At 34.5% G+C, this 288,358-nt stretch overlaps 1 pseudogene; it reads left to right on the forward strand.

Annotated features, from left to right (window-relative positions):
- Positions 1 to 5,562: 5,562 nt before the first annotated feature.
- LOC149550389 (uncharacterized) lies at positions 5,563 to 204,622 on the forward strand (annotated as a pseudogene).
- The last annotated feature ends 83,736 nt before the right edge of the window (positions 204,623 to 288,358 follow it).

The following is a 288,358-nucleotide window of genomic DNA, read 5'->3' on the forward strand; positions in this document are numbered from 1 at the left end:
AAGTGAGTTATTCCAAATGCATAAAAAAATATCTTTAATAGTATGTAATACCTATTTCTTTTTGTGTTGTCTCCTCAGTTATTCTTGCTTTTCCTTGTAGCTCAACAAAGGTTTCAACTACTACATCTTCTCCAATGTTAAATTTTTTAATTCATACATGGGTAAAGTGATTACTTCATCTAGATTTACTGACTCATCTATCATCTCTTCTAATTAAGTCATAATTTGAGATCGCAAGTTCTATCACTAGGTAGTGATGTTTGCAATTTTTTTCCCTTCTCAATCGATCTAGATGCTTTTTGTTGCTCTTGTTGAGTAGGTGTCACCTACTATTTAGATGTTTTAGTCAATGGTTTTGATGGCTTTTCACTTGGTGACTATATAATAGCGTATGAATCTTTTTTCTCTTTTGGTTTCTCATGCTTTTCTACTAACTCTTTTTGCTTGACCTCTACAATCTTCACTTCAATCTAAGACATACACATACAAGTAAATTGTGCATATACAATTATATCTTTATCCTTTTTCTTAGAATTTGTATCCTTAGTGACTAATGTAAGTTTACAACTATCAGTCTTTGCACTTTCAATCCTTGGATAATCCATGATTTGTAACAAGACTGGATTGGTACTAGGTAGAGATGTATTAGGCTCAATATTTTCTAGGTCTTCATCTGTTAACACATTTTGATTGTGCAGTGATGAATCAGGAATGTCTTTAATAGTGACAACATCTTATTGTTCACACCCTTCCATTAATTGCCTCATTCCCTCAACAAGTTTGGAAACTTCATCTACTTCATCCTCTTCTACTTTGACTTATCCATCTCTTTCCTCTTCCTCTTCATCTTCTTTATTAATTGATGGATTGAGCAATTCAAATGCTTCTTTCCATACATTGAGGCTCTCTTGCTCATCTTCACCAAATTTATTCATCAAAATTTTATATCCCCTTTATTTTGGCATGAACTTCTTCAAAAAGTCTTTTAGGAAAATAGACACGTGTCTTCCCTAAATATGGCATTATTTGTGCTAGAGTGACCTCCTTGATCTGTTTCTTAGTAGATAATGTCCACTTCCACTTAGCACCAACCTTTTTATAAAAGTTTTTTGGAATGCCTTCTCTCAACTCTATAGGTGTAGTCTTGAATTGTATAATCATTTCTATCAGATCTTTACCAATTTTTTCTTGATCTTCTTTATTCAAGGAATGAAAATTGACATCTTTGAAACTTGTCAAGCTTGCAAGTTCAGTGATTTCTTGACATACCTTGTCTACAATCGTAAGAGGTGGTCTTAGTACAATTTCCAATGTGCTCAGATCATCATACTTGGTCTATTCATCATCTTCTTCCTTTTCACCTATAATTAGTTTTTTATTTGACCTCTTAAGAATATTTTTTTGGTGTGAATTGGCATATTTTTTCTCTTTGCTTAACTTCCTTTTGTTTTGAAAGCTGGATGCTCGATTGTCTTTGATCTCATTATCAATTTTATTTTGGGCTCTTGAGGTGTAGCAACCTTCTTCACACCTTTTCTAAGATCAAGTTTAACTTTGGGATCGACAATTATCACTTTTTGTTGCTTGGTTGCCTTGGCACTAGTACAAAAAAATCAATATGTGACTAAAAAAACCACTAGAATTTGTATATATGTGATTAAACTTGGTCATGTGACTAATAGTAGTTAATTCCTAGTCATTTATAACACTACTAAATTTACTATAAGCAATTTTAGCCATGTATTTGATCACTAATTTTGATCTTTGATTTAGTGGTATATTTAGTAGCATATTTAGTTTTATATTAAGTAGTATATATAGTGATATATTTAGTAATTGATTTAGTAGTTGATTTAATCATGTCACTAGTCACATACTTTGTAGTATATTTACTAACATATTTAGTTGTATATTTGATAGTTGATTTAGTCAAATATTTAATAATATATTCAGTAGCATATGTAATTGTATAATTGGTCACATATTTGGTATATTAAGTCACATGTTTAGCGGTATATTTAGTAGCATATCGAGTAGTATATTTGATCAAACATTTAGTAGCATATTTAATAGTGTATTTGGTCATAATAGGGCATGATGGATCGAACCACCATCCATCTTCTTGTAAAGTAGGTGATCTTCCATTGAGCTAGCACCCTTTAAAAATGATAATACAATGTGTAATTTTCTACATTGTCTTGATTCTTATCTTTTGAGATCTTGTTATTTAATATATCATCTAATTACTTATAATTGAGCTTTTCTATTTCATATATTTAGGTAGAAAAGAAACAATTGGGAATTTTTAAATGAGCCTTCGTTGCTAGAAAGAGGAGTTTCACAAAAATATACTGCTTAACATCATGTTTCTATGATTTTGGGCCAAAAGAAAGGCTTAACACCCACAGATGTAATGACAGCCACATAGACAAGATGGAATCTTTGTATATACAAACTACATAAAGGATGTATAAATGTAAATATTAGACTAGTTTCTACATGGCAGTCAATGATAAATGTTGTGAAGTTGGGATAACATTGTAAGAGAATTAGTATTTGAACTGTATTGGGCTAAAATTTTGTGTGCTTGCATGGATAAACATGAAGGAAATGGTATTTGAGGTGAAAACATGGATATAAATGATGAGAAGGATGTTTATGGGTACTGGCATGAAGCGCTTTAACTTCAACTTTATTTGGAATAAAACTATATGGTATAAATCAAGATTGAATTATAGATATACACTACATGAGTTGTAACAATTCTTACATTACAGCTACAATTTTATTGAATAGTTATTAGCATTAAAAATATGACAAAATCATGTTCATGGGAGTACCTTGCTTGCACTATTGTATTGACTATATTATATTCTTGTGGGATCAAGTTACTATTTTTAGTGTTGACAGTTCTTGTTACCTATAAATATTTAACTTGCATCAGATTAGTTTGAGGATGGGTACAAGTGTAAACAACAAGGACAATTAAGTAGTGTAAGTGCATGTTACATATAATTCAAGAATCCTAGTAAGTAAATGCTTTTTATCCAACAAGATGATAGAAGTTCCAATTTTTTTAAATAATAATACATTTGAAAAGAAGCATAAATAAATGATATACAACCTATCCATTGTAATTATCAAAAGAACATGGTATTGCCCCCAATTTACTCCACAATATGAATCACTTCTTCAATGATTGGTGTAAAAGATGTTGGCCCTAATAGAAAAATAAAATATGAAATACATTAGTAAATGACATAACTATATTTAATACCTACTACATATATGAACAATATAAATATGAACCCAATTAATCGTTCTAGAAAGACATACTTTCTGAGCCCAATACTTCAATACATAAGTCCTTCTAAATTTACATTTTATCATAAAAATCAAAGCTTAATCAAATAAAAATCCTTACTAACTAGCAAGTCACAATTGAGGACTATTTCTCTGTATTGTCTTTGTGCTTCTTCAAGTCTGTTGCATAAATTACAACTTGGATAGAAACTGAACACCTATTGGTCATGAGTTGAAGTTGTATGATGCAATGAGAATGTATTGTTAGTGATAGACATTTTACTTTGTCTCCTTTGAAATTTGTAAAGTGTCATATGAAAATGAATTGGCACGATAATATGAAAATAAATTTGAAACTTACCATCCCCAAAACGAAAATTGGGGATTAAGTTTTCCTTGTCAAAAGGAGACAAGGTCCATCCAATAATTGAAATTTCTTATTCATAAGGATTTGGATTATCTCCAAGATGGTGTAAAAATTTTCGGTTAAAGACTTTGCACCTAACACCCATAACAATAGTTTTATTTATACTAAAACAAAGAGATGAAAGCTTGCAAATCTACCAATTGAAACCAAGGAAAAGAAACAAGCTATAAAAATTCATATGAAACATTTCTATAACCAATAGAAAAATTAAACCATTGATATGGTAGAGGAAAACTTGTCAACTTGTTTCTTTTTGTGAAATCTGTTGGAAATATTCTTAAGAATGCTAAGTTACTGAGAGGGGAGCAGTGAATTAGTAACTTCTAAAAATTCTACTATTTTAACTTTTAATCCAAGAGTCCAATTAGCATTTAATTCTTCACATACAATTTGATCTAATTGTATGCATAAGAAACTAAAAACATGAAAACATTCATAACAATTTCACACAAAGATTTGGGGACCTAGTAACCTTCCAAATAGAAAGTAAAACTAAGGTGGGGATGATACCCATAAGCTTTAGCACTGTAGTATAAAGTTGGCTTATTAAGGTTTACATTGATTACTTTTGATTATCTTCCTTTTTAGGAGCAATAAGAACTACTAGGTGTTGGCACTTAAAATTTCTTTCCTATTTTGAGTGTCCATTCCAAATTTTGTTGCTTTGAGCCCCTATGAACGCTTTTCATGCATATGTGCCCAGCTATTGTATTAATTCCTAAATGGTGTTTCATGTTTCTAACACCCTTCATTTAGCATGTGCAATGTTGATAAACTGACATTTCGAATCATTCTGCGAAGTCCTGTTTTGTGCTAGTGTCATTTTACATTTTCTGCCCAAGTGTCAAATAGTGATAGAGAGCCCAGTTTTCCTTTGAATATATTTTACCCAGTTATATTTCATGGCTTACCACTTTAAAAAAATTTAATATGCATAAAAAAGAACCTATGTTCCAAGTTTCAAGTCATTTCAAATCTATTTGACTAGGTTTTGAACCCCTCAAAGTTGGTCAATTACATCTATTATAAATCTGCGTATTGTTCATAATTTCGAGTAGCCCTGTTTGACAAGTTATAAATTTTGACCAGTTGACCCAAATAAGAAAATTTATTTTGCATCATATTCTAGGGGTTAGAGACTTTATATAGTCCATATTTAAGCTTATGATAAGTCCATTTGATCAGTTTTCAAACACGATTCCATTTGCAATTTATAAAGTTTCACTGGTATTTTGGGGTGCAGATTGATCAAGAGCCCTGTTTGAGATGTCATATCTTTGAGTTCATGATTGGTGGGACCAAATTATTTGTTCCCTTGAATTATACTCTAAAAATACTACAAGAATGCTAGTTTTTAGGTCTTGATGAATTTGTTTGCACACTTTTCCAAGGCCTTTCCATTTGCAAAAAATGCTATTTTACTGGTGATCACTATCTTGCAAATCCAGGGAGCCAACCATTTAGAGGAACATCCCATGCAAGAGAAGTGGATAGAGCCTCACATTTTGAGCAGATCCACACCTAATGGAGAGGACCACATCTTGATAGAGAGTGCAGCTCATAAATGAAGAGGTCTCTCATGCCAAGGATGATTCATGAACAGGAAATTTGAGTAGTAGGGGAGACCCAAGTGGCTGGAAGTAAAGGTATAGTGATGCCAAGAGGATTGTAGGTCAATTTGTGAGAATGTTTTATCCCACATGTTTCCAGGCATGGGTATTTTTGATGTTTTAAAACACACATAGTCAAAGGTTAATATGTCTTAAGGGACACATTGGTTCAAGACTGTATTTGCATGCTAGAGGGGCCCGCTTGTGTCCATATTGGTGAGGATGAAGAAAAGTTTTGATCAAATAAGTGCCCAAACAAGAAGTGCCACATGGCAGATTGAGCCTAGTCGTGAGATTAGAGATGTTAAACTGATGAAGCCTGATGTTACAATGGAACATAGGATTGGAATGCCACAGCTGGAGCTCGTTGATGTTACGCCAATTCTTAGCATTGAGAGCTCAAGTTTAAGGGCCTATGATCTTACAATTGGCGTATAGTCATGGGAGTCAAAAATTTGATCTTCGATGATACGATGGGGCCCATGCCAAAGGATCATAAAACATAAATTTTAGCCCTCTGATGCTATGAAATTTGCTTTTGCCAGGTGGTTGGGAGGATGAGTAATAAGGGATGCGATATTATGAGAATTTTGTAAAATCGTAAGGTTCATTTAAAATGTTTATGATGCTACAATGGACTATAAGGAAATGTTAAGAAATAAAGTGCTACAGGAATTAAAAAATTTAATTAATTAATGGCATTTCAAATGATGATGGCCCAATGGGAATTCACCAAGTGGCATCGACAGGTTGGAGGGATAAGGGGAAGAATGAAAAAGTAATAAATATAAAAATCCTAATGTTTGCAATGCTTAGAATTTTGAAGTTGAAAAATTTAAATGGGTTTTAAAGTTTTATATAGTTCAACTATATGACGTTTAAAAGTTTTCAATTTTAATGCTCTATTTAGTCATGGAGGCCAGTTTTTTAGAATGCTCTTAGAGGGGAAATTTTTGTCCAAAATGTGAAGTGCAATATACTATTGGAACAAGAAAAGAGTGAATTTTCCATTTTGAAGTAAGATTTTGTGCAGGTATCAATTGGTAGTAGCTACATGAGGTTTTCTTATTTTAGGGGCTTCTTAGTGAATTGTGTAAATTTAATGTTGCAGATCAAATTGCCATAAGATATAGACATACTTTCATCATGTATGACTTCTCCAGCAATTTTAAGGGTTATTTGATTATCTTTGATGCAGTTGGGAGAAATTAAATGTTTTGGCAACAACACAAGTTGCATTTCACGGCAAAGCAAAAGTGACATGTTGAGATCAGATTTTTGGAGCCTCAGTATAATTTGACGATTTCTTGATATTTCTTCATGAGATATTTTCATATTTTTAAGTGGGGATATATTAGATATTTTGGCATCATTTATGATTTTCAAGTATAGGTAGTTAAAGGAAGTTCAACTTCAACAACTTCAGATTGAAGATTTTTTTAGTGGGACAGATGTCAAGTTCAGATTGCTATTCTAGAAAGATCTTGTCTCCTATATATCTTCCTTTTCTACTCTTTGTAAGGGTTCCAATTTTTAGGACTGGTGATACCACAAGGTTGGCTCCAGTTTTCAGAGTTGTGATACCAGTTTTCTCAGTTTTTTTCCTATTATGAATAGCATATTGTATCTCTTTCGAAGAATTTTTATATTACATAGTCATCTCTTGGTGTTCTCTTCTAAATTTTGATATCTAGATGATGTATTATTTTCAATGAAATTAATGCAAAGAGTTTATACTTCTTAGTTTCATTCTAATTCTCATCTCCTACTTTTGTTACTTGCAATGTTCTATGCTTAAGAACTAAGGTCTTAAACTCAGTTGTAACCCCTTAAGGTTGTATATTAGGATGAATTTCTTGTTGGAACAAAGATCCATGTGAATGCTTGTTTATACTGATAGGGTTGCAGGTTACACCAGAAGGATTTTGCAATAAGTATGAGAGTTGTTATGAAGATTGGTGTCTATTTGCAAGTCAAATAAATAGATCATATGCCTGAATATATGAGTATACTTTAGGTATCCATTTTCATGTTAAGGTTTAGTTGATGCCCAATGGATAAGGGATTGGTTAGCTTGGAGGATACATGTTCTCTGTTGTTGCATACCTGGATGATGTTGAGATACAAATCTTAGTCGAATATCTTTCCTTTTGTGTCTAAGAGTTAAAAGAGTTTTCCCTTAGTTTATTAGGTTCATGTGTTCTGTTATCAGCTATTTCACCCATGAATGCTTGCATAAACATAGAAGATTAAGGGATTTTATCTATTTTTCCAAATTCAATTGTATGTCTTTAAACTGGTACCATCTGAAGAATTTGAGGTCCACCCACCTAGGTCTAATAGAGCCTAAAGAAGAAGAAGGATTTATCCTTATAGTTGGCCCAAGACTATAGTCAAGTGCATCCATTATAGGAATTTGGTAACCTTAGATGTATTGGTTTGGTTTCTTGGTTATTTCCAAAACTGTTAAATCAAGAGCCAAGAAAATGGTGATTCTGCTGGGGAGTATTGAAATCTGAAGGTGATTCAATACAATTACAAGAAAGGCATGTGTAACATTTGTTATCAATAGCAAGGTCATACTGAAGTTTTATGCCTCCCAGTAATGTTTTATCCAGGACAATAGTAGCTTTGAAGGTTGAAGAAAGATTATATTGTCGCTAGTGATTCCATGTCAATTCAACTAAAGAGTGTTTTTGAAGTGCTGCTATGATTTCAAAAGTCAAGAATATGTTTTCTTTCACTTTGTTAATGGTGTGAAATTCCAAGATGTGTGGTTTTCAAATACCTATTATAAATTTTGGATTAGCTTGTTGTTTTGTGCAAGCCAGAAAAATCTTTTCTCACTTAGATAGTGGTGACTCCAAGTTATATCTCTGCACTAGTGCAATTGTGAAGTTGAGGGTATTGTGAAGGTTGCAACAGTTGGAATGAAGATTTGAAGAAGTCATCTCAGGCCCTTAGCAAAGGTTGTAAAGAAAGTGGGTGATGCCTTGCAAGAGTTACTAAATCAAGACAAGGTTTGAATTTTTTGTTCTTCATAGCATTGAAGTGGTTTGCAAGAATCACATTTAAGGTATTTTCTTCTTTCTTGAATCTCTTTTTCAAGAAAGTAAGTGATACAAAAGTTTTTCTCCATTAAGTGATATTTCAACACTAAGTAGGAGAAGTGTTTAATGCATCTCAGCATATTCTACGAAAGTTTTTTTCAAAAAATGTTTTTACATCAAGAAATATGCTATAGATTTAAGTTGGTAGATGAGTTAGATCTACTGCAAGTTATAAATTTTGAAAGTTATTTGGTGAAGTTGTAAGTTTGCAAAACATGGCAGATTTCTTTTCGCCTACTATGTAGTCCATTGACCAAAATCGTAGATCCTTTTCTACCAAGAGATACATGCCATTATGTTTCAATGGTATCTATGGTTTCCCGAATGTCATTCCTAATGATATTGGAAAACATTTATCTAAATTCAGTGGGAACTATACTGTTTCAGCTAGACAACATGTTCAAGTTTTCAGTGACTTGATGGGTGACTATGAGATTTCTAATGAGGATGTGCACATGAAATTATTTGTTCAAACTTTAGAAGGTGATGCTAGAGATTGGTTTTTATTTTTACCAGTGTGTTCTATTTCATCTTGGAGTGAGTTGCATGCAACCTTCATGGAGCAATTTGGAGAAAGGGTGAGCATATCTAATTCATATAGTAAATTTTTAAGAATTCACATTGAGGATGATGAACTTGTCCCTCAATTTAATATTAGATTTCTAAGAACCTTGAATGAGATCCCTAAGAAATGTAGACCAGAGGATCAAGTGAGCCTAATAGTTTACCTTGGTGCATTTGATAAGAAAATGAGTTATCGGTTAAGGGATAAAGAACCTCAAACATTATATCAAGCTTTTATTGCAGCTATGGACATTGAGAATAATTTGAAATATGGACTTACTAGGAATAAATTATCTAAGTCTTCTTTCTAATATAATGAAGACAAAAATAAGGAGCAGTATCATGTTGGGTATTCAAATATAGATTAGAATGTCAACACCCTTGTTGTAATGAATAATCAGATTGAATTTTCAAACTAGAATATGTGTGTAGAAAATATTGAGCCTATTGCAAATGAAGACACATATATTTGTGATGTTACAACAACAAGGTATATTTCAGACTTTGATAGAAATGAGCAATGTGATGATATTATAAAACAAGGATTAGCTACAGTAGCAAATTCTTATAGTGTTGATTATGTACATGATAATGTTACTAATGTTTCTAGACATGAAGTTGTTATATTTGAATCTTAGTCTTGTGCAATTAAGGAGGCTGAGGGTCATGTCTCTAATGATGAGTTTGACGTTGTCAATCTGACATTCCATGGAAGGGTAACACAAGATGAAGAATGTGAATCAAGGTTACCTCAGTCATAGTTAGATGAACAGAATGCTGAAAGGGATCATATAAATGAGAATGAGGATGGTGATGATGAGATGTCTTCATATGAGTTAGATGCAACATGACAAAAGGAAAGCAATGATGGAATTGAAAATTCATATGAAAGTGAAGATATGATTTATTTTTTTGAATCTGAAAGTGAAAATGCTTCTCATTCTTTACATTTTACAAACCAGTTAGTTGATGAAGATTTTGATAGTGATTTTTCCTCTAGGTATGAAGATAAAGAAGTGGTGAATCTAATTGATACTAGTGAATTTGAGTATGAAGATCTTAAGGAAGGGTTGTCAAGTGTTTTCACATCAGACAATAAAGTTAAAGCATGTAGTGAAGAGTTCAAGAATGAATCATGGTCTATTCATAGTGAATATCCTAAACTTGATAATGAAGAGAACGCATTTATGGATACTATATGCATGGTAGAAGAAATGGAAAGTGAGTCTTCATATAATTCTAGTTTTTCTTCATTGTTGAGAGTCTCCATGAAGATGAAATGGGTGATGAATTTAAGGTTTATACTAATGCTTTATATGATCAAGATTTTGATGATGATCAAACTATCTTTTGTTAGGATGTTCAAGAAGGATCCGTGCATGGAGTGATCAATCTAGTGTTTGAAGAAGACATGGAGTTTTCAAATCTAGTAGAGGATGAGTTTAATGGTGACACACTATCATACTACTGTAACAAATTAGATTGTTCTTCTTCCATTTGTGACAGTGAATATTCTAATGATGCTGCATTTTTTGAGCTTGAAGATGAGGTACTTGACAAGGTTATCTTTGCAAATAAGTTAGAACTTCATGATAAGATTTATGATGATTCATATGAGGTAAGAGCTTCTCAACTTTTCAACTGTGATGATGATGGCAAGGTATTAGATGAAGTTGTTTTGGAAGATCTGCCTGCACCTTGCATAGAGTTTTATAATGAATTCTTTGATGTGATTGATCCATTTGCTAATTGTGAAGAATCAGTGGAGAACCCTAGATTTTTTTCAATCATTGACATGGAAGACATTGGTGAGTATAAATGTCGATACTCATTATTTTCAATCAGCTATACATGGAGATACACAATTTAAGGGTGTGTCTAATCTTTTTCCAAAGTTTGATAGTATGCATAATTCATATATTAAAGAGAGTTATCAGTTTGATCCTTGTATATTTGAGAATGCTAAACCTTGTTTTCATAGTGAGCATTATGATAAGGATGTCCCTAGTATGCACTATGAAAGTCAAGAAAGTTATTTTGTTTTGCCCGCTGAGCCAATTGAAAATTTTTATGTGTTGGATGAAATAAAAGATATTCAAAGTTTCAGTTTACCTCGAGGTAAGAGGTTTGCAAAAGTTTCAGTGGTCTGGGGTCACCATCTTATATAGATAGAGTAGTTTCCTTGTTTTCAAAATTTTTCTTAGAGAAAGTTTTTAAGTGGTCTTCTTCATCCAGAGATCTAATTTCTTGCCATGCCCAAAAGGAGCATGCATCCCCAAATAGAGCCTCTATTGGCACTCAAAATTGCTTTCCTATTTTGAGTGTCCATTCCAAATTTTGAGTTGCTTTTAGCTCCTATGAATGCTTTTCATGCATATATGTGCCTAGTTGTTGTATTAATGCCTAAATGGTGTTTCATGTTTCTAACACCCTTCATTCAGCCTGTGCATGTGTTTCATGTTGATAACTGACATTTTGAATCATTCTGCGAAGTCCCATTTTGTGCTAGTGTCATTTTGCATTTTTTGCCTAAGTGTCAAACAGTAACAAAGAGCCTAGTTTGCCTTTGAATATCTTTTACCTAGTTATGTTTCAAGGCTTGCCACTTTGAGAACATTTAATATGAATAACAAAGAAGCTATGTTCCAAGTTTCAAGTCATTTTGAATCTGTTTGACTAGGTTTCAAACCCCTCAAAGTTGGTCAGTGACATCTATTATAAATCTACACATTGTTTATAATTTTGGGTATCCCTATTTGACAAGTTATAACTTTTGACCAATTTACCCAAATAAGAAAATTCATTTTGCATCATATTCTAGGGGTTAGAGACTTTATGTAGTCCAAATTTAAGCTTATGATAAATTAGTTTGATTAGTTTTCAAACACAATTCCATTTGCAATTTATAAAGTTTCACTGGTATTCTGGGGTGTAGATTGATCAGGAGCCCTGTTCGAGATGTCATATATTTGAGTCCATGATTGGTGGGACCAAATGGTTTTTTCCCTTGCATTCTACTCTAAAAATACTACAATTGTGCCAATTTTTAGGTCTTGACAAATCTGTCTACACACTTTTCCAGGGCCTTTCCATTCGCAAAAAATGCTATTTTACTGATGATCACTATCTTGCAAATCCAAGGAGCCAACCATTTAGAGGAACGCTGCATGCAAGAGAAGTAGATAGAGCCTCACATTTTGAGTAGCTCCATGCCAAATGGAGAGGACCAAATCTTGACAGAGAGTGCGGCTGAGAAATGAAGAGGTCTCTCACGCCAAGGATGATTCATGAACAGGAAATCTAAGCAGTAGGGGAGACCCACGTGGCTGGAAGCAAAGGTAAAATGATGCCAAGAAGACTACAGGTCAATTTATGAGAATGTTTGATCCCACATGTTTTTCGGCATGGGTATTTTTGATGTTTTAAAGCACACACAGTCAAAGGTTAATATGTCTTAAGGGACACGTTGGTTTAGGACTGCCATTGCATGCTAGAGGGGCCTGCTTGCGGCCATATTGGTGATGAAAAAGAAAAGTTTTGATCAAATAAGCACCTAAACAAGAAGTGCCAAATGGCAGATTAAGCCTAGTCACGAGATCAAAGATGTTAAACTGATGAAGCTTGATGTTACGATGGGTCGTAGGATCAGAATACCAAAGCCAGAGCTCTATGATGTTACGCCAATTGGTAGTGTTAGGAGCTCAAGTTTAAGGGCCTATGATCTTACGATTGGCATAAGGTCATGGGAGTCAAAAATCTAATCTTCGATGATACAATGGGGCCCATACCATAGGATCGTAAAACAAAAATTTTAGCCCTCCAATGCTACGAAATTTGCTTTTGCTTGGTGGTCGAGAGGATGAGTAATAAGGTATGCGATATTATGAGAATTTTTTAAAATTGTAAGGTTCATTTAAATTTTTTATGATGCTACGATAGACTATAAGGAAATCTTAAGAAATAAAGTGCTACATGAATTAAATTTTTTAATTAATTAATGGCATTTCAAATGATGATGGCCCAATGCGAATTTACCAAGTGGCATTGACAGGTTGGAGGGATAAGGGGAAGAATGAAAGAGTAATAAATATAAAAATCCTAATGTTTGAAATGCTTAGAATTTTGAAGTTGAAAAATTTAAATGAGTTTTAAAGTTTTATATAGTTCAACTATATGACTTTTTAAATTTTTCAATTTTAATGCTTTGTTTAGTCATGGAGGCCAGTTTTTCATAATGCTCTTAGGGGGGCAATTTTTGTCCAAAATGTGAAGTGTAATATACCATTGGAACCAAAAAAGAACGAATTTTCCATTTTTGAAGTTTGATTTTTTGCAGGTATTAGCTGGTAGTAGCTACATGAGGTTTTTTGATTTCAAGGGCTTCTCAGTGAATTGTGCAAATTTAATGTTGCAAATGAAATTACAATCAGATATAGACATAATTTCATCATGTATGACTTCTCCAACAATTTTAAGAGTGATTTGATTGTCTTTGATGTAGTTGGGAGCAATTAAATGTTTTTGGCAACATCACAAGTTGCATTCATTAGCCTTATGACCATGTTGATTGCAATTGTAGCATTTTCCATTGCTCCAAAATTTGTTTGATATATGACCTATCTTACCACAATGATTGCAAGTAGGTCTTTGATTCTTTTGAGCTCCTTACTTGGATGATTATTGTCCTTCATTATATCCAATTCTTGCTTTTCCATTTTGTCTATAGAGAATTTTCTCATTCAATTGATTCATGTCTGCTTGGGATTTGATCATTGTTTCATTGATTTTCCTTTCAAAGTTTAGATCATTTTGTAATCTTTCATTTTCAGATCTTAGGCTCATGATTACTTCATTTTCATTAGAGAGCTAATCAATAAGGTTTACTTTTTGAAGGCATTGGTGCTAGATTTCATTGTTATTTCCTTCTATCTCTTCTTTTATATTTCTCTTCTATTCCATGACTTCACATGGCCTTACTGACTGAATTTCTTGTTCTCTTCTTAATTTTCTTACTTCTTGTAGGGAACCATTCTTTTCTAGTTGTTCTTTGATTGCTTCATTGGCTTCATCTTGATTACTTGAATGAAGATCTTTAGCCTTTTCTACAATGTAGAGATGATCATTCATTTTAATTGCAAGTTCTTTTCTTCTTCTCAAGGATTGAGAGAGTTGCCTCTTCACTTTTTTGAGTTGGGAAATAGCTATTTCCAAATCTTGCTTTTCATTGTCAAGTCTGAATATCTCCATGGCTTTGATCTTTGCTCAAGCTATTAAACTTTCTTGAGAACCACAATGCTCTAATACTAATTTTTCAAAATATTCTTAACAATGCTAAGTTATTGAGAGGGGAGGGGTGAATCAGTAAATTCTAAAACTTATACTATCTTAACTTTTAATCCAAGAGTCCAATTAGCTTTTAATTCTTCACATATAATATGATCTAATTATATGCATAAGAAACTAAAACCATGAAAGAATTCATAACACTTTGATACAAAGATTTGGTGACCCAAAAACCTTCCAAATAGAAAGTAAAAGTAGGGTGTGGATGATACCCACAAGCTTTAGTACTACTATATAAAGTTGGCTTGTTAAGGTTTACATTGATCACTTATGATGATCTTCCTTGTTAGGAGCAATAAGGACTACTACATCCACCTTGTTAAAGGATTTACAAACATACAATGAAGTATGCACGCAGCAAAGAGATTTACAAAAGATTGTTAGGCCTACCATGTTAAGGAATTTGACTGATCCACCTATTAGGATGAAATAGTAGCCGATCTCTGATCTACAACTTGGTTTTTTGAATGAGATTCCTTCAAGTGTACAAATCACCTTACCATGATAGATGAATCTTTACTACTTGTTATACTATTGTAGCCTTTGTGATTCACACTTTTCACTCTTTTCTAATTATTGCATTAATACACACACACACACACACTAGATGCGATATAGTACACTACATATATACCAATCCAATTATACAAATTACATAGTCAACCACTATACAAGTTTACACAAATATTACAAATTTGGCTCAAGTGTAGACACTTAGGCTCTGAAGATTAACTCAATGAAGTTCTAATACTTAACATCCATTGTCAATGCTCGGCATTGTCATGCACTCACTAGACATAGAAGCTCTGTCCATACTGATCACTTTCAAGTAGTCTTGAACTCAGTCTGCACTCAGGACTCGGTAGATACTGTGAAACTCGTCATATAAACTGAATCACTTATTTACCTCTACATTGCTTGGTAAGCATTATCACCTCAAGCTCGGTCTAAACTAAGTCACTTGGTTAACACTGAGTAGCTTAGTTAACATTGCATAACTCAGTTTGTATTGGTAAACTCGACATACATTGAGATGATCGATTTACACTGCTAATCTTCACTATAACTGTAACTGCTTGGTAAACATTGGAATTTGTCCAAAGGACTTGATAGCAATTGTAGAACTCAGTGACAATTGAAATGCTTTGCAAACACTGTTAACTATACAATAAGCTTGGTAGATACTTACAATATGAATAAGTGTATGTTACTAATAAAAAACTTGACTGATATGTCAACAAAATTGATACTCACAATCAAGTTGGATGATTTGAGGCCAACTTGTGCAAGAGTCTTAGTCACCTACAATAAATATAGAAGCATTCAAGAGTCATATTTTTCTGCAACAAGGTTTTAAATAATCATTTTTTAAGATCATAAAGTTTTAGCAAACTTCTAAATTGCAAAATGTTGCAACATTGTAAATAAAACACTAAGTTGTATAGATATAGATACAAGTATCATAAAGAAAAATGAAAAATGAAATACTTAACATATGATAATTTCATTCCAAAAATCATAAGCTTTGAATATCACAAACCCAACACTTTTAAGAGCTTATAAATTTAGCTCATTGAGATTGAGATGATCGATTTACACTGCTAATCTTCACTATAACTGTAACTGCTTGGTAAACATTGGAATTTGTCCAAAGGACTTGATAGCAATTGTAGAACTCAGTGACAATTGAAATGCTTTGCAAACACTGTTAACTATACAATAAGCTTGGTAGATACTTACAATATGAATAAGTGTATGTTACTAATAAAAAACTTGACTGATATGTCAACAAAATTGATACTCACAATCAAGTTGGATGATTTGAGGCCAACTTGTGCAAGAGTCTTAGTCACCTACAATAAATATAGAAGCATTCAAGAGTCATATTTTTCTGCAACAAGGTTTTAAATAATCATTTTTTAAGATCATAAAGTTTTAGCAAACTTCTAAATTGCAAAATGTTGCAACATTGTAAATAAAACACTAAGTTGTATAGATATAGATACAAGTATCATAAAGAAAAATGAAAAATGAAATACTTAACATATGATAATTTCATTCCAAAAATCATAAGCTTTGAATATCACAAACCCAACACTTTTAAGAGCTTATAAATTTAGCTCATTTAAATTTTATTAGTCTAAAATGTTGAGCATTGATTATAATGTAGTGTAAAATCCAAAAAGTATTAAAGGAAACTAACATCATGAGAAAGGAAAAAATGAGAAAGGGAGAGAGGAAGAAACAACTAAGGATAACTTAGAATAGAGCAAGTCTGATAATGAGGGTACTTAGATTGTGTTTGGGGAGGTGATAAAGATAAAGATAATTTAATTGATGGTCCAGCCATTATGAGTGAGGAGGAAAACATGGGGAAGGCTTCCACTCCTACAAAGGAGACTAAGGGATAAGATAAGGAGGTCCCTAGTCAACATGACCCTGTGGAGATTGGAGAGGAGGAGCCATTGGATGGGGAGGAATAAATTGATAAAGTTGGGTCCTCGCTACATACCATTGTTGAAGATGCAGGTGACTCCCTGGAGAGGGAAACCAAGCTCTCCTTCCTACATTCTGCCAAACTTAAAGCTTATTCTTTCCTCCAAGTCGATTCTTGGATTTATAATGAAATAATGGGGTTGAAGAAGAAAGTAGAAACCTTGCAACATAACCAGGAGGCTAACCGTGCTATTATCAAACACTTGGAGGTGCAAATGGGAGACATCCCAAAAAAAATTAAGGATTATGAGCAGAATCTTAGAATACTTATCAAGGAAAGTGGAACAAAAATGGAGTAGGTAGCTTCAAGCATCTGTGTTGCTGTGGTGAGCCTAGGCAAAAGAGAAAATGAAGGAACCATATCTTCAGAGGGCCCTAGCAAGAGGACAAGATAGAGTTTGAGGAAGAAAGCCTTGATTGTTGCTACTTCTTTGGCTGCTAACTCCATCCAGGATACAACTAAGATTGGTAAGGAGGCAGTTAAGATGATCACAAAACTGCAATAGTTTCTTTGGGTCTTCTTTTTTTGTTGGGTTCTTATTCATGTCCTTTTTGTTGCTTGTTACATCTGGTTCTTGTGTTTGGTCCTATTTTCTAGTTTTTAGTTTTAAACTGTATTGGAGGTTCCACATCCTTGTAAAACTTGGGTACTTTATTTGGACTATGTAAGTGGTTTTGGGTCCCTATCAAACCTAATTTTGGTGCTGCTCCTAGTAGGTTTAAGGACTCTTTTCTTGATGGTTGTCTTTCTTTTTCCTTTTTGAGGATGTGAAAGGGTTTTGAGGTCCCTTCAAAACCTATTTTTATAGTAATCTAAAACTAACATCATGAGACAATCTATTTATCCTTTCAATTAAATGATATATTGGTCGTAGATCTCAGTGGTTGTTGCCAGTGAAACTAAAGGATATGAGTCTTATACCTCTAACCAACATACTCCTAAATTTAATGACAATATTTTTGTCAATAAGAAAAAATAACATTATGACATATCAATTCAAAAAAATCTTAATGTTGAATGACCATTCATATAAATTTTTTATTTTTTGTAAAACCAATTATTGACAGCATATGGTTATCTCCAAAAGGGGCTTCAAGTGCATGATGCACTTTCTTAGGTATGGTAGAAGAAAGTGACATTGTATGATAACCCTTCATATTATACCATGTTGATATTTACAAGGCTTCCATCTTTATTAGCTAGAAAATTGTTGAAAATAGTGCTATGCCTAATTCAAATGTTGGTAGAGGCACAACAGCCCTTAATGAAGGCATGCAATGAGAAGGATAATAAAGGAAATGAGGAGAATAAAGAAGAATAAAATAACATAGATGAATTTGATTTATGGAAGGTGTATGTAACCCTTCAAAAAAAGTGGAGAAGAAATGGTGGACTTGAACAAACAGAGGTAACAGTACTTGAAGAAGATGAAAAACTAAAAGATGAAGAGGAGGAGGATTGGGAACTTTTAGAAAAGAGAGTTGAACTTAAACCCACATTATTTGATAATAGAATATTAAATGTGGCTCTCAACAGAGATCTTTGTTCCCCACATGCATTGCAGTGCCTGACCATTATTATTTGGATTGTTTACATTGGAAACCTTAAAGATCATTCAAAATTTAATTATGGAAAGTTTGATAAGGTTTTGAAAGGATAAATACAATGATCAATGATGTGTGGGGGAGGTTGTAATGTACCTAGGATCATGATTTCATAGTTGATCATGGTACCAACATATTCTATTATGGCCTTGAAGCTTCAAATCAACATCAACAATATGAATTTGAGGAAAATGGGAAATCCCCATTATCCCCATCTAAGAAATATAATGGAATTGCTCAAAAGTACAAGAACATGTAAGTGAATCATGACACATTTTTATAACATGGTTGTGTGTTACTATTAGCGAACATAAATTTTTTATAACCTATTTAAGCTTAGGTTTGAGTTAGTAATCTTCCCATGGGAAAAATTTTCAAATGTAGATTTGCATCAATAGAAGGGTATCATGTCTAGGATTTCTTATTTTAGTAGCTTCTCTCTTGTAGATTCAACACTATATCAATATTTGGAAAAAATCAATGGACCATGGTGATCAACTTGTCAACCTTAGTATAGTGTCAAAATGTATTTCACAAGTCTATAAATACCAACATCGGGTGTGAAATGTAGTTAGTACTCATTTTTTCTTAAAATAGTTATAGTCCAATAAATATGTTTAGAAATGGAAATCATTGGCATGATATGAAAGGTTGGAGACTTTACAAAATTGTTATGTACCCAATTATCTCTGGTGATTCCTTCTATCACATGTAATGTATTATTATTTTCTGAAGTTTCCTTCTCTCTATATGTCCTATCTAACCTCGTCAATAGTCCTTTTATTATATTTTCTCTTCTTGTGAGTTTTATCCCTCATTATGAATCCCTCTCTCATTAAGATATTAATTTTATCTATTCATTATGTTGAGTGGGCTATCAAACATGCTGATTTTGGTCATAGTCCACTTCTCCTTAAACATGTCATGTAACAGAATTGGACTATTTCCTTAGTCAAACATTTTCATCCAAAAGCATAAAAGTTTTATATTATTGGTGACTCTATTTTTGAAGACTACTATAGAAGAATCTATGCTAGTTCAGGTTACAACCAACTCCCATAACTACAATGTACACTATAGATTGTACACTAGAAGGCCACTATTTAGATTGAGTCTACTTGTTAAATCCTCCATCATTGGTATATGCGGGATACGATAGGTGTAAACAACCATGGTTAGGTATTAAATATGATGAGTACAATCCCCTAAGAAGAAATAGATATGAAAAAAATGGTTTATATTATAAATATTAAGATACAACTAATAACAATACACTTAAATTGATTATTAAAATTATAAAGCATACCATTACTATTTCCATTAGTACTTTGCATCTAGAAGTGCTATCCTACGATAAAAGATGCAACACAAAGAAGAGTTAGGAGGCAGATTTCAAGAATGGTTAAGATGTATGATTTTAAAACTTTAATAGAATATGTCATTTTAGACAAGATTGATATAAACTTTTTTCTATTCATAGAACCTCTCCAGTATGGGATATTATTGTGTAGATATATGATAAACAAACTAAGAAGGCCTATAATAAAATGTCATAGTGAATATCCAAATCTAAATTACTCTTAGCCTTGAGATCATTTAAACTATCCAATGAAATTATTTGGAAGTAAGAGAGATTTTCAATTGTGAATAACTAAGGGATATTACAATCACATTTCATCTATTAGCCATCTATTTATCACATAGTTTCATAAAAAATTCTATAAGTAAAGATCTTAAACAGAAAATATTCTATTGCATATGAAAATTTGAGAACCTTATCTCAATATTCCAATCTATCTAGATAAGGGACATTGCACAAATGGTAGATTTTGAAATCATAAGAAATACAATAAAAAATTTAAATCAACAATAAATATGAAGAAGCTAGATTGTCAAATGCACATTAGAAACAATCATTTCCAATTTGAATCATCAAAATAAACTAGGGGTAAAAAATAAAATAAACATAGTTATTGTCTACTCAATAATAAGAAAAAAAGTGCCCTTATAAAATTTCTAAGAAAAGTAAAATTTGCATCTAAGTGTGAAGCTAAGACAACATAAGATTTTATACTCTAAGGAATATTCCACGAGATTAGAAGAGTAAAGATGTTAGATAGCTCACCTCCTTTTTATCATCCATGTAATCATTTCCCCAAATAGAATACCTACATAGTAGAAAATCAAGTTTTTGGTTTTTCTTGAATCGATATCAAATAATAATTATAAATGACAATATACTTTCAAAGAAAACTAGAGATCTTATAAGCCTTTACTAATTCTAAATTTCCTTATGTTTATAGCTCATATATAGTTGAAAGGTTACTTCTCCTTCTTTGTCCAGGTATAGACTTATCCTCCAATCGTGATGTTGTTCCATAAGAAGATTTTCTTGAGTTGAACAATGATGGATAATGCATACTACCAAACTAAGATGAAACTGAGGTTTCAAATGATGCAATTGATTTACGGGAGAATGTCCTAGATGGTCATGCATCATCTTCCTCCCCATATAATGCTTATAGTAGTTTTTTTTCCAACATATCATCATAAGTAATAGATGCCCAAGAGGTTAAGTTTTATTCTTCCACTTCAGGAGCATCAATACCTACTCTTGCAAGATATTTGTTTACCAGGTTAACACCTAGGGCATCATCACCTAAAAAACCATCACTAGGATGTCTTTCCCATGCATTTGCAGTTTCCATATTGACTGATGTATATTGAGATTGCTCAACTTTTCTATCAAGAATGAGATTAGAAATACCTTGTAAAATAGATAGATCATTAAAGACAATTGTAGCACCTATATGGTGATGATTTTGATAGATATCAATCAACATAGAATTTATTCATCCAAGAGGCAAATACTTGGATTGAGGAAGAAAATAAAACAAAGAGACAAGATGTGTAAGACACTCATAGGTCTCATAAAGATTTTGAAGATCATCATATATCCACTCTACTTTTTGTTGTTATGATTCCTCATCTCTCTCCAATCATGTAAACTAACAAATTTTGGAATAATTTAGAATAATTGAGAGGGCAGGGTGAATTAGTTATCCAAGATCCAAATGTAGAGATAAAACTTTTTAGTATTCAACAAATACATGTGCATGCAATGATTAGATCATCCAATGTCTCAAATCTTAGTATATTATTGTCTTAGGTCAAATGAAATTTGCAAAAATGTAAACATGAAATACCAAAAATTCAATCACACAATTTGACACAAGGATTTAACTTAAAAACCCAATTTGGGAAAAATCACTAGTAACATGTTACAAATTTTCACTCTTTTGAAGTGATCCCTGTGAGGCACCAACCTTGTTAAAGGTTACAATACACATTGTTAAATGTAACCTTGATTAAAGGATTTCAATCACCCTATAAGAAGTGAGCCTTATTAGAGGACTTTAGAACATTCCATTAGAATGTCACTCGGTTAAAGGATTTATGTAATTTTTATAGCTCAACCTTAATCGAAAGGATTTATCTAGACTGATACAATTGCTAGAAAATAACAATAGGACTTGATCTAACAATAAAACTACTCACTTGTAGATCATAGATCTCTCATTCAGCTTTGGATTTTTCTTAACATTCATTCCCCTTCATCTCTGATTGCTTGTTCACCCTTCAAGCATTCACCTCCTTAAGCCTTCATGCTTAGTATGCCAACTATAGTTTCATTCCTTCGACCACCATATGAAGAAACACCTCCAAAATCCTTCTATTTTTTACTCACAAACTTCTCACTTTGCATTTAGCCTTGTATCATCTTATATAGAGAATTTTGATCTTTTTTTGCTTCATCTTGATTGTCCATCTTAGGGTTAGGTTATATTCATCGAATCCTCCCTCTTTTCCATTTTTGTTCCCTCTAGAAACATTCCTTTCAATCCTCTTCAAGTCTTCAAATGGTTTATCTTGAATTCCTGTGCCACCAACTCATCATACTTATCTTCAATATGCTTCACATAATTCAAGAAATCAACTTTGTTAGCTCAAATTCATTAAATCTTTGTCAAACTCTTTATACAATCACTCATAAATAACATGTTTTTTACTTAGCAGTAACTATATTTAGATGGTCAGTCAACACTAGGTTGCTTGGCATGAACTAAGTCTTCGCTCGATCATTATTGCCATCTCTCACACTCTACACATACTAAGATTTTCTTTGCTTGGCTCATACTGAATTTTCTTGGTCATAGCTAACTTTTTTCTTGGCCTAAACTAAATTGCTTGGCTTCCAATATTTTCTCAATCAGGCTTGGTAGACATATTTCTTTTTGCTTAGTTTTCTTCTTGTCTTTGCTCAACTATCCTATCATTATATCCTTAAGTAGATAAACAATACACTATATCATCAAAGTTTTACTTGGTCTTAGTTCTACTTTTATACACCATATAACTCAACCTTTCTCTAGGTACTCTTGTTATCCTTTGTTTTCAAATCCTATTCATCAATCAATAAAATGATAGCATTCTAAGAAAAGTTAACAATTTTCTTACCAACAAGTAGAAGGTTTGACATCAATGACAAAATAATGATTGTTACTATTGGTTTTTTGAAATTTCGTGGTTTCAAATTACCCTGATGAGAACATAATACATCTAAGGGTAGCTACTTCCCATTTTCAACATACCCTTTCAGACACCAAGCCAACTATAAGGTTAGACCCTTCTTCTACTTTAGGCTTTGTAAAACCTAGGTGAGTGAACCTCATATTCAGTTATTTGATACTAGTGTTGAAACATACACTTAAATCTAATAAAGAAGATAAAACCTTTAATCTTCTAACACTTATGCAAAGATCCCAAACATGAAATAGATAGAAAAATGGCCTAAGAAATTGATAAGCTAAGTGAGGGAATCCTTTTAGCTCATAAATATAAAAGGAAATGGATGATTGATTAAATTTGATTTCAACAAAACCCCAAATATGTAGTAGTAAGAACAAGTTGATCCTATAGCTGATTAGTGCCCTATCTATTGGGAAATTCCATGAATCACACACATACATCTATGATACCACTAACATATTCCATACATCAAGATATTAGATCTATCTTATCACTTTGTGAATTAGACATCAGTGTTCATAAATACCTCATTCTCATGAATTATCCTTCTCAAATAACCAAAAACCCTACCAAATACATCAAGTATTTACTTGGCCCTTTGATCCATTAGCAAAACATATCAGACATACAACCTTATGGGGATGCAAATGGGTCTTAGTTCTTTGTCCCTGAACCTAAAAAAATTGCAGATTATAGAGATAGGAGATGAGAATCATAATGAAACTAAGAGATTCCTACACATTTTTGTATTGATTTATTTGAAAATATATATTTAGATGCATGTAAAACAATTCATAAAACCACCAAATAGATCATAACTACCTATATTAGCTTAACTATTGTTGTTCATACAAGAGAAATATGCTAAAGAATGTGGTGGAATTATAGCTCTAGATCCAACAATGTGGTCTCACAGACAACTGGAACCAACCCCATGGTCTCACAATGAAAATTGCCAACCCTTGAGTGAGAAGAAAGAAGAGACTAAATAGGAAGGAAGAAATCCTGGATCAGATCAAATGCTGCCATTTTTCCACTTAGAAAACCTTCATCTACAAATTCAAAACATCTGTCTACTCTCTCTCTATAACTGTACATCAGATATTTTTATTATTGCTTGAAAATGCCTTGAAAATATCTCCAGAATAATTGAAAAGTGTAACTAATTTTGATGCCAGCTTTGAGATCAAACCAAGGGCAAAAACACCTATCAAATGACCTCTAGAGGCAAGATAAAGCTTTTAGAATCATTTTCCCCAAATTTTGGCTACAACAAACTTCCATATTTTCCTTCGATCTGATTTTAATGCTCAATGATGAATTCTATCCATTTTGCTGAAAATGCCCTGTAAAAAAAAATCTTCTTATAGGTTGTACTACTAAATACCTGTGCAAATTTTGATCCCATATTCAAAAATTCCATCTTCTCTTAGTTTTGATAGTATACTGCACAACACATTTTTGACAAAAATCACCCCTCTAGCATGCATTTGAAAATTAGGTCCTCATTTCAAGTTTAAAGCATTTAAAAGAAAAATTAAAAAATTTCTATAGTCAAAACTATAGAACAACTTTAAATTTGTTAAAATTTTAAATTCTATGCCTGAATGTTCAAAAGTTGCAAAATAAAAATAATTTTCCAACTTTCTAAATTGTGGCCCCTTTTCCATCTAGGTCAACCCTCCTAGTTGACTGCCATGTGTCAATCTCTAATTGGTTGAATTTTTCCACCTCAAACATTTTCCAATAAACACACTCTACTACATGTTGTCTTCTCACAAGGTCATAGGTTTAACCTTGGGTTCCTCCTTAACTCATGTAGTTGGGAACCTCAAGGCATTTTTCACACTGTTAGAGCTTCTTCCTCTTAACTAAAGTTAACTCATGTGAGGGTGCAAAATGATGGTTTCTATACCCATTTACATTGACTGGGTGGTTTGTGATGTGAATCCATAGAATGGCATCACCTTCCCATCATTAACATCATTACATGATTTCTCTTTGCCTATGGTTTCATTCAAAATTTGTTTGGCAATGTGCTAGCTGTCATCCATCGATGGTGGGACAACTTGCATGAGCTTGTTCTTACAAAAGAACTTGTCTTTTAAGAGAAGTAGAGTATTGAGTGCTGAGCGTTATAAGCAAAAAAAAATATTCCCACCTAAGTGATGTGGCATAATGTAATTGGAATGAAATCTCCATAATGTTTGTGTGCAACTCCTTCATGTGATTCCTTCTATACACATTGCACTAAAGGAAACATTTTTATTATCTTTGAAATCCATTCTATAACATTCCCTTTAGGAGCTTTCTCATGCCTTCAGACACCTAGCTCTTGATTACTATAAAGGGTTATACATCCTCCACACTAATCATTGAGTTGAAGAAGAGATAGAACTCAAGGAATAGAAGAAAACTACTCGATCTCAATTTGCCTTTCCTACACCTAGCGCTCCCAGCAATCATACTCATATAAATCTTTAGGTATGGAAAACATTAGATTGGTTAGAATTATTTAAGTGTATGCCCATCCATAAGAGAAAAAGACATGAGATCCTGCTCCCAAAGAAACCTTTCAAATTCTGACTCTGTGTCTTTCATGAGAAAGTTTTCTTAACATAAGGAATTCATAAGTAAATCCACACAATTTTCATAGGAACTTGCACTCATTTACAAATTTCCTTCTTATCAGATTTTTTTTCTATTACTTCACATGATGAGACACTCCTCTACCTTTCCATCTACAATTCTACCCATCAAAGCATGAGACTCCAGTCAAGGGGATCACTATGCTTTGCATTAGTTATTTTTATATAAGCATAAAGAATAACTCAAAGCATGAAGAATAAAACTTTCTTTATGAAGACAAGGGAAACCTGTGCTTGGAAGCTATGATATAATAGTTTCCTTAGTGTCTCGCATTCAACCCTTTTACAAGACTCAATGGAAACTAAAAACCTTTTATCTGTCTTCGTGGTAATTACCTTATATGCATGAGGCCCACTTAATTGGATCAAAACAAATATAGAGAAAAGGATTCCCCCCTTTAATAGGACATAATCCATCCTTTGTAAGTGTAATCCTATTTCCTAGATTCATATCAAGTCCCCAAAACATTGTCAAGCATTCATAATTGGAAACCTTTAAACAAACATAACCCAGAGTTAAGGATTTTGCTTCCCCAAATTTGTACATTCAAACCTATTGTAGGTCTCAGCCCAAAACCAAAAAAGAAAAAGAAGGCTCCTTTGATGTAATATCTTTCTCATAATTGACTAGCCATCCCTTTAATGTGGGTTCACTAATTCTTTTAGAGAACCCAATTTGTACTAGTTTCCCTTCATAAAAGCTAATGAACATTAGTTTAAACACAATTATTTACATCACAACATTATGCTTTGTGCCTTGGTGTGTGAGAAATCCATCACTCATTGGATTTAAAATGTAATATGTGTAAGATGAATGTAAACTTGGTGATTATAGTCATTCTAACCCTTTGAAACATTATGTCCTTCATAGCATGTTGTTGATCTGATGAAATTAGTCAGGCCCCAAAGTGGGTCTGGCTAAATATTTTTTTGAACTGAAACACTTGATCCCTCAGACTGACCTAATGAAAACCTAGTACTAATCTAGATAAATTTGACCACTGAAACAACAATTTTGACTCATTTTACTACTTCTCTATAAGCTGAGAATTTCATGCCGAGGGGTCTTTTGACTGGGTTTAAAAATTGATCAAAACACCTGACTCAGCCCTAAAATCACACACAATTATTTTTTGCTATGTATTCTCCTATCCTATCAAATCTTGGCTTATGAAAGCTTCATGGTTAAAAGATATTGACCATCAAAGTTGCTCTCTTAGAACTACCTACAAGCAAACATGTCAGAAAACAATAAATCACATTCAGATTTGGCTTTGAAAATAGGGCAAACTAACACTTGGGGGCATGAAAATTGGAGCATTAGTTCACTATTGTGAGGAGAGTATAAATCTATGATTTGGGCTCATGACAAGTAACTAGGCACATTTGGACACTGGTCAAATTGGGCTACTTAGATTTGCATGACTAGAAACAGTGGTAGAAAAGCATTTTTTGTCGAATGTGTAGATGGATTCGTCAAGACTTGCAAACTGGCACACTTAAAAAGAATTTTTAGAGTAGAACACAATGTTATAATAAATTTGACGTCACCTATCATGGATTCATAGTTATGACATCATGAACAGGGGTACTGACCAATCTATATTTTTTGACACCAGTAAAACTTTACAAATTGCAAATGGAATTGCATTTGAAAATTGATCAAATAGATTCTTCATAAACTCAAATTAGAAACATGACAATTCTCTGACATCTAGAATATGATGAAAAAGGAATTGTCTCATTTTGGTCTATTGGGTCAAAGTTATAATTGATCAAACAAGGCCTCCCAAAATTTTGAACAATTTATATCAGCATGACAACAATAAATAACCAACTTTGAGGGATTCAAAACCTATTCAAAACATATCAAAATGACTCAAAATCTAAAACATAGGTTCTTTGATATGGATAATAAACATTTCCAAAGTGGTGAGTAATGAAAAATTATTGAGTATGATATATTCAAATGCAAACTAGGCCTCCTGTCGCTATTTTACACTCAGGCAAAAATGCAAATTTGAACATTGCTCAAAATGGAACTTCACGGAATGAACCAGAATGGAAATTTATCTTTATGGAACACATGGATATGTTGAATGCAAGGTGTTAGAAACATTAAACACCTCTTAGGCCTCAAAAGGACATTCGGGTACACATGCATTGAATGCGCTTAAAAGGGCTCAAAAGCTTGGAATGGTACTCAAATCGAGAAGACAATTTTGAGTTCCATCAGTTTCCATGATAGGTTTCTACAATATTCTTCATTTCTATACTTCAACAATATTATTTTTCAACAATCTCCTTCTTTGGCATTCATGGAAAACCAATACCAACAATAATACCAAAAATAAACTTAATACCTTTTATTCAAATCTCTCCCTCTACCAGTATGTGACCTTTCTTCTGTATAGGATATAGTCTCTCTTCTTCTTTAGATATTTAGTGTAAACTCTTCTTCTTTCTATTTCACCTTGACAACAATATTTCTCCCTCTTATTTATCTTCTCTCTTTTCTAGTAATAATCTCCCTCTTTCTTGGTAATTCTATATTTCTCCCTCTTTGACAACAATGCTAGACTTTTAATCTATTCATGTAGATATCAGAAATTTAGGTTTCTTCCTCTGTCACCTTGCATGTGACTATAAATCTTTTATTTCAATTACTTTCTTACTTTAGGTATTTCCTAAAGTAAGACCCACTCCATCAAGTTCTAAAGTATGCCATTCAACTCAATTGATGTGGGGAACTACTCTTGCTTCTTAAGTAGCTTTAGATAGGGGTATCACCCCTAGCTTACCTCTAAGATATTCATGTGTATCCTTAGCTAAAGCCTTTGTGAATATATCAGCTATCTATTCCTTTGTATTCACATATTCCATTTTCACTTCTTTTACTTGAACCAATTCTCTCAAATAATGATATTTGATTGCAATGTGCTTTGTCTTTCTGTGCATCACAAGATTCTTAGATATGTTTCTAACACTTTTATTGTTATAGTAGATTACCACAGGTTTAGTGATTTCTTCCTTCATTCCTTTGAGTAACTATTTGATCCATACCACATTTGTACAATTCACTATAGTAGCCACAAATTCAACTTCAATAGTAGATTGTGAAATATAGTTTTGTTTCTTGCTAGTCCAAGAAACCAATCTTTTTCCTAAGAAAAATGCTCCACCACTTGTACTTCTCTTGCCATCAATGTTTCCAGCCTAAGCAACATCTATATAGGCTCTCAATTCAAACTTGTCATTCTTCTTGTAGTATAGACCATAGAATTCTATATCTTTTAAGTATCTCATAATCCTTTTGACAACCATTAAGTGATTCTCCTTAGGATTTGTATAAAGTCTTGCAAAAATCCCAACATCTAGTGTAATATCAGGTCTACTATGAACTATATATTATAATTTTCCAATCATAAACCTATAAAATGTTTGATTTACCTCTACAGAATCATCAGTATTAAATAGTTTATGTCCTATCACCATGCGAGTACTAACTAGTCTTCAATCCTCGATACAAAAAGTCTTCAAGATTTCCTTTACATGCTTGGACTGAGTAATGTAAATACCATATTTCACCTAATATACTTGTAATCCAAAAAAGAAATTTATTTCTCCAAACATAGAAATCTCAAATTCTTTCATCATTTCATTTGAAAAATGTCTTACACAATGCATTTTTTCCTCCATATAAGATATCATTAACAAATATTTTAGTTAGTAAAATTCCTTCACTTCCTCCTATCTTCAAGTATGGATTGTTGTGTTAGCATGAATGTTGATGACAGTTAATTGGGGGATATCCTAAGCATTGAAAAGTATTGATATGCTGCATTCATGATTGTATTTTTCATTGACGTCAACATAGAAATAATTTTGTTAAGATTAAAAGAATAACAATCAGTAATCTTAAGATGTTTAGAAGATGAGGAAGTTTTAGGTGATGCATAGAGGAGGAGATGTTCCTGAGGTTTTCCTAATGACTTGGTTAAAAGGACTAAGTTTGATTCGATGTCGATGCAGAAATAGAATATTGGAAAATAGAGTTTTGATGATCTATCGCTATCTTTCATCTAAGATGTAATGAAGGTGAATCATAGATAAAAGTAATAGAGGACAATCATGTGGTGATTCCAACATGTGCACAAGATGTGGTTACACATGTGTAAATTTTTGTATAGACTGTGAGTTGACAATATTGTTGTAATTGTGAATTAATTAATTATCTTATTTTAATTAACTGGGAAAGCCTCAAGGCCAACTCAAGGAATTATCATGAAGATGTGATATAAAGGAAAGTTATTTTCTTTATTTATAATGGATCTTGAGGGAGAAGATCAAGTGGAATATGAAGTATTAGTACATAGTGCAAGAAGGAGAAGAATGCTTGCTGAATGCGTGTAAGCGATCCAAGGGATCATTGGATGCACAATATGAGATCTGGTTACAAGACCTGAAGGACTAGAAGTCTAGTTGATAGGATATAGATAGAGGAAGGAAGTAAATTTTAGTTCTATTATTTTACAAGGAATAATACATAGATCATTTGGATAGTGGGTTCTTTAATCTTAACCTTGAAGCTATTTGGGTAGTGGGTCAAGCTTGTTGGATACAATTGTCTAATTGTGTGTTGTCTTTGATGTTACACAAATGTCATATTAGTTATTAGTTAGTGTCTACAAAGCTTAGTTGTTCAACAAATAAATTCTCAGTGTCTACCAAGATCAATTGGTCAGCAAAGTGATTCTTAGTTTCTATCAAGAATTCCTAGAGATTACTCTACACAGACAATATCTACTAAGCTCACTCATGCATCAAAGGAAAATGAGGAAGAAAGTAGTGTTAATTGAGCTCACATGGTTAATCAAGAAAAGTTAGTGTTTACTGAGTTCAATTAGTCTCCAAAGGATTTTGATGGGCTCACACTGTTAACTGAGCTTTTTTTGGTTAACACAGGAAATCATTTCTAAAACAGTGTTTACTGAGCAAGGTCCGCCAATGAAGGATTTTGTTAATTTGTGAAATAAAGTTTAATTGTTTGAAGTATTGATTCTAGCAAATTGAGGTTATGATTATTGATGATTGTAACTTGTAATTGAGCTAACTTGACAATTTAAAAGGTATATATGAAAGGTCAAATTGAGAATTGTAAAGTGTGTACGAGCAAGTATGCAAGTGTATTGATTGTTTTGACGAGGAAAGTGTGAGCAAACTTTGAAGGATGGTCAAATATCCTTGAGGAGAAACAAAGTTATATTTGATTAGAAAGGATCTAGTGAAGCATAATAGAGATATATAATTAGCAATCTAGTTGCAGCTCATTTAGGTCATTTCATTGTTACTTTCTTACCATTGTAGCAGTGATTCCAAAATCTCTTAGTAGAGTTGGTTTAATAGCCATTTGTAAATCCTCTAACCAGGTGACAGTTCTATTAAATTCTTCTAAAGACCTCTTGCAAGGCCACTCCTAACAAGGTGATTAAATCCTCTAACAAGGTCACACCTAACAGTGTGTATTGTAACCTTTAACCAAGTTAACTCCTAATAGGGCTTACTTCAGTAGAGTGAAAATTAGTAGCTAGTCACTTGGTGGTTTTTTCCATATTGGGTTTCCACATTAAATCTGGTGTCTCATATGTTCATGTTATTTCTTTTATGCTTGCATATTAATCACTATGAATGTTTAAGATCTATTAAAGTTAACATATGCTGCATCTAACGAGTTACATCATTTTTTTGTATGTTTACCGAGTGATAGTAGTAAGTAGTTTTATCAGACATCTAAGGGATCTATGGATTTTTTTTTGTGGTAACTAATTCACCCCCCCCTCTTAGTTAATCCATCTATATTTCCAATAATTGGTATCAAAGCTTTTGGTTCTTGTAGGAAGGGTTTCAAGGACCTAAGCTAAAGATCAAGATGTCTTAAAAGACATAAATTCCTAGGCTTAATAGAGATAACTTTTTAGCATGGCAGGGACTGATAAGACTTCATATGGCTTCCATTAGAGATACATGATTGAAATATCTTGATGAAAAATATACAACTCCTTTTGATACATTATCTGTTAATGAAATTGCTGAGAAGAAGACTCATAACACCATGATGATTGACATTGCATCTGCTTTAAGTTATAAATAATTTGATGATATCAAGGACTACAAAACTACTTTTTCTATGTGTAAAAAACTAAAATATATCTATGGAGGTGATGTCAATGTGAAGAGAGCCAAAGTAGAGAGTCTAAGAGGACAATTTGGTTAGATGAGAATGAGAGAGGATGAAAACATTGCCAAATATGTTGAAAGAGTCAAAGCAAGTGTCAGTGCAATCAAAGCTTCTGGAGGAGATATCAAGGAAGAAATAGTTGTAAGTAAAATTCTTAGAAAATTGCTTCCCATTTATGCAATTATACTATCTACAATTCAAGAAAGAAGATGTGAAGCAAATCATAAGATAAATTTGGATGCCATAGTAGGGAGACTGACAACCTTTAAGCTAGATAACTATGAAAATTATGTTCTAGCTTCCAAGAATATTGAATCAACATTTGAGGCCAAGCTTTCACTTAAAGAAAAAGGTAAGATGATAAAGGATTCTTAATTAGAAAGTGAATAAGAATCAGAGGAAAGTTTTGACAGCGATCTTGAAGTTTTTGAAGCTCTACTTGCAAGGAAATATTCTAGAGGTAGAGGAAAATATAAAGGTAAAGTTCCCCTAATCTATTTTTCATGTGAGGAAATTGGTCATATTGAAGCTAGGTGCCAAACAAGAAAAACAAGGATGAGAAGAAAGGTCATAAGTGCAATGGCAAGAAATATTTCAAATCATTCAAGGAAAAAGGTAAGAAAACATGTTTTATGGCTAAAGATTCTGACAATAGTGAAGATCAAATAGTTTGCATTGCTGTGAAAGATGAATCTGATGATGATGAAGAAGATAAGGTGGCACTTATCTCTCATATGAGAAAAAATGATACATGGATCATAGATAGTAGATGTTCACATCATATGAGTGGTGACAAAAAAAATTTTGAACATTTTGAAGACTATGATGGTGGTAGTGTAAGGTTTGGAAACAATGAACGTTGTTGCATAAAAGGAAGAGGCCGAATCTCATTAACCAAAGAACTTGTATGTGATAATGCCTATTTGGTTAAAGGACTAAAACATAATATGTTGAGTGTGGAACAACTAATCAACATTGGATTCAAGGTGGAATTCATGAATAGAAAGGCAAGACTGCTAGATGACAAAGGAAAATTGATTGGATCAGGCAAACAAACAAAAGGTAACTTGTTTTATCTTGATCTTGGTGAGTGCTCATTTTTTATTTCTCAAGTTGAAGAAAGTTGGTTATGGCACAAAAGGTTATGTCATGTGAATTTTGATAATATGGTAAAGATAAGAAAATTTAGGAAAGTAAGACGCATTCCTAGTATAAAGAAACCTGGTGTTGGTCTCTGCAAGAATTGTCAGATTGGTAAGATGGGAAAGACTAGCTTTAAAAGTAAAAACTATTAGTCTAAAGATATTTTAGATATTGTGCATACTAATTTGTGTGAACCTATTGGAATTGAGAGCTATATTGGAGAAAAGTTCTTCATTCTTTTTGTTGATGACTACTTTAGAATGATGACTATTATGTATCTAAGAGAGAAGTTAGAAGCATTTGAGAAATTCAAATGGTATTTAGCTAGAGTATAGAAGGAAACAGGGAAATGACTGAAATGCTTGAGATTAGATAGAGGTGGTGAATTCATCTCCAATAAATTCAATAACTTTTGCATTGAAACAAGAATCAAAAGATAGGTATCAGCTCCTGGAACTCCTGAGCAGAATGGAATAGCTAAAAGGAGGAATAGATCTATCATGGATTGTGAAAGGAATTTAATGATTGAAAAGAACATTGCTATCAAATACTGGAAGGAGGCTATCATCATTGTAGTTCATACCTTAAATTGAGTATAGTTGAAGAAGGACTTGTTCAAAACCCCTTGTGAGTTATGGTATGGCTATAAACCCAATGTAAGTTACTTGAAAGTATTTGGAAGTAAATGTTACATCTCTAAAGAATCTAGAAAAGGAAAATTTGATGTGAAAGGTGATGAAGGTATATTTTTAGGATATTCTTGCAAGAGTAAGGCATATATATGTTTGAATTTGTCTACTCACAAAATCATAGAAGGTGCACATGTGAATGTTGATGAATTTGTAGAAAGGACTAAAGAAGAAAGCAAAAAAGAACTAGTTGTTATGTTTTATGATGATACAAGTGTAATTAACATATCAAAGAATCTAGTGATGCATTCCAAAACCAAACACATTTCTATAAAGTACCACTTTTTTAGAGAATTGGTGTGAAACAAGGAGATCAGATTGGAATATGTCCATACAAAAGAACAGATTGCAGACATATTCACCAAGCCATTACCTAAGGATGCATTCTTGTATCTAAGAGGTAAGTTAGGGGTCATTACCCTATTTGAAGCTCACTAAAATAAAGTTTTAGTGATGCAACAACAAGAACCAAGTTCAAGATCTATCAGTTGATGTAGCAGAGTCAATAGGAACATTGCATATGAATTAGTACTCAAGGTACATTGATACTCATTTGGTATGTGTTATCTTTGGAATGTGTTTTCAAAGAGGGAGAGTTTACTATCATATCTTTCTTGAAATTTGAATTTTTTAAGGGAGAGTTTATTGTTTGGAAAAGAAGCTATGTAATTCCTTCATAAAGGGAGATTACTGCATTAGAGAAGTTTGTGGCATAAAATATAAGAGGGAGAAAATTTCTATCAAAGAAAGACTTGTTCTCAAATTTTATTGTGCTATGACATGTTGTGTTGCCATCAATGCCAAAGAGGGTGATTTTTGGATACAATTGTTTAATTATGTGTTGTCTTTGATGTCACACAAATGTCATATCAGTTATCAATCAGTGTCTACTTAGCTCAGTTGGTCAGTAAAGAAATTCTAAGTGTCTACCAAGCTCATTTGGTCAGCAAAGTGATTCTCAGTGTCTACAGAGCATTCCTAAAAATTACTTTTCCTAGATAGGATCTACCAAGCTCACTCGAGTGTTGAAGGAAAATGAGGGAGAAAGCAGTGTTAACTGAGCTCACATGGTTAAGGAAGGAAAGTTAATGTTTACCGAGTTTACTTAGTCTCCAAAAGATTTTGTAGGGTTCACAATGTTAACTGAGCTTCTATTGGTTAATATAGGAAATCATTTTTGAAATTGTGTTTACCAAGCAAGGTTGGCCAATGAAGGCTTTTGTTAATTTGTGAAATAAAGTTTGTTTGTTTGAAGTATTGATTCTAGCCAACTGAGGTTATGATTATTGATGATTGTAACTTGTAATTGGGCTGACTTGACAATTTGAAAGGTATATATGAAAGGACAAATTGAGAATTCTAAAGTGTGTATGAGTGAGTATGCAAGTGTATTAATTGCTTTGAAGAGGAAAGTATGAGAAAACTTTGAAGGATGGTCAAATATCCTTGAGGAGCAACAAAGTTATATTTGGTCAGAAAGAATCTAGTGAAGTAGAATAGAGATCTATAATCAACAATTCAGTTACATCTCATTCAAGTCATTTCATTATTACTTTCTTACCATTGTAGCAGTGATTCTGAAATCTCTTAGCAGAGTTAGTTTAACAACCATTTGTAAATCCTCTAACAAGGTGACAGTTTTATTGAATTGTTCTAAAGACCTCTTACAATGCAACTCCTAATAGGGTGATTAAATTCTCTAACAAGGTCATGCCTAAAAATGTGTATTGTAACCTTTAACTAGGTTGACTCCTAATGGGGCTCACTTTAGAAGAGTGAAAATCAGTAGCTAGTTACTTGGTGGTTTTTCCCATAGTGGGTTTCCACATTAAATTAGGTGTCTCATCTGTTCATGTTATTTCTTTATGCTTGCATATTAATCACTATGAATGTTTAAGATCTATTAAAGTTAACATACACTGCATCTACCGAGTTACAATATTTTTCTATATGTTTACTAAGTGACAATAGTAAGTAGTTCTATCAGACATCTAAGGGATCTGTGGATTTTTTTTTGTGGTAACTGATTCACCCCTACCTCTTAGTTACTCCATCTATATTTCCAAAAAAGCTATCTTCCACAACTCCAAATAGGGTTGGAATAAAAATGATTCACAATCTCCTAATAGGGACTCATATGTACTGAATGTTGTAACAAACTCCTAACATGGTCTATCCTCTAACAAGAAATATTTATATTAGAACATCATCTTGTGGGTTCCATCCCCACCAAGATTTTCCATCTGATCAAGGGTTTCCCTATTAACATATCTGTTGTTAATTTTTTATGAGTATCTTATTGTGGTTTCAGTTTATATTAATCACATCATTAGGTTTGTTTGATATTAATGTTTATAATGATAGATGTATAACTAATTCACCCCTCCCCTCTTAGTTATATTCAGTGGACTACATATTCTAACAATTGGTAGCAGAGCATTAGGTCCTTGAAGATAAGGCTTAATAGCTTTGGGAGATCAATGTTGAATATGTTCAAGAAAGATATTTTGAGATTCGATAGGGGAAACTATGATAGTTGGAAGGAAAAGATGAAGACTCATATATTGTGCATGGGTTTGGGTTATTAGATCTTGATAAAGAGTGATAAGTCAATTGTGGAAGAAAGAAAGCTTGAAGAATGAAGTGAAGTAGAGAGAGATCTATTCATGTGTAAAATGAGAGCTAGAGAAGCCTTGCTATTAGCTCTTCTAGAGAATGAATACAATCAGGTAAAGACATTCCAAACTTCTCATAAAATTTGGAAAGCATTACAAGTCACTTTTGAAGGTGATGAACATTCAAAAAGAATAAAATTACAAACTTGAATTTGTGCATTTCAAGATGCTAAGATGATGGAAGATGAATACATGAGAAATTATGTAGGAGGAATATTAGAAGTTGTTGTAAGTATTTGATCTCTTGGTGAAACTAAAAAAGATGATGAGGTTGTATGGAAGATCTTGAAAATTTTATCACCATCATTCAAGAAAAAAACTCAGATGATTTAGGTAGTAATTCCTTGCACCAAAGATTTCACAAAGGAAACTTTTCTTGGAAGATTAGTATCTATAGAAATAGAAATGAGATAATTTGGAGAATTAGTTAGATTTGAGAACTTTTAGTGCTATGAAAATTTGACCTAATTTGTCAAGAAGTACAAGCACAATAGTAGATATTTGTAGTAGTAGCAGATCTAAAGAAGATAAGAAGATTGAAGAAGGAATAACCCTTATGGTAAGAAGAGAGAAATATGGTAAGAAAATATTTAAATGTTGGACTTGTGATGAATATGGTTATTATGTATCTTAATGTGTTAAAAAAGAGAAAACATTTAGAGGAAAATTTAAGCCTAGAAGAGATAAGGATAGAAATTGTTTATATACCAATGAGGACAAAGAATCTAATGGAAAAGATCAGAGTTAAAGTGATGATGAATTAGGATTTGTGGCTATTAATGAAGATAACCTTGATAGAGAAATTAGAGAAGAGAGATCTCTAGCTACCCAAGTTGAGAAGAAATCAGATTAGATAATTGATAGTGGATGTTTACATCCATGATTGGTGATATGAATAAATTTTTCAAGTTTAGAAATCATGATGGAGGTATTGTTAGAGTTGGTAACAATGCAACCTGTCATATTATAGGGATGGGATCTATTACTCTTGATGGTGAAACTAATACTATGATGTTTACTTTTTTGATGGTTTGAAACATAATTTGCTCAGTGTTGGATAGTTGGTGGACAAGGGATGTCTATTGCAATTCAAAGAGAAGACATCCATTATTTAGGAAAAAGATGGTAAGTTGAGTGGTACTGGAACTAGATCTAGAGGTAATATATTTCAGTTGAATCCTACTAAAATAACATATTTGGTTACAAAGGTTGATAAGAGTTGATTATGGCCTAGAAGGTTTTGTGATATAAAATTTGATATTATTGTGAAAATTAGCAGTACATTTGCAATGAGAGATCTACCTAAGACTATTAAGCCTATGAATGTTGTCTACAAGGAATATGTTTTGGCTAAGCAGAGGAAAGTGTCTTTTCCTAGAAAGAAGTTCTCTACTACAAAGAAATTGGGAATTTTTTACGTAGATCTAAGTGGTCCTTCAAGAACCAGAGGATTCTATGGTGAAAGGTACTTTATGATTTTTTTTGATGATTTCACTAGTTCAACATGTTCTATGAAGAGAATGGAATCAATAGACAATTATCTTCACCTAGAACACTTGAATAGAGTGGGATTGTTGAAAGAAGGAACAAGCCAGTAGTATAAGTATTTTAGAATATTTGGAAGTAAGTGTTATATAAAGAGAGATGATTATATTGGTAAGTTTGATCCTAGAACTGATGAAGGTATGTTTCTTATTTACTCATTGAAAAGAAAAGCATATAGATGTTTCAACTATAGAACTAAGACAATAGTTGAGTGTGCAAATGTAAAAATTAATGAAAAGTTTGGTACTAAAGAGAAAATGGTAGATTATAATTCTGATGAAGAAGAAGATAATTTTGGATTTTTTATATAGAATGCCAAAGTTATTTTCAAGACTAACAATGACTTGCAGAATGATGCATCTATTGAGTGTAGAGAAGAACACAGATCTAAACCTAGGGAAGAGATTAGAGGTACAAGATCAACTCCTACTTCCACAAAAAACATGACAAAGAATCACCCTCCAGATCAGATAATTGGAAGCAAGGATAAAGGTGTGATGACAAGAAATAGAGAAAATGAGGAATTGTGTCTAATTTCTCAAGTGGAACCTAAGAGCATAGATGAGTTATGTAAAGATGATAATTGGATGCAAGCTATGAAAGAAGAACTAGATTAGATTGTGAAGAATGAGACATGCGAGTTAGTTCATAGACCTAAAGACAAGAATGTGATAGGAACCAAGTGGGTATGTAGAAATGAGATGAATGAGCAAGGAGAGGTTGTGAGAAATAAGACTAGACTTGTGCAAAGGTTACTCACAGCAAGAAGGCATAGATTATGAAGAAACTTATGCATTAGTGGTAAGAATGGAAGCAGTAAGGATGTTCTTGGCTTTTGCAGCAAGCAAGAATATCATGGTTTATTAGATGGATGTCAAGTCAATTTTTCTAAACAAAGAACATGAAGAAAAAGTCTACATTGAGCAAACTGATGGATTCCCTTTGATAGAAGATACATATTTTCTATGTAGATTAAAGAAAGTACTATATGGTATAAAGCAAGCACCCAAAACATGGTATGCAAGGTTGGACATGTATTTATCAAATGTACATTAGATGGTAATTTATATATGAGGAAATTAGATGATGGTCTATTTATCATTATAATATTTGTGGATGATATAATATATGGAGGAAATAATGAAGAAATGTGACAAGTTTTTTGAACAGATGAAAAATGAATTTGAAATGAGCATGATAGGAGAAATGAAGTTTTTCCTAGGATTGCAGATTGTGTAGAACAAAGGTGGGATATTTATTTCACAAATTAAATATTTGAAAGATTTGTTGAAAATATTTGGTTTGGAAAGTTGCAAACCTATTGTCACACCCATGATAACTGATCACAAGTTATCTAGTAAAGATAAGATACCTACAATTGAGCAGAAGAAGTATAGATCTATGATTGGAGGATTGCAATATCTTACTCACACCAAACCAAATATAGAAAATGTAGTTAGGATTATGACAAGATTTCAAGATGATCCTAAGGAGTATGGTTATGTGGCAGTGAAAAGGATATTTAGATGTTTGAAAGGTAGATCTGATTATTGAATTTGGTATGATAGATCAAGTGATTTCAACTTATGTGTAGATATTGATGCAAATTGGGCAGGCAGTATAGATGAAAAAAAGAGCACTAGTGGTGGAGCATTCGTTCTTGGAGGAAGATTGGTTTCTTGGTTGAGAAAAAAATAAGACTATATATCTCAAAGTATAGCTGAGGCAAAGTATGTTGCAACAACAAATAATTGTAATCAAGTTAAGTGGATGAAAAAGATGTTGAAGGATATTGGAATTGAGTTTAGAGAACCTATTATCATTTATTGTGATAACACAAGTATAGTAAGTATGTCAAAGAATCTAGTATTTCATTCTAAGACAAAGCACATATCCTTAAAGTATCATGTTTTGAGAGAGAAGGAAATAAAGAAGGAAATAAGGCTAGAGTATTTGAGTACTAAAGATTAGATTACAAATATCTTTACAAAGCCTTTGTCTAAAGATACTTTTGAGTACCTGAGAGGTATGCTAGGGTTTATGCCCCTACCTAATTCAAAGTAGTTGATACAAGGAGTTCATTATCCAGTGGTATAGAGCATTATAGTTAGACTAGACTAAATGTTGATGCTTCCTATATGGGGGACTATTTGAAATGTACTTAGTCATAGAGGACTTTGGGTATTTGGTACTGAAAAGTGTCTTTAGACACTCGAGCTAGTTGATGTTTTGAGTAGCAGAATAGCAATTGGTACATAGTAATTGGTATTTTGATTGACACCTTTAATATTGATGTCAATGGGAGAGAGAATGTACATGAAAAACATATTAAGAGAATGTACATAAGAAATGAGAAGAGAAGCACTTGTTGAGATGGCAATGAGGGAGAGTTATCTCTTTAGGGAGATTTAGAAGGATTTATGGATATGCACAAATGCAACCATAAAGTATTATAAGTTATTTACTATGAAAAAATATTGTTGATCCTAAAAGAAGAAGAAGAACAATATAGTGTTCTACATTATTTCAAATTGATGAAGAGGATTTGAGAAGATGACAATAGTAGAGTATAGTTTGGAATTCTTTGAACATAGATATTTTTCATCTATGTTCCCATCAATGTTAAAGGGGGAGATTCTTACGATGAATGTTGATGATACTACATTGGGGGAGTATCCTAAGCATTGGAGAGTATTGAAATGTTACATTTTTTAGAGTAAATAAATAATTATTTATTTATTAATTATTTATTCTATTACTTAAGCTTACTTAGGTAAATGCATGTAGTTAATAGTTTTAGAGATAAGTTGTTGACAACACGGGAGTTTGTTCCCTTCTAGCATGTTCCACCTTTTTGTGAAAAGTGAACTTATCTATCAAACTTATCTTCTACCACCTTCTAAGCTTGTTCTACAAGCTTCCTTGAGGTCTTTATAAGTGACCTCTCTCTCATTGTAAATTCATACCATTCACATAGCAATTCTAATTTCCTATGGTGAAATGTTCTCTTATGCAGTATTTTCTCCAAGCTCTTTGCTCCCTAGGTTTCTCTTCAGCAAGCTATTTGCATTGTAGGCATGCATTTTTGGAGTTAGATTCTCAACTCCTACATGGTATTAGAGCCTCCTTGCTACTTCTTGTTTGAAGAATTTTTGAAGTCATAATTTGGAGTCACAAACCCTAGTTTGTTTGTGCATTTTTCTTCAAATTGGGGGTAGAGCAATTTTTTGGAGCACTTTGGAGTCAAACAGAGGCTGCCATTGGATCTAGAAGGCCATTTGCAATCAGGATTCATATAAAACTTTTTATTTTTTGCTACAGGGCATTTTTTGAAAAATTTTAAGCCCTCCTAGTTGTAGTCATACGACCGTATGGATGTGCTATTAATTTTTTTTTTTTAAAAAGCCACCACCATAGAAGTGCTCACATGGCATCATAGGGTAGCCTGCACTCCACCAATGCCTAGCCAACACTTTGCTTATAAGGTAGGCATCATTGGTGAGACACGCTAGCTCCTCCATGGCCAGTGCATTGCCTATCCCCCACTCAATCTCTGATGCAGAGCCCTCTATATTTATCTTTAAAGAATCTTAGTTCAACTCAAGGGATTCAAAATGTGCTGGTACACCCTCAAGGAACCAAGAACATCTCAAAGATTACAACAAGGAACCCTGACATTATACACCGATAAAGACAACATCTTCACTCACACAATCAGATTGTGATGTCTGATTCCATTGTTCATAAATCCAGTTCTAAATATCTTCTTGAAAAATAATTTGGAGGAATCTTTCTAAACTAGTAATTATAAAACATATCCAAATATGAGACCAATAAAATAAGCAGATTAGAAATTATGTACTCTGAACCAAGACCCATATTTTCTGTCATAAACCAGAAACAAAACTGGTAACCCTGCCTAGGGCATCACATAACTTCCTCAAAATAAATCTAAATTAAACCAAACCAATTCCATATTATCCATTATTGAGTCTAGTTTTCAAATATGTAAGCCATTCATTTTTCTCATTCATATATAAAGTACCAAACACAAATCACTGTCTGTAACTCCAATGAAAATTGTTAAAAATCAGTTTTCACTCAAATCTTCATAAATTTCACAAATATATATAAAAATGATTCAAACTAGTTGAAAATGAAAGGTAGTTCACATATCTTTCCAATGAATATCATTAGAGATATTTAGTCTCCAAAATATGTCCGCATCACATGCTGTAACATGACTGTATTCAGCGAATCTCAAATCTGCAAACATCCACTTTTACCAAAATACCCATAACTTATTCATTTCTTCATAAAATTGAACCAAACCAAAAGCATGAGAAGAAGGATTCATCATACTATATATCAATTACTATATCATATGGTTTCTAGGCTGTACATAGCCGTACAAGGCCTTGAAACTACTCTAAAACTAAAAAAACCAATCAAAACCACAACAATAAAATGCACCAAAAATGTATCAAAGTATTTCCTCTTCTTCCAATTGATTTTGTTCGACCATACAATGGTTTTTTATATCCATTTTACAGTTATAAACCTTCCTAACTACCCCCAAGACCAACCATATACCCTTTTTACATCATTTTTCTATTATTAGCAACTTTCTCAAAGTTGCATTTTACAACTTTTTACGCAACTTTTACATTTTTGACAAAAATGGCTTCATAGCCTTTACAACTTGACCCAAATACAATATTAATGACTCAAATGTATTTAATATCACAGATAATGAATCTTAAATTTCCCATGTTCTTGTATTTAATGTGCTCCTGCACCACAAAGACACATCAAAATCTGATCCTAAGCCTCTAGCTAATCCTCCAGCAAACCCTCCCAAGGGTAAAGATTCTTCAAATTCGGGTGAGTCTACCTCTGAGACCAAGAAGAAATTGAGTGAGAATTATAGTTTTTGTGGGAAAGATGGACATTCAATTTCTAGGTGTTGGAAACAATTGGAGGCTTTAGAGGAAGCCATGAAGGAGCATCACATTTCAGCTCGTCAGTCTTCATCTCCACCTGCAAGGAAAGGTCATGCTATTTCTACACGAGCTATAAATTTAGTGCCTTCATGGATTCTTGATTCTGGGGCTTCTCACCACATCATAAACACTCATAAGTTGCTTGCTTCACTTAGTCCTTGTGCCACCACACAAATTGTAGTAGGGAACTATTCACAACTTTAAATTTTATGATTTGGTACTATTGCTTTGGCTGAGGGCTCTCTACAGGATGTACTTTATGTTCTTGACATTTTGACCAACCTTCTGTCTATCTATCAGATTTGCCACTCTGGCTTTGGGAAGATAGTTGAGTTCTTACCACATGATGTGGTAATTTTAGACTTGCATGATCTAGAGATGATTGTGGCTACTGGGAGTGTTGAATTTTTATCTTGCCTCTATAGATTTGATGGATTTGAGTCTTCTAATGACACAGGTTCATGTTTAGTTGCACCTACAGATTCAGTAAGTAGACTTTGGCACGAACATTTTGGGCATGTCAATTATAGATATCTTTAGTAGATGAGTACATAGGCACTTTTTCTTGGGCTTCCCTAGATTTCTTGTCCAAATGGTGTTTGTCAAGGATGTGCACTTGGTAAGCAACATAGGGATTCTTTTCCAGATGGATGAGCCACTCATGCTTTAGCACCTTTAGAGTTGATTCATAGTGACCTCATGTCAATTCCTACTCCTTCTTTTTCGAGTGCTAGATATGTGCTTACATTCATTGATGACTTCTCCAGACACACATGGGTGTACTTTATTAAGTACAAGTCTGATGTCTTGACTCATTTCAAATTTTCAAGTCATTTGTAGAGAAGCAGTCTAGGCTTTCTAGTCGGTGCATATGCATGAATAATCGGGAGGAGTATGTCAACTAGGCTTTTAGAGATTTTTGTTTTGAGCATGGTCTTCAACATGAACTTTTAGTGCCCTACACTCCTTAGCAGAATAGTGTGGCCAAGAGGAAGAATAGAACCCTTTGGGAGATGGCAAATTACATGAGGTAGTCTAGGTCCATGGATTCATGTCTTTGGGAAGAGGCAGTCAATTGTGCCAACTACATTTAGAATTAGATGCCTCACAAGGCACTTCGACATATGACTCCTAAGGAGGCTTGGTCCCATGTCAAGCCTCATGTATTGTCATTCAGAGTTTTTGGGAGTACAGCATATGCATTTGTACCTAATGCTTAGAGGAAAGTAATGGAACTGAAGTGCCGACCCCTAATTTTTGTTGGCTACTGTGAAGATCTAAAGGCTTACAAGTTATTTGATCCTAATTCCAGAGAGGTCCTATTTCGACGGAATGTCTAGTTTGATGAGAGCCCTCTTGCAGTTCATTCCTTGCCTCTAGTGCCTCCTTTAGCTCCCACTACTCCTTCTTCATTTCCAGATTCTTCCACAGATGATGAGGGTGATGATCATGGTGATCCCCATTTACTTCCACCACAAGATCCTCCCCAGATGCCTAAATAGGCTCGAGCTATAGTTGAGGCTGCAAGATCTCTAGTTGCTGACCCATCCACTTCCTGTCACACCTATTCTCACACTGTAGGCTCCAATCTTCTTAGTCATGCTATTAGTGTTGATCCTCAGACATTTGTGGAAGTGATAGGACATTCTGAATGGGACAGTGCAATGGAGGAGGAATATTCTTCTTTGATGAAGAACCACACATGGGATCTTTGTTCTCTTCCTAAGGGGAGAAAACTAGTGCATTGTAAGTGGATTTACCATACTAGGTATGCTGCTGATGGTTCCATTGATAAGTATAAGGCTCATCTTGTTGTGAAGGGTTTTTCAAAAGTCAAGGGTGTTGATTACTTTGAGGCTTTTTCCCCTATTGCCAAGATGAATTCCATACGCCTTGTCTTATCCCTCATAGCTTCATAGGGATGGCCAGTTTATCAGATGGATGTGAAGAGTGCCTTCCTGCATGGTGATATCATAGAGGAGATTTAAATTGAGTAGCCTCTAAGTTTTATGTAGGATCCCACCTTGGTTTGTAGGCTTCCATGTTCATTATATGGTCTTAAGAAAGCCCCCAGGGCTTGGTATGAGAAGATGGACTCATTTCTACTATCTACAGGCTTCATTCACTGCCATTTTGATCCCATAGTGTACATTCAACATCTTGGTGATGAAATTTTGATTCTTGTTTTGTATGTTGATTATCTTATCCTTATAGGTAGTTTTTCATCCATGCTCCAAGATGTTAAGCATGCACTAATGGACCAATTTGAAATGACTAATCTTGGTTTGCTACACTACTTTCTTGGTCTTCAAATTCATCAGTATCCTACTGGCATTTTTGTGTATCAGCAAAAGTATGCTCTTGACATGCTTCGTCACTTTCAGATGCTTGATTTTAAGGATGCTCCTACACCATTTTAGTTAGGTATCACTTTGTCTACCTCCTTCTCCTCACCTTCAGTGGATCCTACTTTGTATCGGTAGTTGGTTGGCAACTTGTTGTACCTAACACACACATGCCCTGAACTTTCTTTCACAGTTGGCCTAGTCTCTCAATTTTTTTAAGACCCTCATGGGAGTCATTGGCAAGCTGCTAGGCATATTCTATGTTATATTCTAGGCATGCTTATGTATGAAATTCACTACACTTCGGGGACTCCACACATTGTTAGCTTCACTGACTCCGATTGGGCGGGTGATGTTGATGATCGCAAGTCTACTTATGGTTTTGTTTTTTGCCTTGGCTCAGGTCATATCACATGGTCATGCAAGAAGTAGCATGCTCAAGCACTTTCCTCTATAGAGGCTAAGTTCAAGGCCATAATTCTTGCTAGTCAGGAGGCTTTAAGGCTTCGTCAGTTGATGAATGAGTTTGACTTTTCTCTCGATCATCCCACTATTTTGTGGTGTGATAATTAGAGTGCCATCCATATTTCTCACAACTCAGTGGAGCATCAACATACCAAACACATTGAGTTTCATATGTATTTCATCTATCAGTTGATCCAGGATGGTGTTATTGCATTGGAGTACATTGCTACCACCAGTTAGGTTGCAAACATCTTCACTAAACCTTTTGCATCGCCACGCTATCTTCAATTGCAGTCTATGCTCAGGGTTATAGACATTGTCCTTGGGGGGATTGGTTGAGGCCTTCCTTTTTTCACTTCATGTTTTTTTTTTAGCATGTTGGTTTTACCTCATTTTGCAAGAGGGCTTTTCCCTCTTTCTCCATTTTCAGAGGTTGCATTTTCTTGCATTGTACATGGGTACCTAACATGTCCTTGTTGCTAGGACCCATGCTGCATTTCATCTTAGTTTTTGTGAGCTTAAGGTATTCCCCTAAGTTTCACTTAAGGGGGGGGTGTTAGAGTAAATAAATAATTATTTATTCTATTACTTAAGCTTACTTAGGTAAATGCATGTAGTTAATAGTTGTAGAGATAAGTTGTTGACAACATGGGAGTTTGTTCCCTTCTAGCATGTTGCACCTTTTTGTGGAAAGTGTGCTTAGTTGTCAAACTTATCTTCTACCACCTTCCAAGCTTGTTCTACAAGCTTCCTTGAGGTCTTTATAAGTGACCTCTCTCTCATTGTAAATTCATACCATTCACATAGCAATTCTAATTTCCTATTGTGAAATATTCTCTTGTGCGGTATTTGCTTCAAGCTCTTTGCTCCCTAGGTTTCTTTTCAGCAAGCTATTTTCATTGCATGTGATCTTGGCACATTTTTAGAGTTGGATTATCAACTCCTACAACATTCATGATTGTATTTGTCATTGATGTCAACATAGTTGTAATTTTGGTAAGACTGGAAGAATATCAATCAATAATATTAAGATGCATAGAAGCTAAGGAAGTTTTAGGTGATGTGTAGTGGATTAAATGTTCTTGAGGTTGTCCTTATGATGTGGTTAAAAGGACTAAGTCTGATATGATGTTGTACAAAAGTTACACTTGTTTTACTAGAAGTAGTGTAGAAATAGAGCATTGGAAAATAGAGTTATGATGATCTATCTCTATCTTTCATTTGAGATGTAATGAAGGTGATTTGTAGATAATAGTGATAGAGGATAATCATGTGGTGATGCTAGCATGTGTTCAAGATGTGATTTCACATGTGTGAAGTTTTGTATAAATTATGAGTTGATAGTGTTGTTGTAATTGTGAATTAATTAATTATCTTATTTTAATAAATTGGGAAAGCCTTAAGGCTGACTCAAGGAATTATTGTGAAGATATGGTCTGAAGGAAAGTTGTTTTCTTTTTTTTTGTAATGGATCTTGAGGGAGAAGATCAAGTGGAATGTGAAGTATTAGTGCACAATACAAGAAGGAGAAGAATGCTTGCTGAATGTGTGTAAGCAATCCAAGGGATCACTAGATGCATAGTATGAGATCTGGTTACAAGATATGAAGGAGCAAAAGTTTGATTGAAAGGACAAAGATAGAGGAAGGAATTATATTTTAGTTCTATTATTTTTCAAGGAATAATACAAAGATCATTTGGATAGTGGGTCATATATATTGAATTTTGTAATAGACTCCTGATAGGGTCTATCCTCTAACAAGGAATATTTATATAAGTATATCATCTTATGGGTCCATCCCCATTGGGGTTTTCCCTTTGATCAAGGGTTTCCTTAGTTAACATATCTGGTGTTAATTATGTATGAGTATCTTGTTGTGGTTTTAGTTTATATTAATCACATGGTTAAGTTTTTTTAAGATTAATGTTTATGATGATAGTTGTATAACTGATTCACCCCCCCTTAGTTATATTAGTGGACTATATACTCTAACATGTTGTTGTCATTAGTCTTCTAAAAACTAATCTTGACAAGATAATTATTCAATCTTTCATATTGTACTCTAGGAGCTTACTATAAACCATATAAAAATTTGTGCAATCTTCACACCATGTTTTTTTTGTTTAGATAAGAGAATCCTCTAGGTTGTTCAATGTAAACCTCCTCTTCCAGTATACCATTCATAAATGTTGACTTAACATCCATTTGATAAAATTTTAATCCTTTATAAGTAGAATAAACAAGTAGAGTTCTTACTCCTTCCAATCTTGTGAATGGAGAAAATGTCTCTCCATAGTCAATTCCCTCTTCTTGTGCATAACTTTTGTAGACTAACCTTGCCTTATTCCTTGTTACTTCACAATTCTCATCCATTTTATTTTTCTATACCTACTATTATCCAATAACATTCTTGTCCTCATGTCATGGTACTAGTGTCCAAGTTCTATTCTTCTCAATCTGATCACTTTCTTCTATCATGGCTTGAATCTAAACTTCATTCTTTAATGCATCCTTCACTAATTTAGGTTCATGTATGCTTAACAAACATGTTTCATTCCTTAATTTATTCCTTGTCATTGGTCCATCCTCTTTTTCTCCCATGATTTTTTTAGTAGGATGATATCTTCTAACATATTTTGATACTCTTTATTCTATTCTTCTTTCTTCAACAATAGGTTATTCATGAAGTTCAATCTAAGGTTCACTGTGTACTTATCTATCAGGTAACTCAACATTCCTTTCCCATAAAATTATCTCAGCATTAGAATGTACCTCGACTTCTTATTGTAACTTGACATCTATTGTATGTGACTTGAAAATTATTAATTCTTGTTTATAAGTAGCTTGGTTCACAGTATCATCAACATTAGTAGACATGCCTTTATTGACTTGTACTCAGTTCAAGGTAGAGATAGTTGTACTGATAACTTCTCTCCATTATCTTAAAGCAACATTCTTCTCCATCATTAGTGTTCTAGCACAATCCATCATAGATCTATTCCTCCTTTCAGGTATCCCATTTTCTACAGGGGTCCTCAGTGCAAAAGTTTGTCTTTTGATTCCTCTGTCATTGAAAAAATTGTTGAATTCATTTGATGTAAACTCTCCGCCTCTGTCAGATCTTAGACATTTCAAGATTTTACCATTTTCCTTTTCAACATTTTCCAGATGCCACTTAAATATTTGAAAAGCATTATTTTTTCTCTCAAAAACATCACTGTCATCATTCTAGAGAAATCATCAACAAATGAAATAAAATAATTGTCACCTTTGTACCTTTGCACATTAATTGGTCCACATAGATCAATATGAACTAATTGTAAGATTTCTTTTGAAGTACGAGTCTTACTCTTAAAACTAGACTTTGTCAACTTGCCTAACTAACATTGTTTACAAATCACATTATCAAGTTTCTTCAATTTTAGAAAACCTCTATTTCTTTTCATCTTACTGTTACTAACAATGTTGTAAAAATTTACATGGCATAATATTTTGTGCCATAGCCACACATCATCAAATTGTACAAGACAGGTTGTTTTAGTCATGTCAACATAAAATAAATGACCTCTTGTCTGATCTCCACTTCCAATGAGTTCTCTATCAGGATCATCAATCTTATCCTTCTTGTGTTCAAATTCAACTTTGCATCCTGAACTATTCAATTGTGACACACTCAATAGATTATAGTTAAGTCCTTCCAAATAGTAAGCAATGTCACAGATGATCTTGTTTGTCAACATTATTGATCCTTTACCTTCCACTAGATAGGATGCATCATTACCAAATCTAACACTATTTCCATTATAATTCTTAAGAGTAATCAACTTACTTTTTTCACCAGTCATGTGATGAAAAAATCCACTATCAATGATCCATCTGTCACTTTTGGTTACATAAGATACTAATACAGTTGCCTCATCTTCATCTAAATCATCTTTCATAGCAAATGATGAGCTTATAAAATTTCATATTTATATTCATCTACTATAACACTTTACCCCATGGTTTCAATATATCCCCAAGCCATTTCCATACATTAACTTTTTTTATGAATCATTGACTATGATTAATGATTTATTGATTAGCATTTGCATGTGTATCTAGTTGATGATAAATTGTGATGATTTATTATAATAAATGGTTATTATTAAATAATAATTATCTTGAGATGATTAACATGTTTCTTGTGTGAGATTTGAGTCATTCATGTAGCTGGGAAGAAGGAGAAGAAAGTTGAAACTTGTCAATATTCAACAATTGCAAGAAATGTAGAAAAAGTCAAAAGTCAATTTTTGTAAAATGGGCATATCTTAATCAATTATAATGAAATTAAGAATGGATTATGGATTTGGAAACTTAAAAAAAGGTGCATAAAACCTTTTGAGCATTGATTTCATTTATATTAGTTAATGAGCGCTATGGATTAGAAGTTGACTTAGTAAAAAGGTGGCACATTTTTAGGTAGCATAAAACCACTTTCAATTAAATGATAATAACTTCCATATTTATTAATGGAATTTAGATTTGAAAAATGATATATAAAGGAGAAAAGGAGGAGAAAAAACTAGTAAAAATATTCTATCTAATTCATAATAATAAAGGAGGATCATGCATTTGAGTGGACTACTAAAAAGGTGGAGCAAAAAATCAGCACACTTAGTCATTAGTTTTGTAATAAGTCTCTGCCTTGTTCAAAGGAATGATGAGACCCTTGCTATGTGGTTGATAGAGATTCAATAATCTTATATATTCTAAATTTTAATCAAGTATTTGATATAGATATACATGGAGATATGTAGAGATAGATAGAAAACTGTAGTTTGTAAAATATTGTAATATACAATTTCTGTGGCCATTACTATGTAGTTTCTTGAAATTTCATGCAGCCATAACTGTTTACTTAGATTTATTTCTAGATTTTTTATAGTTTATGTTTTTCAACAATAGAGTAGCTTAGAGAGTTTCATGGCGAATATACTTTGTAAACTTATTTCAATTATACATCCCCAGGTTGACAATTTAAATAATTCTTTTCCATAAGAAAGATAGGTACTCATTTTGGATATCCAATCCACGAGTTGTGTTTTTAGAACCAAGTTATTGATCTAATTGAGAAGCTAAAAATTTTTGCATCATTTTTGGGGAAAAGTCAAGCTATGAGAGTGTCTGAGTTTTTAGCAACTCTTTTTCATTTTTTTTAGAATCTTAGTTTCTTTTCAAAGCACTTAGAATTAAAAAAGTTTGCAACAAAACAATATGGATTTTAGATCTATGGAGAATAAGAATGAAGAGCCACTATCATTTGCAGAAAGTTTGGTAATTAATGAAGACATGTTCTCTAGCATCATAGAGGAATTTTGTTCACTTATTGATGACAAAGTGTTGATTTATGAGGAGGAAAATGAAGACAACCTTGTTTTGCAAAATGAAGAAATCACCATACAAATGGTTGTTGATGAACATGAATGTGATATCAAATTACTCTTATTTCAAGAAGAGATCTATAATAAAGTAAAAATCATTCCTCCCATGCATAAAAGTAATGAAGATATTGAAGAAGATAAATTTTGGGATGATTGAGAAGAGTTTTGTTTAACATTAGATGTTAAATCAACATCCCTTGTAGAGAGTTTCATGGTGCATATACTTTGCAGACTTGTTTCAAGTATATGTCCTTGGGTTGACAATTTAAATGAACCTTCTCTATTATAAAGATACCTACTTATTTTTTATGTCCAATCCATGAGTTGTGTTTTTAGAACAAAGTTATTGATCTAATTGGTAAGCCAATAGTATCAACAAAATAAAAGTTTGTGAAAGAATCAAGATTTGTGGCTAACACAATTGAATTTACAAAAGAGTCAAAATGTGTAGAGGATGAAGATTGATGAGCTGGTGTATTTAATGCATGAATAAAGTTTGTTAAGTGATCTAAAGGCATGGATTCAATGAGAATTTTCCAAAATTTCAAGAAAGAAGAAGAATGACAAAATGATGTACATATTCAATGAATTTGATCAAACCCTAAGATCTATGATTATGTTTAAGTGGAAAAATATTAAACCTATCTATTTAAAGAGGAATATGGGATGTTTTATAGTTGGTTTTTGGATTGGTGAATTTATGGAGAACAAGTGAAGAAAAAAGTTACAATAGGAAAGTGAGAAGTTGGTGAGCAAGATTTCTTGAAGTGTTTCCAAGAAGATGAGAGATAGAGAATGTGATGAAGTCTAGTCAATAAATAAGGAATGAGTTAAATGGAGATCTAAACTTATAAAGTGACTTGTATTTTATCACATCAACTAAGTTGTTACTTTATAACTATTTTTGCATTAAAATACTTTAATCAAGGTTGACCTATCAGTCATATTGTAAATCCTTTCATCAAGGTGACATTCTAATGGGATGTTTTAATGATGTCTAACAAGGCCACTCCTCACAGGGTCATTAAATCCTTTAATAGGGTCATACCTAATAGTTTTTTTTGTAACCTTTAATAAGGTTGGCTCTTAACCAATCTTACTTCAGTACACTAAAAAAGTGGTAGCATGTTACTTGTTAGTTTTTCCCAAATTGGGTTTTCAAGTTAAATTCTGGTATCATAGTTGTGTGAATGTTGTTTTCATGTTTCATGCTATTTATTGTTATATATTTATTTTATTTGACATATACTAAACAAAGAGCTAAGTGTGAAATGAATAAGATAAATTACTGATAAGTTACTATATTGGTTGAGTAGATTTATAAGTTTTCTTAGTTATTCAAAGTTGTTAGAAGTGGAGTTGATAAATTTGGACGTGAGGATAACTGATTCAACAACCCCCCCCCACCACCACCCACCCACAATTATTATAATCATTCTAACACCTCCTTATTTGTTTTTTTAGGAACTTGCACAACTCACTAATGCCTTTGACAACTACCACCACAATGTTCATCATAAGACCGTCATACAACTTACAAAGATGTAACATATCACTTCTCCTAGTGTAACAATTCTATTTTAGAGGGCATAAATATTTTTGAAGTTGATGAAAGATCAACCCCACAGCTCCCAAGAATCACTTGCATGCAAACACCTATCATAAAGAAAGAGAGAAGCAAAAAACTATGGGGGCTGGAACTACCAGATCCATAGACGAGACATTCTTGATGAGTAAAAAGAGAAATTTCTATTATCAAAAGTGAATTGGTCAATAATTACAAAGAGAGATCATCCTTATAAAGTGGACTAAAACCCTAAAAAGGTCTGACCTAGGTTGTATCATAATAATTAATAAAAGAATTAATTATGAGATGCCTAAAGTTTAGCTTAAGAAAACTAGAGTTAATTAGAAAATATCTAATTAATCTAACACCCCTGCTTAAGATAAACTTAGGGAGTAGCTAAAAACCTAGAAACTACTATTAAAAGTAGATTTGGGCCCCAGAAAACAAGGCCTGATCAGCTACTCAAGCATAAAAAAAATCTCTGAAAAGAGGAGAAATAAAGAAAACTACATGGTAAAAACCTTACTCTAAAAAGAGATGTAAAACATGCTGGAATAAAGCTAGTGAAGGACTAAAGAAGCCACAAAACTAGGGAATGTCCCAAAATATAGGATTAAAAGATGATCATGAAGAATACCACTGAAGCATGTAGAAGTTGCAAAGCTATATCAAAATTAACTGCTAATCTAAAGAACCTCCACTAAAATAAAACCTGATCAGGTAGAGATGACTATAATATGCATCAAATTAGGAGACACACAAAGGAAAATAACTAAACTTGGAGATACTAATGGCATAAAACACCAAAGCCTGAAGGGTTGATCAATTGAACCAAGGAAGCATATTTAACAACAGAAGAACCCCCTAATGTGGACAAGGGTGAGGTGATAGACAACTAGAAAAGTGGGCCAAAAGAACTATATGTCAAGGAACCATGATAAAGATGCACAAAAGAGTAGATATGTGTGCACTGAGGTGATCAATCTTAGACATGTCATGAGGCTAATGTCATGGAAGGGATACTCACTAGACAAATGAAGATGGCAAAGAAAGGAGAAACATCAACCCTCCCATGGCACTTTACTTATGAGTAGTGTGTGTTCACTAAAGAAAAAGATATGGCTAATCCCAAGATTAAAATAATCTACATGAGTTTCCTCAAATGACATAGCTCAAATCAGAAGGCAAAACATGAAAAAACAATTGAAACAAAAAAATAGATATGCAATATGGCACTTTATCTTAGTGTGTTTGTAATAATGCATATAAATAATGTCTACACAGATCAGAATAGACATAAGACTAATACAATAGATAGTAGAAGTCATAATGAATCATCTGAAGCAACCAAATTGATCCCCAGACTTGAAACAACCAAGATATCCACTAGAATGCAAAAGTGCAAAAGACTAAATAGAATGTTCCTGGAGAAAAACCTAGAAAAACAATTAGCATCATTGGAAATATCTCGAAAATACCTTTCCAATGATATAAAGAATTCCCAAAGTGGAGATCAAATGCTCAAGATATGTCTCCTAGAGTGCAAAATTGTACCCCTTATTTTGATAGCAAAAAAAGGCATAAAAATGCATAAAAACTAGAAAACACATACGACTATGATGAGCTCGAATCAACTTTCTAGCGATATCTCATTTTTGGAAAACAAAGTCTGTATGTTCAAGATGTAAGCAAAATCATGAAGGTAGGTCCAAATAGAGCCTAAAGAGGTGACATAAGTGCTCATGTAATGTTGGCATCAACAAGTGACAAGCATAAATTTTACTAGAAAATGATCGTTGAGGCAAAAAAATGTCAAAAAAAGACTCCTACTAGAAAGAAAATCTGGTCATTGAAAACAAGGCAAAGAAACTATAGTGTCACAATTGTTGGAAAATAATGGACAAAAAGAGGTGTATGAAAGTCAATTTCATTGGGAAACATGTTGGAGCTGGTAAAAATAACCAATGGCAAAAAATACCCATGTTTTTGAAAAATACACTGCCCAAAATTATGTGAGTTCCAATATCCATGCAAATCAATGTTGATCTTGGTTCTAGGGAAAGTGGAATGCAACTAGAATTATGTCCTAGCAGGTGTCAAAAAATGTGCACAAGCACCCAAGAATAAGAACAAAAATTGTAGGATTCTTTGGTACAAACCAAATCTTATGCACAAAACATGTATTCTCCAAAGAAATTGAACCAACACACATGGAAGAGTTGAGGAAGGTTGTGTAAGGATAGTGTCTTTGCAAACTAGAGTGAACACTTTCTATCCATGATTCTTTCATATAGGCCCAACAAGTTGATTGTAGATTGTAGCAAAGAGATCATCAACATAATAGTCAACTACCTACACCAATTATAAATTGCCAAAATTTTGAAACCAACCATAAAGGTTGTGTAGGGGTACCAAAGAGAACTACTAGAGTACACATAGCCATCAATTGAAACAAAGATTTGGGGGCACAAAAAATGCACCCAGCCTCAATCATCTCTAATCGAAATGCCAAAAAAAATAGCATGCCAAAAGATGATGATTCAGCCTGAGAACCTAGTGCATGATCTTCGAAAAAATGTGACTATCGATGGAAGGAGTAACTATTTTCAATGTAGGAACTACCAAATTCCAAGACCATGGAAGGAGCTAAAGCAAAATATCATCCTTCTAGGCTCAACACATGCACTGATATTGAGCTCTTGAAAGAAGATGACTGTGAAGGGTCATGGAAAAACTGCCAATCATGGGAATGTAAACTCGAGAATTTGGCTCCAATCCTAAAAATCATGAGCTTAAAAAATATTTACACAATTTTGTGTCATGAAGAGGCACTTCCAATTAAAGTGTTCACTAGACTTCAAAAAAAATTGAATTCATAGGGACAAGGTGCGACCTTCAAAGGCATTGGTAGCGAGTGGGAGAGCAAGGCCTTGGCACTCCAACTAAAACAAACTTTGCCATTTAATGATATGCTATCAAAAAGGACAACTAGTGGGTCAACAAGAAATACAAGCAAGAATTGTATTCAAATAATGCCTGTCAAAGGGTCACTTCGGACCTACAATGCATGGAAGGATCTCGAAAAATAATATGTCGACTAAAAAAATTGTTAGTTAAAAAAAAACATCGGTTTGCTCCACAAATAAAATATCTCTGCCTTTGGTTACATGCCCATTATCAAAAGAGATTTTTTTTTTGATACCTAATACAACCTCCTCTTAAATTTTTTAATAAATTTTTAAAAAAAAATTATTGCATTGATTTGCGTGCCCAAGCCAATATGGCTTGGGTGCAAAAATTTTTTTCCTCTGATTTCAAAAGAATCCAAATTCGACATATTTTATATGAAAATTGGGGTTTTTGAGTGCTTTGAGGTCAATGATGATGTCCATTTTTTCTCAAAGTGCCTCAAAAATTAGTGACCCCCCCAAATCCACTAAAAAATCCTCTAAAAGCTCAGATCTAAAAACCAATGCCAAAACCCTCAAGAATAAAATAGGGGCATCAAGATCTGGAGCTTTGATACCATGTTGAAGTTGATGAAAGATCAACCCCACAGCTCCCAAGAATCACTTGCATGCAAACACCTATCACAGAGAAAGAGAGAAGCAAAAAGAAATGGAGGCTAGAATTGCCAAATCCATAGATGAGAAAATCTTGATGAGTACAAAGAGAAATTGCTATTGTAAAAAGTAAATTGATTAATAATTACAAAGAGAGATCATCGTTATAAAGGAGATCAAAACCCTAAAAAGGTATAACCCAAGTTACATCATAATAATTAATAAAACAATTAATTATTAGATGCCTAAAGTTTAGCTTAAGAAAACTAGAGTTAATTAGAAAATATCTAATTACTCTAGCAAATGTAGCTCTCGATGTTTTCATCATTTATTTGACCTTTCTTTGGGTGCACTAGGATGTTCGTAGCAGTACCATCTTCTTCATGCTCAAAGGATGAATATTCTAGATAGTACAATTCCTAGATTTCCCCATGGTTCACCCTAATATCCATTGAGTTATCATCATCAATGTCCTCTATTTCTTCCTCCTTTTGAGTGTAGTCCTTACCCTTGGTATTATTTGAGTCCTTAGAAATCATAGGTTTGCACTCATGATTGATTTTTGGAATCATTTCCTCTTCTTGAAATTTTTATTTCTCCCAATTGTTTTTTAATTCTAGGATACCTTCTTTCCCTTGAATTGCCTTCTTGTTTCCTATGTTTAATTTAAGGGCTTTTAAAAATTTATTTCATCTCCAAATCATCATCAAGGATGAATTTTTCCTACATTGCTAGTTTTTCTATCTTTAAGGATGAAGGTAAACATTTTAGCAGGAGCTTTCCTCTTTTGAGGAGTAATGTCAAGGAGATTTTCCTCAAGAGAAATCACAGGTTGTGGATGACCTTTTCTATTGTTCTCCATAGGATTAGTAGAATTTTTAGCACTAGAAAGGGATCTTTCTTATAGAGTATCATTGCTAACAAGCTCAATGTGAATAGAGCTAGGTTGGGTTTTAGGAGGTTGAGGATAGGTAAGGCTCATTACCCAGTAGTAGGAGAGTTCTTGTACACATGTTGGTAGAGAAGGTACATTAGCACTTGATTAGAGGAGGGTTATCAAAATTTTATATTACAATTTTATAGCGAGGAAAGAAAGAAAATGACACATTAGTTTTCTCTTTGTGCCTAATGTAATTCAACAAAGGGAAATTATACTTGCGAACTATAGTGTATATTCCATTGAGAGTGGAAAAAATTCAAAATATTAAAAGACCTTGACCATATGAAGGAGGTAGGGAAGATCTACCATACCCATTACCAATAGGAATAACCACCACCTTTGGTCCCTTTTTGAAGAACTACCTCTATTTTTTGTAGTCACATGTGCTCATTCCAATGCAGTAGCTTCCATATTTAGTTTAGGAGTTATAAAAAACTTGAAACTACTAAGAGTCACTTGGTTTTCATGCCATGAGTTTACAAACTTCATCAAAAGATGGTTGTTAAAGCCCTTTATATCATGTGGGTGGGGCATCAAACTAACCATTTTCATAAATCTCCCAAATATCACCATTACTAGAAATTTCATTGGAGTTGGGTAAGTGCACCAAGATTGTGAACATAAATGGGGGTATAAGTGGAGACCTTTTTTTCTTCTAAAATCAAGTAAATCTAAACTTGGTTGAGACATTTGAGGAGCATTAAATTTTAAAGGCAAGTTGGAAGAGATACATGAGAAGCAGAAAAAGGTAGGCATGAATGAATATAGAAGCAAGATTGAGTCTTCTCAGAGAAAATTCAACAAATCTACCATTACCAAGAACTTGAAGGAGAAATCCAAGATAATATATATTAAATAAAACCACACCTATGGTAATCAAAGCCTAGTTAACCATCTTCCACAAAAATACACACACAAATTCATTAATTCATTTGCATTATTGGTCCTTCATAAATAAGCTACATCCACACATGAAACCTTACTCTTCTCCATGTTTTATAATCATTGTCACGTTACTCTTCTATATCAACATTGAGTGACACCCATTTTGAGAAAAACATTAATGGAAAATTCTATAGATAAGCCCAAAAAGTTTTGAAGAGGACATGCAATTAACTTTTCTAGAATTATTTCAATAAAAAAAAAAAGTCTTCCTGGCTCATCCTCATATGTATATGCATACATCTAGTAGATTTTTATGTGTTTATATATGTGTATGTGTATGTGTATGTGTGTATATATAAGAAAGGGGCTTATCAAAGAGTAAGCTATTTATAATCATCCTCAATAGTTATATGAGAAACAAATAATATTAGAGTTTAGTGTTCTAACATTTGCTTCATCTAATTATTTTGCTTCACTGTAAAAATAAATAATTTTTTTCCCATTTCTTTTAAAAGGAATTCATAGTTATATATGAGATCTGTAACACCCCACTTAGGAACCCAAAAGAAATAAATATAATATGTTACAAAATTTATCGATTTTTTTTTTGTAATAAGTTAAACCAACATCAAAGTAACAATGCAGAGTAATATACACATACATCTCATTTACACATAAGAAATACAAATATATATTTCATTCCTCAAGGGTTCCTTCACATTGTGTCATGTTTAAGAAGTTTTATTATTAGTTTAAGTCTTGAGTACAATATCCACAAACATAAATGAATGATAGATACCTAATCTCACAAGAACATACATAAGAACACCTAATATGATAAAGTACATCCAGATAAAATCATCCATTATGCATGTTATAGGGTATGTAATAATAAATACAAGTACATCAATATAGAATACATCGCTTAGGATCTCAAATACAAGATACAAGATAAATAGATACAACATCTGAATAGAAATCTCCAAGGCAAGGGAAAGAATGATAAAAGAATAATTGTATCAATGGACATCCAATAACTGTCAATTTGAGGGGGACACAAATGGTAAGAAGTCACTACCTCCTAACTTTGTGGTCACCTAATCATGTTCTCACTCCCAAAGTGTAGAAAAGATAGTGTACGATCCACACATTGATAATAAAATCATAAAATAATCCTTGGCAAGGGATCCTAATAGCCAAATCTACCTCAAGGGTAACTCAAACTACTGTTAATGAAAAGATAAACAAAGTCAAAAAGACACTCATCCAAACCAACATCACATACCAAAATCAACAATAGATACCAAGTAGAAATCAAATATCAAAGCCAAAAAGATACAAACACCTCAAAATCAATGTCAAGTTTCACAAGCATAATAACCAATAGATAAGAATTGTCATCAATAAAAGTAAACCACCAATCACTAACTCCAACAATAAAAGGACCACCAATGAATAACTGAAACTCACTAATAAAAGTGAACTATCAATAATAATTCACATCCAATCAATAAATAATAACTCACAATAAATACACTAGCAAAAGTGACATCCAACAAGTACACCACTAGAGGCAAATATTAAGAAAAAATGAAGGAGACTCAAGCTACATACTATAGAGTGTTATCACATGAGCCAACTCTAAGGTTTCTCCAATAGTTTGTAAGGACCCCACCCCCCTAGTAACTCTATGTGTAGCCAAAATAACCTCTCATGAAGATGAGGAAACTAGTCATACCTCTCTAGGTATCATCTCATTCCCATCCTTAGTCTATAAAAGCACTCAAGGAATGGATGAGAAAAAATATCTAACTTATCTTTTTAAATTATCTCAAGGCATGGGTGAGGAAAGATTTTTTATTACTATGTTATCTTATTACACAACATACAATGAGTTATCCTAACAACCAGTTTAGGCCCCGATCCCCATTGCAAGCCACTCCCATAGGCATGCACCTAGATTACCTTCCCGAAATGTATAAAACACAATTTTGTCCCATACCACAAAATTAATATTATTTGAATTTGGTACCTTGATAGGCAACCCAAAAATAACTTTAGTTCTCAAAACCAAAATTCTTATAAATGTTCATCAAAATAAATCTCATAAAGAATCATAAAATACATCATGACATATAGTGAAATAATCATCAAAGAAGTTTCAAAATGACCTCTAGTGCACATTCTAACTTGGCCAACTTAACAACCCACAAATTAAACCATCACGAAAATAAATATCACAAGACTATAAATATGATATTTAAGGAAACACAAAGTTTTTAGCCATATGATTTAATTCCATCATTTTCTCTTGTTTACTTTGGGTCATAAAGATGTTTTTAAAAATAAATTAAGAATATACATGTTAATATAAGTTTTTATGCTAATATACTAATTTAAATCAATTAGTATTTAAATGTCAAATCTCTTTGTGCATATAAAATATCATGCAATATTATCATGTTATTAATAAAAAAAAATCTTAAATCATAAATTATTTAATTAATAAAATAAATGTATATTATTAGATTAAAATGTGAATATAAACTTTATATAATAAATAATAATTTGACTTTATTTAAGTCTAATATTGATATTTACTTTTTCTTTAATTCAATATGCAACTACAAGTAACTCAAACTTGAATTTATAATTATAATTAAATTATTTATAATTTCTTGTTCATGTTAGAATAGTTTTGACATTTGAGTGTCAACACACTTAATCACTTTCTACATTGAAGCCGAGTACACTATGTATGCCGAGCCACAGTATGCACCGAGTCAAATTTTCAACAGGTGTCGAGTGACTTCAAGTGTCGAGCATTATATGTGTGTCAAGTGATAGATAGGTGCCGAGTCATAGTTGATGCCGAGCAAGTTAGAATGCTTCATATGTCAAGTGAGCTAGAGTCATACATGTGTTGAGCAAGACTGAATGCATTAGGTGCCGAGCAAACTAGGAGAGTATATGTTCCATGCACCAGTAGTTCAGTATGTGCCGAGTAACACAGAATTGACATATGAGTTTGTGCCCTCACAAACTCATATGTAAACCATTTTTGGAACCGACATATGAGGATTTTGAAGGATGATAAGGATAAGTTGGAATATTTTGCATTTCCTATGCAATCAGCATGCAACCAATCAAAAAAATGGAGAAGGCATGTAACCAATGAGAAAAATGCAAGGAATGAGTAGGAACTTAAGATTCAATATGGATTGTAGATCCATACCTAACCCTAAGTCTTCATAATCTTTAAAAGGAGGATGAAAACCCCATTGTAAGTGTGGAAGAGAACAATGTATGGGTAAACTATAGCGAAATTCAGAGTGAAGTATGAAAGACTTAGAGGAACAGAGCAGCAATTACATATCTAGTTGATTAGAACCAAGCAAGGGATATGAATAGATATTAGATCAAGAAAGGATCACATCAGAATGAGAAGAATAAGTGCTTGAATCTAGTAGTAAAATATTTCATGCTATCAAGTTTATTGTTCTAATACTTTCTTACCATTGTATTAGATGTTGGAAATCCTATATTGATAGGTTATCTTAATAACTAGGTGGGCGAACCTTTGCAGAAGGTGATTGAAAATCCTATTGAATTAGGTGGGTTTAACAACCTATTGTAAATCCTTTAACAGGGTGATACTTCATGTAAAGTGTTTGTAAATCCTTTAACCAGTTCACTATTGACACAGTGTAAAGCCTTTAATAGGGCAGGGCTTTCACAGGGCAGATCATCAGAAGTGGTCAAACAATTATTGCTGCAGTGATTTTGTGGGTATTATCCTCACCCTAGTTTTACCTTCTTATTCCTGGAGGGTTTCTAGGTTACCAAATATGGTGTTATGTGTGTTATTGCATATGCTTATTTTATGTTTACTTAATATGTTTACATGCATGCATCTTATTTTCAGTTATTCTTTTTAAAGAATTAGAAAAGGTTAAAAGTGTGTTACTTCTGATTCACCCCCCCTCTTAGAAGTACTCTTCCCATTTTGAACATTCCAACATTTCTCTCATAATATTAAATATTCATAACTAAATGATTATATAGTGAACTCCACTATAACTTCTCTTAAAATATAACTATGTCACAAATATATACTTATCAACTTATAATTCCTCTTGCATTAATAAACATATAACAAGTTATAACCAATTAAGAGTTTTAGAAAGAATTAATATTAAAAACCCACTTATAAGGAAACAAGTAGTATTTATTTATTTAATTTTTGAAATAAAGAAATAATACATTTTAAAATAATTTTTAATAAAATAAATTAATTTTTGAAATTAATAATTAATCATAAATTTTTTTTTTAAAAATCTAAAAAGAAATTATATTTTTATAAAATAAAAATAAGCATGTCATTACTATTTCTATATGTCTTTGATCTCTCAAATCATGCACCGATAATATACTTAGTTTTCTATCTTTAGTATATTTATTTTCACATGCATGTATAAGTTTAATTACAACATGTTTTCCTCTCAATTAGTCTTTTGCTTTTTCAATAAATTTTGCAACCAAATTATTTTAGATATAAGAAGAATATTTATCTTTATTTAGAAAATTCATGATAATCACATGGTTCTAATCACAAATTTAATGTTGAAACCCTAACTATTCAATTTGTTGTTTTCTTCCAATTTTCTATAATTGATTTTTTTTAATTTTAGAAATAGTTTTATGATAATACAACCATAATAATTTTATAAACTTTCCAATAGTTTTTCTTTTCAAAATCTACAACATAATTGTTTATCCAAAAATCAATATAAAAAATTAATAAGCATTATGCAAGCACCTAGGAAGACACAAAGTAGACAGATCTTTCAATAAAAATCTATAATGGGTTTCCAAACCCTTCGAAACTTTCAACAATTCATTTCCTCTAATTCAAAATTTTGCTCCCCAAAACCTGTGTGTCCCTAAAATGAACTACAAACCCTCTAATAAAGACTTGTATGCATAAGTATGTGTCAATGCCTAAACAATTAATTTAAGCCAATAAATGCATACACAATAAAGGATTGCAAATTAAAATAGAATTTTTACCTTCCCTTACCATATGCAACATGCCTCCATTATCCTCCTAGTCTTGAGTCATCTTGATTTTGTGAGCCCTCAGATTGTGATAAACTTCCTTCTATAGGATTGCTTCAAGGTATTGGAGATTGTGAACTTCAATGTGAGATCAAATGGAATGATCCTAGAATAGCTAAATGAAAATGGAGATGAATGATTGAGATGCAAAATTGATCTATGGAATTGAGAATAAATTGCTAAGAATGCTTCTAATGGTAATTTCAAATTCAAAATTTGAGTATGATTCTAGATGATGGGATGAGGAGAGAGAGAGGTTCCTTTTATAGACTCTAGAAAAACTCTACCCTAGGTGGCAACATTCAATGGGGGAGAGATGATTAAGCACACATGGATGGATGAGATATACTTGGTTGGAGAGATGGAGGAAATCAAGGATTTAATTGAGTTGTGAGAGAGAAGTTAGGGAGAGGAAAGACACTCATTAGAAATCTCATCAAGACCTCTTGAGAGGACTCCAACTTTGGAGAGGACTCAATGAGCCCCTATTGACTGCATGAGGTGGGTTGACTAATTCCAAGTTGGTAGAGGAAGAGGAAAAGGACTTAGTCACCTAGAGACATGTGTCTCAGAAGTTGAGTTAATCAAGGCTACATCTCCTCTTTTGGCCCCATAAAATAGGACACATGGATGAGCCAGATACATAGGATTTTTAATAATTAATTATTGGTGCAACTATGAGGTTACACATGACATGGACTAACTAGGTGGACTAGTAGACATAGTTATTTGAGTGAGTGGATAATTAATTAATTTAAATAAATTACTTAACAAGATTATTTAGAAAGACTTACGATAGTGTAACTAACTTAGATGAATTAGTTTAATAAATTAAATAATTTATTAATACTAATAGAAGAATGATATTAATTAAATATAAAAATATTTAACTAATTAATAAATGTGAATTAGCTTAATAAATTAAATAATTTATTAGATCTAACAAAGATAATTAATTAATTAAATATTAAAATATTTAATTAATTCAAAAAGAGGTGAATTAACTTAATAAATTAAATAATTTAATACATTTAATAGAGGAAATTTATTAATTAAATATAAAAATATTTAATTAATTGACTTGACAATTTTTTAGTCTATACATTTTTCCCCTCTTTGGAATAATATGTGGACAACACATTGTTTCAAAGATAGCTGGCATTCAACCCTATTGCCCATGTGGAATGACTTGGACTGTACAGGATACCTCCTCGAAAGATTGATTAGGTTGTTAATTTGAGAAATGTTTCAATAAGCGACAAAAAGAAATAGTCTAGGTTATGGAAAATAATTCAAAATGATGTTGGAAGGTAGCACTCCCAAGAAAAAGGGTCCCATAAGTACATATAGGAAAAATACAAGGTGGATGAGTCATCATTTGCACATTTGGCGATGGGAGATTTGTGGAATGTTTGATAAATTTGTAGGTTTTGATAGTTAGAATTTTTTTTTTCCAATTTTAGTGGATGGGTGCATATTTGTGGTGCACAGATGCACAACTATACTACATATTTGCACATTTTTAGGTTTAAACTACATTTTTTTTTTGTAAATGCTCGCATATGTGAAATGTGTGCATATGTTGATCAATTACACACATAGATTTAGGGATCTTGTGCATTTACTAAAAATGTGCAAGCTTACAGTGTTTTTTTGTAGTTGATTAGGGATTATGTGCATTTATTCAAAATATGCATGTGTTGATGAAGTGGGTGCATATGTGTTTGATTGTAGCATAAGTGTTATAAATATGTAAGTGTTGGTTGATATTTCACATATGTAAAATAGAGTTGCACATCTATGCTATTGGTATAAATGACTAGCTAGGATTTAGAATATGTTGAAAAATGATTCAAGGAATAGGATAGAACTTTGTTCAAGTGTTTAAATAGGATGACTCATGTAACCCATGTAGGCATCATTGTAGAAATGTTAGCTAGAAACCCAAATAGGTGCAGGCAAATGATTAATTTGTCAATAAACATGTGATAGGATCAATTTCTTGATAGAACATGTAGAAAAAAGTATTTCTAGGATAGCTAATGGTGTGCTCTATTGATGCATGTAGGAGGACCTATTAGATATTCTTATGTCGAGGGAGAGATTCCCAAACACAATTTTTGAGGCCTTTATTAACTGAGAGTGATTAGATACTGATCACCACATGTGGACTATATCATGCTATGTTTTAGCCCATAATCAGGGCCAACCTTGGCTTATTGATGATACTTGCAAAGAGATGGCATTCAAAGACTTGTACATTTCATCTTCTGATAGTGGATATGAGTGTGATACTTGAGGATGTATACATGATCCTTAGACTCTTGATTAGCTAAGAGTTAGTGCAATATGATCAACATGGGGGATTAGAGGAGTATCAAGATGTTTTTGGAGATAAGGAAACAAAGGACTATGAGAGCAGTTGGGATTTCATGGTAGAGACATATGGGCCATTACTTGTAGTACTAGTAGGTATGATAGCTTGGTATATTAGCCTCAATAGGAGATCTAGAGGATTCCTCGTGGGATGGGGATGGACATTGTAGCAAATGTTGGAGGAGGGTACCCAATTTACTTGGGGAGTGTGTGTATTAGTGTACTTATATCATGATTTGCATAAGGTGGTTTACCAAGGAGGTGCATCATTATTAGTAGGGGTTACTCTATTACATGTATGGGCTTGGGAGCATAAAGTGGTGACACTTCCCATTAATATGAGATTCACAGATGCAGGGCAGCCATATGTTTAATTTTATGCTTTGATATAGTCCCAACCAAGGTTAGGATACTTAAAGTATTAGAGATATATAATAGACACATTAGATGTAGTTATATGGAGACTATACTTAGGTTTTGAGGCATGGGATGATGAGATAGAGTTAGGATTTTGCTTTCAGACATGATGGTTAATTGGTTGGATGCCACATATCTTGGTGAGATAGTTAGTGGGTCATATCTAGAGATATTATTCTATAGGGGATGCCCTAGAGAATGACTCAATTTTCTTAGACACATCAGGAGAGGAGGGGTTGGGCACCAATGGCCTCATATGAGGTAGCAAGGCATAAGTTTTTGTACATATCATTCCAAGCTTGAATGATGTAGAGGGATGTGGTAGATCCTAGTAGGGAAAGGCAATATGAGAGGCATCTTCAGAGATACATGATTCTATGGATATCATCTCCAAATGAGCCACCCCTAGTAGTGAGAAGTGATTAGAGAGGACAAAGGGGAAGGAGGCAACTTAGGAGGGGTGGAAATGGAGGACCAAGGAGAGTTTGGACATGAGGAGGATTGGTGCAAGGTATTGGAGAGAGATTAGATCCTCTACTTCATTCAGTATAGGGGTAGGTTCCTATACCAATGTCGAGAGTAGCTAGAGAGGGAGAGGAAGTAGAGAGGCCATGACAGGATGATGTTGTATAGGATGAGCATCAAGATGAGGAGATGGGGGGAGATAATGTAAATGTTAAGTGTGAGGGTATGGAGGATGAAGTGGTGTGGGTTGTAAAGGCATTTGAAAAGGTAGAGAGGCAAAAAGGCATAGTACCTCAACTATAGCAGTAAATAGAGAGATTGGAGGGACAACTAGTAGAGGCTCTAAGAGAGTGTAATAGGGCACTAGAAAGGTTAGGGATAGAAGAGACCCTACCGGATCAGATGGAGAGGACTCATGACTTGGGTCCTAATGCGGAGAGTATGAGGCTTATGCTAAGAGGTAGTAGGAAGATTACCTATTGGAGGGAGGCTTATGAGAGAGGTTTTCGCAAGGATTAGAGGATGGGAAGCTTTAGAGAGAGCTCATACTATGGGAGACCATTAGCTAGGCCATATAGAGATAGTGAGGGTGTAGCCTTAAGACTACCGAGTCTAGAGACAAGAGGATAGATAAAGACTAGTAGGGATACTAGTGGGGATGGAACATCTATACCTCGATGGTGAGATAACCAAGAAGAATCAAAATGTAGTGCTAGTTAGGAATTATGCATACATAATGGAAATGCATTTTTTACTATGATGGATTATGTATTTTTGGATGAGGTGGAGTGTGTTGCAGAGGCATTTGAAAAGGTAGAGAGGTAGGAAGACATAGTACCTCAGCTAGAGTAGTGGTTAGAGAGATTGGAGGGACAACTAGTAGAGGCTTTGAGAGAGCATAATAGGGCATTGGAAAGGTTAGAGATGGAAGAGACCTTAATGCATTAGATGGAGAGGACTCATGGCTTGGGTTTGAATGCAAAGAGTATAGGGCTTATGCCAAGAGCTAGTAGGAAGATTACCTATTCGAGGGAGGCTTATGAGAGAGTTGTTCCAAAGAATTAGAGGATGGGGAGCTTTAGAGAGAGCTCATAATATTACATACCATTAGCTAGGCCATATAGAGATAGTGAGGGTGTATCCTCATGACTATTGAGGATAGAGACATGAGGATAGACAAAGACTAGTAGGGATATTGGTGGGGATGGAACATCTATACCTCGATGGTGAGATAACCAAGTAGAATTAGGATGTAGTGCTAGTTAGGCATTGTGTATATGACATGGAAATACATTTTGTACTCTAATGGATTATGTATTTCAAGACATTTTGTTATTATTATGGTAGATCATCAGCTATTGGACATTTATATTAGTTTTTATCATGCATAGATGTAGGACTTATTGACATTGGACGCTTATTATTTTTGTGATCTTTATGGGTTTATGATGCTTATATATGAGGGATTTTGACACCTTTTTATGCAGGATGTGATATGATATGATGTATTGTGATTCTATTTGCATCTATATACATGGTTTATGATGTTGTGATGATAGATGAAATTGGATTTTGTTATGTTCTATATGTTTCATTTTGATGAGATGAAAATCTAGTAAATACAATATATGCTATGCAATGTTTCTAAATGATTAATGATAGATGGTTCATCATTTATTAAATGCATTTTATGTTACCATGTACGCATGCCTAATAATAAAAATTTGAATGGAAAATGATTAATAGTGAATGATAATGATTACTCAATCTAAAATTGACAAATGAATACACACTGAATGTAAAAAAAAGTGAATGAATCTTGTAATGATGGAATCCATATGAAATGCACATTTTTTTATTAATGTCCAATAGATTCAATTTGAATAATAACAAAGTCTCACCTTAAAAGACCTAATGAAAGAAAATTGAAAGAACTATAATAATGGACTCATAATCTACAAAAGGAAACTCACACACTCAAAATGAAGTGAATATGAGTGAATATGGATGGGTAAAATGTAAACTATAAATGCAACACTAAAGTTCACATTCATTGTTTTCTTGTAAAATCTTGTATTTGAAGGTAGCATGAATTTTTATAATTATTGAGATCTTTATTGTAGTAAGAGAACACAAGAATCATGGAATAATGAAACCAGGATGACCAAACCATTCCTTAAATTGATTTTAATATTGTAAAATTAACAAGTATCTAGGTATAATTGAACCAAGATGACCCAAGTTTCATTTTCAAGACCAACAAATAAGGAATGTGTTTATTATTCATCATATGAATAAAAATTTGAGATAAAGATATTTTTAACTCTTCATGATCAATGTGACAATGTGACAATCAAAGTTGTCAGCATGGGATGCTCAATAGATGCATGAAGACCCTTATGAAAAGATACACCAAACTAAAAGTTCAATGAGTACAATAGGAAACACCCCACAAATAAAAAATTAAAAAATCATGTTCCATCTTGATTATTCTAGTCATAATGGTAAATGGGAGTGATTAAGTCATACCAGTGAAACATCCTAAAATAGCATAAGAACATGATAATGATGAAATTAAATTGATGAATGCATTTATCTAATAGTCAATCAGAACTGTCACTAGATGCATAAATATCTTGCCAAAGATCATGCTATTATTTGTTGTGATTCATATAGATTTTTGAATAAGTCAAATCTTTTGATGTAGGTAGCAGTTTGATTGAGCATCACAAGTTGTGAGTCAATAGTTTGAATCCATTGATAAGTATCATTTGGTTGTTGCTTGTTTGTTTGTTTGAAGATTATTAAAATATAATCCTTTTTCATCCTTTTTTTGAGACATGGTTTGTCAAGGATCTAGTTCTAGAACTAGGTTGAGGACATGTCTACTGGAAATAGAGATGGAGTAACTGAGAGGGGAGGGGTGAATCAGTTACCACAAAAATAAATCCACAGATCCTTAGATGACTTAAAATATAGCTGCTGACAATCTCACAAATAAATCTGAAACTTGATAGATGTTCTAATAACTTATTTAGCATTTAAAGTGATAACATGCATGCATAAAGAAATAACATGAACACAAGAGACACTAGATTTAAGGTGGAAACCCAATTTGAGAAAAACCACCAAGTAACTAGTTACCAATTTTCACTCTTCTGAAGCTAGCCCTGTTAGGAGCCAACCCTGTTAAAGGTTACAAAACACATTGTTAGGTGTGACCCTTTTAGAGGATTTGATCACCTTGTTAGAAGTGGCCTTTTCAGAGGTCTTTAAAACAATTCAACTAAATTGTCACCTTGTTAGAGGATTTACAAAATGGTTGTCAAACCAAATCTGTTAAGAGATTTTGAATCATGGTTACAATGATTAGAAAGCAACAATGAAGTGATCTGAAATATATGCAACTTATCTTTGCTGAATACAAATCTCTGTTTTGCTTCACTAAATCCTCACTGATTGAATGCAACTTTGCAGCTTCATAGGGATATCTAATTCTTCCTCAATGTTCGCTCATATATTTTCTTATTCATACATTCACACTTTTATGCATCCACACACTTCTACTTTTTTGAATTCATAACTTGACCTTTCATATATACCTTACAGATTGTCAAGTCAACTCAATCAACTAAAAAACATAAATCATTCGGCTACATAAAATAATTAATCTTAATTCTTTAGAACAATAAAATTCTTCACTGCATGACCCAGCTCGGTGACCACTGCTCAGAATGGTTTCCCCAGTCTTAACCAAATGGAGCTTGGTAAACACTGTAAACCTTGTAACTTCCTTTGAAGATCGAGTTAACTCGGTAAATACTGACCTTCCTTTGTTTACCGAGTGAGCTCGATAAAAGCTAATTTTTCTTCACTTACCGAGTGAGCTCGATAAAAGCTAACTTTCCTTTGCTTACCGAGTGAGCTCGATAAAAGCTAACTTTCCTTTGCTTACCGAGTGAGCTCAATAAAAGCTAACTTATTGTGTAATGTTCAAGAATGCTCGGTAGTCACTATAAATTGCTTACATCTAAGCTCGGTAGACTCTGTTTGATGGCTGATATGACATTTGTGTAACATCAAAGACAATACACAATTAACAATTGTATCCAACAATCTCCCTCTTTGGCATTGATGGCAACACAACATGTCATAGTAGAAATAAAATTTGAAAACAAGTCTTTCACTTGTATGGCAACACAACATGTCAATATAAAAATTCTCCCTCTAAGATAAAACTCTCCCTCTTACAGTAATCTCCTTCTGTGAAGAAATTGCATAGAAAACTCTTTTGAACAAATTTCAGAGAGATATGACAGTAATAAACTCTCCCTCTTTGAAAACACATGCCAAAGACAACTCAAACTCAAATGAATTTTAGTGTACCTAGTATTGATTCATATGCAATGTTTCCTGATTATGCCGAATCTATTGATAGATCTTCAATCTGGTATGAGTTGATGCATCACTAAAACCTTATTTTAGTGAACTTTAGATAGGGGAGTGACCCCTAACTTACCTCTTAGGTACAAGAATGCATCCTTAGGTAATGGTTTTGTGAATATGTTAGCAATTTGGTCCTTTGTATGAATATATTCCAATCTAATCTCCTTATCTTGCACCAATTCTCGAACAAAATGATATTTTATTGCAATATGCTTGGTTTTGGAATGCATCACTAGATTCTTAGATATGTTGATTGCACTTGTATTACCATAGAACATAACAACTGGTTCTTTGATTTCCATCTTCATATCTTCCAACAACTATTTAAACCAAACAATGTTAGAATAGTTTACTGCTGTAGCAACATACTCTGCCTCTACTGTTAATTGAGATGTACAATTCTACTTTTTTCTTGTCCAAGAAACCAACCTTTTTCCAAGAAAGAATGCACCTCCACTTGTATTTTTTCTATCATCAAGGTTTCCTGCCCAATCAGCATCAGTAAATACTTTCAAATCCAAATTTCTTTCAAACTTATACCATAAACCATACTCTTTAGTTCCTTTCAAATATCTCATTATTCTTTTGATTGCCATCAAGTGGTTTTCTCTTAGTTTTGCTGATAATCTTGCTACAATACCAACTGCAAGGGCAATATCTAGTCTAGTATGAACTACATACTGCAACTTTCCAATCATAGATCTATACAATGTTTGATCTACTTCTTTTGATTCATCTTCCCTAGTAAGTTTTAATCCAGTACATATAGGAGTCCCAACTGGTTTACAATCTTCCATTCCAAATTTTTTCAATATCTCCTTGATGAACTTTGATTGAGTAATGTAGATACCATTTTTATTCTGTTGAATTTGAAGACCAACAAAGAATTTGATCTCACCAAACATAGACATTTCAAATTCCTTGTTCATTTGTTTTGAAAATTCTTTGCATAGATCATCATTCCCTTTCAAAACAATATCATCTACAAATATTTTTGCCAAGACAATCTTATTATCTGGTCCTTCTTTAATATACAAGCTACTGTTATCATTAGTTCTTTGAAAACCAATCTGAATAAGGTATTTATGAAATCTTTCATACCATGCTCTAGGGGCTTGTTTCAGATCGTACAATGCCTTGTGTAATTTGCAGACCATGTTCTTCTTATCTAGATTAACAAAACCTTTAGGTTGTTCAATGTAAACCTCTTCATATAGTATACCATTGAGGAATGCTGATTTGACATCCATCTGATAAACTTTGAATCCCTTGTGAGTAGCATATGCTAGTAAGGTTCTGACTCCTTCCAATCTTGCAACAGGAGTAAAAGTTTCTCCATAGTCTATTCCTTCTTCTTGAGCATATCCTTTGCATACTAGTCTAGCTTTGTTTCTTGATACCTTACCATCTTCATCCAACTTATTTCTGAATACCCACTTAGTTCCAATCACATTTTTGTCTTTAGGTCTGGGTACAAGAGTCCATGTCTTATTTTTCTCTATTTTCTTTATTTCTTCATTCATAGCTTCAATCCAGCTATCATTTTCCAATGCATCTTTGATATTCCTAGGTTCAAAATCAGCAAGTAAACAAGTACCTTTCAGCTTATTTCTTGTCATGGTTCCTTCAGATTTATCTCCAATTTTCTAATCTGTTGAATGATGTCTCCTGACATACTTAGCTAATACAGGTTCCTTACCTTTTGAATGGATTTAATTATTATCTTTTTGCATTTCAACTTCAGGCTCTATCTATTCTAGCTCGGTAGATATTTGCTCGGTAGATGTTTGCTCGGTAAATACTTGCTTGGTAGATACTGAATTTAACTCGATTTGATGTGGCTCGGTTTGAACTTCTTGTAACTCAGTTACAGATGACTCGAGAGTAGAAGTTTCCTAATTCTCTGATGTAACTAGTACTGTATCAGGTTCATTGAAGACAAACCTTTTATAATATTCTAGTTCCCTTTTGCTTTCTTCTTCAGTCCTTTCTGCAAACTCATCAACTTTCACATGTGCACCTTCTATGACTTTGTGAGTAGACAAGTTCAAACATCTATATGCCTTACTTGTGTATGAGTATCCAAAGAATATACCTTCATCACCTTTTACATCAAATTTTCCTTTTCTAGATTCTTTCAAAATGTAACATTTACTTCCAAATACTTTAAGATAACTTACATTAGGTTTATAGCCATACCATAACTCATAGGGGGTTTTGAATGAGTCTTTCTTCAGTTGTACTCAATTCAAGGGATAGACTGTAGAGCTGATTGCTTCCTTCCAGTATTTGATAGAAATGCTCTTTTCAATCATTAAAGTTCTTGCACAATCCATGATGGATTTGTTTCTTCTTTTAGCTATTCCATTTTGCTGGGGTGTTCCAGGGGCTGATACCTATCTTTTGATTCCTCTTTCAATGTAAAAGTTATTGAATTCATGTGAAATGAATTCTCCACCTCTGTCTGACCTCAAGCATTTTAATCTTTTCCTTGTTTCCTTTTCTACTCTGGCCAAATACCATTTGAATTTTTCAAATGCTTCTAATTTATTTCTTAGATACATGACTATCATCATTCTTGAGTAATCATCAACAAAAAGAATGAAGAACTTTTCTCCAGTATAGCTTTCAATTCCAATGGGTCCACATAAATCAGTATGCACAATTTCTAATATGTCTTTAGACTGATAGTTTTTACTTTTAAAACTACTCTTTCCCATCTTTCCAATTTGACAATTTTTGCATAGACTGACCTCAAGTTTCTTTATGTTGAGAATGCCTTTTACTTTCTTGAATTTGCTTATCTTTACCAGATTATCAAAGTTTACATGACACAAATTTTTATGCTATAACCAACTTTCTTCAACTTGAGCAATGAAACATGAACATTCACCTAGTTTAAGATAGAACAAGTTACCTTTAGTTTGAGTACCTGATCCAATCAGCTTTCCTTTCCCATCCAACAGTCTTGTTTTACTATGCATGGATTCTACTTTGATTCCATTATTGAGTAGCTATGCCACACTTAATAGATTATGCTTTAGTCCTTCTGCCCAATAGGCATTATCACATATAAGTTCTTTGGTTAGAGGGATTCTTCCTCTTCCTTTTATACAACAAGGTTCATTGTTACCAAATATTACACTGCCACCATCATAGTCTTCAAAGTATACAAACTTAGTTTTGTCGCCAGTCATGTGATGAGAACAACCACTATCTATGATCCATGTATCATTTTTGCTCATATGAGAAATGAGTGCCATTTCTTCATCATTATTAGATTCATCTTTCATAGCAATATAGACAATCTCATCTTCTTCTTCATCATTAGAATTATTAGAATCTTTAGCCATAAAATATGTTTTCTTACCTTTGTCCTTGAATGATTTGAAATCTTTTTTGCCATTCCATTTTTGATCTTTCTTTTCATCTTTATTCTACTTGTTTGGACATCTAGCGGCAATATGACCAACTTCTTCACATGAAAAATAGATTAGGGTTACTTTACCTTTGTATTTTCCTCTGCCTCTAGAATATTTCCTTGCTAGAAGGGCTTCAATTACTACAAGATCATTGTCTGAACTTTGGTTTGATTCATCTTCACTTTTTGACTGAGATTTCTTTTTCCCTTTCTCCTTGAGTGAAAGTTTGGCTTCAAATGCTGATTCAATGTTCTTGGAAGTTGGAATATAGTTATCAAAGTTATCTAGTTCAAATGCAGTCAATCTTCCAACTATATCCTCTAGATTTATCTTATGATTTTCTTCACATGTTCTTTCCTGAATTGTAGAAACTCTGATTGCATAAATGGGAAGTAGAGTTTTGAGAACTGTACTTATAACTGTCTCTTCACTGATATCTCCTCTAGAAGCTTTGATTGCACTGACACATGCTTTAACTCTTTCAACATATTTTGCAATGTTTTTATCCTCTCTCATCCTCATTTGATCAAATTTTCCTCTCATACTTTCTGCTTTGGCTCTTCTAACATTATCATCTCCTCCATAGATCTCTTTCAGCTTTTCACACATTTCAAAAGTAGATTTGCAGTCCTTGATATCATCAAATTCTTCATAACTTAGAGAAAATTCTATATCTATCATCATAATGTTGTGAGTCTTCTTTTCAGCAATATCATTGATAGATAGTGTACCAACTCGTTCTGCATGTTTTTCATCAAGGTACTTCAGTCCTATATCACCAATGGATGCTAGGTGAAGTCTCATCTGTCCTGGCCATGCTGAGAAGTTATTTCTATTAAGTCTTGGGATTTCCCTTTTGTAAGACATCCTGATCTTTGGCTTAGATCCTTGAAATATTATCCTGCAAGCACTAAAAGCTCTGATACCAATTGTTGGAAATAGAGATGGAGTAACTGAGAGGGGAGGGGTGAATTAGTTACCACAAAAATAAATCCATAGATCCTTAGATGACTTAAAATATAGCTGCTGACAATCTCACAAATAAATCTAAAAATTGATAGATGTTCTGATAACTTATTTAGCATTTAAAGTGATAAGATGCATGCATAAAGAAATAAAATGAACACAAGAGACACCAGATTTAACGTGGAAACCCAATTTGGGAAAAACCACCAAGTAACTAGTTACCAATTTTCACTCTTCTGAAGCAAGACCTGTTAGGAGCCAACCCTGTTAAAGGTTACAAAACACACTGTTAGGTGTGACCCTGTTAGAGGATTTGATCACCTTATTAGAAGTGGCCTTGTCAGAGGTCTTTAAAACAATTCAACTAAATTGTCACCTTGTTAGAGGATTTACAAAATGGCTGTCAAACCAACTTTGTTAAGAGATTTTGAATCACTAAATCCTCACTGATCGAATGCAACTTTTCAACTTCATAAGGATATCTAATTCTTCCTCAACATTCACTCATATATTTTCTTATTCATACATTCACAGTTTTATGCATCCACACACTTCTACTTTTTTGAATTCACAACTTGACCTTTCATATATACCTTACAGATTGTCAAGTCAGCTCAATCAACTGAAAAACATAAATTAGTCAGCTGCATAAAACAATTAAACTTAATTCTTTAGAACAATAAAAGTCTTCACTTCCTGACCCAGCTTGGTGACCACTGCTCAGAATGGTTTCCCTAGTGTTAACCAAATGGAGCTTGGTAAACACTGCAAACCTTGGAACTTCCTTTGGAGATCGAGTTAACTCGGTAAATACTGACCTTCCTTTGTTTACCAAGTGAGCTCAGTAAAAGTTAATTTTTCTTTGCTTACCGAGTGAGCTCAATAAAAGATAACTTTCCTTTGCTTATCGAGTGAGCTCGGTAAAAGCTAACTTTCCTTTTCTTACTGAGTGAGCTCGGTAAAAGAAAACTTATTGTGTAATGTTCAGGAATGCTCGGTAGTCACTATAAATTGCTTTACTAACCATCTGAGCTCGGTAGACTCTATCTGGTGGCTGATATGACATTTGTGTAACATCAAAGACAATACACAATTAACAATTGTATCCAACAATGTATTCATTTAGGTGTTGGAATAACTTATTAATGAAGAAAGACACGAAAGGAGATATAGATGAAGATTGAACCAAACCAAGCTATGATAAAACTTTATTATGGATATGTACATGATAGATGATGAGTTTGGATAAAATGGATGTAAGATATAGACTAGATGACATAGAATTTAGAAGAATCATAATAGATAGAAGAGTTATTTTCTATCACAAATGATGTTTGTTGCCAAGTTTTCACCATTTTCTTTCAATTTTTTTGTATTTTTTAATTTTTAAATTATTATTTTTTTGTATTTTTCATCCCTTGCACTAGGATTTTATATAGATAATTTATTTAAGTGTATGTTGTTGACAAGTTTATCCAACAACTCCCCATCAGAAGTTGATAATTCATATGCTCCATAACTAAATATAGCCATGATCACAAAGTGACCTAGCCAATTTGCTTCAAATTTTCCCTTCTTTTCACTATTATCTTGATTATTTCTATTTTTTCATAGGACTAGGTCACCCACTTTAAATTCTCTAGGTTTCACTTTGCTATTGTACTGACATGACATCCTCTATTAATACACTTTCAGATAGTCAAAACCTTTCTATCTCATTTCATCTAGAAATTCCAATTCTTGTAAGCATGATACTCTATAATCTTCATCCATAATAAGATCCCTTAATAAAACTCTAAGAGATGGTAAATTGACCTTGAGGGGAAGTATGGCTTCTTTGATAAAGACAAGGAAATATGGAGTGGCTCCAGTAGTTGTGCAAATGGAGGTGTGATAAGCCCACATTGCTAGACTAAGCTGAACATGCAAGTCACAACCAATGTCATTGATAGTCCTTTTAAGGATCTTGACAATGGTTTTATTAGATGCCTTAGCTTGACCATTTCCTCATCGGAAATAAATGGAGGAATAATGATGGGTCATGTGAAACTTCTTACATAGTTCTTTGATATCCTTATTTTGGAATTATTTACCATGACCTATGATTATGGATGTTAGAATACCATACTGACAAATGATATAGTTAAAAATGAACATGAAGACTTGTTTTCTAGTGGTAGTTATAAGTGTAATGGCCTCAACCCATTTGGAAAAATATTTGGTTGTTGAAATGATAAATATGTGGTCATTGGAATAAGATGGATGAATTTTCCCAATGAGGTTGAGTCGACATGAGCTAAATGGATATATTGTTGTAAAACAATGAAGCTCTTGAGATAATGCATGAATTAGATTCCCATGTATCTGGCACTTTTTTCATTTCTTAGCATATTGAATGGAATCTGACTCCATTGTAGGCCAGTAATAACCCATACACATAAGTTTCTTAGCCAAAGAAAGACCACTCAAGTGTGACCCACATATATCCTTGTGTATTTCTCGTAAAGTAATTTGAGACTCATCATATTCAAGAAAATTTAAGAAAGTGTTGTCAAGACCTTGTCGATACAAGGTATATACAACTAAGGTGTAGCGGGATTTTTGGAGAAGAAAGATTCTCTTTTGATTTTATGATAGATCAGGTAGTAGGATATTTTATTTTACATCGGCATAGATTTTTTTATATATTAGAGAATCTTGACTCACTAGATGACATACGATGTAAGAGTCAAGATCATCATAAGAAGGATAAGATAAGGGTTCCACTAAGAACTCAAAATAAGCTTGTGTGTTTTCCATATCAAGCAAAGAAGCAATCATTGCCATGGCATCAAATTTTTTTTTGTCTTATTGGGAATCTATTCAAATGTGATCACTATAAAATGTTGCTTGAATTCATCTTCCATCCACTTATATGGTAATGAATTATCATCTTTTGTTTGATATCCATCATTAACTTGATTAATGATCAATTGGGAGTCTCTATAAATATTTAGCTTTATTATTTTCCATATTACTTCCATTTTGAGTCCTTTGAGCAATGCTTCATATTCAACCATATTATTTGTATAAGGGAATAACAATTTGTAAGACTTAGGTATTGTGTATCCTTGGGGTTTAACAAAGAATACTTTGTCTCTATAACCATTTTGGGTAAAAGAACTATCAAAATATAATTTCCAAGATTATGTTGATAATTGCATGATTTTAGCATCTTGGAGCTCAACATGTATTAGATATTCATCTAATAGTGGAGCATCTACTAACTAATCTATTATAACTTGTCCCTTTATGGATTTTTGATCTACATACTCAATGTCAAATTCACTTATTACCACAACCCACTTTGCTAGTTTTCCTATTAATATTGATTTTCTGACCAAATATTCCAAAGGATCAATCTTTACAATTAGTGTGACTTTGTGAGATAACATGTAGTGTCACAATTTTTGTGAAGAAAAGACCACTGCCAGGCATGCTCTTTCAATTGATGAATAGTTAAGCTCATATCCCACTAGAGTGCGACTGATATAATAGATAACATTTTCTTTTCCTTTATGGTCTTGTTGTGCCAATAAGGCTCCCAAAGATTTTTTAGTCACTGATATGTATAACAAGAGTGGTTTTCCATGTATAGGTGACATCAAAGTTGGTAGTTTGTTAAGTATAGTTTGATTTTGTCAAAAGCCTCTTCATATGCAACATTCCAGTGAAATGGCATGTTCTTATGTAACAAGTGCATAATAAGATGTCTTCTATCAACCAATTGTGAGACAAACCTCCTAATGGATTACAGTCTTCCTTGTAATGATCTAACTTGACTTATGTTATTTGGTGGTGGTATCACCATGATTTCCTTAACTTTATCAGGGTCCACTTCTATTCCTTTTGTAGAAACTATAAATCCCATCAGTTTTCCAAATGTAACGCCAAAAGAAAATTACTTGGGATTTAATTTGACATTGTATTTCTCTCGTCTGGTGAATATTTTGTCCAATACTTGTAACTAATATTTCCTCATTTTTTTATTTTCCTAGGATACAATCAACATAGTCTTCCATTACGGTATGCAACTTGTCATATAAAATTCTAGTCATAACACTTTGATACATAGCACCTTCATTTTTTAGACCAAAAGAAATGACATTCTAGCAATAAGTATACCAAGGACATGTAAAGGAAATTTTCTCTTAATCTTCTGGTGCAATTTTGATTTAGTTATAACAAAAAAATCCATCCATTAAGGATAGTATTTCATGTCCAGCTATAAGATCTACAATAGTATCAATGTTTGGCAAAGGAAAATAATCTTTCGGACAAGCTTTGTTTAGATCTTTGAAGTTAGTACACATCCAAATAGACTTATTTGGTATTGAAACAAGAACACTATTTGATACCCATTCTACATATTTAATTTCCTTAATAATGCTAACATCTAATAGTTTCTTTAATTCAACCTTGACAAGGAGTGTTGCTTTGAGTTTTTGTTTCATGGGTTTGACTACTAGAGATATAGATAAATGATGCATTATGATATTTGGATCTAGACCCAACATATTGGCTTATAAGCATGCAAAATTAATTTTTTTATATTTAAAAAACTATATAAAACCCTTTCTTTCTAAATCTAACAAAGATGCAACTACTTTTAGGATGCATTGAGATTCTTCTATTCCAATGTTGCTAGGCACTGTTGGTTTAATGAGAATTGATGATTGCTTTCGATATAAATAATTAGGAAGATTGTCAATACTTTCATCTTTAGGTGCCTCAAAGAGGTTTTCACCCTTAGATACTTCTTTTCTTTTTACTATTTTTGGATTTAATACTACCATAGAGTAGTTTTCACCATTAGATCTATTGATTATTTTTCATATTTTTATAACTAAAAGGATTGGCATTCTCATCAAAATAAGCCATGTCATTGAGTTCAATATGGAACTCTTTCATATGATCTCCTAATGATATATGATCTTTGATCTCAAGGGAAATATATAATCATGTCATCATTATGGAAAACATCAAGTTCAGGAACATGAGGTGAAGCCCAATCGATAAGTTCAGGATGTACTACTGGAAAGGGATCATTTATGTCATTTTCAAAGGTGATAAGAGTATTAATAGAGATATTTTCAAGGTTTAGGAATGTATCGACAATTTCTATTTCAATACTCTCATCCAAAATTTCATGTTCTTCATAAATCTCTCTTTCTTTATGATCATTATGATTAGCATAATATGGGATTAACTCTAATGGGTCTGAAAAAAACTTTTTCCCCCATGGTATGTCACTATAAGTCTTAAAAATAATAATTTTATTATTTTAGTGAGGGTATTGGAATCATCTTCATCAAAATCAATATCTTCTTGTTTATCTATGATTTGATTTAGGAATTCTAGGGTGACCTTTTGTTTCATATATTTGATCTGGTTCGTATCCCAATCTTGTGGTATCTCTCTAATAATTTGGATTTCTCAAAATGGGTTGTAAGACACCTTCCCTTTGCAATCCAAGAGGTCCACTTTGTTTGTACTCCATTTTTACCAAGATAGCATATCCTTTCCCATAATGTTCAGGAGATATATGTTCATACTTGACAATCTCTTGTTCCTTTTCCATGTAAATGATTTTCTTAGCATTTTTGTCATTTTATTCATCATTTAAGGTTCCCACACTTACAAAAGTACCAAAAATAGTAGTGGGTGGTAGTTCTAACTATTTTTTTGTTACCAAGGATCTTACATATGACCTAGGAGATAGGGGTAATTATGTGATGCAAAAAGTTTGCACCAAGGTATATTCTCCCATGCTCTATTCTTTGACATCAACTTTTACATTTGATGATTTGGAAGTAGATGTTGTATTGCTAGGATCTTGACTGAGATAAGTGGATACAACCTAATTGTATGGTATTAGATAATCTATTGATGACTTCATGATATTGCAATATTGAAAAGGATTGGGATGCCCTTTAATTGTTATCACTTGTCCATCATGAGGGAATTTTAGAAACTGATGAAATGTTGAAGGTATTTCTTGCTTAGAGTGTTTCCAAGGATATCCTAAAAGAATATTGTATGCTAGTTCCATATCTATGACATGTCAAGGTACATCTTTAACCATAGGCAAAAATCATAGGTAAAATGATTGATCCTTTGGATGTCCTTTCTTGTTCATCATAGGCTTTGATTGTGATTTTATTTTTAGGATAAACTGCATTTTGGAAAATCATAGTGCAAGGACTAATTTTAGAAAACATATATTCAATCCATCTCCTCATCTATACAGAATCTTTTGATCTTATGATTTTGCACAAGGAATTCAATGTGGAGTGGAGCATTATGAGGTTGGTGAATGGAAAGATCATCATTTTTAATAAAGGATATGAAATGTGGTGTAGTTGAATGTCACACCATAGCTTGCAATATATTCTAATCTATATTGGTAGCTAATGTGGTCTCTATTAGATATTTTTCAAGAATCTATTTGTGTGATGTTGATAACTACAAAAGCTCTAATATGGTGCCTCTATGGAATTCACAATAGCCATTATTGTTCCACCATGGTGGTTTCTCTTTTGGTTCATAATCTTTCACTTCGGGAAGTGTTGTAAGTTTTTGAGTGATTAATTTCCTCAAACCTGATTCAAGAGATTCTCCTATAGGAGTGAATGTTCTTTTCTTGGGTATAAGTGATCTTATCATGAAAGACTAATTATTTTGGACAATTTGAACATTTTGATTTGTTTGAGGAGTAGTAGATTTGTTACCAAGATTGAGTTTTGGTTGTGATGTTTTAACATTTTAACTATCACCACTTCATCACTCACAATGTTTTTGTTTTTGTTCCAATATTTGGACTTGTCACTATTGGTATTGGAACTGTTGTTATTGTTGTATGAAGATTTGGCATTGTCTTTTTTGTTAAGTTTGAGCTGTCCTTTATGGACCATATTTTCTTCGATTTTTACACCATTATCAATGATGTTTTTGAAGTTTGGTAGACATTGTAATTGTACTCTATAGCTCATATCTAGTGTAATATTTTATATAAGGATATCCATCTTTTCATGTTTAGGAATGATTCTTGGATATTTTGACAAGGGGTGATACCACCTTTGCAAGAAGGTAAGGAATGGCTCCTTGTTCTTTTGTTTTGTGTTGGAAAGGTCTAACATATCCACTTCATGTCTAATGTTGGAGGAATAATGTGTTACAAACATATCAACTAGCTCATTAAAAGTCTTAATAGCATATGGTAACTTAGAAAATCATACCATAGCTTATCCTCCCAAACTTCATGGAAGTAGTCTCTTAAGGTAAGTCTCATCATGAGCTACTTCAATGCAGGAAGCAAAAAATCGTCTAACATGGTCTTGTTGATCTATATTCCCTTTGTTTTTATCAAAATTTGGAACCTCAAAATGAGGAGGAAATGGAATCATGGCAAAAATTTTGTCAAAAGGGTATGAGCATGTCTTCTAAGGTGTACCTCTTGGATGAAGGTCCAGTTTGAATTTCTTTGATTTTTTGTTTATAGAATTTGGATACATTGTACCAAAGGGTCTAATGATAATGTATGTCCATGCAGGGTATTTCCTTGAATATTGGTTCCTTGAGGATTTTAACTATGGGTGTTCATACTAGGAATGGATAAACTTGTTGATAAGGTCCTTGAAATGTTAGATTTTGTTGTTGAAAAGGACCTAACTGAACATATGGCATATATATTTGTTGAACATAGCCTTGAGGAGAAGCATGTTGGGGATAACCTTGTTGTGTAATTCTTTGCAAGGTTATCCCTAGTTGATAAAATCCTTGATATGTTGAGTTTTGTTGTTGAGTAGGACCTTGTTGGATTACACCTTGTTGAGGAATACTTTGTTGGGTATAACCTTGTTGAGGAGGTCCTTGTAAAGTTACCATAGGTGGAATAAGACCTTGTTGGGTTACAACTTGTTGAGGAGTACTTTTTGGGTATAACCTCATTGAGGAGGTCCTGGTAAAGTTACCATAGGTGGACTAAGACCTTTTTGGGTTACGCCTTGTTGAGGAGTACTTTTTTGGGTATAAACTTGTTGAGGAGGACCTTGTAAAGTTACCATAAATGGACTAGGACCTTGTTGAGGAGTACTTTGTTGGGTATATCCTTGTTGAAGAGGTCCTTGTAAGGGTAAATCTTGTTGGATTAACCCTCGGGATGTTGAACGTAATAAAGGACCTTAAGAAGAGGGATTTTATTGAATGGGTCCTTGCAAGGGCAAAATGTTTTGTTGCAAATGATCACTTAATGGTAAAAGACCTTATGAGGGTGAACCTTGTTGAAAAATATTTTGTGGGTTTAACCCTTGTTGAGGAGGTTCTTGATCACTAGAGGTATCCTTGAGTTAATTGAGATCAAAATTAGTAGGGATCTTGCTGCATTGTTTTTCAAGCACCATGGAATATCACTCTTTATCTAGGTTTAGTATCATTTCCATTGTTTTATGAAACCTAGGATATTTCATGGCTTTCTTAATTTCTACTTCAGTCAATTCATCATCCATTAAATATTTGGAAGACCTAACAGTTTGTGGGCCGAGGATTATCATAAGCATTTGTTTCTTCCATGTTGGTTTGTTGTTGTTGAGTTTTTAGTTTTTGATCTCTTGTTTGAACTACCATAAAATGGTCAGTTTTAGATGTTGTTTGAAATATTTGCTAAAGTTTTGAAAATTGGGATGTAGATAATAAGATTCTAAGTCTATATGAGGTAGGTACTTGCTATGATGTAGACAAAGAGGTCTACAAAATGTCAAATCTAATTGAGTTTCTAGATAAAGGATGATAAATCTTGATAGGGAAACTCACTAAGATGAAATTGTTCAACACTACAAATTTGGTGATGGATGTTTTGGTTTTTAATGTGCTAGACTATAAGGACGTAAAATGAAAATGATGTTCAAACTAGTTTTTCGCTACATGAAAGTTTCATTTTTTTATAGATGTGGAAGGACAACTCAAATGGGTATCCAAGAATGTTTATAGTTTTCCTTGAAAAGGTCTCTAAAGCTTCCTATCACAAATGTACAATAATAGATGTGCAAACGAACTTAACAAATGCCTAGGAAATAATGGTAGATGTGGGTTTTTAAAGATTACAAATATGTAGATAATGAACATATGCATAGGAGTAGTGAATAAAAGTGAAATACATACAAAAGCATACGTATTGAACCGCCTCACACTAGGTGTTCCATAGTCATGCGCTAGTCCTAGCTTAGGAATAATCTAGTCAAGCTAAGGACTACTTTTCCCCTACCACGAGGTGCATTTAGATTGTCAACCCAAGGACGTATACTTGAAATAGTCGGCACAGTATGTGCACTAGGTACTTTGATGAGTCATTATGCTTATGCTGTAGGAAAGTAAAAATGCAAAGGAAGGAAACTACACTACTACTATGGAAAGGAAAGTACTGAATCTATGAATGTTGAAAACACAATGACAAGATAATAAAGATTCCATCTTGACTCATCAACTAGACTGTTCTCATAGATGTTGCAGGAACGTTCATGAAGTGTGATGCTACATGAAGGAATTAACTAGCTACATCTAATCCACCTTCCAAGTGGGTCCCCTTGGTTGGCTTCTCTAATCTACCAACATAGGATAGAAGCTAAAGAGAACTAATTAATTTCATTAATCAGTCATTACATGATTTAGAATTGTAAAACACAATTGTAACAAAATATGAATCAGTGTTCTCTCTTACTCGATAAAACTTATCAAAAACCAAAAACTAAAAAACTTCACACACAGGAGTCGATCCTGACATATATAGGGAATCTACTCTTTATTACATAATAGAAAAGTAACTATCCTAAGTTAAGTCCATAGGAGATAATATAGGAGAACAACTGAAAGCGGATGATGGGGACACAACCCAAGAACAAAATGGACACAACAGAAAGGGAAAATTATATTAACTGAGAAAATAAGCTATTACAAATAGTACAAAGAAAATAAACTTTAGAACATGCCCTAAGGGCTTACAATAGCATAAATCTGGAGATAATTTCTCCTTTCAGTACCTCCTCTCAAACTCCACTCCGAACTGCCTTTCACAATGCTAGAAATCTCTTTAAATAGACCCCGGAGGGTTAAGGACTAGGAGTACATTCTAGAAAGTGCTAGTAGGCATCCACTGACAAAATAGAAGGTTCCAGAAGCTACGTTAGAAGTCGGTGCAAATCTAGAAGAATCCAAAAATGGTAACTGAACTTTCAGGAGGCATAATTTTTGAACCGTAGCTCTGATTGACAAATCGTTTACATTTTCAGAAAGCTCTCAAGGCGCTCTATAGCCCTATGGACCAGCTTCGCTCGTCCCCCATTTTTTGACCCTTTTTGAGGTCATTTAATGCCCCTAACTTGACTTCAAAGCATTCTTAGGAGTGTTGGAATATTTATATGATGTTAAAACAGTGCTAAAACTACTAAGCAACAAAAGGCTTAATACCTAGATATCAGTACATACACAACCTGAAGAATAGCCAATTCTCATTATCACTTGCATATGCAAAGTACTAGGACCCAACTTCAACAAAACCTCAGACGGTTTTCTACTCTTTTGGCTCTGTAAAAACCAGGGCCAGTGTACCTGGGGATGATTCAAAAATGGAACAATTGTATGAGAACTATTCTTAGTTTCATTTTGATTCTCATCTCTAAATCCTCAAACATATACGTAACTCTTACCGAATTGGTAAACACATCCCTTGAACAGATATGGCCAAGAAATCTTCTATAGCTCTGTAGATGTTTTCAACAGCAATGTCTAAATGAAGCTAAAACGATCCATGCAGGCAAGTGCTGACCAACTTCGCATATCTTACAGGAAATAAAAGTAAAAATTAATTTTATGATGTACTTTGAAAAAACCAGTCATAATATACTTCTCTTTTGGTTGAAATACTTTCAATCAGTGCCTAATCCATTGGGGATTCAGAGTCTATAGTAAATTCTTAGATCTAATTTGTTGCTTTGCAACAAATTCTTATCAGCAATTCTTATCAGAATTTATCATTCAAAAATCCTTTTTAATACCTAAGCAACCTCACCACATTCATCAGAGCCTTTATTTAATCCATTGAATTAACAGCAATAACAAATGGATGTACAACCTTACTATATTGCAATCAATTGCATAAGCTTTTACTCACACAACATCAAGGTAGCTAAGCATTTAAAAGGAGACAAAATTTAGAAAGAACTGATATGGGGACAGTTCATAATTTGTATTCATTTCCTTGAAAATGATATATCCTTTACAATAGACCCAGAAAGACCTTCAGAAAAGAAGCACAGTTCTTTCTACATTCATCTATATCTCAGAAATTTTGACAGAAAAGTATACTAAAAACTTGCTTTCCAAATGTTTGGACCAAAAACAGGACTAAGCACAATACTTAGTAAAAAACAGAATTTGGACCCTTTCTTTAGCCTTGTGATCTCACTTAAATAGTGTGAGATGCAACAAGCTTCAGGCTAAAAAAGGTGATAGGTGTCCTTTCAAAAGAAAGACAAAAAAAACAAAATAACAAAAAGATTAACAACATTTCTTGGTGGGTCCCTTTCTGTTATGCTTCTGAATTGTTGAGACAAGAGCACGATTTGACCTTGCAGTCATTCTTCACTTTCGGAGTACATACCCATGAGGTCTGTAAGTGATGTATCATCTTCTGTTACCTGTAAACTCACTTTAACTTGGGGATTTTCCATGTCATCATTGCTGATGACAAGGGTAACTATTACTTTTGCATCTTCTTCCTCATTGTCTCCTGACATCTATTCACTAAACTGATTTTTCCACTTATTAAAAGTATCATCATCTGGCCAATCAAAACTTAGAGTTTCTCTTTGTATCTTTATTAAAGAATTTGCATTTTCCTCTAAATCATCAAATTCTTTTATCATAGCAGTATAATACAATTGTACTTTTACCAGCTCCTCGTTTGTCTTTGCCCAAAACCAATGGCCAGTCTCACTGATGATGTTTATTATTCTGTTATCAAATAAATCATCCATTTCCTTTTTCCACTTTTCTTTTTCCTTTATTGTATCAATAGATTCTAAAGCACAAGGAAATAGGGTGAATTTTTCAGCAAGATATTTTGAAAAACAGAGTATTAATCTTCTCTGTAAAGAATCTCTTTCATTTTCAAAATTTTCTAACTTATTCAATAAATCAAAAATCTTTTCAACCTGATGATAAGGCATTTGGACTGTAGATATACATATAATTGTAACATCATTATTTCTCTGTCTCCATTTCTGTGCAAGAGAATCTAGTCCATCCTTTTCTTTATTCAACTCATCCATGAGGGTTACAATCCTTGTCAACTGATCATAAAAAGTTGACCATTGTATTTTATCCCTCAAATATGTCACACCCTGCTTCCATTTCTCTTCCTGCTGATTTCTAAATTCTATCTGCCACTCATGTAATTTGGTTTTTTCTGCTTCAAATTCTTCTGCAGTATAGAATTGGGGTCTTTCAGGGGTGTCAGGTATCTCAATAATAGGGGTTAATCCAATAGATGACTGTGGAGGATATGCAATTCTTAGTGTACTAGATTCTCCCACTTTCCTCTTTCCAAGTATCTTCTCCAATTGAGATACCCTGTTTTCTAGCTCAATTCTCCTTTTTACCTCTTGATTATAAGCATCCACCACTATTTCATATTTACTGTGCAAATCAATCATTTCCTTATCTTCTCTTTCTGCAGTGGCCAAGGAAAATTTAGAATAATCTACATTCATGTGGGCTGCCTATACATTTGAAGTATCAGCAACTCTCCTTACAATGATACTCCCTGTTAGTCCTGAATCATCAGGCTGTGATGAAGTAGTCCTGAATCCTCTTCTCAGGGACCACATAACAAGGGCAACTTGATCATTGCTGAATGTTGTACCCAAGAATTCCTCTTTATTTGGATCCTGGACTCCTAAATTATTTGATATAGAATTAAAAATTAATGCATCAGCAATATCCCAATTGGGCAATAATAAAACATTTGCATTTTTTACCATCTGTCTACCCTCATCAGGGGTTATATTTTGGAACTCTTGCACCATTTGTTCCTTTATTTGATTTTGAATGGAGGCCTCATCCATTTCTGGATGTTCTGTTTTCATATTCTTACACCTTTGCTCAAAAATGTGCATGTTTACCCTCCATGCAAACTGATGGAAAGCCCTAGATCTTACAAAACTGTTATCAGACAAAAAATGCTGACTGGCTTGTTCCAAAATAGGGTCCAATTCCCTTCCTCTGAAATCTGCTATAGTTAATTCAAAACTTGGCACAGGAGGTTCTTGGGGGTTCCCTTCATCAATTTCTGCTTGTGTAACAAAAATTTCTCCTTGTGACCCCATTTGTTCGAATTGCTGATTGGTGAGCTGCTCTTCCTCAATTCTCATTGGGGTTTGAGAAGGTGAGTCACCTTCATCAGGGGATTCTTCCTCCCTTATTATTTTTCTTCTTTTGGGAGAAGGTTCAGGGGGTCTTTCTTCCAGGACAGTACTGGTGGATTCAACTATCTATTTTTCTTTGTGTACAATGGGCACCTGCTATCGAACAATAGTATATCCTGTCTTCTTCCGTACCACCAGTGGACCCATTCCAATGTTGGGGGCGAAACCCAATTTTCTCATAACCTCTCTGGCTTTATCTGGAAAAGAATCAATAAAATGTTGTTTCTTCTCATTCATTACTTCCATTATCTCAGAGAAAGTACTCATGAGCTTATTTATCTTATCTGCATTGGTTGTAGCATTACTAAGAGGACTGTAATCTTTGTCAAAACAATTAATGAATTCCAAAACTTTTGAATAGAATCTCCATTTTTCTTTCTTTATTTCTTGCTCATGAGAGAATATTCATTTCTTATTATATCTTCAGGAAAATAGAATTCATGCTGAACTGGACGAAGCTTGATTCTAAGTCTAAGAGCAGAGTTAAAGAAACCTTCTGTATCACAAAAACGAGCATGAGACACTACCATCTTATATTGATCCAAAATTTTGTGGAGAAAGATCCACCCTTCTTTAGTTATCACAAACTGGTGGGCTATAGTGCAAGTAGGAAAAATTGATCCTGTCCCCCTTTTGTGCAAAAAGGCCTCCTCCACTCCTCCCAAATGCCACAAAAATTCAGCTATCCCTACCTTTAAAGGTACCTGATAGGGTAGTACATGGGGTGTTCCTTTGAATCCATAGACCCTGATGACAGTTGAGACTGAATATGGGATAATAGCTCCCCAATTATGTGAAACTTTTAGATTATGGGGTTTGTCCATAGGCCTAACAAGATGCATTAGTGCCTTAGGAATTCTGGGATTATCACTCAATATGAGGCATCTTAGTTTGGAGGCAAAGTGCCTATCAAATCTAACAAAGCTAGCATTTTTTGCTTCCCAAGTCATGTCTGCACTCCATAATTGGACTGGCAGTGCCTCCCCCTCTTGTTCCCTATTTAAAACCATTTCTTTACCAAAATAAGTGGCCCCTTTAAAAAGAAACATATGCATCAATAGGGAGTACTGACCCCAAACCTTTTCCACCTTGCCCTTTGCAATCCCCACCAATCCCTGGTGAATCTCATTAGCCAAGTAAGATGCAAAATCAAAAATTATTTCCACACTGAAAGAGGAGATTTGGGTGATCATATACATGAAGCTCACCGGAATAAAATCTTCTTCGCCCTCTCCGAAGACTCTGCACAGGGTCCTATATATCTCTACTGCCCTGGCGTTAAAGCATGATTTCTTGAATGGTTCTTTAGAAGATGATGTTATGGTTGGGAGGCCTCCAATCCGGCCTATGTGGGCTTTCAGTGCACCCTGTCTAACTACATCCCTTTTGGATATATATTCTTTTTCTAACTCTATCAAATTAATGGGCACATGATACATAGTGAGAGGTCCCAGACTGAAAACCTTCCTAATCTCCTCGGGACTGATGGTAACTAAAGCCTCACCATCCATTCTTATCACTACCTTAGTGGCTTGGTCATAATTTTTCACTATAGCTTCAAGCAGGTCAAAATCCATAAACACACTGGGGACAACAAGCTTTCCAAGATCAAAATTCCATATATTGGCATGAGGGGCATATAACTTCCTTTCCGCAAACCATTTTTTGAATAAACTCAAACCAGTTTGAGAAGTTTGAGCATCCTGAACCCAATTACCCTTATCATACAATCCATCAGCTATCCTTAGCCTAGGGTTCAGTGAGGTTAACCTCTTAACTTGCACCATTTCTACAATAGACTCAGGAAGCAATTCAAGCAAATCATCATGCACATTTCTATCCAAGTAGTTTATTGCACCTGTAAATCCCTTCTTCAGAGGCATCTTGGGCTATCTTTTTAGAACTTAAAAGCTCACGAAGATGATGGTAGTTTTACTTACTTGAATTCTATCTCTATTCTCCTCTGTATTCCTGCAAATATTCTATGAACAGACAACTTGACAATTTTTATCAAACCTTGGCACGCTTTTCTTTCAATAATGGCTTCTGCACAAGAATGGCTCCAAATCTTTTCTCGTGTGAAATGAAACTGATGAAATCTCTCTGTATTATAATCTATTTTTCCTCACAGATGAAGCTTTCTTGTCTAATTAATACAGAGAGTGGCACTACATTTTTCATTTAAAACTACATCGTCGATCTTCAAAGATCCTACGATCATGTGGTACAGAGAGAACAACTAGGAGTTATATTTGCCATGTTAGTTATTTTACCCAATGAGAACTTGCCACGTACAGAATTCTTTCTTTGATGGTGCTTATATTTGGACCCATTGACAACTGAGAACACGTGTCAGCATGTCGCTACTTCGTTATGCATAAAGAACGAGCACCTTGCCATGGAAAAGTGGCAACAATCATTGATCAGATCTAGAAATGATCGAAAGATATGCTACAGGGTTTCTTAAGAAGGAAGGCGGTGGGCCCAACTCGCTATGTCGCTATAACTATCTCCCTTGCAACTCTTCATAGTGAGGAGATGATAGCCGTTGATCACTTACCAAATCAAAGGTGAAGAAGAAACACAAGATCTCCTAATTTATATTTTCTACGTTGCATGGCTTAACAAGCATGCAACTTGTCAAACGAGGTAGCGAGCTCCGTTGATCCACTTCAAGCTGACGTTTAAGATTTTTTGTACATTCAGTCAGATAGGCATTAATGAGAATCAGATCTCTGCATAGTTGGCACATGTCAAAATTTATCATAGTTATTTGTCATTCCATTTCACCAAAAATCTTGCCGATCTTTTACCATTTTATGAGGCCTCGCTAACTCACTAACGGTGAAGCACCTAAATTTTTCGATAGCGAGGTAGCGAGCTCCGACACTTAAAAGGATTCCATGCCAAAAAATGCAAGGGTTACCCAGTAATCACTTCTGTCAATTAAAACTGATTTTGACAATGGTATTTATGACTGGTCATGCCACCTGGTGTAATTATGATACAAGCAAGATGCAATGTCATCATCTTCAGATTTTTACGTGGCCTCGCTACTTCGCTAATGGCAAAGTGCCTAATTTTTTTGATAGCGAGGTGGCAGAACATCTAGAAAAACCATCATTTTGGCTCTGATGTCAGATATTCTAGTGGGTCCCTATCCTTTTTGGACGGTAACTTGCAAAGTGTACCTGCACAATAAATCATTTAATAAGCAAATCTCTGATCGCCGTATCTTCACTTTACGGTCCCACCTCTTAAAACACTCAATACTCGTTACCTCGCATGGCTTAATAAGCATGCAACTTGTCATAGTGAGGCAACAACAACAGTAGATCTAGTCGGATCTGACGGTTGGGACAAATAGGAGGAAAGGTAACCCGGGAGAAAGGAAAAGGAATATGACAGCATATTTGTCTCTTTTGAAAATTCAAAATTTTGCGCCCGAAAATTTATGAATAGAGATGATATAGGGTTTACATGATGATTATTTCTTATGGATGATTTATCCAAATCCCTATGCTTCACTTAGGAATAGAACATTTGACTTTTCTATGATTTAACTAAAAACTTCTACTACACAAAAAGTCAGACCAACAAGGAGGTCTCCAAAACCCAAAAAACTGCAATAACTTTCAAACCGTGGGGCCTTTTGACCTGATTCTTTTTCTGGAATGCTCTAAATCACAATTATATTCATCTAGCCAATTCACATCTTCTAGGTCACCAAAATGATGGCCAAATTGCATGCTCCTATTTTTTTGGGATTTTCAAACACACTGATAGTGGAAGTGAGAGTTGGAACCTTTTTTTGACCCAAATGGGTATCGAAAAATGTAAAGACATCAAACATAAACTAAGTCTAAGTACATTTTTTTGGGTGACACAGGATTTCCCTTATACCTCTGGATGCTCCTGCATCAGACACCCAGGGTAGATTGAAAAGTGACCCTGTCACTTTATGGATGGTAGAGGAAATCCCAAATCGGAAACCTCAGCTGTTGAAATCCAAGTTGAGTCCTCGATCGGCCATCCTTTCCATTTGACCAAATACTCTTCATACTGCCTATTTCTGGTACTCCTACCCACTTGATGATCTAGAATGTCTTCTATCTCCTCCTTCTAAGAAGCAGGAATTGGACATGGCTCTAACACCAGCTCCTCATCTGCACCATCATCATGATACTCTGTTAAATCTGCAATGTTGAAAATGGGAGAAATGTGAATACCATCTAGCAGCTCCACCTCATATGCATTTCCTGAGTCATGTTTCTTCAAAAATTTGCAAGGGCCAAATTTCTTCATTTTTCAGCTTGTTGTAAGTACCAACTGGAAATCTTTCTTTTCGTAAGTGCACCATGACTAGATCCCCTACTTGGGATTCCTTATGTCTTCTCCTTTGATCAGCCCTAGCTTTATACTCTTGATTCATCTTGATAATGTGTGCTTGAACCTCCTCATGTAGACGCTTGATATGTTCAGCAAATTCCTCAGCTTCAACACTTGTCCTCTCCCCTTGTTCTATCTTCCTCAATTCTGGTGCAGTCCTTGGGCTATTCCCATATACAATTTGAAATGGTGATTTTATAGTACTCTTATTTATAGAGTTATTATAAGAAAACTCTGCCTGTGGTAGAATCAAATCCCATCCCTTGGGCTTATCTCCAACTAAACATCTCAGCAAATTGCCCAAACTTCTATTTACCACTTTTGTTTGGCCATCAGTCTTTGGGTGATGCGTGGAACTAAATTTCAAGTCTATTCTCAACTTCTTCCACAATGTCCTCCAGAAATACCCCACAAATTTAGTATCTCTGTCAGAAACTATACTCCTTGGAAGACCATGTAGTCTTACCACTTCTTTGAAAAATAAGTCTGCAATATGGACAACATCATGAGTTTTGTGGCATGGAATGAAATGTGCCATTTTGGAGAACCTATCAACCACCACGAATACTGAGTCATTACCCCTTTGTGTCCTTGGCAATCCAAGAATAAAATCCATACTTATGTCCTGCCATGGCCTTGATGGAATAGGCAATGGCTGATATAGGCCAGTATTTTGACTAAACCCCTTGGCAACTTCACAAACCTGGCAACTCTGTACAAACTTCTTCACATCCTGTGTAATTTGAGGCCAAAAATAATGTTCTCTAAGAACGGCAATGGTCTTATCTCAACCAAAATGTCCTGCCATCCCTCCACTATTTTTCTCCTTAATCAGATTTTCCCTCATGGAACTCCTTGGAATGCACAATTGACTACCTTTGAACAACATGCCATCCTGAATCAAATAGTCTAACCACTTGGTTCTATCTACAGCAACAGGTTCTTTACAAGCTTTCCATGCTTTAGCAAAATCAGGATCCTCGGGGTACAAATTCTTGAGTTCATCAAACCCAACTACTTCAACCTGCATTGTTGTAAGCAATGACTATCTGCTACTTAGTGCATCTGCAACCCTGTTAGATTTTCCACTTCTATGCTTCAACAAAAATGTATAACTCTGCAAGAATTCTACCCACTTCATATGCCTCTGATTCAATTTACCTTGGCTATTTAGGTACTATAATGCCTGATGATCAGTATACAAAACAAATTCCTTTGGCAATAAATAATGCCTCCATTTCTTTAAGGCCTAAACTATTACATAGAATTCTTGATCATAACCAGAATACTTCTTCTTTGCATCATTCAATTTTTCACTAAAATATGCAATAGGCTTACCTTCTTGGCTTAATACAGCCCCAATAGCACTACCACTAGCATCACAATCCACTTGGAACACTTTTCTAAAATCTAGAAGTGCCAACACAGGCTGTTCAGTCACCTTCTTCTTCAGCAATTAAAAACTTCTCGCAGCTGTTGTAGTCCATTTGAACTCTTTTCGATCCCCTCTTATTGTATCAGTTAGGGGTGCACATATGCCACTGAAATTCTTAATAAACTTCCTGTAAAAACTAACCAGACCATGAAATGATCTTACCTTAGTAGCAGTCCTTGGAGTAGGCCATTCCAAGATGGCTTTTGCCTTCTCTGGATCCATTTTGAGACCTTTAGGTGATATAACAAATCCCAAATAGACTAACTCCCTTTTTGCAAAGACACACTTCTTTAGATTAATTAACAGTTTCTCTTCCCTTAGCCTTTCAAGGACACTATGAATATGTAGTAAATGTTCTTCCAAAGTCTTGCTGAAAATTAAAATATCATCCAAATAGACAATAACAAATTTTCCCAAGAACTTCTTAAGTACCTCATTCATGAGCTGCATGAAGGTGCTTGGGGCGTTCGTCAATCCAAAGGGCATGACTAACCACTCATAAAGACCCTCCTTGGTCTTGAAGGCTATTTTCCACTCATCTCCTTCTCAAATCCGTATTTGGTGATAACCACTCTTCAGATCTATCTTTGTGAAGTACTGAGCTCCACTCAAGCAGTCCATAATATCATCCATCCTTGGAAAAGGAAATCGATACTTGATGGTGATCCTATTTATAGCTCAAGAATCTGTACACATCCTCCACTCTCCATCCTTCTTTGGTGCGAGTACTGCAGGTACTGCACATGGACTCAGGCTCTCTCGAATCAAGCCCTTCCTCAACAACTCCTGAACCTGTCTATTTAGCTCCTCTGTTTTAGTAGGAGTCATCCTATGGGCAGCCTTATTAGGCAAACTAGCTCCTGGAATCAGATCTATCTGATGACTGATTTGCCTTACTGGTGGCAATCCATCTGGAACATTATCAGAGATAATATCTCCAAACTTCCCTAGTAAATCTAAAACTTCAAATGGTATTTCACTACTACCTTCTTTATCTTTCGTAGGAATCAAAGCATAGCACATATGCTGATGTTTCATGCCATCTAAAAACTTCCTTCCATCAACAAGACAAATCCTAGCACTGCTACATACCTTTTCATTTTCCTTTTTCATGGGCTTCAATTTATGGCGAACTCAATCCTTTTTGAGAGAGTATGTGTTTACATGTCCATCATGCACTGCATGTCTATCAAACTGCCATGGTCTACCCAACAATAGATGGAAAACATCCATCAAAATAACATCACAGAGAACTTCATCATGGTAACTCCCAATTTTGAATTTTACTAAACATTATTCACTTACCAAGACCTTATGATCATCTTTTACCCAAGCAATCCGATAGGGCTGGGGATGTTTCTCCCTCTTGAGCTTCAGCTTAGAGACCATCTCTTCTGATACCAAGGTATCAGTGCTACCACCATCAATGATCACGTCACAATATTTATCCTCACACTTGCATCTGGTACGAAACAAACTCCTCCATTGTCCTGGTTCAATCTCACCACTTAGTAGGACTCTTTCATTTACCAAGGTCTCTCCTCTTTTTGCATCCTTTGAATGTGATGATTGTGCATCCTCATCCACATGAGCAACCCTAGCTTGGCCCTCAGCTCTCCTATCTGTCCTTCCTTGTTGTTGAGGGCATTCAAAAGCATGATGACCTTCTTCATTGCAATGGAAACAGGTACCATGGAAGCCTCATTTTCCCTGTCCACGTCCTCTACCTCTTCCTCTTTGATTTCCAAAGTCTTGATCATGGGAGCGGTTGAAACCCTCATTCCTCTGGTTCCTGCTAGTACCCACATCTTCAGTTTTCTTTTGGGTTTCATTGTGGCCTCTAGATGATGTATCGCTTCCCCTTCCTCCTTGACCGTGCCCTCTTTGTCTTCCTTCAAACCTTTTATTCAACTTCTCTTCAACTCGTAGGGAAAATTGGTATGCCTCTTCAACGCTGGTCATTCTTACCAGACTTAATTCCTCCTAGATGCTAGGTCGCAACCCATTGATATAACAAGCAACCTTCTCCTTATTTGCTTCTGCATGCCCTGCTCTAATCAAGAGTTGGTAAAACTCCTCTGTATATTCTTGGACTGATCTTCCTACTTACTTTAACCCATGCATCTTCTTATATAGATCAAGCTTGTAGTCCACAGGAATGAACTGCTTCTTCAATTTGTCCACCATGCGATCCCATCTTGTGATCTTCTCCTTTCCTCTTCTGTTTCTTTCCAATTGAACCTCTTGCCACCAGATTTTGGCATGGCCTTTCAGTTTGGCCTTTGCAAACTTAACCCTATCTGGGTCCCTTATATCCTCATACTCAAAGTATTCTTCCAGTTCATTAATCCAATCGATCAACTCATCTGGTTTCAGATTTCCTAAAAATACACCCATTTCAATTGTAGGTCTTTTCCCAAACTTAGTAATGGCCCTAAAAAGCCTTTCCTCTACAAGATTCAGAACTTCCCCATCAAATTCTTTTTCTGGTCCCATTACTTCTTCTTCATTGTCATCCTCACTATTGTCACCTGCAGCAACATTTGCTCCTCTACTAAGCTCCTCTTGCAATGCCTGCACCTACCTTTGGAGGGCTCTAACCTCCTCAGGATTAATAGCTCTGGCCCTTCCACCACGCTCTCTTTGTGGAGGCATCTTCTTAACTCAAACCCACAACCACATAGTCCTAGTGCAAACTGCCTCATAGTCGGCGCTCTGTCTACACACTCAGGAAAACCAGCTCTGATACCACTTGATGGGGATACAACCCAAGAACAAAATGGACACAACAGAAAGGGAAAATTATATTAACTAAGGAAATAAGCTATTACAAACAGTACAGAGAAAATAAACTTCAGAACATGCTCTAAGGGCTTACAATAGCATAAATCTGGAAATAATTTCTCCTTTCAGTACCTCCTCTCAAACTCCACTCCGAACTGCATTTTACAATGCCAGAAATCTCCTTAAATAGACCTCGGAGGGTTAAGGACTAGGAGTATATTCTAGAAAGTGCTAGTAGGCATCCACCGACAAAATAGAATGTTCCAGAAGCTGCGTTAGAGGTCGGTGCAAATCTAGAAGAATCCAGAAACGGTAACCGAACTTTCAGGAGGCATAACTTTTGAACTGTAGCTCCGATTGATGAACCGTTTACATTTTTGGAAAGCTCTCGAAGTCTTAGGAGGTCTCCAAAACAAGAAAAATTGCAATAACTTTCAAACCGTGGGGCCTTTTGACTTGATTCTTTTTTTGGAATGCTCTAAATCACAATTATATTCATCTGGCCAATTCACACCTTCTAGGTCACCAAAATGATGGCCAAATTGCATGCTCCTATTTTTTTGGGATTTTCAAACACATTGATAATGGAACTGTGAGAGTTGGAACCTTTATTTGACCCAAATGGGTATCCAAAAATGTAAAGACATGAAGCAGAAAGGAAGGATAATGAAATTGAGGATGGAGCAATGAAGTCTCAGCATCTGCTTATTACAATGTAAATGTAGAGAAGGTAATTGCTCGTAAAAGCTCCTCCTTATTTTCTGCCATGTTTCCTAGAGTGGTTATAACTTCCTTTTCGTGGTTGTTCCTTGATGCTCATTTCTCCTTGAATGTTGTCGGCAACCAACTTTTGGATTCTTCCACTCATCCTTTAATCCTTATCATCAGGTTAGTTATGATATAAGACATATTTGCAAATAAACATCCATCAAACTAAATTCAAGCATAAGAACACACATTTGGATATTTATATGAAATACTACATATTAGATATAATTTAGGCAAAATATGACATAGTTTTTCTATCCCATAAATCATCAAAGGTTTATCAAACATAGGCTTATAAGTGTTAAAACAAGGATAAATGGAGTATCACGAAGTATCTTGAACATAACAAAATAAAGGCATTTTTTAGACTCATCATCTGCCCCCTGCTAAACTAATGCTTGTCCTCAAGCATTACACTTTTTTGTCAAAGATCTGAACTCCCCAACTTCTGTCTTTCCCCTTCTACCGCTCTTGAAGGTGTAATAGAATCCTCTATCCTTTCCCATACTTCACGCCTGTGGTCTTCCTGCAACTTATCAAGTTTGTCAACATCAATATCATACAGAGGCCATAAAAGCATTGGAGGTTGCATGGTTAAAGAACACCATAGCTCTGGCCTTAGTTTCTTTCCAAGTTCTAAATATTTTGGAACTCTGTATAGCACTGCTTCCAAATTAATAGGATTGTGTGGCTCTGATTTCTTGAGAGAATCAGGTAACCGTGCCCATCTACCTCTTACTCCAATTATAGCTCTCTGGAATGAAAAGTAGGGGAAGTTTTCATATTTGGCATACATTTTGGCTCTAGCAACAAATACCTTCTTTCTAACTTTTGGATTACTCTTCCCATAGGTTAATGTAAACTAGTCTCGAAGCATTTCTTCTGGTTGTTTACTTTCTGCCCTCAAGGGTAAAGGTTTTGTTCTCTCCTCATCTTTGTAATTAACCAGTTGTCTATCATAATTTTCCTCATTAGACATCCATGACATTAAAGCTTTCAAATGCACATCTCCTATATAGAGCAAAGGATTTCGCTCAATTTTTGCAGGAATGACAAAATTATGAATATACAACTCACACAATAGATTTTGCTGCCATGGTGGTAAGGTTTGATACAACCCATAAAACTCTTGTGCGGTTTTGAATTTTGCATTTACATTTTTGAGGCTTAACATCAATTGAAACAAAAGATATTGTTCTTCCAAACAAAAAGCATATACTCGAGGAGGTGGTCTACAAGCAAGAGCTTGACTAGCTAATTTAAGTGCATGTTCCATGCACTGTTTTTGTCTTTCTAGCTATTCTTTTAATTCTTCAATCTCCTCATTTTGTGATGTTATGATCTTGCTCATTCTTTTGTTCACCTCTTTCCATAGTGCTTCAGCAAATAAATGTTTTCCATATAATTGGAAAAGGATTTTTTGCAAGGTGACGACACTGTTATCCTCTTAATAATCCTTTTTCTTTTTCTGTTCCCGCCATAGATGTTCTGCCAAACTATTGATCCATGTTGACTTATATGGGACTAAGGCAGTGTTCACCAAACTATTGATCCATGTTGACTTATATGGGACTAAGGCAGTGTTCAAATCATGACATTTAGGAACTACTTCATTCTCATGGCTTAAAACACCTGGTAAATTCATTAAAGTTTCATTAATTTCTTGCTCACATGCTGCAGGAGGATTACCAGAAGCTTCTGTCATCTCAGTGTGAAGGGGAGAATGGTCAAAAATTATCTGCATAGGAGACTTTGGAGCAGGTGCTTTAGACAATATAGGATCTTTAAAAATCTGCCCTCTCATTCTAGGGCTTCTTCACAAAGGAGTCTCTTCTTGTACTACTGGCTTTTGCCTACTTTTTTGTTTTAGTATCACTGTTGCAGAAACCTTCTTTGTTTTCTTCTATTGCTTAATTACAGGACTAAGTTTTTGTTGAGCAACAGTTTCTTCTGGTGACTTCCATTTCCTTTTAGCTTTACTAGTAGTGGGTTTACGGATGTCCTGTTCGGGTGGAGGCACATTCTCTTGAATGGAAGAAAATTTTGGTTCAATCCCTTGTGCATTTTCTATTTCAACTCCCTCAACATTTTGTTCTTCAAGCTCACTACTGGGAACTACGTTTTCCTCACCCTGCTGTTCACTAGGGTCAACTTGGGGTTGTAGGGTTTTAAATTTCACAAAGTCATCCCATGTCAAAGGGGATACATCCCTAAGAGACCTTTCTATTAACAAATTAATCAAGGCATGGTGAGTGACAGAATTATCTTTCCCTTTTTGAGTCTCTTCCGCACTAATACAGAGCATATTATACAGAAAATTTGGAAGATTCACAGCAATATTGTGCCTTATACAACTAAGAAACTTAAAATGGTGTGCATGTAAGTGAGAAAATCTGCCTTCACAAGTAAAATAGCTGATGACATGCATTGCTAGGTTAGGGTATGGAGGCGACAAAGACAATCTCTTGCACCCCTGCTTTGTAACATCCAATTGAGGGTCATGTGGGGTAGTGAACTGGGCCCTTGTTGACCTAGCGTCATGCAAGCTCAGATAATGCTCTCCAACAGAAGGTAACCCTGTTACTTCTGCAATCTGTTCTTCTATTGCAATTACTGTCAAACCCCACATAGAAGCTTCACCTTCATCAAATGTCCTGGTGAATTCTACAACTGCTTCTTCATTATATGCTATTAAATTCAAACAATAACCTAACCACCCACATGCATTGAATCTTCTTACTGCTTCTATGTCAGAGAACAACAAAATGTGCTCAACTAGCTCTTTTCTCTGTAAACCTCCTCCCATTTCTTGATACTTCTTCTGGTACTTCATTTCTCTCTCCCTTTCTGAATGCAAACTTCAAGACTGCATTATTTCTTAGATAGTTCACCACTTCTTTTTGGGGACATTAATTGCCATAACCAATTGTTATGTGCCATAATTAAACTTTAGGTAAAAGTAAATAATGAATTTGTGTGGGAATCATTCGAAAACATGGTTCAAATGCAAAAATTTTAAAAATAGGTCACATCATGGCTTAGCACGAAAATTTTTGCACGAACAAGGAAAAAAATTCATTCAGAAAGTGGGAGTACAACACTTGACATGGCATACTTATGGAAAAAAGTTCTCATTAATAAAGAGTAATGCCAAGATTTTAGAAAATCATCACAATTAATTAGGCATGTCATTGGATACTATGACACTCCCCTACCCCCTGCTAATTTTATGACAAGTGTCCTCACTTGTCAGACTAGTATGGGTGAGGGACTGGAATACGCCATAATTATAGAGACTATGCAGTATTATATATAATTAACAAAATTTGCAAACCTATAAATGAATAATAGTTTGAAAACATTTATACCTACCAAGTGGATTGTCACATGCTCCAAAAAAAAAGTGGTGGAAATAATGTAAACGGCAACATCCATCAGCATGTGCAGATTTGATTGGAAACATAAAAACTTAATTATGTAGAAAGTGAGTGGGGTGGGTGGATGGAAGATTAAGATATGAATGGAAAGAAATATCATGAAAAGAAAATGGACTTTATGCAAACATAAAGTTATTATTATGGACATGCAAATTAGAATTAATGTTGAAGAGGAGTAGGTGGAAGGTTTTCACCTTCTACTATAGGAAGAGATACTTGAGTTGTTGTTGGATCTGGTTGTTCAAACTATTGCATGAATTTGAATTTTGTTTGAGGCTATTTGTAAAGCTTAAGTCAATGACCATTGATCAGCATTTTGAAAGGTACATCATCAATTGTGGTTAGTTGAATTGTTCCATTGTCAAAGACATGCATGATTTGATATGGTCCTAACCATCACGTCTGCAACTTCCCTGGTATATGCTTAAATCAGGAATCATACAATAATGCCCAGTCACTAGCTTTGAATTGTTTGTTGAGGATATGAGAATCATGCCAGTGTTTTCTCTATTTTTGCACCAGTTCAGTGTGTTCTAAAGCGGTCTTGTGCATTTCATCCAAAGAATTAAGATGCAGGAGGCATTCTCTTTGTGCTGCAAGAAGATCAATATCTAAGGTCAAGGTTGTTCTTAAAGTCTTGTGTTCAAATTCAATTGGAAGCATTGCCACTTTCCCATACAAAAGCTCAAATGGTGTGAATCCGGTAGTGGTTTTCCAAGTTGTTCTATAAGCCCAAACAACTTCTTGTAACCGGCTAGTCTAATCCCGACGATGCAAATGGATTGTTTTAGTTAGAATATTTTCCAGCTCATGGTTACTAACTTCTTCTTGTCCATTGGCTTGTGGATGATAAGGACTAGATTTGTGATGCCTAATGTTATACTATTTCATCAACTCTGAAATCAAGTTGGAAGTAAACTGTGTGCCTTGATCAGTAACCAATTCTTTAGGAACTCCATAGCATGTAAAAATCTCTTCATACAGGAATTCGACAACTTTTTCATCATGGGCATGCTTCATAGCCTTAACCTCAACGCATTTGGTTAGGTAGTTAGTACAAACTAGAATATAAGACTTCCCATTGGATGGAGGATCAATAGGATCGATGAAGTCCATTCCCCATTTCTTGAATGGTGTTAACACCACTTGAGGATTCAGAGGCATTTCATCTGTTTTGGTTGGGCGACCCATTCTTTGGCATTGGTCACACTTCCTTGTATAATTGATTGCATCTTTATGAAGGGTAGGCCAATAGTAACCAATGGCTAAGATTTTGAAAGCTATTCTTTTGGCTGCAAAATGTCCTCTGTAGGACTCATTATGACATGTATGCAAAATATCATATGTCTCATCTTCTCTTACACATCTGCGTATAACTTGATCAGGTCTAGTATACAAAAAAAAATTGTCTATCCATGAGAAATGGAAGCTTTTTTGTATGAGTAGCTTTCTCTCCTTATAAGAAAAATGCACTGGTGTCTTATTAGCTACAATGTAGTTAGCAATATCTGCATACCATGGAACTTTAATAGCAATATGAAACAAATATTCATCTGGAAATGCATCATCTACCAGAGTATTGTTGGTATCATGATGATTGATTCCTAAAAAATAATCAGCTACGAAATTTGTTTTTCTAGGCTTATCCACTATGGTTATGTCAAATTCTTGTAGCAATAGTAACCATCTTGCTAACCTACCAGTTATAGCAGGTTTGTTAATGAGATATTTGATTGTTGCATGATCAGTATAAACATAGATAGGATAACCTATGATGTAATGCCAAAATTTATTTAGAGCATAGATTACTACTAACAATTCTTTTTTAGTCACTGTGTAATTCAGTTCTGGACCATGAAGACTCTTACTGATATAATAAATGGCATTTTCAAGATTTGAGTGTTTCTATGCTAAAACTGCACCTATGGCATAATCAGAAGCATCTATATATATGTGAAAGGGTAGGTTCCAATCAGGGCCTTGTAAAATTGGGGCTATGGTCAAAAGTTGCTTAAGTTGCAGGAAAGCTTTATCACACTCAGGTGTCCAATCGAATTCAACTTCTTTGGTGAGCAACTTGTACAAGGGACTGGCTATTTTACTGAAGTCTTTTATAAAATGCCTGTAATATCCAACATGTTCCAAAAAAGATTTGATATCTTTTAATTTAGTGGGTATGGGTAACGTTTGAATTACTTCAATTTTAGCTGGGTCTACTTGTATACCTGTAGTAGATATGAAATGACCAAGTACCACACCCTCTTGCATGAGCATGAAACGCTTTTCACTATTTAGTGTCAAATTATGTTCTTGACATCTTACCAAAACTTTTTCAAGATTTATCATTGCTTCTTCAAAAGTAACTCCAAATGTTGTAAAGTCATCCATATAGATTTCCATACAATCATGTGATATATCAGCAAAAATACTAATTATAGCCCGTTGAAATGTTGCAGGAGCGTTACAAAGACCAAAAATAGAGTATGCAAAAGTGCAACTATATCCATCTAAAAAGGAGAAGTACTTCTTTCCAGCTAGTGTATCTAAAACTTGATCTATGAAGGGCAAAGGAAGATGATCCTTTTTAGTAGCCTTATTCAACTCCCTATAATCTACACAAATTCTCCATTTTACTCCTTTCTTAGGTACTATAACCAGCAGTGATACCCATTTACTATCAGATATAGGATAGATAAAGCCAGCATCAAGCAGTTTCTGCAATTCTATTTTGACTATTTCTCTGAGGCTTGGATTTATACTCCTCTGAGGTTGATGAAGTGGTAGACAACCTTCATTAATGTATATCCTATGGGTATACAGTGTAGGGCTTAATCCTTTCATATCACCATAATCCCAAGCAAAATTCTTCTCATGCTTCTGAAGCAATTCTTTTAATTGTTCGATCTGTACAGACGTCAATTTGGGGTTAACATGCAGTTTATGGCCTTTACTCAGTTCAACAGGAATAGTGGATTCTACCATAGCAATTTTAGAGATTGGGCTTCTTTATAATTCACAAGGAAGTAGTGAACAAATATTTTTAGGTTCCTCAAGTAAAGTACAACTTGTATCACACTCCTCATATGTAATCAACTCTAATACAGAGCTTTCAGACACATATTTTCCTACCACACAAGTGTTGGTAAGGATGCTCTAGATTACTGAATCTTCTTCTTGCAACTTTAGAAAAGATTTCCTATGTAACATCATAATTTGTACTATGGAATTTATCTCTTCTTCTTCATCTCCTAAATTTGGCCAAAAAGATGTACTCAAATTTGGTAATAGTTGTGCAGGAGGATATAGATCAAATTGCTTGGTTGCTTGGCCATTTGATATGGTCATATTCCCTGATCTGCAATTTATGTTTGCATCAGCTATGGCCAACCATGGTCTACCTAGAATGACAAGATAGCCAGATAGGTTTATTTTAGAGGACAAAATCATGAAGTCCGTAGGATATTCTAAGGAATCTAAGGTCACAACAATATTTTCTATCATTCCATCAGGAATGACAGTGGAACTATCTGCAAGCTATAGAACAGTTGGTGTGGGCCTTAATCCTTCTATTTGTAACTTCTTCATGGTTTCTCTAGTCATCACATTTATAGCATCTCCCAAATCTATTAAGGCATTTTTAAAAAATTGACCATTTCTGTTGACACTTACTACTGGACTCCCTGGGTCAGAATATTTTGGTGAAATCACTCTTCCTAACATGATATCAGCTAAGTGTCCAACAACATGAACTATGGTAGGATCCTTCTTCTTCCTTCTAGGTTTCTTTAGACAAGCTTCCCTTATAGCTTTTCCATAAGCAGGAATGTCCTTAATAGCTTGAAACAAAGGTATTTGGACATGCATATTCTTCAACTGATTAACAATGTCAAAGGGTTGTTCCTTGCTTTGTTCAGGTTCCTTTTGTATTAGGTCATCTAGAAAAGGAAGCTCTACTACCTGTTGAACTGGTATTGGTATGGTAACATTAGTTGGGTCAACAGGTTCATCAACCAAAGGTTATGATGCTGCAGGAGAGTCTGATACTTCAGTTATAAGAGGTGGCTTTGGTTTTGGTAAGGTTGTTCCAGATCTCAAATGTATATCTGTGACATCTAGGGCATAAGCAGGGTACTGTTGGGTATCAACACTATACATGGGCTACTGTGGTTGACTATTTGGATTTGGCTGAGGCTGTGCAGGTAGCTGTGTTTGCTTTTGAGGTCCACTATTTGCAGGTGGTGGCATTAAAGCAGGTTGTTGAGCTGGAGGGGGTAATTTTGGAGCACCCGTATTTTGGTTAGGCCATTGTTGAGATCCCTTCCATTGGTTTGGAGATTGCCAATTCCCTTGGGGTGGTTGCCATTGGTTTTTCTGGTTTTGGGGCCATTGGTTATTCTGCTGGTTAGGCCAAGGTTGTTGAAAATTTTAAAACCATTGAGACTGTTGTGGGTTATTTTGCCTAGCATTATTCCAATTGGGTTGGTTTTGTGGAGGACCTTGGGTATTGTGGTTTTGCCATTGATAACCATATGAATTTGAATTTTGCAAGGGTTTCTTGAGTCATACCTTGACGTTGAGCCCATGGTCGGCATTGAGCAACAAAGAATACTTGCTTATCATCCCCATCTATCTTTACATATCCAGTTGGAAGATGTTGGTTCTCCATGCTTGCAACCAATTTACAGTGGCAATGCTTCTTTTTCTTTTGACAATGAGGACAGTACTTAGCTAGTTATAACTCAGCCTCTACTTGCTTCTTCTTTGTATTCATTGTATCCAACTGTGTAGCGACATCATTACTAATGTCTTGTTTTAAATCTGACAACAAATTGGATATTTCAAGTTTTGAAATGCCTTGACTAATTCATTTTGTAACTACAGAACGGAGTCCTCGACCTTTCTTCATGGTTGACCTTGTGTAGTTCTAAAATATCTTTTTGAGGTCATCCCATTGAGCTTGATATACATATCCACCGGCCATCAGGTCCAATGCTTCCAAATAGTCTTCATTCACTCCTCTTAGAAAGACTAGTTTTTGGGAATCTTCAGACAATGTGTGCTGAGGATTCTTTTGTAGTGTATATAAAAATTGAGAAACATAGTCTTCTAATGTCTCTTCCTCCTTTTTTGATATCCTAAAGATATCATCTCCTATTGTGCCAAATACTTTGCAATATTCTTTATATTTTTCCAAAAGCAAGGCTTGCATTTCATCCCAATTCGTAGCTGCATTGGCTCCTAAGCCCATGAACCATCGTAAAGCTGATTCTTTTGATGTGGCTAGAAATAATTTAAGCTAATGGGCATCAGTGTTGTAGTCAAAACTATGAAAAAGGATGTCAAACTCAAACAAGAAGGTATCAGGGTCTTCAGTTGCAAGGCCATAGAACTTTGGAAGAGTAGTGGGAGGTATATTCTTGAGATTGGCATTGGTTATGAGACTTGGAAGTGGAAATGGAAAAGTGGGTTGTGCCATGACTGGTGGGACTGGATTATGAGGTTGCTACTGAAAGGGAATGTTAGGCACTGGATGATTAACAACTGGTGGATTCAAGGTAGTGTTATCAAGAAGACTAGTCAATAGTTCAGTGAAAGGTTGGAGACTAGATATATCTAGGGATTCAGCTCTTGATGATGATACTATGGGGAAAATAGGACATGCATCTTCAAAGGTCAACTCAACTTCTTCTTCAACTTCTTCATTCAAATTAACAGAACCTTGTGGAAGAAATCTATCATATTCATCTCATCGTCTTCCTCTTTGATGCATGCAACTAAAATTTTCACACTGGTAAAAAGAACTTAATCTAAAAACTATGACTCAAAAATGCTCCTAGCTTGACACCATTCCCTGGCAATGGTGCCAAAGATGAACTGCCTCACAATAGGTGTTCCATAGTCATGCGCTAGGCCTGGCTTAGGAATAATCTATTCAAGCTAAGGACTACTTTTCCTCTACCATGAGGTGCATTTAGATTGTCAACCCAAGGACATATACTTGAAATGGTCAGCACAGTATGTGCACTAGGTACTTTGATGAGTCATTATTCTTGTGCTGCAGGAAAGTAAAAATGCAAAGGAAGGAAACTACACTACTACTGTGGAAAGGAAAGTACTGAATCTATGAATTTTGAAAACACAGAGACAAGATAACAGAGATTCCATCTTGACTCATCCACTAGACTGTTCTTGCAAATGTTGTAGGAACGTTCATGAAGTGTGATGCTACAAGAAGGAATTAACTAGCTACGTCTAATACACCTTCCAAGTGGGCCCCCTTGGTTGGCTTCTCTTATCTACCAATGCATGATAGAAGCTAAAGAGAACTAATTCATTTCATTAATCAGTCATTACATGATTTAGAATTGTAAAACACAACTACAACAAACTGTGAATCAGTGTTCTCTCTTACTCGATAAAACTTATCAAAAACTAAAAATTAAAAAACTTCACACATAGGAGTCGATCCCGACATATATAGGGAATCTACTCTTTATTACATAATACAAAAGTAACTATCCTAAGTTAAGTCTACAGGAGAGAATATAGGAGAACAATTGAAAGCAGAAAGGAAGGATAACAAAATTGAGGAGGGAGCAATGAAGTCTCAGCATCTGCTTGTTACAATGTAAATGCAGAGAAGGTAATGGCTCATAAAAGCTCCTCCTTATTCGCTGCCATGTTTCCTAGAGTGGTTATAACTTCCTTTTCGTGGTTGTTCCTTGATGCTTGTTTCTCCTTGAATGCTGTCAGCAACCAACTTCTGGACTCTTCTGCTCATCCTTTAATCCTTATCATCAGGTTAGTTATGATATAAGACATATTTGCAAATAAACATCCATCAAACTAAATTCAAGCATAAGAACACACATTTGGATATTTATATGAAATACTGCATATTAGATATAATTTAGGCAAAAGATGGCATAGTTTTTCTACCCCATAAATCATCATAGGCTTATAAGTGTTAAAACAAGGATAAATGGAGTATCACAAAGTATCTTGAACATAACAAAATAAATGCATTTTTTAGACTCATTAGTTATATAGAATGAAAGCACAAGTATAAAGAAAAAATACACAAATAATGGATAAAAGCACATTATTTTATGACAAATGCACAAGTCTGTTGAATTTTGGAAAAAAATATTTTGATTTTTCATTTTTTTTTATTTTGGTACACAAAAAATAGTATGAATGATTTTGAAGTGTTTCTAAAATGCAACACACAAATGGACCAAAGTTATAGTTTGGTCAAGATAGTATCTATTTAATTTCCACTTGGACTAGGTTTAGCCATTCTAATTCAGTGTGGATAGAATGGTAGCTTGGAGGCACAGGCTCCCCCTTGTAATGCACTTACTTCTCAGGCACACCAAGCTATGAATTTCAAGGGTGATGAAATCCAAGGAGCCACTACCCCACAACAAAACCATGAGAGGTGTGGGATGTCTTTAGGGACACTTAGAGATAGCAGATAGAAGTTTTTTGGCAATCTACAACACATTATCTAGTAAGGTCATCCCTGTGGAAGGTTATGCTTTCGGTTGCTTTCGTCATCCCAACATAACAATATTACAACCACTCCATAAAACTTTTTTCCCAATGGATTTTTATTTATAATGGATTAGAAGAGCTTGGCATTAGCCCATTACCACTTGGGTCATTCCCTCTCACCTGCTATGATAAAGCCATTCTTGAGAGGCAACCCCTCTAAAGATTAGTACAAATTTTCTCTTACACCTAGGGTCCATCAAGGGCAAGGGGAGAGGATACTTCTTCGTACTAAAATTGGGTAAACATAGAATGCGAGTATCCCACAAGACACAATTAAAATGATGATCTAATTTAAATAAGACACATAAAAGTGAAAAGAATGTCATATTTTAAGCCCTAATTAAGGTTATAGTTTTCATTTAACAACCCCTTAGAGAAACTTGCAAACAAAAGGGATAATCAAATATGTTTTAGGGGCCTTCGACACAATGTCCTACAAAACAAAACCTAGATGACTACAAGAAAAAACAAAAACTCATCAAAAAGTTAGAAACCTAAGATGTAATTAGAAAATTCTATCAAATTCTAACTATTGAAATGAATGTGTAGTTTTGTAGAATAGAAGTGCAGTATGAAGAAACATAAGTGCAACTACAAGAAAAGGATAATGAAAATGAAGATAAGTGTAGGTGTATGAAAAAAATGTGTAGAATGAATGAGTGCACACTTCTAATGAATAGATGTCAATTTCTAGTGAATAGATGTGCTGTAAGAACAAATGTGTAGGAGAAATGAATAAATGCATTGGATTATGGAATAGATTTGTAGATATGGATGAAAGGGTAGCAAAAATGGATGAATATGTAGGTCTATAGAATGAAAGCATTAAAATGACTTGTATGTCACCTGCACACTTAAAAACTTCAAAAAAAGATCAAATTTTAGGGGTTAGGCCCCATGGTGGGCCCCAAAGATGTATGCATAAATATGTGTCAATGCCTAAGCAACTAATCTAACCCAATAAATGCATACACAATGAAGGATTGAAAATTAAAATGGAATCTTTAGCTTCCCTTTCCATATGCAACATGCCTTCATTGTCCTCTTATTCTTTAGTAATATTAATTTTGTGAGCCCTCAAATTGTGATCAACTCCCTTCTACAAGATTGCTTCAAGGTGTTGGAGATTGTGAACTTCGAAGTGAATTAATTGCTTGAGAATGCTTCTAATGTTAATTCGAGATTCTAAATTTGTGTGATTCTAGATGATGGAATGAGGAGAGAGAGTTTCTATTTATAGATTATGGGTAGAATCTAGCATAGGTGGAAATACTGATGGTGCAGAGATGATTAAGGACACATGGATGGATGAGATTGACTTGGTTGGATAGATGGATGAAATCAAGGATTTAGTCGAGTTGTGAGAGACAAGTTATGGAGAGGCAAGACACTTGTCAGAGACCTCATCAAGATCTCTTGAGAGGACTCTAGATTTAAAGAGGTCTCCATGGACAAGTGTCTCATGAGCCCATGTTGACTACATAAGGTGGATTGACTGAATCCAAGTTGGTAGAGGAAGAGGAAGATGACTTAGTCACCCAGAGACATGTGTCTCAGAGGTTGAGTTAATCAAGGCTACATCTACTCTTTTGGCCCCATAAAATAGGACACATGGGTGAGGATAAATAGGATTTTTAATAAATAATTAAAATTAGTTATTGGTGCACCTATGAGGTGACACATGACATGGACTGACTAGGTGGACTAGAAGACTCAGTCAGTTGAGTGAGTGGATAATTAAGTAATTCAAATAAATTTTTTAGTAGGATTATTTAGAAAGACTTGGGATAGTGTAACTGACTTAGATGAATTAGTTTAATAAATTAAATAATTTATTAATACTAATAGAGGAATGATATTAATTAAATATATAAATATTTATTTAATTAATAAAAAGTACATTAACTTAATAAATTAAATAATTTATTAGAGTTAATAGAGAAAATTTATTAATTAAATATTAAAATATTTAATTAATTAAAAAAGAGGTGAATTAACATAATAAATTAAATAATTTATTAAAGTTAATAGAGGAATTTTATTTATTAAATATTAAAATATTTAATTAATTGACATGACAATTTTCTAGTGTATACAAGAACCATAGCCCTAACTAGGGTTTTTATTCCCCAATTACTAAAACCCACTAAATTTATTAAAAATATTAATTACATTGACTATTAATCCTTTCATGCATACTTAAATAACTTTCTAATTAAAATATTCTTTTATTTTCTTTTCCTCCATTTTATTAAATAGTGCAAGCATTATTTAAAGTGTAGTTTATTATATATATTAGTAATAATTAAAGTTCATTATTTATGCAACTCTAATTTAATTATTATTAATTAAATAATTAAAATAAAGCAATATTAAATCTTTAATCTTTAAAGATTATTAATTCTTTTTTAATTCAACATCTTAAATTAGACTTTTAAAGTAAATCTTTTAAACTAAAGCACATATTTTATTAATTTCTAATTAATTAAATATCATCATATTTTAATTTCCCTTTAACCAATTTTTCAAAGTAGACCTCCAAATTATGTCTTTTAAATTAAAGCACATAGTTAACTAGTTTTTAATTAATTAACTATTCTCATATTTTCTTTTTAATCAAATAATATTTAATAATTATCAATATTATATGATTAACCCAAATATTGTAAGTAAATCATTTACCAAATTAATCACATAGCCAAATCCACATAAAAGAAATATTACCAAAACTCAGCAAAACTTAAAATTAAACAACATGGATAAAGATAAACTCGTGGGTTTAAAATGGCTAGGTAGTCAAATACATGATCTCCTTCTCAAGACAAGTAATTAGGATATGGCTAGGATTGGACCTTAAGATTATCTACATATTCATACCATTGAGTTATTGCGACAGGGCAGACTCATCCCGACCATTTAGGGAAGTCAATGCCGAATACTTGCAAATCTATATAAAAGATGAGCATATACATATGCATATATATCTAAGCTAAAAAAGCAATTATGGGAGTGGTAAATCATGTAGATCTCGACTAGTAGGTGACTACGACTCCCTCCCTCAACCATAACAAAAAAGTCAAACATAAATGTAGAAAAAAAACACACACACACACACCATACACATACAAATATGAGTTAAATATAATAGTAAATCCTAAATATAAATAATATCATATTCTAACATGAATATCTCATCATCATGAGGACATAATAAATATCTTTCTAAGACACACAATATGAAAACATCATAAAAGTAATTTTATTAACTAAGAGAAATTAAAGTATCTTCATTGCAAGTAGGAAATTGTTACAACTTGACATAATCAATTATTCAACATATCAAAGTATTGAATTCCAAATATCATATAGGGACTAACACATCTATAGAAGAGTCATATAAAACTTTAACAACTAAGTCTACAATGATAGAAAAGGAGGGGTATTACATCCCCTTCCCCTTAAAATAGTGTTTGAAACACCAAGTGTTATAAATCCAAATTGTATTCTCATAGTTCTCTTGTTTCCAATTTATTTAAAAAAAATTTGTTGATAAGTCTTGTTGTTTATCATGTTGCAAGTTTAAAAACTTGTTAATTGATTGTGAATAATATGCCAAGAATTCCCAATGTTGAAACTCAGGCTCTAATGCTAGATTTAATGTCCTGCTCGAGAACCAAAAACAAAAAATATAATATATTACAAAGTTTATTAAACTATATATATTTTTTCTAATAAGTTTAAACAATATCAAAGTAACAATGTGGAAATAACATACACATACACTGTTGGAAATATAATTGAAAATATCATTGTTGAAAATCAAAGAGGGATATTGTTGCAAAGAAGGAAGTTGATTGATAAAGAATGTTTTTAATCATTGTTTTGTCATTGATGTCAAACTTGCTACTTGCTAGAATGATAATTGCTTATAAGATCTAAGTACTATCACTTAGTTGATTGAAGAAGAGGATTTAATCAACAAGATGTAACAAGAGCACCTAAGGGAAAGGTTGAGTTATGATATTGTAATGAAGTACAAGGATCATTTAAGACAATGGTGAAATGATATATTGCTAACATACTTGAAGATACAGATGTTGGCCACACTTAGAAACATTGGAGGAATAAGTTGGAATAGAGTTGACTACAAAGCTTAACTAAGTTCATTAGTGGGTGCCGACCAAGCTAGTTAGAGCTGAGAAAATTTTAGGTTAGAGCTGAGCAAATATAAAATCTAGAGTGTGCCGAGTGAACTTCAAGAGCCGAGTGAAGTTCAAGTGCTGAGTGCTATAGTAGGTGTCGAGCATCAATAAAATGTAGTTGATGCTGAGTAACTTAGTATATGTCAAGCACCAAAATTTTAATAGTGGCAAGCTGCTACATTATTTTAAAAGTCAAAGATTCACTAGATCTAAGTTGACAAAGTTGTTAACTAGAATTTTGTAAACTACTTGGAGGATAAGGATGATGAGCTAGTGGCAGAGAATTCTATGCAAACCATTTTTGAGAAAATTCAAAATGATTCTTCAAGATGTTTCTAGAGGAAACAAAATTTGGGTTAGATTCAATGAATCCTACCTAATCCATTTTAACCAAAATTAAAGTAGGGAAGAATCAGGAAAATTAATTCCAAACTTCTATTTAAGGAGTCAAAGGCCAAGAAGCAAGAGTTTCTGGTGTGCCAAATTGCAAAGTGGTTGAAGGGTGTCAAGGAGAAGGCATCTAGGAGAAAGAAGTATAGAGCACATAGACTCTACTTTGATAAGTGTTCAGAGAGAGATTATTACACTGGTACATTGAGCATGAAGACTCAAGGAGACAAAGCTTGAAAGGAGGGCAAGCTATCAGAGCTGCAAAGATTGAAAGCCAAGCAATGTTATGAGCTGAAGAGTGATTTGAAATTTGCAAGTTAAGTTGTATGCTACAATTAGGTCAAAACCCCTTATTGTTACTCTCTAGCAATTGTATCAGTTAGGGTAAAGGAAAATTCTATGAACTTAGGTTGGTTTAATAGCCATTTGTAAATCCTTTAACACAGTGGCATTCCAAGTGAATGTTCTAAAGTCCTCTAGCTAGGCCCACTTCTAACTAGGTGGTTAAATCCTTTAACTAGGTCACATTTAATAGTGTGTTGTAGCCTTTAATAGGGCATCACTTCAGAAGAGTGAGAATGGAGTAGCATGTTACTAGTGGTTTTTTTCAAATTGGGTTTCCACGTAAACCACTGTGTTATGTGTTGATTCTTTATGTGCTATGCTTGCATGTTGATTTACAGTAATTTGCTAAGTATGAAAGTATAAGCTTGGATGAATAAATAGTTTTATGGGCACATTTTATTTGGTGAAAATTTTGAATTGGACATTTGGACCTTGAATAATTGATTCACCCACCCCCCCTCTCATCTATTCTAAAACATTTCTGACAACTGGTATCAAAGCCAACTGCTAATTTAGTTTCAAGGTACTAAAAGCAAGAAGATCCGGATGTTCAAGAGAGAAGTTTCCAAGCTCAACAAAGACAACTTCATTGCATGGCAGAGTCTGATGAAATTGCACCTTGGATCAATAGGTGAGCATGCAAAAATCTCAATTGTAGTGGAACATGTAGACCCAACTGGACCCCTCTTTGTAGATGATTTGAACAAAAGGAAGGAGCACAATTAGGCAATGTTGGAGATTGCCTCTAGGCCTAGTTATGTTGAATTTGATGACATCAAAGGATGTGACACTACATTCAAAATGTGGAAAGCCCCGATAGATATCTATGGAGGAGATCAGAATGTTCATAGAGGAAAGAGAGAAAGCCTTAGAGGAAAGTTTGATGACATGAAACTGGAGGAAGGTGAAAATGCTGCTCAATATTGTTCCATAATGAAAGAAGTAGTAAGTGCAATAAGAAGTTTGGGTGGTCAATTGGAAGAAGAGACTATCAATAGAAAATACTTGAGAACCCTGCTTCCTATCTATGCTATTAGAGTTTCAACCATCCAAGAGCTAAGGTGTGTACAAGGAAACACACTAACCTTTGAAAGAATAGTAGGAAGACTTAGTACATTTGAATTGTCCAAATTTGATAACTATAGACCTAAGAACCTTGAATCTAATTTCAAGGCCAAGTTGACATTGAAAGACACTGAGGAGGTGAAATCTAAGAAGAAGAGTAGAAAAGGAAAACATGCATCTAGTGATAGCAACACAAATGAGGAAGATGTGAAACAATTGGAAGCACTACTAGCTAGAAGATTCCATAGAGGCAAAGGTAAATTGAAAGGTAAGCTACCTATCATATGTTTTAATTGTAATGAAGTAAGACATATTACTACAAGGTGTACATAGAATAAAAACTTCAAGGAAGGGAACAAGTACAAGAACAAAAAGGAAGATTACAAGAGCAAAGGAAAAAGATGCTACTTTGTTGAAGAATATTTTGATGAGAATGATGATGAAGTAGTCTATGTAGCCATGAAGGATTGTAAGTACATCAACTGAAGTATTGCATATTTGTAATACAATCCAAATAAATCAAGGAGATACTCAAGAAATTTGGATTAGAAGACTCAAAACTAGTCAGCACACCAATGGTAATAGGATATAAGCTATCCAAGAATGATGAGTCTATTGAAGTGAATTAGACAATGTATAGATCAATGATTGAAAAGTTGCAGTATGTTGTACATTGTAGACTAGACATTGCATTGGCAGTTGGAATAGTGGAAAGATTTTTTGCAAAATCAAGAGAAAATCATCTAATGGCAGTAAAGAGAATACTGAGGTACCTAAAAGGAATTGATGACTTTGCTTGTTCTACAAGAGGATTGAAAAGTTTGAGCTAAAAGCCTACACTAATGCAAATTAGGTAGGTAACATTGATGATAGAAAAAGCACCAGTGGAGGAGCACTTTTCTTAGGGAGAAGATTGGTTATTTGGACTAGAAAAAAGCAAAGTTGTACCTCACAGTCCACAATAAAAGCCAAATATGTTGCAGCTACTATCAATTGCACTAATATTGTATGGGTCAAACATTTGTTGCAAGGTATGAAGGAAGAGGTAAATGAGCATGTGATACTTTATTGTGATAATACAAGTGTCATCAACATATCAAAGAACCCCATAATGTATGCCAAAACAAAGCATATTGCAATTAAGTATCACTATGTAAGAGAATTGGTGGAATGCAAGCAAGTGAAGATGGACTATGTTAGTTCAAAGAAATATATTACTGACATTTTTACAAAAGCATTACCTAAAGATGCTTTTGAATATCTTAGAGGTAAGTTAGGGGTGATACCCTTAGCTAAGGCTACTTAAGCAATAAAAATGATTTCCCTACATCAAATGAGTTAATTGGTGAAATATTGTAAATTGATGCAGAGGATATTTACTTTAAGATTCATGCCTAGAGTAATCAAAGTGCAAAAGTTCCAAAACAGTCACAATAAAGGTGATAGAGGGAGAAATTGGAAGTTCCAAAAGATGTTATATTTGCATGATAAGATTTTGAAGTAATGTTTTTTTGGCATTTTTGTCAAAGAGAGAGATTGTCAACAAATTGATCAAATCTAGAGAAAGAGGCAAATTGTCAACAAACTGATCAAATCCAGAGAAAGAGGGAGATTGTCAAATCTAGAGAAATATGGAGAGATATGCAGAAACTGATCAAGCAACATTTGAGAGGAGAAGAGAAATAGCAAGAAATGGGTCAAATCTAAAGGATCAAATAGACAAAGGGAGAAATAATATAAAAGGAAGATAGGTGTAGTACAAAAACAAAGTGCAAGGAAACAATAGCTAAAAGGGAGAAGCATAAGTAAAGTAATTAGGATAGTAGATCAAAGAAGGAGAAGTGGAAACTAATGGTAACACATTTTCTTTTGGCATTTGACTTACTATTTTAACCTAGTTAGCATTTTGAGAACTTGGTTAAAAAGTTTGGTCTAATGGTAGATCAATTTGGTTTGCCATGAATGCCAAAGAGGGAGATTGTTGGAAATCTGATTGAAAAGATCATTGTTGAAAATCAAAGAGGGAGATTGTTGCAAAGAAGGAAGTTGATTGATAAAGAATGTTTTCAATCATTGTTTTGTCATTGATGTCAAACCTACTACTTGCTGGAATGACAATTACTTATAAGATCCAAGTACTATCACTTAGTTGATTGATGAAGAGGATTTAATCAACAAGATGTAACAAGAGCACCTAAGGGAAAATTTGAGTTATGATATTGTAACGAAGTACAAGGATCAGTTAAGACAATGGTGAAATGATATGTTGCTAACATACTTAAAGATATAGATGTTGGCCACACTTAGAAACATTGAAGGAATAAGTTGGAATAGAGTTGACTACAAAGCTTAATTAAGTTCATTAGTGGGTACTGAGCAAGCTAGTTTAAGCTGAGAAAATTTTTAGTTAGAGCCAAGAAAATGCAAAATCTGGTGTGTGTTGAGTGAACTTCAAGTATCGAGTGAACTTTAGGTGCTGAGTGAACTTCAGGAGCTGAGTGAAGTTCACGTGCCAAGTGATATAGTAGGTGTCGAGCATTAGTAAAATGCAGTTGATGTTGAGTAACTCAATATGTGTCGAGCACCATAGTTTCAATAGTGTTGAGCTACTACATTATTTTAAAAGTCAAAGATTCACCAGATCTAAGGTGACAAAGTTGTTACCTAGAATTTTGTGAACTAGTTGGAGGATAAGGATGATGAGCTTGTGGCATAGAATTCTGTGTAAACTATTTTTTAGCAAATTCAAGAGGATTCTTCAAGATGTTTCTAGAGGAAAAGAAATGTGGGTTAGATTCAATGAATCATACCTAATGTGTTTTAACCAAAATTAAAGGAGGGAAGAATCAAGTAGAAAAAGAAATACCAGACTTCTATTTAAGGAGTCACAAGCCAAGAAGCAAGAGTTGTTGGTGTGCCAAGTTGCAAAGTGGTTGAAGGGTGTCAAGGAGAAGAAAGTACAGAGCACAGAGACTCTGCTTCAATAAGTGGTCAAATAGAGAATATTGCACTGGTACATTGAGCATGGAGACTTAAGGAGACAAAGCTTGAAAGGAGGGAAAGATGTTAGAGTTGTAGAGATTGAAAGCCAAGAAATGTTATGAGCTAAAGAGTGATATGAAATCTGCAAGTTAAGTTTTATGCTACAATCAAGTCATAACCCCTTATTGTTACTCTCTAGCAATTGTATCAGTTAGGGTAAAGGAAAATCCTATGGACTTAGGTTGGTTTAATAGCCATTTGTAAATCCTTTAATAGGGTGGCATTCCAAGTGAATGTTCTAAAGTCCTCTAACCAGGCCTACTTCTAACAAGGTGGTTAAATCCTTTAACCAAGTCACATTTAACAGTGTGTTGTAGCCTTTAATAGGGTAGGCCTTTCATAGGGCATCACTTCAGAAGGGTGAGAATGGAGTAGCATGTTACTGGTGGTTTTTCCCAAATTGGGTTTCCATGTAAACCATTGTGTTATGTGTTGATTCTTTATTTGTTATGCTTGCATGTTGATTTACAGTAATTTGCTAAGTATGATAGTATAAGCCTGGATGGATGAATAGTTTGATGGGCACATTTAATTTGGTGAAAAGTTTGAATTGGACATTTGGACCTTGAATAACTGATTCACAAACCCCCCCCCAGCTATTCTAAAACATTTCTAACATACACATCATTTAAACATAAGCAATACAAATAAAAATTTCATTCCTTAAGGGTTCCTTTACATTTAGTCACATTTAATAAGTTTTATTAATACTTTAAGTCTTGAGTACAATATCCATAACCATAAATGAATGACAAATTCCTAGTCGCACAATAACATACATAAGAGAACCCAATATGATAAAGTACATCCGGATAACATCATCCACTACACATATCAAAAGTTATGTAATAATAAATACAAATACATCAATATAGAATACAAAATCTCATAGGATCTCAAATACAAGATACACAATACACATATACAACATATGAATAAAAGTCTCCAAGAAAAGAATAAGAATAATAAGAGAACAAATGCATCAACAAACATCCAATAACTATCAAATTGAGAGGGACCCAAATGGTAAGTCACTACCTCCTGAACATGTGGTCACCTAATTAGGTTCCCACTTCTATCATACAAAAGAGATAACGTATGATCCACAAACAAATAATCAAATCATAAAACAATCCTAGGTAAGGGATCATGATAGCCAAATCTACTTCAAGGGTAACTCAAACTACTGATAAAAAAGATAACCAAAGTTGAAAAGATACTCATTGAAACCAACATCACATACCAAAATCAACAACAGATACCAAGTACAAATCAAATATCAATACCAAAAAGATACAACCACCTCCAAATCAATGTCAAGTGTCACAAGTACAATAGCCAATAGTTAATAACTGTCATCACTAAAATTAAACCACAAATCACTAACTCAAACAATAAAAGCACCACCAATGAATAACTGGCACTCATCAATAAAAATTAACTGTCAATGATAACTAACATCCAATCAATAAATAATAACTCACAATAAATATACCATCAAAATTAATATCCAACAAGTACACCACTAGAGCCAAATATAAAAAACATGAAGTAGACTTAGGCCACATACTATGGAGTGTTATCACATGAGCCAACAATAATGTTACCCTAGTAGTCTCTCAAGACCCCACCCCCCTAGTGACTCTATGTAGAAATAAATACCCTCTCATGAAGATGAGGAAACTAGTCATACCTCTCGAGGTATAATCTTATTCCCATCCCTAGCCTATACAAGCACTCAAGGCATGGATAAGGAAAAATCTCTAATATATCTTTTTAATTTATCTCAAGGCATGGGTGAGGCAATATTTTTAATTACTATGTTATCTGTTGTTACAAAACTTACAATGAGTTTCCCTGGTAGCCACTTTGGGCACCAACCCCCATTGCAAGTGACTCGCATAGACATGACCTAGACTACCTTCCCAAAACTCATAAACCATAATTGTGTCCCATACCACAAAAGTAATACTAATTGAATTTGGTTCCTTTATAGGCAACCCAAAAATAACATTGGTTCTCAAAACCCAAGTTCTCATAAATTTTCATCAAAATAAATCTCATAAAGAATCACAAAGTATATCATGACATCTAGTCAAATAATCATCAAAGAAATCTCAAAACTGCCTCTAGTACACATCTTAACTTGGCCAACTAAGCAACCCACAAAGAAAACCATCACAAAAATAAGCATCATAAGATTATGAATATAATATTTTAAAAAACACATAGTTTTCATCCATATGATTTAATACCATAATTTTCTCTTGGACCATAAGGACGTGTTTAAAAAATAAAGTAAGAATATACATGTTAATATAAATTCTTATCCTAATATACTAATTTATATAAGTAAGAATTTAAACGTCAAATATCTTTTTGGATATAAAATGTCATGCAATATTATCATGTTATCATTGCTTACTTAATTCCCTTCCTAACATTTTATTCTTACTACTTAAGCTAATATGTATATTATTTTTACGACTATTTATGATTTGTTATATTATACATCTTATTACCCATTTCTTTATTAGGAACTAATTTATTAAACCATATAATCAAATGCATCTACTTAACATGAAATAATGATACATAAAATATATTTAAACCATCAACCATACATGTAAATAAAATCGTCTTCTATTCACTTATTACATAGATTATTCATTTGAGAGCATTATGAAGAGTATATGTTTCTTTTATTCAGCATACATTCATCTAGATACAAGGAAATTTACAATACCATTATCTTAACTAAATTCATGTTTTGAAATAATATAATATGTTCACATATTCCTTCACTTATACTAGAGATCGCTATTACCCTTTTAAATAACTTTTCATTTCATTATATATGCATATAAAAATTTTCTTTTTTTGAGAGTTTAGATTATAATACTACATAGATTTCTTCTAATGAAATCCAACATATAGACTTGAAGAAATGATCTTTGTCTGCTGCTCATTAAGGACCCATATAAATCCATCCATGAACATTCAAATAGTACCTCAAAATATTTTGCCACCCAACCACATGGAGCCATATATATTCCAATCCCTCGAGCTAGGAGATAAGATCATGATCCATATAGGTTCTAAGGTAATCTAAGGCTTATACCCCAAAATAAAAGTACAAATGTAACATAAATTCACACAAAATAATATTGCCCAAGCTAGAATCACAAAGAAGATAAACAAACATAGGAAAAAGAACATGTGAGAGGTTCGACCACATCTAGAGGAGTGTCATCATGCATTCCTCTATGAGCTAAGGACCATCCTATCCCACAAAATTCCCTTACTTTGAGTACTCCAACAAGGGCATGCATGACATGCCATAGTACATTTCTTTAATGTTGGGATCAACTCCCTTGGCTAAAGGTCATCCTACTATATAGAATGTCTTCTCCCTAAGTACTTCAACATGAAAAATATCCAATTATCTTGATTAATGTGAATTTTCAAACTCCCATAAACTATTAATTTTATTAATGTTTCAACTTGATTACAAAAACTTAAATGTAGAGTTATCCTGCACAAGGCTCTGGTCTCTAACACATAGGATCCCTCAAAATCTACTTTTGGACCCCAACACATTTGTTGAGCCACACGCTTAGGGAATATACCCTACTCACACATCCAAAAAATCATAGAAGAGCTTAGGAATCAAAATTTCTAGGGTCTCATACCCCTAGTTTAAACAAGAACCTAACTCATTATATAAACATAACAACACATAAATAATAAAAAGGAACAAAGAGTATAAGAATATGTCTTTACAATTATTTTCAATTCTAAATATAAATCTAATAGAATACATAAAAATTTTATATGCCGCTGGTGTCTTAAACAATAATTGGGACCATGAAAACTCAAGTAAGAGGTCAACTGGTTAAAAACCCATAAATCAAGCACATATAATTCCAAAACTCATAATAAGAACATGTAGTATGTAAAAGAAATAGTAGATAAGAACATATAGAATATATCATAATAAAATATTCATTTCCTCTAGTTACCAACAACCTTCTAATAGAAAATAATATATCTCCAAAAACTAATGGCTAAATACCACAGGAAAACACATGTCTATTTTCACAAAAATATACTTTTAAAACCTTTAAATAACTATAGGAATCAAATGTAAAAATATAATACATCATGAGAACATATAAATAGACATATATTGTATCAGATAAACAATATAATCAATAATTTCAATCCATACCTCAAGTCATACGAAGATTTAATGAAAGGAGGAAGGAGACAAAGAGAGAGAAATAAAACCAACTTGAGATGCATCATTCAAATCCACTCCAATTTCACAAACCTCAATGGTAGGAGAAGAATAAATTCCACAATAATTTATACCTCTATTAGCTCTTGAAACTCTCACATACAACTCTTTCCACAAAAGGAAAGAAACTTACAAATCATTAAAGAATTATACTAATAAAACCTCCCTCACACATCATTCTTTTTTCTTCATGAAAATATCCATGAAAATTACAATCAATCTTTCATCTACCATTAAACTATCCTTCTCCTTCATAATTACATTTTAGGCCACATATATATGTTCTTGAATAGCATTCGTACCCCTTTACGTGAAAATACACCAACCTTATAAATAAATAAACTTCCAAAATCCGAAATTGTCTCAGTTTATCTAATTAACTACAATTTTACAAGCTTCTTTGGTATTTATTGGGGGTAAAATAATGTTGTTTGAGGGATATATAGTGAATAAATGTTCCAAAGATGATGTAAATGCCCTCTCTAGTGCTGTATAACATAGTTTTTTTATGCCCATCATTGAATTTATGTTATGGTCTCATATTTTTCCATGTGGGTTAAAAATATTACCTTTTTCTCTTGAATGCATGTTATTACTCCTCTTCTAAATACTTATGCTTTTTATTTTACCCCTTTTTAATCTCTTTATTTTCATATTCTATTAAATTTCCCTTTAAGTATATAAAAAAATCACTCAAATATAATTTATAACATATACAAATACATAAATACAATAACTATGTAACAATGTATATATATATGTGTGTGTGTGTGTGTGTGTGTGTGTGTGTGTGCACCCATATATTCTTATATAAATATACCAAAAAAAAAAATTAGACACTTTGCATGAAAATAAAAATATTCACATCATGAACACATGATTGTAAACACTAGAATCCACCAATCAAACAATCAAAAGAAATGAAAATATATATAAACCTCAGACAAGGTGACTAGCTTCCTATTAAATTTATAAGGATATAAGGATGCCTATATGGATCATGGTTCCATCTTTTTTTTAACAACAACTAGTTTGAGGATTTTAAAGCACACTTAGACCAATGTAGCTAGGTGGAGTGGATTCCTGGTACTTGTGCACACCTGCATCACCAATCGATGAGACAACATATATATATATATATATATATATACACAAACAATCACATATGAGGAATGATGAAGAAGGGTGGTGCCCTTAATACCAAAAAAATTAATAGAAGAAAAGAACAACACAAATTGAAAGAAAAAAATATGGGCTTCTTATTATTGCCACAAATGCAGAATTACAATATGAAAACCCACATGGGTGCCTTCCTTACAATAGTCTACAATACAAAGCTACAAATATCACCCAAAAATTCCCTACATAACCTATGGGCTTTCCTTATATAGGCACTTTTACTGCCTAGGAGGGTTATAGACACTAAGCCCTAATCCTTGAGGTAGACCAACCCCATATTATATCATTACATTATACTTTATTACATAAGATCTATTGGAAATCTTAATAGGAAAAAAGATACTGAGAGGGGGGGGAAATCAAGATCTATAATACTTTTCTCTACTAAAATAATTCACACCTAATCCATCTCTAATCTTAAATATTGTACCATATAAACATAAATTTGTAATGCTGAAATGAAATCTATCTAAGCATAACATCCATGAAAACCATCAATGCATAACACAATGATTTTGGTTACCCAGAAACACTTCTGTATGAAGGTAAAACTAGGGTGGGGATGAAACCCATAAATCTTCACTATTGCAAAAATGAAGTTAAACTATTAGGTTTACAACTTGATCATATCAGATAATCTACCCTTTGAGGGGTCTTCTCTGTCAAAAGCATTTAAGATTGTTAGGTCTTACCTTGTGAAAGGATTTTACACTTACAATTAAGTAAGGAATCTATTAGAAGATTTAAAGTAGGTCTATTACAACCACTCTATTAAGAGATTTTTCCTAACTCAATATGTTAGAACTGATATAGTACCTAACCTTTCAATTTTCTCTGAAATCTTATTACATATCTCCTCTCTTCAAAAATCTAATCTCTATATCTGATATATATATATATATATATATATATATATATATATATATATATATATATATATATATCCTATTCTTCGCTACTCTGGTTTCATTGTCTAAGCTCCTTGCCTTTGTACTTAGCTTCATATGATTCACACACACTCTCTATGATCTTAGGTTAGGAACCCTTCTTAAATAGATAATCCTTGATAGTTCTAGATTAGGATTAATAATCCATAATTTTTTCCTTTTACTATGTCATAGCTCAACCTTCTCTGGATGGCTCGATCACAATAATGACCATCCAACATGGCCTTGGAAATGACTAAGTGTTATATAGTAATAGGAAAATTAGGCTTAGAGATCAACAATCTCCCCCTTTGTCATTAGTGGAAAAAATACTTTTTCATGACATAGCTTTCCATGCAAAAATAATAGTCCCCCTGAGACTGTAATTTGGTTTGTAAAAATGAAATGTCTGCTATCAATATGTACATTTACATATTTCCCCTTAGTTTTTCTAGACATTTCTTCCCTTATTTCCCATTTGATATATATCTTAGTATATTTCCCCCTTATGGCTAGAGGTGTTCTAGGGCTCTCTTGTACTTATCCAAAAATGTTTGATGAGTAGCCAAAATTGCTTCAGCTTCTTTATTCCATTTGTCTTGTGCTAATTCCATGACTTTAAAATGAATCTCTAGATTGGTAGCTAAATCAATTAAGCTCTCAATATTTGAAAGATGTGGGTTTTTCTTCAATAGACTCTGAGCTATAGTCAATTCCTTTTGAATAATCTCCAAATATGGTAAAACCATTAATTTAATATAAATCAATTTGGTCCTCATGTCACTGACTCTAGCCAATAACTTGGCTAACCTCTATCAACCAAATGTCAACTTATTATATTAAGGTGAGCTTGTACTTGTGTCATTGCCCAATGAATGTAAACTGGCTTGTTTCCTCTTTTCTAGACTTACTTGTGGTTTTGTAGTCACAGGATGGGTTGTCTTTAATCTTGTTATTTTTCATCTTTTAGGCTCTTGGTGTGACACAACTCTCTACAAACCTTTCCCGATATCTTCTTTCACCTTTGGATCAACAATTATCACTCTCTTTTTCTTTTTTGCCTTAGGCTTGGCAATAGCTAGCTCTTTGCCTTTAGAGTACTTGGCTTCAGTTGTATCTTCAGATTTTTCTTCTTCCTCATCTTTGCACTCAAGACCTTTATTTTTCTTTGATCATTTCTTATCTTTCTTGGGCTCACTTGTCTCTGCATTCATTTGATCCTTTATTGTGTCATATGTGTTAAATGGCTTGGCATTCACATTAATATGTTTTGACGAAAGTGTACTCACTGTTGCGGTGACTTTATCAACATTTACTTCATAAGGCATCAACCTTAACCATGAAATTCTAGGTAGTATTGCTTGGGCATAAACACAATATTTATCTACCATGAAACATATATCATCAAAGTATTTATCTATAATGGATTTAGGAATCCTCATACAATTTTTAATTTTGTTCCTGAACTCCTCAAAATAGTTATCCATAATTACCTCAAAATTTTCTCCTAACTAATTTATCAAGTCATAATTTTCTCCATAGTTTGTAATGACCACATCTTTTAGCCTTCACATTCTCCAAAGTCTAAGTGGAGCATAAGAGGAAATTAAATTAATTTCTTATAAAGTCATTAAATAAATTAAAAATTAAAAGGTGACATTATATTTAATTAATTTAATTAATTATTGTATTACAAGGGAAAAGCTTCTAGAGTGTGTATTAATTATTGGAAAGATGGAAGCCTCTAGTAATTTAATTTTCTAGAAGCATAATTAATTATTGTATTGCAAAGGGAGGAGTTTCTAGAGAGTGCATTAATTATTGCAAGGGGGAAGCTTCTAGCACTTGCAATTAATTAATATTTTAGTTCTTTCTAGAAGGGTGAAGGAAAATGATAAATAGGGGTGAAAGTCTCGTTGTTGAGTATCAATTTTTTGTGAATTACATTTGATAAGAGCTTAGATGTGTGAATCACATATCTTCTTGGAAATAAAGGACGTTCATCCTCTCTTGTAACATTCTAGACATCATTCCCTTGGGGTTTGGCCTTTGGAATACATTGCTTTGTACTTGATTTCATCATTTTGAGAATTAATATAATTTCAGCATTGGTTCCATCTTCATTTTGCATTAAAAAATCTATTTCAGCAATTGGTTCAATTATTGGGCATTCTAGGGTGCCCATTATAGTGATATTAGAGTTACAAGTCCTACCATCTTGTGAAGATCTTCAACATCTATGTTTGAGCATGCGACAAGGGCTTTATAATTTTTGCAATAGCAAAGCAAGACAAAGTAGGAGTTCAAACTTACAAAATGAATAGGGTAGTTCATCCATGTAGAGGGACATACAATCGAATCATACAGACACAGAGGAGATATTCTTTGAACAAGATAGTAGTATGGGTGACCGAGATGATAGGAATATCAGTTTAGATCAAGAAAATGTAATGTTCAGGTTACTAGGTACATTGGAGGAGGGGCAACAGATGCAACAAGAGCAAACTAGAAAAATCTATATGATGCAATAGGAGTAGAATAGGCGAATGGATATGATGTTGGAGTTAATGGCTAGATAGATGGGCATCAATATTAATCTAGGTGATGCCAACAATGGAAACAACAATAATAGGGGCAATGATAATGGAGGTCGAGACAACATTAATGATGGACATGACAACAATGGAAATGGGGTTGATAAATTTAGACATGTTGCATGCTCAACTCGAATAGCCATCTTGAGACCTCGTCTACCCACCTTCCCACCCTGAGATCCAGTTCATCCAATTAATGAACCACAGATTGTAGAGTTACAAGATCAGTCCAGGAGGGATTGGGAGGCTAGTGGACTAGAGTTTCAAGCAAATATTTCTCTTAGAGATTACTTGGACCTAAGGATGAGACACATGCCTAGATTAGGAGGATGAAGCCAAAACCTTGAGCTGAGAAAGAAAGTTGGGAAACTTTCATTACCTTATTATGATGCTTTAGGGAAGATGACCACACAATCTTGGGTGTAGAAGATGGATACATGCAGCTAAATCCTATGCTTGAAGAGCATGATATAAAGTATGCAGCTATTGACTTGGATGGATGAGCACATGAGTGGTGGTACCATAGCATGGTAACCTTGGGACATATTCAGATCACATCTTACAAGGAGTTCACTAAGAAGCTCATAGAGAGATTTGATACCATTGATCCCAAATTATAGTTTAACAAGCTAGCATAACTCAAGCAGTGGGGATCAATTGAGATGTATATCAGGTGAGTTTTAAATGTTAGCTTTTTTGGTCATTGATATTTCAAAGAGGAGGTTAGTAGTGTTGTTTATGGATGGACTCTCAGAACCCTTACGAGGTTGGGTCAAGGGGCATGGCCCAACTACATTGCAAGTGGCCACTAAAAAGGCTCGTGACTTAGCACCTTCTTCATTTAGGATAACATTTAAGCACAATGATTCTTATATGAAAAAGGACAAGGAGAAGGATAAAAAACCTTTTCATAAGGATGCTCAACCCAAAAGAGATAAGTTGGATAATGACACCTTGAATGATTTAAGAAAAAAGAAGTTACATTTTTATTGTAGAGAGCCTTGGGATCTATCTCATAAGTGTCCTCTCAAGGCTAAGGCAAATCAAATGGAGTATTTCTTAGCCAAATAGTCATAGTCAGAGAGGGAGGATTAGCACTCTGATTCAGATGAGGATAACACTACAGAGGAGAGTAGCATTCCTAAGGATGAGAAGTCATTGGCACAATTAACTGGGGCTCAGAATGCAATCACATTTAAGGTCAGAGGTAGTATCCAAGGGCAAAAAGTGATCCCACTCATTAACACTAGGGCTACACATAATTTTATAGATGCACAATTGGTAGCTAAGAGAGGTCTATAGACTAAGGAGCATGCCAGATTTAGAGTTATGGTAGCTAATGGTGACAAACTATTATGCACTCAAAAGATATCTAATCTTCACATCAGGTTTGGAGATGGCTATGAATTGGAAGATGAGTTCTATGTGGTAGACATGGGAGACTATGATGTCATCCTTGGCATGGTATGGATCGCCTCACTAGTAGAGTTCACACTTAACCTAGAAAAATTGGAGATGAAGTTTCAGCATGAGGGAAGAACTGTTGTACTTAGAGGACTTTCAGATGGGAGTTGCAAAGTAGTTTCCCTCAAAATAATGTAGAGACATTTTTCCCATAATAACATAGAGTGGGCAGCAAAATGTTTCACTATGCCAACTTCACAAGAGCAATAGGTGAAGAGTCATCCACTAGATATCCAGGAGTTACTTGATAGGCACACTAAGGTATTTGGCGAGATTTTGCATGGGGTTCCTCCTGACAGGGGGATAGAACATATTATTGAGCTCAAGGAGGGAGCCAAACCAGTCATGATTACTCCATATAATCATCTTAAGAAACATAAGGATGAGATAGAAAAGGCAATTAAGGAGTTTTTGGAAATAGGGCATATTAGGCCTAGTAAGAGCCCCTTTGCTTTAGGAGTAGTGTTGGTAAAGAAGAAGGATGGGACGATGCGCATGTGCATCAATTATAGGGCATTAAATAAGAAAACCATTAAGAACAAATATCCCATCCCACAAATAGATGAGCTGATTGATGAGCTACATGGTGCATACCTTTTTACAAAGATTGATCTACAGTCAGGGTATCATCAAATCAGGATGAGGGAGGAGGACATTGAGAAGACAACTTTTTGGTGTCACTATGGCCACTTCTAGTTTTTGGCTATGCTATTTGGGCTAACCAATGCCCCTGCTACATTTCAGAGTTGCATGAATCAGGTATTCAAGGAGTAGCTTAAGAGAGTTTTCTTGATTTTCTTTGATGATATTTTAGTCTTTAGCAAGACTTGTGAGGAGCATTTACAACATCTTGAGATGGTGCTGTCCACTTTGGAGAAAGAGTCACTGTATGCAAGGGAATCTAAGTGCAAGTTTGGGATGACTGAGCTACTATACCTTAGGCATATCATTAGTACAGATGGAGTTTGAGTAGATCTTAAAAAGATTAGGGATATTTTTGACTGGCCTACTCCTACAAATCTTACATAGCTTAAGGGATTCCTTGGTCTCTACAAATTTTACATGATATTTGTTAAACAATTTTCACAAATCATTGTACCCTTGACATACCTAACCAGGAAAGGGGCCTTCACATGGATAGAGGTAGCTCAAAGAAGCTTTGATCATTTCAAGAAGGTGATGTCATCATGTCCAATACTAGCTCTACCAGATTTCACAAAGCCATTTGAGCTTCATTGTGATGCATTAGGAGATGGGATTGGGGCAGTCTTGATGTAGGAGAAGCATCCCATTGTTTTTGAGAGCAGGAAGCTTTGTGAAGTGGAGAGGAGCTATTCCATCTATGATTAGGAGATGTTGGCTATAATGTAGGCATTGGCTAAGTTTTGGTCCTACCTAGTTGGGGGAAAGTTTGTTATCAAAACTAATCACAATAGCATCAAATACTTCACGAGCTAACATGATTTGAATGATAGACAATAGAAGTGGATTACAAAGTTATAGGCCTATGAATTTGACATTGAATTTGTCAAAGGTAAGAAGAATGTGGTGGCAAATGCTTTATCTAGGAAACTTCATATGTGTGCTCTAGCTAAGATTATAGGAGGTTGGAGAAATAAGATCATAGAAGAGTATACGAGGGACACTTGGGCTTCTGGACTAATTGCAAGTACCATACATGATGATCATTATGTGGTGATGGACGAATTGATAAAGCTTTAGGGAAGGATATATTTGATTGCTTCATCACAGTTTAGGGAGGTTATATTAAAGGCATTTCACGATGCACCTATAGCTAGACATCTAGGGGTCTTTAAGACCTACAGGCTGATCCATGAGAAATTTACATGGAAAGGGCTCAAGGACGATGTTCAGAAGCATGTTAGGGAGCGTGCAATTTTCCAATAGAATAAGGGAGAGCACACATATTCTATAGGGTTGTTACAGCCTTCGCCAATTTTAGATAGGAAACGGGAAAGTATTTCTATGGACTTCATTACCATGTTACCACGAGTACAAGGGAAAGATTGCATCTATGTGATAGTTGACCGGCTGACAAAGTTTTCTCCCTTCTTTGCTATTCCATCCACTTACATAGCAACATAGGTGGATGACCTTTTCTTTAGAGAGATATTCAAGTTGCATAGACTACCTAGTTTCATTTTCAATGATCAAGACAGTAAATTCATGAGTCTTTTTGGTAGGAATTGTTTAGGTTGTGTGGTACAGATCTTACACGTAGCATTAGTTATCATCCATAGATAGATGAGTAGATAGAGATTGTGAATAAATTGGTGGAAGGATATCTGAGGAACTATGTGACTACACAACAGAGGGCTTGGGTCAAATGGCCACATATAAGAGAGTACTGTTATAACACCACTTATCATATGTCCATCAAGATGACTCCATTCATGGCACTATACAGTTACAAAGCACCTAGTTTCATGGATTTGGTTTTGGGGGATAGTAGAGTACCCAAAGAAAAACACTTCTTGCAAGATAGGATATTTTGAGGGTGCTCAAGGAGAATATATAAAAAGCCTAAAATCAGCAAAAATTGTATGCAAACCAGCACTGGATAGAGCTTAGTTTTGAGGTTGGGGATATGGTTTAGCTATGGCTACAACCATACAGAAAATCATCACTCAAGAAAAGTGGAGCAAAGAAGTTGAAGAATAGGTTTTATGGTTCCTACAGAGTGATTCGCAAGGTGGGTGAGGTTGCTTATGCGATTGAGCTTCCAGAGGGTAGTCGGGGACATAATGTGTTTCATGTGGAAAGCCTTAAGAAAGCCATCAATTAGAGATTTGTGCCTTCAACAAAATTACCACCATTAGATGAGGAGGGAAATCTCATATTAATTCCTGAGGCTATTCTAGATACTAGAGAAAGGACTCTGCGAAGCAGGTTGATTAAAGAATATTTAGTCAAATAGAGATATCTGCTAGAGGAAGATGCTACTTAGGAGAGTGAGTAGGTGCTACAGCAAATAGGACTAAGATTGCTTGAGTATAAGCAATTTCAAGGAGGGCAGACTGTAATAACCCCATCTTTTAGCCTTCATGTTCTCCAAAGTCTAAGTGGAGCATAAGAGGAAATTAAATTGATTTCTTATAAAGTCATTAAATAAATTAAAAATTAAAAGGTGAATTTATATTTAATTAATTAAATTAATTATTGTATTACAAGGGAAAAGCTTCTAGAGTGTGTATTAATTATTGGAAAGGTGGAAGCCTCTAGTAATTTAATTTTCTAGAAGCACAATTAATTATTGTATTACAAAGGGAGGAGTTTCTAGAGAGTGCATTAATTATTGCAAGGGGGAAACTTCTAGCACTTGCAATTAATTAATGTTTTAGTTCCTTCAAGAAGGGTGAAGGAAAAGGATAAATAGGGGTGAAAGTCTCATTGTTGGGCATCGGATTTTTGTGAATGACATTTGATAAGAGCTTAGATGTGTGAATCACATATCTTCTTGGCAATAGAGGATAGTCATCCTCTCTTGTAACATTTTAGACGTCATTCCTTTGGGGTTTGGCCTTTGGAATACATTGCTTTGTACTTGATTTCATCATTTTGAGAATTAATATAATTTCAGCATTGGTTCCATCTTCAGTTTTCTTTAAAAAATCTATTTCAGCAATTGGTTCAATTATTGGGCATTCCAGGGTGCCCATTATAGAGTTGGCCTACTTCTATCCCACACTACTATGTTGATAGTAAGAAAAGATATTTGTACATAGAAAAATATACAAACTAGCAAAGATCCAAACTTACATGATGTATTCTTTGCTTTCCTTACAACTCCAAGATTCTCTATCAATTATTGCAGTTGCAATTTGGCAAGATCATAACTATGACCATTTTTGACAAATTTGTCTAGCCCAAGTCGATTACAATGCATGAAAAACAATTCAGTTTGCTCGACTGATAAAACTTATGTGCAATTACCCTTATTGTAAATTTGATAACAGGGTCTTTAATCCCATTGATTGGCATGCCTTGACTATTCCATCTTGCTTTTGTCAATTTCCCAACTTCATTTCTTTGTGCACATCTTATTGACTTTGATCTATCTATAGTAGGGTATCCAGTTACTCTATGTATGATGGCCTTATTTATCTTGATTGGCCCTCCTCCTAACCATACCTTCATGTCATAAACATAGCTCAATCCAATCTTTATCCATTCTACTTTGAAAACTTTCAAAAAACCTAGGGCATTGGTAAGCCCTTTGTGAACAACAATTTTTTGATCCTCTTTTAATTCTCCATTATCACACCAAGTTCTCATAAGTTCTCTTAACTCAAAATCTCCAACTTCCTCAATTTTACACATGTAACATTTTTGTACATCATGAATTTCTAGAACCTTGCATGGAATTGATGATAAAGCACTAATTTCATCTTTTGTCACTTCAACATCTAATTTATTTCTAAAATTAGGAGGGGGACTAATGTACTACAAGGCTTGCTTAATTTCTCAATCATTTCCTAGGACTCCAAAGGTCAGTTCTAGAACCTTGATTGTGATTCTTGTCTAACCAAACCTTGGAACAATCCAAGATTCTCTTCTTTTATCTTGTCACACCAATGGAAAACAAAGGAAACTCAACTATTGCTGCTAACTTGCATAATTCATTATGTGGACTTTCTCATTAGCGTCCTGGTTCACTAGGCACCAATGAATCTTAGGCATGGCATGAGGGTTTTGAAGCTTCCACTGGCATCATTAGAACCATTAAAACATGTTAGAATTATCAAATAAACTTTTCACAAAGTTTAGTCCAACTTTATGACCAATCTTGAATTTTGTTGCTATATGTGCTTTAAAAGAATGTCAAAACAAGAACTTTGCATGTGAAAGACTTCCACATAAGGAAAATTTTTTATAATATTCTAAAATTGCTTCAAATGACATGTTACAACTTATTCCAATCTTTCATAATAGATCTTTGAACCAAATGCATCCAAACTTCAAAATAATGCTGCTACAAACAAAGAAAAGAGGGTTTTCAATCTTGAAATTGAGTGTTGCTCACAAAAATCACACAAAAAGCTTAAAAAAACTTAGGGATATGAATACCCTTTTCAAAAATAGAGATTATTCCATAACTTTTAGGCCTCCACCATATACCAAATACCCAAAACACAAAAAGGCTAAAAACCAAAGCTAGAAGAGGGTTTTGAACCTGGTTTTGTAAAACCTTGCATAACTTTCTTTCTAGAGAACACCATCACATCAAATTTTACCAAGAGTACTATAGTTACATTTTCTACCACTTCCCATACTTGGTTTCTATTGGAAATATTCAAGATCTGATAGGTTACTGAGAGGGGAGGAGTGAATTAGTAACTTCAAAACTTTAAACAATTTTAACCATTCATCATTCATTTATCTAATCTATTGTATATATGAGAAATGAAACATCCATAACACATTTACACAATTATTTGGTGACCCAAAAACCTTCCAAATAGAAAGTAAAACTCGGGTGGGAATGATACCCACAAAACTTCATTACTGTAGTATGAAGTTGGCTTGTTAAGGCTTACACTGACCACTTCTGGTGATCTGCCCTATTAGGAGCATAAAGGACTGCTAGGTCCACCTTGTTAGAGGATTTACAAACATACACTGAAGTATGCACTCTGTTAGGAAATTTATACAAAGACTATTAAGTCTACCCTATTAAAGGATTTACAAAACTAATTCACCTGTTAGGATGAAACAATAGATCTACTTAAAAACTTGATTTGCTGATTAGATCCTTGAAGTATATATTTCACCTCTTGTGACTGATAAATCTATACTGCTCCTTGTTGACCTTGCTTCTTACTCTACTCTTCTACTAATTTGCATTTACATTTCTTAAACATTACATGTCTCTCTTGATACTCTAATCCTCATACATACACTCTTTCAAATGATATAATACATTACATATATATATATATATATATCATTCCAATAATTACAATTGCAAGGTCGGCTAAAACACAAGTGAAAAAAATATTACTGAGTTGGCCAAACAGTAAATAACTCAGGTTCACTGAACTGACTCAATGACCTTCTAATACTTCACATCCACTGCATTACTTGGCATCATCATGCACTCGGTAGAAGTGAAGGCTCGGTCCATACTAATCACCTAACGTAGTTCTAAACTTGGTAACCATTGGAGACTCGATGGATATAATATCACTCGGTAAAAATTGAATCCTTCATTTACCTTGCTTTCACTCGGTAAACATTGTGCTTGCATCACTCGGTAGGCACTATGCTTTCATCACTTGGTAGGCACTATGCTTCCATCACTCGATAGGCAATATGCTTCCATCACTCAGTAGAAACTGTGCTTCCATCACTTGGTAGGCACTGCGAAGCTCGATGTAAATACTATAAACTCAGTAGACACTATTGGATTGCACATTCACTCGGTAGCTATAATTAGCTCCATTAACACTAGAATGCTCAGTGTGAACTACTTAAGTGATGAATGTACAAGGTTACCACTAAATGCTCGATATACATTGTAGACTGAGTGATGAGCTCGGTAGCTATATTGATATAGATAAGTGTTGTCACTAATGGCAATAATAACTTAATGCCAAAAATCTCCCCCTTTGGCATTAGTGACAAAAACATTTATAAGCTGAAACATATGTACACAGCCTGACTAAATGAATTTAGGTTTTTCAAAATTGATCGTTGTAGTCTTTACTGCTCCATATACAAATATACTTATTTACACATGCAAACTTACTTTATTGTGTGTTAACTCCCCCTATCACTTATAGTGATGACTTTCCTTTGAATCTGTCCCCCTTTTTGACAATAATGCCAAAGGATTGTATATATACAATTTATATGGCTACACCAAGTCTACTACAAAATTTGATAGGTGGAGAGGGCAATTTGAACTTTTGCTGATAATTGAATCAAGTGATCAGCCATTAAGAAGTTTTGATCTTGGCAATGTTTTGCAATGTACAATATGTTTTTGCATTGTGTCCATGATAGGAAGGATCATGTTCTAGATGTCTATGAGTGTAGATTGGATCCTTGCTTCCTCTCTCAATAATTTTTCCTAAACATCTACCAAATATCTAATCTTGATGTGATGGGAGGTTGTGGAAGAGGAGTCCACCTTTATCTTGGAGGCACTTGATTGCATATCAAGGTCAATCTTATTTAACTTATCTTTTATTTCTTTGGTGAAGCCAGAAACATCACAAAGTTTAGCAAAAAGTGATGCTGCATTATTAAAAGAATTTTCAAGATTTCCCAAAAATGTTGACAATTCAACTTTCTTTATTGCTATCTTTTGAGCAATGTGCTCTAGCACCTTATTATCAAATTTCTTTTCAGCTTTCTCAATAAGTTTTTCTTGTCTGGAAGAATCCTCATTGAATTTCTATAACTAAATCAAAATATGTTGAGTAGAATCTACTTCAACACTTATAGCATCTGTAATTATATTCTTGGAATTCTTAATTATTCTGTATTCCTTATCCCTTTCTGACCTTAACTACTTCTGCGTAGCTTTCATCTCTATTAGTTGACTAGCTAACCTCATCTCTTTAATGGTAGCATTTTAATAGTCAATCTTGGTAATTACTATCTCTGTGCCTAAGTCAATATCTTCTACAATTTCCTTTCCAGTGATCAGAAGTCTTAATGGATTCTTTTGTTTGACTTTTTTGATGATTGGTTTGATCTTAGGAACAGACACAATAGTGGATATGGAAGGGCTAGTAGTAAAAACTAGGTTAGGACATGAGGATTGAAAGCTAATAGGAGTATTAACCGGATCAAAAATTGAAACACTTCCCAAGAATGGTATCATACTTGGTAGAGTACCCATAGTAGAACTAATTGGAGTGGAAGTGGATAAAGTTGATGCTAATGGAAACAAAAGTGTAGAACTTGCTAGAACTGATGAAAACAAAATTGTGGAACTTACTGGTACACTATTGTTGATGAAGGAGTTGAGGAGGTTGGCTTGGTAGCTAAAGAAGTGATAGATAGCTCGATAGATGAAGTGCTTGGCACCTCTATTTTAGATACCCAGAGCTGGGAGGTGGCCGGTGAAGATTGAGGAATTAATGTGGCAATTGTACTCACAATCTCACTTATAGAAGCTATCTCCAAAGTGGATGTAATAGTTTTTAGTGTTGAGTGAGGAAGGGATGCAATCACTTCTGCTGCTATTTTAACTGGATCTTCTTCTTCCTCATTTGCTTCTTCCTCCTTATCTTGTTCCCCTTTTTCTTCCATAAGTGCATGTAGCTCTCCTAGAGTAACTATGATGGATGAAGTGCTATCAAAATCATCACTGGCACTGCTATCATCATCCTTGATCTCAACTGGATCTTCACTGGGCTTTTGCAGATGATAGATGTTCTTCCACATGTTTGTTGCATCATTTACAACATGCTCAATGTTTTTAATTAGGATCAAACATGTGTGAAATCTAATAATCATTTTACCTTCATGGTTTTTCATTGTTGCCTTTATTTCAACTCTAGTGAAACTTGGTAGAAGATTCTTCAGAGATTGCTCATATATGTCTTTAACCATTTGGGTGGCTGAGTCCCATCTTGGTTGCAATCTCTCCAACAGTTCTTTGGAGATTTGAGAGGTGACCTGGTCTAGGGAGTATTTCCATTTACCCATCTTATTGAGTACCAGTTCCTCAATCTGCATTTTCTCAGCATTAGTTCTTGTTTCAAATTTCAATGTTTTGAAATTTGTGATGCCAACTCCTTCTTCCAATTGTTTAAGCCTTTCCTCAAATGTGGGTGGAGGCCTGACTAGTATAGGTTCCTGGTTGCCTTTTCTAGTTCTTCTGGAGAATACTGTAGTGGGCTTTTTCTTAGATTTGGTAATAATTACCTTACCTTTCTTCTTTAGTTATTCTTCTCTAGATTCATGTTCTTCTTTTTCTTCTTCTCCTTTTTCTTCTTCATCATCTTCCTCATCCTCACCTTTTCCCTTGGTAAGCATAAGAGGACCGGTTGTAGTTTTTAATTTGGCTATCTTTCTCTTGCCTTTGCTTATGGCCTGGTGCAGCTTGATTTCAAGCTCAATTCTGGCCTTTGCCTCATCATAAGTTCCAAAGATTGGTTTCCTTAGGTCTACTAGCTCATTCATCAGTGCTTCAATAATATCCTTGGTCTCATCAATATTTACCTCATAAGGAAGAGGTTTTACCCATGCAACTTAGGGTCTGACTGCCTAAATGTATACCTTATTATAGTCAACCATAAAGCATACATCATCTCTGTAGTCTTCAACCAATTTTGGTGGGATCCGAAACCTGTTATTCATTCTCTCCTTGAAATCTTCAAAATAATTGTCCATAATGCTATCAAAATTTTAATCCATTTTTGCTACAAACTCATTTATTTGATACAAAATTGGAATGTCTTTTCTCCATACAACTGTTCCTTTTGATGGAAAGAATTTTTGGACATAGAAAAATAGAAAAATCAATAGAGAGCCATATTTACAAGGATTATTCTTGGAATTCCTTATGCTATCCATATTTTAATTTAATTATCTCAACAATAATTTTGACAAATCAAATTCAAGGTTTTTCTTAACAATTTTGATAGCCAAATCCACAACTTCACAAGGTACACTGTTCAATCAACTAGAGCTATAGATCTTGTGGGCAATGACAAGAATGCCAAATCTTAGTTCGACATCTAATATAGTAGTGACCTTTAAACCTCTACCATCCCACTCAGCTAGGGTTTCCTTTGGTAACTCCTCCCGACCTAGGGTTTTGGTTGTTTTTTCCTTACTAAGCATAGGGAGAGCCATGATTTTGTGAATCATCTTCTTTGTAATTAACACTGGCTGTTCTAACCACAGTTGCCCATTGTGCACCCAACTCAAAATATACCTAATCCATTTGGCTTAGAAGCTTCTAAGCATATGTGAGATATGAGTCAAGCCTTTGGTTTTGAGATGCTTGTATTCGGGTTTCAAAGAGCTATCTACACACATTTACCCTAGGGCATTGTCCATCTCTAGATTTCCAATTTCTTGAATAGAACATTTTAAATGAGTAAGAATATCATTGATAAGAAGTAGCTTAGGTGGAATTTTTGATTGAGCTCCATTCAGGTCGAGTGATTCTGCAACAGCTGAAACAATTTTGAAGTTGGGCGCTTTCCATTCTATATCCTTTACCAACATTTTTGAACCTCTTTTTGCCTTGGTGTCACTGATACTCCTGGATGTCGTTGCTGCTTGGTAAGTGTAAGAAAATTTTGAATATTTTTTTGCTTTAAATTTGCCTTAAATTTCTTGGAGTTGCTTGGAATTCGCTTGAAATTTATTAGCTTTGAAATCACGATAAATAATGAAATTGAATTCTACCCTTTTGATGAAATATTGCCATAAATGCTTGGTACAAAGGTAGCCGAGATGACATAGTTTTTGATAGGATATCATTCATTTGCTTGGTAGAAATTTGGAATTTGGTGATCGAAAAAAACTTTTGTTGCTCCTGACTTAGCTCGGTAAGGTCTATAACCAACTTTCCTCGATAGATGCAACTCAGAAAAAGATATGCTTTGTTTGATTCTTTGTGTCTTTGAAATACTAATTTGATCATTTTACTTTCTTGCATTTGGAACTGCTCTGGATATAGCTTGACGATATAGTTCTAGATCCTTTATGAATCTAATTGGAAATGATGGAGTCACCCACTTCTTGAGTGACATTGCCATCACTTGAACTATCTTGCTCGGTAGATTTTGGAATCCACTGTTGCCTCATTTGCTTTCGAATGTTTTCATCTTTAGCTTTCTTTTCATTTTCAACTCTTCCTATATTCATGTAGTTTTTAGCTATATGACCAAGTTCAATGCATGTGTAACATCTTACTGTTGTGTCTTGTTTCCTCAAGTGATTCCCTGAGTAGTCTTTGCCAATGTGTCCATATTCTCCAAAATAATGACATCTCCACCAGGTATTGTAATCCCATCCAAAGATTGCTTTAACAAGTTGTTCAGCTAGGTTAAATGATTTGGATTTGAGGGTAGGTCTTTGATTTCTTTGAGCACCTTGTTTGGAGGTTTCACCTACTTCCTTGTAACCAAGTCCATCTTTCCCTTTTTGTCTATGAAGATTTTGCTCACTTTGCTGATTTAATTGAGTCATGTATGCTTGAGATTTCATCATTCTCTCATTGATTTATTTTTCAGTGATCAAGTCAATTTCCAAACTTTCATTTATTTGTCTTTCAGATCTCAAGTCACTTTTTACGCTTTCATTGATTTGTCTTTTAGTGATCAGATCATTCTTCAGGCTTTCATTTTTAGATCTTAGATTCATAATTTATTCATTTGCATTAGATAGTTGATTTACAAGATTTTCATGCTAAAGGGATTGATTATTTCTTGCCTCTAAGTCTTCATTTGCCTTGTCTCTCTGTTTGAAGACTTCACATAGCCTGATTGATTGAATTTCTTGTTCTCTTTTAAGCTTTCTTACTTCTTCCTCCAGGGAACCATTTTTTGCTAGGAGTTCCTTGATTGCCTCATTAGCTTCATTTGAACTGCTTGATGGTAAAAGGTCTTCAATATTTTCTTCAACATACTGAAGATCATTCATTTGTCTTGCAAGTTCCTTCCTTCTCTTCAGGGATTGAGAAAGATGGTCCTTAGCTTATTTGAGTTGAGCCATGGCCATTTCTAGATCTAACTTTTTATTTTCAATAGCTTTGTCAAGTCTGAATATCTCCATTGTCCTTGATCTTTTCTCAAGTTGTCAAGATTTGTCCTGAGAACCAAAATGCTCTGATACCAATTTTTGGAAATATTCAAGATATGATAGGTTACTGAGAGGGGAGGGGTGAATCAGTTACTTCAAAACTTTAAACAATTTTAACCATTCATCATACATTTATCTAATCTACTGTATATATGAGAAATCAAACATCCATAACACATGTACATAGTGATTTGGTGACCCAGAAACCTTCTAAAGTAAAACTAGGGTGGGGATGATACCAACAAAACTTTGTTACTGTAGTATGAAGTTGACCTATTAAGGCTTACATTGACCACTTCTAGTGATCTGCCCTATTACGAGCATAAAGAACTACTAGGCCCACCTTGTTAGAGGATTTACAAACATACATTGAAGTATGCACTCTATTAGGAAATTTATACGAAGACTGTTAAGTCTACCCTGTTAAAGGATTTACAAAACTGATTCACCTATTAGGATGAAATAGTAGATCTACTTACAAACTTGATTTGTTGATTAGATCCTTGAAGTATATATCACCTCTTGTGACTGATAAATCTTTACTACTCCTTGTTGACCTTGCTGCTTACTCTGCTCTTCTGCTGATTCGCATTTACATTCCTCAAACATTACATGTCTCTCTTGATACTCTAATCCTCATACATACAATCTTTCAAATGATATAATACATTACATATATATACTATTCCAATAATTAAAATTGCAAGGTCAGCTAAAAAAAAAGTGAACAAAATATTACCAAGTCAGCCAAACAATAAATAACTCGGGTTCACTAAATTGACTCGGTGACCTTCTGATACTTAGTGTCCACTACATTACTCTGCATCATCATGCACTCGATAGAAGTGAAGGCTTGGTCCATACTAATCACCTGACATAGTTCTGAACTTGGTAACCATTGGAGACTTGGTGGATATAGTATCACTCGATAAAAATTGAATCCTTTGTTTACCTTGCTTTCACTCAGTAAACACTGTGCTTGCATCACTCAGTAGGCACTGTGCTTTCATCACTCGGTAATCACTCGGTAGGCACTGCAATTCCATCACTTGGTAGACACTCTACTTCCATCACTTGGTAGGAACTACAAAGCTTGGTGTAAATACGATAAACTTAGTAGACACTATTGGATTGCACATTCACTCAGTAGCTATACTCAGCTCGGTTAACACTAGAATGCTCGATGTGAACTGCTTAAGTGATGAATGTACAAGGTTACCATTGAATATTTAGTATACTTTGTAGATGGAGTGATGAGCTTAGTAGCTATACTGATATAGATAAGTGTTTTCACTAATGGCAATAATAACTTAATGCCAATAGGTTTCACATTTTCAATCACCCAACATGTGATATGTTGCTAGTTATAGCCATATTTCCACTAGTTAAGACACTTTTCTTGCCTAGGGCATCACCATAAAAATGGTTGCCTTCATTTTCTTGAACCATAATTTTGGAACAATAATGTAAAGTTTGTAACCTCCCATTTCCCACATTTTCAAGCCATTTATATGGTGGGAATAGGAGGAAAACTCCAAGAAACCAAAATGCTGCAATTTTTTATACAAGAAACTAGTCTAAAACAAGAAATTTATATACAGAACTTAGAGGCACAAAAAAAACATGATTTAAGGCTTATAAAAAAAGAAGAAACATTAAAATAACTACTCCAAGAAGAAGATCCAAGTTCTCAATAAAAAACAACACCAAAAACTTCCATTTACATAGTGGTTGCTATGTATTTCAATGCCCAAACTATACATTGTATGACCAAAACACTTCCAACCCTTGAAACTGATCAAGAATGGACTTATATAGGTGTTTCCAACCTCTTTTGGTCATTCACAAACCCCTAACCAACTCTTTGCACTCATTTTCAACTTTGCAAGAAAAAGTTGCAAACATTGCAATTTTGAGCATTTTTTCCTATAACTTAAAATTCTTAATAAATGAGTTCACCAAACTTGCTAAGGAGTCATATTAGGTTTATTTAGACATCCCAATATAGTTTTTAACCCTTGGTCAACTTTTCTACCACTTTGGTCAATCTAGACCCTGTTGAGCTACTTTTAGGCATAATAACAACTTAGGAGAAAAAACCCACTTAGCAACTAATGTAACCTTACCTAAGGACTTAATAGGTCTTATTACACTGGTATTGATGTGGCTAGCATCACTACAAGCCAAAATGACTAGAAAGAAGCACTAGGTACAAACTAGCCTACCTAGGTGCTCTTGCACCATACTCCCTCTAGAAAAGTCAAGCATTTTCAGTTTGAAGAAGGTCTAATGTAATGTTCAGCTTCTTGAAATCAGCTTCAGCCATCCAAGTAGCCTCTAAATCAGGTTTTCCCTTCCACTTGATGAGGTACTCAAAATAAACCTTGGGCCTAATTTCCTTTTTGGGTCTTGTTTCCAAAACCTTTTCTGCTTCCAACTTTGTGACTTGTGGTGTAGCAACAACTTTCACATCTCCATGAACATCTACAAGAGTCTAAGATATCTCCCCATTAAAAGCTATCACATCTTGAACATTGAAAATTGAAGAGGTGCCTAAATAAGAAGGGAATTCTACCTTGTAAGCATTTTCACCATACTTGGCCAAAACTTGGCATGGACCTATTCTTTTCATTTGTAGCTTACTACGCATTTATTTTTGGAGTCTTTCTTTATTCAAATGCACCATAACAAATTAACCAACAACAAATTGAGCATTCCTCCTCTTTTCATCCATGGTAGCCTTGATTTTTTTAGTGTCCTCTTGGATAGTTGGCCTAACTTGGTCTTGAAATTCTTTCATAGTTTTAACAAAGTCTTCAACTTGTCCACCCCTTTGATCCAAGTCTCCAAGAGTCCTCAACTCACACACAACTCTAGGATGCATGCCATAAACTACCTCAAATGGGATTTTTCCTACAATCCTGTTCTTGCGATCATTATATGCATATTCAGCCTATGAAATCACCATATCCCAAGACTAACCATACTCCTTTGTAAGACACCTCAAGAGGTTTTGTAAGGTCTTGACAACTACCTTAGTTTGGCCATCAATTTTTGGATGGTAAGATGAACCAAAATACATGTTAGTACCAAGTCCTTTCCATAGAGTTTGCCAAAAATGACTCATGAACTTCACATCCCTATCTGAAACAATGCTCATGGGAAGTCCATGAATTTTAACTACCTCCTTAAAGAACAAGTAAGCAACATGAACAACATCATGATTAGCCTTACAAGGAATGAAATGTGCCATTTTTTTGAAAATGTCTACCACAATGAAAATGCTATCAAATCCATGCTTGGTTGTGGGAAAAAAAATAAATCCATACTTACACAATCCTATGGTCTATTAGGAATGGGTAGCGGCGGATAAAGACCAGCATTACTGATTCCTCCTTTTTCTTTCATGCATATGACACATTGCTCCACATACTTGTTTACATCTTTCACAAGTCTAGGCCAAAAATATAACCTTTGTAGAAGTTCTAATGTTTTTCTCATACCAAAATGACCACTTAGGTTGCCATTATGTTTCTCTTGAATTAGGTTGTCTCTTATGGATCCTTTAGGAACACATAACTAATTTCCTTTAAAAAGAAAACCATTTCGTAAAGTATAATCTGAAAAATTTACTATGAAAATGGTTCTCAAAATGTGCACATACCTTGTGTGCTTCACCAAAATCTTCATCATCTTTGTAGAGGTGTTTGAATGTCTCTATGCTCATGCTATGGAGCTACACTTCTTGGACTGTCATAGCCCTCCTACTCAAAGCATTTTCCACCTTATTAAGCCACCCTTTATTGTGCTTGATGGTGAAAGTGAGAGCCTACAAATACTCCATCCACTTCAAATGCCTATTGCTTAGTTTTTCTTGGGTGTTTATGTAACTAAGGGCTTGGTTATCACTAAACTCCACAAACTCCTTTGGTAGCAAATAATGCCTCCACTTCCTAAGACATTGTACTAAGGCATACAACTCCAAGTCATAAGATGAATAACTATTTTTTGCTTCATTAATTTTTTCACTATAAAAAGCTATGGGCCTACCGTCTTGACTCAAAACACCACCTATGGCTAAACCACTTGCATCACATTCTAACGTGAACAATTTCTCAAAGCTAGGTAATTTCAATACAATCTGGGTAGCTACTTGTTTCTTCAACAACTCAAAGGATTTTTCAGCCTCTAGGGTCCACTTAAACTTGGTTTTGACCCCTCCTTTGATAGTATCCAGAAAAGGTGCACAAATTCAACTAAATTTTCTAATGAACTTCCTATAGAATTGTGACAAACAATGAAAAATTCTTACCTTAGTGGCTGTAGTAAGTGTTGGCCAACTCAAGATAGCAACAACTTTCTCTATATCCATCTTCAAAGAGCCTTTGGAAACCACAAAGCCAAAATACAACAGCTCTTGCTTGAAGACCTCACACTTCTCAAGGTTAATGGCCAATTTTTCTTCATGAACCTTCTTTAGGACTACCTCTAATTGCTTGAAATGGTCCTCTTTTGTCTTACTATAGATGAGAATATTATCTAAGTACACCACCATGAATCTACCCATAAAATCTTTCAACAATTCATTGATGAGTCTAATGAATGTGCTAGGAGCATTGGAAAGACCAAATGGCATTACAAGCCACTAATAAAGACCATCATTTTTTAAAAATGTTTTCTTCCATTCATCCCTTTCCTTCATTCTAATTTTGTGATAACCACTCTTCAAATCCAGCTTGGTGAAGAACATGGCACCACCTAGACAATCCATGAAGTCTTCAATTTAGGGTATGGGAAACCTATACCTGATTGTAATCTAGTTAATGGTCCTTGTATTAGTACAAAGCCTCCATTTTCCACCCTTCTTGGCTACTAACACAACTAGAACAACACATGCACTTATGCTCTTTTTGATTGGGCCCTGATCCAACAATTCTTGAACTTGTCTTGCAACTTCCAAATTGTGATCTTTGGTGAGGTTTTAGGCCACTTTATTAGGTAGAGAGGCACTAGGAACAAATTAAATTTTATGGCTAATGACTCTCCTTGGAGGAAAAGTAGATGGCATACCATCACTCACAATTTCCTTGTACTTATCAAGCAAAGTTTACACTTCAAAAGGCAAAGGTTCTTTGACTATTTTTTCTTCATTTTCAGAATTTAGTATGATAGCAAAACCCTTATTTTCCGCTTGTTTAAGTTCCCTTAAGAACTCCTTCTCACCATACACTGGCACTTTAGGAACTTTTTCTTGTGTTCCCTCTTCTTCTAGTAAAGACTAAATTTTGAAAGTCTTACATTCTATCTTGAATGAAATGGAAATTTCTCTACCATCATACTTCATCTCTCTATAAAATTTCCATGGTCTACCAAGTAAAAGGTGACATGCATCCATGGGCAATATATCACACAACAACTTGTCCTTATAGCCGGCTATGGAGAACTCCACCCAAGCTTTCTCATTTACCAAGATGATTTGTCCTTTATTCAACCAAGTGACCCTATAATGATCTTCATGAGGTATCCTCTTCAAACTCAACTTATTAATAGCCTCTTTAGAGATGACATTATCCATGGATCCTAAATCCACCACCACTTTACATACTTTATCTAGAATCTTGCACTTGATTCTAAACAATGCCTTTCTTTGCCTTTGTTCATTAGGAGCTGGTTGTTTGATTAGAAACCTCCTATACATCAAGTTCTGTCCTTCTTTAGACTCAAGATGATTTATATTATTCTCCTTTCTACTACTACAATCCTCTTGAACATATGCTTCTCTCTTGCTTTGGTTGGAAGAAGAAGACATTTCAGGACACCTATAAGCAGGATGTCCAAGATGACCACAATTGTAGCATTTCATGCTTGCAAAATAGGAGTTTTTTTCTCCCTGTTACTCTTCCTCTTTGAGAGGTACTAGGATTTCCTCTTCCTCTATTATGACCTCCTCTTTGTGAAGTGTCACTTGGCTACTCATTAGTTTTATTTTTAGTTTGATTTCTTGGTTCACCACCTCTACCTTTGTAGCCTTCTCTTTGTCCTCTTTGGTTCCTTCCTTTTCCTCTAAAATTTGAATCACCTTTCTTTTTGTGATTCTCCTCCACCTTTAAAGCAAGTTGATGGCATCTTTGAACTATGGTAGGAGTCCACAAACTAAGCTTTTCTTGAATACTCCATTTTAGGCCACTTAGGTACCTTGCAACTTTGATAGGCTCCTCCTCCTGTTTCTTGGATCTCAAACACAATCTTTGGAATTATTTTATGTAGGAAGCCACATCCATGTCTTTTTATTTCAGTCCTTGACTTCTTTGATGGAGTTAGATTTCAAAATCTGCCAGAAGAAAGTTTTCTTGAATATTTATTACCATAGTTTTCCAGTTGGCTATGGGTGTTTTATCCTCCATAACTCTCTCACCTTGGACATATTTCCACCAAGTGAGTGTTGTTCCTCTAATTCTATAGGTTGCCACCTTCACCTTTTGAGCCTCTATTACCCTTTCATACTCAAAATGATTCTTCATGCCTTCAATCCAATCCAAGACAACATCTAAGTCCATCTTGCCTATAAATAGAGGTATTCCTTCCAAAGATTTGCCACCTAGTGCTTTGATGGCTTTTAAGAAAGGCTCCTCTTGCAAGATAGGATCAAGTTTAGGTACAATTTCTTCCTCTACAACTTCATCCAATTTTTACTTCACCTCTTCTAGTGCTTCTTGAAGAAGCTAGTTTCTTTCCCTTTGTTCATTAACCTCTTTGGCTAATTCAACATTAGTCAACATCAGGGATTAGCCTACTGATTTTGTAGCTTCAAACATTGACTACCTTTTCCCAAATCTTTAACTTGTTCTAATACCACTCTGATGTACTACAAGGCTTGCTTAATTTCTTAGTCCTTTCCTAGGACTCCAAAGGTTAATTCTAGAACATTGATTGTGATTATCGTCTCACAAAACCTTGGAACAATCCAAGATTCTCTTCTTTCACCTTATCACACAAAAAAAAAAAAGGAAACTCAACTATTGTTGCTAACTTGCACAATTCATTATGTGGACTTGCTCACTAGCTTCCCAATTTAGCAGGCACCAATGAGTCTTATGAATGGCATAATGGTTTTGAAGCTTCCAATGACATCAGTAAAACCATTAAAACATCTTAGAATTATCAAATAAACTTTTCACAAATTTTAGTCCAACTTTATGAGCAATCTTCAATTTTGTTGTTATCGATGCTTGGCAAGAATGCCAAAACAAGAACTTTGCATGTGAAAGAATTCCACACAAGGAAATAAAGTTTCTAATAGTCTAAACTTGCTTTAAATGATATGTTACAACTTATTCCAATCTATCGTAATAGATCTTGGAACCAAATGCATCCAAACTTCAAAATGTTGCTGCTACAAACCAAGAAAAGAGGGTTTTCAAACTTGAAATTGAGTGTTGCTCACAAAAATAACACAAAAATCCTTTAAAAAATTAGGTATATGAATAATCTTTTCAAAAACAAATATGATTCCATAAATTTTAGGCCTCCACCATATACAAAACACAAAAACACTAAAACCAAAGGTAGAAGGGAGTTTTGCACCCAGTTTTGCAAAATCTTGCATAACTTTCTTTCTAGAGAACACCATCACCTCCAATTTCACCAATAGTACTATAGGAAAATTTACTACCACTTTCCATACTTTGTTTCACATTTTCAATCACCCAACATGAGATATGTTTTTGGTTACAACCATATTTCCACTAGTCAAGACACTTTTCTTACCTAGGGCATCACCATAAAAATGGTTGCCTTCATTTTCTTGAACCATTATTTTGGAACAATAACTTAAAGTTTGTAACCTCCCATTTCCCACATTTTCAAGCCATTTATATTGTGGGAATAGGAGAAAAACTCCAAGAAACCAAAATGCTGGAACTTTTTTACAAGAAACTAGTCTAAAACAAGAAATTTATATACAGAACTTAGATGCACAAAAAAAAGATGATTGAAGGCTTATAAAAAAATAAGAAAAATTAAAATAACTACTCCAATAAAAATATCCAAGTTATCAATCAAAAACAACACCAAAAATTTTCATTTACATAGTGGCTGCTATGCATTTCAATGCCCAAACCGTACACTGTATGACCAAAACACTTCCAACCCTTGAAACTGCTCAAGAATGGAATTATATAGGTGTTTTCAACCTCTTTTGGTCATTATAAAACTGATAACTAACTCTTTTCAATCATTTTCAACTTTGCAAGGAAAAGTTGCAAAAGTTGCAAATTTGCAATTTTGCAACTTTTACAATTTTGAGCAATTTTTGCTATAACTAAAATTTATTAATAAATGAGTTCAAAAAACTTGGTAAGGGGTTTGATTAGGTTGATTTATAAATTTCAAGATGGTTTCTTACCCTTTGTCAAATTTTTTACCACTTTGGTCAACCTAACCCCTGTTGAGCAACTCTTAGGCATAATAGCAACTTAGGAGCAAAAACCCACTTAACAACTAATGTAACCTTACCTAAGGACATAATAGGCTTTATTAAACCACTAGTGATGTGGTTAGCATCACTACAAGACAAAATGACAAGAAAGAAGCACTAAGTACAAACTAGCCTTCCTAGGTGCTCTTGCACCGAGGACCTTGATTGTTCATCACGATTTGTCTATTACTTTCCTTGAATATTTTATTAGCTTACAGATGATGTTATTTCAAACTAGGCCTCTAAAAAAAAAAATTTCTTTGATAACCACTAAAAAAAATACCTTGAAGATAAAATTTTTGCTTATTGAATTCTGACAAATCGCCAATGACACACAACGATTTTCTCACTTTGTCACTAAATTCACCTCCGAATTGCTTGTGCACAAGAGTTTTTTAGGTAAAGTGAAAATGAATGCCCAAATTTGATATATATACCTTCATTTTTATCAATTAGTTCTGTAATAAATGCATTTTTACTTAGGTAGGTGCATAACAATTGTCTTAAGTTGTTTTCAAATACTTAGTCACTATTACCATACTCGACCAATACCAATTTTTCTTAGTGAATGCATCAACTTGGTCATCATAAGAGCTTGGTCTATATTGTGATGCTCAGTCAATACAGACTATAGTAGTGATTCTCAACATTAGATAGTAAAACATATTTCATTCTCTAATACTTCTCATAGATTTTTCCTAATGCATCTTTGTTCATGTTAATGTGGACATCTTGCAATTACTCATTAGGAAATGTTGTATGATATTATATTAGGTATAAAATCCCTTATCTATCTCAATTAGATGAGGTGTGATCACATGATCCATTGGATTGGGTGATCTCAACTTTTCTTACTCTACTAGTTCCATCCTGTACTATCTCTTTCTATGTTTTCTTTACCTCAACTTTCCCTTTTTATTTTATTTTTCCATTTTTTGGTGTTGGTACTTGTGTCCTGTAGTTCTTACTAACATGTCCAACTATATGACAACTAAAACAAACTAGGCTTCCATTCAATCTTTTCTTATAGTTGCCTACAAAATGTGTCTGTATGCAATTCTCTAGAATCTTCCCATATTCTCAATAATAATGACAATTATACCATGTGTTGTAATCCCAATTGTAAGAGTTACCATACTTAGGTGCATGTGTTTTGTTTTCAAATGTCTAGTTATATTTTTCCTTGTATTTGCATTCATGAGCTTTATGTCCATATTTCTAATAGTTATAACAATGTCCTACAAATCTAGGTAAAGTGGGTGCATCACTTTTCTTTGATCTACATTCATGTTCTTGGTGTCCTTACTTCTTACAAATAAAATAACTACTAGTAAAATTAGGTTTAGGGTTTTGCATTCCATTTTTGCACCTGCATATGTTAGTAATGTGTCCAAGTATACCACAATGATGACAAGTAGGTTTGTCTTTGGTTTTTGCATTTCTTTACTCTCCACTCTTTGATGACTCTCCTACCTCAGTAGATGAAGAGTTCTTGTCATGTCCTAGACTAGAAGTATTATTGGATGACTGTTAGCCATTCCCCCCTCCAAAATTTGAATATTTAGGGTGACAACCATAACCACATCCATTACATTATTCATTTATTTCCATGCAAGCCAATAGGGATATGAAAAAAGTCTTTGACTTTTATTTTATATCCCTAGACCTCATAACTTAACTTTCATATCATATCAAAAGATTAAAGTTTTGATGATGTGATTACCCTTTATCCTCAGTTGTGGGTGGTTAAGGCTTAACAATCAGGGAGGCCACAAACACACAAAATAGTCAGTTCAATGTCAACACATTCTAACAACTCAAAGGGCTCATTCAATTTCAAGTTGTGACGTTGCGACTAACCATTAATCACATCATCATAGGTAGTTTTAACTTCAAGGGAATTCAAGTTGTGACCATGCAAAAGCTAACTACAATGATCCATTTACATGCCTTCATAGTGTTACATGGGGTTAAGGTTAATCCAAGGTCAAGGAAGAAAAGTGGTGAAAGCTTACTATCACATGTTCATGAGGTTAAAATCAATATTATAAAGTTAAGTTGTGATGGTGAAATGGTAGTTATTTGATGGCTTCACATTGTCATTATGGTTAGTGGTAAAGGTAGTCAACAATTGCGATAGAGTGATCATGGTTAAGGGTTTATTTTCACATGGTCATAGGTGTCCAAGATGTAGTCAGAATTTAAATTCCACCTGTGCAAAAGGAAACATAGGTGATTAAGTTTAAAATGATTGTAGAGTCACAAAAATTTGATGAAAACCTTAGTTTTAAGTTGTGAAAGGGAAACAAAGGAAAAATAATAGATTTTTCATCACCACACAGTTAGAGGACTATTAGTTCCAAACTACAATGATGGTGTGAAGGGCCAATTTCATATGGATCATAGATTTGCAATGGTTAAAAGGATAGAGTGGAATACAAATTGTGAATCCATGAATGTAGAGCATTCTATAGGTCAACAAGAAAATAGAAGACTAAGCGAGGTGGCAGAATGCTTTAGTGATATTGGGCCATGTGGTGAGTTTAACAATTCAATTGATGACATATCTGATTTGGTTCATTGAACACAGTTAGAAGTAGCTCTTTAATGGTTAACTAATTCCTGGATTGACTACAACCACCTTTAGATGTTCTCCATGTCTATTTTATATAACAAAAATTCTATCACCGCTCTAAGTTATCCATTCACTCAACCATACAGTTATGATCATCATTTCTATCTCTTCAAGGTTAGAATTGGTGTGAAGGATATGATTTTCTACATATGGGCATGCACTTGATCAAATCTTCTTTGGATCAGTAGTGATTTTTAGTCATGAAGTTAATGGCAGTAGTTGAACTTTTTCTTAAGGCAAAAGCCTTCCCAGTTATGCTTGAACTATAAAAGCAAGTTATGTAATCTTTCCAAGGGTCGATCATTGCTCTAATTCTATAGTAGTTGTGTCCTATGCTCTGCTAATGTAATTTCCCTTTTGCCTATAAATGAACATAACTATCATTTTTATCTCCTTCTCTCATTAATATATCATGAAATATCTTCTTGCCTTATATTGATGTATTACTTTCATTCTTTAGGTATATGTTGTGTCTATTTATCTTTAAATGGTATAGAGTGAAGTTCTTTACTTATACCATTTTATTGATTTCTAACATGTGCATGATTATTAAGTTAGAGCTAAGATAAAATCTATGTATCTGAGGATTATATTGATGAACTATGCTTTCCTAGCCAGGGATAAGATTGAACATACTATGTGGTGTATCACCCCCCTCTAGGTTAACATAGATAGTTTGATTTTCATGCATCTCCTTTTCCCTTTTCCTCTCACAAAGTAGCTAGGTGCACCCTAATGGTAAGGAAGTTGGCCTTATCCAAATACTCAATCTCTATTTGCAAAGTCCCACACTTTTGCGACTTCTTCCATGTTACACAAGGTTTCCTTTAAGTCAAAACTTTAGGTAAGAGTACAAACTTTCATGTCAACAATTTTTGGCATGCCCGATGGGATAGACATTGAAGCACTTCTTAAGTCTACTAGTTCAGTGGTGTCAAGAAATGATCTTCAAATCAAGGCTATGTTTCTCTTAGAATTTCAAGCCTTCAAGAGGCTCTCATTCAAGAACTTGGCAACTCTATCTCTAAATCTTGGTTTCTAGCCCAAAGCTTAAACAAGGGCATCTTCTATAGGTACTTTTCAATATACTAATCTTTCATTTTCAAATCCTAGAAGAAAGAGGAATAGATTATCTCTATCACCAGTTAGGAGTTCAATAGTAACACATATACCTACATTATCTCTTTCTACTCCTCCTATTGATAACTCATAGCCTAGGGTACCATCTTATCATTTGAATAGACCATTATTTTTCATGGCTCAACCTAGAAATCAAGTTTTTTCCACCTTCAATGGTGGAATTCCTCTAGTTCTAGCTCAAAGACATGATATCCCTATAGCTACTCTTAAAAGCCTACCTAATTTTATTGGTGAAACTTCTATTTCTCCCATAGAACATATTCAAGATATCTCAAATATCTATTATATACATGGTCTTATAGAAGATGATATTGTTGTTAGACTTTTAGCTTTGTCTTTAAAAGGAAAAGCCTTAAAATGGTATGGGGGATTACCTCATAACTCTATCACTATCTAGGATGAGTTAGGGGAAAGATTATGCAAGCTTTTCAAAGATAAAAGTGATCACCTATCATTTTTGGAGCAGCTAACTACCATTAAAAGGGCACCCCAACTACAACTACATGTCAACCTCTTATTGTTTCCCCTTCAATTTTTACACCTTCTAATGGAGTAGATAAGATCAAGACTGTAATGTAGTCCCTGATGGAGAATATAGACAAGAAGTTGCAAGATCAGGAAGAGAAACTAGAGGATAACTTTTTAGTGGTGCAGAAGATGAGCAATGAATTGGTGACTCTTAAGAGACAATAGGCTCAAGGTAATAGGCCTTTATATACCAACTATCAGAGTCATCCATTCAATAGGCCACCAAATCAAGGGCCAAGGCCATGTTCCACCTAACCAAAATAGATTTATGAGTAATGTTGCCCCTACAAATGTAAATGCAAATCTAGCAAGGAATCTAGTTGCTCAAAATAATTTGGCTCAATAACAAGAGTATTGTTCAATTTGTAATTTCTCATATGAGCAATGTGTCTATTAGAGATTGGAATCGTCTCAATACTTGACTATACATGAAAAAATAACAAGGCATCAGTATGATGCTAATCAACCCACTATTGGTTTTCAATCTCAACAACAAAGGGAATACACTTCCATGAATTACAAGCCTGAAGATTATTGTCATGTAAATTATGGTGGTAATTATGGGATAGCTCACAACACTAGAAGAAAAATAAGTTTTGTATAAGAAGTCCCATCCCCTTCATCATGTTAGCCTACATCTTCAAGGATGGTTCCACAGGCCACAAGTCTAAATATACAATAGGATGTCACTATTCCATTATAAAATTAGAGCAATAGGAAGACTAAAGAGCCACATGTTACCCCCATTTATACATCAAAACTTGTAGTCACCAAGGATCTATCCAAGAAAATATACACTCCTCTCAAAATTGTAGCTCAAATAAAGAAGATCAATATCAGTGTTCCTATGTGGGATGTTCTTACAATACCATCTCAATTGGAATTACTATAGCAAGAATGAAAGATTGTCAAAGTACAAGATAGACCGGCCACCATGGAAGGAGCAACGAGCTTTGTGCAACCTAAAAGGGAAGAAGAAAAAAGTAAGAAGAGTAAAAATTGCATGATAGACTCTGGAGCTAGTAGCTTAGTTACGCCAAGGTGTGTGGCTGACTGCATTAGTATTCATTGCCAATGGCTAAACGTATCCTTCGGCTAGATGGTAATTTTTTCACAACAATAGGAGTGTTCAAGGGTATTAATATGGCATTACATGCATGTCCTAGTTGTATTGTCACATAGGACATATCAGTTATTGAGCTCCCTCCACCTTTTTTAATTTGCATATCTAGGGACTTACTATATAAATTGGTGGTTACATTGCTTCTCACTGGTCCTACATGTTCTTTAGAAAAAGATATGGAACAAAGGCTTCCATAATGTCTGAGCCATCATCCCTCAATAATATAGAGACTTATACTCCTATTCTCATAAATATGAATTGCACAATTTGGGATGAGGATGCAGAATGCATAATTCATGTTCATGCCACTTCCCTAGTAGGGGTGCCTAATTATCCATTGGATGAGTGTTCCACTACTTATCAATTTGACCCAATAAGAGTGGTTGAGGATACAGGTCTTGGAGTTATTGTATATTTGAGGAGAATGCTCATATTCATAATCACATGAAAATAGGGGAAGATACAAGTGGGTTGTGGAATATGCTCTTTGATGGATCAAGAAATAAAAATGGTTTAGGCACTAGTATAATTGTTGTTTGCCCTGATTTGGAGAAACACTACATTTCATATAGACTCCAATTCAGCTACACTAAGAATGTGGTAGAGTATGAACCCTTGATCCAAGGTCTCTAACTTGCACAAAGGAGAGGCATTAGACTCTTGAAGTTATTTGGGGATAGTGAGTCAGTTGTGAATCAAATTAGAATGTCACAAAGAACAATATTCTCAAGTCTTACAAGCATAGAGTCTAGGATCTTCTTGAGGGCTTCTAGGCATTCAACATTTAGAGCATTCCTATAAATAAAAATATTCATGTTGATAGGATTGAAAAAATTGGTTCTTATTATGACATATCAGAGCATGTTACTGATGAAAGGAAACAATAGATCAAACTTGTTGTAAGGCCTATTGTCCTAGATAATTGCACAAATTGGAAAGTTTTTTATTCTGATTTGCAAATTGTTAAATTCCTACAAAATGAAGTAGAATTCTCTACTAAAAATCAGTCTAAGTTGCAAATATAGTATGGGGATCAGATTATGAATCTTAACTCCAATAAGTTTCCTAAGGGTGTAATCACTTTAGAGGACATATCAAACTCTAATGATCTAGCAAGGAGCAAGGGTTCAAACCTGACTACAAGGAGAGATGATTACACACCTTTCACCATTGTTGATGGAATGATTCTCAACTTGGGAAAGGTATGCACTAAGACATAATAAGAATTTTTCATTAATTATGTCTAAAATTCAGTGATGTTATTGATTGGAAATATGAAGACTTAAAGGGTTTTGACCTAAGCTTATTTCAACATACTATAGATTTGAACCAAGATGTTAAGCTTGCAAGACAAAAACAAAGGCTAGTTAACCCTAAGATTGAACCATTAATGAGAAAAGAACTATCTATGCTCATATAGGCTAATATCATTTTCCCTATTTAACACTCTTCTTAGGTGGCTAATCTTGTCCCTATTAGGAAGAAGAATGGAGAAATTAGACTGTGTAGATTTTAGGGACCTTAATAGGGTTTCTCTTAAATATCACCACCCCCTTCCTTCTATTGAACAAATTATGTCCAAGGTTAGTGGTTCAAAAAGGTTTTTGTTCTTAGATGGTTTTTTAGGCTATAATCAGGTGTTAGTCCAAGAATTAGATTGATACAAGACAACCTTCACTACCAAATGGGTAACCTATGCCTATTGTAAAATGCCATTTGGACTAACCAATGTAGATGCTACATTCCAAAAGGAAATGGAGATGCATTTCAAAGGCATACTACAAAATTTTGTGCTGGTATATCTTGATGATATAACTATCTTTTCAAAATATTTAGCAGAAAAATTTAATCATTTGAGATAGTTATTCACTAGATGCAAAGAGTATCATGTCTCTCTAAACCCAAAGAAGTGTGTGTTTTCCATCGATCAAGGAAAGCTCTTAGGACACATTGTATAAAGAGATGGGCTAGCCATAGATCCAAAGAGAGTAGAAGCAATTCTCTCTCTCTCTCTCTCTCTCTCTCTCTCTCACACACACACACACACACACACACACACACACACACACACACACACACACTTCTAAGTCATAAGAAAGGATTACAAGTGTTTTTTTGGTAGGAACAAATTCATAAGAAGGTCCATCCCTAGGCTTGCTTCCACAGTGAAACCTCTCACAACCATGTTGAAGAAGAATATAATGTTCACTTGTACCAAAGAAGGGAAGGCTAGTTTTAAGGAAATCAAGAGATAAATTGCATCAACTCCCACTTTGTCAACCCCAATTTTGACAGAGATTTTATCCTTTACTCTCTTGGACAAGAGTCAAGTACATCAATTGTTCTAATGCAGTTGAAAGATGAGAATTTAGAGTAGCTTATTGCTTTCTTTAGATAAGGGTTGAGATATTCTGAGGAAAGATATAGCTACATAGAGAGTTAGGTCCTTGTTGTTGTAAGGGATCTCAAAAGGTTTAGACATCTTATATCTCATTACAATGTCCAACTCTTGGTCCCAAATGCAAGTGTGAAATAATTCTTTTTGAGTATGGATATAAATGGAAAAGGAGCTAGATGGATTAAAAAAGTCATGTAGTATGGCATTGATATAAAAATCACAAAACTTGTAAGAGGCAAGGGAATGTATGAGCAGATGGCTTCATCTTTTGAAACACGTGAAGATACTTCCTTCTCAATGTAAGGTGAGCAACCAATAGAGAATGAAAATTAGAATGATTGGTTATAGGACATTACTACCTTCTTGATGGAAGGAAGATATCCCCAAGGCCGAGATAGAGCATAGAGAAGATAATTCATATTACATTCTATTCCTTATTTCTTGGTGGATTGAATATTTTTTAGAAAGGATTCTAATGGAGTCCTATTCAGGTGTATTAAAATTGATCATATCAGAAGATTGTTGAAAGAGCTCCATGATGGCCCTGCTAGTGGTCATTTCTTAACCAAGATCACAACAATGAAGATAATGAGGGATAGTTATTTTTTGTCAGCCCTATTCAATGAATTTTATAGGTGGGTAAGAAAATGTGAGAAGTGTACATTCTTCACAGGAAAGAAAAGATTGGTTTCCCTTCCTCTCCATCCTCTTTAGGTGGATGCACCCTTTGTTCAATGGGGTTTGGATTTCATTGGACCAATAAATCCACTTTCTAGTTCTAGTCACAAGTGGATCTTGGCAACCACAGATTATTTCACAAGATGGATAGAAGTAATAGCTTTGAAGGATGCAATTAAAACTTTAGTGGTTGAGCTCCTTGATTTAATTGTGACTAGATTTGGTGTTCCTTCAACTATCATATCAGATAATGCCAAATCTTTTGTGGGAACTCAAATATGCTATTGGGCTCTAGAACATGAAATATTTTTTAGAACGTCCTCAAATTATTATCCCTAAGGGAATGGCCTTGCCAAATTCTCCAACAAGAAGCTCGTCTAAATAATGAAGAGAATAATAGAAGACAATTAGAGATGTTGGCATGCCAAGTTGAAGACTACCCTTTGTGCTGACAAAATCACAACCAAGAGAGAAATTAGGAACTTAGCTTTTATGTTGGTATATGGATAAGAAGAAAGGCTTCCTATTTCACTTGAGTTTCCCTCTCTTGAACTAGCTCATCAACTTGAGTTAGCTAAGAATGATGCCATGATAGTCAAGCTAGAAAAATTGATGGAATTAGAAGAGAAGAGACAACAAGCTATGCATACTCCTAAGGCACACTAGGAACAGGTCAAAATAATTTTTGACATAAAGGCTACAACTAGAGTTTTCAAAGGAGACCTTATTTTAAGGTGAGATGTAGATAGAGCTAAACCTGTTAGGTACTCCAAATTTGATGCTATGTGGACTGGTCCATATGTTAACACCAGATGTAAGGAGACCAATGCTTTTCAGTTATCTAGAAATAATGGTGATATTTTGCTAATTCTAGTCAATGGAATTTACCTTAAACCTTGCTTCCTACGAAGGTTGAAGATTTTATATACATAAAAGAGTATTTACTTGTTTTCCAACAAGTGCACGAGCACAATCTATTTGTCAATAGGGTGGAAAGTTTAGAAGTTTTACTGTTGTAGAAGAGGCAAAGTTTTGTGAAGCTTCAGCCAACATATAGGGATCATCTTTTGTGAATCCATCCCAATGGATTTCTCAAGGCCACTAGTCCATTCTTAGAAAGAAAGCATCCCCTCTATACTACCAGAAATATTAATCATTTTCCCCCCCTTCAAAAATTTGAATATTCAGGGTGACAGCCATAACCACATCCATTACATTATTCATTTATTTTCATGCAAGCCAATAGGGATATGACAAAAGACTTGAACTTTTATTTTATATCCCTAAGCCTAATAACTTCCATATCATATGAGAAAATTCAAGTTGCAATGACGCAATTACCCTCTTTTCTCAGTGGTAGGTAGTTAAGGCTTAACCATCATGGAGGCTGTAAACACACAAAATAGTCAGTTTAATGTTAGCACAGTATAATAGCTCAATAGGCTCATTTAGTATCAAGTTGTGATATTGTGACTAAGAATTAGTCACATCATCCTAAGAAATTTTGACTTTACAGGAATTTATGTTGTGACCATGCAAAAGCTAACTACAATCATGCATTTATGTCCCTTCACAACATCACATGGGGTCAAGGTAGCAAAGTGGTGAAAGCTTACTATTGCACATTCATGAGGTTGAGTTAATCAAGTTAAGTTGTGATGGTGTGATGGCAGTTAATCTAGTGGCTTCATGTGGTCATAGGGTTAATGGAAAAGGGCAGTTGACAATTGCAACAGAGTGATCATGGTTAAGGGTTTAGCTTCACATGGTTATAGGTGTCCATGATGTAGTTAGGCTTTAGGTCACAAACATGTGAAAGGAAACATAGGCAGTTAAGTTTACAATGATCGTAGATTCACAGACATTTGATACCAACCTTAGCTTTAAGCTTTGAAATGGTGATAAAGGAAAAATAATTGATTTTTCATTGCTACATGGTTAGAGGACTCTTAGGTAAAAACCATGGTGATGGTATGAAAGGAAAATTTCATATGGATCATAGGTCCACAATGATTAAAAGGATAGAGTGGAAAACAAATTGTGAAGCTTCAAATGTAGAGCAGTCTACAAGTCAACAAGAAAATAGAAGATTGGGTGAGGTGGAAGAATGCTTCAGTGATATTGAGCCACATGGTGAGTTTGATGGTTGAATGATGACATATCTGATCTATCACACCAAACATAGTCAAAAGCACCTCTTTAATGGAAAAATAATTCCTCGATCTCATACAACCACCTTTTGATGTTCTCCATGATGACTATTTGATACAAAGGACATTTTATTGCTGCCCTAAGTTATCCATTCATTCAACCATGCAGTTATGATTATCATTTCTATCTCTTCAAGATCAAAATTGGTGTGAAGGATATGATATTCTACATATGGTAACGTAGCTAATCAAATCTTCTTTGGATCAATAATGATTGTTCTCTACGAATTTAATGGTAGTAATTAAACTTTTGCTTAAGGCAAAAGTCTTCTTAGTTATGCTTGAACTATAAAATAAAGTTTTGTAATCTTTCCAAGGGTCAATCTTTTCTCTTACTCTATAGTAGTTTCATCCTATGCTTTGCTACTATAATTCCCCTTTTTCCTATAAATGAATATTACTCTTAGTTGTATCTCCTACTCTCGTTAATATATCATGGAATATCTTCTTTCCTTATAATGATGTATTACTTTCATTCTTCAATTATATGTTGTGTCTATTTATCTTTAAATGATATAGAGTGAAGTTCATTCCTTATACCATTTTATTGGTTTTTGACATGTGCATGATTGTTGAGTCAAAGCTAGGATAGAATCTATGTATCTGATGATTATATTGATGAACTGTTCTTCCCTAGGTAGGGATAATATTAAACATTTTATTTGGTGTATCAACCTCCTCTAGGTTAGGATAGGTAGTTTTATTTCCATGCATCTCTTTCCCCCTTTTCCTCTCAAAAAGTAAATAGGTGCACCCTAATAGTAAGGAAGTTTGACTTCTCTAGAGACTCAATTTCTAATTACAAAGTCCTACACTTTTGAGATTTTTACCATGTTACAAGAGGTTTCCTTTAGGTCAAAAATTTAGGCAAGGGTGCAAAATTTTGTGTCAACAATGACCTTGGTCATTTGCATTAGTTCTTCAATGTATTTTTTTCATTCTCTTCGATATTTCTTTTTTAGATGTCAACTCACTTCTTAGTTGGTCACTTTGTAATCTCAAATTTTTGATCTCCAAGTCCTTTTTATTCAATTCCTAATTTGTAATTAGCAATTGGTTCATCGTGTGCAACTAATTTTTCTAAGCTTTTAAACCTCAAATAATCTTTCTTCAAGGATAGCATCCATTTGTCTTTTTTCTTCCTTAGCCATAACCTTGTCTTCTTCAACTTTCTTCTTTTTTTTGGTCACTTCACACAACATAACTAACTGAACTTCATATTCCTTTTTGAATCCTCTCACTTCTTCATGTAGGATATTGTTCTTCTCCACTAGATCTACAATTTTTTCATTGCTCTCATTAGAATTTTTAGTGTCAAATAGTCATTATGTATCAACTTCCTCATAATTCATGTCATTTAGGTGAATGGCCATATCCTTTATCTTTTTCTGAGATTCCTTAGTTCTTGTCTTGCTACCTCAAGTTGTTTCAATATGATCTAGATTTCAATCATATGATTTTCAATGACTTTTCCCATCTTGTATTCCTCCATCTTCAACATCTAATTCTATCAAGTTGTTATAATTTTTCAAGAGAACTAAGTTCTAATACCAATTTTTAGAAATCTTAATGGGAAACAAGATACTACGAGCGAGGTGAATCTGGATCTATAATAGTTCTCTATGCTAAAACAATTCACACCTAATCTATCTCCAATCTTAAATCGTGTACCATATAAAAATAAATTTGTAATGCTGAAATAAAATCTATCTAAACATTACATCCATGAAAATCATCAACACATAATAGAATGATTTTGGTTACCCAAAAATACATTAGTATGAAGGTGAAACTGGGGTGGAGATGAAACCCCCAAATCTTCATTGTTGCAACAACAAAATTAACCTGTTAGGGTTACAATTTGATTATATTAGATGATCTACCCTGTGAGTTGGATGCTCTATTAAAGTGTTTAAGACTATTAGGTCTTACCCTATGAAAGGATTTTATATTTACAATTATGTAAGGACTCTATTAGGAGATTTGAAGTAGGTCTATTAGAATCACTTTGTTAAGATATTTTCCCTAAATCAATCAGTTAGAATTAATTCAGTACCTAACCCTTTCGTTTTCTCTAAAATCTGATTATAAGTCTCCTCTCTTTCAATTTTTATCTCCTTATCTAATATATCTATTCTATCCTTCACTGCTCTGGTTGCATTTTCTAAACTCCTTTGCTCTATACTTAGCTTGTTCGCTTCTTTACTTCACTTCATATGATTCACATGCACTCCCTCTGTGATTTTATGTTAGGAGACCTTCTTGAATAGATAATCCTTGACGGTTCTAGATTAGGATCAATGATCCATATTTCATCCTTTTTCTATTTTCCATTCTATTTTTCAAATTGGTCTTTTTGTTTGCCTAGGGATTAATCCCTTCTAAAAAAACATGTAATTTACTCATTAATTATCTCTTCAATCCTTAAATTTCATGTAGAGGGTGGCTAGAATGAATTACATAAGTGTTTGTGGAATTAAAAACTCATATGTAAATATTGGTTTACTTGGCACTTAAATGTTCTAATGTTCAGTCATTACTAACATTCATACTATCACTTGGCGTCCACATATTTTGTTTACTCAATAATAACTCACTTTTTTCTTTCTTTGTCTCAATTGAATTACATGAATTGTATTCTTTCTTGGTCTCAAGTAGGGTGGTTAGAAACCTTTGACTTTCTTTGAATGTATTATAAATAAATAGATCATGTCATAGCTCAACCTTCTCTAGATGATGCAGTTGCAGTGATGATTGTACAACACTGCCTCAAAAATGACTAAGTGTTAGACACTACTAGGAAACTTAACCTTAGACATCAATAAAGATAGACTCATGAAGATTTAAAAATTATATTTTTGGATAAGTCCACTTCTAGAGACCATAACTAGAAAATATTTTACCTAATGGACTATTATAACACCATTCAAGAATCCTTAGCTAGTGATCTAAAAAATCTAATCACACAAGCATCCATTACTCAAGGTTTCACCTCATTTTGGATCCATTTAGGCCTCCATTGCTTGACCTAAAGTTTGGATAGCCAAAATTTATACCAAAAATCTGCAAATAACTTCATTAATACATATGATATGACAATAATAATCATCCAGTAGGTTCATATGTCAAAGATGAACCTCCATATATGATATTAGAATAATCTAAGAACATAATACATGTTGATGTTTGGTAGCTTCAATTGGATAAGCCTATGAATATATATGAGATATAATTCAAATGTACTTGTTATATTTGAGATATGAGTTTATTATTATGTGATATATACAGATATAATGTGATAAATATTATTATTATATTAGAGAATTTAATACAATGATGTATATAATTATCATTATGTTAATGAATGGACATGTCCCTTCATGGGACATACTTATTCTTGATCCTTTCTCTAATATAAATATAAGATCATTGTCTTTGGAAATAATATACCAAGAAGGCAATTTAATTAAATCTACAACATTCCTATTAAAATCAACAAGACCAGATTACTAAAATTAGCAAACTCCCTCAAACAAAAACTCTGTATAGGAATAACCCTTATTAAAAACACAAAAACTAGAAAACTAGAAATAGAAATATTTTTGGGTGACGCAAGGTTGCCCTTACACCTAGGATGCTCCTACAACAAACACCTAGGGTAAATTGAGAAGTGACCCTATCATGTCTTGGGTAGTTAGATGAAGACCAAGATGGTCAACCTCCTCCCATACTAGTCATGATTAATCCTCCACTGGCTTCCCTTTCCATTTGACCAGATAACCTTTATATGTTTTGTTCCTTGTGCTTCTTCCCACAGAACTGTCCAATGTCTCCTCAATCTCATGTGTACCTAAAGTAGATATCAGAATACTCCACAAAGGTTATGCAATTTTGTCTCCATCACCTCCTTGATAACATACTATCAAATCTAAAATGTTAAACACTAATGAAATATTCATTTCTACTAGCAACTCTACATAAGAATTTCCAGAATTAAGCTTTTTCACTATCTTGTATAGTCCAAACTTCTTCATTTTCAACTTATTATATGTACCCACTGGAAATATCTCCTATCTCAAATGAACCATGACTTCATCAACAATCTAAAATTCCTTATACCTCCTTTTCACATTAGCCTTAGCCTTATAGGATTTATTCATCTTTGTAATGTTCTTCCTCACCTCCTCATGGACGTTCTTCAAATGTTTAGCAGAATCTTCCCCTTCGGCACTAATTATCTCTCCTTTATCTAGCTACCACAATTCAAAAAAAAATCTTGGAATGCTCCCATATACAATATGGAATGGTGATTTACTTGTACTCTTATTGATAGAATTATTGTATTCAAATTATGCCTATCGTAAAATTAGATCCCAACCTTTTGGCTTATCTCCAACCAAGCATCTCAGAATTTTTTTGACACTTTGGTTTACAACTTCTATTTTTCCATCAGTCTATTAATGATGGAATGAACTGAACATCAAATCTATCTTCAATTTCTTCAACAATGTATGCCAGAAATACCCAACAAACTTGGTATCCCATTTAGAAACTATACTCTTTGGCAAACCATGTAGTCTCACCAGTTCTCTAAAAAACAACTCTGCCACATGGTAAACATCACTAGTCTTCTTGTATGGAACTAAATATGTCATTTTTGAAAATCTATCAACTGCCAAAAATATCAAATCATGCCCTCAGTGTGTCCTTGGTAAACCAAGAATGAAATCATTCCCATGGTTTCTTAGGTATAGGTAATGGTTGATATAACCCTATATTCTTCTTCACTCCTTTTACCATTTTATATACTCTAAAACACTATACAAACTTATATATTTCTTACTACAACAATGGCCAATAATAATTCTCATTAACCAAAGCAATGGTCTTATCTCAACCAAAGTGTCCATCCAACCCTCCACTATGCTTCTCCTTGATGAGATTCTATTCCATGGAACTTCTTGGAATACATAATTGGCTTCCCTTGAATAACATACCATCTTGGATTATGAAAACCAACTACTTTATCTGGTCAAGTGTAATAGGTTATATACAAGTTTTCCAAGCCTTGCCAAAATTAGGATCCTTCACATACAAATTGTTGAGGTCTTTGAACCCAACCACCTCAATTTGAATTTATGTTAGAAAAACTTATCTTCTACTCTAAGAGCACCAATCACTCTATTAGACTTCCCACTCATGTATTTCAAAACAAAGGTATAACTCTACAAAACCTTAACCCATTTCAAATGTCTTTTATTCAATTTTCCTTGACTATCCAAATATTACAAATATTGATAATCAATATACAAAACAAACTCCTTAGGAAAAAGCTAATGTCTCCACTTCTTCAATGCCTAAATTATAGTATAAAATTCCTGATCATAAGTACAATACTTTCTTTTGGCATCATTCAATTTCTCATTGAAATAAGTGACATGTCTACCTTCTTGGCTTAAACTAGCTCCTATTACAATAACACTATCATCATAGTCTAATTTAAACACCTTATTAAAACCTGAAAGTGCTAAAATAGGCTGCTTTGCAACTTTTTGTTTTGACAAATTAAAACCCTTATCTACTACTATAATCCACTTAAAATCTTTTCTATCTCCTCCCATTGTTTCAATCAAAGGTCCACAAATACAACTAAAACCTCTAATAAAGCTTTTGTAAAAACTAGTCAATCCATGAAAAGATCTTACCTCTATTTCACTCCTTGGAGTAGGCCATTCAAGGATAGCCTTCACTTTCTCAAGGTCCATTTTTAGACCTTTTGCTGATACAACAAATCTCAAGTACACCAACTCCTTCTTCACAAAATTGCACTTATTTAATTTTATCAACAACTTTTCCTCCCACAACTTGGAAAACACTTTACAAATGTGCATTAAATGCTCCTTTAATGTCTTACTAAATATCAAAATATCATCTAGGTAAATAATGAAAAACTTATCCAGAAAATCCTTTAGTACCTCATTAATGAGCCTCATGAAAGTGCTTGGTGCATTGGTTAGCCCAAAAGGCATGACTAACCACTCATACAATCCTTCCCTTTCCTTGAAGATAGTCTTCCGCTCATCTCCTTCTTTGATGTGAATTTGATGGTACCCACCCTTTATATCTATCTTTGTGAAATACACAACTCCACTCAAATAGTCCATAATATCATTGATTCAGGGCAATAGAAATTGGTACTTGATTGTGATTTTGTTGATAGATCGATATTTTGTACACACCCTCTACTCCTCATTATTCTTTGGTGCTAAAAATTTTGATACAACACATGGACTCAAACTCTCTCGAATCAACCTCATTGTCTAATAACCCATGCACTTGTCTTTTTCACTCATCACTTTTTGTTGGTGTCATTCTATGTGATATCTTGTTTAGAAAACTAGTTCATAGGATCAAGTCCATTTGGTGACTAGTCTTCCTCACTTGGGGTAATCCATTGCGTATATTATCTAACAAAATATCATAAAACTCTCCCAACAAATTTACAACTTCTACAGGTACCTCCTATACTTCTTCTTTCCCATCTTTGGGATTACAAAAAAACACATATTCCCACACTTCATAACTTTCAAAAATTCCTTTCCATCAACAAAACATATTCTAGTGGCACTACATACCTTTTCTTCTTTCTCATTCAATGGCTTCAACTTATCTTTCCCTTTATCTTTTGTCAGAGTGTAGATATTTGCACACCCATCATGTACATCATGCCTATCAAACTACCATGACCTACCCAAAAACATATGACATATTTTCATAGCTATGATATCACAAAGCATGTCATCATGGTAGCTTCTAATCTTTAACTTTACTCGGCACTACTCATTGACCATTACCTTGTGTTCATCTTGTACCTAGGCGATACAGAATGGATGTAGGTTTTTCTAGCTCTTTAGCTTTAACTTTGTGACCATCTTTTCTAACACTGAATTTTCATTAATTCCACCATCAATGATCACATCACAATGTATTTTCACATTTTCACCTTATGTGAAACAAAATCCTCCTTTGATTAGGTTTATTCTCACCACTCAATAAGACTCTTTTGTTGACAAGGACTTCTAATGTAGGAGCATCTTGAGTCTACTTGTAATCCTGGATGTCTGGAGGAATTTTGGTTAAGTGTTATAGAGCATCAAGATTGAATTTTGGTGGAGATATTTTTTCATGGTTAGGGATGTGTTGGAGACACATTGGATAACCTTTCTTCATGATTTCATAAAGATTAGATGGACTAAGTTGAGGTTTGGGCTGTTTGAACCTTGCTGTTGAAACTGCATTTTTCTAGTTTTTGGGTGCCTATTGCAGAGCATGGAACTAATTATCCTTAGTGAATGAAAATCATAAAACTTCAAGGATTAAAGAGGGTCTAGACTAATTTCTCATGTCAAGTTTTCACATTCTAACTCTTTATAGGTTTGGAGATATGGAAATTTTCCTACAATATCAATTTCTGAAAAATTGTGTGATAGGTTGTTGGGTGTGAATTTCAGGATAGATGTACACTTTTCCTTGGGGAAATAGCCTTTTCAAATTTAAGGGGTTGTATAGGACCTATATTTATACCTATAGTTCAAAGAACAATTTCTAATTCAATCAAAGCTAGGAGATATCACAATTTTACTCAGATATCAATTTTTAGACATTTAATTATTATTGCAGCTCGACTTGTGGCATTTCATTTATGTATTTGTATTTAATTTGTGTTCTAGGTAAACTTGTAGCTTTTATTATTATAATTAGGGTTCTTGGGGAGTCTTTTAGTTATTATTGAGTTGGGATAGAAGGAAGGATAGATGCAAATTTGCAAAGCTAGAGCTACAGCTTAGGAACTAGAGGATCTCTTGGTGGACCTGTGGGTACAAGTGTAGATTCTTCTTCATGTTCTTATCCAGTTATGTATCTAGACTAGTTGAGTGTTAATTCCTTTTCCACCAAGGCTAAATTTTTAGATTTATGGAAAAAAAATTTACTTTTTTGATAGGGTTGTATTTTAATTTTGGATCCATTCTCAGAATAAACCCTAGTTTTACATAAAACTAAAGGTTTCATTTGTGGTCTAACTATAACCCTAGGCCATATGAATGAGCAAGTTTCCTTTTCTTTTAATACATTTTTTCTTATGATATTATGAGGGAGGGTTAGTATAATATCACAAACAAGGGTTTTAGCCTCTTCCAATCTCATGATTGATGTTGTGGCGTGTTATCATGGATAAAATTTTGAGTCTTCCTGATAATATGATATCTTTTGTATCGTATGATTGTATAACATTTTTAGTGGTTTGCATTGTTGTCTTCTCTGATATTATGATGAAAGGCTTATCATGATGTTGGGAGCAGTTAAAAGGCCAACTATGATCTCGTGACAAGGTTTTTTTTCATAGGATCATCAAGGAAATATGAAGGTGTTGTGATGACACGATACTTCGCTATTGTAAGATCATGAAGATGATAAAGGAAAACAAGGAGACAAGCTGTAAGACAAGTGTCTACTTCCTGATTGGGTAGAGAAAATGTACAAGTGTTAGGTGTGTATGTTGTTAGAGTTAGTGGGACCAGAAAAGGTTTTATAATGTAAATTGAGTGGCAAATTATGGTCTCTGATCTTACAATGAATTCTCCATTGTGAAATCTCAAGGCTATGAAAGAGGTTCTCCAATCTTATGATTAGGGTGTGATAGTAAAATTGCACAAGAAAAATGATAAGCCACTGATGATGCAATATAAAGGATTCAAGGTTGTTGTAACATCGTAAAAGAAAATGGGATCAACTACAATGTTATGAAAAGGTGAGCCTAATTGTGATTGTATGATTGTAGGTTAAATAAAAGTGACCCATGATTTTATGAAACTGCTTATCATGTGATTGTACAAGGAGATGAAACTTATGTTGATGTTGTAACAACAGGGAGATTGTAAGATCATGAGTGGTTTTTCCATTGTGTCCAATTGGTCGATAGGAGTTTATCAAAGGGTCTTCATAAGATCGGAAAGCCAATGTTGCAATAAAGTGATATTAAAAAAGGTCTTTTCAACTATCCTTGTCATAATATCATAGGATCTCATTTTGATAGAAACATAATGTTAGGAAATGAATAGTGGACTTCTTGACCAGTAGGATTTGAATACAGTACGAAAAGTGCATAGTTGGATATTAATGGTGATGCTCCATGGAGTTGATAGAATAGATTGATATTGTATCTTAAGAATGTTGAAAACAATGCAAGATAAATGTTAGTTTTCACATATCAACTTATAAATATTTTCTCTTCGCATAATCACAATTTTCTATTTGCAAAGAAAGAGAATTTTAGCATTTCTTATGTTTTCTAAGCTTTTTGAAATGCATTTGAAGAGCTTATCAAGAATAGAGTAGTATCTATTTTGGGTGTCTTATTTTCATATTTTCAAGATGTCTAACCAAGAAATAGAGGAGATTCATGCCTTAGATATCACAGTGTCAGAGATTTCAACCTCTAAGGTAGGCAAAACCAAATAGAGAAAGTCGAGTAGATTTGTAGATGAATGGATAAAACTCTTTCTTGGAAGCTCTATAGATGATCATGCTTTCTTCAACCATCCACCAGATGCAGAGATGCCATATGCCCTAATGTTATGGGTTCTAAGATTTTCTATTTCTTTTATTGTAATAGGGAGAAGAAAATTCCTGTTTGTAACCCATGGAAGAAGAACCTTGCTAAGCTGATTTTCCTAGAAGTTTTCATGGATGTAGATTTAATGAAGGGCCTATTTCAATGTTATAATCTAGCCACTAAATCTTTCCATAAGAAAGATGGAACTATTCTCTATACTTTGGATTGAGAGTCTTTCATTGAGGCCTTTGCATTAAGTGGTGCTATGGGTCAACCTATAGATTTAAAGGATTTATAGAGGATATTTGAAGAAAACCCCAATGCTTTCATAGGAACCTCAATGCTACAACATTTACATGAGGATTTGAAGAAAGTGGATAACTACCCAAAGAAGATTCAGAAAAGGATGCCACTAGATAAATTCAAAAATTATTTTGTCAAAACTGTATATGGTGTCCATAAAGTGGTAGGAAAGGATGGGTATGATGAGGTCTATATGAAAGAATACATAATTGCAAGGGATGTATAGGACTCCTACCATGCTTGTGAATATGACTATGTTGGTCATATTTTGGATATAATGAAGGAGAACATTGCTAGGGCCCAAACTGGAGATATGAAAGATTTCACTTTTCCCTACTACTCACTACTGATGCAGTTAAGTCTTTATAAGAATGTGGGGTATATTAGTTCTAATTTCATTGATCAAAATTTTGAATTGAATGGATATTTTCCTATACAGCTGTGGACATGGGTATGGGATAGTACTCACCATTTTCCTGATTCTATGTCATTTTTCAATAATTTTAGTCCTATAATAATGAAAATGTTAGACTCAAGATACTTTAGAGCACCTAAAATTTTGAAAGGTCTTTTAATATTACCAGAATTCATCCCTCCTAGGCATCAAATAATTGAGTTCATTTGGAAATTGTTCATTGTAAATAAGGAATATATAGGGCCCAAAGTGCATAGAGGAACCTTTTTGTGTAGATGCTTTAGGATTGGTGATTTCACCATTGGTAAAGAGGCCCTAGATTAAATCCACTCCTATCTACACCATTATAATTTTTGCACAGGCTCCTACAAAATGTATGACTCTAAGGGTTGGATGAGGGAAACACTCAAAGAAATGAGAAATTATGTGTTGCCAAATTCCAACGAGCTGGCCCATGAAGACATTATTTTGAATATATTAGTAGAAGAGGAGGTAGCTAATAAGCTTGCAAATCTTGATGATATGTTGAGGGTAGAGAGAGAATTGAAAAGAATTGATCCTTAATTTGCAAGATTCTACATGGAAATTCCTTACCCCCAAAGAATTAGGAAGAAGGTCATGGACCATACTGAGATTATGATCAAGTTACCAAAGGTCCAATGGGGGAAGATGATAGAGTTTTCCCTAATAGCCTTGAACCAGATGTGACTCTTGAGGTAGGAGAAGATGATGCTCCTGAGGCATCATGGATGGCAAAAGGAAATAAGAGGTGGAAGATTATTCATATCCCTCCTCAGGTCAGACAAAGGACCTTGCAGATTTTGTCAGGAAATAGTCAGTATTATGTTGACATGAGACAAAATTACTACAAACTAGGGCTACTGCAGCTAAGAATACCCTCACAAACCTAGAATTAGCAGCAACAAGATTAGATGATAGGATCATCTAGGCTTAGCAATTATTAGAGGATGATGAATTCATAAGTCCAATGAATTCAAGAGTTTCTTGTATAAGATCAAATAGAGCGAGCTTGTTCTAATGATGAAACTAGATGAATCTGATGAGCAAAGAATATAATTAATAGAGAAGCTACAAGCCTATGATCCTTAAAGTGAAGTAATGACTTTGGAAGAGGCTAGAGAACTGGTACAAAGGAGTGGCATGTTATTGGTGCCTAGATGGGACTTGGAGCAAGCTTTTATGCTTGATCAAATTAGGAGGCAGGAAAATACCATTTCTTATGAGGCATTTGGTGTAGATGGACTAAAGAGAGGGATTGGTTTCAATATTGATACCAAATCCCTAACAGTCTAGAGTATGGCCCCTACTCCAAACAAGCCAAAACTTATGGATGTATAGAGTACTAAATAGGTTAATATGATTATATGCACTTTACAGGCACCTCTAGCACATAAATATCCAAGGCACTGAAACATTTCTCATTTATGAATGAGACCAAGGCAGAGGAAATGGAAACAAGGTTAGCCTAGTCCATACATGATTACATTGATGTCAAGAAGCTCGATGAAGATGAGCTTAGGAGTAACTATGTATACAAAGAGAAAATTACTGACCTTGAGACTAAGATTCAAGGGCTTGAGGATGAGATTACATCTCTCAAAAGAGCAACTAACATAAGAAAAACAAAGAATGGTTCTACCTCAAAAAGAAGAGGGATAGGAAACATCATTACTAGTCAAGGACACTACTGAAGCCCTAGTTTAGACAAAGGATATAGAGGAGGGTGAAGCATCACAACCAAGAAGAATGAGTATTGATACTCAATCGGTTTAGTAGGGAGGAGATGTAAGGATAGAGATCCTTAGAAACATGATGAGCCATAGGGTCGATGTTTTGAAGAGCATATCACAACAAGCTTATAATTTATATGCTACTTTACAAAGTGTTGAGAAATTTTGCAATGAATAAATTTTATTGTTGACTCCTAATTTTGGCCTAAGGGGGCATTATATTCAATTTTTGGATAGATTGATTGTACTAATGGATAAAAAGCTAGACTTTCCAGACAAGATATTCACTATAAAGGAAATCTTGGAGATGGTAGGAGAATTAAGTTGATTTTTTACTTGTAAATTGTAGGTCATACAAGGAAAATTGAAGATTTTATTTGAGGGATTTGAGCCCTATATACCATCGTTACTAGATGCTGCCAATGTAGTAAAAAATTAGCAAGAGTGGTCAGCTTCTTTTGATAACATTTTGACCTAGGAGACTATAGTAGCAATTTTTGAAGATGTATCTAATTCCCCTTTTCATGTTTTAATTGATTCTGTCTTTAAGGTAGAAATAAATTTAAATAAGTTTATTCTTGAATCAAAGGCAATCATGGATGCCACGTGGAACAAGGCCACTCAAGATTTACAAGAAGTAAAGAATACCGACTAGCCCACTAAAAGGGAGATTTATGTCTGGGAAGTTGTAGGAGAAATAAAAGCTCTATTGGTAGGAAGTAGCTAAGATATTTTGCAAGCAAGGCAGATGAAGTACAAGGAAAAGTAAAGACTAAAGGACATATATAAATGTTTTTCTGCCATTTTCATCTATCTATCTTTTGATCAACTTTTTGGGAGATTGTTTTGTAAAAATATGTGGTTCCCATCTTCCAAAGAGTTTTTGTTTTCCATTACAATTTTGACATCTGTCCTCCTCTCATCTATAGCTTGTTGCAATCCTATATATGGATTCCCAAGATGAGAAGTAGAGATCATTTATCTATAGAATTTAAATATATGTCATATTATTATTTTGCAATTAGTCTAGAGTGTTATGTGGTTATTTCAATGAATTCATTTGTATGCATACTTGAATACAAAAAGGAAAACATTTTGGGAAAGAGGATTTATCTTTGTGTTATATTATGAGTTTTATTAGCAATATTGAGATAAAAATAGAAGGATTTATCCATAATTGTCATTATCTTTGAAGTTTTATCTCTTTTCATATCTCTATAAGCTTTGAGATTGAATGAACTAGATTTTCTTCAGTTTATTGCAGCTCAACTAGTTGTATATCTCTTATTGATTGCTACTGATTTAAAGAATTAGGTAATGACTTTCTATAATTGACAAGGTTTAGGTTTTATGAAAAGGATAAGAATTAGAATGAAACTAAAACTTTAATTTTGACTCTCTTAATCATAAGTTGATTAAAAAGGTCTAAGTTTGTTAATCTTTGACTCTATTAACCCAAAAGACAAGGCACTAGCCCATTCGAAAGTTCAAGAGTGTATTGGAACATTCATATAACTATAGGACATTTACACACACCAACAAATCAATTTACCTTTTTATGTAGTAAAGAACTAGAAGTGAAGGTCATGGCTTATTTTTTGTTACTTTTTGGTTGTAATTAGATACTGTAATTAGGAAGTTTTTCAGCAAATTATTGAAGAATATTAACTATTTCTACCATAGGGGATAGTCTTGTAGGGAAAAGTATCAAGTTAATAAGATAAATCCCTTAGGTAGCCCACCTTGGCTTAGCAAAGCCTAAAGTGAAGTGAATCTTGATGACTCTATTAATGTTGGCCCAAAACTAAGATTTAGCCTTGATAAATATAGGATTTAGCTCATCCTTAGGCTTGTCCATGTCTCTATTTCCTAGTATCAAGTTTAAATTCACCTAATATGTTCTTTACATGAAAGAACTCTAACATTGAGATTGGTTGTAAGTTGGATCATGTTGGATCTTCTAGAACTAGTTTTGTAAGTTTTTATTTACATTTGGCCCTAAGCCAAAAGGCCTTACAACTAGGCATATTGCATGTAATTAGTTATCTATCTATGAATCAGGAATTGTATCAGATCTTGCATTGTTGCTTCTTGATGTTGTGTTTCCACTATGTGGTTGTATAGCTGGGGGCTAGGATATCTCCTTTGGGGATTCTCCTACCTTGCACTATGTTAGGTGGTATCAAAGTGAAAGTTGTTCCTGAGTGTGTAGATAGATTGCTGAAGTTGAGGTAGTTTGCACTAGGACTTGGGTTGGAGAAGTAGATCTAAGTCGATCTTGATCTGATTAGTGGATTTTCTTTCTAGAGTTCTAGATCTCTTAGTTGCAAGGTGGCAGATTTTGCTTCTAACTTTCAATTATAGAGGGCTTATAGATGGATCAATAGATGCAAAGATGGAAGAATGATCTTGTCGAGGCATGATTGTAGAGAGTTTGTGTATTACAATTCTATGATCCTAGACTTGTGATGTGGTACTTGATTGTTCATGGAAGGTGGCAGGTTATAATCTAATTTGCAAACAATTTGGGTCTATCACAAGGAGCATGGGAAGGATTTTTTGCAAAGGGTTTACATCTTGGGATATGGCTATGATAGGATTGGACCCTGAGATGATTGCAAACCTCTATGATGTGGTGGAGAGGATTTTTCCTAAGATGTCTGCTTGATTTGAAGCTAGCTTGGCTAATCAATTTAAGTATGCGGTGATGAAGGAATTCCATGGATGTTTGTGCAGTTGGAGTCTACTAATCTAGAAGAGAGTTTTTTGGCCAGTTAAGAAACTTGTTTGTGAGAGAAGATGGCATAGCAAGGTTGAGTTTGGTTTTGTTGATTAGTTTGTGAAGTCTGATACAAAACTTGTAGAGTAGTTAGAGGTTGTTGCTGAAGATATTCCTAACCTTGTTGATGTTGGGATAGAGGTTGGTTTTCATTATTAGTTGGCTAAATCTAATATGCAAATTGTAGAGTACTTGGTCTTGGATGATTTGGTTGCTGTTGGTGATTTTTTGTGTGTTGTAGAATATCTTGTTGTGAGCAATGAGATGGTCAATGTTGAGAGTTTGGCATATGTTGCTGAGGAGTTTCATATTGCTGCTGATGTGGAGTTTGTTGGTGTGGGTGTGGATTCACTAGTTTCTAATGTGGATGAGGGTTTGTTGATGAAGCATTATGTTTAGTTAGTTCCTAGGAGTGAGCATGTTGATTGGGTGGTTGAGATTCTAGTGTTTGACAAAATGATGCAAATGTGGATGATGTGTAGATTGGATTTCTTGTCTCTATTGTAGTGGAAGCTTTTGGTGAATATTAATATGGTTGTTTCTCTTTCTTTGGGCATCAAAGTGTGGGACACACTTTTCTATTTACCTGGGGAGTCTGATGCAGGAGCAGGTTGGGTCCGCTTGCAATCCTGCATGTTTGGAGGGATTTTGGTTAAGTGTTGTAGCGCATTGAGCTTAGTTTTTGGTGGAGCTATGTTTTCATGGCTAGGGATGTGTTGGAGAAACATTTCAGAACCTTTCCTCATGATTTCATAGAGATTGGATGGATTGAGTTGAAGTTTGGGTTGTTTGAACGTTGTTGTTGAAACTACATTTTTTTGTTTTCTGGGTGCCTGTTGCAGAGCATGTAACTAATTATCCTTAATGAATGAGAAGATACACACTTCAAGGATTGAAGAGGGCCTAGATTAATTCCTTGCATCAAGTGTGAATGTTCTAACTCTTTATAAGTTGGGGATATGGAAATTCTCCTATAGTACCAATTTTCGGTAGCCTGCGTGACAGGTTGTTGGGTGTGACTTTCAACATGGATGCACACTTTTCCTTGGGGAATCAACCTTTGAGAATTTAAGGGGTTGTAGAGGACCTAGATTTCTACCTATATTTTGAAGCATGAGTTCTAATTTAATGGAGCTAGGAGATATCATGATTTTACTCAGATATCAATTTTTGGACATATAATTATTGTTGCAGGCCGACTTGTATTAGTCACATTAAACCTATTGATTAAGATTTAATTTAATTCAAAGTATTTATACTTTAGTTAAATTAAATTATATCCTAAGACTAATATACTAAGGAATTAAAATATTTAATTTAATAATTATGTCCACTTTAATTAATTGAATGTGATTATTCAATTAAATAGAAAAAAGCATTTATGAGATCATATCTCACTTTATTAAATTAAATAATATCATCAAAATCCTCTCCTCAGCTCAAAATGGAAGTTCTTAGTTAACTACTCAAATTAGAAGTGACTCAAACCACTCACTCTCACACTAAAGTAAATTTGAGTTAACTGTTTATGGCACTCAGGATCTGAGGCAGTTTACTACATCTGAATCGAGAATCTTCCACTTTGAGTGAGTCTTTGGTTCAATCTTGATCATCAATCCAAGTTGATCTCAACCATTGATGGATTCTAGGAATTCTATTTAAGGGGCTCATAATTCTTCATTACGGAGGTTGAATTGAATTTCTATCAAATCTCTATTGGATTATGTACTCATTTGTTTATTAGCATTATATTACTTGCATCTTTCATATAGAAGTAATTGCACATCATTTAGATTCAATAACACCCTAAATCCCTTCGTTCTAGAATGGTCTAATTACTTATACCTCAAATTTGAGAGCATAAGTAGGTAAAATCCCCCTAGATAGAAGGCAATAGGTCATCTTGTAGGACTCCTCTTGGGTGAACAATCTCATGTTCATTCTAGGATGAATCCACATACAAAGACCATGTTGGAGTGTGTGTGTGTTAAATAGAGGCCACATTTACACATATACATTTCTAGCACCCACTGTGGGGCCAATAAAATTAATTTCTCTGGCCTCATCTGCATTTTTTTTGTTATTTTAGCATTCTATCTGTACCGTTCCATATACTCACTTGAATCTTCATGTGAGACATTCCATTTTCATGCAAGGATTTGAAGTTCTTGCACAATTTTTTAAACCAAATCACACAAAAAAAGTGCCCTATTACACAAGTCTTCTCGTGGCACATCATTCTCTTACAAGCTTAATTTTATCACTTTTCAGCATTCTACTAATTTAATTTTTCTAACTTATTTTTCTCTAAATATTTATTGTTCTATTTCTCTGGTTTTTTGTAGCTTAACTATTGTCTGCAGGATGCTTGTCAAAGATTCCTTAAAAAACCTACTCAAACAAAAACAGGCCCTTTATTTGCAGCATGATTGTTAAAGATACGTTTGACAAAGACTATTTTTTTAAAAACTCACAAAATAGCATGCTTTCTTTCTTACTTTCAAAACATAGATTAATTAGGGCTTGTGAACTTCGTAGGGTGCAAGACAAAAGAATAGGTGATTATGCTCTTCACCACTTCAAGGTCATGACCAAGGGTGAATCAAAAACCTAGATGCTTTTGAAAGATGACATTCTGAAGAAGGCAAGCAGCTTAGTGGTTCTCTAGTATGGGTCCTTTTCTAGGAAGGGATGATGGTTTCCTTTTAGGGGATTGGAATCCTAAGAAAGGACAAGTCTGGATTGATTAAGCTAAGTCGGTAATAAAAAATTTTTGCATGTTTGGGTGAGAAAGTAAGGTAGAGGAGTATGCTCTTTACCCTTGAGGGAAATTAGAAACTTTGACCCTTACAATCATACCACTAGTCCAAGTCAATCCTTTAGAGGTCTTGGTGGAGTGATCCACCCTCCAAGAATAACCCAAGTGAGCACACTCCTTTCACTAGAGATTAATTTCTTTCCCTTGATTCTTGATATCACATATCAAGGGGAAGCTTTGTCTATTACACTGGCCGGTGCTAGCCCAAGTCTTGCTAAGCAAGTGTGTGCACTCTTAGATGCTAGTGTGGGTTGCTAGTCTCAACTATGCTTGTGGAGCCACCAAGGATTAATTCAAATGGAAGACAAGTAAAAACCTTTTAGACAAAAGCCACTTGGTTCACCTCCAAAAGGAGGCATAATCTTTGTACAAGGAGGGGGAAGAATCTCTCTTGTAGAACTGACCATAGTCATTCTACTGGATGTTGGAAGGTGGTATACGCACTTTTCCCCTACCACAAGCATGCTCATTTAGCATATACTATTGAGTCCTTTGAATATACCAAAAACACGAGCACCCTTTAGGGGGTGACATGGCTATGTGAGGTACATGCATGCACATAAGATGTGGGACAAAGGTTTTACCTTCTCTAACATTTTCTATTTCTAGGGATAAAAGTGTGCTTGTTATTGAGTCCTAAACATATCCAAACTTGCTCAAGAAAACTAAAAGTCAAGACCCCCTGTCCCTTTGAGTTGCTTTCCCCTTAGTAGGATTGTATTCGACTACTGCTTACTTCCTGTGTCCTATTAAAAACATTTTGTCTTATTTTGAACCCAACACCACTTTCACAAGTCTGAAATCAACCTACATTCTACCTATTAATAGTCAAATAAACTTGTAATCTATCTAAAATTGTCCAAAACTATTGAAAATCTCTTCAAAATCCAACCCTGTTGTCAGTCTAGTCCTGAATTTTGCACGTAGTCTTGCATTTCTTTGTGTGAGTCAGTTCAAATCTTCATACGAGAACTTGTGTATTCCCACATGAGATCTTGCCAACTATCTTTTATGGTCCTATCACTTCTTCATGTGAGCCATAGCAAATCTTTGCACAAATTTAAATTGTTGTTCTCAGTCTTCGCATGGCCTATTAACCTTTCTCGCATAGTTCCTAAGAGATGTTCACTTGAGACCTTGTTTTAATACTATCAGATCATCTTATTCAACCAATCTATCATTTGCATTCAGTTTGTTTCTTGCATTGAGTTGTCCTTTCTCTATCTATACATATTCCCAAATAGTGGCATTTAGCTTAATTGAAGATTTGTGATCTGCACTTTGACTAGTCTCATTCTTTAGTTCCCTAGATTCTCATTCTTTGGTGCTTGTCATACTCTGCATTATGATAGTCATAACCTTTGGTTGTTCTATCCTTCAAATAAAACTACTCATTCCTTACTATACAACATTCTTGTCTTGTCCTATTGAGACTAAGCTTTAGTGTGGTCCTTGTCCAGGTTCTTGCTCCTTATCCTTGTCTATGACTATCACAACAAGAAGTGGCAACATGTTTTATCCTCTTAGACTTAAGTGAGGTCATACTAGGGGTCATAATCATGATAGAGGTCACTTACCTTTTGTTACATAGTTTTCATCTAGTTCATCTAGTGAGGCATCTTCATGATCTTCCTCACCCATCAGGTCACCTCAAGTCCAACGGACATTTTCCATAAACCTAGAACAAACTTGGAATCCTTTGTATCAAGAGGATCCTAAGACTGGTAGAGGTCCTCTATCTCTAAACACAATTTCTAACTTCCTTTTCAAAGGACCTTTTGAATCACAATATACTAAAACTGAACATGTTCTTACAATGACTGATCATGAACCTGAACATGGTAGTCGTAGCAAACATCAAGAACCACCTAGGAATGACAAAGAGAAAGAAAAATACATTGACACTGATGAGGAATAGGAAGAGGTGGAAATACTCCTTGAACACATAGCAAAATATCGAAGAGACAAAAACTTCCAAAAGTTCATGGGAATCGTACTCAACAAAGAGAAAGAAAAGTATTTTCTCAATCTTTCCCAAGAGGGAGCTAAGTTGACCTCTCATTTCAATCTGGAAACCATTATCATGGCTAAAGAGAAAACTAAGACTTCCAAACTTCAAAAACAACTGAAAATTATGTGAGACCAACTAGCTCAGATGATGCATGAGAAAGAGAAACCCACCAAAATATACACATTGGATGCTCTTTGCCCATTTCCATTTGAAAAGAGAATAAACATGCCTCCTTTCCCACGAGGCATAGAATTGCCTAAGTAAGACAAGTACTTTGGCACCACTAATCCCCAAGATCAGTTATGGGAGTTTGGTGCCTTGTCCATGGAGTTTATGCATGGCCATACATACCTCATGTATTTATTCCCCAGAAGCCTTGGTGGTCAGGCTTTGGAGTGGTTCTCAGACTTACCTCCTAGTATCAAGACATTTGATGAAATTGCCAACTTATTTGTCTAGCAGTATTCTCATAACATTGAACACCCTATCAACATTCGAGATCAATGCAACCTTAAGCAGAAAGTTGGTGAACCTTTTCTCACATTCCTCCAATGTTGGAGACAACTTTACACTAAGTATTCATGCAAAATTCTAGAAATGGAGAAGCTTGGCATTTTCACTAACAATCTCCTACATGATTTTGAGTATAAAGTCCAACCTCAAGGTCTACATACCCTTGAAGACATGATCACACAGGCTATCCACATCAAAGAATTTATGGTCAAGAAAGGTGAACTCACTCTTCATAAGAACACAAAACAAAGTTCCACCTGCAACAGGATAAAACCAAATATGTCAACAAGAACCAAGAAATTTTACATGATGGAGTTGTTGACAATGTCACTCCTAAACCTACTAAGGAAAAATTTAATGGCCACAAATGTTGAGAAGCCTCCTTTTAACAATAAAAAATCCAAGAACAAACTGAGAAACTCATGGGCCACATGCCCTAAGTGAGAGTATACAACCCTAGGTGAACCTTTGGATGTGGTTTACAAAACATTGTTACAACACAAGCTTATTTCACCAATGGATAACCCTCACCCCTAAGATTCGCAACCACGTCCACCATGGTGGAATAAAACCTCATTTTGTGAGTATCACCAAAATAAGGGACACAAAACTAGTAACTGCATAAACTTGTACCATAAAGTCTAGGACATGATTTATGTTGGTGAACTTATGGTAGAAGGATATAAAAAAAACTTGGATCACAAGGAATTCAAAGAACCTTTTGTAGCCTATGAAAAAGGAGAGACTTCAAAATCAAAGCCCAAAAAAAAGGTCAACTATGCATGCTCCAATGATGACAATGTGATCAACATGGTTGAACCTATGGATTCTAAATATTGTGATGTCATTACCATTAAGGGGAAACAAGATAACAATAAGCCCAAGACACCATTTGTCCTGAGGGCCCCTACTTCCAACACAACAGATAATACATCTTCACAACAGTATGCTAATGCTATTACCTACTCTCATGCCAAGATGGTGCTCAAATTCCCAACACCTTTTACTCCTGATCCTAAAAAACATAAAGATAAATCCCTTGTTGGTCCATCTAGAAAAGGTGTGAAACTCACAATGAACTCAACAACAACTATTTATAGTGTTTTTGATCAATTCAAACAAACTAATGTTAAAATCTCTATCTTTGAGCTACTTAAAATCTTGCCTGCTCATAGGTAGATTCTAGACAAAGCCCTCGCTGAGGCAAATGTTCCTCAAGATATTGATCTTGAGTGATTTCAATCAATGGTAGGTCACCTAACCTCACCTTATCTTATGACCTTCTCTCAGGAGGATGATAACTCACCAAGTCATTTGCACAATCAACCTCTCCACATCGAGGTTATGATACATTAGACACATGTTCATTGAGTGCTCATTGATAATGGCACTAGCCTAAACATTGTCTCTAATACTTTATTTAGATAGTGAAATTATTCTAAGGACTCTATTGATCCTCGACACAAGATCACTATCAAAGTGTATGACAAAGTCGAATGAAAGTCTCTAGGTCTTGCGATCTTACCCATTTGTGTCGGTCCTATAGAAAGGGATATCACCTATCAGGTGCTTGACATTCCCTTGGCTTATAACATTTTGTTAGGGTGGCCATGGATACATGAGATGTGCATTTTCCATCCACATATCACCAATGCATCAAATTCCCATTTCATGGCTTCGAAGTTACTATTCTTGCCACTACTAGCTATACCTGCAATATGCTCAAAGCTACTGAAACTTTCATCCTTACTAACTGAGAATCCACTAATTATCATGGAAATAAGCTAAAACAAACTGAGTAGTCATTCAAACTAAAAGAAATTGGTATGGGAGAGTACCATATTGAACCAATGCTATCATTAGCATCTCTTCCAGAGTCGCCTTGTCATTATAGGAGACCCCCAGAGACAAAGAAACCATTTTTTCTAACACCTCAAACCAAGTATAATGACATTTTTGTCAAGGCTACAGTTCCCTTAGAGGATTAAAGTGAAAACAAAGCCATTGCTGCATATCTTTATAGAGAAGAGACTCCAGTAGACTTAATAGAACAAGCTTGAGAAATCACTCTTGAGAAATATGGGCATTGTCTTAGGCTCATGAAGCATTTTGGCTACAAGGGAATTGGCCCTATTGGGTGCAATAAAAATAGCCTAATTGATCCTATCAAAGCAACAACTCAAAGTAACAGTGATACAACTGGCCTAGGATTTAAGAAGGTTCCTTTCCATTTGGGACCCAATAAATTCATACTAGAACCTGAAAGTTTATCTGGAAATGAGTCACAAGCTAAGCTAGAAACTCAAGAGGAATAATTTGGTGATGAGGATCCCTATCCTTATCCTATTCCTCATGATCTTTCTAAATTCTTTATTGAGCCAGATGATTGTGTGCCACGTGTTAGCACTATAGATGATACTAGTCATTCTTCTAAGGACAATACTAATCAATTAAAGCTCATTTAGAAAAGGGAGAGTCTAGTCAATCATTACATATTGAGTATCTATGTAAGAACCTAGATGATGAAGGCAAGTATGTCCCTATCACTATTGGGGAGTTTTATAGTCTCTCACCATGTAACATTGATTCTAAAGAATATGGTTTTGACTCTCTTTCAAAAGCAACTACTAATAGAGACATTGACCAAGTTTGTGTCTATGAAAACCAAATTGAAGTGGGTGAACCATCTATAGTTAGGTTAGATGGGTCTAATCCAACTAGTGTCCTAGAGTCATAAATTATTGATGTTAATACTCAAAGGTTTTCAAACCCACTTATAGACAAAGTCATTGTAGGTCTTGAATTGTTGTTCCAAGCACTTAATGACTATACTGTGAACATAATTGAACTAGTCACTCCTCTTTCACTCACATTTCCTGAGCTTATAGACTAGAACCCTAATACATCTAGTGAAGTCAACACATTCAAGAATGACTATGCTCTTGCCTACTACCTAAACATTGTCAAACTCATAATGTCTTCCACCAATGAATAGAGAGTCAACATGACTAAAGCTGACATCAAATATCTCAGTTGTACAATTAAAAAGAAAAAATGCAAAAAGATTCGATGGTGAAAACCACATTGTGCCAGTGTCGAAACCCAAAAAAGTAAAAAAAAAAAGATGCATCCAAAGGTGAAAACCTCTTTGAGGCACCCACGGATGAGATATTTCATGCACTTCCAAGTCACTTTCAAGAGAGATCATTAGTTTTGATAGAGCCAACACAGCCAATTAACCTGGGTACAGAAGAACATCCTCATATGATACATTTGGCATAGTCATTGTCTCCTAAAGAAAAGGAAGAATTCATTTCCTTTTTCTAAGAGAAGAAGATAATTTTTTCTTGGACATATTCTGACATGCCAGGACTGGATCCTGATCTTATCATGCATTACTTGTCCATTGCACCAAGCATCAAACCAGTTAAATAGAAACTTTGAAAAATGTATCCTCATGTTGCATTGCTTGTCAAAGTAGAATTGGAGAAACTTCTGAAAGTAGGATTCATTTGTGCAATCGATTATGCCGAATGGATATCCAATAGTGTTCTAGTCTCTAAGCATGATATATCTATCAAAGTTTGTATTGACTTCTATGATCTCAACTTGGCATGTCCTAAGGACAATTTTCCACTTCCCAACATAATATGATAGTGGACATGATAGCAGGCTATGAGATGTACTCACTGATGGATGGGTTTTCTGGTTACAATCAGATAAAATTTTTTCCAAAAGACTAGGAGAAAATTGCTTTCACATGTGCATGGGGAACCTTTGCTGGAATATAATGCCATTCGGTTTGAAAAATTTTGGTGCAACATATCAAAGAGCAGTAACTACAATTTTCCATGACATGATGCATAACACCATGGAGGACTACATCGATGATACCTTAGTCAAAAGTGCTAAATGGAATACTCATCTAGAAGATTGGGGACCCATCCTAGATTGCCTAAAAAAGTTCAATCTTTGGCTCAATCCTAAGAAATGTGCATTTGGTGTTATATTAGGAAAGTTGCTTGGATACATCATGTCTGCAAAAGGAATTTAGGTGGATCTATTTAAAGTACAAGCAATAATGGATAGGCCACCACCTTGAAACATTAGTCAAATGAGAGGTCTACAAGGTAGGCTCCAATCTATTCACAGGTTTATCTCACAGTTGGCAGATACATCACAACCCTTCACAAAGACCTTACATAAGGGTGTGAAATTCAATTGGAGGAAGGATTGTGAGCAAAGCTTAATGCAGATCAAGAAATATCTTGGCAATCCACCAATCTTGATGCCTCCTATCCAAGGGAAGCCTTTTCTTTTGTACATTCAGCAACTAAGACATCTCTAGGAATCCTATTAGCTCAGGAAGACAATGACAACAAAGAGAGAGCTATTTACTACTTGAGTTGCACACTAATCTCTTATGAGAGGAACTACAACATCTTTGAGAAAGCTTACTTGGCAGTCATCTTTGCTTCCTAGAAGCTGAGACACTACATGCTTGTCCACACTATGCAGCTTGTGGCTAAAATAGATCCACTAAAGTACTTTCTCAATAGGGTAGCTCTCACAGGAAGATTGGCTAAGTGGGTTATGATACTCAGTGAGTTTGACATCCAATATGTTGAACACAAAGCTATTAAAGGATAGGGAATTGCAGATCAACTGGCTAATGCACCTATATAGAGTCTCCTGCCAATGAACATTGATTTCCCTAATGAGTCAATTTTGACACACACACCAAACATGTGTTATGTTCTTCGATGGTTCCTTCACACAATAGGGATCGGGTTCTAGATTACTCTTCATAACACCACAGAGATATTCATTTCCCAAAGTGTACAAGATTCTTTTTCCTTGTACAAATAACATTGCTAAATATGAGGCTTTGATAAATGGCATGAAAATTGTAGCTGAATAGAGAGTGGACCAGTTAGACATCTTTGGTGACTCTCAGCTTGTAATCAACTAGGTTAATGATGTGTATCAAACAAAGGATGAGAATTAATTCCTTACAAATGCATGGTTGATGACTTGAAGAAGTATTTTGTGCACATTACCTTCTAGAAAATTCCTCAAGTAGATAGTAAAGTGGCTGATGCTATGGCTACTTTGGCCTCTTTGCTACAAATGCCTAAAAATGATCTTCAACACGAGTTCTTGGTGGAAGTGTTACGCTACCCAGCCTACAACACCCCTAATTCCAAGATGATCTATTCTATTGTAGGATAGGATTCATCCTGCTACCGACACATCTATTCCTATCGATTGTCACAGAGGTTTGCACCCTTGTCCAAAGTCTTACCTAAGGAAAACCTTGTGAAACATGGAAACAACCTCCAAGCTATGGGACTTGAACTAAGAGGTTGAATCTCTTGAGAAGGCTGGCTTCCTCTTACTATCAGGGTGCACTAACTATTCTTGGAGAGGAAAAGGAAGAAGGAGAGCATGAAAACAAATATACCTATTCTAATCTAAGAAGGTGATGCACCAAGATAGAGTGTTCAAACCAATCTCTACCCATACATGCACTATTGAACCATCAGGACACCAAAGGATATACACATTCAGACTTGTTTTAACCTCGCAACCACATGCAGATCAAAAAACCTAGATGACTGACACAAGGAAGAGAAGATTCACTTATATATAATTCATAGGCCCAAAGAGATACAATCATGTGGGTTACAGATCTCTACAAAATACCCAAGAGAAGAAAATGGTTCTTGTACTTTCACATTAATAGCTGAAGAAGATAAGGCAGAATGTCATACAGTTCAGAGGCAAAGGGAATTTACACTGAAGATTTGTAGAGCAATATTAGAGAAATTAGAGGGGGTTTCAACCTTTACACAATCTACAAAAATTACCTTTATAGTTCAGGCATAACTGAGATGTCCTCTAACTATAATTACTCTACAACCACTACATTGAAGTCCTATAGAGAACAATCATGGAGATCTAAAGGAAATTTGATCTGAGCATAGATCTAGATGCGATGATATCTGATCTTGTTGGAACCAGGCCCTGAGAAGACAAAAATGGTGCCGTTAAATAGTTTTGAATAGGTAGATAGATAAGATCAGAGGTCGTGAAGTGTTTTCCCACATTTAGCATTCACTCAAGGGTGGTTGGAAATCATCATAGGGATCAGATTATGCAAAAAACCTCAATTTCCCCTATTTTTTACTTGTGAATTAGCAAGGTCAAATAATCAACTAGATTTTGGCACTGGGATGAGTCACGTGGACCAATGATTTTGTTCTATTTTTCCACTCGTGGAGTCTTCATGTGTTTGACTATATCCTCTTTACCAACTGTGCCACCTCCTAACCTAACCATGACTACCTTAGGAAACTATGGCTTTCACCTCCAACATCTAATAATTACTTCCTCCATTGAGCCCACTCAGACACATGTCGTTGAATTGCTATCTCGCTATACATAACTTTCGAGCTCCTTTCCATCGTGAGATAGTGATGGCCATTGATTTTTCTTTGATCCCTTCCTTCACTATTTGTGTTTTGAACTAGACCCCATAGAACATGTGTCATTTAGGCACTTTCCCACATTATATAAAATCCTCGTAACTTCATAATGTAGGAAAGCCCTAATCATTGATCTCTGCAAGATCAATGATTGAGAAGATCTTCTGTATTCTGTGCTTGCTCATATACTGAGCCCATGACACTTGGCACCACCTTAACAACCACCCAACAACATAGCGTGATGCAGCACCACCTGGCATCACCTGATGACTCATGAAGAGACAGGCCCTATAGGGACATGCGGCAGTGAAGTGCTTGCCTGCATTTCTTAAAGTCTTCGCATCTTGATAATGTGGAGAAACCTTGGCCATGGATCCGTTTACATTAGATAGTCAAAACTCATCATGTATCTCCCTATGAGAAGGGTAGGCCCATGACATCATCTAGGACAAGTGTCATCAAAATGATTCCTCACATTGTTTAATCTTCTTGCAACTTCATCTTGTGGGGAAGCCCTAACCCTTAATTAGCTTGCATCAGATGGTGCATATAACTCGTACTTTCTAAACCTCTGCAAACACCCACGATGATGTCACAAGGATGCATGTCATAAAGGGGCTTTCTCGCACTGTTAGAAGGTCAGATGAAGCTTAGAATGCGGGAAAGCAGGCACCAATCGATCTGCCAGCTCACCAACCACCTTGTCCACCTTGTAGCCCACAAGAGGACATGGACCCACCTGCCACACATCATTAAGGGGCTTCCTCGTAATGTTTAAAGGTTGTGCATTTTCAAAATGTGAGAAGGTGTCCATCATAGATCTAGGTAAGATCTGACGATGCAGGAAGTTGCAGGCCCCCAAAGAAAATTTATAAGGCTTTAATTATTTTATTTGGTATTTCCCAGGCATTTAAATAATATTAAACATGAAAGTGACCGCTAGATGGGAAAAGTTTTCAATTTCAAATTTTGCTAGGGGGGGGCACAAAAAATGGGTAACATTATCTCTGTAATCAAACCATTCTAGAAGGTTTGAACCAAAATGAGAAACATTACCCTATTCGTAATGCTTCTCGTTATGTCATTATTGCTAATGATCTATATAGGAGAGGTCTCAATGGGACACTCCTTAGGTGTTTAGAACCCAAAGATTCCAAACATGCATTAATTGACATTCATGAGGGCATTTGTAGATCTCACTCAAATGGCTTGACACTAGGTTGCAAACACCTTAGAGCTGGTTACTATTGGCTTAAAATAGAATAAGAAGCTATCAAGTACGCTAGGTCCTACAAGAAGTGTTAGCTTCATGGGAATCTGATCCATCCTCTAGCTAGAGAGCTAATTCCCTCTACTACAACATGGCCATTTCAACAATGGGCCTTCGACTTGGTGGGACAGATTCACCCAACCTCTTCTAATGGACATAAGTTCATTATCACAGCTACAGACTACTTCACAAAGTGGGTAGAGGCAGTACCTCTCACAATCACCAATGGAAAAATTGTATCTCTTTTTGTCACAAACTACATCATTTGTAGATACGATGTACCATCCTCAATCTTTACTAACAATTGAGGACAATTCAAGAATAAAAACCTTAAGGAATTATGCAAGAAATTCAAAATCACACAACATTGGTTTTCCATCTATTAGCGCCAGAATAATGACCGAGTTGAGGCATCCAATAAGGTGATTCTCAAAATCCTTCATTGCATAGTCAACAAATATGGGAGATATTGGCATCTCAAGATTAATCCAGCCTTGTGGGCATGTAGGACAAGCATCAGGACTTCAATGAGTACGATGCCCTTTGCTCTAGTTTATGGAGTAGATGTTGTACTCCCAATAGAGGTCGACATTCCTACCTTGAGAATCTCTATGAAAGGCCTCATTACTAATGAAGATTATAGGATATCTAAGCTTCAAGAGCTAGTGTTACTAGATGAACGTTGATAAGTGGCATGTGATCATTTGTGAGCCTATCAACAATGAATGTCAAGAAGCTACAATCACAAAGTCAAGCCATGTGACTTCCAGCTAGGTGATCTCATCCTAAGAGAAAACCCTAAAAATCAACAATAGCAAGTCCAAAAAGGGAAGTTTGAACAAAATTGGCTTAGTCCTTACATCACTACTATAGTATATGGATTCAATGCCTACCAGCTTTCCACAACCGAAGGAGAAGTGCTCAAGGAACCTATCAATACTCTCCACCTAAAGTGGTTTTATAGTTGATCTGATATTAGTAGCTCTTTGTACATATCTATATGTCCTGAAAAAATCATAAAAATTAGAAAAAGTCCTAAAAAAAATCATTACCCTAGTGAAAACCTAGCAATAGGCGCCTTGGTGATACCAAAAAAATTGAAAAATTACAAAATTCAAAAAAAATAAAAAAGAGAAAAATACAAAAAGTTGAAAAACAAAAGAAAAAAGTGACATTGGTGAAAACCTAAAAACAAGCATCATGGTAGCAAAAAAATGAAAGCTCTACCAAGAAGGTGAAAACTTGGTAAACAGGCACCTCTTGTTCCCAATGCTCCATCTTGTTCCCAATGCTCATGTATCCATGGATTGAGTCTTGTCATAGCTTGGGGGAATTTGCCTTTAGTGTCACTCTTTTCGAGATTCTCCTCATAGAATCTCTTTCACGATAGTCACTAGTCATTCTAGCTATGTCTGCCTACTATCACTAGTGTCACTCTTTTCAAGATTCTCCTCATAGAATCTCTTTCGCAACAGTCACCAATCATTCTGGCTGTATCTGGCCACTATCGCTAGTGTTACTCTTTTTGAGATTTTCCTCGTAGAATCTCTTTCACAAGAATCACCAGTCATTCTGGCTGCATCTGTCTATTCTCTCTAGTGTCACCCTTTGTCAAGATTTGCCTCATCAAATCTCTTTTGCAATAGTCACTAGTTGTTTCAACTATGTCTACCTACTACTACTTGGGTCAAGCTTCAAAATTCCTTTATGGAAGATCTCTCTTGCGTCAGTCACCAATTGTCTTGACTATGTCTGTCTACTATCACTCAGTCCTCTTAGGTTCTTCACCTCAAATATTCCTCTTTGATCTCATTCACTAGTCATTCTGATTGCATTTGCCTACTATTGTCACCCTACTAAAGATATTTATTTCAAAAATGTTCTGGACATTGACACTTGACATTAATCTTATGACACAAAAATGAACTCAAAATGACATACTTGTTTGGATATGCTAAGCATTTTCTTTATTTGCTTTATTTTCCCTTTATCATATCTCCTCGAGCAACTCGATGATGTCATTTTTGACTAGAGAAGTAATGACTGGGGGCATGGTATTTCCTTTATTTTTTGCTTGTAGTTTAGTTCCAATGAGTTGACATAGTCCTAAAAAGAGGGGTGTCCACTATAAGAGCCTCCATCTCATATTGGATGGTTGGGTGTACCTCAACTCCTTTTATACAAATATGTCAATAATTTTGGTTCTTCTCCTTGTCTATTAGAGTGAACTCTTCATGCCATAGTACATACTAATACTCATCATATTGAGTGAACGTACGGGTCACTGCAAGTATACCTAGCACATTTTTGTCTTAGGTTACGAATGCAAGGGTTGTTGTAGATAGAATACTTACTAAATACTTAGCATAAGATGGGTCTCTCATGTGTTTGGGGTGTCTTCCATGCAAGCAACATTCTAGTCATCCTAACATTTATGTTTTGATGCTTATGTTAACTTGCTACAATAAAAGGGACAAATGTTCTGGTCATTTTGGCCTCTTCTGCCTCAAATGCTTACATTCATTCCAGACAAACTTATAACATATGTCCTATTCATATTCTTATGATTCCAATGTTAGTAGGAACTATATGACATATGGGATTTCATCCTATGCTCAGTGATGATAAATGGTTGAGGCTTGGTAATCAGACCTAGGGTTGCATTTAACATAGTCTTGCATTACATACTTCACTTGCATAAGCATGTGATTCAATTGCAACTTTGTTTCCATCCTTCATGATGAAGGATTGTGGATCTCTTCACACGTATCAAAATTCTCCACAGTTACACAAGCGATTGATTCTTTGGTTTGTATTCTCGTGCTCCTCGATGGGATACCTATCATTATCAAGCAAAAACATGCAACACTACATGAGATGTTATTTCATTTGCATATGCATTGCATCCATATACTCATATTATCTATGCTACATAATTGCATCACATCAAATCAAAATATGCATCCATAACATAAGACATGCATCTCATAATCATCACATAAGCATCTCATGTACATAAAAGCAAAGCACAGACACTGACATGTACACAGAGATACTCAACTCAAAATCTCATATATATGTATATAAAAAATGTGTCAGTACAAAAAAAAATGGGCGCTACTCAAGCTTTGTCGATAAAAATGATACAAAGTGGTGTTGGCACACGAATGGATACATAGCTAGAATAAAAAATGGGAGTAAAAGCATCATATAACTAGCTCTTACCTACACCATCACCTCTAGCAGTAGGAGAAGGAGGAGGCGGAAACGTATTTGGTCTGCCAGGAGGATATGCACCCCCAAAATCTTGAGCATACTACAAAAAGCAATGCACCTACTGAGCCTCATCAGGCACAACTGTAGAGTACATTGCAAAGTAATAAGCTGCTTGAGCCATATGCAATTTGACCTCGTCCTACAACATCTCTTCCCTTTGCTTGGTAGCCTATGCTCTCTCCCTCAATCTGATTATCTCCTAATCCTATTCAACCAATCCTACATCCCTAACTACTACCTATATCTAAATATTTTTGATCTACCAAGAATCTAGCTGAATCTGCTCCCTCTATCATTGAAACACATCCTAGGATCTTATAGCAATCTTCTCCTGCATCTCCTCATCGAGCATCTTAGGTGTATTGCAATGGGGAGATACTGTTCTTAATTCTTCTGCTGAGAGAGGGCCACCGTGGATGAATGTAAGTGAACCAAGAGGGTAGATTATAGATGGTCGAATAGCTTGGATATGTGGTAAGATGGAAGCATGGAGCGGGGGAGATGGAAGGATAAGATCTTGATGTAGCTGGTGGGATGACAAGATATCTTGTAGTGGAGGAGATATGGCTTGAGGTTTTGGAGATGGAGGAGATGGTGACTGCACTATGGATGGAAGACATGGTACGATGATATCTTCATTTATGCTTTGGGGGATGTCAACATGCTTTTGGGCAAGATCTTGATAGGATTGGTTTGGAGTGGATGGTGTGATAGGAGGTGAAGGGATGGATTCTTCAAAGGCAGCAGATGGATAGATGGGAGATTCAGTAGTGGAGATGGGTGAGTAGAAGATGGATGCATAAGGGTCATTATGAGAGATTTGAGAAATTCTTGGAGGCGATATGGATAGGATTTGGAGGGATTTGACAGGTGGTGGGATTTTGATGCTTGTAGGAAGTGGAAGGATTTTAAGCAATTTGATGGATGGTATGGGGATTATAGCTATGGGAGATGGAGGTGATATTATAGATGGGGAAGCTTCATCAATGACTACTTCACATGGTTGGATTAGATGACATGGCTTATCGACTGTTGGAGGCAACTTTTCTTGTATTTCCTCTAGGAGATTCCTTGCAGACTCATGTGTCGAAGGTGGAGGTGGATTGACAAGAATAGCTAGTGTGATGGGGGTGGAAGATTGGAAGCTTGGTTGATGGAGTGATGGAGGGGAAGCTAGAATATTAGATGGCATGACTAGATAGTTTGGAATAACTCTTGGATTTTGTGGGATGCTTGGGGGAATGTTTCTAAGGCTTTCAATATACCCGTCATAGTCAACAAGATTTTCATCATCATTGGAATATGAGGTGGCAGGAGCAAGGACAATGCGACCAAACACATCATGATAGGATTGGTACTTCATGCTTTGATGATGAGTTTGATGGGGATGGGGTCTTGCATATGGATGAACACGAAAGCTCATGGTTGGATTTGGATTAAACACAGATTTTGGATTGGCTGATGAAAGATTTCCTAGGGAGAGTCAAAGCTGTATGACAGACCTAAGGAGGATTGGCTGGAGATTTTTGGCTTTCTTGTGGATGGAAGACTTCAAGGGTATGTTGTCAAAAGGTGAGAGTTTTGCTTTCCTATGCACTAGATTTGGTGGTGGCTGTGTCAACTTGAGGATAGACTAATGATCCTATGGGCATGACACAAGATTGACCACTTGTGGATCCCAACCTTTAGCTCAAGGTGATGAGGGATGCAAGTGACAAAGCTATATTACCCTAGACAATGCTCTGTCAGAGGGATAACCTTGGTGAGATTGGTTGATTGGTAGGATTGATTGGATAGCAAAATCTAGCAAAGTGACAACAACTCTTTAAAGGCTTGGGTGATTTTGGATTGGGTTGCTAGCTGGCTGGGGGGATGATTTGGATGGACTTTGGATTTGGGATTGTTCTAAGGCAAAGAACTAGATAGATTCGGTTGCATCGAGGGAGCTTGGATGATTTTTTGATGAGGCAGTGACTACGCTAAGTATGCCTTGAGCTTGGAGATTTCTACTTTTCTGGAATTTCGACCAAAATTGGCAAACATTCATTCAAAAGCTATGAACAAACAAGCAGACAAAAGTTTTGAGCAAGCATGTCAAACACACCAACATCTTAGGAAGCTTTCTACAAGGATGAAATTTGGTTTAGCTAGGGAGTCCTCGATATACGCAAGGTACGTGAGGCCCAAATCCGTAGATAAAACCAAAAAGATGTCACACAGCCGAGAGGAGCGGTAACCCACTTCTCCTCTTTCACTTCTCAAGGGTATAAAGTTCCTTGAGGCTTAGCCCGAGTGACAAAATTTTGATCCCAAGAGAGGTGTCTTTGGATTCACCTCCCAATTTTTATACTCTGTTGGAACGCTGGAGTTGAGGTCGTCCCAAGGGGTGATGAAATCCCCAAGCAGGCCTCCTAAAAAGTGTAAAACAAGACCACATACATGATCTTGGGCTTTAAAAGACACGCGTTTATTCCAATTGATGATTTAGATTTTGTAAGCTATGATTGAAGACACTTGTGATTATGGCATACAATGTTCATTCCAATTTGACAGCATCGTCAGCATAATGAAAGTCAAGAGATCGTCAACATAAGAAATGCGAGCGTCATTGAAACTGCATCCAAACCATGCAATGTTCATTGATTGTTTAGGCATTCAAGATTGAGTGTGAGTTTATTTTAAGCCCAAAACAAAGATGTGTGAAACTCGATTGCCAAGCGCGCGCCCGGAGGCCCTCCACGTCAATAGTTGTTCAATTTTAGTGCCCAAATGAAGTGTTTGATATTGCAATGGTTAATTGATCCTTGGCATTCAAGATTGGATTTGTTATTTTAATCATGCATTCATAAAAAAAAAAAACTTTGATTTTAATCCATGGCACTCAAGAGTGATTTTAGCAACATGCATTCAAAGACAAGTGATTAAACATTCAAGTTTTTTCCTTTGAGCATTCAAGATTGAGATTTTGTGTGTTGTTTTAAGAACTTTGAAGTGCTTTTTTTTAACCTTAGATCATTCAAGATTGTTTTGGACTCAAAAGTGAAAATGACTCTTTGGACTTTGCTTTTCATTCAAGATTTTGTGTTCTAGTTTGCATGTTTTAAGCCCAAAAATGATATTCCTAGATTGTTTTGATGCATGAAAAACCTAAGAAATATTCAAGATTTTGCAATAAGACATTTGTTTGGAACAAATAACAAAGCTTTTAGGACAATTTTTGGCAACCATTTAGGACTCTTAGTTTTCATGAGATTTTTTAAAAGGACTTTAGTGTGCACTTAGTGTTGATTTTGAACCTTTTGAAATGGAAACTTGAAGTTCTTTTTAAATTCCCAAAAATGAAGTGTTCCTAATTTTGCATGAATGCATCTAAAACCTTGATGTTGCAAGGATGCAAATGATTGTATTGGTTTAGTTTCACTTGTTAAAAGATTTTTTTTTTTGCAAATTTTTAGTTTTTAATGGATTTAAGTATGATTTGGGGGTTCATTTTAAGCACTAAAAAGAAGTGTGTATGATTTTGCTTCCTTAAAAAAATGGCCAAGGTTTCCCACAAGAAGAAGAAGAAGAAGTAGATGGAATAAGAAGAATATAGACAAGAAGAGGAAGAAGAATTCCAAGTTCTTTGTCCACCTATAAGCTTGAAAAATCTGCAAACACAATGAGATATACTATGAGTTCCTTTGTCTTCTTCATGCTCATGTGGACCTACAAAACCAATTTATACAATCCTACCAATCACAAAAACAAGCAAAATTAGCCAAAATCAGCAAATGACATAAAAAACTTGACTAAAAAAGTTAATGAAGATGACCCATGCGGGGTCCCACCGGGCGTGCCAAAATGTATATGAGCAATGTTAGTATGCTAATAGAAACCAAATTTAAATAAAGCTTCTACAAACTAAACAAAATTCATAAACTTCAAGATAGACTAAGATGAGCTCTTAATTGAGAATATGAGCCATTAATGGGCTCTCTCAATAAGAAGCTCTCTTGTTGAGTAGCTTTGTCTAAATAGATAGGATGTATGCTCAAGCTTTATGCTTCAAAAAGGGCTTCAATGGATGATTGTGGATTTTTGGTGTGGATAGATGGCTTTAGTATGGATTTGGCTCTCAAAATAGCATTATAACTTTACTTCATGGATTGTGTTATTTTGTAAAGGGGAAGGATCCAATTTATAGGCAAGAGGCTTGAGGGTTTGAGGGCTAAGATGCAAGGATGGGAAAAAGCTTATGGAGGGCTCAGATTGCATGAGAGGAGAGCACATGGATTGTGCTTCCTTATAGCCAATCAAGGAGTGACACATGTCACATGGTGAGAGGATGGAGGAAAGGGTAAGGATGAGTCAACAAAGGAGGCTCAAGAGATAAAATCTTCATAAAGACCCTCATAATGACTTGTAAGAGCAATAAAAGGGCTTGTAAGAGTCATTTATGACCTAGTGGACTTCATAAAGTTTTATGGTTGAGATATTTTGAGGGTGATGAGAGCAAATTCGACTTGGACTTGATTAGGAAGGTTTTAAGCTTGCTTAGGCTTGTGCAAATGATTAGAGGATGGATTAGGATGGTTTAGGATTAGCTTAGGGATAGGCAAGTGGATGGCATTTAATGAGGGTGGGTGAAGGAGGAGATATTTGTTAACTTTGGCTTGGGTTAGTAAGTTTTAACCCATGTTTAGGGAATGTGACAAGGTTAGGAGGGGATTAGGATTAGGTTTAAAGACATCTTCTAGAAGAGTCTAGATTTTGGATGAGGATAAAGACTTTCTAGAATAGTCTAGAATTTCCTAGGATGAGGATGAAAACTTTCTAGAAGAGTCTAGAACTTCTTAGGATGAGGATAAATTAGATTTTTAGGAAATAAATAAAGTTTTATTTATTTCAAGGGTTTGGGTTGAGGAGATATTTATTAAAACTTTTTTAATAAACATGAGGATTAATATTTAATTTTAATTAAATATTTTGAGTTGGGATTAGGGGTAGGAAATGATGGGATTAGCCTTTAATCAAAATTAAAGAAGGATTAGAAGATTTTGGAAGAGGTTATTGGTCATAAGGAAATTGGCCAACTTTTGGGAAAAAAATAAATTTTTTATTTATTTTAGGATTTTTGGTCAATTTATTAATTAAATAATTAATAAATAAGGAAATAATGTTTAAATAAGATTTAAACATTTTTGGGAGGGATTCCTTAATTAAATATTTTTAATTAAGATAAAGCGATTTAATGGCATAAAAATTAATTAATTAATTAATTAAATAATTAATTAATTAATAAATGATGATGTCATCGGGAATTTTTCAGAAAATAAAAATACTTTATTTTCTAAAGGATTTTTAGGTGTCTACATGGTCAACTTTTGGTCAAACTTAGTCTTCTGGACCTCAAAATCATGTTGAATTAACTCTGAATTTGCTTATGATCATTCTGATCTCTTCTATATTATGTTGAATCTTGGATTTCTTCTAGTATCTCTCAACATATTGCTTTACATCATATTTCTGGTGTGTCATCTTTCGATTTCACTCCCGAGGGGGTAGGATGATTACATCATTGAACTCAAATTAAAATCGATCTAAATCTTTATTGCTTGGGGCATGTTGTTCCCATCTTATGTCCTCATCACTTGAGACATCTTGTCACTAGGGGCATCTCATTTCCCTCTTTCTGGCATCTTTGTTGTCTATTTCATCTTGTCATCGATTGATTATAGGTATCGAGACAACCTATACCTTGACTCCTGAGGATCAAGCCTCGTTCTGGGGATGATTCTATGACTTGTAATTTGATCTTTCTATCTTTCATCAATTCAGGTATCTAAATGTTCTATCTAGATCCTTAAAGATTAAGCTCCATTCTAGAGATAGTCTTTTAAATGCTTATCAACTCTCAGATATCTAGGTGTTCTATCTAGATCCTTAAAGATTAAGCTCCATTCTAGAGAAAGTCTTTTAAATGCTATCAATTTCACGTATCTAGGTGTTCTATCTAGATCCTTAAAGATTAAACTCCATTTTGGAGATAGTCTATTAAATGCTATCAATTTTAGGTGTCTAAATGTTCTATCTAGACCCTTAAAGGTTAAGCTCCTTTTTGGAGATAATGTTTTAAATGCTTATCAACTTTAGGTATCTAGATGTTCTATCTAGATCCTTAACAGTTAAGCTCCATTCTAGAGATAATCTTTTAAATGATATCAACTTTAGGTATCTAGATGTTTTGTCGGGATCCTTAAAGGTTAAGCTCCATTCTAGAGGTAATCTTTTAAATGCTATCAATTTCAGGTATCTAGATGTTCTATCTAGATCCTTAAAGGTTGAACTTTGTTCTCAAGGAAACCTTTAAAATGCTTATCAATTTGGGTATCTAGATGTTCTGCTTGGATTCCTTAGGATCAAGCTCCATTCTAGAGATGGTCCTTAAAAGCTTATCAATTGGTCTTCATGATATCAATTTTGAAACCAATCTTACTTATTGATCTTCGCATCATACTTTCTGATTTTCTTTGAATCAAACGTGTTGCTTGCACATTCATTCAAAGAGGGGCAAAATGTATTACTCCAAAATTGGGCTCATTGCCATGATCACCAATTTTGGTCTATTTCAATCAATCCTAAGTCCTATTTCATTAGGCAATTCTAGTTCTAATTTTCACTACTTGACTTAATTGTCAAATGTAGAAAACCCTAATCTGTATTAATCAGACTATATATTTAACTCCTAAAGTATTGACTCATATTAGTCACATTAAACCTATTGATTAAGATTTAATTTAATTCAAAGTATTTATACTTTAATTAAATTAAATTATATCCTAAGACTAATGTACTAAGGAATTAAAATGTTTAATTTAATAATTATGTCCACTTTAATTAATTGAATGTGATTATTCAATTAAATAGAAAAAAGGCATTTATGAGATCATATCTCACTTTATTAAATTAAATATTATCTTCAAAATCCTCTCCTTAATTCAAAATGGAAGTTCTTAGTTAACTACTTCTCGAATTAGAAGTGACTCAAATCACTCACTCTCACACTAAAGTAAATTTGAGCTAACTATTTTTGGCACTTAGGATCTGAGGTAGTTAACTGCATTTGAATCGAGAATCTTCCACTTTGATCGAGTCTTTACTTCAACATTGACTGCCAATCCAAGTTGATCTCAACGATTGATGGATTCTAGAAATTCTATTTAAGGGATTTATAATTCCTCATTACGAAGGTTCAATTGAATTGCTATCGAATGTCTATTGGATTATGTACTCATTTGTTTACTATCATTATAGCTTTTTGTTGCTTAGATTTAATAACATATAGTTTTAATATGCATACATATAGATTTCTTTTTTATATATGTTATTAGATTACTTTCATCTTTCATATAGAAGTAATTGCACATCATTTAGATTCAATTACACTCTAAAACCCTTCATTTTGGAATGGCTTGATTACCTATACTTCAAATCTGAGAGCATAAGTAGGTAAAATCCACCTAGATAAAAGGCAATAGATCATCTTGTAGGACTCCTCCTAGGTGAAAAATCTCATGTTCATTCTAGGATGAATCCACATACAAAGACCATGTTGAAGTGTGTATGTTAAACAGAGGCCACATTTACACATATATAGGAACAAGTGTGGATTCTTCTTTGTGTTCTTATCTAGTTGTGTATCTGGACTAGCTAAGATTGGTTGTAAGTTGGATCATGTTGGATCTTGTAGAACTGATTTTGTAATTTTCTATTTGTATTTGGCCCTAACTGAAAAGGCCTTATAGTAGGGCATATTGCATGTAATTAGTTATCTATCTATGAATCAAGAATTGTATCAGATCTTGCATTTGCTTCTTGCTATTGTGTTTTCATTGTGTGCTTGTATAGCTAGGGGCTAGGACATCTCCTTTGGGGATTCTCTTGCCTTGCACTGCATCAACTTCTCCTCTTTTAGTATCTTTGTAATGTGATGATTTGGCATCTTCATCAACATGCACTACTCTGGCTTGGCCTATACTTCTTCTATCATTCCTTCCTTGGCACTGAGAATGCTCAAATTCTCTATGCCCTTCTTCTCTGTAGTGAAAAAAAATTTACACAAAAACTTCCTCTTGTAGATCCTTTCTCTCTTCCTCTTCCTCTTTGATTTCTATTGTTCTTAGCATGGAAATGATTAGAATTGTTTCCCCTCTATTTTTGGTTGCTACTATTGGCCTCATCCTTGTTCTTCTTATCATTATTTTGGCCTCCATAAAATTTTCCACTAGATCTTCCACCACGACCTCTTCCACTATTTTTGTTATCAAACTTGTTATTCATCTTTTCCTCTACTCTTAGGGAAAATTGGTATGCCTCTTCAATATTTGTCATTCAAACCTAACTCAACTCCTCCTAAATTCTTGGCCTTAACCTATTAAGATAATGGGTAACTTTCTCCTTATCAGCTTCCACATGGCTAGTTCTAATGACAACTTGGTAGAACTCTTTACTATACTCTTGAACAGATCTTCTTGCTTGCTTCAACCCTTTCATTTTCCTTAGAAAATCAAGCTCATAATCCTTAGGAATAAATTTTCTCTTTAATTTGGCTATCATCTGATCCCATCTTGTGATTTTTTCTTTTCCTCTTCTACTTTGCTCCAACTGGATCTCCTACTACTAGATCTTTGCATGACCCTTCAATTTGGCCTTTGCAAATTTTACCCTATCCAGAGCTTTAATATATTCATACTCAAAGTATTCATCTAGTTCATTGATCCTATTGATCAACTCCTTAGGGTTAATATTTTCCAAAAATGTGGGAACCTCAAACTTAGGTCTTTTCTAATCTCAGAAATGGCCTCTAAAATCCTCTCTTCTTCTGGGTTCAAAATGGCCTCTCCTTCAACATTTGCTTCTTCTTTTTCTTCATCCTTATTTTCATCTCTTATGGAAAGATATATTTCTCTACACATTTGTTCTTCCAATGGTTTCATCTACCTCTGTAGGCCTCTTAAACCCTCAGGTTTAACACCCATGACTCTTCCACTATGCACTCTTCATGTAGGAATTTTTGCACGTCTATTAAAACCCTAGTGCAAACTATCTCACAATTAGCAATCTATCCATACTCTCATCCCAAACCACATTCGTAGTGCAAACTTCCTCCCAATCAACAAACTATTTAGATAGTCAGGAACTCCCACTCTAATACCTATTAATGAAGGGTGATCCCCTTAATATCATGATAAACAATAGAAATAGAGAACAAAAAAAATTCAGAGAACAAAATATGGGTTGCTTATTATTGCCACAGATGTGGAATTACATAATTACAATATGCAAACTCACATGGGTGCCTTCCTTACATCAATCTTCAATATAGACTTGTGACTATCACCCAGAACCACCCTAGATAACATATGGGTCTTCCTTATATAGGAACTTTTACCACCCAAGAAGGTTCTAGACACTGACCTCTAACCCTTGAGGTCAACCAACCTTGTACTATATCATTACATTATACTTTACTACATAAGATTGACTCAACATAATTTACAAATTATATTTTTTGATGGGTCCGCTTCTGGAGACCATAACTAGCAAACTATTGACCTGATGGGCTATTATAACCCCATCCTAGAATCCTTGGCTAGTGATCTACAAAATGCATGATTGCACAAGTTTCTATTAGCTGAGGTTTCACCTCATTTTAGAGCTAGTTAGGCCTTCATAGCTTGACCAGAAGTTTGGATAGCCAAAATTCATACCAAAAATATATAACAATTGTACCAATACATATGATATGATAATAAAAGTCATCTAGTAGCCTCAAATGTCAAAGATGAACCTTCATATATGAGATTAGAATAATTTAAGAACATAATATCAGCGTACAAAAATGAGCAAGCTTCCTTAAATAGAAACTTTGTATAGGAATAACCCTTATTAAAAACACAAAAACTAAAAAACTAGAAACAAAAATATTTTTGGGTGATGCAAGAATTTACCTTACACCAAGGATGCTCCTACATCAATAGAGGAAAGTAACATCACGTAGACATCCTAAAGAAGTGACTACGACTACCTACCCTCATCCAAAAGACACACTAAGCAAAGTAAAAATACACACATAGATAGGCCATCATGGATTAGTTGAGTTAGCTTAGTAATAAATAATAATCAAAACAAGGTATTGAAAGCATAAATAATGTGTTGGGACTCAAAATTGCCTTCCCGATTTTGATTACCATTGAGAAAATCAAGCCCTATAAATGCCTTTTAATGTATTTGTACTTGGCTGTACCTATGAGCTCCTGAGGTGTTTAATGTTTCTAACACCTTTCATTTAGTGCATCTATGTGTTTCATGGTGATAAATTGATATTCTAAGTCATTTCGTGAAGTTCCATTTTGAGCTAGTTTCAAATTTGCATTTTACCTTGTGTCAAATAGTGACAGGAGGCTGTGTTTGCAATTGAATATCTTGCACCCAAAAATGTTTCAGGACTCACCACTTTGGGAGTGTCTAGTGTCCATATCCAAGAGCCTATGTTTCAAATTTTGAGTCGTTTTGAGTCTATTTGCCTAGATTTTAAAATTCCTCAAACTTTATTTTTAAATTTTGTCATGTTGATGCAATTAGTTCAGAATTCTAGAAAGCCCTATTTGATGAGCTATAACTTTGACCCAGTTGACCAAAATGTTAAAATTCCTTTTGCATTGCATTTTAGATGTTAAAGACTTGTTATGTTTCAAGTTTCAGCTCATGACGAATCCGATTGATCAGTTTTAAAATGTGATTCCAAACATAATTTCTATCTTTTTACTAGTGTCAGCATTTAAAGACTTGTCGGAACCCCTGTTCGTGATGTTATAACTCACAATATATGATTGGTAAGATAAAATGGAATGTACCACTATGTTTTCCTCTCAAAATACTTTAAGTGTGTCAATTTTCATGTCATGACGAATCCGTTTGCACACTTTTCCAGGTCCATTCCATTTGCCAAAATCACTTTTTTAACATTGTTTCCAGTCAGTAATTATGAGTAGCCTGCTTTGACTGCTCACCAAATGCATCCCATGATTCTTCATGGGACCAAATCCCAAATTCATATTGTCCTCATGACAGAGAACCAATGTCCCAGTTTGCATCTTTCCAAGTGTCAGTTTACCTAGTTTTTTAAGCCGATTCCGAACATAGTTTAGTGTTTTCTGACTTGTTTTCTTGCAAGCAGTTCTTTAAAGTCAACTTTGATGGTTAATATCATTTGACCCTGATGTCATCATGTGACAAGATTTGGTAGGCCTATTGAATCTATTGGAGAGAACAGAGATCTAGAGTTTGAGAGCCCGACCAGATGTTTATATCAGCTTTTAAAGCCAGGCAACAAGCCTCCTAATACAATTTTCATAGTGGATCGAAAATGATTCAAAATAAGTTTTAATGGTTGTTTCAGTTGTCAAATTGGATGTATGTCAGTTGTTTGGAAATGAAAAGTTTTTAGTCGGACCCACTTTGGGGCCTGACTGATTCTACCGAAGTTGATAAGCTATTGGGAAGTAAAATTGCTTAGAGGATGTTTTAATGATTATGATCATTAAATTTTTGCAATAGGAAATTGAATAATTTGGTGTAAATAATTTGAGGTAAAAGAAGAATATAGAGGGCCTACTTATATGGCAATACCATTGGGACATATAAACAAGAGTATACAAATGCAAGCTACAAAGCTAGAAGTGCAAAACCATAGGCTATTTTAATACTTAATTCCTAGTGATAAACGTTGTCATTTAGTTTTCTTTTCAAGATTAAAATTATCATGTACATCATGTCAAAAGTTAAAGGATGAAGAGAAATTTGGATACACTTAAAAAATGCTATTGGATCGCAATTGGATAGTCAAGACTATCATAACTCATTCAGATGGTTCAAGTTGATGCAAAGTGGATTTCTCAGCCACCAGAATACAGTGATGGAGATATTGGTATCGAAGGGCTTGAACAAAGAGAATTTGGTTGGCAAATGCATCATTTCTCTATGGAATGGGCAAAGAACCTAAATTTTATTGATAGAAGCTCATGCAGGCACATTAAGGGCAGTTTGAAAGAACGCCCATGCAATGCAAAGAGAAGAAGCCAAACATAAATGGGAGATGGCCAATTAAGAGTAGGGGATGCCAAATAAATAGGCAAAGTAGAGAGGGAGTCCCATAGCATAAAAAGAACATGAGACACTTCACGCCAAATTGGGAATGCCACACCTAATGTAAGAAGGGGCAGATTACAATTACAATGAAGCACTCAAATTAAATAAGTAAAGCCACCAACCATAAAGGAATCTGCCCATATAAAATGTAGGGGCAACGTCAGTCAAAAATAAGAAAAGGGACCCCTCACACATCCAAAGCCATGGTAAGTAGAAAGAAACATAGCCAAGTATGCAATCTCAGATGGAATGCAAAGAATAGCAATGTGAAAGCTACAAAAAAAAGGAAGAGAGAGCAGTATATTTAGGAAATGGAGATGTTTACTTGGGAAATTGAGATGTGGAAAGACTTTAGCTTTTGGAATTCCCATTCTATATAAGATCATTCAGAACAACTGGAAAAATGGGCGTGGCTATAATCCTTTGGCTCCTACCTATGAGCTTGCATGACAAGTTGAAAAATAATTTGTGGAAGTTGCACCATGTCTTGATAGTCTCTGTTGCTATGGTGGGGTACCAATACGCAACCAAATTGATGTTATCAGAAGGGTTCTTGATGTGATTGTTGGAACTCCTGGTCACATTATTGATCTCATGAATCGAGGTTCTTTAATTTTATCGGATGTTCAATTTATTGTGTTGAATGAGGCTAATTAGATGTTTGTCATTGGCTTTGACCAAGATGTTGAGGTGATTATACAAAGATTGCCCAAAAAGCATCAGAGTATGTTGTTTTCTACCACATTGCCTTCCTAGATACATAATCTATCAAGGAAATATTTGACAAATCCACTGCTTGTAGATCTTGTAGGTGACTCTCCTTAGAAGTTGGCCAATGGAATTTCTCTCTATTCTATCGGGACATCTACTTATGGAAAACTTTCAATTCTTAGGACGTTAATAATTGAACATGCCAAAGGTGGAAAATGTATTATTTTTACTCAAACCAAACGAGATTCAGACTATCTTTCAACATCAATGAGCCAGGTTCTTGGATGCGAGGCATTACATGGTGATATTTCTAAATGTCAATGAGAGATGACTCTTGCTAGTTTTCGTGAAGGGCATTTTAATGTGTTGTTAGCTACAAATGTTGATGCATGTGGGCTTGATGTAACTAATTTTAATCTCATTATTCACTACAAGCTGCCAAATTCTCTAGAAATTTTTGTTCATAGATTTGGACACACTGAGCATGTCGGTAGGAAGGGCACTACCATACTTATCTATACTAAGCAACAATCTAGGGCAGTGAGGGGTATTGAAAAAGATGTAGGATGCAAGTTTAAAGAGCTTCCCAAAATCAAAGAAGAGATAGATGATAGTAATATGGGACGTGGTGGTTGTTATGGAATGAGTTGATTTAGTAGTTCAGGGGGAGCATGTTTTAGTCTGGTTGAAGCTGCCAACTACCAGGTTGAATATGCATAACAGAGGGAAGACCACATCAAAGAAAATTGAAGAATCCACGCCTAAAAAGGGTTGTGAGCAGATGCAATCTAGATGAGCGTTGTGACTACTTCCTTGTGAGAAAAGAGTAAGGAAGGAGCAGCCAAGTGCTAAGAAAAGAAGGGGGGCGAGTGCAGAGACAAGCAAGATAAATAGTTTCAAGTGAATATCCCACATTGGGCAGACGGTGGGACTTTTAAAAGTTTAAATACTATTGCTCACCCATCTTAAGTGTCTAAAGAGAAATGCCTTTTAAAAGGAAAAGCCAATGCTCATGTTGTGGGTCTTGGCTGACCAACATGGAGATGCAAAGCATAAAATTTTAAACAAAAATGTCAGATCAATGACATGAAGCTCACATTCGAGATGCAACAAAATTTTGACACATGGCTCAATCAAATGGTGGGTACATGCCCACAAGAAAAAAGTGATCAGAGGTTAAATAATGCAGGCATGTAAAAATTTGCCATGTTTCATCGGGTCCCGACACATGTTGATATGGCAAAGATGTGCAGTTTTAGATGAAGGCATCAGATTGTGACATGTGTCGCTATCTGATGGTTAGTGCAAACCCGTAAAACCAAAATGCTTGGGATTTAAAAAATGTGGGGATGTGCCACGTGGCATTGGGCCCACCCAGTGTTGATGTGGCAGTCTAGTGGAAAATGATGCATAGGTTCTGGCCAATCATGAATAGCCACGTGGCAAAAGGTTAGTCAAAGTTTGTTGACCTGAATTGGAGATAAAGGAAAAAAGGAAAGTAATTAAAATATCAAATATTTTAATATTTTCCCAGGTTTAAATGTGCACATTAGGGGAGCATTTTTCAAAATGAGATTCAAGAGGTTTCTGAGAGGCGAATATAGTGATGTTATATATCGCCAGAACCTAGAGAAACCAAATTTTTTGATTATGGAGTCAGTTTCTGCATAGGAAGTCATTGTTTGAGCTATAGGAGGTTTTGTCTCAAGTTCCTATCTTGCAACCAAATTTAGGTATTAGAGTTTAGTTGTGATTTCTAGCAAGGTAATGACTTGAATATGTATAAAAGACAAGGAAAATGTAGGTGGGGTCATTTTTAAGTCAGTTAAATGGAGTTTTATCAGCATTCTCGATACAAATCAGATATTTTGTTAAATAAAGGATTTCATCATTCAACAAGAGATATTTTGCAAATTAGTTACAAGATAATGATGAAACAAAATTAGATCAAAATGGTAGAGAGAAGAGAGAGGTGATTTAGTTGCTAGAGAAGGAATTTTGAGTGGAAACATGTCAGGCATAGATCAGATCCGAGAATTCATTCATCCTATATCACTCTTTCTTTCTTTCATTGTAAAGGTTGGAAAATTTGGAAAGTTTCTCTAGTATGAAGATAGTTAGTAGGACTAGCCCTAGAATTGATGTATTCTAAATGGAAGACCTGGGATGTGCTAGTTCCAGACCATGAAGCTTTTCTTTGGCTGTGATACCCCCTTCCCATCCCATCAGTTTCTCATTCTCGTCATTTTCTCTCCTGTATGACAGCATATGTTATTGTACAGTCTAGTTTATTAGGTGATTTGTGAGTTATTTCAAGAAAATTAATACAGTGAGTTCCAGGTGTTTAGTTTCTGTCTAAATCTTGTCTCCTTTCTTAGTTGAGCTATGATGTTTTATGATCTTTGAACAAAGAGCCTAGATCATAAGTGCAGTCCCTTAAGGTTGTATGTTGCTTCATTATTGCTTGTCATTCAAGGAATTATGTAAATGCTTCAGAGATTTAGCAAGGTTCCAATTTTATTGAGGGAGATATTAGGTAAGAATGAGATTTAGATCAAACATTGATGTCTATCTACAAGGTCAATGGATAGATCATATATTGGAATATATAAATAAGTATTAGATATTCAAAGTACATGAGGGAGATTCATGAATTTGCCCAATGGATCAAGCACTGATTAGATACAAGGTCATTAAGTTGTTTTCCATGCATGGTTTTCATCCGCTTTCCCCCACCCACATAAAATCAAAAATCAAATTCAAATCATCTTTACAATTTTATTATGAAGAGCTAGAAATGTTTAACCCTCACTCAGCTTTAGAGATTCATAGATCTACATTTAGCTACTATAGATCTATGTCATCTCATGAGTCACTAAGAGATATAAGGGTTTTCATCTGCTTAATAGATTCAGGGATATGTTTTTGCATTGGTACGATATCATTTGAGTCTAAGGTCTACCCGCCTAGGCTTAGCAGAGCCTGAAGTAGAAGAAGGGTCATGCCTTATAGTTGGCTTGTTGTTAGAAATGACATGTTGAAAATGGGAGTTAGATGCCCCTCGATATGTCAATTTCTCAGTGGGATAATTGAAAACCCTCCAGTGTTTTCAAACACCAACATAATGAATTTAGAATAACAGATAAAGCATAATACATAAAAACCATATACCTAATCTCTTAAAGACATTATAGAGAACATGATCTAATGTCTAATAAGAATAAATATCTAACATATAAGCAAGAAAGGATGTCTATGATAAGTGTAGAACTATTTCTAAACATATTATAACATAAGAACCTAGTTGATTACCAATTTTTTAGTAGATAGGTACCATTATATTATGTTAGAATTGTGGGATGTTGTCTTATAGTTTCACCTATGCATAAATTTGTAAAGTTGTGAAATCAAGGAGTACCAAAAGTAACCTTATATCCCAACCTAGTCTGAGCATACTTATATTATTTTCAAAACCCTACTAATACTTGTTAAGATAAGAGGGGTATTACACTTCTCATCTATTTCATTGATTGGTATCCAAATTTTAGTCCTCATAACTATAAATTATATTTGGTTTTAAAAAGGATTCATGTGATACCTAAATTTTCAATTGATCTCTTACACAAAAAGATTATTTCACAAATTGGAAATAAACTAGGAAAATACAAAGGTTTATTGGAAAAATTATTGGATTATTATAATCTTAGAATATTGGTTAGGATCCCAGTGGTAAAAATCTAAAACCTTTAAACATAATTAAAAGCAATTTGATTTATCTTCTAAAACCCAAATTCAACAATGCGATTAACTCAAATATAATTTGTAGTGACCCAAAATTACAAAAACAATTTTATTACAACCCAAATTGTTTAAACAATAGTATACAAAAATATTTTAATAAAAATGATTTAAAATTTAACTTTTTCAGAAACAAGGGTTTCATAATGAAAAATATTGCCAAGGATAACAAAGTAAATATGCCAAAAAATTAATCAAAGATTAGGCTAAATAAAGATGAACATAATAAGTTAGACTCCCTAAAACTCCATTCCATGTTCAGTCTTTAGGGAATCAATCCCTCAACCCTAGAATCAATTCTATAAACTTCACTACAACCCTAGTAAATATTCTACAAAATTCTCTGATGGATAAGACCTCCCCAAATCTTTGTCTCAATTCAAACAATTTTGATGACACTGGTATGAATCATTCTACAAAAATGATAGGAGATTCCAAGGTCCTACTTAATCTACTCAATAGGAGAAACTATTCCCTCGTTCTAGTCTCCCAACTTAATTTCCTTCAGATGTCACATATAATCTCTTTAATTCTGATTTAGAAAAAGGTTAATATATATTTGACAATGTTGAATCTAACCACCCTAATATCAATAGTAAATTTTTTGAATCTCATGCTACCTTATAAAGAGTAGCAAACAAATCTACTAGGAATGATCAATGTAATATCCAATTCAATGACAGTCTAACTAACCAATCAAGTCTAGATGTTATATCTAATAATAACAATGTGTCATTTGTGCAATCTCCATTCATTAATCCTTTAACATCAAAGGTTAGTCATATAAATTTAGTTAAACCCTCTAATCTAATCATCACCTAAAACAAAGATAGAGCTAATCTTGATAATAATAGTGAATACACCAATAGTCTATCTATTGAATTTGTAGCTAGGGATCAAATTGTTAGAAATGTTTAGAATAACTGAGATGGGAGGTGAATCAATTACTTAAGTTCCATAAGTACCATTTGAATAATTAAACATATAACACTCATTTTTTTACTTAGCCCGATGTTGCTTGGTTTGTATTAATAAAATTTCTATCCCAAACATAATAGACTTTGTTGAATATAAACTTTATCAAATGTAAAACATACAAAGCATTCAACACAAGTTTGACACTAAGATTTTACATGGAAACCTAATTTAGGAAAAATCACCAATAACATGTCACCACTTTTTCACTCTTTAAAAGTGAGGTTTGTTAGGAGCCAACCCTATTAAAGGTTTACAATACACACTATTACACATGACCTGGCTAAAGGATTTAATCACCTTGTTAAGAGTGGCCTTGGCATAGGACTTTGATCATTCCATTTTGAATGTCACCTTGGTAAAGGATTTACACAGATTTTTAAGTCCTTCAAATGACCCTTAGGTCAACCTCTATTAAAATGATTTTAATACAAACTATTTACAATGATTAGAAATAAAATAGTAGGGTTTTGATTTGTATGATTATAGCTCACTTTGCAATTTCATATCACTATTTGGTTTATGTGTTGATTAACTAATAAGTTTCCCATTGTCATCTCTATTCTTGATTTTCTTGGAGACTCTAAAAGCAATCAATCTTCTCCTTTCGACAAAACTTAAGCCATCTACATAGATTCACTTACCAATATCAGTAGCATCTACAAAAGAAATCTCCTTTTGCTTCACTCTTCACACTCACACACTTGTGTATCTCTAATCCAACTTTCTTTATACACATCTTTCTCACTCTTTTAAAGTTTCACTCTATACCTCTTTAAATAGGCAATTATTGCTTTATCATTTTCCATGATCATCGTAGATATTAGGGTTTATGATCAGGTTTGACATGATTCATTGTATATGTCCACCTTCTTGATCATCCTCTAAAAACTTCTCTAGAATTCTTCTATTAGGTTTTTACCTAATCCTCACCTTGAAATTTAATGATCCAACTCATGAATCTTATCTTCAACATGGTTTACATCTCCCAAGAAATCAATTGAGTTGGCTAGAAATTATAATTTTCTTAAATTCATTCTCAACACTGTTACATGGAAATCAATATGTTTTGACACTTGGTCATCATTTAATCACACTCGGTCACTGTAAAACTTATAGCTCGACATCTACTATCTTTTTAGTAGATATTGATGCTTAGTCAACACTAGATTTTCTTAGCACTTACTGTGGCTTGGTTGACACTAGCATCACTCAGAATTCCTTAACTTTTTACTCTATTCCTTGACTTGGCTTAAATTTCATGATATAAAAAATTACTTTATCTTATCAAAGTCTAAATAATCAAATTTTCATTATAGCTTCCTTTTCATAACTCAACCTTTCCTCTAGATGTCACTGTTATGAGAAATTCCTCATTTTCCTCTTCATCAATCAAATAGATATGACATTTAGATTAGGTATCAATATGTCTTATCAATAAATTTGACATTAATGACAAAACAACAATTGTTCTAATTGTAAGTTTCCAACAATCTCCCTCTTTGGCATTGATGGTAACTTCTCAATATTAGTAACAACTCAATATCTCAATGTATTTAACTTTGTTACTATACAATCCAAAATATTTCATTATCATTCTAATTCCTTTTACTAATTTTGTCCCTCTGAAGTAATAGGTATCTTTCTTGTACATCTCTCCCTCTATTTATACACTCTCTCTTTGTATATAGTTCTTGGATTCAATCTCTTCATACATCTGAATTATGTGGTTTTTGCATGCCTGGCTTATTTATGTCATAAATCTATGACTAATCTATTATGTTGTAACTTACTATCTACCTTAGGAATTTCCCAAAGTAGAGTTATTTTTTTCTAATTAGCACATGTGATGCAATTCACATGTTCTCCTTAAGTTGCTTTATTTGGGGGAATCACACCTAACTTGCCTCTAAGATATTCATGAGCATCTTTAGGTAAGGCTTTAGTGAATATGTTAGAAATTCTATCTTTGGTGTGCACATATTCTAACTTCACTTCTTTTACTTGACCTAATTCCCTCAAGTAGTGATATGTGATAGAAATGTGCTTTGTCTTTGTGTACATCATTGGATTCTTTGAAATATTAATTGCACTTGTGTTATCACAATAGATAACTAGTGGATCCATAATTTCTTCTTTCATACCTTTCAGTAATTACTTTATGCACTTAATATTTGAATAGTTCACTGCAGTTGGCACATACTCGGCTTTAGTTGTTGATTTGGAAATAAAATTTTGTTTCTTGCTTGTCCATGACACAAATCTCTTTCCTAGAAAGAGTGCACCTCCACTAGTTCTTTTTCTATCATCAATATTTCCTACCCAATCAAAGTCAGTGAATACCTTCAATTAAAAACTATCACTTCTCTTGTAATACAATCCATAGTCTTTTGTACCTTTCATATATCTCATTATCCTTTTCACTACCATCATGTGAATCTCCTTAAGATTTTTTAAAACTATAGAAACAATCCCAGCTACTGACGCAATATCAAATCTGCTATGAACAACACATCGCAATTTCCCAATCATGGATTTGTATAATGTCTAGTTCACATTAGTGGATTCATCATTCTTAGATAGCTTATGTCCTATAGACATAGGTGTACTCACTATTCTTGAATCTTCCATTCCAAAATTCTTTAGTATCTCCTTGATGTATTTGGATTTAGTAATGAAAATACCAAACTTCATTTGACATACTTGTAATCCAACAAAGAATTTGATTTCACCAAACATAGACATTTCAAATTCCTTCTTCATTTCATCAACAAATGATTTTCATAATACTTCTCTTTCTCCAAATATAATGTCATCAATCAATAGTTTAGATAGTAGTACTTCATTATTCTTACCATTATCTAAATACAAATTACTATTATCATTTGTCCTTTCAAAACCAATCTTCACCAAATAATTATGTAGCCTTTCTTACCATGCTCTTGGGATTTATTTTAATGCTTAAGGAACTTTTTTCAGTTTACATACCATATTCTTCTTGTCTGGGTCTAAAAATCCTTCAAGTTGTTCAATATACACTTCTTCCTCAAGTATACCTTTCAAAAATGCAGATTTCACATCCATTTTATATACCTTGAGATTCTTGTAGGCTAAATATGAAAGCAAACTTCTGACTCCTTCAAGTCTTGCCACATGAGAAAAAATTTCTCCATAATCAAATTGTTCTTCTTGAGCATATCCTTTGCATACTATTCTTTCTTTGTTTCTTGTTACTTCACCATTTTCATTGAGTTTTTTCCTAAACGTCCACTTTTTTCCAATAACAATTTTGTCTTTAGGTCTTGGCACTAGAGTCCAAGCATTGTTCTTCTTAATTGTTCAACTTCCTCATTCATTTCTTGAATCCAATCTTCATTATCTAAAGCACCTTTTACTATTTTCGGATTAAATTCAAAAATTAAGCATGTATCATATCAATGAGTCTTCTTCTTGTCTTAACACTTGATTCAACATCACCGATGATTTGTTCATGTTTGTGATGTCTTCTTACAAATTTTTCTAGCATACATTGTTTCCTTCTCTATTCTTCTACAGGTTCATCTTGGAAAATAATCTCAAACTCATTTTCTCTTTCTTGTGTAGGTTTTGGTCCATGTTTTGCATGCTTGGCACTCTATCTGATGGTTGACATTACTTGTCTGTGACTCAACATCTTTAGTTTGTTTCTTCGCACCCACTAATTGTTGTTCAACAATTTTTTGCACTATATCATTTCTTGTCTAATGGGAAACTACAACTTGATTTACTTGTTCATTTGGACCGTTGGGAGCACCATCATTCATCTAAATGAATGTATTGTAATCTTTAGGTTCTTCTTTGCATGTAATGTCACTTCTTTCTAGAAACTCATCAATTTTCACATTTGCACTTTCCACAACTTTGTTAGTGTTAGAATTCAAACACTTGTAAGCCTTACTCTTGGTGGAATATCCTAAGAATATACCTTCATCAAACGTTGTATCAAGTTTTCTATTCCTATTATATTTAAGTATATACCATCTAATTCCAAATATTTTTAAATATCTCACATAGGAGCATATCCATACCATAGTTGAAAAGGTGTAACATTTGTACTTTTCTTAACTTGTACTATATTCAAGGTATAGACAAGAATACTAATAGCTTCTCTCTAATACTTCTTTGATACACTCTTCTCCATCATCAATGTTCCTGCACAATCCATTATTGATTTTTTTCTCCTTTCTGCTATCTCTTTATGAGGAGGGATCCTTGGTGCTTACATATATTTTGTAATTTATCTATCATTGTGGAATGTATTGAACTCATTTGTAATGAATTCACCACCTCTATCAGATATCAAGCACTTCATATTCTTCCCTGTTTCTTTTTCATCTCTGGCTAAATATCACTAGAATAACTGAAAAACATAAAATTAGCTTTAAGGAATATCACATTCATCATCCTTGAGTAGTCATCAAAAAATATAAATAAATAAATATCTCCACAATAGCTTTCAACATCAATAGGTCCACATAGGTTATTTTGAACCAATTCCAAAATATAATTAGAAGTGTATTTTTTTTCTTAAAACTAGACTTGGTCATTTTGACCAATTGACATTGTTTACAAATAGCATTGCCATGCTTCTTTAGTTTAGGAAACCATATTAATTTCTTCATTTCACTAATATTCACCAAATTTTCAAAGTTCACATGACATAACCTCATGTGCCATAACCAAACATCTTCTTGTTGTCCAAACAGACATGTCTCATTAGATAATTCTAGATAGAACAAGTTACTTCTTGTCTGATAACCACTACCAATTATAATTAGTTTATGATCAGCATCATGTATCTTGGGCTTCCTATTATGGAATTAAACTCTGTAATCTGATTTTTTCAGCTATCAAACACTCAACATATTATAGTTAAGTCCTTCAACCCAGTAAACATTTTGACATTTTATCTTGTCAGTCAATTGAATAGTACCTTGATGTAGGAGCATCCAGCTTTGATTTTGGTGGAGTTATGATTTTTATGGCTAGGGATGTGGTTTAGACACATTAAGGAACCTTTCTTTATGATTGCATGGAGATTGGAGTTGTCATGTTGAAGTTAGAGTCATTTTACATTGCTGCTAGAGCAATATTTTCTAGTTTTGAGGTGCCTATTTTGGGTGATGTAACTAATTTTGTACAATTATTCAAAGGATAAAAATTTTAGGGATTGATGAGGGTCTAGATTAATATCTTTTGTTAAGTTTTCAAGCCATAATCCATTATTATTAGTGAGATATGGAAATTATCCTAGAGTATTGATTTCTCATGATGAGTTTTTGTACATGAATTTTAGGATGGATGCACACTCATCCTTGGTGAATTGGCCTTTTTACACTTAGGGGGCTGTAGAGGACCTAAATTACTAACTTTAATTCAAAGCACAAGTCTTGATTCAATTGGATCAAGGAGATATCATTGTTTTCCTCAAACATCAATTTTTGGGCAATTTTCACATAATTGTTTGGAGTTTTCATCTTGCACAATTTCATATGAGGAATGTCATATTGTTAACATAGGGACATGTTATTGGGTCATGTGTGGACCTAAATGTAACTTGGTATTTATTTTTTATCATATTTGTTATAGTTTTGGTTTACTCTTCCAAGGCAGACCTATAATGTAATTAAATGCTTTACTAGCCAACTTGTGGCGTAGCTAGCTATTTAAGGAGGGCTTGGGTAGTGTCTTAAGAATGAAATAGGAGAAAATTAAATTCAATATGGAATCTAGAGAGAAAATATAAAATTTAGAATATTGAATGGGAGTTTCTGAGAAGAGCTAGGGGTTGGATTTTTGAAACAAGGAGGTTGCTTGGTGACTTGCAAGTACAAGTTGAGATCTTGGAGGTTTCTACCAAATTGTTTTAGTGTTATAGATCTAGGCTAGCTAGGAATTGAGTTAGATCTTGAGGGATCTTGGAGAACTATTGTAATTTCTATATATTTTGCCAGAACTAGGAAGGCCTTATAGCCTAGCACATTGACTTTAATCAATTGTTTTATGAATAAAGAGTTGTGAATTGGTATGAGATCTTGTGTTAACATTTACTTTCTACTGTGTGGTTTTTTGTTAGGGGCTTGGACATCTCCATTGGGGATTCTCCTACCTTGTACTACATCAAGTGCTATCAAAGCATAGTTTTGCTTGAGTGTGTAGATAGATCACCAAAGTTGAGGTAGTTTGCATTAGGACCTTGGGTTGTGAAAAGTTGATCTAAGAAGATCTTGATTTATGGTGATTTTGTTGCAGATCAATTTATTTGGAGTCCTAGTTTGTAATTCTTGGCATGGGGTGGTAGATTGTGATCTGAACTACACTTTTAGAGTACTTGCATATATATATATATATATATATATATATATATATATATATATATATATATATATATATATATATATATATATATATATATATATATATATATATCGATGGATGCAAAGATGGAAGGTTGATCGTGTTGAGGCATGATCATAGAGAGTTTATGGATTACTAATTTTTGTTCCTAGACTTTTGATTTGGTTCATGATTATTCATGTGAGGTGGAAGGTTGTGATCTAACATGCAAATAGTTTGAGTTTATCACAAGGAGAATGGGAAGGATTTTTAGTAGAGGGTTTGCAAACATCTTGGAAGATGGTTCTAAGAGGATTGGACCTTGGGATAATTATGAATCTTTGTGATGTATTGGAGAGAAGGTTTTTTTAAATGTTTGGTTGGTTTGAAGCTAGTTTGGTTGATCGATCTAAGGAGGTGTTTGCTTGATTTGAAGCTAGTTCTACTAATTGAGATAATGATAGGGTCAAGAATGCATATCATAGATTTTTGTAGTGTTGGATTCTACCAATCTAAAAGAGAGTTGTATGGCTAGTTAAGAGACTTGTTTGAGAGAGAAGATGGCATTGCAAGGGTGAGATGGAAGAAGTTGGATTTTTTGATCTATTTGTTGAGTCTATTTGAAAGATGTAGAGAAATTTGAGGTTGTTTCTAAGGATATTCCTAACCTTGTTGATGTTGGGATAGAGATTTTTTTTCATGATCACTTGGTTGAGCCTACATGGAAATTGTAGAGCACTTGGTCATGGACAATTAGGTTGTTTGTGGTGATGAGTTACATGTTGTAGAGAATCTTGTTGTGAGCAATGAGATTGTTGAGATTAGTGATTATGATCATTTTCATATGGATGAAGATTTTCATAAGGTCTTTGATATGGATCTGAATTCATATGTTGTTTCTAAGATGATTGAGGATATGGATGTTTCTATTCATGTGAAGTTTGATGTTGTTGGTTTGTATTCACTAGTTTCTGATTTGGTTTTGGATCTATGTGATACTGTGGATTTGTATGTTCCTGATTTGAGGATTTAAATGTTGTTCTTATTGATGATTTGAACTTACATGTTTCTAAAAAAAATTTGGAGTTACATCATGTTGCTAACATGGAGTACATTCTTGAGGATATTGTTGTTGTTGGTTGTGATTAGTTGTAGAGATTCTTGGTGAAGCATTATGTTCAGTTGTGATCAGTTGTAGAGATTCTTGGTGAAGCATTATGTTCAGTTTGTTCTTGGGAGTGAGCATGCTGATTGGGTTGCTAAGATTTATTTGATTCTAATTTTTTATTGGATCAATCATAGATGGTTTATTTTCATATTTTTTCTATTTACTTTAATGGAATGTAAGCCTTTAGTAAAGATGAAGTTAGTTGCAGATCTTTCTTTAGCCCTCAAAGTATGGGACATACTTTTCTGTTTACCTAGGAAGTCTGATGCAGGAGCATCGATCTTGGATATTAGTAGAGTTATGATTTTTTTGGAGACATATTGGGCAACCATTCTTTATGATTTAATAGAGATTGGAGTTGTCATGTTGAAGTTAGAGTTCTTTTACCTTCACGTTGGAGCAATATTTTCTGGTTTTGGAGTGCCTATTGCAAGTGATGTAACTAATTTTGTGCAATTATTTAGAGATTAAAAATTTCAAATATTAAAGAGGGCTTATATTAATATCTCTGGTTAAGATTTCAAATCTTAATTCATTATGATTTAGGAGATATGGGAATTCTCCTGGAGTATCAATTTCAATCAATTTTTGTGATGGGTTTCTATGCATGACTTTTGGGATGGATGTGCACTTATCCTTGGTGAATAAGCCTTTGGGAAATTAAGGAATTTTAGAGGACCTAAATTAATACCATCATTTTAGAGCACAAGTCTTGATTTAATCAAAGCTACGATATATCTTTGTTTTCCTCAGACATCAATTTTTAGGTAGTTTTCACATAAATGTGTGGAGTTTTCATCTTGCACAATTTCGTATGAGGAATGGGATCTTTTTAAGTTAGGGACACATTATTTGGTCATGTTTGGACCTAAATTTAAGTTTTCATTTAGTTTTTATCATTTTTTTTATAGCTTTGGTTTACTCTTCCAAGGTTGACCTATAATGTAATTAAATGCTTGACTAGCCGACTTGTGGCTTATCTTGCTATTTAAGGAGGGCTTGGGTAGTGTCTTAAGAATGAGAAGGAAGGAAATTTAATTCAGTGTAGGAGCTAGAGAGAAAAGATTTGAGTTGTAATCTGGAATGGGAGTTTGTGAGAAGAGCTAGTGGTTGTGGTTTAGAACAAGGAGGTTTCTTGGTGGCTTGCGAGCACAAGTTGAGATCTTGGAGGTTGCTACCAAATTGTTGTTGTGTTACAAATCTAGGCTAGCTAGGAATTGAGTTGGATCTTCAGGTATCTTGGAGAACTATCATAATTTCTTTGTATTTGGCCATAACTAGGAAGGCCTTACAGCCTGGTATGTTGACTGTAACTAGTTATTTTATGAATAAAGAGTTGTGAATTGGTACCAAATCTTGTGTTATTTTTTATTTTCCACAATATGGTTGTTTTTTTGGGGCTTGGACATATCCATTGGGGATTATCCTTCCTTGCACTACATCATACCTTTACCTTCTATAACACATGGTATATCATTATTAAATTTAACACATCAACCTTTGTATGGATTAATATCCTCAAGTTTATCTTTATCACCAATCATATGATTGGAGCATCCACAATCAATTATCCATCTGTCACTTTTTTATATACATGAGATTAATGTATTTTTCTCATCTTTGTCAAAATCTACTTTCATAACAACATAGACATCTTCATCATCATTACTTTCAAATTAATTGTTAGTTTCTTCTTCAGCAATATAATAAGATTTCTTACCTTTGTCATCTTTGTTTCTCTTGTAATCTTTGTCATCTCTTATTGCTTTGTACTTGTTGTCCTTCCTTTCATCATTATCCTCTCTATTAGGACACCTGGCATTAACAACTTCTTTGACTCTTGTGTAGTATTGCACTATATTATCACCTTCCATCATTCTCATGTCATCAAATTTACCTCTTAAGCTCTCTAATTTGTCTCTCAAGACATTGTCATCACCTCCATCTATGGATTTCAATTTATCCCACATCTTCTTTCAATTGTCACAGTATTTTAACTCATCAAACTTGGCATAGCTTAGGGCTAAGGCAATCTCCAACATTTCTTGATTGTGTTCTTTCTTTTCCTTTAATTGTTCAATTGTTAGAGGAGTAGTTGTTACCTTCACATACTCATTTACCAAAAATTTGATAGTAACATCATTGATACTTGATATATGTAACTTCATCAATGCTTTCCATGTAGAAAATTTTTCCTTGTTTAGCTTTGGTACATCTCTTTTGTGAGTCATGATCTTTTTCTTTAGGTACCTTCAAATTTTTCTTTGTAAGCACTAAGCTCTGATACTAATTGTTATAAATATTTAGAATAACTAACAAGGTGGGATTAATCATTTACTCAAGGTCCAAAAGTACCATTAGAATAATTAAACATATAACACTCACTACTATGTTAATCATGTTGTTGCTCAGTCTCTACTGTACTAATAAAATTTCTATCCTAAACATAACATAATTTTTTGAATATAAAATTTATCAAATGTAAACCATATAAAGCATTCAACACAAGTTTGACACTAGGATTTTACTTGGGAACCCAATTTGGGAAAACCAGCAGCAACATGTCACCACTTTTTTGCTCTTTCGAAGTGAGCTCTATTAGGAGCCAACCCTGTATAAGGTTTACAATACACACCATTACATGTGACCTTGTTAAAGGATTTAATCACCTTGTTAGGAGTGTTCTTATCAAAGGGCTTTGATCATTCCATTTAGAATGTCACCTTGTTAAAGAATTTACATAGATTGTTAAGTCCTTCTAATGACTATTAGGTCAACCTCTATTAAAAGGATTTCAATACAAACTATTTACAATGATTAGAAAGAAGATGGTAGGGCTTTGATCTTTATGATTACAACTACCTTTGGAGAATCAAATCACTATTTGGTTCATGTGTTGATTAACTTATAAGCTTCCCTTTGTCATCTTTATTCTTGGTTTGCTTGGCAATCCTTGAAGCAATCAATCTTCTCCTTTCAACAAAACTTAAGCTATCTACTCATATTCACTTATCAATATCATCAGCATCTGCACAAGCAATCTCCTTGTGCTTCACTCTTCACTCTCACATACTTGTGTGTCTCTGATCCACCTTTCTTTGTACGTGCCTCTCTCACTCTTTTCAAGTTTGGATCTATACCTCTTTAAATAGGTAATTCTTCCCTTGTCATTTTCCATGATCATTGTAGATCATAAGTTTTATGATCAGCTTTAACATGATTCATTATATCTGTCCACCTTCTTAATCATCCTTTAGAAACTTCTCTGGATTCTATCTTTTATATCTTTACATAATCCTCACCTTGAATTTAATGATCTAACTCATCAATCTTATCTTCAACATGGTTTACATCTCCCAAAAAATCAACTAAGTCGGCTAGAAGTTATAATTTCTTCAAATTCATTCTCAACGTTGTTACTCAGAAATCACTAAGTTCTAACACACAATCATCACTTAATCACACTTGGTTTTTGTAAAACTTTTGGCTCTGCATCGACTATCTTTCTCGATCAATACTAATGCTTGGTCAACACTATATTTTCTCGGTACTTACTATGGCTCAGTTAACACTAGAATCACTCAGTATTCCTTAACTTTTTACTCTATTGCTTGCCTTAGCTTAACTATTGTGATATAAATAATCACTTTGTCTTATCAAAATCTAGCTAATCAAATGTCCATTGTAGCTTCCTTTTCCTAACTCGACCTTTTCTCTAAGTGCTATTGTTATGAGAAATTCCCCAAATCCTTTTCATCAATCAAATAGATATGATATTTAGATTATGTAGCAATATGTCTTATCAATAGATTTGATATCAATTACAAAAGAATAAGTGTTCCAATTGTAAGTTTCTAACACAAATTCCTAAATCAATTCCTTCTCCTAAGGTAAGTAGATCTATTGATAATGATGTGGGGAAGTGATGAAGGGTTCTCTCCTTAATACCACAAACACATAAGAGAAAAAAAGAAATAATATCAATTGGAAAGAACAAAATATGCAATTCTTATTATCACTACAAATACATAATTAAAAAAAATTAAGTACAATATGCAATCCGCATCGACACCTTCCTTACAATAATTTGACACAAAGAGCTAGGAAGTATCACCCATAGTTATCCTAGACAATGTATGGGTATTCCTTAAATAGGCATTTTACACCACCCAAGAAGTTTCTATACATCAAACCCTAACCCTTGATACTGACTAACTCTAAAATTAAAAATAGAGTTGGCTCGATACATCTTTGACACTTATTTTGGAAGTCTTGGTCAACCCAACTTTGGAAGGGCAATAACTTTCAAACCATTTCTTTTTTTGGCTATTATAACCACTTTTTAGAACCCCTAGCTTCTGATCTACATGGGCCAACTAGTGCAAGCTCTAGTCGACCCCATTTCTGAGCCCATCTAGGGCCTCTAAGGTCTTCAACGGTGAGCCTAAATTTTTTATACCAAAATTGCACACCAAAAATCTGCAATAAATCCATGAATAATGATGATATGGCACTAAGCCTCAATTGGTAGGCTAATCTATCCAAGATGTCCACCTCTCAAATTAGGGCATTCTAAGCTCATATGATTGACTTACTAGGTAGAAAGCTTTTATAGAAAATAACTCTACACTACGACAACCCTTATTCAAGAAACAAAAAAGAAATATATTTGGGTGATGCAAGATTTCTCTTGCACCTAGAATTCTCCTACATCAGGAAGATTATGTATACCATCCATAAAAATGACTCAACCAAGGAGAAGGATAGATATCTAAAGAACTTCCCATCAACAGTAACATATAATAATAAAATTGCAAAAAAAGTTAAAACATGAAGATTTAACTAATAAATATTTTGAAACTAATATTAAAAATGCATATAAATCACAAGATAAAATAATAGATGCACATGAGGATAGTAGTAACAAAATTGTAGTAAGAATTTCCTTAGAAAATAATATAAATCATAGTAATAAATTAAAAGTGATACTTGATGCTCAACCTGAATCTCTTTTTAGACCAAGTCCCATAATCATTGACGAATCCATTAGTATGCCCATGTCATTAAAGGAAGAAGTTAGACTTCCTAAGAATATTCAAGATAAAATAAAGACTAGGGCCAATAATAACACCAAATTCATAATTATCTACATTTAGGTTCATGAGATAGATCAGAATATTAGAATAAACCCTAAACTAAATTTTAATCTAGAGAAAGTTGTCTCAGATGAAGAAGATTTATCTAAGGATATTGAATCTAAATTAGAAGATGAAGAAAGTGAATAAGCGATAAAGGAGAAAAGATGGTTGATAGAAGGACTCTTGGAAATGGATAAGGAAAAATTAGAAGATCAAGATTTAGAGGATTAGTTTTATCCAAGTAGTCTATAAATGAGATTTAATAATAAATATTTATTCGACATCCAAAATTTGAATTAAGTCTTAACACTATAGTATTATTAAATTTTAATTTGATAGTAAATCATATATAGATACACATTATTTTGATTAATTCTTTAGCAGTAGCAAAAAGTTAAATCTATTTTTGGTTAAATTGGTCAATAAAATCTTTATTAAAGAGAACATTGAGTCAGGCATCCTCTAGCTCAAGTTTTGTAATAATCTAACTCTACGTTACCTTAACCCAAGGATATATGTAGATCCTTGAAGATCATTTGATATCCAAAGTTTTTATCAGTTAACAATAGTCAACATGGCTATAAAGATATTTAACAAAATTCTATAGTTCTCAAGTTTATGATGACATGGGAAGACTCTAATTAACTGTGGCCTTCTTAAACTCCCTTATTGCTTTCAATGATATTAGAGATGATTGCTCACATCTGTTTCAATGGATCAACACTTTCACTAACTAAGTTTTTTGGGACCAATCTACTTTAAAAACTTATTTAGTCAAGATACTTATGAAAGTAATTATTTACGAACAATAATGTTATATGGAAAATTGCAACAATGAATAATGTCACATCAGCCAACATTGGAACAACTAATATTAAATTGATATTTTAAAAAAATAGATACATTTATGATAAATACAGAGGGACAGCTAAGAAAAAATACCTTTCTATAAATATTGAATTCAAATCATGCAACATTAATGCAATTGATAATTTCAAAAACTATATACTTTTTCATATTTATTTATATATTACTATGAAACACAAATACTCTAACGATTGATCTTAGTTGAAAGTGATCATTTTACGTTCAAGATTACAAATCATAAAGCACCAAAGCAAGTTCCCTCATAATAGCAAAACTTAGTAGTCAAGCAACATCAAAAATGTAAAAGGTGTATATAATATATATACATAGAAAAAGTATATATAATCTTCAAAGGAGATAAATTATTTGTAATCAAATTCTTCTTGTATTAAAATATAAGGGAAGGGATGCCTTCTCAAAGAGGTCTCATAAATATGGGGCAAATGTATATCTATAGACAAGACAAGTTTTTCCCAAGAAAGACTAGGAGTTTTCTTCCCAATTCAATAAAATGCAGGCAATTATGTTTTACCAATCAAAACAAAATATTTTTACTAGAATATTAAATAATTCAATAATTAATATATGACAAGATTTATAATTGATATTTAAATAATTAAATACATAATTTTAATAAAATAAATATAATATTGATTTAATATTTTGGTAATGACCCTAAGCCCTAAATCCTAAATCTTGTTCTTTTTTTTCTTGAAATTTGATTTACTAATATATTACAAATTAGGTTCTTATTTGAAATCACGTCAATATTTATAAACTAATTATTCTTTATCATAGTTCACATCTATGATTATAAAACTATTCATTACAATCATGCAATCAAACTAATGCATACAACTAAGTTTATAATTGTTGGTGTAAATAAGTATTTACTTATTACACTTTACTTAAGTTTACTTAGGTTAATGCATTATTTTATTATTTATTTGGTGAGACACTTAGGATTTTGTGTACTTTTATGAGTTGTCACGGTGACTACATAGAAGTAAGCAACTCTAATTCAACACATGGTGTCTACAACACTGGAGTTTGCATAATTAATTGAGTTGTCATGTAGACAACATAGTTATTCACACTCCTATTTTAGCACATGGTGTCTACAACATTATTTTGCATGCTACACCTTTGTAGGCATATCCACTCATCATCGCACTTACTCATGTGCTTAATGGAGGATAACCCACACCTGGTGGACATGTGCCTAGTTGAATGACTTATCATGTTGTTCATTCCTATGCATTCCAAAGGCCATTATATATAGGCACTCCTAGTGTACTTTCACATTGAATCAAACATATATTAATATTTTGATCATACTCTTTTCGGTCTACTATTGTGCTTGTGCTTGAGTTCTTTGATCTTGGGTGAATTTTTCCCTACAAAATATTCTTACATGGTATTAGAGCTTGGAGAATTTCTCTTCACATAGTCATTCAAGACCATTGTTGTTTCAGCACCTCGACCCAGATCTGGAGTACCACTATCATTGGGAACATCTAGAGCCAGAACAGACCTTTCCATTGCATTTGGAACATCGATTAAGTGAAAATTGACTATAAATTTGCCTACACTAGGCCAAAGTCAATCTTGAGGCTTTTTTTTTGTAAATTGGCACCCAAACACTCGATTTATAAGTTTGAGTATGATCTATTAGATCTGTAATTTAATTTAATTCATATCTATTATTTAATTTTCTCTATATTTTAGTCAGCATTTTTCTACTATTTTCAAAAAAAATTGAAATTTTTTTAGGCCAGGTCAGCTTGCAAAGAAAAAAAAATTTACAGGCACCGGCCAGTGACACCCTGGCCCTGCACCTACACAAAATATTCCCTAAGCACTCTGAGTATTACTTCTTCAATTTTTTGGCACATCACATATACAACATTCTAGTACACTTTACATTTCTGGTGAGTAAATTCCATTCAACCAACCTCAACCCTAGCAAGCACACAACAACCACACAGCAACTGTTTATTTCACAATTGCAGTGGCTTTCTTTTCAGTGACCATAGACTACCAAATCCCATCAATGTGGGATTAATGATGGGAAACTCGTTGGTTCTAAAATATTTATGGCCCCCTATAGCTCCATCTCTGGCAGTCTTTTGCATTCCCAACAGTCATTTTATAAATCATCGATGCCGTTGGAAGACTCCAACACCCATGAGTGAAATCTGCCACTCTATTTCCTAGCACCAGTAAGCATCTATGTTGTCAAGGTTCTTGCCCACTACATTCAAATTCTTGATGGATAGTGAACATTTTTTATGCAGTCCACGTGGCTCCCCCTAACCTTGCACATGCAGTAAACACTCTACCTATCAACTGACACATAGGCTACTGTGCTAGTAGTAGGCATCACCAAATGGAACTCAAAACCTCCATAGGGGAAGCTACCATCTAGAGCACATAAAAGTGCATCATTTCATTTCTCACTGCCTTGACATATTGGCAATCCACCTCGATTATACAGCTCTACAGGTGTCACCAAAAATATAGCTTTCGTATGACCATACATCACATACAAGCATCCATAAACTACTGATGTCAAAATTGACATCATCCAGGGGGCTGAGTTTTCCCTAATGATAGCAATTCATTATCTTAAATTTGACAACCATCTGACTATCATTCCTCGGCATTTTTAAACTACTTTGATAGTCATTTGACCATCAAATTTAAGCTCAAATTTTTCTACCCAAACTCCAAATCAGGTGTAATTTTTTTTATTTTGGGTAGAATTTCTTGAACTTTTTAGTGGTTGTGTTCTTTTCTAGTTTCGGTGCATAGATTTGTCAAAAATTGTGTTTTTTGGCAACTGTACCTATTGAATCCTACATTTTGCAACTTGAAACACTCCATACATGCTCATCTTGTCTCAAAAATAGGTTCCTTTTTTTTTGAAAGTGTGTTATTTTTTGTCTATTTTCTAAATCAACATTCAGATTCTAGGGTTGTGTGGAAAAAAATATCACTTTCATACTTAGAGCCTTTTTTGCATTGTATTGCTTTGATTACTTTTCAAAATTGTTCTACATCTAAGCTACAGTGCTCAGTGACAAATTTGGGCCTCAAAACGCAGTTGTAAACAACAAAATTAGATGTCCACTTTGTACATTTTGACAAGTGGCCTATTGTACATGCACTACATATAAAGTGCCAAAACCATCTTTTTTGGGGGGTCTTTTGATTGAGTGAAAAGGGGGGGTGCATATTGTGTTTTTGTGTCTCTCTTGTGTGCTCTTTTCATTTTTTGCATCATGGGTTCACCTAAAGACACACTTCTAACTTCATGCAATTATTCTACATGGAAAGATATTGTATGGAGTAGATTAATGGAAAAAGGACTAAGTCTTTATATTAATGGTTTAATTGCAAAACCCATTGATGCCATAGCACTCGATGATTAGAGAGTTAAAGACCAACAGGATTAAAGAATTATTAGGAGTTGTGTACATAGAGATCTCTTCTTCAACATTTCCAATTTCAAAGAAGTCAAACCTAAATGGGATAAATTTGAAGCATTCTATGGTAAGGTGGATGAGGAAAACGGATACTAGATTGAGGATGACCTATTTCTCTTCGATCCTAAGAATTTTGACACAATTCAAGATTATATCAACAAAGCCAATGAGTTTAGAGCACTACTTAAAGATTATGGTAATCCCATGAAGGATGATAAGTTGATTCATCAGATCTTGAAGAGGCTACCTTCAGAGTCTGCTTCCTTTGTTTTGAGTTATAATACTCACAGGTTAACTATGGGAGTGCTTTCCAAAAGCCTACATTTGATGAATTTGCAAAAATATTGATTTTTAAACAATCCCACTTGATAGATATGGGACTTCTCACATCATCAAAGACCAAAGAATTGGTGGCTAGTGATGAGAACCAATCAAGTCAAAGAGAAAAAAGTTATAACAATAACAAGAAAAAGTAGTGGAAGCAAAAATCACAATCTGAGATGCAACAATCCTCCTCATAGCAAGGCAATTCTTCTTCCAACAAGAAGGGTAGTAATGAAAATAAGGATAAACTTTTTTGTGCATATTACAAGAAACTAAATCATGATGAGAATCATTGCAAGACTAAGAGAATCAATGAACTAGAAAAACTACTCAAGAAGAACAAAACTCAATTGCCAAATGCTTCCAAGGATTCAACTCCAACCTTTTCAATGCGAAAAGGGAAAACACTTATGGCAAATACAAGTTCTTCATTGGAATGTATTCTTGACTTAGGTGCCCCCTATCATATGGTTTCTTCAAAGGGAGACTTTTCTTCATTGAAGTAGTCACAGGTACTGCACATCTTTGTGGGAGATGATACAAAAATGGAAGTTGAAGGGAAAGGACATGTGGAGATGGAAATTGGAGAATTCAAAGACCTTCTCTATGTTCCAAACCTTAGGTCTAATCTCCTCTCAATTTACCAAATCACTCACCTTGGAGATGGTTGTTAGTTTGTGGTGACTAATAAGGAAAGTACTGTACACACTTCATAAATTCTTTGGGGTTCGGGACATCGGCCCAAATTTTTTTTTGGGTCATGGCCAATGTTTTGGCTAACATATTGCTGACATATGGCTGACATGTTGTAACCCTAAAGTGGCATAAAATTACTTGTATAAAATAGCTTAGGGTTAGGTATTTTCATTAAGTTGTGATGCAAAATTGGTTTTTGTGGCAGTATTGAGTTGTAAGGGATTATAGATTATAATCAGGTTATAATCATTGGATCATAAAAATAAATGACTTGCTTGGGTGAACCACATTAAATATTGGTGCCTTGTGTTCTTTTCTGTGTCATCTATTATTTTCTATTATTGGTTATATTTGCATGTAATTGTTATTTTCTATCCATGGTTTAATCCTAACAAGTGGTATAAGAGCAAAGTTTTTTTTTAGTTATGCTTTGCAAGAAAGTCTCATGATTAAGTGGAGGTCTCACAATTGAGTGGGAGCGATGGTAGACAAGGGTAAGCTAAGGGTTGATAGGTTTAATAGGTAGAACTTCTAGTTATGGAAGATGCAAATGGAAGACTATCTTTATTAGAAGGATTTATGGAAGCCGTTGGAAGGAAAAACCAAGAATCAGGGATCTATGTCAAATGATGAATGGGATCTTTTATACAGAAAGGTACTCAAAAGCACTTGGTTATGCTTTGCACCATCAATAGTATTTAATATTATAAAAGCGAAGATGACAAAAGAATTGATACAAACCCTAATGAAACTATATGAAAAGCCCTTCACTTCAAGCAAGGTATTTCTCATGAAGTGTTTATTTAATATGAAAATGGCAAAAGGTGGATCTATTATAGATCATTTGAATGAGCTTAATACTATTACTAGTCAGTTATCTTCTGTGGGTATTGATTTTGATGAATTTTGTGTTCTTTGCCTTAAAGCTAGAATGGGTTGGTAATGGCTATGAGTAATTTTGTTCCTGGGTCTAGTACCCTAAAATATAATGATGTGATCGGTGTTATTTTGAGTGAGGAAACTCGTAAGAAATCCTCAGGTGGATCTTCATCAGGAAGTGCTTTGAATGCACAAACTAGAGGTAGAATGACTAAAAAGGGAAGTATCTCTGGAAATCGTGGGAAATCAAGAAGAAAGTCAAAGGGGAGGAGGTCTCAATTGAGAGCACCAAATGACTGTTGGTACTATGGGAAACCAGGGCACAAAAGAAAGATTATTGGAATTGAAAGAAAAATGAAGGAGATAAACCAGATGGAGACAAGGAGGAAAATGTGGTAAGTAACAAATTTGGAGAGGATGCTTTGCTTTTGTCTTTAGAAAGTATTGATGATTCATGGGTTTTAGATTCTGGTGCTTCATTTCATGCTACACTTCTTAAAGATTATTTCATTGATTATGTCCAAGGGGATTTTGGACTTCTTTATTTGGTGGATAATGACCCCTGCCAAATTGTTGGAAAGAAAAATTAAGATTAAGTTGTAGAATGGGAAACATTGGCTACTACATGAGGTAAGACATCTTCCAAGGCTGAGCAAGAATTTAATTCTGGTACAGAAACTTGGTGATGAGGGTTGTGTAGTTACTTTTAATGATGAAATTTGCAAGTTTCAAAAGGTTCCCTTGTAGTAGCAAAAGGTGTGAAAGTAGGCACCTTATATCTTTGTATATGTCATATTGTTCCTTCTACTTTAATTGTTTCAGAGAACAATGAATGTTCAGGAACAATTGCTACACTTAGGCAAGGAGAACAAATAGTTGCTGTAAATTCTGATACAACGTTGTGACACAATAGACTTGGGCACATGAGTGAGAAAGGTATGAAATTACTTCATTCAAAGAAAGTCTTACCAAGTCTATAATGTGTTAATATAGACTTTTGTTAAAATTGTGTGTATGGAAAACATAAGAGAGTGAGTTTTCTGAAGACTGGGAAGGAAAACAAAAAGGAGAAATTAGAGCTTGTGCATACCGATGTATGGGGACCAGCTCAAGTATCTTCCCTTGGTGGCTCTCATTATTATGTTACATTTATTGATGATGCAACCAAAAAAGTATGGGTTTATTTCCTTAGAAAAAAATTTGATGTATTTCAAACTTTTAAGAAATTGAAATGCTTGGTTGAAAATGAGACTGGTAAGAAATTAAAATGTCTCAAATCCGATAATGGTGGTGAGTATTATAGTCAGGAATTTGAATATTATTGTTCCACTAATGGTATTCATAGATAGAAAACTATTCAAAGGACTCCATAGGAAAATGGAGTGGCTAAACGCATGAATAAGACTATAATGGAATGTGCAAGGAGCATGAGGTTGCATGTTGGGTTGCCCTTACTCATGTGGGTGGAGGCTATCAATACTACTCTATATTTTATTAACAGAGATCCCTCTACTCCTTTGGATTGTGGTATTCTAGAGGAAGCAAGGACTGGTAAGAAAGTGAGTTATTCTTTTCTCAAAACCTTTGGTTGTGAAGCATTTTCTCACATAGATTTTGAAAATAGAACCAAGCTAGAAGCTAAGTCAAAGAAATGTGTATTTGTTGGATATGGCATTAATGAATTTGGCTATAAGCTTTGGGATTTTGAAAATCAAAAAATTGTAAGAAGCAAGGATGTCATATTCAATGAGAAAGTGTTGTACAAAGATCTATTGCAACAACATGAGAAGAAAGAAGATGATTATGTAGTGCTGGATGATACTTCACAAGATGATGTTCCAGCCATTCCTCATGATGTGCAACAACCGCAACTACAAATACCACACACACCAGTGCATGTTAGATGGTCTACAAGGAAAATTAGACCTCCAAAAAGATGTTCTCCCTCTTTGTATTCTATTTTATTAATAGATGCTGGTCAGCCTAAATGTTATGATGAAGTTGTATAGGTGGATGCTAAGATTCAGTGGGAGTCTGCAATGAAAGTTGAAATGGACTCTTTGTTGAAGAATAAGATGTGGGAATTATACAAGTTTCTTGTAGATAAAAAGGCTTTACAAAATAAGTGAGTTTATAGGTTGAAAGAAGAGGAAGGAGGTAAGAAAATATTTAAAGCTAGGTTAGTTGTAAAAGGATTTTCATAGGAAAAAAAATCAATTTTGATGAGATATTTTCTCCTATTGTTAAAATGACTTCTATTCGTATTGTTTTAAGTATTGTGGCTACTGAAGATTTTCATTTAGAGAAACTTGATGTTAAAATAGCCTTTCTTCATGATGATTTGGACGAAGAGATATAAATTGCTCAACCATAGGTATTTGAGGTCAAAAGTTAGGAGAACTTAGTGTGCAAATTGAAGAACAGTTTATATGGCTTCAAGCAACCACCTCAGCAATGGTATCTGAAATTTGATAGTTTTATGCATGAGCATGGATACAATAGGTTTCATTCAAATCATTATGTTTACTTTAAGAGGTGGGATGATGATAGCTAAATTATTTTACGTTTATATGTTGATAATATGCTTGTAGCTGGGTCTAACATGGATCACATTAAGGGGCTGAAATGCCAGTTAGCACATGTATTTGCTATGAAGGATTTGGAGGTAGCAAAACAAATCCTTGGTATGAAGATTTGTAGAGATAGGAAGAATAGGAAATTGATGCTATCTTAGGCTAATTATTTTGAGAAGATGTTGCAATGTTTCTCTATGATGAATGCTAAAGCTATCAACACACCTTTACCTAGTTATTTGAAGTTGACTAAGGAGATGTGTCCCAAGACACAAGAGGAGGAGTATAAGATGCCCAAGGTACCCTATGCTTCAGCTATAGGAAGCTTGATGTATGCTATGGTATACACTAGGCTAGATTTTTCACATGCAATGGGAGTTGTTAGCCGGTATATGAGTCATCCAAGAATTGAGCATTGGAATATCATCAAATGGATTCTCAGATATTTGAGAGGAACATCCAATAAGTGTTTACACTTTGGGGGCTCTACTACTGATTTTTAGAGCTATGTTGACTCAAATTTGGTAGGGGATATTGAGACTAGGTGGTGTACTATAGGTTATGTCTTTATTGTTGATAGGGGAGCCGTATGTTGCTACTACAGAGGCACCCAAAGAGATGATATGGCTTCATTTCTTCTTGGGAGAATTGGGATACCCTCAAAAGGATAATTATTTATTTATAGATAGTTAGAGTACCATTCATCTTCCAAAAAATTAAGCTCTACATTCAAAGACCAAACACATATAGTTGTGGTACAATTTCATTCGATTAGTTTTGGAGGATGGATAGTTAAATCTAGACAAGATACATACAGATGACAATCCAGCAGATATGTTTACAAAGGTAGTAATAAGGGAGAAGCTAAACTCCTCTTCAACTTTGGTTGGTCTTATGGATTGAAAATGAATAATAGAACATAAAATTCAAGGGTGGTTTGATCTAGTGTTAGCCTCATGGAGTAGCAGCATAGCTACAGGATCAGTATCTAAGTGGGAGATTGTTAATTAGTGTGGATCCTGATTAGTCCCCAAGTAGGAGATTGTTAGTTTGTGGTGACTAATTAGGAAATTATTGTACATACTTCATAAATTCTTTGGGGTTCAGGGCATCACCCTAAAAAAAATTTTAGGTCATAGCTGACGTTGTGGCTGACATATGGCTAACATATGGCTGACATGTTGTAACCCTAAAGTGGCATAAAATTACTTGTATAAAAGGACTTAGGGTTAGGTATTTTCATTAATTTTTGATGTGAAATTGGTTCTTGTAGTGGTATTGAGCTGTAAGGGATTACATATTGTAATCAGGTTATAATCACTGGATTGTAATAATATCAGACTTGTTGTTTGGTGGACGTAGCCTAGGGATTGGGTGAACCATGTTAAATCTTGGTGCTTTGTGTTATTTTCTATTTGATCTATTATTTTATATTATTGGTTATATTTGCATGTAATTATTATTTTCTATCCATGGTTTAATCCTAACAATGGTAACAAAGTTGAGTTTCTTCCAGATTCCATAATGGTGCAAAGTCTAAAAGATGATTCATTGGTTGTAGTGGTGAAAGTCAATCATGAGAAGAGGCTTTATTCCTTCTCCCACTTTGTGCCTATGTCTCCTTCACATACCTTGTTAACTCAATCTCATTCACAAACCAAACTATGGCATGAGTGGTATGGTCATCTTGCCTTTCGCTATCTTTAGCAACTTTGCTCCAAAAACATGGTCAAAGATCTACCTATAATCAACTTTTCTAAGGGTGAATGTTCAATATGTTTAGTGGATATGCATCTCAAGGAGAAGTATGATAAAGGGAAGTCTTCAAGAGCTCCAATTGTTCTTCAGTTGGTTCACATGGTTTTAGTGGGTCCTTTTGGAGTGACATCGGTCAGCCAGGGTCACTACATTCTTACTTTCATTGATGACTTTTTACACTACACATGGGTCTATTTTCTTCATCAGAAGAATGAAGTGTTGGACAAGCTTCAAGCCTTTAAGATTCATGTTGAGCAACAATCAAGAAAATCCATCAAGGTTCTTTGAATGGATAATAAAATCATTTATGTGGATAGAAGACTTAAAAGACTTTTGCAAATTTGAGGGTATTGATCTTCAAAATCCACCAGCATTCAGTTTACACAAGACAAATGTTGCCACATTGAAGATACGAACTCTTAAGTCTATGGAAAGTTGCATGATACAAGCCAAGTCTCTTGAACCAACACTTGAAGTTGAAGCTATTAGCAATGCCACTCACATACTTAACAAGTCTCCTTATAATGCCTTAGATGGTAAGACTCCTTTTGAGGCATGGTGTAGTAGAAAACTAGTTGTGAAACACTTCAAAATCTTTAGTTTTTCAGCATGGGAAAACAAATCTTCCAGGGGATGCAAGGCACCACCACCAAGGCCTTGTACTTTCATCAGATATTAAGATGGTAGTAAGGCATATAGACTTATGGATCCTAAGACTCATGACATCTTTGTGGAGAAGGATGTGCACTTTGAGGAAAGTTCACCCAACTTATCCCCTAATTCTCTTCGCACTTCATACACTATAGAAACTGATAGAGAAACCAGTGATAGTGATTAAATAGACTCAAATTTGTGGGATCCTATTAATAGATGCAGTGATAGGTCACATCATCAACATATTCCACATCCATACATTTCCATAATGATAGGTCCAATACAATAGGGTACACCTTTTCTTCCTGCTCTAGTAATAGGGGATGACTACATAGCATATATTTTAGGTTTGTTTGTGGAGTCATACATAGTAGACTTTGAAGACATCATCGATGATGTACATCTTCTCTTTGATGAAGAAGATCCTTCTTCAGCTATTGTGAGGGCTCACTCTGACCCTCATGTCCATACTCTACATGATTGATCTTCATAGGTTGATATGATTATGGATCCTTATGTATAGTTGTACAGCAATTGCAAGAGGTTTATTTATCATTAGAGGAGGTAGTAGGTTCTTTGGGATAGGTTTTACATTCATCCTTGCTAGATCTGCACTCGTTCTTTTCAGCAGTCTTGAAAGGGGTGACCATCAACATCGACACAAGGATAGTTGAGCAGGTTTTAGAGGCATCATTAATCATTGGGATTCTTTCTACACACAGGGGAAGCATCTCACTTTTACCTTTTCCATTATTTCTTCCAAAAAGAAGGAACATTATATAGCACTCATGGACTAGCTTCTTCCTTGGAGTAGCTATCACTGATCAACACTCTTCATTGAGGGGCAGGGGGGGGAGCTATCTTGTCTCTCTTCTTATTCTCTCTTATGGGGGGTAATTTTTCCTCTTATGGGGTTTTATGTCATAATGGGGGGGTCTTGATTACTCCATCCATCCATGCATCTTATTTTTTCATCTCTCTTTTTCAGGGAGGGTTTTCCCTCTTCATTTTCTTTATGAGATATTGCATTTCATTATGTATATGGGTACCTAACATGGCCTAGTAGCCAGAACCCATCTTGCATTTCATCCTAGTTTTCGTAAGCTTAAGGGTATTCCTCTAAGTTGAAGTTAAGGGGGGGTGTTGGTGTAAATAAGTATTTACTTGTTACATTTTATTGAAGTTTACTTAGGTTAATGCATTATTTTATTATTTATTTGGTGAGACATTTAGGAGTTTGTGTATTTTTATGAGTTGTCATGTAGACAACACATTTATTCACACTCCTAATTTAGCACATGGTGTCTACAACATTATTTTGCATGCTAAACCTTTGTAGGCTTATCCTTTCATCATCACACTTACTCTTGTGCTTAATGGAGGGTAATCCACACCTAGTGGACATGTTCCTAGTTGTATGACTTATCATGTTGTTGATTCCTATGAATTCTAGAAGCATTCCAAAGGCCTTTATATATAGGCACTCCTAATGTACTTTCACATTGAATCGAATACATATCGATATTCTGATCATACTCTTTTTGGTCTACTGTTGTGCTTGTGCTTGAGTTCTTTGATCTTGGGTGAGTTTTTCCCTAAGGAAAATTCTTGCAGTAGTCATAAAAGAAAACTTGACTAAATCATGGATTGAGATTCATTTGGCCTCTATGTTTTTTGTTTGATTTTAGGAAAATAATGTTTACAAACACTATTTGAAAAATTTCTTAGCAAACACCATTTTCTTATCAATTGATACCTCAATCAAACCAACCTACAAGCTATGCAATAATGATCAAAGATAACATGAAAGAAGGTTGTATTCCTCTAATGATGATGCAAACATATGTTATAAATATTATGTGCTACAAAAATTTTATTATGCTCTCATGTTACTCTTTCTACAATTATCTCATGATAATCATTGTTCCAAATCATGGTTTTTCTAAATGAGTTAATGTACCCTTAAAAGATCATTCTAAGATATAATTTGAAATGAGTTGCTTTTAGACAAATCATAATGGCTAGTCATGATGAAAGAATGGGCCAAAATTAAATAGTTATTATTTGAATGAATTTTAGATCAATGTTTCTAAAACTAATTGTTAGTAATATGGATAAGTAGGATAAGTTAGAGTTGTCATTTATGGAAAAATATGTCTCAAGAATAGAAGGCAAAGTTTGCAAATAAAGGTCTCTTAGTTAGATATAGAAAATTGTCTAAGTATTAGAAAGTTTTGGTATGCACAATCTACAGAAACATTTTGGGCATGTGCACACTTGGATACAAATAGTATAGAGTTTCATGATGAAGTTTTCAAGAGCATAGTATGCTACAGATAGTACATCATTAGTTATAAAAGTTTCACCAATAAAGGTAGTGAATAGAGCATAACAGAGCACATTAGTAATTTGGTATTTATTGGTTAAGGATTTATTTTAGTAACAAAATAATTACTTAACTAATTAGGGATGACATCATAAATGTTAACCCTAAGTTAACAAGAATTAATTTTGTATTAATACAAGTGTGTGAATGCTTGAAGGTTGACAGGGAAAGTTTTGTAAAAAGGAAAGGTATAAGTAAAAGATCGAGATATGTGAAGTAGTGTGTTAATGTGTGTAATATATGAATGTGTTGGATATGATATGAAAACTGATGTGAAATATATGTGAGATATATATATGATGTAAATTTTGATGTATGATGAGAGATAGACAAAGTACAACAGATAGTAGTAAAGAGGTTCTTGTATCTATCTCTTTGATATATAAGAACTATATTGTACAATTGCATGTTTGGGCAGTGAGTTCATCTTGCATACATTTTGTAATACCAACTCCTAATAGGGTTGAGGCTTTTAATAGGGCCTAGTCCTCTAACAAGGACCGAGGCACTATATGTACTTCATAGACTCCTAAGTATAGGGTCAATATCCTTAACAAGATTTTTTCATTTAGTGGATCATCTTGTGGGTACCATCCAACCAGAGTTTTCCCTAGTTAATAAAATATGGTTTTATGAGTTCTTCTTGTGTATGGTTTTATTTACTATTCAATATTGTTGGTTTACTTTCATATGCATGTTATAAAGTAATTAACATTATTAAGTTGTGGGAAAAAGTTTATAGAATACTAATTCACTAGACACACCCCCCCCCCCCCACAACCTACAATATTACCTATTTCTAACAATTGGTATCAAAGTATCGTTACTAAGAAAAGGCTTAACAACTTGAGTAAGATCCCTATGGAAATGGAATAGTTACAGAAGAATCTTGAAGAATCCCTTGAGAAGATTGATCTTCTTATTGAAGAAAGAGACAAGCTGAAAGAAAGGTATGAAGATGCAAAAGATTACATTGGGAAAATAAAAGATAAGATTGATCATCTCAAATCTAGAAAAGAACCTAGAGAGAAGACAAATGATAGTAATGAAGTAGCAACCTTAAAGAAAGAAAATGAGATTTTAAAACATAAGTGGAAGACTATTGAACTAAAATTGAGTCTGAAGAAGGATGATAGAAAGACTAAATCAAATCTGAAATCTAAGAATTCAAATCTAAGATCCCATATTACAAAAGTGACATCTGAACTTGACTCCATCAAAATAGAGCATACAGAACTTGAGAAGTACAATATTGTTGTGAAAGTTAAATTGACCCGGGCTAAGCAATAGTTAGAGAAGCTATATTCCATTAGTGAGAAAATTTATGAACAACTATTCTATTAGAGATCTTCTTATGATAGGACAGGTCTTGGATATTTCATTGGAGAAAAATCAGCAAAGAAATTTGAAGCTAGGAAAGAATCAAATCTATTTGTTGAAACCCTAGAACCTAAGAAAAATGATCAAAATAAAATTGAGCCAAGTAAATCTAATGAAGTACCTAAATAAGTCGATAAAGAAAGTCAACCTGATAAATATGATGGACCCAAATAAATAGAGAAATTTGAACCACCTAAAGAGGCAAGTTATAAATTCAAAGGTAGATGCTTTATATGTAATGAAGTATGTCACATGAAGAGATATTATACACATAAGTCTTTCAAACCTATTACTAACTTCTATTATTATAATTGTCATCATTTTGGACATAAAGTAGTTGATTGTAGGAAACCTAAGTTTGATAGTAATAATAGAAATAGTAGAATGTTTAGGGATACTAACCCTATAGGAAATGAGAGAACGAGATCCTCAAGAAGATATAATGAAGGAGAAAGAGATAATGGAACAAGGATAAATATTGTGTATTACAAGTGTATCAGCTTTTGACACATTGCTAGGAATTGGAGAGCATTAATTAATTAGGATGGGCCCAATCATAGAAGGAGTACACCTATTTGTCAATTATGTAATAACTTTGGTCACATTGCAAGATTTTTTAGAATACATATGAGGAACATCAATAGGTCCCCAAAATTCAAAAGGAACAACAATAGAAATGATAGTATCAATGATAGATAGAAAGATGCTCTCAAAGAGCATATTGAACAATTTAAGGCGGTATTTGTGAAGGCAAAAGATCCATCAAGCTCACATGTGGTATTAAAAGAATAGTATTTTGATGCACTTGATGAGAGATTGAAGTCATCAAATCTATGTGATTCATCTTATTTGAATTAAGCTCTTTCTCATTGAAGACAGAGTACTAGAAAGATAGAATAGAGGTTAGAGATCAAGTTACAAGTTGTGAAGTTGGTAGGAGGAAAAATAGTTCATAAGGAAGATCTAGCTAATAGAGCAAGTTAATAGGAGATCACATGAAGATGTACAAATTAAAACAAGTTTACTAATATTCAAGAATATTTTTTCGTGGAATGAGTAATTGTGCAATCAATGTGAAGTTCAATTTGAAAGGATTTAAAGGATGTGAATAAGATTATATGTATCATTAAATCATGTGAAGAATTAAGGAACATTTAAGAGCAAGTTTATAGCCAGGTGAAGGATAATTAAATCAATTTCAAGTGCAAAGTAAAGGAAGCCCTAATTACATGCTAATCAGGTATTATTCAAGTTTACAGTTGAATTTTTTAAGCTTTTTGAATACAAGTAATGGTGAATGCTATTGTGACTGACATTAATGAGAGGCCATGATACAAATACAAGAAACACCCATTTGTATCCTTGGAAGATGATCCTTTGGGAGCATTTTTGTAAGTTTTGTTGAATGTATTACATGTGGAGGATGTAAGGGAATACATTCACTACAAATTTGAGACTATTGTTGACATTGACATTCATAAGGACTTAGATGTGGTATGTAACAATGATTTGACTTTGAAGCAAGGTTTCCAACACCTAGAAGGATTGAACATTATCAAACACATGTTTTATATGGATTTTGGTAACCATGAGTGAACCAAAATCATCTTGAGTAAAATCCACATGAGAATATTTTGGATAGGAGACATTCCTATTATGATTGACAATGACATGATCCATAGGCTTACTAGATTAAGTAATGAAGGGAGCAATTTAATGAATGAAATGAAAGTGAACAAAATGGTTGAAAACAATCTGAAGACTAAGTCTGATGGGAGAAATATGAAAATTGACTTGATAGAGGACGATGATGTAAGAATCATCAACAAAATTATTGAGTTAAAAATGAATCATAGTTCAACAGTAAATTTGGTACCTTTTGGATTCAACCATGTAGCATATCTAATTATAATAAAGAAAAATAAAATTGATATGTGTGAAATAGTGAAGCAACAGCTACTTCACAATATTGAGAAGTTAAAGAGGAAAAAGAATGCAGTTTTTAGATTTGAATCATTGATAACTTGCCTATTCTTTCAAGTTATTAGAAATTTTTTGGGTATGCTAGACCATGAATGGAATGGAAAAAAGTGTACAATGAACCAAATTACTTATAATTATAGAAAACAACTAGAGGATAGAATCACTGAAGACATAACAAAAATGATGAAGAGTTTCTAGTCAAAAATAAAAAGGAGATTTAGAATTCCTCCCTCATTGGTAGAGAAGTACAAAGATGACATATGTTTCATGGTTGAAATAGATGTCACTTGTATGGGAGTAGTAGAACCTAGCATTAAGTTCATAAACCATATGGGCTATGAAATGAGCAAAGAACTTATAGAAATTTATCTGAAGATCATCCTAGAGTCTGACAGAGATAAGGTATGCCCTATATGGGGTAGTTTTGAAGAAAGGATGAAAGAAGTTCATAGTGAATTTTATAGAAAATAGATTAAGAAGAAGGTAGAGAAAAAGATTCAATCAATTCTGAAATAGTCCTTTATGACTAGCGAAGAATTCAATGAAGTTAAAGAGATTGCCATGAAATGAAGGAAAGTGGATAGACAAAGATATTGGCAACTAAATCTCTTGTAATGGTAAGACCTATAGAAGGTGTTATAGTAGTAGGTCCATCTAGTTAGATCCCTATTGCCCCTTCAACTGCAGGTGCACAAGTACAACCCACTATTGTACATTCAATCAAGGAAAGATGAAAAAGAAGTTACCATTATTGAAAAAAGGTTAGTGACATGGAAATTTGTAAGACTTTCTAAGGTCAATACAAAACCTATTGAATACCCATCAAGAAAAAGAATCAAGTGGTAGTCCAGTGGACTAGGAAAGAGAAGAAAAACATTGAAAATCAGTGAGTCTAACTCTAATGATGAAGAAGATGAAATAGAGAACAAACCTACTAAGAAGATAGTTGCAAAAGGAAGAACCTCAAATGGAAAGAAGGATTAGAAACCCAAGGTAGAGAACCTAAATGTTCAAATGATTGATAATGTTAACTTTGTTCAATTGAAAAAGTATTATAGCTTGTATAGTAATATAGATAGACTATAGTTAGAAAATACACTAGTTAGAAACATGATTTTGAAGAGAAAAAAGATTCAAGGATATTCAAATAAGTATTCCAAAAGATCTATTTAATAAGCTTCTAGGTAGGAGAAGAAGAGTTATTGATGAAGACAAAATAATTAGAGACAATCTAATAAAGAAGTTTTGCAAAGTTAATAATGATGAAGACATGAGTAGAATAATGAAGGGTATTGAGCCCTTGTTAAGAAACAAGAGAAGAGTCATACTTTTAATGAGATGAAAATATGAAGAAGTGAATAAAGAGGCAAAGGAAGTCATTGTCAAATACATGAATTCTATACCCATTACTATAGAGAACAATGTGAAGTCAGGGAAAAAATGTAATGCCCTACCTTGAGATCCTTGGAAACAATGATGAAATACAAGTAAGATATTTTTTTTATTTTTTTAAACAAGTATGAAAGCATAAGTCATCCATCATATATGGATCATAAAGATCACAATGGAAGACTAACCAACAACCAACCACCAAAGATCTCCAAGTGTCACCACTAACTAAAACATAAACAAGAAAACATAAGAGATCAACCAAGCTGAAAGACAAACACTGACTTTTGAAAATTGGTTAAGTCTAAAATCCTAAAGCCCTCAAATTTGGCTAAGTCTGAATTTTTGAAGCCCTAAAATTTCCCAAAATCTTTATCTTAGCTCGTAGAGGTCTAGAACCTATCTCAAAAGACTCAATGCATATATTAAAATATATAAACAATATATTTTAAACCCCATTGGAATTTTTTTTTGAACTAGGAAGGTGTAAAACCTAATAGGGTATCCAAGACCAACTTCCAAACTTTTCTCTGATAAGCCTAGATAGCCCCTATTTTTTGTGTGAGACCATTCTCTAGTAGAATTTCACATGAAGAAGTACATCATTTCATAAAAAGAAGTGTCTTTTCATGTGAAGAAGTGCTCAAGGGCATGAGGAAGTGTTTGGTTGTACAACCAAGGCACCCTAGAACTTTTGTTGGGTTTCATGCGAGAAAGTGTCGAGCCACGTGAAGAAACCCAGCACACAGCGCGAAGACTTGCAGCCTCATGCAAGAAAGCACAATCTCACACGAGATCCTAAATTAGCATGCAAGAACAAAAAGTAGTGAAAAACTAAGGAAACTAAGAAAAAAAAGTTCCTTCACACCAGGGAATACAAGATCCACATTTTGAAACAAGAACACTCAAACCACATCTGAAAGATGGAAAGCTAGAAATAACATCTAACCATCTAATCATATAACAAAGGAAAAGGATAGAAGGGAAACATTGCAAAGTACTAAAAGAAACATCACAATAAATGGAAATAACATCACAATGAGTAGTACAAACTAACTAAATATGTGGTTCCTCCCAACCATCAATAGCATCATAAGACCATCGTGGGCCCTAGCCATTCCCCATGCATAACATCCCAAATCACTGATCTGATCATCAATATTATCATAATAGGGACATCACTACTAACACATGCTAGAAGTAAAGCATAAGATAATCCTACCAGTAGATAACATCACCTATCACATGCTAATTATCATAATAAGGAAATGTGTAAAATATAACATCATCTAAACATGATATACAAGCATCCCAATGAAAGCATAAATCACAAGAGAGCATATGTTGGAACCTGAAGTACCAAGTGAAAACATCTAGCAATGGTCGCACTAAAATAATAGATTGTCTCTATACACCAGTCCCTAGCAGTGGTGAAGGTAGCTACGCCTCCCAACCATGTGGCACCTGTATCTCCACGCTCGTTATGTTGATTGAGATAATGATCAAACCACAAGAATAAGCAAAGCAAACATCCATGGCTAACACACACGCCAAGCAGTATGATGACTGAATCCACAACATAGACAATGCATAAACTACAAGTCTTGGTCAGACACCTCAATGGGCTACTAAGTAGGGGCTGACATCATGGAGAGTCACTTAATATTGACAAGCCCAAGCTCAAATCTGTGTAGACTCAACTTCCCAATGAAAGGCTCTCACACTAAAGCATTGTTTTATTATCTTGAATTTTATTATCACCCAGTATTGATTTAGTTATCACTTAAAACTTCCTCTACCATCCCTATGGTGTCATGACACCAAAAAATGATATACAAGAACCCTCGATATACTACCCTACCTTACCTATGCTCTGTTGGAAATGATTGAAAAGATCATGAATAAACAATAATGGAATTGATAAAGAATGTTTTCAATCATTGTTTTGTCATTGATGTCAAACTTGCTACTTGCAGGAATGATAATTTCTTAAGTGATCCAAGTACGATCAATTGGTTGATTGGCAAGGAGGAGGAAATCAATAAGATGTAACTAGAGCACCTAGAGAAAGGTTGAAGTTATGATGTTGTAATGAAGTATAAGGATCAACTAAGCCATTGATGAAATAGTCTATTGATGACATACTTTAAGAGGATGGACACACTGAAACACATCAAAGACATAAGGTTTAACTAAGTCATTTGTAAAACCTAACTAAGTTCATTAGAGAGAGTCGAGCAAGCTAGTTAGAGCCAAGTGAATTTATAGTTGAAGCTGAGCAAGTTCAACTTTAGTGTGTGTTGAGAAAATTGTTCATATGCTGAGAAAATTGTTCAGGAGTCAAGTAACTCAGGAAAAGACTTTAGGTGTCGAGCATCAGTAAACCAATGATACTGAGTTGCTACATTATTTATTAAGACAAAAGATTTACTAGATCAGTAACGATAAGTTTGTTACGTTGAATTTTGTGAATTAGTTGAATGATAAGGATGATGCGTAGATGTCACAAAATTTTATGTAAACCATGCAAACCAATTCAAGGCAAATGATGATGGATTTATCATGAAGTTTCTAGAAGAAACAATTTGGAGGGAAAATAATATCATTTTCTCAAGATTAAATCAAATTGATAAGTGAGAAGATTTGAGTGGAGAATAAAGAACATAACTTCTTTATAAGGAGTTATAAGTTAGAGATCAAGTGTGCATGTGTGAGAGGAAGTTGGTCATAAGAGTGGTCATGTGAAGAAGCCGAGAGAAGGCTAGTGTGAAGTGTCAAGAAGAGGACACAGTGAGGAGTAAGCACAGAGTATCAAGACTCTGAGTTGATCTAGTGATCATAGAGTGCATTGGCATAATGAGAGGAAGAAATCAAGGAGACAGATCTTGAAGGGCAAACAAGCTATCAGCACTACAAGGGAGAAAAGCCAAGCAAAGAAAAGAACTACAGAGTGATCTAAAATCTGCAAGGTTAAAGTTGGAATCTTTATCAAGTCAAAAGCTTTCTAATACTCTCTTACCATTGTATTAGACATTGAAATCCTACATTTCCAGGTTATCTTAATAGAAAGGTGGATAAGCCTCAGGAAAAGGATAGAAGATCACCAGGAGAAGGATAAGAGATCCTCAAGAGAAGGATAAAGAGATCCTTAGGAGTAGGATAGGAGATCCTTAGAGTGGGATAGAAGATTCTTTTGATAAGGTGACTGTAAATCTCATGGACTTGGGTGAGCCTAACAACTCTATGTTATTCTAAAAGAATTCTAACAATTGGTATCAGAGTACACTGCTGATTTGTTTCAAGGTACTAGTAGCAGGAAGATCAAGATGTCCAAGAGAGAAGTTCCCAAGCTAAACAAAGACAACTTTGTTGCATGGCAAAGTCTGATGAAGCTACACCTTGGATCAATAGGTAGCTATGCACAGACCTCAATCATAGTTGATCATGCAGACCCTACAAGACCCCTCACTGAAGATGACATGAGTGAGAAGAAAGAGCACAATCAAGCGATGTTACATATTGCTTCAGCACTAAGCTATGCTAAGTATGATGACATCAAAGAATGTGGTACTACACATCAAATGTGGGAAACATTACCAAGAATCTATGGAGGAGATGATAATGTGAAGAGAGCCAAAAGAGAAAGCCTAAGAGGAAAGTTTGATGACATGAAAATTGAAGAAGGAGAGAATGTTGCTCAATATGGTGCAAGGATGAAGGAAGTGGTAAGTGCCATAAGAAGCCTAGGAGGACAGTTATTAAAAGAAACAGTATGTAGCAAATACTTGAGAAATTTGCTTCCTATCTATGCTATAAGAGTATCATCCATCCAAGAACTAAGATGTGTACCAGGCAACACATTTTCATTTGAAGGAATAATTGGAAGACTCACTGCCTTTGAGCTATCCAACTTTGACAACTACAAGCCAGAAAACTTTGAATCTACTTTCAAAGCCAAGATGACAATAAAATGCAATTAGGAGGTGCAAACAAAGAAAAAAAATGGTAAAGGAAAGTATGTATCTAGTGACAGCAGCACTGATGAAGATGATGTAGACCAATTGGAGGCATTACTAGAGAGAAGATTTCATAGAGGAAGAGGAAAATTCAAAGGTAAGCTACCAATCATTTATTTTAATTGTAATGAAGTTGGTCACATTGTAACCAAATACACACACACAAGAAAAATTACAAGGATGGAGGCAACTTCAAGAACAAAAAAGAGGACAACAAGGACTACAAAGGTAAAGGCAAAAGATGCTACATTGTTGAAGAAGACTCTGATGAGAATGATGATGAAGTAGTCTATATGGCTATGAAAGATGAATCAGATGAAGATGAAGCAACTGCCCTGGTAACCTACATGAACAATAATAACAAATGGATCATAGACAGCAGATGCTCACATCACATGACTGAAGATAAAATTAAGTTCATTTCCTTTACTCAATATGAAGGAAATAGTGTTAGATTTGGTAACAATGCACCATGTCAGATCAAAGGGAAAGGTAGTATCAAGCTTACTAAAAAGATATCATGTGACAATGCATACTATGTTGAAACCCTGAATTATAACTTGTTAAGTGTCTCATGGTTAGGCAACATAGGATGTAAGGTTGAATTTGAAAATAAAGTTGCCAAGATGTATGATTCTCAAGGAAGTCTAATAGGAAAAGGTGACCAAACTAGGAGTAATTTGTTATACCTAGACATGGAAGATGCTTCTTGTCTCATTGTTCAAACTAATGATGTATGGTTATGGAACAAGAGGCTATGTCATGTAAATTTTGACAATCTGATAAGCATTAGCAAAATGAAGAAAGTCAGAGGTCTACCAAAGTTGAAGAAGCCTGATAACACCATGTGCAAACAATGCCAACTAGGGAAGATGACCAAGTCAACTTTCAAAAGAAAGGATTATACTTCTAATGAAGTATTAGAGCTAGTTTATACTGACTTGTGTGGTCTTATTGAAGTGCAAAGCTGCAAAGGTTACAGATACATAAAGCTATTTGAAGATGACTATTCAAGGATGATGACAGTCATGTTCCTGAAACAAAAATTAGATGCATTCCAAATGTTCAAATGGTACTTGGCCAGAGTTGAGAAAGATACTAGGAAGAGTCTAAAATATCTCAAATCTAATAGAGGAGATGAATTCACATCAAGAGAATTTCAAGAATTCTGCAATGAAAGAGGAATCAAAAGGCAGACATTAGCACCTAGGACTCCACCTTAGAATGGTATAGTAGAAAGAAGGAATAGATTAGTTATTAATTGTGCTAGGACCTTAATGATGGAGAAAAATGTTTCACTCAAGTATTGGAGAGAAGCTGTAAGTACTATAGTCTATAAACTCAACAAAGTTCAAGTCAAGAAAGGTACAAATGCAACACCTTTTGAATTATGGTATGGGCATTCTCCTAATGTAAAACATTTCAAAATATTTGGATGCAAATTCTATATATATAAAGAGTTTAGAAATGGAAAGTTTGATGCAAAGAGTGAGGAAGGAACATTTCTTAGTTATTCTACTAGAAGAAAAGCTTCTAAGTGCTTAAATGTTAACACTAAGAAAGTAGTAGAAAGCACAAATGTGAAATTTGATGAGCTTGCAAAAGATTAAAATGTCGAGAACACCAAGAAATCAGAAGAATAAAAGACCTTTGTATACTTTTATGAAGGTATACCTAATAATGGTGAAGTTGCAACTTAGAATAATAATCAACAACAAAATCTAGTATCTATTGAGTCACAGACAATGAATGATGAGTAGCAGACACATTCAGAAGCCGAGCTACAGAATATAGAGAATGTTCATTCAGATTCTAAGAACTGTCAATCAGAAGAAAATGAAGAAATATCTTATGAAAATACACATGAAGATTCAGATTCTAAAAGAAACAACATGCAAACAAGGAAAGGACCAGTATTAGCAAAGTATGTAAGAAGACATCATCCTGCAGATCAAATTATTGGAAACAAAGAGGCAGGACCAATGACAAGGAATAGACTCAAAAATGAAACATGTATGCTCAGCAAAATGGAACCAAAAATAGTAAGTGAAGCCATAAAAGATGATGACTGGTACAATTCTATGAAAGAAGAAATAGAACAAATTGAAAAGAACAAGACATGGACCTTAGTCTCAAGACTAGCTAACAAGAATGTAATTGGAACCAAGTGGGTTTTTAGAAACAAGTTAGATGAGAATGGTGAAATCACAAGGAACAAGGCAAGACTACTTTGTAAAGGGTATCCACAAGAAGAAGGACTAGACTATGGAGAAACTTTTGCTCCAATTGCCAGAGTGGAAGGAGGAAGGACCCTACTAGCATATGCAATTTTCAAAGGATTTAAAGTCTATCAAATGGATGTTAAGTCCGCATTTTTGAATGGTATGCTTGAAGAAGAAGTCTACATAGAGCAACCAGAAGGATTTGTTGATGAAAATAACAAAAACAAGGTATGTAAATTGCATAAGGCTCTATATGGTTTAAAGCAAGCCCCTAGAGCTTAGTATGAGAGACTTCACAAGTATCTAGTGCAAATAGGATTTGAAAGAACTAATGATAACAACAACATGTACATCAAATTAGAAGAAGGTAAGGATATCCTTGTATCTGAAATCTTTGTGGATGACATAGTTTTTGGAGAAAAGGAAGCACTTTGCAAAAGTTTTGCTGACAAAATGAAACATGAGTTTGAGATATCTATGTTTAGAAAAATCAAGTTCTTTGTTAGATTGCAAGTAAATCAACTAAAGCATGGTATATTCATGACACAATCAAAGTACATCAAAGAGATACTCAAGATGTTTGGATTGGAAAACTCCAAACCTGTCAGCACACCAATGGCAACAGCACATAAGCTATCCAAAAATCATGAATCAACTAAAGTCAATCAAACAATGTATAGATCCATGATTGGAAAACTATAATATGTTGTACATAGTAGACCAAACATAGCACTAGTAGTTGGAATAAAGGCTAGATTCTTTGCTAGTCCTAAAGAAAATCATCTCATGGCAGTAAAAAGGATAATGAGGTATCTCAAAGGAATTGATGATTTTGGCCTCTATTACAAAAATAATGAGAAGATTGAGCTCAATGCATACACAGACACAGATTGGGGAGGCAACATTGATGATAGGAAAAGCACAAGTGGAGGAGCATTATTCTTAGGTAAAAGGCTAGTTAGTTGGACTAGCAAGAAATAAACCTGCACATCTTAGTCCACTGTAGAAGCAGAATATGTGGCAACAGCAGTCAATTACACAAACATTGTATGGCTTAAACATCTATTGAAAGGAATGAAAGAAGAGGTAACCAAACCCGTTATACTGTATTATGATAATACAAGTGCTATAAACATATCCAAGAATCCAGTAATGCATGCAAAAACCAAGCATATTGCAATCAAGTATCACTATGTCAGAGAATTGGTGGAAGACAAACAAGTGAAGATGGAGTACATTCACACAAAGGAACAAAGAGAAAATATCTTCACCAAACCATTGCCGAAGGATGCTTATGAATATCTTAGAGGCAAGTTGGGAGTAATGCCCCTAACTGAAGTAGTCTAAAGCAACAAAGATGTTTCCCTGCATCAATAGGAGTAGATCCTTTCAATATCAGAAGAATGATGCAGAGGATGACAACAGGAATAGAAATTCTAGATTAGTCACAAGCATGGTGATAGAGAGAGAAAACATGAAATGCAAAGCTTATATTTAGCATGTTGAAGATGCTACATCTTTGGCATTTATGTCAAAGAAGGAGGTTTATGAGAAACTGATCAATGAAAGGTAAAGATATGGAGATGTATGAGAACGTATGAAAGGAGAGATGAAATAGGGAGATTCAGAAGAGATAAGAAATTGATCAACAAGAAGCTATGAGGGAAAGATCAGGAATACAGAGTAACAATGCAGCAATCAAGAGGGAGAAGTAGAACAAAGGATTCAATTAGTATCAGCAAAAGAGGAAGACATGATAGAAAAAGGAAGATATGTAATGACAACAAGTTTTCTATTTTGTATAAAATTTTGGTGGTAACTAAGTTGATCAGCTCAATCAATTGATCAATTTGGTTTGCCATCAATGCCAAAGAGGGAGATTGTTGGAAATGATTGAAAAGATCATGAATAAAGAATATTGAAATTGGTAAAGAATGTTTTGAATCATTGTTTTGTCATTGATGTCAAACTTGCTACTTGCAGGAATGACAATTGCTTAAATGATCCAAGTACTATCAATTGGTTGATTGACAAGGAGGAGGCAATCAATAAGATGTAACTAGAGGACCTAGAGAAAGGTTGAAATTATGATGTTGTAATGAAGTATAAGGATCAGCTAATCCATTGATGAAATAGTGTATTGATGAAATACTCTTAGAGGATGGACGCATTAAGACACATCAAAGATGTAAGGTTTAACTAAGTCATTTGCAAAGCCTAACTAAGTTCATTAGAGAGAGCCGAGTAAGCTAGTTAGAGCCGAGCGAATTCATAGTTGAAGCCGAGCAAGTTCAACTTCAAGGTGTGCCAAGCAAATTGTTCAAATGCCGAGAAAATTGTTTAGGAGCCGAGTAATTGTTTAAGTGTGGAGTAACTTAGGAAAAGACTTCAGGTGCCGAGCATCAGTAAACCAATGATGTCAAGTTGCTGCATTATTTGTTAAGACTAAAGATTCGCCAAATTAGTAATGATAAGTTTGTTACATTGAATTTTTTGAATTAGTTTGATGATAAGGATGATGACTAGATGTCATAGAATTTTATGTAAACCATGAAAACCAATTCAAGGTGAATGATGATGGATTTATCATGAAGTTTCTGGAAGAAACAATTTGGAGGGAAAAAAAATCATTTTCTCAAGATTAAATCAAATTGATAAGCAGGAAGATTTGAGTGGGAAATGAAGAACTGAAGTTCTTTATAAGGAGTTACAAGTTAGAGATCAAGTATGCATGTGTAAGAGGGAGTTGGTCATAAGAGTGGTCGTGTGAATTAGCCAAGAGAAGGCTAGTGTGAAGTGTCAAGAAGAGGACACAGTGAGGACTAAGCGTAGAGTATCAAAACTCTGAGTTGATCTAATGACCATAGAGTGCATTGGCATAATGAGAGGAAGAACTCGAGGAGAAAGATCTTGAAGGGTGAACAAGCTATCAACATTACAAGGGAGAAAAGCCAAGCAAAGAAAAGAACTGAAGAGTGATCTAAAATCTACAAGGTTAAAGTTGCAATCTTTATCAGGTCAAAAGCTTTCTAATACTCTCTTACCATTGTATTAGACATTGAAATCCAAAATTGCTAGATTAGCTTAATAGCTAGGTGGATAAGCCTCAAGAAAAGGATAGAAGATCCCCAGGAGAAGGATAAGAGATCCTCAGGAGAAGGATAAAGAGATCCATAGGAGAAGGATAGGAGATCCTTAGAGTGGGATAGAAGATTCTTTTGAGAAGGTGACTGTAAATCCCATGGACTTGGGTGATCCTAACAGCTCTATGTAAATCCATTAACAGGGTGGCATTCTAAGTTGAATGTTTTTAAGTCTTGTAATTAGGCACACTCCTAACAAGGTGTAGAAATCCTTTAATAGGGTCACATTTAACAGTGTGTAAAGCCTTTAATAAGGTAGGCCTTTAACAGGGAAAACCATCAAAAGTGGTTGAAATCAATTGCGCAGTTATTTTGTGGGTGTCATCCCCACCCCAGTTTTACCTTCTTATTCCTAGAGGGTTTCTGGGTCACCAAAATCCTTTGTTATATGTGGTGATGCATGTTTACTTTTCATGATTTATTAATGTTTAATTGCATGCATGATAAGAAAGTAAAAAGGATAGTACTTCTTATTCATGTATGTTTTATTAGAAAAAATTTATTGGACGTTATTGGACCTTGAATAACTGATTCAGCCCCCCTCTTAGTTATTCTAAAAGAATTCTAGCATGCTCATCCAATGATGAGTGCCCATGGGCATGAAAACTCCCAACCCAACTCCAATGATCATAACTTTTGGAAGTACCACAGAAGATCGAGACTCACTAGTCACTCGACAAGTGTACACACATGTACTCGTGTGTGGCACACCACCATTATGAAGATCATAACACAAGGACTAGCTGAGAATACAAATTGAAATTCAATAAACTGAAAACAGACTCAAGGGGACAAATGCAACATGCGTTCTAATGCAATATAAAAAGTGCACTAGTGGTCTAACTGATATCCAAATGGATCATCCAGGTCCATGACCCATATTGTGCTGAGAAAACCTAAGAAAATAAGGTGGCATGCAAAACAAGGTAAAAACCCCAAAACTAGAAAAATTTGAAATTAAAACCCATTTGACCTATGGGTAAAAAAAAACCCTAAAAATCTAATAATAAATGGGTTTGGACACCATATGCAAAAATGGCCATTATAACAGCTCAAAACCCCAAACCCCTATCCCAAAAATAGGGAAAACATTCATACCTTACAAACCAAAGAGAACCAGCAAACAAAAATAAAGGGGAACACTAGTTCTCAACCTCCTAACATACTATTACAAGAACCATAAGATGAAATATAGAAAAAATAACAAAATAGGAAGGCCCTACCTAATAGCAAAAGGGGTAAAAATTGAAACCTGCAGAATATAATAAATGACCCATTGAAACTATTGAAAATGATGGCAAAGAAAGAACTCCCTGAGCCAGATCCAACAAGATTGACCTCATGAAAAATCCACACTCATAGCTCCCAAAGTGAATAGAATTCAAATAATTTAGAATAGGATTCTCAAAAATCTCTCAAATTCTCTATTTCAAAAAGTGAGAAGTGAATAATAAAATCACTTTTTCAATACTTATTCACTTTTTGAGTGAATAGTCGATTATGGAAAATAGCCTACTAGAGTAGCTAGACTATGAATCAACCCAAACAAAAAAAGATTATTCTCCGTAATAGGAATTCACCTAAGGAAAAGCTATCAAAAATTAAATCCAAAAATATTTAAAACTTGAAAACCCAAAATCACAGAAAATCACTTAACAATTTTGCGATAAAGTGATCCTCTAAATGCATAGACACAATCACTAGTCCAATCACATAATTTAGATGAGTTTGTATTTACTAATGACCAAAAAATTTTAATTTAAAATAATTAAAATAAGGATACGTCAACCATACAGGGATGACATTGGTAAAATATGAATAGTTGAATGACTAACTCCATGTGCCACTGCCAGGGAAGTAAATCATGCACACTAAAACACATGATCAAGTGCAATTGCATATAAGTTAATAGATGAAGTAATTAATGCATTAAATAACTAATTAGCCATTTACACCACTTAGATTCATAGAAAGCATAAAAATGCATGAATGAAGTAAATAATCATAGCATAAAATCTAGCTCATAACATAATCAACAAATATCTCCAAAAAACCATATAACTAGATATCATCATAGATCTATTGTCATCTCAAAATGGCATATACATGAAAATATGATAAACTGAACAACATAGCAGTAAAGCATCTATGGTACTGAATCAAAGTATATCATTCAACCCTTAAGTCATCTCAAAATACAAATAACAATAAGAGTATCAAGTATCTCTCAAATCAACATAGACAAGACACAGACTATAAACACAAGAGGCACTACAAGAAATCCCTATTACTCATCTTCATAGATCTCAAGGACACCAAGATGCCAGACTCATCTTTGTAAATCTTAATTGGTATAGAAACCATGCAAGTGGATAGTACTCAAATAACTATTGATATCAAAGAAAATCCTTTTAAGGATAATGGAACAAACATTGTTGGAAATATAATTGGATACTCTAGCACTAATGAGGAAGAAGATGCAGAAGAAGAGAGAAGAAAAGAAAAGAGGAGCAGAATAAGAGGAAAGAGAAAGAGAGAAGAAAAGAGAGTGAAGAAAAGGAAAAGAAACGAGTAGAAGATGAAAAAAATAAGAAAGAAGAAGAAGAAATGAAGAGAAGATAGAAAGAAAAAGAAAAAGAAAACAAAAAGGAGGAAGAAGAGGAAAAAAGAAAAGAAGAAGAAGATAAAAAAAGAAAAGAAAAGGAAACTAAGGAGAAAACGAAGCATGGTTGGAGAATTGTAATGCAAGAGTCTTCATTCAAACCACATCTTAATTAAGCATGTGAATAAAGAGGATGATAAGATAGTCTTCTACCATGAATTAGATATATTTCTAGCTACTCCTACAAAAGATAAATAACCTTTGATCCTTATACTATTGGCAGCATCTAATGATGATGATGACCAAAAAGGTCTCATATGTTCTTTGATAAAATTATTAGGGAAAAAGATAGTTAAAACTCTATAAAGAACCTTGAAAGAAATCTTGCAATGAATGTAGAGTGTATCCAATTCAAAGGTGACAGAGCCATTCTTATAGTAGAAGGAAAAGGAAATGGTGAAACTCTTTCATGCAGAGTTTACCACTTTATTAGTCCTTGCACCAATTCAGGTGTATACAAAGCATGATGCACAGATGTTTGATACAGTCTGCAAAAATATGCGCAATGATCTATAGACATTAGATATTTATATAAAGGAATTGAGGAGTTTTCCAGAAGAAGGAAAGAAGTTATATGGCAAATATTCTATGTCCTATAACTATTTGAAGGATATTAATGATGAATTCTTATTATGGATGAACGAGCTCCAAGTACTAATAGACAATTTGAAACAACTTGATGCAAATATTGAGGATGTTGAGGCTAGGATATTGAAAGTTGATGATGTTATTAGGATCATGGAACTAAACAAGGAAAGGATAACCCAAAGGATCTCTATATTTAGAGAAAATCTATCACTAATTATTAGTATGCTACATAAGAAATTGGAATAATATGTTGCTGCTAAGACCTCTTATGAGAAATTTTCGTATACTGACTTGAATGTAGTTGAGGTAGGATCCTATGCACTATGTGCACTCTTGAGCACCACAAAGGTCATAAGGGACACTTGGAAGAAAATTCTTGAGAAGTTGAAGACTAATTTTGTAGATTGCATATCAAGACTGTCAAGTTAAGAAAGAAAATGTAACTCAAAATTTTCAATTGTAAATAAGTTTTGACACCTTTTCCATTTATGTTAAAGGGGGAGAGAAGTGTAGGGAAATTGTATAAATTACATGTTTCAGAAGAGTATATAGATAGGGGGAGCTTATCTATTGTAATAGTAGTTATAAGGATAGATGATTATACATTTGACGATCCACACTTTTTCATTTTGAAGTTTTTTGAAAATTTTGTAAAGGCCATTTTGAAGAAGAAAAAAATTACAATATTTTGGGACATTGTTAGATATTGTTAGAAATATGTCTAATTAGGACAAGTTGGATTTTCCATTGAAGGAAACATATATCTCAGGAATAGAAGGAACAATTTACAAATAAAGGTCTCTCAGTCAAATACAGAAAATTGTCTAAGTATCAAATAGTTTTAGTAGTAGTACAGAGATAGTTTTGGTATGCATAGTCTACATAGACATTTTGGGCACATCTATACTTGGATACAGATAGTAAATACTGTCATGATGAAATGTGTAAGAGTGTAATATGGTATGGATAGTATAACATTAGATATAATAGTTTCACTAGTAAAGGCAATGAATAGAGCATAACATAGCACATCTGTATTTTGGTATTTACCAGTTAAGGAATTATTTTGGTGAAAAAATAATTACTTAACTAATTAGGAATGACATCCTAGATATTAACTATAAGTTACAAAAAAATATTTTTTTATTATGTCAAGTGTGTGAAGGCTTGAAGGCCAACAAGGAAAGTTTTCTAAAAAGGAAAGGTATAAGTAAAAGATTGAGATATGCAAAGTAGTGTGATAATGTGTATAATATGTGAATTTGTTGACTATGATATGCAAATATATGTGAAGTTTATACAAGGTATATGTGATGTGGATTCTAATTCTTATCAGAGATATGCAAAGTACAATAGACATTAGTAAAGAGGTAGTTGTATCTATGTCTTTTGTATATAAGAACTACATTGTATAATTGCATGTTTGGGTAGTGGGCTCATATTGCATACATTTTTTAATACCAACTCATAATACAATTGAGGCATTTAATAGGGCCTATTCCTCTAACAAGGAATGAGACACTATATTTACTTCATAGACTCCTAACAAGGTCAATATCCTTCACAGGATTCTTTTTTTTAGTGGATCATCTTGTGGGTACCATCCCACCAGGGTTTTCCCTTGGCCAGGGTTTCCTTAGATAACAAAATATGGTGTTATGAGTTCTTCTTATGTATGGTTTTATTTACTATTCAACATTTTTGGTTTACTTTCATAAGCATGTTATAAAGTAATTAACAATATTCAATTGTGGGAAAAAAAATTTAGAATACTGATTCACACTCTCCCCCAGGCCCTACCAGTATTACCATTTTATAACACTAATATCAATGACTTTTTCTAAACTATAGGTATACATGGTGATGAATAACTATATGTGGAGTCATGTCTAAATCTTGAGGATAAATGTGGATAAGGGTTCATCCAAGAATAGTGTTATTATCTAAGTTATACACAATATGTGTCATCTTGCACACTTCGTAAATTTTTTCAAAGATATTATAGACATAATGGGTCCAAAAGATGATATAAAAGTGAGTTTTTTATTATTTTAACCTAAATATAGTACCATTGTATGTTATAAGAACCTTCTTTTAGCATGACTATCGATGATATTCCTATGGGAGAGTATCCTAGCATTTGGGAGATTGTTTATGTGATCATATGTTGGATTTATGGTAGTGTTTGTCATTGATGTTAATATATTGAACACTAATAGAGTAGCAGATAGGGATTGAGATTGTATGATTCAAGGACTGAAGATGAGGTCAAGCATAATTGAGGACATGTTCTACAAAGTGTCTTCATGTTATGGTTAAGAACACATGCAAAAATTTGAAGAATAGTAACAGTTATTCAAGATTTAATGAAGCTAATTTATAGACAGAGTTCCTAAGAAGTGGTTCTTGGTTATCAGATCATATCTCCTACTAGGGATAGAATCTAGTTATGCACAATTGTATAGTGATAGATGACATTATGATGATGATGTTAGTGAGTGCACAAAGTCTGAGGTTTCATGTGAAAAAGATTTGTAAAGATTGTGAGCCAATAGTGTTATGTAATTATTAAAATATATAAAGTAACATGTATTATTGTATCTTAATGAGGTCCTATTATAGTTGTAATTTGGGAAATCCTCAAGGCCAACTCAATGAATTTTTTTGAGGACTTGGTATAAAGGAAAGTTATTTTCCTTGTGATGTCATATAGGAAATCAAGTATGAGATTATTTTGAAACAAAAAGTGGATTCTAAGTGTGAACTTTATGTGAGTAATGATCTAAGGGATTAATATAATGTGAGTTTGAAAAACTGGTATTGAGATCTGAGAAGTATTTGGTACAACTGAGGCACACTGAATAAGTGTAGTGATTATATTTGGAAGATATTTTTAGTGGATAGATAATCATTTGCTATTATTATAAAAGGAATAATATAGAGGCCAATTGGACAGTGAGTTCTATGGTCTATCCCCTGAAGCTATTTGGATAGTGAGTCCTTCTACCTTCCACAACTTCTTACAAGGTTGGCACAACTCCTAACAGGGTTAGAATCTCCTCTTTGGAATTCAAAGTCTCCTAACAGTGATTGATTTGTAGTTGTTGCCCCACTTTTTGTTTTCTAATCCATCATCAAAAGCTAGTTTTGTATAATAGATGAACTAAGTCTAGTCATCATTTTGGTTTTAGTCTAGATCTAGGTCCATAAAGGCTCAGTGATCTTTATCAAATTTTCCCATTTTGCCTTTTCTTTCTCTATAGTCAGGTGGGTGTTTGTTTTACCTTATGATTGATCAAATAAGTTAGTACCTAATCTGAAAGAGATCAAATTACTCATTATAGATCAGATATGTGCTCTATTTTCTCAAGGCATGTAATCTCTCAATAAAACAAGCATTTGCAAAAATTTAGAAATTGTGTTCTCCTCGACTAGTTTCCAAACCATGAAGGAAATTTCCTATGAAAAATCATTTTGAGATGTATGTAACTCAAGAAGTTCCAAAAGGTGTAGGATTTCGAAAAAAATTGAGGTTTAAATCCAAGTTAAGACTCCTAAATATTATTCGAATTCATTATTACTCAAACATTCAGCCTTGGCAGAAAATTGAAAATCATCTTCTCCTCACTGGGTTTTCATCTGATGAAGATTTTTTTCTAATTATTCAAGAAAGATCAAGCTAACGATTGAGTTTGGCCCTCGTACTAGATTTAGAGTATGCCAGAATGATATTAGAATGAATTGAACCATTATGGAAAGAAGATATAATTAGAATCTCACTTGGAAGACTTTCCTTAATGGGGTACCCCAATGGTAGCTTTCTGAAACTTAAAGGAAAATAGAAAATTATGTAATGAGCTTATAAAAAGTTACTGTTGAGCACAATGGAATAGTGAAAAGACCCCTAAATGCTCATTGAGATTTTTCATTTACTATCCAATGGTTATATACTTAATTTTCATCTATGTGGCATGAATACTAAAGAATAATGGATGAATCAAGGCTCTTATATAAAGATGCACTAGCAATTAAATGAGTTACATTTGTTCTTTGATTTCTAATTCTATAAATTTGCATAACTTTTGAAAATTTTGTGACTGTTGCATTTTTTATCTCATTCAATCTCTCAATTCAAAATCTTATTCACAAACTCATGGCCACCAAGTTCATAGGTTTCAATGGTTTGACTAGGATCAAGTCCCAATTGTAGAATATCACAGATATATCCCTCCACTTCTATGACATGGAAGATTTCCAAAAGAGGGTGAAATCTGAACAAATTCACCCCATTACTAAGAAACTTCGAGGATGCAGTTTAGTTGAGGTCACTAGTTTTTTAGTTGTAGTGCATACCCCAAAGCTGATTTATGAATACATTCATTACTACAACCCAAAAACCAAGCAAAATGTTCTACCTAATGATACATTACTAATCATAATCGATAGGCAAATAGTGGTAAATTGCCTTCATGTGCTAGAATGGGAGGAATTCTCTGACTTAACCTTTGGTGGAGCCATCTCAAAATTCTTAGCAAAGAAGATGATTTGGAGGAGGGAAATCATGAGGACATGGTTCCAAAAGCCACAAAGTGATAAGAGAAAATTTCCCAAAACTTTGTTCAAAACCAACGTTAAACTAGAAATCATTGATATTTTGGTTCTCTTGCATAGGTTGAGAGGTGAGCCAAAAGCCTTAAATTTCTTTGAGCAATATTCCTTTCTGGTTCAAGCCATATGCTCAGACACCCAATACATTGATTGGGCACAAGAGGTAAGTGAAATTTTGTCCAATGCTCTCCAGATGGCCAAGTTTTACAATACATTCTACATTTCTTCCTTCTTCATTTACATGCTAGCCTCATTGCAATTATGGCTTGGCCTTCCAAGATTAGAGAATTTCCCTAATGATGTTAAGTCTTATGAGTTTTATCCAATCTCTAATTATAGAATAGTTATGTAGATTATGTTAAGGTGAATGATTCATTTACTATGAGGATTTGCAGGGAACTATAAGGGTGCCTAGAAAGGAGATTCATCCCAGAAGCTATGGCCACCATCAATCAATTTGGATGTTACTTTATTCAATTCTCGTCATTTTCTTATTTGCGTCTTGCAACATTTGATGGATTTTCCTTGAAGCTACCAAGGTATCCAAGTGACATGATCATGTTGATTGAGATGATATAGCAAGCTCTACAAGTGAACATACTGAGTAGAAGCCTGAAGGAGAAAGGATACAAATTTTGCATGAAATTTGGAGCCTTCAGCGATGACACCCAATTTGATGCCAATAACATGATGAAGGTGTTTGAAAGGAAATATAAGATGGACATATATGAAGTCTTGAGGCCTACGTTCAACCCAAATGGATATGGTAGATGTTAGTGCTCAAAATTGCACCCATATTTTGAGCTATATCCTAGCCAAAGAGGAAGGGCACGTCCATAGCTACAACGCAGATGCACGACTGTAGGTCAAAGTAGAGTCATTCATGTCAAAGGTAGTTCTACATTTTTAAAGGAGGGGGGAGCATGCATAGTAGGCAAGGGAAAAAATTGACACAAGAGGAAAGTATAGTAGGGCTCCATGGTTGAAGATAACCACATCAGATAGTTGCAATCTATTTATCCCACATTGGGAATATGGAAATCATCTTACATTTTTATAAACTAATGGACTCAATAAAAATGTGTCTTCAAAGACAAAACCTTTCAAAGCCAATGTAAAGCTTAATGTAGCCCTAGCAATGATAGAAATGTTTTGATGGTCAACCCAAAGGAGAATGAGATACATGACAAGCTGTCGTAAGGTCATGAGCTGGATTTAAAGGGGCTCTAATGTTACAACCAATCAAGTGATCATGAAATGATTTTCAAAGCCCTTCGATGCTATGACAATTGCCTTTTTCATGTGATCAAGAATTGAATTTCATTGTGCCCAATGTTACGACTAATTGTAGCGTCAGAAGGCCAAATTTGGAGGTGTGTGATACTACAATGACGGCTTGTCATTGTAGGGTGAAGAGATGGAGATATAAAGAGGCCTAATGTTATGATCCCATTGTGAGATTAGGAGAGATAAAAAAAAAAAGATTTTGTGATGCTATGATGGGTCCCTCATCATGAGATCAGGGTGCAAAAATTAGAGACTTGCGATGTTACGAGGTTTGAGATCTTATGATTGGTCAGAATGTTGTGAGGTTCATTTTGAAGAGATACAATGCCATGATGAGCCTCTTGACATGTGATTGGGAGATGCAGCAGGAAGTGCTATGATGTTACGATTGGGTGCCCATCATAAGGTTGGGAAGGTCAAAAATGAAATGTGTGATATCATGATTTTACTATAAGATAAGGAGTCAATTTTTAAAGATGCACGATGTTACAATTATCATGTGATCATAGCACAATTTTCAAAGCTCCTCGATGTTACGATTTCATCGTAAGATCGAGATGGTCAGGACATCAGGAAAGTCAAATTCATGGCATAAGATATTAAGAAATATGATGAGTTCATAGGATCAGAGATGTGGATTTTGAAGGGCAAGATGCTATGATGAGCCTTTGTCATATGATTAGAGATTGAAAGTTGAGGAGTAACAAAAATGATCAATTTGAAGAGCTTGTCATGTGATCAGAGAAAGAAAATTATATGGTTAAGATAATATGATTTGACTTGATTGTAATATCATAAATCTTAAAATATTTCAAATACATGGTGTATGTGTGGCCCGACCAATGGAGAATGGACAGGTGGTAGTGGTTGATTGGAAAAATGAATAAAAATTAAATGTTAATAGATATTCAACATGTAGATGTTGAAAGGATTATAAATTGAATAATATTATATAGTTTTGACTATATAGTTTTATTTTTCATTTTATGCTCTATTCTTGGCATGGGGCCTAAAAATTCAAATTGGTCTCAGTGGCATGATTTCAATCTAGAATATACAATATAATATACTATTGCAATTGGCAAAGAATGAACTTTTCATTTATAGGATTAGATTTTGTGCAGGTATTTATTGGAAGTGGCTACAAGAGGTTTTTTGATTTTGGGGGCTTCTCAGTGAAAATTGCATATTTATGTTTTTAGAAGGAAATAGGTGTAGATATGATCAAATTTTCATCAAATTTGATCTCATCAACAACATTGAAGGGTGATTTGATTGTTTTAATTGCAGTTGGAAGCAATCAAGTATTTTTGTCAACAAGCACAAGTGAATTTCATGGAAAAATTAGATGTGACTAGCTAAATCAAATTTTGAGCCTCCTTATTAGATTTGATTTGTACCTAATATTTTCTCCATGAGATATTTTGCTAATTTCTTTATTGAGATATATCAAATATTTTGCTGCATCATTTATGGTTTTTTGTTACAAGCAGATGAAGAAGACTAGTTTCAAAAACTTTAGATTGAAGACATTTCTAGGGGGACAGATGTCAATTTCATATTACAATTCTAGAAATATCTTATCTTCTATATATTCTTCCTCTCTTCTCTTTGTAAGGGTTCCAATTTTTTGGAAATTTTCTAAGGATCGTGAGACCAAATAGGTTCCAATTCTTTGAAATTTTTCTCATAGTTGTCATACCATTTTCTAAGTGTTCTTTTTTTGTGAATAGTAGTAGTATTCTTTTTTTGTGAATAGTAGTATTGAAGCATTTTTGTATTACACATTCATTCTTTGTGTATTTTCTAAGTTTTGATATACAGATGATGTATTGGTTTCAAAGAAATTAATGCAAGAGTTTCATTTTCTTTAGTTTCATTCTGATTCTCATCTCCTTCTTCTATTATCTACAATGTCTTATGTTTAAGAACTAAGAGCTTGAACTCAATTGCAATCCCTTAAGGTTTTATGTAAGAATAAACTTGTTGTTCGAACAAAGAAACCAAGTAAATGTATGTTTACATTGACAGGATTGTGGGTTACAATAGGAGGATAGTATAATAAGTATGAAAGTTTTAATGAAGATTGATGTATATTTGCAAGTCAAATAGATAGATCAGATTTTTGAATATATGAGTATATAAGGATATCCATCTATGTGTTAAGGTTTAGTTGATGCCCAATGGATAAGGGACTAGTCATCTTGTAGAGTGCATGTCCTCTATTGTTGCATGCCTTGGTTATGCTGAGATCCAAATTATCAATTGAATATCTTTCCCTTTATGTTTAAGAATTAAAAGAGTTTTCCCTTACTTAGTTTATTAGGTTCATGTGCTCTGTCATTAGCTATTTCACCCATAAATGCTTGCATAAACAAAGAATATTAAGGAATTTTATCTGTTATTGAGATTTAGTTATATGCATTTACACTAGCTCCATATAAAGAATCATAGGTCTACCTGCCTAGGTCTAACAGAGCCTAAAGAAGAAGAAGGAATTATCCTTATAGTTGGCCCAAGACTATAGTCAAGTGCATCCATTATAGGAATTTTCTAACCTTAGATGTATTGGTTTGGTTTCTTGGTTATTTTCAAAACTGTTAAATTAGGAGCCAACAAAATGGTGACTCTACTGGGAATACAAGTTGTAAATGCTTGATAAGGAGCTAGAAATCTTTGATATATTGTGCATGTTTACTTTTGTATGCAAGGTTTCATGTCTCTCACTTGTGCCTTATTCTTGATAGCAATGATTTTGAAGATTAGTAATAGATAAGTGAACGCAAAGTATCACTGTGAATTTAAAGGTCAAGAATAGGTTTACTTTCACTTTGTTAAGGGTGTGAAATTTTGAGGTTGTGTGTGAGTTTTCAAATACCTATTATAAATTCTAGACCAACTTGTTTTTTTCTACAAGTTGGAAAAAAATTTCTTACTTAGTAGGTGGTGACTCAAAGTTATATCTCTACACCAATGGAATTGTGAAGTTGAGGGTATTCTGAAGGTTGCAACAGTTGGAATGCAGATTTGAAAAATTCATCTCAGGCCCTTGGCAATAGTTGTAAAGAAAATGGGTGATGTTATGCAAGAGTTACTAAATAAAGACAAGATTTGAATATGTTGTTGTTCACAGCATTGAAGAGGTTTGCAAGCATCACATTCAAGGTATATTCCTCTTTCTTGAGATTTCTTTTTAGGAAAGTAAGTTCTATGAAAGGTTTCTCTATCAAGTGATATTTTGCCACTAAGTGGGAGAAGTGTTTAAAGCATCTTAGCATATTCTATGAAAGATTGTTTAAAAAATGCATTTACATCTAGGAGTATGTTAGAGATTTAAGTTGGTAGATGAAATTTCAGATCTACTACAAGCTATAGATTCTGAAAGTTATTTTGGTGAGTTGTAAGTTTGCAAGACATGGTAGATTTCTTTTTACCTAGTATGCAGTCCATTGACCAAAATCATAGATCTTTTTCTACCAAGAGATACATGCCATTATGTTTCAATGTTATCTATGGTTTCCCAAATGTCATTCCTAATGATATTAGAAAATTTTTGCCTACTTTTAATGGGAACCATACTATTTCAACTAGTCAACATATTCAAATATTCAGTGGTTTGATGGGTGACTATGAGATTCCTCATGAGGATGTGCACATGAAATTATTTGTTCAAAGTTTATAAGGTGATGCTAGAGACTAGTTTTCATTTTTACCAGCATGTGCTTTTTCTTCTTGGAGTGAATTGCATTTAGCCTTCATGGAGCAATTTGGAGAAAGGGTAAGTATTTCTCATTCATATGGTAATTTTTTAAGGATTCATATTGAGGATGGTGAACTTGTTCCTCAATTTAATATCAAATTTGTAAGAACCTTGAATGAGATCCTTGAAAAATGTAGACCAGAGGATCAAGTGTGTTTAATAGTTTATCTTGGTGTATTTGATAAGAAAATGAGTTATCTATTAAGAGATTTTATCTATTATTGAGATTCAGTTATATGCCTTTACATTGGTACCATATAAAGAATCTGACGTCTACCCACCTAGGTCTAACAGAACCTGACTAAGAAGAAGGAATTATCCTTATAGTTGGCCCAAGACTGTAGTTAAGTGCATCCATTATAGGAATTTACTAACCTAGATGTATTGGTCTAGTTTCTTTGTTATTTTCAAAACTGTTAAATCAGGAGCCAACAGTAGAGATGTCTTGTAGATTGGGAGCATGATAAAACACATCACTACCATTGTCAATTATTAGGTTGATTGGAAGGATGAGTTTGAGAGCTGTGATCAAGCCTTTGCAAGGTTGAAAATCAACCAAATGAAAATGTATAAGGTAAATATTGATGTAGATGGAGTTGAAGAGGATGGCCAAAATATGTATAGCAATACTTATTTGGCCAAGCTAAGGAACACTCCCATAAGTTCAGAACCTTTTGAAGATGTTGTGGTGGATCTAGATATGATGATGGCTAGAATCTACAAGAGAACTAGAAAGTGGTTCAAATGGACTATGGCATGGTGAAGTAAGAGAAAAGTCACACCCACCTAGTCCTCCCCAAATGCGGAAACACCTTCATCTTCTCAAAGTGGTGCTTCAGGCACAATATTACCTCTCACTCAAGGACTCACTCAACTATCGAAGGAGCTGATCAACCTCCTAAAAAGAACATCCCACTTGATAAGACTTATTAGGATGATTCTGTGCCAATGATCAAAATAGAGATAGAGTTTGAGAAGAAGAAGGAAAAAGAATTGAAGGACATTGCAGTCACGGTGGCTCTCTCACCCCACAATAGTCCTATTTGATCCATAAGCATTGCATTACTCCTACCAAGTAGCCCCACAATAGTCCTATTTGATCCATAAGCATTGCATTACTCCTACCAAGTAGCCCCACAATAGAAGTGGTTGAACTTGGAGATGGAGGGAGTAGTGAAAGTGAATATATGGAGTCAAATGAAGCATCAAAGAAAACATCTAGAGTAGAAAAAGAATCTAAAGTAGAGAAAGTGTCCAAAGCTCCAAAACTCATTTGCCCAGCTCCAAAGAATCCTTTCTCTTCATCTTCAAAGACATCGATTCCTATTAGGAGGAAAATGTTTGGTGTAGATCAACTAGGGAGTGTGTCTAAGGTAATTTTCACTGAGTCATGGCTTGAGAATACCTTATATAGAAAGAGGGAAAGGAAAGAAGAGGGAGCCCCAAAAAAAGAAACTTTATCTCTAGCTATTCATTTTGGATCAGCATTGAGTACAAGACACTTAACTAGGGAGATTGCTAAGCCCACAAAGGAGGGGAGAATTAAAGACCTAACTATGGATAACTTCACATTGCACTCTCTAGACCTCAGAGAACTTAAACATGACACCAAAGTGGGCCTATGGAAATCAAAAAATGAAGTGATAGATGGATAACTTGAAAGTTTCGAACTGTCCAAAGTCAGAATGAAGGCAAAGATCCACAAATTTAATTGCTTCATCAGGAAACTAATTATCCCACTAGCAAGTATTTCAGGAGTGTCACCCACTAGTGACCCTACAACCATAGAGATTTAGGCTATCATCTCCCAATTTCAAGAAGACAAGCACTACGAGAAAATTGGTAGGGAATGGAGTGGAAAACTCAAGTTTGAAGGAATTACAGTCATAGAGAAACTTGATAATGCAATGTTGAGAGTTGAAAGGGAGAAATATAGCATCTAAACTAACTAGGATACCTTGTCAAAAGAAAAGGCCAAGAGTGAGGATTGCATCACCCTATTGAAAATGGTCATCCAAATGAAGGCTAAGGAGGTAGTAAAGGCAAAGATTTTGCCAAAGGGGGATGAGCCCTTATTTCAATGGCTATAGAGTATGCAATTCAAAGCTGAAATGAATATAGTGGCATGTTGTAGTATTCACAATGCATGCCCCATTCCTAATTGGGAATGGGGACCCCCTACTTTTTTTTGACTCCCAGACACACAATTCGAGAGTTGGGAGAAGAAAATTTGTTTGAAAGTTGCATCAAAAGTCAAAATAAATCAAAAAAGAATTAAAATTTTCAAAAAATAATAATGAATAATAATTTTTTTTTTAAAATAAAATAATAAAATTCAATATATATATATATATATAAAGAGAAGAAGAAATTTTTGTTTTAAATAAAATGAATAAGTCTCAAAAGGAGACTTTTTTTTCCTCGCTTATTTTTTCACTATCTGGTGACTAATCATGTTTACTTTTTTGTGATGCACAAGTAATACAATCAGATGGCATCTACATCCAAATCGGCAGCAAAACTAGTTCTTTACAAATTTCAAGGTGTGACTCCAAAATCATGGTTACACGATGAGTATGCTGAGATTAAAGACACGAACCTCGGGCGCACAGACTTAGGATAATTCTTAAGAGTTTGCAATAGTCTAATGGAAAGGTCAACCTTGAGGTCTACATTAATACATTTCAGATTAGTGAATGCAGCATCACATCTAGGCACTGTACAGTCATCCATGTTGATCATGACCTTATCCCAAAATTTTGTTACTGATGAAAGGGTAGTAAAGAGTGTTAATGGAGAAGTGGTCTTAGATCTACAACTTGATAACATCAAGAGAGTTTTCAATCTACCTAGAGCTGATCAGTTCATCAAACTCTCATATGAAATAGCTGAGAGATGGTATAAAGATCACCACCAAGAGGCCATCAACATCATACACTCCTACTTTATTGAGAAGCCACCTCGAGGAAAGACAATTTGCAAAGTGGATATGACTTAAGGATACATGAAGGATAACATTAGATATCCAATCATTCTCTTGAGCAGAGTCAAGGGTTTTCCTGCAATGGGTCATCTTGCTCCATTCATGGTCAACTTCATTGAGACCATTAGACACACAAAGATGCCACTAGATTGGGCCACCACAGTTAGTGAGAGCTTGTGTGATCAATTGTAGATGGTAAAGGACAAGAAGAAGTTCTAAATCACTACTTATGTGGTGTATCTACTTGTAGCAAGGGCAACCAACTATGCTAGGTTGTACAAAAAGGGTAGTATGCAGGACCCTAATGCATGGTTGTATATAGTTTATCCTCAACTGATGAAGAAGAAGCTCTCACTATAGAGTAAGGAGTATAGAATTGTAAATGATGCCTTCATCTTTTCCATCATTTGATTCATTGAAGGAGATTATGGGAAGAGATTATTTGATGAAGCCAAGGCATAGATCATAGCTCTTGGTGCATATTTCATCTAGTTTCAGACATTCACATACATTCGGGTAGGTGGTGCATCCATCAATCCAAAGAAACTCCCAAGGTACCCAAGTGACAAGTTGGTCCTAATGGAAATATCCTAGCAAACTGAGTAAGCTTATAAGAGGATTAAAAGACAAGGAAGGCCTTGTTGGGATTGGCCTTTTGTAATAGGAGCACATCAGGTAAAGAGAAAGTAGGATATCTTGACTTTTGAGTGGGAATGGGAGAATTATCCTCTGGAAGAGTATAACTCTCCTTGGCCATTCTTCAATAATGTTGGTAAAGTGGAAAACCTGGTTGGAAAGGAGTTCTATCATGACGATGCCATTTAAGATCATTAGATGAATACCACAAATGACTATGATGTCCACATCAAAGAATATTGTAGGATGACTTTGTATCTAGCAGAGAAGGCTCTCCATTTGACCATCCCTGATGAGATAAGGCTACAAGACTCAAAAGAACTACTAGATCCTCTATTCAATATAGATAAAGTTGGTAAGAGACCCATTTTTTAATGCAGAAGTTGATAGAGAGGAAGGAGATGATATTAATCATCGAATGAGACATGTCATTCAAATGACAAAGAGTTGGATCAAGAAACCCTTTCCGCTTGATCCAATTCTGGATACAATGATCTTCCATGCACATGCTCACCCAGAAAGGACTAAGGGAAGGAAAGTCACAGTTCCTATCTTTGCACTCCAGTCTCCTATCAAGCCTAAAATAGTCTACCAGCTTGATCATCTAGTGGGATTATACCACCCTTAAGAGAGGAAGGGAAAGAGGAAGAGAGCCTCTCCTTAGAGGTTTCAGGTAGAGCATGTTGAAGAATAGGCCCCTTCCTAGCAACAGAAATCAAGTCCCCAATAGCCCCAAGATGGTGGAGCTTCTCATATCCAAGTTGAATTTCCATTGCCTCTTGTTTTGTCAAGTCAACAATAAGAGGGAGAAATTCCAAAGACATCCATTCATCTAGTACATGAAGAGCCTTCTTCTCCTAAGGTTTCATAGAAACAAAAGAGAATCAAGGTTAGAATGAACAAGAGGCAAAGAGTTTGTAAAGGATTAGTGCCTAATCCATCTATTCCTAAGACCATTCTTGAGGAAGAATCAGATGAGGGGAAGATAGAATTAGATGAGGAGGGGGAGAAAATGCCTCTATAAAGGAGAATTCATCTAGAAAAATCTACAAAATTGGAAAGAAGGAAGAATGCCACAAATACCCTGCCGCCCACCAAAGCAGAAATGGTAGAACTCTCTTCTTCGAAAAACAAAGTATACTGATGGGTGAATGAGCAAAGGGAGGAAGGTAATGATGTTCTCTCCCTTCCAAATTTTTATTTCATGCCTATAGGTATGGAGTTAGTTGGAGATAAGATCAGAGATACCCCTACAGGTGAACTTCAATAGCAAGATTAGATGCAGATGCCCCCTGAGACACAAGGTCCTCATCTCACTCCTCCATCTCTACCTTAGGTCATGATGGTAGATAAGGGTTCAATAACACCTCCACCTCCAAGTTCAGAAGAAGAACATGTTCAATAGGAACCATCATTACAAAGGCAACCAAAACCAATGGTTACTAATGAACCATCAAAAGAGGCAAAGATAGTAGAATGTGTACAACAACCTTCTCAGGAAGTTGAGGATCAAACTACAGGATCCAAAGAAACTGAGACTATAGAAGAAGAGTCCTCGCAATAGGAGACTCCAAGCAAGAGTGATAGAGGGAAGGAGGTAGTTGAACACATCCCTTCATCATCTATAGCCAAGGCTATAGAAAGACATATCCAAAGATGGTTTTGAAAATAAATAATGAGAAGTGCCAAGCATCAATTCCATGCTTCAGAGGATGATATTTGTGACATTGTAGAGATTTTGAACAAGCCTAAGTCTCCATTACATGATGCAACACCATTTACATTCATCACTACTACGTGGAACCAAGACTTATTTGCAAAAGTGGCTCACCCTCTGAAAGGTACAGATGTAGAAGTTGTTAGTCTTGATGACTATGAAGTGAAAGATTTTATGTAAGGAAAGCCTACATGAGATATATCCTAAAAGATGATGACTATTGGAGTCAAGTATGTTCTTGGCCATATGGAATAGGATGAGATTGAAATTAGAACACTTCAAAGGCAAGTTGAGATCATAAAGGGATATCTAGCTAAAGTTATTGGTCATCTTGATTCTAAACACCCTGAGGAGACTTTGAATACCATTCTTAGAGAATGGGAAGGTGTATGACTTATTCTATTTTTGAGAGCTTGTCAGCATTGGTGAGACAGCCTTGATGATAAGGGTGTCACTATAATCATAGGAAGTTTGAATTTTTTGCATGCTACACTAGAAAATGTTGATAAGATCATGGCAATTTTGAGGCAGGACTTCAGTATCATGGATGAGGTATGGGCATGGAGCAAGGATTTACAAACTCTACAAGCCATAAAAGGGAAAAGTAACCAGATTCTAATTGATGTATATATCAGAGAGGAGTTAGACATGATAGATGATTAGATAGAAAAGATTGCAGATGGAAATAAAGTGATGGAAACATTGAATGATGAGATACATAAGCTCAAGGACCAAGCCCGAGAGCGAATTTTGGAAGCAAAAAAGTTGTTTAGTGATGCATCCTTGGACATTTTTGAAGATGAAGAATGAGAGAAGATTTTTCCAATTAAGGTAGTCATGGAAAATTTTAGGAAGACTTTGGAGGAAGAATCCAGTGATGAAGACATCAGACAAGCCTGCAGGATAGAGGAAGCACTGTTAGAGTTGGACACCAAACTCACAGATTTTTTAGAGACTCGAATTGAGGTGGACAACTACAAATAGAAGGTCAAGGACAAGTATGAGTCTTTGGATCTTCTAGATGCTGCTAAGATTATTGAGATGATAGAGATAAAGATGAACCAAACATAGCTTTAGGATAAAGATGAACCAAACATAGATGCCAGAATTTCAATTTTTACACTTAGTAAAATTTTGAGATTTTGACCCAGTTGAGGTCTGCAGCTCCACAGGTCAGCAGGTCCACAGGTCTGTAGCTCCACAATTTAGAGGTACATTGAAAGTTAACTGCTAGATCCAAAAATAGCACTTTCCATGCATCGAGAGAAGATTTTGATGGAAAGTTAACTTTGACACACATCAAGTCAAGGGCCAGTTTCCATTTTTGATGCCTTTGTGCACTTCTACCTTGACTTATGGCTTCCTCCTTCATTCTCTCTCATGCTTTCTTTGTTTTTTACATGTAAAGGGCTTATGCATCCAATTAATGAATAAAATATGGATAGAGTCCCTCTAAGCACCAGCTAAATTGTCACTTTGTATATATTTAGTTTGTTTAAATGTTTTAAAATCATTTTATTGCATCAAGATATCTCTCACTCTCAACACAAATTGAGGATATGATTTCTTATAAATACCCCATTGTAAAATGTAAGAAAAGCTATTGTTATTATGTAATAAAATTATGCTTTTGGTGCTAGCATTCAGAGTGCAGTTATTCTTACCTGAATGTGTCATTGTTTTTCAAATTTTATTCATGAGATTATGATTGAGCCAAAGGTTTATTGTGCTATTTTTGGTTGTGTGATATTTTAGTTCTGGTGTTTGCTACAAATATATGAATTTCATTAACATAATGAGCTTGAGAAGAGATCACCCAATTTGTGTCTACATAGCTTTTTGTCTCACATGAGCACATTTTCCATGGCCTTGCGATTTGGCGAAGAGTGAAACATCATTCGACTTGTTAAAGATTCTCACCAACGATTGCATCAATGGATTATAGGAAGAATTGCTCATGTTTTCATTGGTTTCCTACTGATTTCTTCAAAGGTTTAACTCATAACATGTTGTGTTTTGTAGCTTATGTCCATTTAGGGATTTCAATTTCAAGTCATTTGATTTCATGTCATTTGCTTTCAATTTCATTATTTTCTTTGCTAACCCCTTTTTAGGATAGGAATGCATTTTAGTTGCATGCATTGAAAAATTGAAAATACAAAAATATTGTTCTTTGGGTGTGATATTTTAAGACAACAAATAGATTTACTTCAATTCTGAGATAAAAGAGTTTTTAGAACCAGCAAAGGCCTCCTTGTGAACACTCACATTTAACTTCTACTGAGTGGATTTTGGTACATCGTAAGACAAATACTAAACCTTGGAGCCAGTCCTTAAAATGATTTGCTTTTTAAGAGAGGAATTACACAATGGATTCCTACCATTGACCTCATGCAAAATGAATACCCAATAGAAGTGGCACTAGAAGGAGGGCCACAAAATAAAGAACCTACTATTGGAAACAAGGAAGATTTGATAAAGTTTCAAAAAAATTTCACCCTTGCAATAATTTGTACTCCATAAATGTTCAGAAATCACTTCTAAAATTTTCAAAAATTTAGATCTGTAGGTACGTAGGTCCATAGGTTTACAAGAATGCAGGTTCATAGGTCTGTGGGTACACAGGTCTACAGATCCGTAGGACTCTATGGTGTGCAAAATTCAAAGAAGTGAGGAAGTGTACTTCTGCAGAGGTGTGCTTTTTCTAGAATTGATACAAGCTGGAGGATATTGATCCAAGATCCCCATTCCAGTGAGTGTTAAGATCTTCACCAAGTACCCTTGAATTTCTAGAGCTTACTCATTTTCGTAAGCCACATAGTGATAGAGGAATACCTCGAGTTCAACCACTTCCATTCAACATTTCATCATCTTCTTCTACTCCACCACCCATTCAACATTAGGTGGACCTCCACATATTCCAATAGTCCCATCACCATCTCAGCCACCTTTAGGTCCACAAAATCCTCCAATGGCCTTTTTTGCAAATGCAATTGATTCACCAATTAACTTGAGAGGTACACTCCATGACCTCCCTAAGAATCCTAAGAAATTTTGTCCAAGGTTCATTTATGGAGAAACAAGAACTACCGAAGATCATGTCAAGGTTTTTAAGGAAATTTCCAGCTAAAAGAAAATTACTAATGAGGATGTGGTTCTTTGTTTATTTCCCTACTCTTTGGGGGAAATTGCCTTCAATTGGTACGTGAACCTACCACCAAGATTTATTAGAGATTGGGACACTTTCAAAAAATTATTCTTGGAACAATTTAAGACTGTCATTAACCCAACTGTGTTGCATCAACAGTTCATATCAATAAAAAGGGATCTAGCTAAGATAGTTTCATGCTTCAATCATCACTTTCATATGGCCTACTACATGTTGGAGACACCATACTCTATACCAATTGGAGCTACCATTTAGATTTATTTGAATGCTCTGGATGCCCCTACCATAATCTTTCTAAGGAGACTTCCTCTAGCTGACATTGATACATTAGATAAAGTCTTTGCAGAAGCAATCACATTCACAAAGCAAGCCAATCCCAATGGAGGAGGGATGATGCTTCCCCCACAAGTAGTCACTACAATGCCAACATACCCCATGGGAGCACCCACTATGCCTAGCACATTCATACCAATCAACCCAGTTCCATTGCAGCAAGCACCCGCTCCACAAACTCAAGTGATAACATATCCAAGGTATGAGCCTCCAAAAATAGCTTTCTTTGAATAGAAAGCAATGGTTCTTGTGGAAGTAGATAACCATCTCCTTTCAGAAGTTGGTCAAATGAAGAAGGCCATGTCATAAATGAATAATGAGTTGACACATCTTAGATTGTCACAAGGACAAAATAACAACTTCCAAAGAAATAATGTTGGCCCCTACAACAACAATTTTGGTTAGAATTACAATAGGAACTTCAACAATAATAGTAACAACAATGCAGGAAACAATGGCGGAGGAAACAACTTCAATCCTCCTTATCAAAACAATCGCTTCCAAAGGTAGAACCGACAATGGAATACTCAACCAAATAATGGAAGCATTCCTTCTGATAACAACAACAACAATGTTCAGTATGATGATGGCCAAAATGTTCCTAGAAACAATGATGTGTACTATAATGGTAATTAGGAGGTGAATCAAAACTCACAAGTGAATGATAATCCTCCTCCTATTAAATTCAATGCAATGCTATTAGAATCTTATGATTCTACACAGAATGTACAAGTGGAACAACAAGCAAGTGAGGAATTCTCATTCCCATTTAGTCAAGAACCCGATCTTCAACATGATAAGATGTTTTCCTTTCAAAATGACAATCAAAATACATATAATCACAGGAAAAAAAAGGATCCCTTGACCGATGGAATTCCTCCTGGATTGCAACCAACTCCACCTAATCCTAGAGCAAACAATAATCCGCCACTGCTAAGGCCAGCCCAAGGAGGAAAATAGTATCAGAATCAAGTGAACATACCAACAATACTAAAGAACCCTGCTTGGTCTATTGAAAAGTATAATGCAGTAGAAGATCTAAAGAAAACTAAAGCCAATATGTCATGTTCGACATGTTGCAGAATTGTCCACAACAAAGAGAATTACTCATGAAGACATTGGATAATACAACGGTTTCCCATAACACAAATGTTGTCCATCAAAAGATGGTGCTGCAACAAGTAAATGCTACAGAAGCAATGCCCACTATGTTCAATGACAAAGTTGAGGTACCCCCATTTTTGCTAAGAATAAGGATATATGGCAAGAATATTCACAATTGTCTTATTGATTCAAGAGCTTCATGTAATGTAATGCCATTATCAATAGCTCAAAGGCTAGGAGTTAATCCTCAACCCTCTAACCGAGTGGTAATACAGTTGGATAAAATATAGGTGAAAGTCATCGGTGTATTGTAGGATGTGTGAATACAATTAACAATTGATCCTCAAATTTAGGATATTATTGATATACATGTGGTGGATATCCCAAAAACTTATGGATTACTCTTGAGAAGGGAATGGACGAAATGCCTCAGAGGATGGTTTTTCATAGACTTCACCCAACTATGGTTTCCATGGAAAGGATTGAACAATCAAATCAATATTGATGCTGAACTCAAACTGAAAACAATGATCATGATTTACAATGCTCGGAATGAGATAGCATTTGTGCAATCAAAGTTGGGTTCATATAAAGTGATGGCATTGGGTATAGTTTCAACCAATACACCTCAAGATCAAAACAAAGAACCTAAGGTGCCAATACACAACATTGAAAGAGTGACACAATTCATAGATAGCATGGTGACTACTCTACAATGTTTAGGAGAGGAAGCTGACCCTAGTATCCTACTCCTTCTAGGATTTTGTCGATTGCACAAAGTCAGTCATTCAAAGTTCAAATGTTCAGTATGCCAACAAGTAGTAGCAAAGGTATTGACACAAATGATGGAAAAAAAGAGTAAAATGACCTCAACAGATGAACTCATGAAAAGTCAAAATTCCATGAACTCATCCAATCTTGTTAAAAAGATTGAAGAGGAAGATGAAAATTTGAATATGTCATACAGTGATACCTCTTCAGCTGGTGGAGGTTTGTCTTCTCCTCCTCTAGGGATGATCAAATTCTAAAGGAGAAGGAAATTTGTGAAAGGTAAAGGATGGACCTAAGTAGTCATTCATCCTTAACCCAAAGTTGAAGAAATAAAAGCACTGATAGGGGAAATTCAAGATCAACAAGATAAACATACACTCCCCCTATCCACAAATTGCAAAGAGGAATCATCAAGTCCCAGACAAGGAAAGCTACAATGGGTCCCCAAGAAATAGTTGTTCAAGGCTCAAGTAAAAGAAAAGTTAAGGACGAATAAGAACAAATTTAGAAAACCCGAGGAAAATGTAGTTTGGACACTCCACTTCGATGGTTCTAGATGCAAATTAGGAGCCGATGCAGGTATTGAACTAATCAACCCAACAGGTAGGTCTTTCTATGTTGCATATTGATTGCAATTTAGATGTACTAAAAATGGTGCAGAATACAAAGCTTTGATTTGAGGACTTCTCTTTGCATTGGAAAAGGAGTCACCGCTCTCATAATTGAAGGGGATTCTCAACTGGTTATATGACAAGTAAAATTAATATACTAATGCAATGACAAAAGATTAATCAATTATAGGAAAAGGGTATGGGATATAATGGATGATTTGAAGCTCTAAACATCAAATCCATTCTAAGAAGAAAGAATGTGGTACCAAATGCCCTTGCTATTTCAGCTAGCAAAAGGACAAAGTTTAAAAGATTCTCAGTAAAATTAATTGCCGTTCCTTCTATTCTTGACAATATCACTAACTTTTAGGTCTTTCAAGATGATCAACATATACTTGAGTTTATTATGTGTAGTTGCCATTTTCAAGGACAAGAGATTAATGATACACCTGATGACAAGCCTAAAGATGATGAGCTTGAGGATGATGATGGAATCCTTAATTTGAAAACCAACACCATTCCAAAAGGAATGGTTGAACTTGAATGCATCTTTGATCATGATGAATCAACACTCAATAGAAGGGAAACTCAAGAGAAAGGAATCAAAGAATGTGACTCGTACAATTTGGGTACTAATGAAGAACCAAAAATGGTGCAAAGAGGAAAAGCGTGCAATCAACAAGAAAGAGATGACATGCTCAAATTGCTCACCAAGTATAAAGATTTTATTGCTTGGAGCTATGAAGAGTTAAAGATTTATGATCCTGAGATTATCACACATGACATCCTGTTAAAATTGGATGCTAAACCTTTTTGACAAAGACAACGACCAATAAATCCAATCATTGAACCACTGATCATGAAAAAAGTCAAGAAAATACTAGATGCTAGGATCATATTTCCTATCTACCATTCCATATGGGTAGAAAATTTGGTTCTTGTGTGGAAGAAGACCGGAGAGATTCATCTTTGTGTTGACTTTTGTAAATTGAATCTAGCATCTTAGAAAGACAGTTATCCCCTACCCTCACTAGATGAGGTCTCGCAAATTGTGAATGGTTCAAATATGATGTCCTTCTTGGATGGTTACTCAGGATATAAACAAGTGATGGTCGATGAAGAAGATCAATTAAAGACTACTTTCACAACCAAGTGGGGAACTTTTTCTTACAGAAGGATGTCATTTGGGTTGATTAATGCAGGAGCTACATTTCAATGAGCAATGGATGAAGCTGTCAAAAGATTGATAAACAAGTGTGTAGTCATCTACATGGATGACTTGATTGTCTTTTCAAAAGATCAAAGTATTCATATTGCTGATCTAAGATAGGTATTCAATATATGTCATAGGTACGACATATCACTCAATCCCAAGAAATGTTCATTCGGTGTTACTAAAGGGAATCTCTTGGGACATGTCATTTCGGATTTCCATTGATCCAGATAGAGTTGATTCTATTTTGAAGTTAGCATCTCCACACAGTTAGAAGGAATTGAAATCTTTCTTTGGAAAGATAAACTTTGTACGCATGTTCATAAGTGGTTTCATAGAGATAGTCTACCCCCTCAATGATTTACTCAAAAAATGGGCTAAAATAGAATGGGTACTAGAGATAAAGAAATTCTTCGAAGATATTAAGATTTCCATTTCCACAGTCCCAGTTTTGGTGACTCCAAATTATGAGTTACAGTTCAAGATCTATTTCTTTGCTTCTAAACACTCTTGCGCAAGGATCTTGATACAAAAAAAAGAGAAGGAAGATGAGCGACCAATTGCCTTTATGACTTGTCCTCTAAAGAACGCTAAGTTGAAATTTTAAAATCTTGATAAATAGTCCTTTGTGTTAATCAAGGTAGTAAGGAAGTTATGTCACTACATACTCAGAAGTAAGGTGTATGCAGTTGTACCTGATCTAGCAGCAAAGACGCTTTTGATGTAGAATGAACTTGGTGAAAGGAGGGGAAAGTGGATGGCCATTTGATCTCAAAATTCAATCTATGAGATTAGTCAAAGGCCAAGGGTTATAAAAAATGATAGCTAATAACCAAGATGGAGATGAAAAGGATTTCAAGTTTGATGACAAAACACTTGAGGATGATCAGAAGAGGATGGTTGTGTCACAATTTGATATTAACCAGGGAGTGGTGACAGATGTGTGGTACCGGGATATTGTCTATTATCTCTTACAAGATCAATGCCCCAAATGGATGAATAGTTCACAACATAGGGGACTTAAGATGAAATGCAAGTTGTACAAGTTTCTTAATAACAAGCTATATAAAAGGAACTACGAAGGGATTTATTTGAAATGCTTAGGACATGAAAAAGCTAAGGATGTCTTGGAATATTTTCATGAAAAGTATGGTACAGGACATGATTCAGTAGAAGAAATAGCTCATATGATTTTAAGATCGGGTTATTTTTGGCCCTCAATATTCAAGGATACTTTTGAACATGTGTGTTCTTGTCATATATGCCAAACCAGTGCTAACAAAGAGGGGTACCCAATAATATCATTACAATTGGTATACAAGTTCCACCCCTTCGCAAAATGGGGACTAGATTTCATTGGTCCAGTAAACCCACCATCATCAACTGGCCATGCATTTATTCTTACAACTACAGATTATTGCACATGGTGGATGGAGGTAGAGACTTTCAAAAATTGCACTGCTAAGGTGGTGACTGACTTTTTGGAAGAACATATTGTTACTAGATTCGGAATGCCATTCGCTCTTGTATATGACAATTGGTCTACATTTGCATCTACATTCTTGACCCAATGGGCATTTGAAAACAAAGTCATTATCAAGCTCTCCTCAAATTACTACCCACAAGGAAATGGGGTAGCGGAGTCTACAAACAAGAACTTGATCATTGTGATAAAATGATTGTTAAAGGAGAATCCTAACGATTGGCATACACAATTGAAATATGCCTTCTGGATGAATTGAGTTAGAGTTAAAAATGCCCTAGGGACTTCCCCATATTTTCTTGTTTATGGACAAGAACCAGTGTTCCTGTTGAATCTCAGGATTCCTCTTTTGAAATTCATGAGTGGGTATGTTGAAGATGCTAACAAAGTAAAAATCCGATTAATGAATCTTTTAGAAATGGATGAGAAATGAATAGCTACATTAGAGCACATGGCCAAACATTAAGCTATTGTTAGAATATGGTTCAACAAGAGAGCCACAATCAAATCATTCAAGATCTCTAAACTTGTTTTACTTTGGGATAAGATGAAAGAAAAGCCGAGGAGTCATACCAAGTTTCAACACTTGTGGATAGGCCCCTATCAAATCACGAATATTTTGGGAGAAAACACTTTTAGGCTAAGTTCATTACAGGGGGAATTTCTTCCTTTGCCCATAAATGGGGAATTTTTGAAGCATTATTTTGACGCCTAAAAGATGAAAAAACAAAAAAAATTTAAAAAGTTAGATTTCATTTCTGCATTTAGCTTAGATTTTTATTCCTGTAAGTGTATTTATTTCTGCAAGTGTGTTTGCTTCCATGTTGTGTGTTGGCTTTCAGTCATGTATTTCCTTTCAAAGTTGCATCAGTCATAAGGGAAAAGGTGTACTTGAGATTTTCTCTTAAGATTTCACTAACCACTTCTTGGTTTCAATTTTTGGAAGAGGTATTTCTTTGTCAAAATATTTGGATGATTGTGTGTCTTATACCAACCAAGCAGTGAATATTTCTTGTAGAAATAGGGGATTCTCAATTTGGAATTTAGAGGCCTAGACCACCAAGTTCTCAACACTCTACAAATTTAAAGATTTGATTGTTTAGGTTTTTTCTAATTGGAAGTCAAAGATGATGAAAATCAATCCAAGCTCTAACTAATTCAAATAGGAGAGGTCTCCTTGGAGGCTTGCCGAAGATCATTGTTTGGGGTGAGAAAATCCAAAGAAGTTCTAAAAGAGGAACACAAGGGATGTTCATAAGGGATCGAATCAAAGAAATGACACTGATGTTTTGGCTACACAATCTAAGTGTACTCATAATACAAATTTTTTTTTAAAAAGATGATGTTAAGACTGAAGGATTCCAAGATCTAAATGGAAAATGATATGTTTATAAAACAAAGTATCTTCAATTAAAACTATTGCTTCATCAAAAGTAATTTTTAAATTATATGGAGCAATTACTTAAAAGAAAAAAATTAAAAGAATGTGACATATTTCCAAGAGCCCTCGAACTGACTCTCTCATCTAGTCAAGCAATTGATTAACAAAAGTTGTCGCGGAGTTCCTAAATGAATGAGCTAGGAAGAGTGGAAGATTGTTTTGAGTTGTCAGAAAACTCTAATTGTCTGCACCCAGACACATCAAAAGGAATGAACACACAATGCACACACTGAGCTGGAAGGTTTTCAAGTTCTACGAAGTCATCCAAATGATGCTTGGGATGTTTGAAGCTTGGTTCGTGTTTAACACATGTCAAAGATATGTTTACTGATGAAGAAATGCCTTGGTCATGTTTTCCTTTTTTTGAGGCTATTTATTGTGTTATTCATAATGCATGCCCCATTCCTCACCAGGAATGGGGACCCCCTACTTTTTTTCAACTCCCAGACTCACAATTCGAGAGTCGAGAGAAGAAAATTTACTTTAAAGTTGCGTCAAAAGTCAAAAAAAAAAAAAATTTAAAAACATTTAAAAATCCAAAAAAAAAAAAAAAAACCTCGCCTTACCTCCCCTGCATGCGCACATTGAGGCGTCGTGCTTATGTTTGCACATGGGTGGTAGGGGGAGGAAGCTTTAAAACCCTCCTTTCCCACTTTTTTTATTATCATTTTTCCAAGGAGCGAACAAGAAAGGACAAGTGGGGGAGGTAAGCCAAACCCACCCCCACCTTTTGCTTTTGCCCGTGCCATAATGTTGGGTGCACCATCTATGTTGCACGTGGGGAAGTGTGACTAGTTCCCTTGTTGTAGGCATCGGGTTCATGTCCCACAGTCACACATTGGATGCACTACCCACACTACACATGTAGGCAGTGCGACCAACGTCGTCATGTGTTGGGCATGCCATCTGCGTTGCACACACAGTAGTGCCACCACACACTGGGTGCAGCACTACATGTTGGGCATGTTGTTCACACTATATGTGGGGGCAGTAAGACCAGTGTCGTTGTGTGCTAGGCATGTCATTCATGTTGTACACGCAAGCGGCAATACTAGCATCACGCACCAACGCGATGAATGCACGTGGGCTATCAAGTTCATTTTTTGAACATTTTTCCAAAAACAAAAAAAATAATAATAAATAAATAACAAAAAATTGAAAAAATATAAAAAGAGAACAAGAAATTTTTGTTTTAATTAAAATGAATAAGTCTCAAAAGGAGACTTTTTTTTCCTCGCATATTTTTTCTCTATTTGGTGGTTGATTGTGTTTTCTTTTTTGTGATGCGCAGGTAATACAATCAAATGGCATCTACATCTAGATCGGCAGCAAAACCAATTGTTTACAATTTCAAGGTGTGACTCCAAAATCACGGTTACATGATGAGGATGCTGAGATTAAAGACACAGACCTCGGGCACACAGACTTAGGAGAATACCTAAGAGTTTGCAATAGTCAGATGGAAAGGTCAACCTTGAGGTCTGCATTAATCCATTCTAGATTAGTGCATGCAGCATCACAACCAGGGACTGTATAATTAGCTGAGTTGATCATGACCTTATCCCGATATTTTTTTCCTGATGAAAGGGTAATAAAGAGTGTTACTGGAGAAATGGTCTTAGATCTGCAACTTGATAACATCAAGAGAGTTTTCCATCTACCTAGAGCCAATTAGTTCATCAGACTCTCATATGAGACAACTGGGAGATGGTATAAAGATCACCACCAGGAGGCCATTGACATTATACACTCCTTATACTTTATTGATAAGCCACCTCAGGGAAAGACAAATAGCAAAGTGGATATGACTTGAGGATACATGAAGGATTACATCGAATATTCAATCATTCTCCTAAACAGAGTCATGGGTTTGCCTACAGCGAGTCATCTCGCTCCATTCATGGTCAACTTCATTGAGACCATCAAACACACAAAGATGCCACTAGATTAGGCCACCACACTTAGCAAGAACTTGTGTGATTAGTTGCAAATGGTAAAGGACAAGAAGAAGTTCTAAATGACTTCTTATGTGATGTATCTACTTGTAGCTAGGGCAACCAACTATCCTAGGTTGTACAAAAAGGGCAGTATGTAGGACCCTAATGCATGGTTGTATATAGCTTATCCTTAGCTAGTCAAGAAGAAGCTCTCACCATAGAGCAAGGAGTACAGAATTGTAAATGATGCCTTCATATTTGCCATCATTCAATTCATCGAAGGGGATTATGGGAAGAGATTGTCCAATGAAGCCAAGGCATAGATCATAGCTCTCAATGCATATTTCATTCAATTCTAGACATTCGCATACATTTAGGAAAGTGGTGCATCCATCAATTTGAAGAAATCCCAAGGTACCCAAGTGACAAGTTGGTCCTAATGGAAATATCCTAGCAGATTGAGTCAGCTTATGAGAGGATCAAAAGATAATGGAGGCCTTGTTGGGATTGGCCTTTTGTAATAGGAGCATATCAGGTAAGAAGAAAGTAGGATATTCTAACTTTTGAGTGGGAATGAGAGAATTATCCTCTAGAAGAGTATAACTCTCCTTGTCTAGTCTTCAACAATGTTGGTAAAGTGGAAAACCTAGCAGGAAAGGAGTTCTATTATGAGGACACCATTGAAGATCATTGGATGAATGCCACAAATGACTATGATGTCTGCATCAAAGACTATTGTAGGATGACTTTGTATCTAGCAAAGAAGGCTCTCCATTTGACCATCCCTAATGAGATAAGGCTATAGGACTCAAAAGAACTACTGGATCCTCTATTCAATATAGATAAAGTTGTTGAGAGACCCATTTTGAATGTAGAAGTTGATAGAGAGGAAGGAGATGATACTAATCATCGAGTGAGAGATGTCATTCAAATGACAAAGATTTGGATCAAAAAACCCTTTCTACTAGATCAAATTTTAGATACAGTGATCTTTCATGTACATGCTCGCCTAGAAAGGGGTAAGGGAAGGAAAGTCATAGTTCCTATCTTTACGCTCCAGTCTCCTATCAGGCCTGAAATAGTCTACCAGCTTGATCATCCAATGGGATACTACCACGCTTTAGAGAGGAAGGGAAAGAGGAAGAGAGCCTCTCCTCAGAGGTTTCAAACAGAGCATGTTGAAGAATAGGCCCCTTCCCAGCAATAGGAATCAAGTCCCCAAGAGCCCTAGGATGGTGGAGCTTCTCATATCTAGGTTGAATTTCCATTGCCTCTTGTTTTGTTAAGTCAACAAGAAGAGGGAGAAATTCCAAAGACATCCATTCCTCTAGTACATGAAGAGCCCACTTCTCCTATGGTTTCATAGAAACAAAAGAGGATCAAGGTTAGAATGAACAAGATGCAAAGAGTTTGTAAAAGATTAGTGACTAATCCATCTATTCCTGAGACCATTCCAGAGGAAGAATCAAATGAGGGGAAGATAGAATCATATGAGGAAGGGGAGCAAGTGCCTTTACAAAGGAGAACTTAGCTAGCAAAAGTCATAGAATTGGAAAGAAGGAAGAATTCCACAAATACCCCACCACCCACCCAAGTAGAAACAGTAAAACACTCTTCCTCGGAAGATAAAGTATAGCTATGGGTGAATGAACAAAGGGAGCAAGGTAATGATGTTCTCTCCATCTTAGATTTTGATTTCATGCCTGTGGGTACAGAGTTAGTTGGAGATAAGATCAGAGATACCCCTACAGGTGAACTCCAATAGCAAGATTTGACGCAGATGCCCCTTGAGACACAAGGTCCTCATCTCACTCCTCCATCTCCACCGCAGGTCATGATGGTAGATAAGGGTTCAATAACACCTCCACCTCTGAGTTTAGAAGAAGAACATGTTCAAAAGGAACTTTCATTACAAAGGCAACTAGAACCAAGGGTTACTAATGAGCCATCAAAAGAGGCACAAATAGTAGAATGTGTACAACAACCTTTTGAGGAAGTTGAGGATCAAACTATAGGATCTAAAGTAACCAAGGCTACAGAAGAAGAGTCCTCACAATAGGAGACTCCAAGCAAGAGTGATAGAGGGAAGGAGATAGTTGAACACATCCCTTTATCATCTATAGCCAAGGCTATAGAAAGACATATCCCAAGATGGTTTTGGAAAGAAATAATGAGAAGTTACAAGCATCAATTTTGTGCTTTGGAGGATGATATTTGTGAAATTGTAGAGATTTTGAACAAGCCTGAGTCTCCACTACATGATGCAATGCCATTTGCATTCGTCACTACTACACAGAACTAGGACTTAGTTGCACAAGTGGCTCACCCTCCAGAAGGTACAAATGTAGAAGCTATTAGTCTTGATAGCTACGAAGTGAAAGATATTATGTTAGGAAAGCCTACACAGGATACATCCTAAAAAATAATGACTATGGGAGTCAAGGAGGTTCTCAGCCATATGGAACAAGATGAGATTGAAATTAGAACACTTTGAAGGCAATTTGAGATCCTAAAGGGATATCTAGCTGAAGTTATTGGTCCTCTAGATTTTGAGCACCCTAAGGAGACTTTGAATACCATTCTTAGAGAATGGGAAGGTGTATGGCTCAGTCCATTTTTGAGAGCTTGTCAGGATTTGTGAGACAGACTTGAGGATAAGGGTGTCACTATAACCACAAGAAGTTTGAATTTTTTGCATGCTACGCAAGAAAATGTTGATAATATCATGGTAATTATAAGGTAGGACTTCAATATCATGGATGAGCTACAGGCATGGAGCAAGGATTCACAAACTTTACAAGCCATAAAAGGGCAAAGGTACCACATTCAGACTGATGTATATGCTAGAGAGGAGTTAGACATGATAGATGATTGGATAGAAAAGATTGCAGATGGAAATAAAGTGATGGAAACATTGCATGATGAGATACATAGGCTCAAGGACCAAGCCCAAGACAAAATTTTGGAAGCAGAAAAGTTGAATAGTGATGCATGCTTGGACATTTTAGAAGATGAAGAATGAGAGAATTTGTTGCCAGTTGAGGTAGTCATGGGAAATTTTAGGAGGTCTTTGCAGGAAACATCCAGTGATGCAGACATCAAACAAGCCTTCAGGATAGAGGAAGCATTGTTAGAGTTGGACACCAAGCTCAGAGATTTTTCAAAGACTTGAATTGAGGTGGCCAACTACAAACAAAAGGTCAAGGAAAAGTATGAGGCTTTTGATCTTCTATATGTTGCTAATATTACTGAGATGATAGAGAAATTCAAGGGCAAACATCCAAACATAGCTTTAGGATAAAGATGAACAAAACCCAGATGCCAGAATTTCAATTTTGACACTTAGTAAAAACTTTATATTCTGACCCAATCAAGGTCCATAGGTCAGTAGCTTAGCAGCTCCGTAGCTCCGCAATTCAGAGGTGCACCAACAGTTGACTGCTAGTTCCAAAAATTACACTTTCCATGCATCGAGAGTGCATTGTGATGGCAAGTTAAATCCGACACACATCAAGTGAAGGGCTAGTTTCCATTTTTTAGGCCTCCATGCACTTCTACCTAAACTGATGGCTTCCTCCTTCTTTCTCTCTCATGCTATCTTTGTTTTTGACATGTAAAGGGCTCATGCATCCAATTAATGCATAAAATATGGATGGAGTCCCTCTAAGCACTAGTTAGATTGTCACTTTGTATATATTTATTTTGTTTAAATGTTTTAAAAGCATTTTATTGCATCAAGATATCTCTCACTCTCAACACAAATTGAGGAGATGATTTCTTATAAATACCCCATTGTAAAATGTAGGAAAGGCCCCCATTATTATGTAATAAAATTATGCTTTTTTTGCTAGCATTCAAAGTGTAGTTATTCTTGCCTGAATGTGTCATTGTTTTGTGGATTTTATTCATGAGATTGTGATTGAGCCAAAGGTTTATTGTGTTATTTCTAGTTATGTGATCTTTTAGTTCTAGTGTTTCCTATAGATATATGAATTCCACTGACGTAATGAGCTTGAGAAGAGATCACCCAATTTGTTTCTACATAGCTTTTTGTCTCACATGAGCACACTTTATGTGGCCTTTTGATTCGATGAAAGTGAAACATCATTTAACTTTTTAAAGATTCTCACTAACGATTGCATCAATGGATTCTAGGAAGCGTTGCTCCTATTTTCATTGGTTTCCTACCAATTTCTTGAAAAGTTTAACTCGCAACGTGTTATGTTATGTAGTTTATGTCCATTTAAGAATTTCAATTTCAAGTCATTTGATTTTGTGTCATTTTCTTTAAGTTTCACTATTTTCTTTGCTAACCCCTTTGTAGGATAGGAATGCATTTTAGTTTACTGCATTGAAAAATAGAAAATACAAAAATATTGTTCTTTTGGTGTGATATTTTGAGACAACGAATATACTTACTTTAATTCTAAGATAAAAGAATTTTTAGAACCAGCAAAGGCCTCCTTGTGAACACTCACATTTATCTTCTTTTGAGTGGATTTTGGTACGTCGCAAGACAAATACTGAACCTTGGAGCAGATCCTTAAAAAGATTTTCTTTTCAATAGAGGAATTACGCAATGGATTCCTCTCATTGACCTCATGCAAAATGAATGCCTAACATGGCAGAAGAAGGAGTAAAAGAAATAGAGGTCAAAGTTAAATAGGAGTAGGATAGAAACTACATATTACTAAAAGGCCTACACGGAGACTCCCAAACTAGTGGACAAGGGAAAGGAATAGTAGGAGTTGTTGGCATGCAAAATAATTTCTCTAGTTATCTGTATAATCTAATAGATAAATCTTCTAATATTCAAAAAGGAGTGTCAGATCTCCAATGTCTCAGCAGGTGTGTACATGTGGCAATGGAGGAAACACAAGAATGATTGGATTCTATCAAAGACCTGGCTCGAGAGAACTCAAAGTTTCTCTTGAGATACACCAATATTCATGTTCACTGACATGAATATCTTATTGCAATTATTGTCATTGCTAAGGCCTATAAGGCTAAGTCAGAAAAGGGAAACAAGGGGAAGTGACATCTTTCATACCCTTTTGTATGTTGATGAGCAATTGTAATTGATAATTGGCTCCTTGCCATTTCTCATTTTTGAAGCAATGAAAAGGTTAAGCTCCTTTTTATAATGGTCATCTCAGAATCCTATCTGTACCTAATTGAAAGATTAATGAAGAGTCGGCTAAGTTTTGGTGTGAAATAGTTCAGGTTGTAGAGACAAGCTTAATGTGTTTTATATTAATTGTGTATTGTTCTATTGTTTGTGATAGTTTAAAATATCTCTTTCAGTTGAATTGAGTGAAGGAATAAATGGAGCTTTGTTCCCCTGTTTGATACAATGAGCTAAGGATAACAATAGTGTTATTGAAGGTTAGAAGAGATTCTACCTTTCATTTTCCTTCAAGTTAGTCCCTTGCATATTAGAATTAGAAACATTTTGTTAAATTTATAATTTATAGATAGAATTCATTATTGTATTGTCAAATCTTGTAGGTTCATAAGATGTGTGAGTTCACAGATTTGATTAGAATTAACACCTAAATATTTGCCTAAGTTAGTTCCTATTTAGGCCTAACTTGGTCTACCTCTTCTATTCTCTTGTCAAGAAAAAACTCCATTTAGAATTAGGAACAAAGAAAATTCATTAAAAATCACAAACTCAAGGGAGTTGTACCTATAAATTCATAGGGAAGTCAATCATTCAGTTATAATTTCCCAATTGTTCTAACCAGTTATTGTTCATGAATATTGGGCATTCAAAGAGTTGAATAAAAGAACAATCTATTTACCAACAAGTTTGAATGTATTTCATTGGATCCTAACATAGTCCATCCTCTTGCAAGGAATTTATATATTAGTACATCATTTTTTGGGTACCATCCCCTCTGGGGCTTTCCTTATGATCAAGGGTTTCCCTAGTTAATAGTTCTGGTGTTATTGTGTATGATTATTGAACATGTTGATTACATGTTTTTGTAGATGCTAAAAAATGGTTGGCATAAACGGTTTCATCACTTCTTCATACTAATTTGTCCCATTTTCTCATTCTACTAACTTTGATCTTTTGGCCAAATTGATCATACTTTATCATTTGTATCCTCTTTCACATCAATTTCATGTCATCTCAAAATCATTTCATATCACCTCAAAACCATTCCAAATCAACCCAAAATCAGTCATAATCATCACAAAATGTATCAAACATCTCAAATCAATCATCATCTATCCAATCCTAGGCATTTTTGTTGCTTTCAGTGCCTTGGAAACCTATCAATCTATCAATCTTATCAATCTAACCTTAGTATTGTTCTAGCTCTCAGTTCAAGGTAAACCTATCACTCATGTCATCCAATCTTTGACATTGTTGAGGCTTTCAATGATGGATCATGTCATTATCAACCTATTGTCATAGAGGTTTGTATCCTTGTCCAAAGTCTTACCTAAAGACAATCTTGAGAAACATGGAAACAACCTCCAAGCTGTGGGACTTGAACTGTGAGGTTGAATCTCTAGAGAAGTTTGGCTTCCTCTTACTATTAGGGTGCACTTAACTACTCTTGGAGAGGAAAAGGGAGAAGGAATGCATGGAAAGAAAATCTACCTATTCTAGTCTAAGGGGGTGATGCACCAAAATAGAGTGTTCAAACCAATCTCATCCCATACATGCACTATTGAACCATCATGACACCAAAAGATATACACATTCAAACTTGTTTTAATCTATCAACCACATGCAGATCAAAAAACCCAAATGAATGACACAAGGAAAAAGAAGATTCACTTATGTATCATTCACAAGCCAGAAGAGATATAGTCATGCAGATTGCAGATCTCTACAAAACATCAATGAGAGACAAATGGTTCTTGCACTTTCACATTAATGGTTGAAGGAGGTAAGGCAGAATGCCATACAATTTAGAAGAAAAGGAAATTTACACATGAAATTGCAGAGCAATATCAAAAAATTCAAAGAAGGGTCGACCAAAAAAAAAATCTACAAAAATTGCCTTTATAGTTCAGGCATAACTGAGATGTGCTCTAACTATAATTACTCTACAACCACTGCATTGAAGTCCTATAGAGAACAATCATGGAGAAAATTTGATGTGGGTATAGATCTAGGTGCAATGATATCTGATCTTGTTGGAACCCGACCCTGAGAAGATAGAAATGGCACCATTAAATCATTCTGACCTAGGTAGATGGATAACTATGGAGCTGGAGTGTTCTCTCGCATTCAGCATTCATTCGAGAGTGGTTGGAAATCATCACGAGAATCAAATTGTGCAAGAAAACATCAAGTTCCTTCATTTCTAACTCATGAATCATCAAGGTCAATAGGTCAGCTGGACACTACAATGAGAATGGGCCACATGGACCAATGGTCTTTTATCTTTTCACCACCTCACAAGGTCTTCCCAAGTTAACCATCCTTTTTAAACTAACTACACCACCCCAAAACCTCCAAAATCCTAACTGTGGTAGTTACCCTAACTGTTAGCACTATTGATTCCCTAGCCAAGTCACTGAGACATGTGCCCTTCAGGTGCTTCCCTAAAATTTTTATTCTCCTCGCATCTTGATAAAGTGGGAAAGCCCTAGTCGTTGATCTCCATGAGATCAATGATTGAGAAGATCTTACGTACCCATGCTTGCTCATATAATCTGGGCCCATGACACCTGGCACCACCTTGGCAACCTATTCAACAACTCAGCGTGATGTGGCACCACCTGGCATCACCTAATGACTCACAAAGAGACAAGCCCCATAGGGAAATGTGGTAGGAAAGTGCTTCCCTACAATATTTAAAATCTTCACATCTTGATAATGTGGGGAAGGCTCGTTTATAGTTCTGTTCGCATCAGATGGAGAGAATTCTTCATGCATCACCCTGCGAGAAAGGTGGGCCCATAATGTCATCTTGGACAGGTGTGACCAAAATGCTTCCCCGCATTGTTTAATCTTCTTGCAACTTCATAATATGGGAAAGGACCAGCCCTTGATCTTCTTTAAATCTATGATGATCATAACTTTGCAAGACTATATACCTAGTCAGCTAGATGGGCCAATGAAATGCCCTTGTCGTACTATGACTCACTTGATAATTTCCATAGAAGATGGGCCATTGTTACCTCCCAAGAAAAGTGGTCCCATGACATCACACCAGCCACATGTTGTAAGGGCGCATACTCACTTTTCTTAAAATCCTCGCATCTTGATATTGCTTGCATGTGCCAACCATTGATATTAGGAGATCTGATGGTGCAAGGTATGACAACGAACATAGGATGCCATGGGACATGTGTCACAAAGGGGGATGCCCACATTGTTTAATTTTGCTGCAACTTCATCTTACAGGAATGTGCTAGTCATTGATCCTCAAAGATCTAACAGTGGATGGTTCAATCAGGAACATGTGAGGTCATGGGATAGGTGTAACAAAGGGGCATGCTCACAATTTCAAAAAGCCTGAAAAAAGATAGAATGCGAGAATACGAGAATCGACCAAATTTCCAACTCACCCTGCCACATTGTCCACCCTATCTGGGCCAGCTTAAAGAAGATGGAGCCACCTGCCATGCAATCAAAAAACACATCCCCACATTGTCAAGAAATCTGATAGAACTCAAAATGCATGAATGCAGGAGCCAATAGAATTTCCAACTGGATTGACCCTTCCCCCTTTCTGTGGCCCACATAAAATGAAAGCACCCACCATCCACATGTTGCAAAGGGGCTTCCCCACATTAGATAAGGGTAGTGCATTTTCAAAATGCAGGGAAGCACCAGCCATAGATCTGGGCAAGATCTGACGGCACAAAAAATTACGGTTGAGTTGAAATAAAATTAGGAAATACCATAGGTTTTATCATTTTATTTTGTATTTCTTGGGCAACTAAATAATATTAAACATGGAAGGTGACC

The sequence above is a fragment of the Cupressus sempervirens genome, chromosome 7 (genome assembly GCF_028749045.1).
Source record: "Cupressus sempervirens isolate cs-2001-9-10 chromosome 7, ASM2874904v1, whole genome shotgun sequence".
Lineage (NCBI taxonomy): Eukaryota > Viridiplantae > Streptophyta > Pinopsida > Cupressales > Cupressaceae > Cupressus > Cupressus sempervirens.